General features: G+C 42.0%; 1 protein-coding gene across 1 annotated transcript; it reads right to left on the bottom strand.

Annotated features, from left to right (window-relative positions):
• Positions 1 to 14,400: 14,400 nt before the first annotated feature.
• FGD5 (FYVE, RhoGEF and PH domain containing 5) lies at positions 14,401 to 189,900 on the bottom strand. Its single transcript, XM_072598387.1, has 21 exons — positions 189,745 to 189,900; positions 161,546 to 164,444; positions 96,754 to 96,883; positions 80,790 to 80,848; positions 80,645 to 80,675; positions 57,337 to 57,497; positions 55,439 to 55,595; positions 54,183 to 54,267; positions 51,907 to 51,957; positions 50,410 to 50,468; positions 41,227 to 41,298; positions 38,252 to 38,320; positions 30,170 to 30,253; positions 27,741 to 27,820; positions 25,558 to 25,657; positions 24,194 to 24,331; positions 23,110 to 23,239; positions 22,786 to 22,916; positions 20,812 to 20,940; positions 16,417 to 16,565; positions 14,401 to 15,895 (listed from the first exon to the last, which is right to left on the bottom strand). The coding sequence occupies exons 1-21, from the start codon at positions 189,755 to 189,757 to the stop codon at positions 15,859 to 15,861; spliced, it is 4,764 nt and encodes a 1,587-aa protein (XP_072454488.1). The 5' UTR covers positions 189,758 to 189,900; the 3' UTR covers positions 14,401 to 15,858.
• Positions 189,901 to 207,022: the final 17,122 nt, after the last annotated feature.

Genomic DNA, 207,022 nt, shown 5'->3' with positions numbered 1-207,022 from the left:
TTGGTCCTTTCTTTTTTGAAGAGTCTACAGTCAGTGGCGAATCTTACTTAGCCATGCTTCAGAATTTTTTCATTCCTGAGCTGCAGAGGTTACATCTGTTAAATAGCACCATCTTTCAACATGATGGGCCATCCTGTTGTCATTCATTGCCTGTACAGCAGTTCCTGGATGACACTTTCTCAGATCAGTGGATTGGTAGAGGAGGTCCTCTTGATTGGCCACCTCAATCACCAGATCTGTCTCCATTAGATTTTTTCTTGTGGGGTTATGTCAAAACTGTTGTATATGCATCAAAACCTTGTTCTTTGGATGATCTTAAGGCAAGGATTACAAATGCAATTCTCTCAGTCACAGAGCAGCAGCTGATGAAAGTTTTCACAAAGTTTGAAAATCGGCTAGAGCAGTGTATAGCACAAGATGGTGGTTATATTGAATTTTAATAAGTATCAATATGTTAAGCTGTAAATAATTGACTTTTTAAATTTTTTTTGTAAGTTTGTGGCGTGTATACTTCTGAAGCTGTTAAAGCTTAGAACAGCACTAAAGTTTCTGGGACAACCTTGTATAATAGCTCTGATGCATGATGATTCAACCTGCTATTGCTGGTATTGTGTCAGTGAACTCATTCAGTTTATCTACTTTAACTTTTCATTGTATATTAGGTCTGCTCACTTGGGACAAACAAAATAAATAGACTAATCATTTTCCATACAACTTTAAAATATTTGAAGATCCCTATTATGTGCTCATAATTTGTCTTTATTATGTAATTTTGTGTTAAGTAGGCTTTCCTAAAGGCTGAACAACGAAATACGTTCGTGTGTGGTTTTATACGTTTTAGTTATTAAGTAAAAGCTAAAACATGCTTTACTTTGAATTGGGTATTTAGATATTGTAATTCTTCATGGGGGGTGGGTTGCATATGTGTATGCTGTTGATCTGTAGATGTAATTATAGCCTTCCTGTTTGTTTATACAATAAACTAAGAAACTCGGTGTTAACCAGTTTCTCACGTAAAAAGATGGTGGCATCTGTAGGTGAGGGACCTTGTTCATTTGCATTTCCCTTTTTTGCAAAATATGTTAAAGTGGGCCATCATATATGCAAATTTGTTCTGTGAAGTTTGGATTCAGTCAAAGGGCCACATATGACCTCAAGGCCTAAGGTTCCCCACCCCTGCTCTAGCGTTTTAAGTATAAAAACTATTCCAAAGTTCTGACATGGTTTCTGTAAACAGATTCCGGTTAATTGGCATCTATTTCCTGGTTTTGCTCCATCATCTTGTCTGAAAACTATCCTGGACTCATGAAATGGCCCTGTTAAAAAATGACCCTCTAGAAATTTCATGTGTGAAATGGTAGTGTTAGTGCTGCTGCCTGTGCTCACATTATTGAAGCAGGTACAACTTACTCCTTGAGGGTAGAGTTGGGGGCTGGGTTGGGGGGGTGCAGTTTACATTGTAGTCACTGTGTGACAGTGTAGCAGCAGCAAGGGGAGAGGGTTCTTACATAAGCCTTTAATAGAGACAGCTTATATATTCAGCCTTCTGTGACTTCAATCTTGCATAAAGTTGTGTTTCTCAAAGTGTGGCCTGAGGACCTTACATAAATAAAAGTTCTTTGTGGGGAGGGAAGGGTGTCCTAAGTTCAGAAAGTTTGAGAACTACTGGCCTAAAGTTGGAGAATTGGGTGCAGTGATTTTGAGGATATTATTTCAGAGCTGCTTGGATCATTAGATCATTGAGTTTAAGATAAAATCGATAAAAGGTTAAGATGGATGTCCAGGTAGATGGTAATATAACCTAGCACTGTACCTAGAACTATGGAGGTTTAAATGGCGATTATTAATGCCAGAAGGAAAGCTACTATGCCCTCAAATAGAAAGGGGCAGGGAGTGAGTTGGAACTTTGCCTATAAGAAGTTTTTTATTCAATATTTCCCATTTACATTGGAATCTGATTTGGGCCTGATATTTTAACAACTCTGGTATGTTTCAAGCAAGGATCCTATCACTATTTATTATATCTTTGTATTTCTTGAGGGCAGAGAACAGCTCAATGTCTGTAGCATCACTCTAGTCGTATAGATGAAGTCTTAATTTCCCTTACTGACATACCCCACCCCAGAATGTGTGGGGCTCTGTATTGATTTCTTATCCCACTAGTGAACTTCTGATAGGCTGGTTCCATGTCTTAATATGTCTTCCTGCCCCCACATTTTCAATTAATTTTGTGTCTTTAGGCATTTGGTACTTCCCAGTTTGGAAAGGGAGGTCAGGTGAGAGCTCGCAATCCAGGCAATAGCAACTTTTTGTTTGGCTTGCCACACTAGTCTGTTTGTCTCCCCTCTCCATTTATCTTGTTGTGGCTGGGTTATTTGTTTTAGAAAGTAATTTTTAAAAAACCAAGGCACTTTTATAGAAAACCACCTTTCACCCAATTCTCACCTGTGGCTCCAAGAAGCTGTAGAACTAATATCCCTGGAGGCAGGCAAAATTAGCTTTAGGGCTAACTGACAAGCTTCAAACCCATCACCAAGTTAGGGGGATGTCCACCCCAAGCAGGTGAAGCAGATGAGAACAGTTTGTTCCCATACCCACAAAGGTAGCTGAAGCAGGCACTGTGGAGCACTTAAGAGCTTGGTCAGACATCGAAGATACCAAGGTCATCCACTGCATCCTGGGCCGTTGCCAGTCATCTTGACTTTTGTCCTGCCACTAGACTTGAGTGACTCTGGAAAAGAGAATAAGGCTGACAACTTCGTGCTGCTCTGTCTCACCTAAATCCAGTTCACACTAAAGTCAAATCATCACCCTGTGACTTTATTGGTCCTCTTCCAAAGGAAGGACTAGCAATAACATTTGAGTATGTCAGTGCTTGGGGCTGCTGGGCTTCCTTAAGTTTGTGTGCCTTTAGGAAAAGACAAGTCAGAATTAAGTGAGCATCAGGTGCTGCAGACCTAGAGTTAATAAAACACCCTTTAAGTATATCAGGATGTAGAAACTATATACTGACTGAATGAAAAAAAGCAGGAATATTGAAATTGAACTTCTTTATTAGGAAAGCAGACCAGTGACTGGTGAGGGAGGGGGTAGGAGCAGGCTGTACTCCAGAACTAGAAGTTCATCTGATGTGATTGGACGCTGAGGCCGGGCAAAACTGGCAGTAATCACCAGTAATCAAGTGCAATTACCAAAGCCTACCCTCAATCTCAGCAGATTAAAATATACATTTTATCTTTTCAGCCATAGTGGTCCAGGGAAAGTGGTGAAATTTGATGTATTCAGTTAGGAAAATGATTCCCAGTCTCGACTGTGGCACCAACTATGCTGAGAAAGTCACTTGGTAAAATGAAGGCATCAGCTGGAGAATGGCTGAACAAATTATGGAATGTGAATATAGTGGAGTACTGTTGTGTGTTAAGTGATGAAACGAGTGGGTTCAGTAAAACCTGAGAAGACTTTATCAGCTGATTTAGAGTCAAGTGAACAGACTTAGGAGAAAAAATACACAATACCAACACCATGGTAAATACAAACAATTTGAAAGAACTTAACTGATTAATTTAATAACCTGCTATGATTCTGGGGGACCAACGGATGATTCATGCTACCATCTCTTGACAGCAGTGATGGACTCCAGATTCGGAATGAGATGGGATAATTTATATATTAAGAGTGTGTGTGTGTGTGTGTGTGTGTGTGTGTGTGTGTGTGTGTGTGTGTGTGGTGTGTTTTTTAAATGAGGGGCACTAGGAAAAAGAAAATAAGTACTTATAAACTGAAAAAAATTTAGTATCTGGTAGTTGGACTAGATAATACCACAAGCCCCTTTTAACTTATTAATGTTCAGTAATTCTGAATTCCAGTTAGAAACTTATTTGTATATGATGAACACTTAAACTATTTGTTCATTTAATCCTTAGGATAAATATGCCAAAGTTTTTTCCTTTTTTTTAAGATTTAAATTTATTTATTTTTAGTTTTCAACATTCATTTCCACAAGATTTTGAGTTCCAGATTTTCTTTCCATCTTTTCCCTCCCTCTACCCCAAGATGGCATGCATTCTGATTATCCCTTCCCCCAGTCTGCCCTCTCTTATTCCATTCCCCTTTACTTTCTTGAAGAGCAAGATAGATTTCTATGCCCCATTGCCTATATATTGTTTCCCAGTATCATGTAAAACTTTGTTTTTACATGTTGTTTTTAAAACTTTTGAGTTCCAAATTCTCTCCCTTCTTCCCTCCCCACCCATCCCATTGAGAAGGCAAGTAATTCAATATAGGTTAACACGTGTAGTTACAAAATACTTCCATAATAATCGTGTTATGAAAGCCTATATTTCCCTCCATCCTATCCCCCCCCCCAATTATTCTATTTTCTCCTTTCACCCTGTCCCTTCTCTAAAGTGTTTGCTTCTGACTACACTCGCACCTTCCCCTTCTTCCCATCCATTGTGAAACCTTTTTCTTGCCCATTTTATGTGAGATAATTTACCCCATTCTCTCCCTTTCTCCTCCCAATATATTCTCTCTTTAATTTTATTTTTTAGGTATCATCCCTTCATATTCAACTAGCCCTGTGCCATCCATCCATCCATCTATTTATCTGTCTATCTATCATCTCCAACTACCATAATACTGAGAAAGGTCTCATGAGTTACAAATATCATGTACAAGTATTATCCTCTTTTGCATGTAGGAATGTAAGTTCAGCTTTAATAAGTGTCTTATGATTTCTCTTTCCTGTTTACCTTTTCATGCTTCTCTTGGTTCTTGTATTTGAAAGTCAGATTTTCTGTTCAGCTCTGGTCTTTTCATCAAGATTGCTTGGAAGTCCTCTATTTCATCGAATATCCATTTTTTCCTCCTGAAGGTTATACTCAGTTTTGCTAGGTAGGTGATTCTTGATTTTAATCCTAGCTCCTCTGACCTCTGGACTATATTCCAAACCTTTCAATCCCTTAATGTGGAAACTTGTAGATCTTGTGTTACCTTGATTGTAGTTCCACAATACTTAAATTGTTTTTTTCTGGCTGCTTGTGATATTTTCCCCTTGATCTAAGGACTCTAGAATTTGGCTACAGTATTCCTAGGAGTTTTCCTCCTAGGAATCTAAAGTATCTCTTCATAGAGGCAATCAATGGATTCTTTCAGTTTCTGTTTTACTGTCTGGTTCTAGAATATCAGGGCAGTTTTCCTTGACTATTTCTTAAAAGATGATGTCTAGGCTCTTTCTGATTATGGCTTTCTGGTAGTCCAGTAATTTTTAAATTCTCTCTTCTGGATCTATTTTCCAGGTAAGTGGTTTTTCCAAGAAGCTATTTCATATTGTCTTCTATTTTTTCCCATTCTTTTGGTTCTGTTTTATAATTTCTTGAATTCTCATAGAGTCATTAGCTTCCATTTGCTCCATTCTAATTTTGAAGGAATTCTTTTCTTCAGTGAGTTTTTGGACTTCTTTTTCCATTTGGCCAATTCAGCTTTTTAAGGCATTCTTCTTCTCATTGGCTTTTTGGACTTATTTTGTCAGTTGGGTTAGTCTATTTTTTAAGGTGTTATTTTCTTCTGTGTATTTTGAGATCTCCTTTAGCAAGCTGTTGACTCGATTTTCATGATTTTCTTGTATCACTCTCATTTCTGTTCCCAATTTTTCCTCTACTTTTCTTACTTGCTTTTCAAATCCTTTTTGAGTTCCTCCATGGCCTGAGACCAATTCATATTTCTCTTGGAGACTTTTGATGTAGGAACTCTGACTCTGCTGTCCTCCTCTGGTTGTATGCCTTGATGATCTTCCTTTGTCACCAAAGTAAGATTCTATAGTCTGAGTTCTTTTATGATGTTTACTCATCTTCCCAGCCAAACGCTTGACTTTCTAACTCATTGTCAAAGTAGAACTCTGCTTCCAGTGGTAATGGGGGTGGAGATGGGTGTACAAAATTCCAGACTTCAGGGATTTTGTATCAGCCACATGATTTCCCTTCCATCTCTGGTCCTAGAGTTCTGGAAGCAGCTTCTGCTGTTGCTGCTGCTGCTGCCGCCACCATCACCAAGACCCCCATCACCCTGGGGCCAGACCTCAAATTCTTCTTTCACCCAGGTCCCACAGAGTTTTCCCACCAACCTTTTTGGCATTTGTGGGTTGAGAAATCTGGAAACTGTCACAGCTGCCAATGATTCAGTTCCTGAGACCTGCTCCCATCCTCACCAGTGTCCACTGCTCCCTGGCCAGTGTAAAAGACCATTCCTGTTGACTTTCCAAGTTGTCTGGGGCTGAGGATTTGTTTCACTCTATCATTTTGTGGGTTCTGTAGCTCTAGAATTTGTTTAGAGTAATTTCTTACAGGTTTTTGGAGGGCTTTAGGGGAGAGTTCAGGGAAGGCCCTGTTTTTACTCTGCCATCTTGGCTCTGCCCCTATTCCAAAGTTTTGTTAGCCTATCTGTATGTTTATCAAAAGGCTTTGTCAAGTTTCATGTTGCTTTCTAACTAACCAAGAGAAAAATTAAAATCATATATAGAACTTAAATTTTCAGTCTCTAGTTGCAGAAGTTCAGTTTGGTTTGTAACCTATGCCATTTTGTTTATAGGTTTGTGAAGTAAATGATATTTTTTTATGAAGAGATACATTTTTTTCTAATTTTGAAAATTCCAGACTTAACAAACATCAAATGAGATTCAGGTTTCCAGATACAAGGCTTGCATTTCTTTTAAAGTAAACAATAAATTCATTGTGTTATTTTCAAAGCTGTTCTTGTCTGTTGCCTAATGACCTCCCTTCAATTCTCCACTCTATATTTTGAAAAACTCTAATAACTCTTTTTCTCCAACTCCCATTTTGGCAAGTCCTTTTGGTAGCCTTCCGCATCCCAACTGAAAGAAAGAAAAGCAAAACCTTTATAACATATGCACAGTCAAGCAAATCAGATCCCCACATGGCCATGTGGAATGGATAATTTCTGTTTCATTGTGTGCCTTGAGTCCTTTACCTCTCTGTCAGGAGGTGAGTAGCAGGTTTCATCACTAGTGCTATGGAATCATGGTTGATCATTACATTGATCAGAGTAAAGTGATTCAGTGTTTGACGGTCAACTGATAACCAATGAAATCTATTTCCAAGGGGATTGGAAAATAGTTACTATAAACTATGATTTGTACTGAAAAAGGATTTACTGCAAAGAAACATAAGAAAGAATATAAAGAACATAAGTTCTTGATTGAAAGAATTAAGTCTTTAACTTACACCCATGTTTGATTTCTAGAAGAGTTGTGGATGGTGGTCTTCCAGTAATTATCAGAGTTGTTACGGATCTCGGACTCCTCTATTTAGCAAATATCTCACCTGTCAAGGAATAGTTTTCCTCTTGAGAGAGATCTTGGCAGGAAATACTGCTTTTATGCTTTGTTTATTGGACATTTTATCCTCCATTGGCTTCCTAAACAAACAGAGACAAAATATTTTCCTCATAAATTAAACAAAGTATAATTATACCAAAGTGATAACATATTCAGTGAATTCAAGTTTTTTTCCTTGAAAGTGCTTTACTTTTTCTCCTTGGGGCAGGAAGTAGGGATATATACACACCAGAGACACTACCGTATAATGAAGTATATGTCTTGGTAATTGTTTGAAAAAGAATTTTTGTTAAAAAGGTACAAGGAGGTTTATCTGAAACAATGCATAAGATCATAATAGATATAGTGGAAACCAATTATCTTTTTTTCTTATTGCCCTGCAAAATGAGATTAGAGAGACTGAGTATTGTTACTGGTTTTTTTTTAAGAGCTACCTAATTTTATGACTACAATAATTTTCATAATTATACATGTTGGGGCAATCAAATCTCACGCTTCAGGGCATAAGCCAATTACTGCAGTGATCAAAAAGTAATTTATATTCTCATGTATAGCATTATACAGTGGAGTAGGAACAGTATGCATTCATGAATTTTCAGTTTAGCTTTTCTTGGTAGCAAATTTAGGTTATTTATTATATATATGCTATTGGATTTGTAGGACCACAGTCTTAACTTCATAAGTCAGTTTTTTAAGTAGTATATTTCAGCTTATGGCACATAATTAAAAGGAGTTCTAATCAACTTCTTAGGCTTATTGACTAAAACTTCAACAGATTTGTGGTGATAGGGAGTGATCATAGAGATACTGGAAAATTTTAGTCAAGTCCTCATCGCTTTCTACATGACCATAAGACTGTGAGCTGGCCTTTGAAATGAATAAAAATTGTATATTTGGAAGAATATACATTAATGTTTGATTAGGAGATTGTTATATATAAACTAAGCAGTATGAATTGTAGAAAGTATAACATTGTAGTTTAAGTAATAGCATTTTCTAGTATACAATGTGCTTTATCCTGGAATCATAGAATTTTAGTTTCTGGCAGCATGATTTTAGTGCCTTAAAGTTCTTATAAGCAAAATTGTACTGTTCTAATTAGACGCAATTTCAGTCTTGAAATCTTTTTCAAGTTCATGGCTTAAGTCATGTTGAAAACCATTCTAGGCTAATGGAGGATGGGTGCTGGTGGTGATTTCTTTGTTATTAGCTTTGTATGTAAAGCCAGTGTGCTGTGAGAATGTAAGTCTCTCATCTCTCTCATCCTGGAGATGTACAGATTTGTTCATCTCTCTTAAATGTCCAGCTTTGCTCCTGATATTTTCTAAATAAACTTTATTTAACAAAATAATATTTTTTCTTTTTTTAGGAAGTGGTTCTTCATGCTTTTCTTGTGTTACTATAGAAAATTATCTGTGAAGTATTGGCAGAATAGACGTTGTTGTTCATTCATGTCTGACAATAGCTGTCTATGGAGTTTTCTTTGAAAAGATATTGGAGTGGTTTATTGTTTTCTTCCCAATGGATTAAGTCAAACAGATTAAGTGACTTGCTTAGAGTTACATAGCTAGTATGTGTCTGAGGCTGGATTTGAATTCAGGTGTTCCTGACTCCAGGCCCAGCCACCTAGCTGCCTCATTGAGAGGGTAAACCTTAAGGCTTTATAAATAAAATTTCCTTGTAACTATTAAAATACCATCTATACAAGAAAAACTATAATCTTTGAATGGGACTAGCTTTGCTAAATCCACGTTGGATATTATGAGTGGTTTAGAGGTGATTTAGTATTTTCTTTTTCTGAGGAGGAAGGAATCTGCTCTAATCATCCAAGTGGTCATGCCGCCTCTGCTTAAAGATGTCCAGTGATAATGAAATCGCTACCTGGCCGCACTTCCACAGCTTTAATTGTCAGGATGTTTTCCCTCATCCACTAGCGATTTGCTTAGTTCAGTCTCTTGCCAAGAATTTTTAAAGCTGGCTTTAATGTCCACTGCTTCTTTTAGCATTATGGAAGATGACACTACTCAACCATCAGCTTTCCTTATAGGATTTTTGCAAATGAGTTCACATTTTAAACTATTGTTGTCTTTGACTGCCATCAGTTTCCACTTGGCAAGTAATTCTAGTGGTTGCCAACTAAGGTGCTTTGTGGGCTTTTTTGGTGCTCTTGTTAGGTTAGTTAGTTTATTTTGGTTAAATATCTGTATAAAAGTATTCTAATTGGTTTCAATATCATTTCTACTGTTACCTATTTTTATTATCATCTCCTTGTTTCAATAGTTTAGGATTGACCAAATGGATAAAGAGTGTCTATTGCTCAGATTAGAACATAGAGTTGCTGGACAATCATGTTACTCTCCCATTCAATAAACTCCAGTGGTTGCCTTTCACCTCTAGGATCAAATATAAAATCCTATTTGACCATCAGAGCCCTCCATAATCAAGCCCCCTCCTACCTTTCTAGTCTTATACCTTCTGGTTCAATGATACTGGCCTCCTTGCTGTACCTCACACAAGACATTCCATCTCTCCTCTCCATGCATTTTTGGTGGCTGTCCCATCACTACCCCATTGGACTGGCACTCTCTTCCAGTCTCTGCCTCTTGATTTCCCTGGCTTTCTTCAAGGCCCAACTAAAATCTCCATCTATGACAAGTCCTTCTTGATCCTCCTTATTACTAGTGCCTTCCCTTTTTTATAGCATATTTTGTACTTCCTCAACTTAGGATAAAACAAATCCTGCATATTGATTAGAATGGAAAATTAGCCCTTTGTAGACAGAAGCTTGTGTCACATGCTTTTTTTTTTTTTTTTTGGTAGAAGGGAGGTTCCTGCTGTGGCATGTTTGTCATAAGGCAGATGTCAGAAAATTCTTCTTAGTAGGTCCTTATGGCTATTAACTACCTTGTGGCAAGTAGGAAGCTGCTACACAGTTGAGGTTAGTATTGCTTTGGGAATAGTTGATCAACAGGTTCGATGACACATTTTTAATGATCAGCTTATCTAAGTTACCTTTCCCATTTACTCTGTTAAGCAAGAAAAATGTAGAAAGGAGGCTTAAAAATGTAACAGCAGAGCATCATGAAATAGAGCTCACTGCCTCTTAGAGTGCCCACCATTCTGGCTTAGTAACTCATCAGCAAAGTGACACAGCCCATTATTGGTCATTACTCACATATGTAGAATTATTGGTTGAGTGTGAGTATTATTAGTATATAACACAGTTGGGTAGGTGTGGACCCAGATAAGTTGTCAAGCATAATAGCTCTGAATCAAGAGTAAAATGAAAAACCTACAACACTCTTAGTATTCCAGATTTAAACTTCTAGAGTCATGGTGCACTGGATGGAACATTATAACAAGAGTCAAGCGTTTCTTGTCCTGACTGCCCCTTACTAGCTAAGTGAATCATACTAGATCAGTCATTTTACCCACTGAAGCTGTTAATCTGCAGAATTATGGACCATCTGATCTCTAGGGTCTCTTTTGACTCCAAGTTAATAAGCATTTGTGACAAAGGTGGTGGCCAGGGAGAAGCAGCCAACTAATCCTCTTAAGAATTTTTATTTTATTTTATTTAGAATATATTATTTTTACATGGTAATATTGATCTATACCTTTTCCCAATGACAAATATGTGGTCAATGGCAGGTTATCCTATGGATTTAATCTCTTTTGTAGACAATTTTAACTTTACACTTTTTTTTTTTAGTCAGCACACTATTCGTCCTGATGAGTGTGAAGACATCAGTGTACTTTCATGCATTCATTTATTTTAAGAGAAGAGTAATCTATGTACATTCAGGGCATGATTTTATGCTAGTAATGATAACACACAACATTTGTTCAGTGCTTTACGGTTTGCAAATTCTTTATATATATCATCTTATTTGATCCCCGTATTATTTGCTATGTGCTTTGTGAGCTCTTAAGTTAGTAGTACTGGTGGCAAATGTGTAGCATCGCTATTCTCCACTGATTTGGGAGCCTTTGTATAGAGAAAACCCTCTTGTATTGTTGGTACTCAATACCTGCTTCCAACAGTAATTTTTATATATGGTTGTTTTATTGACTCTAATATACTTTGCATTTGTCATAATTATCAGTTAAAATAGTATTACACTAGAGATGTTTCTTTTAGTTAAGACGAATCGAGGTTTGTTTTTTTCTTTAATCTGCAGTTGTAGAAAGACATAAAGTTTTTCTAAGTTAAAGGGTATGTTGTGTTAAAATTAAACCACTGAATATTTATTAATTTCTAGAAGCTGACACCAATCAAAGCTTCCTTCAAGGGTTTCTGCCTTTCGGGGGGGGGGGGGGAAGGCAAAGCAATTGGGGATAAGTGACTTGCCCAAGGTCACATAACTAGCAGGTGTCAAGCATCTGAGGTCACATTTGAACTCAGGTCCTCCTGACTCCAGGGCTGGTGCTCTATTCGCTATGCCACCTAGTTGCCCCAGTTTTTGCCTTTTCTATAAGATGTCCTAGGATCATAGAGATCTCCTATAGTCTAATCTTTTTGTTTAACCCAAGAAGGAAGTAAGACCCAGAAAAATAAAGTGATTCATCCAGGGTAACACAGATACATGGTAGAATTTGAACTTGAGTCCTGTGACTACTCTAACCCGATCTTTGCCATCCACTCTTATGAAGGACCGGCAGAAGTATGGCTACAAATTATTTGGAATACATTCGTAGAATCTTAATTAAAAACAAAATGGATCCTTTGTGTGGGAAAAGGGAGATCCAAGGATTTGGAAGGAATAAAAAGCCTAAATTGTTTCTTTCTTGCTGTTTTTCTGTTTAGCCAGGTATGCTTATCTATGACTGTTATTCTTTCCTTGGTTCTAAAGGATAAAACAGTTATTTTTATATTCTCTGTTGAACCTCAAATGAGAAAATGGATATGAAAACACTTTGGAATTTAGTCATTTTGTGATCCCTTATTTTTGTGTGTAGTACTTGAGAGATTTCTGGATGTTTTCATATCATTTATCTTACTTGATTTTCAAAAGACCTGTAAGGCAGACATTATCCCTTTTAATAGAAGAGGGAATGGAAGCTACTTAGGTATACAGGGAGATAGTTTGCTAAAATGGAAGGAACACTAATTCTGGAGTCAGAGGATCTGGGTTCAGTTCTGCCTCTGAAGCAGAATTTATCTATGTGACCTTGAACCAGTCCCTTGACTTTCCTCAGAATTATCCTTATCTGCTAAATGAAGGAATCAGCCAAATGGTCTTTGGATTTCCTTCCATTTCTAGATCTAGGATGCCATGATCAAGTGAGGTCTTAATTGTAAAGCACTTACTTTAGCGCAGTGAATGCATATAATTGGTGTTATAGAAGTGCTTATTCCCTTGCCTCCTTTCTTTCCTTTCACTTACCTCACGGAAGCACATTTTTAGCTATGAAATACTAGCTAAATGTAAGCTCTTTTTGTTCTGATGATGTAACTTAGTCAGGGGCGCCTGGCAGTTCGCTGGTAGGGCTGGCAGCAGTGCCTCCTGATGTTCTTTTCATGTCACCATGCAGTCTGCAGAGCACCCAAAGGACCCTGTCATGGGAGAACTAGCTGAAAGAAAATGGGCTTGTTTCTTCTAGAGCAGAGTTGGGAGGGATGGAGAGCCATCCTCAGGAAATATGAAGGATTGTCAAAGGGAGGAGGCCTTCGATAGACTTCTCTTGTTTGGGGCCAAAGGCTAAGCCCAGGGACTGCCGATAGAAGTGTTGAACAGATCAATTTGGGTTCAGTGTCAGGGAGGGGAACCTTCCTTACAAGCAGAATGAAATGGGCTGCCTTGAAAGGGATGGGCTCCCCATCTTTGGAAGTCTGCAAGTTGAGGCTAGATGGCCGCTTGTCAGATATGTTCTAGCGGGGATTCCTTTTGTGGATGGCTTGGACTAGAGGGCAATGGAGGCCCCTTCCAGCTCTCAGATTCTGAGATTAAATGAGTAATAAAAAACATTGCAATTAAGTTTGCTGCTGTTGAAGATCTTCTCTAAGACAGACAGGATGCCACTAGTTTCACATCTACTATAATGAATAACAGTCTTAATTAGGTTTAATGGGCAAATGTAAGAAATTAGATCAGGCAGCAAAAAGTACTATAGTAAGGTTTATATCAATATATGAAGACCTGATAGAATAGCAAACACCATAAACATAAGTCCAAAGGGCAGACAGGTACTCAAATGGACAAGGGCCTCAGCTGACCCCTGCCAATGAATAATAATAACAGTATCTGGCATTTATATATCACTTTAAGGTATGCAAAGCATTTTACAGATAACTAATTTAATCCTCACAACAACTCTAGGAGGTAGGTGTTATCATTATCCTCATTTTGCAGATGAGGAAACTGAGCTACAGAGAGGTTAAGTGACTTGCCCAGGGTCATACAACTAAGTGTCTGATGTTGAATTTGTACTCAAGTCTTCCTGACTCCAAAGTCCAATGCTAAATCTACTTCACCATCCAGTTGGTAATGAAATTTTGTTCAATGTTAGCATTGAATGTTTTTTTCTTAAAACAATTGTATAAAAATAAGAAATAAAACACTTGTTATTAATAAAAAAGACCAGAAATAATTTGGTTTGATTTGTTCATTTTCATCTGGACCTGTGATGTCAGGAAATGCACTCTAGGTGACTTAGTCTTAGAGTTACCTCAGATACTTAAGAGGGAAAGGCCTTGCCCAGGATTACTCAGCCAGGATGTCAGAGACAGGGACTTGAACCCAGGTCATGTATAGACACCAACTGTCTATCCAGCTGTCATGTCACATTGCCTCTAGAGGGGAAGAGGACCAAGTATATATGACAGAGAACAAAAATAGTAGTTTAGGAAAATAATTTCTTATATAGTATCAGCTTGGACAGGTGCTTTTTGTCACATGCAGTAACTTAATAAAATGTAACCTGTAGAAAGGATAACTCTCTCTTTTCTAAACTGTGATTTGGTTTGAAGGCCTCATTGAAGACATATGCTAAACAAATTCAATGACTAGTGATTTCCAAAAGAAAATAATACAACATGTCTAATCAGGTATCTTGAATCAATAATTCAACTTTTAATGCAAACATTTAAAGAAAGAAACGCAAATTAGAAAGAAAAATTTCCCCTGAAACCATTGAATGTGGCTAACTCTTTGAAGTGGTACTTTATACAAAGGTTTATATATAAATGTCTTTTGGGTGTTTTGGATAGATTATCAGTAAATGATGCTAGATTGTTTTTTATTGCAATGAGAATAACATGAATCCCTCCCTCTGCCCCCCTCCCCAGCCCATTCTGATACATACACATGTATGTGTAAAACTGGGAAAGCCACCAACAGCAGTCAGCACAAGATGATTTTAGCCCCAGGAGTTCAGAAGCATCTTCCACCAAGCACCTTCTAACAAGTACTTTAGGCTCATTCCAAATGTCCAGAACCATTTGCTAAGAAAATGAATTAATCTATTGCATTTGCTCTTTTCTCTCTCTTTAAACAAAGTAGGCCTTATGAAGTAGAATTACCATTTCTAAAGTAAGTACAGGTTCTATTAAATAGAATACTAACAATGAGAGTGGCATCAGATTTAAATTGTAAGAAGGCATACAATAAATTAAAATATCCCTTTGATTCTTGGGGTCTCCAATATGATCTTCAGGGGATGCGACGTTAGCTAACATTTAAGTTTTCAGGATTAGTGCAGTTTTAAGTACTTCAGTGGAAAGGAAGGAGTCTCTCACTCAATAAATTATTCCATTATTTATGTAACATTTATAAATGGGAAGAGAGAAAATACTTCAACCCTTGCCACTGAAGTACAGATATTCTACTGTATCATGGAATGCTACATGCATTTGATCCCTCGTAAGAGAGAATGATTACTCATATGCAGGATACAATTGTATGCTAGTACTTGGAATAGTACTGGTGGCAAATTAGTCCACAGGACTCTCTCTGTTATTTACTTAAGTAAATTACTTGGAAAAAAAAAAGATAGATTGTAGTTCAGTAAAACAATAAAGTGCTTTGAAAGAGATTGGCTGTTTCTGCATCATTTTTTACTTTACCACAGGCACCAAATTCCACCAAATTAAGAGTTGATAGTATTTCTCAATAAGTAAAACTTTAAAAGCCTCATTTTCTACTAAGTGTCCAGTACTGCTCATGCATCTGACATTTAACAATTCTCTTTATCAAGTTATTTTCCATATCCTTATATCAGCTTCCTAATGGATAAGGAAGGAAATTAGAACATAGGCCGAACATGTGAAGATGGAAAGGAAAGGGACCATAAATATTACTTATATTAAAATTTTCACTTGTGAAATTATGTATCAAAGGGGGTTGAAGCAAGAAAAGAAAACAAAGAGAGAAGACCCGCTTTTCCAATCCAGTGTGTATGTCCAGATGAATTGAAATACACCATATCGAGCTTCTTGAAGAAGGATCTTTTGGGGACCTATATAAATCTAAGAGTCTCTTAGTCCAAGTCCACTCGAATGATAACTGCTATAATACAGTTGCATCTTTCATGGCTTCAACCCATCTGCAAAATAGAGAAGCACATTTTACTTGATGGATAATAACAATTTAATCCTTTACATTTATATTTTTGATTTCAAAGCACTTCCTGTGTACAGGGTGATGCGTATGTACAGAGCCCAAGTAGGCAGGGTAGGGATTATTATTCCCATTTCACAGATGAGGAGGCTGAGTCTCTGAGAGGTAAAATGATTTGCCTGAGCTTACTTAGGTATTTAACTGCTAAAGTTGGGTCTTGAACCCAGGTTTTCTGACTCTAAGTCCAAAATACTTTCTTTTACCTAAAAAGGTACAATACTGAGTATAAAAGGAATATTAAAAGATCAGGGATGTTTAGTTTTCCTTGTTCTATAACATCCTCGTCAATTGATTATAAAGATGAAAACTCTCACGAAGAGAAAGGTATAGTCCGTTGTTAGGAGAGTAGAAAGACAAAAACTCAAGGAATAATGAATGGGTCCTTTTGCTTTGGGTGGCTAGAGGGAAGAGTATATGATCATACATAGACTAGTTAGTTCTTAGTACCTCTGTGCTGAACTGGTATCCTCTGCTTTGAAGCTATAAAACAGAGTTTGCTTATGGTAAAGATGAAAAATGAGTCCTAATTCTCTGTTTCCTTCTTCTGGGGCAATGGTGAAACCCAACAAGGGTATGCTCTCTGTAGCTACTTTATCCTAAGGTAAAAGGAAAAATAATGTTAGATGTCTTTCTTCAAATATATATTATGCATGTGTTCTCACTAGTTTATTTTTGGTGAAGACTCAGAGTATGTTTTTCTACTATCATGTAATAGGATGGGAACCATGTTTTATTCATTTTTCTATCTCCACAGGGCATGTTCTTCACCCAGCTTTGCACACCAGATTATAGATGTAGAGATAGAAGAGAGTTTAAAAGCCAAGTAGTCCATTTTATAAATGAGAAAACTGAGGCCTAGGGGGGTTATGACTTACTCGCCCAAGGTCATAAAAGTAGTAAACATCAAGGATTTGAACCCAAATCTCACACATAGTAGGCAGTCAGTAAATGTTTATTGACTAAATGGGACTAGTTTTAGAATACACATATTGATGACCATAACTAAGAAGAGTTTCCATCTTTCAGAGAAGTTTGGCACCAGTGATGTACTCCCCAGTACACATCCTCATACCCTCATCTCTGACTACAGAAGACTCATCGTTTCCGTGATAGAAAGGCAGGAGTGTTGTGTGATAGAAAGGCAGGAGTGTTGTGGGCGGTTTTTAGAATGGCCATCTTGCCTTCAGGTTTTGCTGCTATTAAGAAGTAAATATTTCTGGTTTGTTTGTTTGTTTTAACTTAAAAACCAAGTGAAAACAATTAGATTGCACAGATACAATGAGGGGACATCATTGGGTTTCACTTTTCACATAATGAGTTAAAGGATGAAAAAATGTTTAACTGATAACCTCCTGACCAAAACCTTTTTTTAAAAATGGAAACTGAAAGTGATTCTAGTCAGTAGAATACATTTGTTTTTCTGAAATAAATAAAGCTATACACATATTCATCTTAATTTGGGGGCTTGTCTGTGTGCCGATATCTTTTTTTTAGTTGATGTCATTCAGGCTTCTCTTATGGCCTTCATTTTTCTAGCTTCCAAGGTGAGATTATTTTTTTCTTCTATAGATACTTTTGTAGAAGATTGATCGGGGAAACCTGGTCAGCTTGATGAAATTATAAGGAGGTAACATCTCCCTATGGAGAGTGTGGATGTGCCCATTAATACTATAACGAGGGGGATAGGGACATGTCCTGGCCCTGGGTATCTGCCTTATTAAGAATGAGTGAATAAGTCTCAGTTTAAGGGTGAGGCATTATTTGATTATATCAGACTGTTGTTACTACCCCAACTCCTGGGACTGGACCTGGAAAAGAGAGGCTTTAACTTCAGAGATTTAAAGAGAAATCTTACCTGTGTGCACCCCAGTGGCACCTTGGAGAGAAAGGGATAGAAGCACTAACTCTTAACCACATGCAAGCAATGCAAACTATGAGGCTTTGCAACTGATGCCTTGGTTGTCATTGCTGAGGCTGGAGGGGTAGTGGCAGGAGTGGGCATTACTCTGTTCTAATATATAGTCTTAACTCTACTCTATTTTAGCTCTCTCTGAATAACTTCCACTGTCCATTGAAGATTTGTTGGCTCCCTTTATTTATTTTATTTTTATTATTTATTTATTTTATTATTGGCTTCCTCAGAGCCTCTTGCACCTCAAGTACCTGACCAAATCAAATCACCCCCAAACACTGGGACTTAATAATCCCTCCTTAATGAAATTGAATGGGCAACAGGCTGATGATTAAACAAGCCTAGTACGTATCCTCAGTCCTCTCAAGGTGATATGGCAATGAACACATTCACACTGTATATAAGAAGGATGATCAAAGCCCCACATACCTTGTATCCCCAATTATGAACAACTGGGAACCTGGGAAGCCTTACAGAAGATTAGGCAGCTCACTCAGTGCATCAATTGCCTTTTCTGAATACCCTCCCCAGGGACTTTGTATCTATTCCCTGCCCTCCTTCCAGTATCTTCAGAATGCCTATGATGTCCTCATCTCAACTTTTAGATGCTATTGTGAAGATTCAGATCTCTGCTGGCTGGGTGGGCCCAGAGCTTCTATATCAAATTGCATGCTTTCTCCTTGTCTATGGAGAGGCTGTTACTAATTATTTTTTTCTGGGGATAAAAAAGAAGTCCAAACACAAAAGTGACTAGTTTTATTAAGTACATAAGCCCATTTTCCCCCAGCGTGTGGCCCTGTATGTGGCAAGGCCACTAACATATTTCCTTAAGTCATGTAGTTTCATTTAGGCCTGAGATTTTTTGGGGTGGAAACGTAGCTCAGACACCTCCCAGGTTACCTTTACCTCTACTCCAATGCTTTTTTTTTTTAAACTTTGTGTTAAATGAGAAATGCAAGAATTGTAGACTACATGGGCCACTGGCTTCAGGATGGAAAGCTCCTATAATGAAGTGTAATCCTTGCTCAAAGATCAAATGTGAGAAGGGCAATCAGGAAGTCTCCTGAGAGCTGTACTCTGTGTAAAGTCATCCACTCAACATTTAGTAGTCTGTCCGAATGCAATTAGCAAGTATGTTTTCCAAAGCAGATCTGTTGGTTTTGAGAAGCACCAGATGGTAGCCCTGGAGGCTGAAAGCCTCCATTCATCCATCCAACTTGTTCAGGCCAGGCCAAGACCTGACCAGCACCTCTCGTAAGGCTGATTTAGGATAAGTCTCTTCTCTAGAGAGCAGAGTGGGGAAAGCACAGTTCATTTCCCCTAGCTTTTTCCACTATTATCAAACCAACAGATATTATGATGGGGGTTGGAGAATGAAGAAGGATGATACCAATACTCTTATTTCCTATATATGGTCAAGTTTGTAAGCCCCCAAATGACAGCATCTCAATGTTTGACTCATTTCGTTGATGTGAACCAAGTAAGGTGATTGCCAGCATTAGGAAAAGTCTCATTGCTAGAATCTGGGTCTATGATAAGGAATAGGAATGATATATTGATTAAAACAGCCTTCGCCCTAGCCTTGAAGACCCTTTGTAATGCTAACACAGCTGTTCTTTAGCAAAATGCCTTTTAAAGCTGGTATAGAATTGAACATGGTTAAGGTTGATAAGTTATTTCATAACTGTGTGAGTATAGACTTAGAATAACATCATCAGTCTACACTGTGCAATGAATGCCCATCTCAAAGAAGCTGAGCTGTGGGAACATGAATTCACGGCCCTGCAGAACTACATTGTAAACGGCCTCAGTTCTTTGGCACCCTGAGCAGGCCACTGACCTACAAGGCCAGGACCCGAGGTCCAGCTACTGCTTCTTCTGTCTGTTTTTTCCACCAGCTTAAGGTGGTGGTCACAGTGTCGGTATGAAAGATTTGAATTTACAGAAATGGTACAAGGCATGATGTGCTTCCTCAAAAGAAATACCATTTTATGTGAGATGTGACTGTTAATAGTAGTGGTCATTTTTGTTTTATTTTAACAAGAGTAGGACCTGATAGTGATTTCACTGGGATAGGGAAGTCCTAGATGAGAAAATATTCTGTGCCAATGAAGGTCAACACCTTTTTTGCAATTTATAGGCTCAGAATCTTTCCTTGACTTACCTAGCATCACACAGCCTGTATGTTTTCAAAGGCAGGACTGGAACCTAGGTCTTCCTGGCTTTGAGGCAGCCTCTCATTATTTTAACAACAAAAACAACCCAAAACTCTTGACTTGCTCAAGGTCACACTGATAGATAAAATAATTAGGTAGTAACGAATCTCAGTCGCTTTCTCTTCTTACTGAATTTATTGAGAAATAAAGACTGCCTTCCTGAGGGAAGGGAATATCAGTTGTCAATCTCTTAGCCAATATTTGGACTCATTCAGCTGCAATATCAAGAGGACCCATAATGTTAATGATACGCACTAGGGCCAGGAAACATGTCCTGTTTGCTCTGACCCACACACAAACCACCTTCCTTATTGCCCATAACTCTTGACTTTAGTCAGTTGAGGATTTTATTTTATATTACCTCACAGTTTTCTGTTACATGTATAAATCTTATCTCCCCAAAGAAACTACAAACTCTGTGAAATCAAGGTCTTCATCATAAATTAAATTTAATATACCCCAATGCAGCCAGTAGAATGGATGCTCTTTGGGGCAAAGACTCTCCCTTTTCCATTAGTAGCCCCAGAGCCGAGCCCAGTGCTTGGCACATAATAGGCACTTAGTAAGGGCTTTTGGATCGATTCACTGAACAAATCCTCTTTGGACAACACATTTTTAAATGTGTTGATCTCAAACTGGTATTTCAGGGAGTGACCTTAAATGGAGGGCCTCCACCTGAGAGGAGAGGATGGGCATTAAAACTGGGTCTTTTACCTCACTGGCCATATAGGTGTACAGGACTTTGCCTTTGATGACAAACCAAAGTGTCTTCCAGTGCCGCTTGCCTTTCTTACGCCTGCTCAGATAGCCGCTGATCGCAGAACCCTCTCCGGAGGCTGCCACCTGTCAGGGTTCAAGCATGCAAGTCATGGTGCCCATTGGCTGGGGATAGAGCTCTCATTGACAATCTAACAACGGGAAGAGTGGGATATACAGGCAGGAAAAATAATACAAAAGAATGGCTTGAAATCAGATACTTTGAATAAGGCCCCAGGATGCATTCAGAACACCAGACTCTGCAAAATAAAGAGCTGGACAACTCAAAACACAGACTATTAGAGAATGAAGTTCGGGAATTCCATACAGGTCAACATTGGTCTTTTTCCATAAATGTGCTGCCCCCTTGTGGTATTGTTAAGGAATTTTTTTCTTCCAACCTAGAGGACTAATCTTGACTAATGCTTTAACTTACATATGTGTACTCATATCTTCCATACTTTTAAAAGAAACCATATTTCTACTGTCTAATTGAATTAAGTTTTATGGCCCTTAGCTGAGACTTTCCTGGGGGTATTTATCCAGTTAAGATTAAATGGGATGCTTAGAAATGGCAATGTTAGAGCTAGAAAAGGGGTTTAGAAATCATATGGCCCAACCCTCTCATTTGTCAGATGTGGAAACACAGAAAGTTGAAGTGGTTTGTCCATGGATAGATAGCAAGTTAATGCCAGATCTAGTTCCAACATCAAAATCTCTTTCCATTACACTAACTAGGTCAGTGCTTTTCCCATAACTGATAGCTTCTCCATTTTGGGAAAGAAAAAACAATAAACAACTTTTCTATGTACCTCAGAAGAAAAACTGTGATTCCAACTTCCTTTCCTCTAACTTTGTCCCCTTCCCCAGTCTCAACCAAAATTTCTTAATACTGTAAGTTGAATTTTCCTTTGCTTTTTCTGAAACTTTCTTCATGAAGTGAGCTGCAATAAATGGGACTTTTGAAGACTCAAAATAGCCCATGCCAATAGCCTGGGAAAGTCAAGTTTTCAACTTTCCTTTACTATTTTGGGCACATTTCTGCAGGGTCCTTCACAAGACCTCTCTCTTGATGTTCATAGAGGAGGACCTGCCAGGAAGACTTAAGAGGTTCAGTGATGTTAATGTATATTTTATCACTGGACTTTTAATGATCCTGTCAAACACATGGTAACAGGATGATAGGCAAGGCCTTGGACTATTAAGCAGTGTTCCGATGTGGGACACCAAGCTAACATAGTTTATGACCTGGATTAGATTCATAGTAGCTCTAATGATGCTTTGGGTTAGAGAATTGTGATACTAAAAGGGATTCCCCCAAAATGCATTAATCCCAGGATTACCAATTCCTTTTGTACCAAAGACTGCCAGTGAAGTTCAGTTATGTGTCCACAGATACCACTGGATGCTGCTGGATGGTGTAGGCTATAGGTGGGGCAGGAAGGAGCAGAAAGAGCAGATGAAGGAGGAGGGAGACATTGAATGTTACAGATCATGGTTGTTTGTAAAGGCTGCCTTTCCTTTTATCTCTGCCTCTGGATAGGCTTTAACTCAGCCCCAGAAGCCAAATTTGCATTACAGATAGGGAGGTTCCACAACTCCCTTCCATGGCCTCTTCAGTCAGGAAGTCCTTTTTCCCTTTCAGAATCAAGTCTTTTCAGGTTTAGTCAAAAAAGTATATTGCAAGGGAAGGTTAGAATGAGTTGAGGAAAGGTCAGAGGAATCAGAGCAAGCATGATAGATAGACGGATCATTTTCCATCTGTCTGATGTTTCCTTTAATGCTGTCCCATGAAAGCTGGCATGAGAACAAATGATAAAAATGCCAGCAGCATTTGTTTGTTTGTTTGTTTGTTTGTTTTTATGATTGTACACCTATAGACCTTCCTGGCAACGTTTCTCATTGTCTTTTGCTAGACAACCTTGGTCCTACCTCCGTAAGAGCTGAAGGAATTTTCTTTTGTTTCTTGAAGACTGAGGGATTAATGCTGTGGAAGACAGAAGAGAAAGCACCGCTGGAAAACCTGGATGATGACACGGGGAAGCTCATGCTCACTGGCCGCTCTGTAACAAAAAAGGACAAGGGAAGAAAAAACAAGTTAAATGAGAAATATGGTCCGCATGATAGAAAGGAACAGGGCACCTAGGCCAGGGAGAGCAGGGCTTTGACTTTTTCCCATGCTAACAGCTACCAAATAGTTCTCCACGATGTTTCCTTTGGCTTCCGTCTAGGTTTGATGTTCTTTGCTTCTATTACCTTTTAACAGCACTGGGATATCCCCCCCTCTTTTCTTTAGTTCTGCATAGCAGCCATCACAGACTTTGGCCAGGCGGTCCTTGAGGTACTTTAGAGGATACTTATTTCTTGAACAATTTCGACAAACGATCTGCAATAACAGAAGATAGGAGACTCATGGAATCATAGGACTTTAAAGCTAGGAGTAGCCTCAGAGGTTGTTTAGATCAGGGGTTATTATATTAGCCTGGAATTTATCAACGTATTTTTTTAAAGTATTTCAATAACTATTTCAATACATTTGGTTTCCTGTGTAGTCCTCTGTATTTTATTTTATGCATTTTAGAATATTATTCTGAGAAGGGGTCCACAGGCTTCACCAGATACCCCAAGGGGTCTAGGACCTTTTATCTGGATAGCACAAGTCCCTCATTTTGTACATGAAGAAACTAATGCAAATATATATGTATGTGTGTGTGTGCATGTATACACACACATACACATACATGTATACACATGCACATATACACAATGTACATGTATGTGTATATATACACATACACATACTATCTATCTATATACACACATATACATTATCTATATATACACACAAAATATTTCTATCTATACATATACAATATATATAACCTATACATGTATGTATATATACATACATATATCTGAAAGTGACTTTCCCGTGGTCAAGCAGTAAAGTTTCCAGACCAAGGAAAGAAAACAGGCCCTTAGACGCTAAATCTTTCTCTTTCCATTTCTATACTCAAACCTATACCATGGAAGCCTCATCTTGTTGACTTACGGTTAGAGTTTGGAAAAGGAACAGTGCCTGCCTCCCTCTCTGCCAATCCAGGCCTTTCCCCAAAAAAACTATTTGTCCTCATTCTCCCTTAAGGAAACCTTCCCCTCCAACCATGGAGAAGTTTTCAGACCTCAAGGGCTTGAGTGGGTTTCCTTCAGGGTTTTCCTGACTCAGGCTAAATAGCTCCTGTAAATGCTGTCTCGTTAGCTCCCTCCTTCTCAGATGGGTCACAGACCATTGTCTTCCCATTCCGATGGCAGGGGCAAGTCTAGAAGCTCACCAACCTACCTTTCCACAAGCATGACAGTGATGTCGTCTTAGGGTGAGGGAAAAGTCACAGCCACAGTTCATACACATCATTACATGGGACACAGGCACCAAGGTAGGAGGCCTCTCACCCAGGCAGATGCCGAGCCTTTCTCGGATCTATAGCAGGAGATGGAGAATTTTAAAAAATGCCCTCATCTCAGACCCTATTCTCATTCCCCTTTAGTTCTTCCCATTCGCCCTGTAGATCTCAAGAAGTCTTAGCCTTTTATTACTTTTGAGTTAGTTCCTAGGGCTTCCCACTCATCTGGAAATCCTTCCCAACTAGAAATCAGGCTTTCTTGTGATTCCCATGGCCCTGTGGTCCCTAGCATGGGCTGAGCATTTCCTGCTGGAGGGTAGTTAAAGCAGCCTAAATCCTGGGCCCTAAATCCTTGACCTTCCTTGCTAACTAACCCTAGCTGGAATAGGGGAATGAACATGGAACAGTTAGAAGACCTGGTCTAGTCCTGATTGCAGCTGGCTAGGTGATCTTGGACAAAGCACTTCCTTCTCTGGGCCTATCTCATCTGTACAATGTAGAAGATGAATCAGATGACCTCTAAGGTCTCTCTTGCTCTGAGACCCTAACCTAAGATCAAGACAAATAGTTGCAATCTCCCCAAGGCCCCATATGGGGGCAGAGGTGGGGCATTTTATGTTGCTAGGGGGACCATCTACCTTGGAATTGCCATAGTTAATTGCATTAACCAGGAGTTAATGCCCTTGGTTGCCAGTGGGTGGAAGGAAAAGTGCTTCTTCTTTCCCAAACCTAGATCCTAGTGATGGATAATAATAAAGACTAGAGATGGTCATAGTATCTGCATCACTAACTAGGGTAGGACAAAGGCTGGCTATCAACATTCAATTCAGAAAAACATTTGTTTAGTCAAACACCAGTTATGCCCTACATACTGAGCTAGGCACTGGGGATACCAAGGCAGAAATGAACCAGCTTTTCTCCTCACAAAACTTTGGTGACACACATACATACCAGTGAAGAAAGGGCTTTGTAAACATTGTTATTCATCAGTGTGAACTCTCAGAATCAGAGTCTTCAAAGCTATAACAGACCTTAGAAACATTCTAATCTACCCCATTCATTTTACATAGGAAGAAACTGAGGTCTATAGTGGGGCAGCGATTCCCTCAAGGTCACACAGTTAGATAATGGTAGAGAGGGGGATTCAACGGCCAGGCCTGGTAGTTAGTTTCCAGTGCTGCCTCATTATCCTTTCTAGGGATGATCTTGCCAAGAAGACAGCATGCCATCCTAGTCTTGTGGCCTGAGATCGCTCTCCTATGGCAGTATTCTTCTCTGCCGCCCAGTTCTGCTCCCTGCTCACCTCAACGCTGTTATGGAAGGCAGCTAGTGTATGCATTTTGTAGTCCTCCGGCAGAGCTCTGCTGAGGCAGCTGTACCATTCATCCCTCTCGGAGCATGAGCTGTGGACACAAACAGAGGGGGAAAGGAGGAGCTGTTAGTTCCGGAGGCAACAGCTGTGTTCCTGAGGCTCAGCCAGGGGTCCTAGCAGAGTCTAACTTCCTCTTGCCCTGTGATCCTGAGTGAGTCACTCTTAAGGAAGTGACTTTTTTAAACAAAGAATACTTGGCTACTTCCATTGTGAGATTTGAGGGGTACTGGGCAGCCCCTGTCCCCCAAAACAACTCTCATGACTGTTATTGTACCTGAAATTTCACCATTAAAGCTTCATTCATAGTGTAACATTGTATTTATATCTGGATGAGACCTTAGAGGTGATTTAGTTAAGTAACATCATTTTACAGGTGTGAAAACTGAGGCCCAGGGCAGTAATTGTCTATCATGATTCTTTTGGATCCTGGATGAGTCTTCCAGGATATTCAAGGAAATTACTGCTTTTGACTTTGCAAAGGAAAATACCACAAATCATTTTGAGGTAACATCTTAATAGGGATGAGCCCCATGAGAACACCAGCTCCCAGGGATTCAATTATCATGACTATGCTCATGATTCTCAAATCTACTTATCCAGCCCTCACCTCCATAATCGCATTCTAACTGCCTATTATATCTTGAAGATGGCCCATGTATATGTTAAACTTAACATGTCCAAAATTGAAATCATTAATCTTTCCCTCTTCTCAACTTTCCGAATACTGTTGAGAATACCACCATCTTCCCAGTCACTCAGGTTTGAAACCTAAGACATCAATCTCAGCTACTCTCTCACAGCCCTCTCCCTTATTCAATTTGTTGCCAAGTCTTGTTGATTCTACTCTTGAAACATCTCTGCTATATGCCCCCTTTCCTCTTTGCAGACCTTCTTCACTTCAGACCTAGACTATTGCAATATTCTGCTGATTGGTCTCTCTGCCTCAAGTCTCTCTCCATGTCAATCCATCCTTCACTTAGTTATCAAATTCATCTTTCTAAAGCACAAGTCTGACCATGTCACTCTCATTCTATAAACCCCCGAGGCCCCCTATCATCTTCAGGATAAAATATAAAATTCTATGTCTTGTGTTTAAAAGCCCTCTATATCCTGGTCCTCTCCTACATTTCCAGTCTTCTTATATCTTACTCTGTGATCCAGTGACACTCCTCTCCTCCTCAGACAAGACATTCCATCTTGCTATTCCTTGAATTTTCATATTGGCTGACCCCCATGCCTGGAATTCTCTCCATCTTTATCTCTACTTCCTGGTCTCTCTGACTTCCTTCAAAATCTAACAAAAATCTTACCTTCTACAAGAAGAAACCTTTTTACATTAAGGCTTAAGGCTCTGTTGATTTTCTGCAATTTATCTTGTATATATTTTGTTTTTACATAGTTGTTGGTATATTTTCTTCCCACATTGCGCTATGAATCCTTCAGATCAGGGACTACTATCTTTGTCGTTTCTTTGTATGCTCAGTGATTAGCACAGTGCCTGGTACATAGTAGTCACTTAATAAGTGTTTATTGACTGACTGGCTATCAGGAAAAGGTCCCAAGGAGGAGGAGGAAGGGTAAGAAGAGAGGACCATTGACAGAGGAGGTAGGAGGATTTCATAAACAACCCCCCTTCTGACTTTGCAGTTTTCATATTTGGACTCCTTAAAACTTGTCTTCTAGTGGAGTCATACTGCTGATATCACTAAACGTTTTGGAAGCAATCATTTCAAGTTTGGGTGCTATTTCTACCTGCATGTGGACTTCCCTGAGAAGGTGCCCCTGTTTAAGATGGTGCTAGGTTTGGAGAAGCATCATGAAGGGGTGGAGGTCTTTCCTTGTCCACTAGATGGAAGTCTCTCCCTGTTTCAAGGGCTGGGAACACTGTTTCCCTTAACCCTTACCTAAAACCTAATCTATTCAGTTGCTGGGGGTCTTCAAGGGCCTATGCAGTGAGACCTTGGCTGAGAAAATCTTAACAGAGTTGGAAGATTTTAGGGCTGGGTTAGAGCTGGGTTTTTTTTTAAAACTTCGTAATAAAGAATAGTTTTTTTCCATGACTTCAAGATTTTTGGAAATGTTTACATTTCCTAGAACTTTTCATTCTCCCATACCTTGCAGACAGCATCAAGCAGGACTCAGCTGACTCTATCTTCAGTGCATAAGGGACTTTTTCCATCACAGGGCGGCTGACCTGGAAAACCAAAAGCTCTTGTGTAAAGGTTGGAGGTGGGGGATGGCATCTTGAGGATAACCCACTGTCCTCACCCTCTTGGCTGGGTGTTCATCCCCAGGGAGCCACAGGAAGTTTAAGACTTTTAAACTCAGTCACAGTTTCAGGGCCCTGGTTCTAGTTCTGCCATTACTAAGCTGTATGACATTGGGTAAGTCACCTAACCACTTTTGGGCATATTTCCCCAACTGTAAAAGACAAGAGTTGGCCTTGATGATCTCCAGGGTCCCAGGAAGAAATTTCCAAGGTCATGTAGTCTAATCACCATTTGGTAGAGAAAAAGGAAATGATGCTGATGATAACAACTTTCTCTCCCTCCCCTTTCCGAAAGTTATTTGTGGTGCCCTCTGTCATTTGGTTGCTTCCCTTCCCCCAAGGCCTTGGCAAAATTTATCTGGCTCTACCCACTATGGGGCTTTCTGGTCCAAGCTTTACTGGATTTACTTTTCCAAGGAGTGTCCAACACTGGAACTAACCCTTAGCTCCCAGAAAATTCTCTAGAGGGAGGCAAACTCCCACCTAAGGAAATTATCTAAGCCCATTTCACCTACTCCAACACAAGTTTTAGAAATTCCCAAAAAAGAAAGACCTGCTGTGCCTGTGACCCATACCTAGCCACACATGTACTCAGACCCACAATCTTCCTTCAGCAGCTACATCTTAGATAAGGCCTTTCCTGGTCACCCAATTACTAGCACTTTCTCTTTCTTTCAGTTACTTAGTATTATTGTGAGTATACTTGGTACATCCTGACCCTTTCCTTCCAGGAGAATGTAAGTTCCATGATGGCAGGAATTTCCTTCCTTCCTTCCTTGCTTCCTTCCTTGCTTCCTTCCTCCTTTCTTTCTTCCTTTTCTCTCCCTCCCACTCTCCCCTCCCTTCCTCTCTCTTCCTTTCTTCCTCTCTCTCTCTTCCTCTCTCTACTTCATTCCTCCTCCTCCTCCTCCTCCTCCTCCTCCTCCTTCTTCTTCTCAATTGAATTAAACCAGCACTACCCTCTTTCCTCACTCCAGCCATTCTTTCTGCCACCAAGACTGGGTTATCTTTCCTTGAATGTTTTTTAGTCCCCAAGCTCCCATCACAGCACCACCACCAGGCCTTCATCACCTCATAGTGAGGAGACAGAAGTCTCCTAATAGATCTCCCTGCCAGCCCCTTCAATCCTTCTTACATGCCCCTTCTGGATTACTCTCCCTAGAACAGTTTTCATTGTATTATTCCCCTGCTCAGGAACTTCAAATGCGTGCAAGATGAAGTGCAATCCTCAGTCTGGCATTCAAGGCTTTCCACAATCTACCTTTTCAGATCCATTTCATACTGTTCTGCCTCCCTCCACTTTTCTCCATCACTTCCTGCTTATTCTTCCTTCTGTGGGTTTGCTCACACCACTGTGTGAATGCCCACTGACCTCTTCTTCACTTATGAAAATATTCCCCATTTTTCAAGACCCAGATCAGGATCATGTCATCCAGAAAGCCTTCCTTGATGACCCTAGCCCACACTAATCTCTCCATTTTCTGCACTTAAGTAATAATGATGATAGCTAGCATTTATATAGCACTTTAAGGTTTGTAAAGCACTTTCCAAATATCTCATTTGATTCTTTCAACAACCTTGGGAGGTAGGTGCTTTTATCTTCCCCATCTTGAGGAAACAGAGACAGGGTAGTGACTTGACCAGAATCACACAGGTAATTAAGTATCTGAGGTTGTCCCCACACTGCAATAATTCAGCAATCACTAAATCACCTGCTGTCTACGAGGCACTGGAGAAACAAAGGTAAAATGAAAATAGCCCCAAAGAGACTTCAAGGGGCTTACACTGTATCAGGGGATGAAATATGTAAGCATTGTGTGTGTATGTTTGTGTGTGTGTGTGTATGTAGGGTGCACTAATAGCTAGAAGTGCCAGGAAAGGCTGCCATATAGATGTTACACATGAGCTAGCCCTTGAAAGAAGAGGCTAAGGGTTCTAGGAGGTAAAGATGAGAAGAAAATGCATTTCAAGTATGGGGACATACCTAAGCAAAAGTGTAGGAAATAGAATGTGGAGTTCAGGGAACTACAGTTAAGTCAATTTGCCTGGATTATACGAAAAGCCTAGAAAGGCAGGCTGCAACCAGATTGTGAAGGGTTTTAAATCAATCCAACACATGATGCCAAGATCCGTTATTTTGTGCCTCATTGTAGGAACCATATCTTATCTTCACAGTTAAACTGGAAGCAAATTCCAGGTCTCCTCCTGTTGTCTCTTCCCAGTGCCTGGCCAAGCACAGGATAAGTTCTTAATGAACACTTGAATTGAATTTACCTTCATGCTGGACACTGCCAGTGTGTTCTTCAGCCGGTATTTACCATCCTTTTGGGGAAAAGTGTAAAGAAGGACATCACTCATCTAGAAAAAGAGAAAAAAAAACCAGATCAGTAGTTTTCTGCCATAGATTTGCAGTTTGCTAAGGGAAAGGAGATTCTAAGCTTCTGGGAGGGAGCTGGAGATATGGGAGAAGTGAGTCTTTCTGCCCCCCTAGGAGGCTCTACTGTGAGTCCAGAAAGATACCAGACCACAGCCCAGTCCCATAGATCATAGGCACAGAGATCAAGAGTTCCCTAGAGTCCATCTGGTCCAATGCCCTCATTTTGTAGATGAGGAAACAAACACAGCGAAGTGAGATGATTGTCCAAATTTACACAACTAGTAGGCTGTCGTAGGCAGGATTTGAACTCAGTTCTTCCTGACTCCAAGTCTAGTCCTTTATTTATTCTTCTATGCTGCTGTAGAAAGGGAGGTACCCAGAGGATTCTCTTTAGGGGAGTTGGGTTTCTTGGAATTTGGTCAAATTTAATGAGACACTGTCACCTCTGAAGTGGAAGAATTTAGTTATCAGTTCAATTGGTGCTCCAGAGGTACCAGTGGAAACTGATCCTGGAGGCAGTAGTATAGCAGAAGAAACACAGGCTTATAGAATAATGAGAGTACAGTGATCTCTTCCATATCACCACTTTTCCCACTGCAGTTTTGATATATCACAGACTGGCATAAGAAATTAAATGGGAAAATTTGGGGAATTCTGCAGAAGCCACCAATGACATGAGGTCAGCAGATGACAATAAAAGTTTAGAAATTGAGAAATGCATAAAATATACGTATAGTATTATATAACATCAACATATTTTATCTTTTAATACCATCATAATTCAGACTTCTTTTCTAGCATGAAATTAGGGCAAAAATAATCTTATGTGGATTTTCCACATCACAGAGGTGCCACCCCTCTGTGATGTGGAAGAGATAACTGTATATATTTTAAGTTTCAAGGACCTTAGAGTCATCTAGTCCAGTTTTACAGATGAGATAACTGAGGCCTAGAGAGTTAAGTAATTTGACCAAGGTCTGAGATAGAGCTGGGATTTGAAGCTAGGTCCTCTGACTAAATCTACCTTTTCTTTCCACTGACCCCATGCATTGATCATAGGATATAGAGCTAGAAGGGACCTTATACCTCATCTAATCTGGTTTAACACCATCATTTTACAGTGAAGTGATTTCAGGATCTTAGGGAAAGAACCTTCTAAGATCATCTATTTCCAATCCCTTCATTTTCACATATAAAAAAATTTTCAAAGACCTAAAGGAGTTTGTGTAAGGGTCACATAGGTACTAATGGACAGAGTCAATATTTGAGCATAGATTCTCTGACTTCAAATCTAGTGCTCTTTCCCATTACACCATGGTCAGCCTAATAGGTAAGAGACCTAAATTCCAGACCTGGATCTGTCATTAACTTTCCATGGCAAACCATTTTCCTTCCTCCAGTCTCACTTTCCTTTTCTGTAATATGAAGAGTTTAGATTAGGTGATCTCTTAAGTCTCCTTCCATTTCTAATGTACTGTGACTATGAGTGTGGGGTATTTACCTATGTTCAGTTCTTTAGCATTCCCAATTCAGTGGGAAAAACCAGCTGCCCTGGAGTGATGGACAGTACTCAGGGCTTATTCTAAGCCATCATGGGAGAAAGGAAAGGCACAGATCCTGGCTGACATCAGCTGCTTCCCAGAATGCCCTGCTGAGCTTGCAGCCTCCAAAGCTGATTTTTTAATTTATCAAGAATGGGCATATTTTCATCTCTCTCTCTCCCATTTTTTTTAACCTGCCCCCAGCGCACAGCGCTGCCATGGCAACTGTGATTAGCATCCCAGGATTTTATTAAATGTTCAGTGTGGCTTTGTTTGCTAATTGCTAGTTGAGAAGTGCTTTTTACTTTCCTCCTTTCTCTGAACCACACACAAAGGGGAAAATGAACCTCTAATCTCCAGCAGCTGAGGGCTTGTCCTATGACTTGGTGTTCAGGGAAAGAAGAAGAATGGTGGTTTCCCACAATAAGAAGACCCCAGTGAGTAGCCCGGCTGGTCACTGGTCCTTTTCTCCAATATGTACCCTGGGTCACCACTCACCTGGGACCTTTGTAGGGTCCTGGGCCCCTCCTGATCTCTGACTAATTTCTCTGACTGGGGCATTAGACAGGAGGGGAAAAACACGATAGTTTTCTTAAAAAGCATTTTTATCCCATTATATCAGAGCTGGCAGATACCTTAGAGATTAGCTAGTCCAATCTGATCCCTTTAGAGAGGCGAGGAAACTGAGGCCCTGAGAGTGGCAACGTGGCACAGTGCACAGAGCACTGGACTGGGAGAAAGACCTGCTTTGCAGTCCTGGCATTGATCTGTATTGCATGACCTCAGGCACATCATTTCCTTCTTTGTCAAAATGAGGGAGTTGGAATAGGTGGTCTCTAAGGTCCTATGCAGCTTTAAATACCATGACCTATTATTATCGTGGAGGTGAAATAATGTCCTAAAATCATTAAGCTAGTCATGAAGCTCAGAGACTTACACCTGGATCTCAACTTCCAGATCCATTCAATTAAATTCAACATACATTTATTTTTCCTGTGCTTTTTAAGAAAGGAAGCATTAGATTTGGAGTCAAAGAGGGAGTAACTAGGGATACAGTAGAAAAAGCACTGACCCTGAGTCAAAGCCTGGAGTCAGAAAAGACCCAAGTTCAAATCCAGCCGTGGACACTGGTTGTAAGAACTTGGGACAAATCACTTCATCTGTCTGCCTCAACTTCCTCAAATGTAAAATGGGGATATTGATAGCCCTTATTTCCTAGGGTTATTGTGAGGATCAAAGGAGATGATATTTGTAAATCATATAGCATAGTGCTTGACACACAGTAGGCACTTACTATATGCTTGTTTCCTCCCTTCTTTTAACATACTACTGTCATTTTCTCATGGGAACCAGAATGGTGCCCCCTTTTCTAGGATATTAAGTCCAAATTCTTTATTCTGGTATCCCCGACCCTTCATAATGTGATCTCCCACTCTCTTTCCAAACTCTTCACCCTCTTTTCCTAAACTCACACTTAAACCAGCCTGGTTGTCTCACTCTTATGTTCCTCTGTATTTTTGTGCCAACTATTTCTCTTGGAATAACCTGCCCCCACCCTTCTCTATCTAGTCACAACCTTTAAGACCCAGTTAAAGTAGACCCTCCTCCAAGCAGCATTCTCTGACCACCCCAGATCTCAGTAATCTCTCTTTCCTCTCCTCTCCTGTACCCCTTTTCTGTCACCCTCAACTGTCCTGTACCATGTCCTCTGATTTTATTTTCTTTCATGACCCAGCTCTAGAGTACTACAACAGGTTTATTACACATTACTCCCCTTCATGAATTCTGGGGTCCAGACAAATGGAGCAATAACTGTTTCTCTCAAATGGACATTTCCATCTCTTCTCTCTCCTGTGCCTAGAATGCATTTACTCCTCATCTCTGCCTCTTAGAATTCCTAGCCTCCTTCAGAGCTCAGCTCCAGTGACACCTCTTCCATGGGGTCTTTCCTGAAACTCCCCTGGCTACTACTTCCCATCAAAAACCAAAATAAATTTTTTATGTTTATTATATTGTATCTAATTATACACACATATTGTTTCTCCATTAGAATGCAAGTTCCTCAAGCTCAAGCACTATTTCATTTTTGTTTTTGTATCACCACCATCTAATCCAGTGCTTGGTACATAGTAGGTACTTAGGTTTGTTGACTGATTGTTTTGAGTATGAATCTTGTTTTCTCACCTGGACCGTAAGCTCCTTGAAGAAAAGAACTGTGTCTGATTTGGATTTCAGGGAACACTGTAGGCACTCAGAAATATTTGCAGTAGAACTTGTGGGGAAAGACTAAATTTGATGTGAACTCTTGAACAGTCTTTACTAGTTAGCCCTGCCTCTCTCTTTGGTTCTCAGATCTCCTCCAAGCCCTTCTCCTTAGAATTTAACATTCTCCAGTTTTAGAATGAGGTTCTTCTGTCTACAACACACACCCACACTAAAGCCTGAGCTGTAAGGTTGTCTCATCTCTACTTCTTCCAAACCCAGGAAGGGCTTGACAGAAAGGGGACCCCCAGCTACCCACAAAGGCTGCCTGTCCCCTATATTTCTCACTGCATGACAGCAGGTTCTGTAGAGGAATTCTTGGAAGGCTGAGATCAGAGAGACTGCCTCCTTGGGAGCCTCCCATGGGTGTGTAGGGATGGAGGGATGGTGAGTGGGAGGGGGTGCGGCTGAGTTAGCCCAGTCTGTGCAAAAGCCTTCACTGGAGCCAAGACCTCAGGGGAAAGTGGGCCAGCCAAACACCAGAAACATCCTGGCAGGAAGCCCCAAATTCAACAATATCACTGGCCAAGGGAAGCCTGATGACTCTAAGGTTTGAGAAAGGTCACTCACACACCCATATAACAACTTAGACACACACACACACATACACACTTCACACATACATACACACACATACACACTTCACACATACATACACACACACTCCTTTATAACCCCAAATTAGCTTAAAGTGGGTCCAAAACCACTCCAGTTCTTCCTATTTTTTTTTATATTTTTTTAAATTTTGTGCTGGTTAGGCAATTAGGTTAAGTGACTTACCCAGGGTCACACTGCTAATAAGTGTCTGAGGCTGGATTTAAACTCAGGTCCTCTTGACTCCAGGGCCAATGCTCTATCCACAGTGCCACCTAACTGCCCTTCGTTAACTAAGATCTGTAGTACTACCTCACCCCTTATCTATCTGGCAGCCTCAGTCATCCGGAACTCAACTGAAAACCAAGAAGGGGGACCAAAATTGTTGCCAACAATATACGCAATAAAAGTTTGTGTGTTAGAAATACTACTACTACTACTACTACTAAATGTCATGATAGTGCTTTAAAGTTTGCATATCCCTTTGCATACAATAACTCACTTGAGCTCATTAACAACCCTACACACAGATATTATTATTCCCATTTTACAGATGAGGAAACTGAGGCTCTGACATGCCCATAGTAACACAGGTGGTGGTATGGTCTATAGAGGGCTGGACTTGGGTTCAAGGAAGACTTGAGTTTGAATTCTTTTTCAGATACTTATTACCTGTCTCACCCTGGACAAGTCCCTTAACCTTTCTTATCTCAGTTTTCTTATCTGTCAAATGAAAGGTGTTGGACTTGATGACCTCTAAGTTCCCTTCCATCTCTACATCTATGATCCCACAACTCCATGCCTGGCATCCTATTTAGTATGCCTTTAGGTTCTCAGGAGAATTCCATCAACCCCTTACTTTCTTGAAAGAATACAACAGTCCGGATATTTGGTTCAATGCAGAGCAGTTGGAAAGAAAGGCGGATGGACAAAAGCAGGCACATTGATGTCAAGTGAAGACAGAGGAGATGCTGGTTGGTGTCCTCTGTTTAAGAAGGTGGGGAAGCACATCCCACATTTGACAACGATCCTAGTCTTTCTCAAGGCCATCCTGAGGGCACTGGAGGCCCCAAGGCAAATCCCACCTTACTAAGAATCTGGAGTTAAAGTAGACTCCAAGAACAACCTTTTAAAGGAAAAGAAAGCTCACCCAAGGAAGATGGGGAGAGATGGGGAGGAACAGCTTTGTTTCCTCTTTGCGGGCAGGGTTCAGGCTTTCTTACCACTCCCTCATATTATGTAGATTGCCCCTCATTCTTCCTCTGGGGAGGGCCAGTTGACAATTGTCCCTGTAAGGATAGATCTTCAGGGGATCTTGGAAGTCACTCAGCTCAACCTTCATTTTACAGATAAGAAAATGGAGACCCAAAATGGTTAAAGTGACTTCCCTAAGACCACCAAGCATGTGTGCCAGGTCTCCAATTTCCATGCAAATCCTTTGACTCTCTATCCTGTGAGGTTTCTATCATCCCAGAGGGATTCAATGAAAAGAATACTGGGTTTGGCATCAGAGGACTTGTGTTCAAATCTCAGTTCTGTATAACTTTAGACAAATCCCTTCTTTCTGGGCCTCAGTTTCCTCATCTGTAAAAGGAGAGAGTAGGGCTGGATGATACCTGAGGTCCCCTCTAGTTCTGAATCTAGGGTTCTATGACCTTTCCCCATCAGACCATCCTTCCATCTCAACTTTTCTCCTTTCTCTTTGGTGAGTATGAGGGGAGGTTTTTCAGAGGATGCTCAAACTGGATTAGCTTGTGACTTCCCAGAAAAACAACATAGTAGGTGCTTAGATATGGGGCTGTAATTAATTCAGGTCATGCCTTTAGCAGAAAGGAGAGAGGTAGTTGCCACTGCAGTTCTCTGACTCTGATGCTTTTTAATGGTTACCTGTCCTTCTGCCTCAAAGTTAATTGTTCCAGAGGTCCGTGTGCTTCAAATGGACCCCAGCCTTGAACTTCCCTCCATCTTTTCTCCTCACCTCCACCCATTGCAGATCCCAGGGTTGTAATTCTTCATTTCTCTCTTGATCTTTTCCTAGGATAGAGGCTTACTGAAGCTTATTAAAAGTTTGTTTATTTTTCTTCTGACTTTGTCCTTTAACCAAAGGACATTGCAGTAGAAGAGCACCAGGGAAAAGAGAAATTTTAAACTTGTGAGTTGTTTTTTGGTTTTGTTTTTGGCAAGTAAATCACTGACTGGGGGCTCAGAGTTAAACAAGAGTTATTGATCCATTTTTAGATATTTCCAGTACACAAATAAAAAAAATCCCTATATTTCTTTCTAGGCAATGAATAAATCGGGGGCTGTTGGGGAAAAGCAGGAGAACTGTCACTAGTTGGGCTGGTATTTTAGGTGAACCTTGGTTGTTTTCCTTTTCTCGTTCCCCAGTCATAGTTTGAGAGGAAAACCCGCCCAGAGGTGTGGCATTCAGACAGCGGCTGGAGAGACAGTCATACCCAAGACAGGAGGAGTTCCACCCATGCCAGGATAGCACCAACTAAGAGGGAGTGGCAACCCTGCTTACCCAAACACCAAACCACCATGCTACCACACCATAGTACAACTGGGTGGGGGAGAATGGGAGCTCTTGTTTCTTAGAGTATTGACAGTTTATGATTCTTATGAAAATGTGGCTAATCCTAGGAAGAAGGTGCACCCTTAATTCTCTTCTCTAAAGGGACTTTAGAGGGGCTCAGAATAGCTTCTAAAAGCAAGTTCCTACAAGAATGGGACACAGGTTAGATGCTTGGAGGAAAAAAAAAAGAAGGCATTGAACATTAGAAACTTGGAAGAGCCTTAGTGCATAGAATAGTAAAACCAAGAGGAACCTTGGAAATCATTGAGTCATAGACCATAGTATCATAGACCTACAGTCTCCTCAGCTAGGCATTAAAAGTCTGTTGCAATGTGGTCCCAGCCTTTTTAGGATTATCAGACATTATTCACCTTCTCTATGTTCTAGCCACAACAGCCCACTGGCATTGTCTCCAACCTGATACCCATCCTCCTGCAGATCCCCATACCTAGGAGGGACTCCTGGAATCCCTAGCTTCCTTTTTGCCTTTCCTGATGCTCCATAGTGGTCATTGCTTCCTCCTCTTCAAATAAGCATGTGTATACATATGTGTGTTTACTTATTGTATCTCTGCTCCCCTCTTCATCCCCCCATCATTAGAATATAAATAGAGATTATGTCTGATTTTATCTTTATGTCCAACACAAATGCTTCACACAGTAGATAATTATTGGATTGTGTAGCTGGCCCAAGGCCACATAGCCACTAAGCAGAAGAGCTGGGAATATAACCCAGGTCTCCTGAATGCAGTGTAGTGTCTCCCACTACTGTACCATACTGCCTCCTCTAGCATCAGGGAAAGGAGGCCGGAAAGGGAGGTGAGAGGATACCAGAGAAATCCTTTCTGGCTAGACAAGTCTATCAAATCCCTTTGCCATTGTACTGGAGGCTCCTTGAGGGCAAGGGTCATGTTGTTTGCCTTTCTTAGCACAGTGCCTGGCACATGGTAAACACTTAATAAATGCTAGTTGGTGGACTGACTGGCCCCAGCCATTCCAGATTCTTACCAAGAACAGATGCCGAGGGTGTCTGGACTTTCCTGTCACTTTCATCAAAGTCCCTTCTTTCAGGAATTCCTGCAAGGAATAATCTGGTGTTAGTACCTGGCTCCTTGCAGTCAGCCACTCAGTCCCCATTCTGTCCCAGTCATGTGTCTGAAGACTTGTGAAGCAAGAGAAGGGGAGCAAACCTTGATCCCAAACTAGCCATGTCTCACCACACACAGCAGTGAGGGACCAGGATGGTGTTAGTGGCCCAGAGAAGGGTCTGAAAGACAGCTGCACCTGCCTTACCCTCAAAGGACTGTTCGTGTGTTCATATGGTAGGGTTGTACAAGGTTGAGCAGGGCCAACCTTTAAGACCTGGCTCCAAGGAGTACCTCTGAAAGTTACTACCTGTATGACCTTAGGCAAGTTGCTGAACCTCAGTGGGCCTCAGTTTCCTCCTCTGTAAAAGAAGGGGGTTGGACTAGATGACTTCTAAGGTTTCTTTCAGTTCTAAATCGATGATTCTAAGTCCCACCTTCTTCATGGAGCCTTCATTGACCACCCAGCCCTCAGTGATCTCATGGCACTGTTTATGTGGTGCTAAAATCTCTTTTGGCCAGATTGCATTATTATTAGTAATAATGATATGACTATTAGTGTCAATGTTACTAACAATAATAATAGCTCATATCATATAATGCTTTAAAATTTACAAAGTACCTTTCCCCATAAGAACACAAAGAGGTAGGTAGCACAGTTATAATTTTACCCCCATTTTATGAATGGAGACATTGAGACTCAGAGAGGAGAAGCCATTTGCTCTGGGTCACCCAATGTAAGAACAGAATTTTTCTCCCCTATTACTATGAGCTCCTGGAGGGCAGGGACCTTGCTGGCTCCTCTCATATCATGTAAGCCCCTTGAGGTCAGGGACTATTTAATTTTTGCCTTTTCATCTTCAGCACCTAGAATAGTACCTGGCACATCGTTGGCGCTTAGTAAATGCTTGGTGATGCTTAGTATCTGGGAAGATGCTGGGTATCCAGCAGGCACTCTGGAAGAAGCGTACTTCTTACACCTGTACTTCTTACAAGGTTAACTGGCACTTGGTACCAGTTGATTTGCTTTCCCTGCTCTTGGCAAGTATCATGTGACATAGTGATATGGTTCTGGCTACAGACCACTGCCCAAATCATAAATTCCTCTTCTCTGAATAGAGCTGGTGAATGTTCAATACAGCAAATAAAGACAACTGAGTGGTGCAGTGGATAGAGTGCTGAGCCTGAAGACTTGAGTTTGAATTCAGCCTCAGATACTAGCTACGTGACACTGGGCAAGTCACTTAATCTCTGTCTGTCTCAGTTTCCTCAGCTGTAAAACTGGGATAATGATAGTCCGTATTTCCCAGGAGAGTTGTAGGGACTAAATAAAATAAAATTTGTAAAGTGCTTTGTACAGTACCTGGCACACATAGTAGGCACTTAATAAATACTTAAGAAATCAGGAAGGAATCAATTACTTCCTTTTTCTTCTTTGTCTCCTTCCTTTCTCTCTCCCTCCTTTCTTTCTCTCCTCCCTGCTTCTTTCTTTTTTTCTTTCTCTTTTTCTTTCTCTCTCTCCCTCCCCCACCTCCCTCCTTTCTTTTCTTTCCTCCCTCCCTCCTTCCTTCCTTTCTTCTTTCTCTCTTTCCTTTTTTATTTCTTTCCTTCCTTCTCTCTTTCTCTCTCCTTCCTTTCTCTCCTCTCTTCCTTCTTTTCTTTGTCTCTCCTGCCTTCTTTCTCTCTCTCTTCTCCTCCTTCCCTTCTTCCCTCCCTCCTTCCTTTGTTCCTCTCTCCTTTTTTCTTTCTTTCTCTTCTTCCTTCTTTCTCTCTCTTCCCTTCTTTCTTTTTCTCTTTCTTTCCTTCTCTCTCTTTCTCTCCCTCCCTTCCTTTCTTCCCTTTCTCCCTCCCTCTCTCTCTCCCTTCCTTCCCTTCTTCCTTTCTTCTTTCCTTCCTTCCTTCCCTTCTTCCTCCCAAAGGGCAGTGATGAGTACATCAGATCATAATATCATATACCTAGAACCAGAAGGAGCCTCAGAAGCAGTGTATTATAATCCCCTCCTTCTAAGGATGAGGAAGTCAAGGCTCCAGGGACAGGACATGAGCTGTCCAAGGTCCCACAGGTGGTTGAGCAGATAGAGAATCAGGTTCACAAAGCCAGGTCTTCTGATTTCAGATCCAGGGCTCTTTCTGCTCACCCCTACTGGGTTCTAACTAAGCCAAAATGCTGGATTTGATTTGGGAAAAAGGCTCAGAAAAAGAATAAATATGCATTCCAAATATAACCCTGCCGACACCATCTTTTATTTTCTCTCTCAGCTTCTTTTCCTTAATTGGCAATAATATGGAAATAACATTGTTTATGGTTATTTGTCAATAGAGTTTTATGCTCACTATTCATAATATTAAAACCAGGTGGATTTCTTTCCCTTAAAAATAAATCAAAAAAACATATTTTTTAAACTTATGTGTAGCTCTCAAGAGACATCTTTTTTTTTTAGTCAGGGACCTTCCATGAGGGGTAGTGGGGGGTAGGGAAATGTTCCCCTTCTTTCCCTGCTAAAGCCCACTGATTTTCTCCTCCTCAAGAGGAGGGATGCCTCTTGCAGACTCTGAGGCAAAAATAAACATCTACTCCTTTAAAAATGGAGAACTGCTCACAGATCATGGATGCTTCTTCCTATGGAAACATGACGCATGACCATGGGTACCAGCCCTGACCCTGGGGAATAAGGCAAACCACCAGTCCAAGCCCTTTGCCCTCAGCTTCTGGCCCCAGGCCAGGTAGAACAAGAGGTCCTGGCCTCTCCCTCCTCCCCAGGCCCAGAGCCCAGCCCAGCCTGGACCAGTAAACACCACCTGTAGCCAGGCTGGGCTGAGGTCTCACCCTGCCATGATCCAAAATAAAACCAGCCCCCAAACAATGGCCTTATCAGGGGCCTCACCCACTGCACTTACCCTTCCTGGCTGGAGGAGGTTGTTCTGGCCTCTGACGCTGTGCTCGATATGGACCAACTTCTGTAGGTTTTCCTGAGGGCGAGACAGGAGTAGAGGATTAAAATGGGTCAGACAGATTAGGGGAAAGAAAAAGGGAAGCCTGATTTTTTTCATTTGTTCATTTCTTTTTTTTTTTTTTTTACTCATATATGCATCCAACCAACACTTATTGAGAACCCACAAGTATTCTGGGCACGACTAGGGAGAAAGCAATGGTTAAGACATGGCCCCTGCCCTTGTGGAGATCACAGTCTGGGGAGGATAAGACTTGTACATAATTAAGCATAATACAATTAAGGAGATAATTAATGACCTGAGGGAACTATAAACACAGTTTTGCCGGTGGAGGAATCCATAGAAGGAGAGAGATTACTTTCAGCTAGAAGAAATCTGAGGTTTCTCTGAGATGCTATTTGAATTAGAATGGTAGGATTGGTAGGATTTTCATAGGCCGAGATGGGGTGGAGCAGGGAGGCCTTTCCGTGAAGTAACAGTATGACCACAGGTATGGAGGTTGGAAAAGGGTTGGGGAAGGGGAGGGCATAGGTATTTGGGAATGATGAGTTTCCCCCCTTCTTCCCCAGGTAGGGCCAAATCAGGCCCTGGATTACTAGTCTGCCAACCTTCCTGGGCTGTTGAATGGCCAACGCACCAAATAGACTGTGGGATAGAGAGGCTATTCAGATACGGGTAGCAAGAGCTTGACAGATGGGTAGGCACAGGATGGAGAGCTTGGTGCCCTCTGTGCTTCCTGGTCCAATCTTCCAAAAATCTCAAACCCAACTTCCTGGGCAAAGGCCATGGGAATCAGTTTCTGTTTAGAGATGGAGACATGCAGAGAAAAAGAAAGATAGTGACACAAAGAGAGGCAAAGATGGGTACGGAGATGAAGACAGAAACAGAAAGAACTTAGGAAGGCGTAGGTGTTGAAACATAGAGAAATGTACAGGAATCAAGGTACAGCTATCTGAATAGATGTGCATATATCTATGGAGAAAGATACAGAGAGAGTACAAGAGACAGAGAAAGGGAGAGAATGAGAGAGAGAGAGAAAGACAGGGAAAGAGAGACCCGCTGATTCATTTATTCATCAAATATTTACTAATGTTGGGAATTAGAAGCTGCTTATTTGCTTCCTGTTTGACCTCTGGTGGGTCATGTGGCCTCACTGGCCCTCAGTTTTCTTACCTGTAAAATGAAATAGTTGTACTAAATTATCTCAAAATCTTTCAGTTCTAAATCATATTCATCTAAATACCCACTGCAGGTAAAATACTGGGTTAGTCACTAGGGTAGATACAAAGTTAGATTAAACACAGTCCCTGCCCTCAAGAAGCTTATGGTTTAGTAGAGGAATAGAGTACAAAATACAGGCAACCCAAGATCATGCGTCAAGGACGTTAAAGACGTATAAACAATAATACTATTTGAAGTGTAAGGAAGAATGTTATTAATAACAGGAGAGATCAAGGAAGGCTTCCTGAAGGAAGCATCAGATTTGGGCTTTAAAGAATGAAATCAAGGTTTTGTGGAAAGAACACTGTGTCTGAAGTGAGAGGATCGGGTTCACAAAGCCCAGGTCTTGTACCTGTGTGACCTTAGCCAATTACTTAATCTCTCTGGGCTTCAGTATTGTCTCTATAATATGACTGTTGACCAACTTGACTTCTAAGATCTCTTTCAGCTCTAAATATGTTAACTTATGACCCCATGTGGGAGAAAGGACATTCCACGTATAAGAAACATCTGGGGAAAAGGCTAGAGATGGGAAAGTGTAGGGCATATTTAGAGGACAGTCTGATTCAAATGGAGTGTAGGGTATATATGAGACATAGCTGGAAAGGTAAGGGTGCTGCTAAGTTAATGAGGACTTTGGATGTCAGAGAAAGCATGAACTTTATTAGGTAAGGTAGTAGGGAGCCACTGAAGACTTTTTACCAGAAGAATGACAATAACCAGATCAATGCAGAAATAAAGATTGTTTTAGAAGTGGTCTCAAGGGTGTGTGTTTTAGAATGGAGAGAGTGGATGCAGTAATGCCTGTTTATTGTAAAGTCCAGAGAATCAGTAATGAGGTTGGTATAATGAGAAGAAAGAAAAGTGGATCCATATGAGAGATGAGATAGAGGGGAAATAGATATAACCTGGTAATTGATCTCCCTGGTTGTTAGTGTTCACCCTTTCTTCAAATTACTGTGAATTTATTTATATGTTGAGGCAACTCCAAGACTAGAAATTGTAAAGAAGATGCCAACCTGCATTGGTAGAGGGAGTTTTCTCATCTTGGAGTTCATTATATCAAAAAAAATTGCCTAGGAGAGGGAGGAGGGAATGAGACAAAGGGAAAAGTAAAAGCATTAGTCTCTGTGAAAGGAAAGAAGAGAGGGTAGGTGACCATGTTTGAGAAGTTCTGAGGGATGAAGGAGGGGATCTGGAGACATTAAGCAGTAAGATGGGTATGACAACATTTGGATAGTGGAAAAAAGGAAGAAAATCTCTTAGAAGGGCATGGAATTATTGTTGGGTGAGAAACTATAATGTAAAACAAAAGGAAAGTCACACCAGTATTGGAAGGTCCACTGGCTTAAGGCTGCTCCAGTGATAAAACATGGTGCCAGGTGGCACAGAGCATAGGTTCCCTCAAGGTCCCTACCAAGTCCAGTTTCTTAAGGAAACCAGGAGGCTAGAGAGAGAGAGCCCAAGAGCTGTGAGCTCATGGGCCTTTTCCTCCTCCCCCTTCGCCAACAAAGCATTCCACATGTGGATTCTATTTCTTTCCTTCCCTCTTCCATTCTGTTCCCCTTAGCCCTGCTCCTCCCAGCCCCTACCTTTCCAATCTCCCCTTCTGGGGAAGCTGACATAAAGGGAAGAAGGATTTCATAACTTAAGAAGCTGCTTAAGAGCTTGGTTAAGAGGACACAGATGCCCTAGGCCCAGTGACATAAGCACAGAGTGAATTGGTGGATTGGTGTCCTTCTCCAAGAAGTGCCAAGATGATGGTCATGTCATTATCGGAAATGCACTGCTGTTGAAGACAGGTGATAGCAGGCAGGCCTCTCAAAAGAATTCAATGGACTCCCTATGTTTGCAATGCAATTTCTTTTTTCCAAAGCCCTTTCACAACCCTTCTCTCATTTGATCCACACAGCAGCCTTTTACAGATAAGAAACTGAGGCTCAGAGATGGCTTGTATTTGTGGCATAACGGGATGCTGAACTGAGGGTTTCTGACTCCAAATTCGGTGATCTTTTGTACTACGCCATTGTGTCTACTTTGCCTTACCATAAAGTAAGTAAAAAATGGGGGACATTTCAGGGTAGATGAATGAAAAAGGTAACATCAGGGGAAGTAGACGGGATGCATAGTGTGGAGACAGCTGCACATGAAGGTGGCATCTTCACACACACACACACACACACACACACACACACACACACACACACACACACACACACACACACACACACGCCCTTCTCTCGTCTTCTCTCCCTTTCTTCCTTCCCTGTCTTTGTCTCTATTTCTCTTTCCCAACTCTCTCAGTCTCTATCTGTCTCACTCCCCTTCTCTCACACTCACACATACACATAAAAATAGCTGAGCTTTATAAAGTGTGTTCCAAAAGTCTTAGTGTGGTTATGAACTTTAATAACTAGGAGTATAAATGTTACTAACTTACAAAAAAAACCTTATCATTTGAAAGTTTGAGTATTTAAATTTCTTTTACATTCATTTGGTTATGAAGATTTTGAATAACAGACTTTTAATTTTTTCATAAGTCACAGCCATGTTGTATGTGGGACAGTTTCTGGGTGACAGTTTCCCAGATCAGTGGCTTGGGAGAGGAGGTCCACTTGTAGACCTTTTCTTGTAAGGTCATATCACAACAATAAAAACTTCACTCTTTGGATGATCTTAATGTTAAGATTCTGAATGCAATCCTTTCAGGCAATGAGCAGTAGCCAATCAAAGTTTTAGCAAAGTTTGAGAATTGACTAGTGTAGCATATAGCACAAAAAGTTAGACTGAATTACATACCAATATGTAAAATTTAAATAATTAACCTTTCATTTTTTGGTAAGTTTATAGCATGTATAGTTCTAAAGTTATTAATGCTTAAAACTACACCAAGGCTTTGGGGACACCCTGATTTACAAAGTGCTGTACACAGCATGTTAGACCTCATTTGCCACTCAGAGCAACCCTCTGAGATGGGTGCTGCTGTTCCTTCTTTTACAAGTGAGAGGAATGAGACTCAGAGCAACTTTGTCCAAGGTCAGTCAGCTAGTAAGTATTCTAAAGTAGGATTCAAAGCCAGTTCTTAGGCTCCTGCAGCTAAAAATGTCAGAGGTTATCTAGTGCAATTGCCTTATTTTACAGATAAGGAAACTGAGGCTTAGGGAGGTGAATGCATTTGTCAAAGATCACACAAACACAAAGAACCAAAGGAGGATTCAAACCCAGGGCCACCAACTATGCTCTTCATTGTACCATGATGCCTCTCCTGTCACTTCACTGCTCTACCCACTAAACAATACTACCTAATCTACTGAGAAAGGCAAACGCTGTAGCCTGCACATTGTGATCAGGAGCATAAACTTTCTTCTTGGGAGAAACTATTAAAGGTTTGGTCTGAGTGGCCCCACAGGTATAAGCAGTGGTTAAGTACTGTTTACTACCTCCTTCAAGCCTCTTTATTACAGTAATTAGAAGATGTGTGCCTTTAGAATATGGATTATTTCATTCTTTGTATTTTTACCTCCGTCACTCAGCACAAGTATCTGGCACTTAATAGATGTTTGTTGATTGACTGATTTATTGCAGGGACCTGACCAAGTCTTCAGAGTGACACCTACTGCTGACGAATGTGAGTGGATGGAGGGAGAAATAGGGAGCATGGGTGAATATGTGAAGTGCGTGCATGCGTGCGTGTGTGCATGCGTAAACATACAAATAAATCCAGCAAGCTTAAAGAGATGAACAAAATTGTATTGAATGAGACTTCTGAGTTTATTTAGTTCAGTGCCAAAGGTAGCTAGGTGGGTGTAGAGGGTAAAGTGCTGGACTTAAAAAGCAGAAAGTTCAATGCCCTCCTTTTCTTCTCCTTCCTCAAGGAAGAAATCTGAGCTTCAGACTGAGAAGAGACTTTCCTAAAATGAATCTCTGATAGGATTAGGGCTTGAACCTGTCTCCTGACTTCTAGTCCATAATCCTTTCTTCTTTTTTTCAGAATCCTTCCTTCTAACACTGACTTAGTGTTAGTGTCTCCAGTATACTGGGCCTCCCAGGTTAAAGAGAAACCAGAATGGAAGAAGAGAGGGAGAGAGGAAAGTGGAGGCGGGGGGAGACAATGTAGGTCTTTTCATCTGAAGGAATTCCTATAACATGATGGATGAGGCCATAAGGAGGTTGGATACGCTGGCAAAAAACCAGCTGTCCCTTCTGGATGATAACTCAAGGTTAATAAATGAACCCCCAGGACAGCTGGGAAGATTTAGGTTTTTACTCAAGGCTGATATCAGCAGTGGCCAGACCATCAGTAGACCTCTGTCTCTGCCCTAGTCCCGAACTATAGCTGGGCCTTTCTACCCCATGTGAGCACCCAGAAGCAAACCCTCTGTGGTTTTCCTGAGTGACCTTTGCTCTGGCCTGTCAGGAGAATAATAAGAGATGGTATTTATTGCTCTAATATACATTATATTTTTAATCCTCATGATAAACCTTCAAGGAAAATAGCAAGTCAGCTATAAGTGGTGCAGGTGACAGAGCACTGGCCCTGGAGTTAGGAGGACCAGAGTTCGAATCTACTCTTAGACGCTTGATACTAGTTGCATGACCCTGGGCAAGTCACTTAGCCCCAATTGCTTTGCAGAAAGAAAGAAAGGAATGCAGTCTCACGTACGAGAAAACTAGAATGGAGGCAAAGTAACTTTTGGACTTTTCCAAGGCCACACAGGCATAAAATTTTTTGGATCATAGCATCATGTCTTTAGAATTAGAAGGAATCTTAGAAATCACCTAGGGGAATCTCTTGATTTTACAGATGAAGAAACTACATCCCAGAGAGGTGAACGTCATGAGAGATGTAAATGGTAGAATAGACACTTGGACCCTGGGAAGACAATGTGATGCAGTAGAAAGATAGATATTCTGGAACTGAAGGACCCATGTTCAAATCCTGCCTCCTACTAGTGTGGACCTCAATTTTCTCATCTGTAAAATTGAGGACTGGACAAAATAAACTCTAACATCTCCTATAGCTCTACATTCTCTGATCTGTCAATGTGTTTCCATTTCACAGAGATGGTAAATCAAGCTTGTGGGTAAAAAGGTGACTTGCTTGTCCATGGTGTGTTAGTGCCAGAGTCGGGACTGGAATCCAAGTCTTGGAACCCCTCTGGCAGTCTTTCCAAACAACTTCATTCAACAATCCAATATACCCCAATAGGGGTATAAATTTAGAGATGGAAGGGATCTTAGAAGTTATCAAGTCTAATGACGCCTCCCCTCATTTTACAGATGAGGAAACTGAGGCCCAGAGACTGTGACTCACATTAGCTTCACATTACAAGGAACTAAATGAGATGAGATTCGAACCCAGGCTTTCCTGACTCTGAGTCTGGCACTCTATCCATTCGGCCAAACTGCCTCTATCTAGTCCAGTGAGCAATTAATGTTTCTTGTACTCTCTCTCCTAATAGAATAGATGAGCTGATTTCTGCCCATCAGGAGATCACACTCTAGTAAACAGGACTATCTTCCTGGAGAACCCTGCTGCTCAGCAGCTCCATACGTATATCGACTGAGGGGAATGGCGGTTCCAAGAAGACTGGCTACATCTGGCTCAAGCCTAAAGGGAAAAGGCTGGCGATAAAGGTCTAAGCATCCAAAATATCACTGGATGGTAAGAAGAAAGAAGACCATTGTAGAAGCTCTTTGAAATGTGAGAAATGATCTGGAAGTGAGAGGAGGCTTCAGAGAGGCAGTGCAGTTTAAAAAGCATAATACTTTGGGGCAAGAGGGACCTGGGTCAAATCGTGCCTTTGCTGTGTGGCTCTGGGCAGGTCATTTCCCCTTCCCTAAGACTCAGTTTCTTTATCTAACAGGCAGCTGGGTGGCTCAGTGGATAGAGTGCTGGGCCCGAGTTTGAATTTGGCCTCCAATACTAGCTCTGTGACCCTAGGCAAGTCACTTAAACTCTCTTTGCCTCAGTTTCCTTACCTGTAAAATAGGGATGATAATAACATCTTCCTCTCAGGGCTGTTGTAAAGATTCAATGAGATGATATTTGTAAAGATAGTGGGGCACTCTACAAATGTTAGCCATTACTTATTATTATTTTTATGAAACGGGAGAGTTAGAGTAAGTGGACCTTGAAGGTCCCTGCTAGCTGAGGCATTGTAAGGCTGTGATTTGACAAGTGGCTTGAGGGAGCTGTAGTGGCAGGAAGAGAATGAGGAAGAGGACCCCAAAGTCCCAGAACTCAAACTTCCCAGCTGGCCAGGTGACCTCTCGGAAGCCTCCTGTGGTGTTGCCCATGGGGCCCAAAGTCCTTTCAGACATGTCAGCATGCAGCCTCTGAGACAAGTGGTTTAACAGGATCTGCCAAACCTGGCCCATCTCACTAGGCAGATTTGCTGACAGATCAAAGAGAGGGCTGGGGTGGAGAAACCGTTCATCTTTGAGAGCTGGGGCCAGGGAGGGGAAGAGGGACTTCCCAGCTGTGCACAGCTGGCCTGGAGGACAACGGGAGGCTTTTGTTTCCTAGAGAAACTTCAAATATCAGCCAGGGTCAGTGCCAGGAGAGAGTCGTTTTAGCCGTTGGCTGCTTGGGTACCTCTTCTGGGGGTGCTGCCTGGCATCCTTGCCCTCATGCATGGGAGGGAGGTGGTCTTCTTGGCCTCGATTCTTAATGGGGAAAATCCAGAAGGATCTCAGAGGTAGTGCCAACCTCAGGCTCAGTGGGAATGATGGGAGGCATCCCATCTGTTCCCCAAATGCTTGCAGTTGCTGGGAGTTTGCCTCTCTGAGGAGGGCTGGGAATATCCAACTCCTTGTGCCTTCATCCAGTGGAGTTTGGGCTATGGTTTTGGCTGGATCTGGCACTCTTGACTGCTGCTCGGGGCAAGACAGTGTGGACTAAACTTGGAGAAATCATACGGTGCCACAGGCCCAGCTAATCACTCAGAACGAAGAGAAACTTCAGCTTTGGGACACATGGCTAGGTTGTGTGCTCTCCTGATGGCTTTGTGGTCAGGGGAGCAGGACAGCGATATTCATGGGAGGATGAAAAGAGCCAGCTAACCCAGGGCTTTGAGGGGACCCAGGAAACCCATAGACTTCTCTCCCTGCTTCCCTTGTTCAACAAGGACACAGTTCCCTCCTGCAGCTAAGTGTATTGATACATTAGGTCAGACAACTAGGGTCTAGGAAAACTAGATTTTATTCTCAGACTCATATCTTTTAGAATACTGATTCTTTTGAATGAAATGAAGTATGATATAATGGAAAGTACACTTGAGTTGAGTTGAATTCTAATTCTTCCTCAGATATTTTTTAACTCTGTGACCCTGGATTGGTCACTTTAACCAGTCTCAGCCTCAGTTTCCTCATCTGTAAAATGTGGTTAATAACAGCCCCTCCCTCATGGGGTTATTGTAGGGATCAAATGATATACTATATGTAAAAATATTTTGTAAACACTAAAGCATCACAAAAATGTTAATTAGTAAAAGTTCTTTGAGAGGATTTTGATGAAATTTTATAACTCTACATTTTATATATTTTAGGTATATATGTATAGGTATATATGTATAGGTATATATGGTATAGGTATATATGATATAGGTATATATGTATAGGTATATATACATTTTATACCTCTCTATGAGCCTGACCATTCAGGCCAGTGCCTTGCCATAGCTGTCTTCACTGAAAACCTGTTGGTTGACTGACTGATTGATCTAAAGCAAACACTTACTCAACCTGATTCTCTGCCAGAGGGGGATAGATAGAAGGCCCAAAAGCTTCTCTCTCAGCCTCCAGAGAGGAATTCCTTGGCCCCCCCAAGCTTCTGGGACCATTACACAACCTCGTTTTGAAAGAGACATTTTGCCAGGAGGATGGACAGGGACATCCAGGACTTACCCCTTGTTCCATGCTGTCATTAGCTCGATCTGTGACTTTGGAGATGAGGGTCAAGGCATCTGGGAATGAAATGGAGCAGAAAGTGGGTTATCTGGACTGGAATGGGGGGCAGCTCCTATGTTATGACCCTCTACTGACCAAGCAAGGCCAGGGTAATTACTCTGCCTCCTTCCTTCCCACAGAAAATGAAAATAGCTCTCAATGTCTCTGCCTTGGAACAGGACCATTCCAGCTGAGTCCATTAGAACCTCAGCAACTTGAAGCCAGGAACTATCTTTTGCTTTTCTTTGCATTCTTATCCTTTGTATTCTTAGCACCATGTCTGGCACATATCAGGGGCTTAATAAATGCTAGTTGACCAGCCCTGTTTTGGATTCTTCTCTGATTCTTCTGTTGTTACTACTTGGGGGCCTCCTCCACTGGGCCTACACCAAACCCTCTTGGGTTTGGCCATAGAGTACCTGCATACCTGACACCCTTCCTAGGAATCAAGCTCTGGGCTTGGTCTGGCTTCCTAGAGTCTCAAAGATTCAATGAGAAGAAGCTGAGACAAACACAAAACTCTTGGAGGACCAGTAAAGGAGTACATTTTGAACTTTTTTCAAGGCTTACCTTGAAGCCTTCCCCAACCACTCCAAACATTTTCACCTCACTTTCCTTCTATCTAATTTTCTGGATGTTCCACATATGGTGCACCCTTCCTTTTATAGTCTTTAAACCTTCCCAAAAGGATGCCTGGTCTCTACTACTAAAGTGGTCCTTGAGAGAAGGAAAGATATCTCCTTTTGTAATTCCCTCAACGACCAGTGCTTGGGGAATGGAAGGTGCTTAGTAAGGTCTTTTTGAATGAGCATGATAGCATTCTCTGGCTCAGAAAAACTGGAATGTGTGGCCCCAGGAAGGTCCCATGTAGGAAGAATGTCAGAGAAGTGCCCTCTGCCCTCAGAAAGCTCCCTATCTATTCAAGGAGATTTCAGAGTCCAACTTATCTCAACATCACTTAACCTGTGAGGTTTGAGCAACCCAGGGGGAGAAGGTGATGAGATCACCAGATGATGAGATCGTGCCAAAGACATGGGCTAGAAGCTTCCATGGAAGAGGAGGGAAACTGTGTATTTTTCATTGATAGAGCTTTACAGATTCAAGACTGCCTCCTTTCCAAACCTTGACCATCATCTTTTTTAGGCTTGGAAATTATCTCAATCTCACTACTTGGGAGATTCACTTGGGAATTTCCAGATTTCACGCAATTGCCTAAAATCAGCTCACACCCCTGGGACAGCAAAGCCCTAAACTTGTAAGGAATAATTTGGGCACCAGAAGCTAGTGATTTCATGGATTTCCAGTGTTTTGTCAAGGAGGATACACTGCAATTGGCAAAAGCTCAGCCCATGCCAGGAGGGAATGTCAAGTTAACTAAATCAACCTGGGGAGAAGAAGCTTTGATCTAGTTCCAACCTGAACTAAGAGTATAGTTTCCATCTCTCTTCTACTTACCTTGGGTATTTTCATACTCTGCTGAGTCTGGACAAAGGTTATTCAAATAATCTGTTGGAAGAATAAGAACCAAAAGATAAATTTACTTCGCAGGACAACTCAATCCTCCAATCCCAGGGTCAGCAACCCCATATTCTTACTCAAAGCAGAGATTCAGAGGCAATTGAATTCTTCCAACTCAAGGATAGAATTCAGTTCACTTCAAGAAGAATGTACTGTTTACTCTGTATAAAGAATTGTGATAGGAATACAAGATAAAAATGAAGCTGCTTCTGCCTCAAGGATTCCATATTCTGCCGGGGGTAGGGAGGGAAGAGTGAGGGAACACAGATGTGTGCACTGATAAGAAAGTAAGCAAAGTTTAGTGTGAATGGAGTATCCAGCCTTCCCATTTTTATTAGCCTAGAGAATTAGCATAGACCTCTAGCACCATCATCACTACCCTCATCATTGCTAGCACTGCCATCAGATGACTGACACCATTCTTAATCCACCAGCATTACATTCCTGATCATCATTGCCAGAGTGTGGCCTCCTCCCCCTTCCCTGCCCTGCCTCACCCCATCATCTCTGTCATTTATTTCGCCATTAAACATGATATCCATATATCTATATATATGAGGCATTATTATTATCATCGTCCTCCTCATAACCACCAATGTCAAAATCATTCTGTTCATTCTTGCCATCACGATGACTATAATAGTGACCATTCTCACCACCCTCAACCATGCCATCCCCATCACTGTCGCCATCAGCATCAGAACTATCATCATCCCTATTATCATTCCATCATCATACTTATCACATTCACTGTCATCATCGTCACCATTACCATCATCGTAATTTCTATTATGCTCATCATCTTCATCATCACCATCATCCCTCCATTATCACACTTATCACCATCACTATTACGCTATCAAACCCATTATCACCATGACTTTCATCCTCATTTTTGCTTGCCATCATCACCATCATCACCATTTCTATCGTGCTCACCATCATCCATATTACTACCATGACCCATCCCCCTTATTACACTCCCCAGCATCCCCATCACATTCACCATCATCCCCATCATCCCCAGTCATTCCTTTTGCTGATCTCATCATCCGAAGACAAGAGTCATTGAATAGCTGCCATGTGTACAGAAAGAGTCAAGATGAAAATATTTGTGCCCTTGATATTTTCAGAATGGCTTTCACTTGGGGCTTTCCCAAAGAATGTCTCAGTTTCGTTGAATTTGGATTTTAGTGTTTTTCTTTATGGCTATTTCTGATCATGAATCAGCCCTGGTTTCAGGCTTGTGATGCAGGGGAAAATGCTCAAGCTTAGGCCCAAGGTCTGACATTAATTACTTGTGTGACCATGGATAAAATAGTTCACTTCTCTGAGGACTGGGCTTCAATTTTATCATCTGTAATGTGGGGAAAATGATACTTATCCATCCTACCTATCTCATAAGGTTGTTGTGGGGATAGGACTTTGTAAATCCTAAAGTGCTATATAATAATTCATGTTCATAGATAAATGTGAAATGTAATTTCCTTTTTTTTCCAGTGGAACATATTGGTCAAATAGAGTGTAGACCTAGAATTAAATTTCACCTGGCATTGATTGTGATTTTCATGTACCCAGTAATACAGTCCAAAATGCCAAGTCTGCCGTGATGTTGAGTGACAGACTTTTTTCTGGGGTTCAGAGGCAGAGTCTAGTCTCACAATATTCTTAACTCCTTCTCCTCTTCCTCTCAGCTCTAGTTGGGAGCACAGAAAGAAAACTGGCAATGAATCCTTAAACCAGCCTCTGCTGTCTTCCTAATAGCTTATTGGTGGGCTCAGAGCAAAGGTAGGACAGATCTCTTGTCCTGGATCCTCCTTTCCCCTCACATGCTTCCTGAGCTCCTCTCAGTGATCTCAGATGGGATTAGCCAACTCCCCTCCCTTGTTCAGTCTCAGGACAATTTCCTTCTTCCCTGCTGAAGCCATTTCTAGATAAACATCAGACAGAGAGCTCCATGGAACTTATGGCATAAGAGAAGTATCATTTTGTTAGCTATCATCATGGTCACCCTTGAATACAAACCAATTAAGTTTGCTGCTGTACTTCTGGACTTCATATTTCACAGGGATCTGTGGAAAGCTACTCCCAATGGCAAAGTCTACCTTCTCCCATCCACAATGCCCCCTCCCAACCTGCACAGCTGCCCTGATATGTCCTCTGCTCATCCTGGCCTGCTATGCCCAAGTGCTTGGTGACTTCCCCAGGCCCACCTGTGAGGAGCACTTGATACTGGAAGATGTGTTCTACCACCTTCAGGAGCTGATGCTTCACACCCTGGCCACCACTTGGAAGAGTCTGCTGGTCACAAAGAGAAAAGAGGAGATACGCTCTGGTCAATCTCTGGTGACTTCTGAATGAAGGCTTTGCCAATGGTCTCTGGCCCCATGGATTCCATGCTGAAACCCTACATGTACCTCCTCACTCCAGATCTACCTCCCAATCCTATCCCACCTCGAGTAGCTGTGATTTCATCAAGAAGGTCCCAGTTTTTCTAAAGCTTTCTAAAGCTGGTCTTAGAGAGCTTCTGTGGCCAAACAATTCCCCGCCCTTTTCCTGTGAGTGACCTAGTGATGAGTTCCAGAATCTTTCCAACTCATCAGGCCTTATGGGGGTTTGAGCCCTTCTGGCAGAGGCTCTGAGAGCCCAGAGTTACTTCCATAACATGGTGAGAGCTTTCAGCGGGGTCTCTTTTAGAATCTGGCTCTAAGCTTAGCCCCTTTAGGGAACTTGCCCTGACCAAGCCTTCAAAGTTCCAGTCACTACTTTATGCACACAGTTGGCACAGTGTTCATTAATGTTTATTTTCTGGCTTGTGACCTCATGTCTCTTTTGTGGTATAGTGACTAGAGCATTAGATTTGGAGTCAGGAAGTCCTGGGTTCAAATCATGTCCTGTGTGGCCCAGGGCCTCAGTTTCCTTCATCTGAGAAATGAGAAGGTTGGACTCTGTGACATCTATGGTCTGTTCCAGCTCTAAACCTGTGATGCTATGATGATAATCTATGATCTTTCAGCCCTGTCAAACTGGAGAGGGCAGAAGGCAAAGGAAGGATAAGGAGAAAAGAAATCAGTAACTTATCCTTTTCCTTCCTCATTCCTAAATCAGTAGTTCCTTCCCCTTCCAAGTTCAGATGGAACATCCAGCAAGAAGATATCGGAAGGGACTTGGCAATGTGCACGACTTAGGGGAAAGAACACAAGACTTGAAATCAGGAGATATGGGTTCAAATCCTAGCTCTAACATTTATTAGTTTTATGACTATGGGTGAGATACTTTTCTAAGCCTCAGTTTGCTCATCTGTAAAATGGAGGTATCACTACTTGTATGACCTACTTTGTAGGGTTATTTGTAAGGAAAGTGCTTTGTTGACTTTAAAACACAATAGAAATATGGGTTATTACTAGAAATAATAATAATGAAGATGTAGAAGTTGGGGAGGTGGAGCTGAGAAAGGGAGGGCCTTTACCTCAAAATCCCGGAGGATGGTGGCCAGTTGAGAAGACTTGATACAGTTTCCATTGAGTAGAGCCAAATTCTTATCAAACTTCACGATATAAGCCACATGGTGGTCGAATTTTGGTGCTCGGGTGAGGAAAATGTCAGCCACCTTTGGCTGCTCCTCCCTGAAGCCATGTGAGGAAGATGGGAGTAGGGGAGAATGTGAGTAAATGGTTTAAGAATTACCAGCAAAACCCTCTGTAATATACCATCTGATTTCCAGTCACCCCACCTTTGTCCTGTGGAAGGTTTCCTGCCTTTCATGGGTAACTAAGCTTCAATTTACTGGCTTTATTGAGATAAAATCAGATTTTTAATCAGGCTTTAATCAGATAAAATAATGTACGTAAAGCATATTGTACACTTTAAAGCATCATGTAGATGTTAGCAATTACTGTTATCATCATCTCATTCTTCTCATTGGGGGGATGGTATCCAACAGACGCAGTCCTAGAACAAGTCATTCTCCTACTATTACTCTTTTATATTTATACATTTATTTACATATAATACAAAAATATATAATTATTCATTTGTATTTTAATGTTCATATTTATACATTTGTTTACATATAATACATAAATATATTTATTTATACTTATATTTATAATTTTTCTTTTATATTTAATGATATGTGGACTGTTACATATATGGATAAAAGTAATGGCTTTTTTTGTAGGTGTAGAAAATACTAGGATATAAATTCATCTTTTGTCAGCTCACTGCGAGTCTCCTTGGTACTACTCCAGTAGCAAACAAAATGGTGTAAATGATACATCTCTTGCTCTGTTCTCACATGATTTTTATTTCTTTCACTAGTTGTCAATTTTTTTTTAAAAAGCTGGGTTTTTTTTTTACCCTGGAGATTATTAGAATTTGGTGACATAAAACAGTATTCTTAAGTTTTCATGGATCAATGTTATATCTGGGCAATGGGGGCAAAAGTCTGGTCTGTGATAATGGTCCACTCCCAGTAGCAGGTATTGAGTTCTCAGGGATATTTCTTTTAAATTTATTTTATTTTCAGTTCAAGGAACAAAACAAGCATTTCCATAATACAGTAAAAATGATTGGCATTTGTGGTATGGGAATTTGTAATCTGTCACTCCATGAAAGATAATGAATTTCTGATGTATAATTCTAGCCATTAGGAGATGTCTTGCTAGGTATTCAGTAGGTACTAAATGTTTGCAGTGTGCCATGATGCATTACAGTTTCCAAGAGTTTCTTGTGTCAGTTGCATTGATCATGAAATCTAGGCTCTTTAACTCTCTTGTAATTTATTATTATTATTGTTGCCAATGCTGGCTTGCACTTTTGGAAAAACCTATGGCTCTTCTGTCTTCCCTTTCCACCTCCAGGGATGGATTCAACTGTTTCCTCAACTGTAAAAAGAAGGGGTTAGAACTAGAGGATCTTTGCTTCAGCAGTAGACAGGCCCAAGATATCTATCTTCCAGCTCTGAACCCTTTGAAGCCTGTAGGGTCTTGTTCTAATAGTTCTGCTTTGTATCCTAGCTTAGTAGAGCTCTGTCATTCCATGCACCATTCTATCATAGGATATATGGCATATGACATATTAGAAAGATCGGGGCTGCGAGTTGGAAGACCTAGGTTTAAATCCAGGCTCTGCCAATTTGTGGCCATTTGACTGTGCAAGTCACTTCATTTATCCTTGAATCTGTTTCCTCCTCTGGAAAATGGGGATAATGACCTTTGTGTTACTTATATTCCATAGTTCTTATGAGGGAAGCTATTTGTAGAGGACTCTGTGTGTGTGTGTGTGTGTGTGTGTGTGTGTGTAATCATTATAATTAAAAAACATGAGCATCAGAAAAGAAGACTGGGGTCAAGGGAGGCCACTCACCAGTTTAATATTCTCTCTTCTAGTTCCCCCAGGATCTCTTGGTGCAGTTCATAGATGGCTGGAAGCTCACTCAAGCCTTGTCGCAGCTCGATTCTGGCTAGTGACTCTTCATTGTCCTCTGTTTCTTCACTCAGGGCTTTTAATATTGCCTCATGAAAATCCTGAAACCCAAGACAGCCTGTTAACAGCATGCTAACCGACCAGAACCAAGGTTGCCTCTGTGTTGGCAGATACATCTTTGGGGATCCTCGATGGGGCAGCTGAAGTAATAAGGGTCTTGATGGTTAGGAGAATGAGTTTGAGCATGTGCCCTGCTTTGTGACTTTGGATGAATCATTTAGCTTTCCTGCACCTGAATTTCTCCAGCTATAGGGATTTAGATGAATCCCCTTTCTTTCTCAAAGGGGTAAACATTGAATGAATATATGATGCATAGTTTTCAATGGAAAAATTGCAAACTATTAACAACCATATAAAAGGTTACTCCAAATCACTAATAACAACAGAAATGCAAATCAAAATAACTATAAAGTTTTAACTCATACTCAGCAAATTGGCAAAAATGACAAAAGATGGGACTAGCCAATGTTGGAGGGCTTATGGAAAGACAGGAACCCTGATGTATCACTGGTAGAGATATGAATTGGTCCAACTATTCTGGAAAGCCATTAGGAATTATACTAAGGAAGTTACCAAAATGTCCATTTCCTCTGACCCAGAGATCTCAATCACATCATATAGCCCCAACAATGTCATGAAAAAAGAAACATCCCATATAAAAATATTTATCACGGCACTTTTTAAAAATTAATTTCATTTTAGTTTTCAACATTCACTTCCATAACCTTCTGAGTTTTAAATTTTCTGTGCCTCCCTTCCCTCCCCCCTCCCCTAGACAGCATGTAATCTGATAAAAGCTCTACACATATATTCTTATTAAATATATTTTCACATTATTCATGTTATAAAAAAGAATTAGAATGAATGGGAAAGAAAAAACACAAAAACAAAAAAAAGAGCAAATAGTATGCTTTGATTCATATTTAGACTCCAAGTTCTTTCTCTGGATGTGGATGGCATTTTCCATTGTGAGTCTTTTGGAGTTGTCTTAGATCCTTGCATTGCTGAGAAGAGCTAAGTCTATCAAAGTTGGTCATTGCAAAGTGTGGCTGTTACTGTATACAGTGTCCTCTTGTTTCTTCTCATTTCACTCTTCATCAGTTCATGTAAGTCTTTCATATATGTCCACCTGCTCATCATTTCTCATAGCACAATAGTATTCCATTACATTCGTATACCACAACTTATTCAGCCATTCCCCAGTTGATAGGCGTCCCATCACAATTTCCAGTTCTTGGCCACCACAAAAGAGCTACTATAAATATTTTTGTACATATGGGTCCTTTTCCATTGTTATGATCTCTTTGGGATACAGACCTAGAAGTGGTATTTCTGGGCCAAAGGGTATGAATTGTATAGTAGCACTTTTTGTAAGAGCAAAGAACTAGGAACAAAGTAGATTCCTATTGGCTGGGGAATGGCCAAACAAATTCTGGCACATGAACGTAATCAGATATTACAGTGCTGTAGGAAATATTAAATATGGTGAATATGAGAAGTATAGGAAGACTTTTATGAATGGATGTAAAGTGAAGTCAGCAGAACCAGAAAACCAATACACAGTGGCTTCAACAATGGAAGTGAAAAGATAAACAAGAACACAACAGAACTTGAATGCCATGAAATTATAATGACCCCAAAAGAAGAGATATGAAAAACCATTCTACCCTCTCCTCTGCCCTGTGAACTTCTTGGCAGAGGTGGGCAACCACTGGTGTGGAATGTCGTGTAGATTGTCAGATTTGGGGTATGTAGGTTAGTTTTGCTGGACTCTTTCTCCCCTCTTTTAAATATTTCTTATAAGGGATTGTTCTGTGGGAGAAAGAAGGGAAAGGAAATGTAGGTGATATAAAAACAAAATATATTTACACACTAATTTTTTTAAGTATATAAGAGACAATGTGGCATGATAATGATGAGTCCTAGACTCAGGACTCAGCTCTGTTGCTTATTAGTGGTGTGACTTGGGGCAATATAACCTTCCTAAATAAAATCTTATATTTATAACCTAATGTTGATTCCAAATCTCATAATGAATAGATTCAGTCTTCCAGTGCACCCTGTGGAGTATGGCCTGTCTCCCTAAAGGAGCTAAAGCTTAGCTTTAATAAGTTAAAAAAAAAAAAAGTCAACCTCTCTAATGGGCCAAGGGTATCCCTCAGCAGCGGATGACCACTGAGGCTAACCAAGGAGCAGCATTGAGAACAGCCCAGCAAAGCGAGTTTGGAAGCAGCAGAGGCTTGGAGCCCATTGGGGATCAGGCCCAGGCGAGGAAGGTCAGAGCTCCTGGCAATCCTGCAGCATCTGTCAACCCTTGGTAAGGGGGCACTGGCCTCAAGTGCTCCCTACATGTGTGCCTCGAACAGCACTTCACATATGTCTGCTCTTCTCACTGATGGTGAATAAATTTATGAGGGGGTGTGCCCTAAGTTTATAGGGGTGGAGGTGCTCTATAGCTCCTTACTATATGATTTCATTAAATGCCATTGCCTTGAACTAATTTCATTCTTTGGAAGACTAGGAGAAGCAAGCACATCAGTGGGTGCTGCAGGGCTGTGGTTTGGGGTGGTCATGGACCTCTGGAGTATCTTGACCCTTGGGAAGCTTTTTGGGGGAGCTCTCATGTGTGAGGGGGTGCCATAGGTGCACTGTCAATGATTTAGATGAACGTATAGAAAATTCCTTCATCATATGTGCAAATGACACAAAGCTGGGAGGGTAACTAATCAGCTAAGTGATAGAATGAGAAGTTCCAGGGATCTAAAAGATTGAAAAGCTGAAATAAAATGTTAAAAAAATGACATTTAACTAGAGATAAATGTTTCCTTGACTTTCATTGTGACCTCAGGCAAGACTCTTCCCCTTTCTATGCCTCTTGGTTTCCATCTGTAAAATGGAAATAATGCTGCTGATGAGAAGGGGTCATTGCTAATGAAAAACAAAACTTTGGCTAGAAAACACCGAGATCCTGGAATAAGAAATATGCTTTTGGTTCTCTTAACCACAGGGAAATCTGTGGACATTCATGGAGACCTTCAGTGTTCTTGAGGATTACTCCAGCCTTTAAGGTCTCTGGAGGCCAAGGATCTATCCCCATTGCAGTGTAAGAGAGGACGCCCTCTAGATTGGCCAAGGCCGCAGTGGGGAAAGGTCACCAGCTCCTGACAGCCAGGCAAGGAAGTGGAAATTTCAATAAGTGCCACTGTGTTCTGTTCGTGTGTTCTCTTTCCATAAGTTACTTTATGAGCCTGGGGCCTTCCCTGATTTCCTCCCTCCCACCCCCATCTCCAGGCAAGAGGGACCAGACCCAGTCAGCCCTGCCTGCCCCAGGCCCCCAAGGAGGTTCTCACACTTAGCTGGCTGGCAGAGGCCCCAGGCCCAGGCAAATTAGTCTAGAGAAACATCCCCTCTTTGTTAGGGGATGTCTTCTTAGGCAGTGCTGGAGATTCTCGGGTCATGGGGGGTGGGGGTGGGAGAGGGGTGCCAATAGGCAAGGAGAAAGGAAAAAAAGAACAAGGCTAAGGAGCTTCCTTTCAGGCCCTTCCCCCAAATTCCAAAGCCTAGTTGGGTCTTGGTTCAACCTCAAGAAATATGGGTCACTCCAATTCCTTAGGTCTCAGTTTCTTCATCTATAAGTTTCCTTTCAGCCATAAGATCTATTGAAGAATTTCAGGTAGCTCTAGGCCTCGGGAGAAGCTATTTCTGAACACAGAAGCCTTCCAGCCTCCTTTCCTACTCCAGGATCAACCCAGTCAAGAAAATCATCAATTTAAGGAAAATAAGATCCCCAGGCTCCCAATCTTGCTACCAGCATTTTGTGATGAGGAGGGAAATGGGAGGGGGGTGAGGACAGACCCTTTGCTTTTCCAACTGCATGCTCACAACTGCTAAACCTAGAATAATTTTCCTTCCCTCCATTTCCACAGATGCTACCCTAGTTCAGGTCCTCCTCCTTTGTGCCTAGGGGATTCCTGACCAGTTTTCAAACATTCTCATTTCTCTCCCTCCCATCTATACCCCACATGCTGCCAGTCATTTTCCAAAAGTGGAACGTGAATTAAAAATTACTCTCCTGCTCGAAAACCTTCAGTGGCTACCCACTGCTCACAAATAAATTCCAAATTCCTTCTCTTGGGCTTTCAAGACTAGTCTCAGTCTCCTCTTCCATTCATCTCCTACTTTTCTCTGACACAATCCAGTTCAATAAAGATGAGTGAAGTTCCTGTGGGATGCAAGGTATTGCTCTCTTTCTTCCAAACTGGACTAGCTCTCATTCTCCATAGACATCCTAGGCTCTTCTACCTCCATGCTTTTTCTCATACCTTTCATGAAGACTCAGCCCAAATGCCAGCTGTTCAATAATCATCTCTGGTCTCCTGAAGCCACATCTCCCTCCCCTAAAACCTCATCACCGTTTAGTGCTAGAGGCACCCATGACCTAGTGGAAACTAGACTAGGAGTCCAGAAAAGCCTGATCCTGAGCGACCCTGAAGTCACTGAATTTCTCTGATCCTGTTTTCTCACCTGTAACATGGGGTTAATAATAACCACAGAGGACCTGTTTTGCAAGGGCTTTGTAAGGCTCAAATGAGATAATTATGGAAAACACTTGGGAGACCTTAAAGCAATATAGAAATGTCAATTTCTATAATTATTATTTGTGCTCCCTGTCTGGTGATTATTGTATTCTATGATGTGTTTCAACCCTTTGTCCTTGTATCTCATCTCCTCTGCCAGACAGAAAGCTCTTGAGGGCAGAGATCAATGAGGAAGGGAAAGGGTCAGAAAAGTGAAAGAGGGGGACAAGGGATTGAGATAAATGGGGGGGGGGAGGTAGAGAAGAGAAAAAAAGAATTGGAGAGAAGAGAGAGATACAGAGCAGAGGGGCATGTATGAGAGAAAGAGGAAGGGAGAGAGAGACAGACAGAGAGAGGAGATAGAGACAGAGAGACAGAGTGACAGAGAGAGAGAGGAGAGAGAGAGAGAGCGAGCACAGGGGAGAAAGCAGGGAGAAAAAACTGAAGAGGATCATTGTATTTTAGATCTAGAAGGGATTTAGAAGTCATTAGATCAGAAAAAAAAAGGGAGTGGGAAAGAGAGAGGAAGAGAGAGAGAGACAAAGACAGAGAACCCTCCTGCAGCATTTGAAATGAAAGCAGATGATGTCATGTAAGGGACAAGCAGATGTGGAGGTTACAATGTTTCCTGCTTTGAAAACAGACAATTCTGTCCCTGTCTGACCTCCCCTTGTTGGGCTGAGGTTCTCTAAAGGGAGGCAGGGCGGGAGTGGAGGAGGAGATGGGTGAAAAAAAGTGCAAAACGGTACTGGCTCCTAGTCCCAGAAAAAAAAAATGAATGAGCTACGGACAAATGGTTAATGGATATGAACAAGCATTTTTCAAAACAGGAGACACAAATTATTAATGACTTGAAAAGACGTCCATAATTGAAGAGATGCAAATTAAAACAACTCTGAAGTTCTATCACAGTCCCATCCAACCGGCTAAAAAAGAATTAAAAGCATCAAAACTCAGTGCTGGTGAGGTTGGACAGGAACGGGTACACTCATCTATTAGTGATGGAACTGCAAACTTACGGAATCTTTCAGGAGTGAAATTGAACAATATGAAATAGAAGTTACAAAAATTAACCTTTTTATCCAATAATTCCTTGGGAATAGACAACTGAAAGTGTTAAGTAAAGAAAAAAGATCTATCTGTCCAAAGATGTTCAAAGCATTATTTGTAATTACAAATGGCTGGAAGTCATTTAACTTCCAACAGTGGGGGAATGGTTAAATAAATTGTGGCATATGAAGGTAATGAATTGCCATGATGCAATTAAGACCACTAGGTCTGAGGAATGCAAAGGCATCTGAAAAGACCTGTATGAAGTAATGCAAAGTGAGGAAAGCAGAGCAAGAGAAGAATACATATTAACTTTCACCATATTAGAAGAAAAGTGAATGAGGATGAATGGGCAAAGGAATCTCAAAGGAGACTGGGAGAGGCTGAGAAGTTGTTATATTTTATGCATTGAAATGAATTAATTTCAGAGATAGCTACGTAGCCCAGTGGATAGAGCACTGGGCCTCGAGTCAGGAAGACCTGAGTTCCAATTCAGCCTTAGGGATTTACTAGCCATATGACCCATGGCGAGTCACTTAACCTCTGTCTCAGTTTTCTCAACTGTAAAATGGGGATTATAACAGCACCTACCTTGAAGGCTTGTTATGAGGACCAAATGAGATAATATTTGCAAAGCACTCAGTGCCTGGCACAAACTAAGAGCTGTATGGATATTAGCTATTATTATTTTGTATTAGTATAATATAATGTTTATTCTTTCTCCTCTAATTTAAATGTAGTTACTATGCAAGTTTAATTATTTGTGCTGATATTTAACATTAAGTTTTTAATAAACTATTTAACTTTAAAATTTAAATAAACAGTTCCACCAACCCAAATTAGACCCAAGCAGTCTTTCTGGTGATGGATCTTGAATCAATTCTTAATATGATAGATAGCTAGGTGGCATAGTAGATAGAACCCTAGAATTGGAAGACCTGAATTCAAATCCAACCTTTGTCACTTATTAGCTGGATGACGATGGGCAGGTTACTTAACCTCTATTTACCTCAGTTTCTTCATCTATAAAATGAGAATAATCACAGTATCTACTTCTCAGGATTGTTGTGTTGTCAAAAGAGGTAATAATTGTCCAGCTCTTAGCATACTGCCTGACACAAAGTAGGCACTCTATAAGTGCTTATATGATGCACGTCTATTCTCTCTCTCCCCTTCCCCTTTCATTTTCTCTCTCTTTCCCTTCCTCTTTCTTTCCTTCTATCTCCCCTTCCTTCCTTCCTTCCTTTCTCTCTCCTCTTTCTTTCTCTCCTCTTTCTTTCCTTTTTTCTTTCTCTTTTTCCCTTCTGTACTCTTTCACACGCACACACAAACACACACATACACACACACACACACACACACACACACACACTCTCCAGGCCAATCACAAGGATAGCAGCAAAAGGTGACAAGGCCCTAACTCTGTGCCATTCCTTCCTTCTTCAAATCCACGCTCCTTTCCCAGCTGCCTGGGGGCAGTTTCCTCTCTCTGTCACAACATAGTATGTTGCCAATTGGCAGATCTCTTTATTTCCTTCTTAAGGACTTGTCTAATAAGGATCACTGAAATCAGGCCCCTCCCCCCCCATTTCCTTTTAAACTCGTTTCCCAACTCCTCGGTTGTCTCCCCCGTGGGTACTGGGTGGCATGCCATCACCTGTCCTGTTAGGGCAGGGGCCTCAGTCCCTGGATACTGGGCCCCCTCACCTGTTCTAGAAGGATGTGCACAGCCTGGTATCTGGAAGTGGCCCAGACTTTTCCTTCATCCATTAGTGATGATAATGCAGACAATAACTTTCATTCCTCTAGATGTGTAAAGTGCTCTTCACAACAACCTCGTGAGGGACGTCATCAAAACATAATTATCACTATTTTATATTGCATAGCATACAATCTAACCTTGTTCCCAGTGTGAGAACCTCCTCTATGGCATTCTGGACAGGCAGCCAGAGGTTTGATCACCTCCAATGGTGGGGGGCTCACCACCTCCTTGGGAAGAACATTGAATAGTAATTCCATCCAACTTCTTCCTTATATTAAGCCAAACCCCAACAGCCTTACTCATTTCTCTCTGCAGCCATACAGAACACACTGCTCTTTCCTCATCCCGAAGTGGGAACTCTTGGCCTTGGCTGGAAGTGTGGCTCAGTGGGTAGAGTGTCAGACTTAGGCTCATAGGATCAGGGACATAGATGAGGAAGGGACCTTACTTATAACCTAGAACACTGAATCTAGCGTCAGAGAAGGCACGGGTCTGTTGTTTACTGCCTATGTCACCTTGGACAAGGTCTTTCCCCTCTCTGGGTGTCAGTTTCATCATCTACAGAATGTTGGGGTTGGGTTAGGTGGCCCCTAAGATACCTTTCCCTTCTACACTTATGGTCCTCTGCTTATGTGGGCTGTCAGGGTCACTTTGTACTTAGTAGATACTCAGGAAATGTTTCTTGGATTGAATTCTTGTATTAGAGTATCTTAAAAGGATCGATTAATAAATAAATGAGCATTTATCAAGCATCTCCAATGTACCAGGTGCTGACAGAAGATACAAGGGCAAAAAATGAAATAATCCCTGCCTTCAAGAAATTTGTATTCTATTGAGGGAGCTCAGATATGGCAAGAGGGAGCAGATATATTTTGTCTGGCTTTGGAGAGCAGAATTAGGACCAAAGGGACAAAACTGTCCATCGGTGGTATGCTCTGCCTGTGGAGGTAGTAAGTCCCTTGTCATTGGAGGTAGTCCAAGCAGAGGGTGAGTGACACCTGTCGGATGTCCCAGAGGAGATCCAGGGGAAGAAGGATGGGTTATTATCACCTCTAAATATCTCAGCTCTTAGATTCTCTGTGAAAAGGATAGGAAGAAATAAGAAATTCAGGAGGGGAAAGAAGTGGGAGGAGGAACAATGGGAGGGAAGGAGAGAGAAAGAGAGGGGAGAAGTCAAGTAGGAAGGGAAGGCAAGAAGCATGATACACTGGAAAGTATGGTGGATCTGGGTTCAAATTCTGATTGCTATTTATTTGTATGACCTTGAGCAAGTCCCTCATCTCCCTTTCTGGACTTCAGTTTCTCATCTGTAAGAATGAGGAGGTTGGAGTAAGTGACCTCTAAATCTTCCAGGGCTTTCACCTCTAAATCTATGATCTGAGGAAGGAAGAGAAACAGACCATTATTTTTTCTACACTCTGGGGAACTTCATTATGAATTACTCTGTAAGCTTATTTCTTGCTTATAATTAATTTCTACTGAATTGACTTAATCCCAATGGTCTGGAGAACTGTTATCATCTTGATTAATTTAGAAAAAACTGAAGCATAATAGTAATCATTATCACAATGGTTTTCACAAGTCACACTGCAGCTAGAAGTCAAGAGCCCTGAGAAGTCCATCTATCATACCCAATGGATGAAGGGTTCTTGCTGGCTCTGGAATTTTAGTCTAGACTTTACCTGGAGGGGACGCCCCAGAGTGGACAGTCCAGACCCTTGAGTCACCTTCTCCTGAGGGATCGGACCAGACCAGGAGTCAGATTAGATTGTTTGATGCCTGTCCAGTCAAATCCGAACTGCTCAGCATGGCATTCAGTGCCCTTCCTTGTCAGGTCTCTGTTCTCTCTGCAGCTTCATCTCTTCCTCCTTTCAGCTGGCAACTCTGGATCCAGTCAGGCTCCCTGACTTATTGTCTGGGTCAGAGCTCAGGCTGGGCCCTCACAGCCACATGCTTTAAATGCCTTTGCTGTCTGTTTCAGGTCGTGTGGTCTTCCCACCCAACTTTAAGGGTAGATGCCTTGTCTTGTATTACTTCCACACTCACACAACACCTAGGACACAGTAGGTTATCATTACAGGTCACCTTATCCCTCCCTCATATGAATTCCCTGTACAGAAACCTGTGGAAGATATCTTTTTATTTCCTAAAGCTCCTAACCCACAATAGCATTCAGTGGTTGTTGAGTGAATGAATAATTGCAAATGCTCAGTTAAATACCCACTGATTGATGGATTCCAGATTCCTTCCATTAAATGTTTGTTTCTACAAGAAATCCATCAAGTTAATGGATTTTTATATAGTGTATAGCTTTATTTTATTTTTAGCATAAGTAGAATCTATTATCCTAGGTCCTGAATTAAGGGGTTGTCATAGAGCTGGAAGATAACTGTTAAATCTGGAAGGGACCTTAATACATAAAATTTCTGAGTTGGAAGAGACCTTAGACTATAGAAGGATGGACCTCAGAAGTCACCTACTCTAGGCCTGGGCAAGTTAAGTGATTTGGCCAGAGTTGGCACTGGGATTTGAACCTAGGTCCTCTGACTCTCAATTCAGTATCTTTCCATGTGAGCTCAGTGGGCAGGCTGCTGTTAATGGCAGACCACCTGCACAGGACCTGGCTGGAGGCCTCTGACAGGGGCAATACCAGTGAAAAGAGGTCTGGCCAGTCTTGTTATTTTGTTGTTTTTACTGTGTTTGTTTCTCAAGTTTCTCCCATTTCGGAAGAAAGGTTCAAGAACCAGGTACTCAAGGGAAATCTAGATAATCAAATCTTTTTGGACAAATTCACTTGGTCAATAAAAAAACATTTATTAAGTGCCTGCTATTTGCCAGGCATGGTGCTAAGTCCTGAGGATATAAAAAGAAGGTAAAGACAGTCTGCTCCCAGGGAGCTCACAATCCATTTCATAGGGGAGAATCACCTGCAAGGTCACAGGCCTTGGACATACCAAGTGTAGTATATGTGATTCTCACAGGTTAACGTGTGCTTAGTATCCTAGTATCCATTCTTCATACTTCTATCACCTAGCACTATGTTTGGTACGTAAGGGCTAATGAAATGCTTACTGATTGCTTGATTTCTTATTGAAGAATTGATTTTAATCATCTTCTAAATACCTAACTCAAATGCCACGTCAAAGCTGTCCCTGATAGCCCTACTTGGTCAGCACTGTCCTCATCAGCCTTCTCAAGAGAAGGCTGAATAATGAAATGGAAAGAACCCTGGATTAAACCCTGTCTCCAATTCCTTCGACCATAAACAAGTGCCTTGTCTTCTCGGATCCTCAGTTTTCATTTGTAAAATGAGGGTGTGGGACCTGATGTCCCTTCCAGCACTGAATCCAGGGTCCTCTCATTCCTCCCCTACTTCCCCAATCCCAGATGACCCAGGATAACCTCCACGTTGCCTCTCACACCCTAGTCCAGGCTCAGATATTTCCTGTCCTGGTGCTTCTTCTCCACCAGGCCCTCCTGCCCTTTCTTCAGACTCTTCATTGATACGGTTCTACAGCTAGCACAATGTTTCCGTTCTTTTCTCTTGGAAAAGAGTGGGTGGACAGAAATGTCATCATCTTAGTCATTAATCAGTCCATTAATGTCACCCTAAGAAAAGGCCAGACGGAATCCGTTAGGATGAACTTGAGGTGGCCTCACTCAGGGAAAACTCCACTCCCTTGGGGACTTGGCTGGAGAAAGGGGTCTTCCCCTGATGCTCCAGCCTGGTCACAGAGAAGAACTTGGAGAGAAAAAAACCAAAACATCAACCATAAAGAGAGCTTTTTCAATGCTCTGGAAATACAAGGTAAACTGGAGAAGGGGGAGGTTTAGAGGGGAGGTGACAGGGATTGGAGAATCAAGTTCAGACTCCTTAATTTGGCACCCAAAGCCCTCCACAATCAGGCCCTGCCTGACCTAACTGTCCTTCCTCATTTCTCACTAGAACTTCAGATAGATCCATCTACTCCCAATCCCCTAAACATACCTTTTAAGGCACAGTGAATAGAATGCTGGAATTTCAAGTCAGGAAGACCTGGGTTCAAATCCTACATCAGACACTTTACTAGCTGAATGACTCTGGATAAGTCTCTTAATTTCTATCTGCCTGTTTCCTCAACTATAAAATGAGGATAATGATAGCACCTACCTCTAAAGTTTTTGTAATGATCAAATGGAATAATATTTGTAAAGTACTTAACATAGTGCCCAGCACACAATAGGCACTAAATAAAAGCATATTTCCTATTATTACCATATTAGACTGCCTTAAATTTCACCATTGAAGATTCATTCCTTTGGGTCTAATATACTCCCACCTACAACCTCCTGATCCCCAATCCCCTAGGAAAATGCAAATACACATGAGAGAAGTCACAACTTAAGCCTTTAATTTATCAGCTGACATTTTCATAGAGGAATTATGATAGAAAGAACAAGGCTCCATGGGAATTGAGCATGAGATAATCACCTGCTTTGGAATTGGGGTGGGGAGGAAGAGGGAGCTATAAAAGGAGGGGGAAGGTGCCAAAACCAAACATTCTCTCTGCCATTTAGTCAAATCTGGTTTTGCTGAAATAACAACAGTCTACTTTTACCTTATTCTTCCTTCCACCTCCATTCCCAATCTGTTGCTGTTGTTTAATTGTTTCAGTTGTGTCTGAATCTTTGTGACCCCATTTGGGGTTTTCTTGACAAAGATACTGGAATGGTTTTGCCATTTTCTTCTCCAGCTCATTTTACAGATGAAGAAACCGAGGCCAACAGGGTTAAGTGACTTGACTAGGGTCATACAACTAGTAAGTGTGTGAGGCCAGATTTGAACTCAGGAAGAGGAGCTTTCCTGACTCCAGGTCCAGTATTCTATCCACTGCATCATCTAATTGCCCAATACCCAATTCCCAATACCCTGTACCTATTTGTTGAATTTAGTTGAATACACTTGGATGCTCTAATTATCCCCAACATCTTCCCAAATCCAGGAGGGGCCTGGTAGCAAGTCCGTGGTTTAAAGACTGTTCACCAACCCAAGAAATATGGAGATACAGCTCAAAGCTTCTCCTCTGATATAGGAAGGGCTGGAGCAGACATAATTTTTCATTCCTCCATCCAGGTAGCCTAAAAAGTGACCACAGAATCACAGCTTCTCCAAGACAGAAGACCACTGAGCCTAAACAATACTAGAATTAGAAGCCCCTTTAGAATATCCAAATGAACAGTCACCTACGTTTTCCTCATTTTATAAGGAAGAACAGATTCAGAAAGGTGTAAGAGCTACATTCATGTCACACAGCAAAAGTTGCAGCCCAGGGCTGGCAAAAACCCAGCACTCTGATGCTGACTGGGCTGATGGACTTTGTGGACCAGGCTCTGTGGCTTTTTTAGTGTATGCCAAAGCTGAGTCATGTGAACACAGATGAATGATACCCAATCCAAGCTGCTGGGCCTGGATGCTAGAGTTCTGTCTTGGAAAAGGCGAGGCATCTGTTTGGCAGTGATCCTAATGCTGAGAATTAGCAGATGTCCCTTGATCTAGAGGCCATCTGGTGTTGGGGAAAAAAATGTTGGCTTTGAAGTCAGAGAACCTGAGTTCAAATCCTAGCTCCTCTAACTTATTACCTGCATGACTATGGATGCCCCACACACTATTGAAGTAGTAGAGTAGGAAGAAGGATATATTTGCTCACATTGTTTTAATGAACTGAGAGGCACCACAAACCTTCAAGAAAAACAGAAGACCACTAGGCCTTACTATCTGCTCTCTTTCTTACTGGTTCCTAGAGCCTTCAAGGCTTTGCCATTGGCCCTGCTACTAGGCCCTCCAGACTCTTGAGCCTTTCTATATACCTTGTAGCTGAACTCATTTATGTGAGCACTTGGCACATAGTAAATGCTTTTTTTAGGATGCTCATTCATCCATTCATTTAACCTCAATTTCCTCATCTGCAAAATGAAAGGGTTGGACTAGATGGCTCCTAAGGAACTTTACAACTGCAGGTCTGTGATCCTGTGGTTTCCTTATCTTAAGGCTTCCCTCTCTGCAAATGAGCCTATGTACCAAGGGACCAATCGTCTTTCCATATCCCTTTTGTCAGTGCTCTACTCTAAGTAACATGGATGGGTTTGAGCCAGCTCACATAGGCTCAAGTGAGCTAATTGTTCAATGTTCAGCGTGAGAATTTACTCCTCGAAAACTACACATTAGGGAATGGCATATTGTTTTATTGATTGTCTAGACTTAAGAAAGCAATGAAGAAAATGTTAATAATTCAGACTAAACTGAAAAGTTTAATTTTTTTTTTTTTGGAAACACTGGCTGTGTTGTTAAATATTTACCAGCTCCACGGGGTTCGAATCCTGCATCTGACACTTGCTAGCGGAGTGTAAGTCATTTAATGCCTTTGATCCTCACATCTCTTTTCTATAAAATACAGATAATAAATACACACACTCCCTCCTGAGGTCCTTGGGAGGAAAGCTCTTTGTAACGCTAAAAGCATTATAGAAATATGAATGATTATGGGGAGATATCATTATTCTCCTGTGCTTCTCTGACTGAGGGCTGTGTGTACTCTCTCTAGAATCCCTCCCTTCCTCTCTTCTCCCCTCCCCCTAGCAGGGTGCACCCAGACTGGGCCTGGGCACACAAGAGGCCCTCCTGTAATTACTTGTTGATGGACTGATTTTATCTTGGGCAGAGTTGGGAGGGGGGTTGGAATCTGTTTCTCAGCGTCCCAGCTGACTGGCTGGAGGAGGAATGTGCCCGTGGATGAAGATTACACACCAATTGAGATAAATAAATGTGTAAATCTATCAGCATCTTAGAATGCACTAATAACAAAGGCCTTCCAACTCTCACATCCTCTTCAATCGCATTAGCGCCACTTCCACAGCCAAATCAAACTCCTGCGCCGTGATAAACAAAAGCTTGGATTCAAGGCCTCCCTCTCTCCCTGCAGTTTCTGAAACCTGGCTTTGCTTCTCTTCTGCAACCCTCTCCCTCCTCCTCCTCCTCCTCTTCCTCCTCCTCGCCCTTCCCCTCCCCTTCCCATGCCACTATAAACCTTTCTTGTAAAATGCTTTAAGAACAAAGCCCAGGAGGCATGAAAAGCCATCATTATTTGGGTAAAATAGTGAAACTAGAAGCTTTTCTCCAGCACTTTCCATCTACCTTTCTAAATTTCCACTCTGAGCTTCCCATGACTGCTTTGGTCACCTTAACCAGCCCTGCCCTCATAGGATCAGAGGAATATTGACTTAATGATAGTAATAACTTAGCATTTATTTAAGGTTTGCAGAGAGCATGACGTCATCTCATTTGATCCTCACAACAACACTGTGAGAAAGGTGCTGATATATTTCCATTTTACAGATGAGGAAACTGAGACTGAGAGAGGCTAAATGACTTAGGAAGTCCCTGAGGCAGAATTTGCACTAAGGTCTTCCTGACTCTGGCTCCAAGATTTATAGTGGGAAGGGAGCTTAGAGATTGATCATGTATGACCCTGACTCAACTTCAGTTTCCTCATCTGGAAAATGAGGGAGGAGGGCTGGACTAGGGGACCTTTGAGGTTCCTTATATCTCTGGGTCTATGATCTTATGATATATTGCAGCCCCCTCATTTTATTTTATAAATGAGGAAACTAAAGCCTTGAAAGATATAAAAACAAGCAAACAAAGATATTTTTTTAAAAACTTGTGGATGGTCACAGAGGTCGAAGGCATCTGAGAAAAAATTTGAATTCAGATCTTTCTGACAATAGCCCACCACTCTGTCTACTAGGCCAACTTGTCTCCTCCCTAGGTATGACCTACTCTTTCTCTCCATTCTATTTCCCATCCTCCCAGGACTGCCAGGTGATGGACTACCTCTCCAGAAGGTGATCTTTGGGGCTAATGCTTCATGGGCTACCTGTCCTAAGTAGCATAATTGCTTTAGTGCTTTCGCCGAAAGGCATGATTAAAGGTGGGAGACGTTAGACAGCGGGCAGGAGAGAGGTTTCTGAGCCAAGAATGCCTATTGTTACTCCTCAAACCCAGGCCACATCAAGACTTGTGACTTTTCCTCCACCTGTTCCTGGGTTTGGCTGCTCTTGGCAGAGTGATGCCTCTGTGAGAATGAGTGCTGGATTTGAAGGCTAGAGGACCTGGCTTCAAAATTAAGCTCTGCTTCTTATGACCTATGTGACTTTGGGTGAGTCACTTCTGTTCTCTGGGACTCCATTCTGTCCTCTATAAACAAGGGGCTTAGACTAAGTAGAAGTCCTCTAAACTGGTCTTTAAGGTTTTCTTATATCTACCTTTTAGAAAGACCACCATACCCCACCCGCAGGAATTTCAGGAACTTCCCATTCAATCACAGATATATCATCAAAGCATATTTATATTTCATATTTCTAAGTCATGAGAGGATTGGACAAGTTGAGAATAGTAAGGGGCTTTGCAGGGGAAGCTTGAATAGCCCCTCTGGCCAACTGGGTAAAGCCAAGTCATGTGTCAGAGCTTCCAAGTGTATGACTTCCAGAGTAATAGATTCTGGGGAGTGTCGAGGAGATTGCTCACATGAAGGAGTCAGAGGAAGGCAGTTAGCAGGGAGTTCCTAATCCCTCATCATCGAGTGACTATCCTAATCCAGGGAGTGACTAGAGAGAGGAGACCTTTGGGTCACTGACCACAGGAGAAAGAGGGATCTCCTTACCCAGGATCCTCCACAACATGGCCCCAGCTACCCTTCCAGACTGACCTCCCACAAGTCAGCTTAGAGCCAAGCTCTTCTTGACCTCTAAGCACATTCAAGTCAGTTCAACAAGTATTACTGTGTGCCTACTGTGTGCCAGGCACTGTACTGGGTGCTGGGGATACAGTGGCAAGAACAAAAGATCCTTTTTCTCAAGGAGCCTCTGAATTTTTGCTCAAAAGTCTTTCCCTGACTCACCTGAAATGTCCAGCGCTTCCACTTAGCTGAGTTGACAGTGGACAAAGTACTTGATTTAGAATCAAGAAGACAGCTTGAATCCTGCCTCAGATACTTACTAGGTTACCCTGGGCAAGTCACCTAGCCTTTCTCTACTCCCATTTCTCAAATCATCATTTCTCACACAGCTGCTTTCCTCAGTTTTCTCAACTCCAGAAATTCATCATTCTGCATGATGGAATCAACTCAGAAGCCCACACTGGCTTCAAGACTTCACTCCTTGGGCCAAGTACCCAATGAAAATAAAAATAGCATCTAATCTACAGATTTCTTGTAAAAATCAAATGAGATTAGATATATGTACACACATTAGATATATGTACACATATATGTACATTAGATATATGTACACACACATATTATACTTATTGCTTATAAAACACTGGACAAATCACTTCATCTCTGTCTCTTTTTCTGTAAAATTGGAGTAGTTTGAGTGGTGGGGGGAGCAATGAGGGGCTTGCGAAGATGTTTCTTAAATGATTTGTAAGTTTCCCTCCAGTTCTAAATCAATGATCTTTTGAAATATATTTTATCTGCTTTTGTGCCTAGCGTCAGCCTTCACACACAGGGGGTGCTTAGTAGTTACTGGATCTTTAGTTAATCATTTAGCAGGACAATTCACAACTGTTCTGATTCAGTCACATATGTACAAGCCCCTCTCCAGTTCATGCCTGGTCATGTAGCTCCCCAGGGAATTCCATTTTTGGCACATAGTGCCTACACATTGGATGTCCCTCCTGGGGCTGATCTTCATAGGCAGCTAAAATATAGGTTTTTTAATGCCATCAAAATTAGAATAATTTCTTCTTTGTGAGATGGACAGACAGAGAGACAGGGATAGAGGAAAGAGAGAGAGAGAGAGAGAGAGAGAGAGAGAGAGAGAGAGGATGTCCTCTAATGTCAGTTGTCTAAGCTGAAATCCAGGTGTTTCCCCTGTTGCTGAAATGTCTCCTTTTCAAAGGAGACTATGAGCAGGGGAGGTCACTTCAGGAGATCCCTGCCCCTTTTCCCCTTAAGCACCAAAGTAGACAAATACAGCTTGATAAAAAATTTCCCATATTAGCTTATGAGTAGTGGATTTTATAGATTCTCTCTTTTTAATTTATTTTTGTTATGTATTACCAGTGGTTTCAGAGTCTTTCCAAGTGGAAGGAAGCAATGCAAACAAAAATGGATGTTTCTGAGTTAAAATCCTTTTAGCAAGCTTGTAGAACAAAAAACCTGGCCCCTGGATGCAGTTGCCAGTTCAGAAGCAAAGGGAGATAGGTAGGTTGGGGGAGAAGGAAAGAGAATGACATTTCGCAGTCTTCTTAAACAGATCTTCTGGGGGGTGGGGTGGGCTGGAAGCTGCTCAACCTTGCTGGCTTCCATGTCCAACACTGTCTCCATGCTAGACTCTTTCTAAAGAGCATACTTAGGACCTTTGGCTGGCCATCATCTGCCATGTTCCCTTCTCACTGAGTAATGCCCTTCTTGAGTGGACCCATAGTCTCATTTCTGATGATTGTTCTTATGGATACTTCTCAGATTTGAGAATTATTCCAAGGTTGACTGTAGTCACAATACAATTCAATTTAATACAGTCCAAACTAACTTGATTCAGTTCAATGAGAATTTATTGAACAACTATTTTTCAGTTCAGTAAATATTTAAAGACCTACTGTGTACAAGGCATTTTTTGGAGGGGGAGGAGAGGTGTCTAGATATATGCTTTTATTGAGAATTTCTGGTGAGGAGGCCCACACCAGTGGAGACTAGTGACTGTTCTAAAATTTAGAATCTTAGAGTATTTCATGGGGCACTGAGGGATTAAACGTCCTGTCCTGGGACACAGAATCAGGAGGTATCTGAGGGAAGATTTAAACCCAGTCTTCCTGACTTTGAGCCTCCTTCTGCACTATGGTGTCCCTCAGGGAACTAGGAGTGAAAACATGAAAAATGGCACCATCCCTACCTTCAAAGAGGTGACAATCTAAAAGGGAATGGGGTAGAGATACTACAAGTATCCAGCTAATTACAGTACAAGGTAGAATGGAACAGGGACAAAGGAGAGCCAGGGGAAATGCTATGAAGAATTTGTGAAGGAGAGATCTTTTTCACTTAAGGGATGGAGAGGGATATTAGGGAAGGCTTCAAGGAGAGAGATGTGGAATTAGACCTTGAAGAAAGAGAGGGAGAGGGAAGGGGAATCTGTTCTAAGTAAGAGGGATAGGAGTCATGGCTTACCTATGGAAGACGGCGAGATGTGAGTAAGGGAAGGTGATAGCCCAATTTGGCAGGAACAAAGAACATGTGGAGGGGAATTACACGAGACTATAGGCTATATCCTGATTGTGGAGGGTCTGGAATGTTAAGGTCAGGAGTTTCAACTTTGGGAGAAAATGAGGAGACTTGGAAAATAGTTGATGAGAGGAGTGACATGATCATTGTAGTATATTAGAAAGATTACTTAGCAATATCAGTCAGTCCATAAACATTTATTAAGCACCTACTATGTACCAGGCCTTGTGCTAAGCACTGGAGATAAAAAAAGAGGCAAAAGACAGTCTTTGTATTCATGGAGCTGGCAAATGAGATGTGAAGGATGGTTGAGAGAGAAGGTTAATTGGAGGCAGTAAGACCAGTTAGGAGGCTATTAGAACAGTCTAGGCAAGAAGAGGGCAGCAGGGTGGTACAGTGAAGAGAGAGCCAGACCTGAGTGCATATCCAGTCTTAGACATTTACTAGCTATGTGACCCTGGACAAGTCACTTAATCTCTGTTTGCCTCAGTATCGTCATCCATTAAAAATGAGCTGGAGAAGGAAATGGCAAACCACTCCAGGATCTTTGCCAAGAAAACCCCAAATGGGGTCACAAAGAGTCAGACAAGACTAAACAACCACAAAGGCAAGAAGATATGAAGAATTGTAGTGGGAAGAGAGAGGAGGAGCCAGATGGGAGAGACAGTTCAGAGGGGATGAACATCAGATAAGAGTCAAAGATAACAAGTGCAGAGTGCTAGACATGGAGTTAGGAAGACCCCCATCAGACAATTACCATCTGTGTGATCCTGAGTAAGTCATTTGACTCAGCCTCAGTTTTCTCCTCTATGCAATGAAGGGTTGGACTCACTGGTTTCCAAAGTTCTTTCCAGCTCTAAATCTATGATTCTGTGACTCCAAGTTCATGAGCTTCAGTGATTTGGAGGATAGCAGTTCTATTAGCAGATGTGTCTGTATGCCTAGTTCTATGCTAGGTGCTATGGGGCATATGATATAGAAATGTAAGATACGGATGATGTCTTCAAAGGACTCAAAGCTCAAGATGAATCAACAGAGTGAAATGGCAGCCCCCAAAAGGTCATGTGATCATGGGCTTCCTTTACAGAGTCAGAGCTTCCCGTAACAATAAGGGGATAATCTCCCCCTGCTCTACCCTGGCCAGAGCACATCTCTGAACAAATACCAGGAGCAGTTCTGGAAGCCATATTGTGAGAAGCTGGGCAATTAAGGAGATGAAGCCCATGCCTTGTGCCCATGGCATGGGACTGAAGGAACAGGGAATACTGAGCTTAGAGGAGATGTGGAGGAAAAGGAAACATGAGAGCTAGCTGTCTTCAAGTATCTGAAGGATTGTCAGAGTAGGATTACACTTGACCTCAATGGGATGAGCTAGGAGCATATAGGTGGAAATTATGAAAAGGCAAACTGAGACTCGATGTCAGGAAAAACTTTCTAACAATTTGAGTGAGGCAAAAGTGGAATGGTCTGCTCTGGGTTCCCCTTTAAGCAGAATGACTGCTTGTTAGATATATTATAATGGGGATTCTTTTCAGGTGTGGTTTTGACTAGAACAAGACTGAGGTTGCTTCTGACTCAGAAATTCTGTAATTATTCTATATAGAGGTGTGGGGCGGGGGTGGGGGTGGGTGTGGGCGTGGTGTGGCATGGTGTGGTGTGCTGGACCCCTGTGGCAGTCAGACTGGTGAAGCCTTCTTTAAATGCATAAAATAAAATGCATAGGATTACAAAGAAGACTAGTTGCATTAAATACAATGATCAAAATAGCAAATAAATCAATCAATCAAGTTCATGGGCCCCTGCTCTGTGAAGCCTTCTCCAGACACCCCAGGCCATAGGCGAGCCTTCTTTTTTGGAAATCTGCAGTTAGTACCATACCACCTTAATTTTCCCTGGAAGCTCCGTGCCAGCTTACGGAGCTTATCTTTTTGTTCAGAAAGTGAATCCCTCTCTCGAAGGCATGGATTCTATCTTTCTTTGTGTCACTCTTGGTACCAAGAGCAGGCCTGGATGAATAGAGGAGCTCAGACCACAACAGGATTCTGGAGTCTCAAATACCTGCCCAGATGTCTCTCTCCCAGGACATGGGGCACAGGAACTGGGCACACAGGTGGCCTTCTGCAATCACAACGAGGGATCATCTAGTCTGTGCTTGAAGATTTCTAAGAAGGGAGAGCCCACTCTCTTCCAAGGCAGCCCATGATACTTTTGGATTGTTAGGAAGCATTTCCTGATAGTAAGCCTAAGTCCACCTCTTTATAACTTCTGTCCATTTTTTCTGTCCCCTCCTGCCTAGGGACAAACAGAAACAACCCCAAACCTCTTCCACACCATTGCCCTTCAAAGACTTGAACTCATCTACTGTATGTCTGCCAAGTCATCCCTCCTCCAGTTGCTTCAACAGATCCCTGAATGGCCCAGCCTGGGAGTCTCCTTTGAAACTGCTCTAGACAAATTCACTAAATATATTCTTTCTGACTGGTCAATTCACGTACCACTAGGGTGCAGCCAAAACTCTCCCAGACAGCTTTCTCTTTGGTTTCAAAAACCAACATGCCAGCACAAACAGAGAGATGACCATTAAGACCTATGTTTAGCCTGAGATAAGGTGAAGTGTCACAGAAGGACATTTCGAGTCAGAAAACCTGGGTTTGAGTCCTGGCTCTTCCAATTACTATGTGTGACTTTAAGTGAATCACTTAACTTCTCAGCCTCAGTTTCCTCATCTGTAAAAGGGGTATAATAATAGCAATGACCTCTCAGGGTTATTGTTCTATATGACACAACATATGTAAAGCCCTGTGCCAACCTTAGAGTACTTTACAAATGCTAATTGTTGTCATTTATTACTATTTGAATTCTCTGGTACAGATTTCAACATCTCAGCTTCTTTATCTGTTAAATGCAGGGGAACTAGATATTTGCTAAGGACTGCTTGATTCTTGGTAAATTATTAACTCAAGCCAGAAACAGAAATATGAACTTGTCATCTTATGACTATGACCCCTGGAAGATGCTCTTCTGAGAACTCCTGCTCCAACCTCCTTCCCATCGCATTAACACATTTGTTTAGATATGGCACCCTGGACCAGCTCTGCTTTGTTTCTGAAGCCAGTTTTTTAACTGAGTTTCCTGTGAGGTCCCTTCGAATTTATTGGGACACTCTGGGGAGTGGGTTTCCTTCCAACACCATATTTGGCCACTGACATTTTCCCAAGTTCACATTCCCAACTATGTGATGGTAACTGAACTGAGAGTCAAAAAATCTTGGTTTGGGTCTGGGTTCTATGATTTCTAAATGTGTAACTCTGAGAAATGGTAGGGACTCTTAACCTCTTCTGCATCCTGGACCTCCTTGGTAGTATGTTGAAGTGTATGGACTCCTCAGAATAAGGTTTTTAAATGCATAAAGAAAACATACAGAGTTAGAAGGAAGCCAAGTATATCGAAATTGTTCTCAAAATGTTTAAGAAAAACCATGTTCATGGACTAGAGAATAGAGGTTAAAAACCTGTTCATCAGTAAAATCTGCTAGGGACTGGATAAGATTACTCTCAACTCTAAATCCTGTGATTCCTATGGTCCATCTAATGTGATAAATCAATCAATCAATTAATCAATAAGCGTTTTACTAAGTGCTTATTGTGTGCCAGGCATTTGATGGGCACTGGAGATACACAGACAAAAAGGAAACAGCCTCTGCCTTCAGAGAGGTTAGCCTCTATCAAGGAAGACGTATCTCTCTCCTCCCTCTCCTTTTCTCTTCCCCACTGTCTCTCCCTTTCCCTATTCCTTTCTCTCTTCCAATGTATATATATATATATATATATGTGTGTGTGTGTGTGTGTGTGTGTGTGTAATATATATATAGATGTGTGTTTATATCTACAGATATCTATATTTATAGATACATGGATATATATATCTACAGATTAAAAACACATATATAACACATACTATGTGTATAAGTACATAGAGAATAAATACCCAAATAAATAAAAATTAGTTGCATTCACAGGATCAAGAAAGGTTTTACATAGGAGGTGGTACTTCACTTGAATCTTAAAGAAAGAAAAGGATTATATGAGGTAGAGGGGCATTTATTCCAAGAATGGGGAATGGTCAGTGCCAAGGTCATTGTATATGACCTAGCTTATATGTAGAAATAGCCTACTGGTATACAAGTATTTTCTCCAACTCTGAATAATGATAATAATAATAAATAATAAAACTTCTGTAGTGCAGATTTGCAAAGTACTTTTCAAATACTGTCTCACTTGATCCTCACAACAGTTCTGCTGACAAGGCTCAAAACCAGGAAAGTTTTCTCCTCCTATGAAGAATTCCAAGTTACTTTTCTCTCTAACGGAGCCTAAGTTTAGTAGGAGACAGAATTTCCTGAAATGCCTCAGTGAACATTTGGCCACCATCACTCCTGTATTAATAAAACTCATCTCCATCTTCTTACCTCTTTTCTACTTCTTATAATGCAGTCTAGTAAAAGGGCAATTAGATTTGGGTAATTAAAGTGATTTACTCACCAGCACTAAGTGTTGCAGCACCTGCCCGTATCTGTGGAAGGAGAGAGAGTTGCATTAATTCCTATCCAGTTAGCCAGGGTTGGACTGAGGCTGAGGTGATGTTTTATTTACAAGTTCAAGGCCAGAGGGCCGCTGGGACACTCACGCTTTCTCCGAAGACAGCAGCTCCTGAGCGATGACATAAGCTCGGGATTGTCCTTCCTTCTGTTGGAGAAAAAACAGGACAATCGGAAACAGCGGGTGTTAATTAGGGCTGGCAGGTGGGGCAGGGGGATGCCAGCACTGAGCCTACCTGTCTACAGGACAGAACCAAGGCAGAGTGACATGTTTTCAGAAGAAGAAGACTCCTTGGTCTCTCTCTCCTCCCAAAGGATTATCAGCCCACATTCAGAATACTCTTTCTAGAGGATGAATACCAATGATCACTGTGGCCAGCATGTTCTTCTAAGTTGGAAAGGGAGGTTACCATTAGGAATTCACAGAATCTCAGATCTGGGGACCTCAATGTCCATCAGCTGCAAATGGCTTCTGATCGATGATTCTTTTGACAACATCTTTGACAAATGGTTTCCAACCTTCACTTGAAATCCTCCAGTGAGGAGGAATCCACTACTTTCCTAGGCAATCCATTCCACGTACTCTACAAGTTAGGAATTTTTCTTACTTTGAGCTAAAGGCAGCTTTTTCCTCCTTCCTCATCCTACTTCCTAATTGTTCCTACTTATATTTTCTGGGACCAAGTAGAACGAGTCAGGATAGATTGCCCTATGGCCTTTCATACCTAAGGAGAGACTTCATGTACCTCCAGAAAACCAAGCCTGGTGACCTTGGCTAACCACATCTAGTTCATTCCATCAACTTTTACTTGAAAGAAATCTCCCACCTCCTCACCATCCTTGGGTTGTATTCTGGCTTCTCAATGACCATTATTTAAAAATGGTGTCCTCATTGGATACAACACAGGAGAGCTGGTCTGACTAAGGTAGACTACAGCAGAATCAGAGATTTAGCTCTAGAAGGAACCTTACAGTCAGTCAACAAACATTTATCCAGCACAACATGGTCCTTGCTTTCAAAGATCTCCTCATGGGCAAGACCAGTAATGAAAAATTGTATAGTGTAAATGGAAGGTTGAGGCAGCTGGTGGCTTAGTGGATAGAGTACTAGGAAGACAGGCATTTCCTAGCTGTGTGATGCTGGACAAGTCACTTAAGCTCTGATTGTCTGACAAAAGGATGCACTGGAGAAGGAAATGGCAAACTGCTCCATGTCTTTGCCAAGAAAACCCTGTGGACAGCTATGGTCCATGGGGTCATGACTCTTTGTCTCTAGTCCTTTTATAGATGATGAAACCCAGTCCAAGAAGGGTTAAAGAATCTGCCTAAGGTCCCATACTTAGTGAGACCAGAACCTAGAGCCCCTGACTCCAAATCCAGGACTCTTTTCATTACTCCAGAAAAGCAGACTGGTAAAATAATAATAACAATAACTGACCTTTATATAATGCTTATGCCCGGCACTGTGCTGAGCGCTTTATAATTATTATCTCATCTGATCCTTGCAACAACCCTGGGAGATAGGAGCTATTATCATCCTCATTTTACAAATGAGGAAATAGAGGCAAACAGAGATTAAGTGATTTGCCCAGGGTTACATAGTTAATAGATGTCTGAGGCTGGATTTGAAGCCCATTGCTGAACCCATGGTGCCATCTAGATGCCCAAAAGCCTTCACTCTCTGTCATGAGTAGGTTCTGGTTTCCATGACATCTTCTGTGTGCTGAATCTTTTCTCCCTGTTTCCATGAAGGCAGCTGTGAGTAGCAATATCATAGCATCAGCTGCTTTAGTTCTGCTGCTTGGGGACAACTCCTTTATTCTCTCTGGGACTCAGTTTCCTTGTGTGTAAAATGAGGATGTTGGACTTAAGGCTCTCTAAAGTCTCTTCTGCCTCCAAATCTTAGCATCCTAAACAGCCCAATGGAAGGGAAGAAACTGCCTTCTCTGGTTTCTGAGGACAAGCGGAAACAGCAGGTATTAATGAGGGCTGGCAGGTGGGGCAGGGGGATGCCACTTTCTTGCCTCTATCCCTGCTGAAATTTAAGATGATTCAGCAGTTATCTGCTCCCTGTCTAGCTACTGTGTTTCCAAAACTGACTGGAAGTCTTTCTAGAACTTTAAACTGTGTATACTTTATGGTTGGACCTTGCTTTGTGCCACAGATAGGCTCCCCTCAAATCGGTATACAAATAAAATCTTTGTAAATTGAGTCCTATGTTAAATGCACCAGGATAGTGGTGGTGGTAGTGGTGGTGGTGATGCAGATGCTTGAAGGAACTTTATAATGTGTTCTGTAAACTGAAATCACAGGTGACAATCTGACCCATGGATCTAAGAGGCAGAAAGGACCTCAGGAGCCATCTAATCCAACTAGTACTGGAAAAATAATGATTTTTCCAATAATGGACATCTAATCTTTGTCTGAAGAACTCCAACGAAGCTTTAATTTTCATGGTGTTCCTATCCATTTTTAATTGTTAGGAGGTTTTTCCTTAAATAAAACCTAAATCTACCCCTGCAGATTTCACACACTGCTTCTGGTTCTGCAACCTGGGGACAAAAACTCCACCTCTAGCCCCTATTAGGCAAGAGAGACCCTTGATACTTCTGATCACTATAGGGGTGGGGAACCTGTGGCCTCGAGGCCACCCCTGCTCTAAGGCATCTTCCATCTCTGACATTCTAGGATCCTTCTCTCCAACCGGCAGGTTCATATACTAGATTTTCTCAAAGTGTGAGCACACCTATGTGAAGTCAGAGAAATTGGTAGAGAATTGCAAGAGGCTCAGCCACCCCATCTTTTTCCCACCTGCCCCTCAGGAATGGCTATGACCCTGAGCTTTATTTTCCCACCCTGGCACAGGTCACTTTGCACGTCCCCAGGGGAAGGGGCCCATCTGTTGCCAAGCCTGCTAGTGCCAAAGAGGCAGGCTCTGGGTGGTCCTCCCAGGCACGCCCCAGTCCCTCCCTCACTTCTGTATACAGAGAATCTTGCTTTTGTGACTTCATCAATGATTAATGTGTCTTTCCCTAGACCCACAGTAAAAGACCCGAGTGGGAGGTCACGTGAGCCATGTAGGGCTAGCCCCGAGACGGTGTCTCTAGGCGTTGCCCTCCCTGAGTTATTTAATTGCTGTTTGTTTAACCAGGAAATGAACTCCAAGACTGACGACAGTGTCCAGAGACAGACTTCTGGGAACGGAGGGGCCTCCTCCCCCAGGAGGGCGTGGGGTGGTCTGGAGGGGGGTCTCTTGCTATCAGGTTCTCAAACAAAGGCCAAGCCGGGTATTTAAACCAGGTCGGCAGCCACCCCCTTTGTGTGTGCCTGATCTTATTATCTCCTCTTTGTCCTCAGGCGCCTAGTGCATTCCCACATTTCCTTCCCAGGGTCCGGCATGGGCCATGTGTGCTAGGCCAGCCCTAGAGAAGTGGCTGGTCTGGGTCAGGGCCAAGGCCACGGCTCCTCTGACCCCTCCAGTTATCAGATGGGACAGCTGGGAACCTGCTGCAAGAGCTTCGGTCTTTTTCAGGCAGATGGTGAAGGACCCTGAAAATCCATGGTGGAGGGAGAAAGGGACTGGACAGAAATCAAGAGAGTTGGCTTTTGTATTCTTAGTTCTGCTAGGGTCATGTGATGTGTGACCTTGGGTCAGTCACAGGATTACAGAATTAAAGTATCTCAGTGATCGATCATTTAGTCCTACCTATACTGGAACAGAAACTCACTCTAAGACATCCCTCGAGCGTGGTCCTCTAATCTGCATTTGGAGACCTCTATTGACCCACCAACTCCTGAGGCAGCCCATTTCCCCTCTGTACATGTCTGAGTGCTAGGGAGTTTTTCCTTATATTTAGTAGAAATCTGCCTCTATGTGACTTCCCTCCACTGCTCTAATTCTGGACTCTCTGGTCAAATAAAAATAAATCAAATCCCTTGTCTAAACAATAGCCCTTCAAATACTTGAAAACAGCTATCACTTCCTCTCCCCCCAACCGCTGACCCAACATTTCCTCCCCCCCAACATTCAACATTTCTGACTGCTTTAGTCAATCTAGGAGGCTCAGTGGATAGAGTACCAGGCCTGGAGTGAAAAAGACCAGCATTTACTAGTGGTGTGACCCTGGGCAAGTCATTTAACCACTATCTGCCTCAGTTTCCTCATCTGTAAAATAGGGATGATAATAATAATAGCACCTACCTCCCAGGGTTGTTATGAGGATCAGATGAGATGATAATTGTGAAGTGCTTTGCAAACTTTAATGCGTTATATAGATAACAGCTATTTTGGTGATGATGATGATGATGATGATGATGATGATGATGATGATGGCTTTCTAACATTCTGTTTGCCCTTTTCTGTATATAATTCATCCTTCTAAAACTGATACTGCCACTCTACCTGTATCTGAGTCTCAACTTCCTCATCTACAAATGAGGGTAATGATTCCTGCCTCAGCTAGTTAATAGGTTCTAATCTGAAGATGCCATAACAAAATGGATATTAAAAATGATGCTCAGAGCACAAAGTACCATGTTGATAAAAAGAATGACTTCATTTGGGTCTTAAGACAAGCCTGCAAGGAAGAGAGGGAAGGGGCTGTTATTTTCCCTTTGAGAGGTAACAAAATGAGACCCAGATAGTACTGATAAAAGTCCTGTGGTTTTCTATAGTTCTAACTGTTGTCTTTTCCTGACACGGGACTGAAATCCATCTCTCTGCAAGTTCCTGACATTCCTCCCAGGTCTTCCCTCTGGGGCAGACAGGACCAGGAGAAACCCTCTTTCATAGAGCAGCCTTGAAGTACTTGATGGCAGTGCCCATGTGACTTCACCCATCTTCCCGAGGCTGGTTTCCCCAACGGGTCATCTTCACGAAGAAGTACCCTGGCTGCATCGGAGAGTCCTCCTAGAGATCACTGGCATGGGGTTGGAGCATTTAGAATTAAAAGGGACTCTGCTGTTTTTCAGTTGCATCTGACTCTTTGTGATGCCATTTTGAGGATTATCTTGGCAAAGATACTGGAGTGGTTTGCTATTTCCCTCTCCAGCTCATTTTATAGATGAGGAAACTGAGGCAAGTAAGACTTAGTGACTTTCCCAGGGTCACACAGCTAGTAGGTGTCTGAAATTGGATTGGAACTCAGGAAGATAAGTCTTCCTGACTCTAGGGCTGGCACTCTGTTCACTGAACCACCTAGTACCCCTTATTTTATAGATGAGAAAAATTCTGTCAAAGAGGATAAGTGATTGACCCACAGTCACAAAGGTAGTAACTGAACTAGGATCAAATACAGACCTTTTGATTCCAAAAGTGGAATGAAATGTCTGGGTCTATTGGGTGTGTCTCCAGGGGTGCTGTGGAGTCACCTCTTACTGGTAGAAAACGGATTATTAAATGTTCAGTGTATTTATACCTCAGGAATCAGAAAACCTGACAAACCAAACTTGATTTATTGTTTTGATGAATGTTTAGACTTAAGAAAGTGATGGAGAAAATATTAATGTAAGTGAAAACTGAAAATGTGCCTAGCATACTTCCCCCTCTCCAAGACAATGGTTATTAAACATTTACCTGCATACCCATAATTCCTTCTCACTTCAGGTCTTTAAGCAAAGGCTGGCATTCTAAAAAGCAATTTGGAATTGTGCACCCAAAGTTACTAAAGTCTGCATTCCCTTTGACTCAGCAACACCATCTCCAGGCTTATAAGCCTGGTCTCCAAATGGAAAAGAATCCATGTGTACAAAGATATTCATAGCTTTTTTATAGTAGCAAAGACCTGGAAACTATGGGAACACCTGTCAATTGGAAAATGACAAGAGAAACTGTGGCATATGATTATAATGGAGTACTATTAGACATGATCAATGGGACAATTTGTTTTGCTCCAAGACCACATGAAAAGCCATGTCAGCAGCCAGATGGAGGAGTCCTGATGCCCACCTTGCCCACCTCTCCTGGCACTAAGGCTACCAGAACACATCCTTCCCTTCTTGGTATTCAGGACAGGCTCAGTGACTATTTAGTATTTCAGTGATGGAAGTCAGAGAAGAGAGACCTAATTTTTCATCCTAGTACCCGTCGTCTCCCTATGATAGCAGCAGAAGTCACCTCCTGGAAGGGAGGAGGTGGGGATCCTCACATTCCCCCCACCCCCATCCCATGCTCCATCCAAGGCTTCCTCTTGTGATTATCAGCTAAACTATTCATCACATGGTAGGACCTGGAGCAGGATGGAACCTGGAGGGTCACCTAGTCATGAGATCAAACCTAACATTTTACAGAGGAGGAAACTGAGGTCCAGAGGGAGAAAAGGATTTGCCCAAGGTCACTTGGGCTTACTCCAAGTTTTACTTTGATATTTCAGCTTTATTCCTGTCCTTGAGTCCTAGGAAATACGTAAGTTTATGGTTTTGTTCTGACTATGATTTACTTATCCCAAGGCCAGGGGTGGGGGTGCATGGGTAGAGGGAAGTGATTTGGTTTTCAGACCAGTAACAAGTTAACAGAGGTAAACATGTCTAGTCCCCCCCCTTTCTCTCTTATCACAATCTTCCTTTTGGACTTCTTTGCTTGGATGTTAAGTATCTCAAACTCTACACAGTCAAAAAAGAACTCATAAGTATGTCTTGTAAATATGCCCTTCCTTTTAATATGTCTATTTCTGTCCAGAAAACCACCACCACCACCATTAATATTAATGATAATAACCATGATGATGAGAATGATGGTGATAGCATTTGCATAGCACCTTAAGGGATCATAAAAGACTTTATATATATAATATATATATGTATATGCATATATAAAATCTCAGTTACTCAGCTTTCCAACCTTGATGCAATCTTCAACTCGCCCTCCTTCCCACCTCCATTCAATCAATTGTTGAATCTGCTTGATTCTACTTTGACATCTCTAGCGTCTGCTCCCTTCTCCCATAGCCACCCTTCTGCTTTCAGGTTCTTATCACCTCTCCCAAAGACTATTGGAAAAGCTTCCTAATTACTCTCAGGATTTAGTCTCTCTCCTCTCCAAACTATGTCTCCACAAAGTCACCCAAAAATCACCTTCCTGAACCACACATATCACCCTATCACCTCCCCTGCTCAAGAGTCTTCCTATTGCCTCTATTCAGTCTTTCACAGTCTAGTTCCAGCCTACCTTTCAAGGCATATTGCACATTACTCCCTTTCATGTGTTACACATTTTACCCAAACTGGTCCAAGGATTGCCAATCTGGTTTCCCAAACCCACTGATCTCTCTCCCAGCTCCAAGCCTTCTTTCCCAATCTTCCCTTCCCCTCACCATGCCTGGAATGCACTTTGACCTCACCTCTGACTCTTAGCACACTTGGCTTCCTTTAAAGAGGCTCAGCTCACACCCCACCTCCTACAGGAAACCTTTCCTGGCCCTCCTAGGAATCAGTCCTCCACTCTCCCTGCCAAACAATCATGTACAAACAACTTGTCTGTTTATATGTTTTAACTCATTAGCTGAGTGCCAGCTCCCTGAGGGCAGAGAATGTTTTCCATTTTGTTTTTACATCCCCAATGAATACAGTAGAGTATGATGTCTTGGAATCATGGGATCTGCGTTCAAATCCCACCTCTGTAGCTTACTACTTGTGTGACCTGGGGTCATTTAGGGATTAAATTATTTAATCTGTCTGGGCCTCAGTTCCCTCATCTGTAAAAAGAAGGGATTGGACCAGATGAACAGCAAGGTCCCTTCCAATTCTATATCAGGAACATGTGATCTTACTCACTGCCTGAGGTCCACTGAGGGGTACAACCTCTAGCTAGAATTGGGATGACCCTTAGACCCCAGCCCAACGCCCCCATTTTACAGGTTAAAAAAAAAAATCAAAGGTCACCTCAGCAAGGAGAGGTGACCTGCCCAGGGTCATGCATATAATATGTTGGAACCAGGGCTTAGATTCACGCCTTTTGATCCCAAGGCCAGTGCTCTTTCTACTATAACCTGACGCTGTGTTCATAAGTGTCTCATTGTCTTTGTGGGTAAAGAGCAGTCCTTGCTTCCTCTGGAAGCACAAAGGGGCCTGTACCATTCCAGGTCAATTTCCAGGGACCTTGATGCTAATGTTTCCCTTTTCTTGGTCAACAAAAGGAATCATAGAGAGGCTAATTCTTTTAGGGCTCCTCTCTTCAGTAGATCAGGGCTGCCACAGATCCAGATCCAAGGTGGGCTATACCTTGGGTCTCACCATGTCTAGGGGGACAAACCAAAAACCAGGATTTCTAGTGAAATCTATGGCTTTTTAAAAGGATAAGAATGTTCTCTTGTTTCTTGAAATTAACCTTCATTTTCAGCTTCTCTTTGGATATTTGGAGGTTAAAGATTCTAGTAAGGCAGAATGATTAATGGAACCTGGAAACCAATCCTACCCAGAGAAGAGATAAGACCAGGCCAGAATCTCTTAGTTGTATGAGTCTGTTTCAAGGGCGCCTCTGCCCTAGGCCTATTACCTGCTTACTGTCCATGTCCAAGGTCCTGAGCTCTAGCACCCTGACTTGCTGGGTGTCTCCCTCAGCTCAGGGATCACAGAATTATAGATTTAAGAATTGGAAAAAGCCTTAGAGGTCATCTAGTCTAAGGCCCTTAACTTACAGGTGAGGAAACTGAGGTCCAGGGAACTTATGTTTTGCCCAGAGTCAAACAGGTGCTAAGTACCAGAAGTGAGCTTCAAATTCAGATCTTCTGACTCTAAATTTAGCCCTCTTCATGACCTCTAGCATGGTACAGTGAAAGGAACAATGGACAGGGAGTCTAAACTCCTTTGGCCAGCATTCAAGGACCTCTCCAATTTGGCACCAACTTATCTCACACCATTGTCTAACCGTCTGCTCCAGCCAGACTCCTTTATCATCCTCTGAACTTGCCATACCCAGTCTACCTCTTGGACCTTGGCTTACATCATTTGTCTTGTCCAGAATGCCTTGTCCTCTCATCTCCTGGGATCCCCTATTTACAATTGAAGGGGACCCTAGGATTGGCTAGTCCAACCTCTTCAGTTCACAGGTGAACTAAGGCCAAGGGAGGTCATGTTTTGTCTGAGATCACACAGCCAAAAGTGAGATTCGGACTCGAGGTCCCCAACTCCAAATCCCTTTCTACTCCACTGCTCATCTTTTAAGGTTTAATTGCAGTTCCACTTCTAAGAAGTTTTCTCTGACCACCCCAGGCATAGGAATTTTCCCCTCATCTAACCTCTTAGAGAATTTTTTATGTGTTCCTCATTTGGTTTTTACTTTATGCTGGAAGCTAGGTGGTACAACGAATAGCATTCTGGACCTCAAGTCAGGAAGACTCAAGTTCAAATCTAGCTTCAGACACTGATTAGCTGTGTGACCCTGGTCAAATCACTTAACTTCAGTTTCCTCAATTGTAAAAATAGGGATAATAAAAGCACCCACCTCCCAGGATTGTTGTGAGGATGAGATAACAGTTGTAAAGTGCTATGCAAATCTTATAATGCTATATAAATTCGAGCTAGGATTACTGCTGATTTAGAGTGTCCCTGTTGCAAAGCTCTCAAAATGCAAGAGACCTCAAGGTCAGCTAGTCTTCTCCCCTTGTTGTATAGATAACACAACAGAGATCTGGACAGGTCGAGTGACTAACCAAGGTCATGTAGCTTGCTAGTAGAGATCATTTTGGAGTTCATGTCCTTGGACTCCAACCCTTGTCTGCCTTCTTCCTCTCCGTGCCTCTATAATCAAGATTCCCTAAGCAGAGAGAAAGCTCTTTGATGAAAAGGACCATATTCATATACATTTTCTCCTTCCTTTTTAAAAAAAAGTTTACTTCAATTTAATTTAATTTTTCTGCTTCCTTCCTACACCTTGCTACTTTCTCTCCCACTGAAACCCTAGCACAGTGGCCTTCTCATAAGAGACAGGAAGCATGGTGCAGTGCGGAGAGCATTGAAATAGGCTCAGAGAACTGGATTTGAGTCCACCACCTATGGAACCTGAGATGGGCCTGTGAGCTTTAGCTTCTCTCTTTGTAAAGTGGGAAATAACCCTCATCCCTGCTCTGCCTTAGCCACCTCTCCAGATTGTGAGACTCAGAGGAAGTGATGTGTGGAAGTGCTTTCCAAACTCTAATAAAGGATTATATACATGAAACAGTGCATCATCATGCTATATTAGATATTAGATTAGATTATATATTCTATTCTATTATTATATTATTCCCAATGGTCAGATAGAGCCTGGGCTCCTCAAATAACAGGGGAGGAAGGACAGAACTTTTTTAAATGCAGGGGACATGGACTGACCTGTAACCCAGGCTGAAGCTTCACTCCTTCCTAACCCAAGGGAATCTTACTATTACCACTCCAATTCAATTCAATAAGCATTTATTAAGTGCTTACTATGTACCAGGCACTGATCTAAGCTCTAGGCATACAAATAAGAAAGAGAAAGACAGAACCTGGCCTCAAAGAATTAGAATGAAATGAGGAAAGACAACATACAAAAAAAGGAAGGGGGAGAGTAAGAGAGGGAGGCCTCTCTGCACATGGAAAGTGTTCTAGACCCAAAGAGATGGCAGCTGAGCATAGGAGGAGGGGTGCATGGCCTCAGTGACCATGGCTTCAGCTAGGGTCTTGCTGCAAGGATGCTCCTCTGAGGGCTGATATTTTCCTGACTGCAGCTGCAGCCTTGAAAAGCCCCCAGAAGGCTGGAAAGCCAGACTCATTGTCAGTCCAGGCCAATGTGTCAGCCAGACTCTGAATGCTTCCATTTACAACTGGCTCTATTTTTAATCCTTTTGATTTCACTCTCTCTCTCTCTCTCTCTCTCTCTCTCTCTCTCTCTCTCTCTCTCTCTCTTTCTCTCTCTCTCTCTCTCTCCTTCCCTCTCCTCCTCTCCCCTTCTCTCTCCTTTTTTCTCTGTCTCTCCTCCCCTCTCCTCTCTCCTTCTTTCTGTGCATCTTTCTCTGTCTCTTGCTTTCTATTTCCTTCAGTCTAAATGGTGTGTGTGTGTGTGTGTGTGTGTGTGTGTGTGTATGTGTGTGTGTGTGTGTGTGTGTGTGTGTGTGTGTGTGTATGTACTTCTTGGGCTGAGTTCAGGTCCTATCTCACAGCAGCCACAATGTCCCCCTGACCTACTTTGCCCCTTGCAGTCTGAAAAGGGAGGGCCACTTTTCTCTGCCTCAGGCCCTCTCCTAAAAGAGAGTAACTAATACTTCTCTCAGAGGCAGCTCAGTTATGACCCCATGACTCCTTTTAGTTAGCTCAGGCAGAGATTGTTGGAGATAAACTCTCCTCTCCACTTCCCAGATGGGAAGATTGAGACATGAGAAGTGACTGTTGGGAAGGGAGATTTGGTGAGATCCCTGTTTCTGAGTAGCCACAGGGCGGAGGGGCTATCTTCAATTCTGTTGAAAGCTGAGGTGAAGACACAACTGGTAGAAAAGTTCAGTGGACCAAATCATTAAGGATCCCAGGATTCTAAAGTAAGGAGCTGCCTAGGAGGAAGAAACCACTGACTCCCTGCCTACTGAACCCACGCTAATCTCTCCTCTGAAATCCTGCTGTACTTAATAGCCAGTGAGTCAGAATTTGTCTTGGACACCACAGTTCCCACTCCAACCAAGTTAGCCTTCATCTCCCTAACATGACTCACCTATCCCTTCTGCAGGCCTTGGGCCAGTCATGTTTTGGAATTGGCTCCTGCCCCCTTGGGAAACATTTAAGAGATGTTCTAAGTCAGAAGTTGCCTCAGTTTCCAGGTCTTTTTGTTTCTGGTGTCTTATGTCTTCTATCTTGCTTGCCTGATCTCTGACCTTTGACCTGACCTTGGTTCTTGGCAAGTCCCAGTTTCCTGACCTCTTTCTGAATTTCTGATGACCTGTGGTTTTGAGTTATTAACAGACGGTTTACCATTCAGTCATTTGTCAAGTCTCTTCATTTCTCCATCTGTATTACCTCTGGCATCTGACCCTACCTTTCCACTTTCGTGACTCTAGTTCAGTCCTTATTTCGACTTGATGCACAGATACTTCATTTTCATTTGTCCATTCATTCCTCATCTAGAATATTGCAATAGCCCCCTCCCTGATCCCTCTGTTTCCAATCTAGCCTCTCTCCAATCCATCTTCCATTCCCTGCTGGAATAATCTTTCAAATGTCCCAGTATGATCATGTTTTTTTCTCTAATCAGGAATGTTCAGTGGCTCTCCATTGCCTATGGAAAGAAATAGACTGCTGAGGCTGGAATTCAAAGCTCTTCACAATTTGGTTCCAACCTGCCCATCTGACTTTACTGCATACTTCATCCTTCACATACATGTCTTACAACCCAACCAAACTGACTCTGTAGGACTGTTCCCTCCATTCTCATCCTGAACTCTCCCATCTCCATGCTTTCTCAATGCATCTTCCATGGGTAGATGGAAGATTCTCCTCTCTCATTCCCCATCTCTATCTGTTCCTTCTCCAGAAAGCCTATCCTGATCCCCACCCCTCAACCAGGGAAAAATGAAGTTTCCATCCCAGGCTTCTTTTTTTGGAGGCAATCAGTGTTAAATGACTTGCCCAGTGTCACATAATTAGTAAGTATCTGAGGCCAGATTTGAATTCAGGCCCTCCTGATTCCAGGACTAGTGCTCTATCCACTGCATCACCTAGCTGCCCTCCCATCCCCCATTTATCATATCCTTTCCCCTAGCTCTCCTTTACCCTTATCTCACTTTCCTCTTCTCCTAATTATTTGTATACATGTCCTACCACCCCCATCCCCACCCCCACCTCTATCATATAGTAAATTTCTCAGAAAACAGGGACAGTCAGGATCTATATTTCTACCTTCATTTCCCAGCACGGCATCATGTATCTAATAGACTTTTGTCAAGCTGAATGAACCATTTCATAGCTTTGTCTCCCCAAATAGGCTGTAAATTTTCTGAAGGCAAGAGCTATGTCTGAGCCATCTTCTGTATCTTTAACAATACTTGGCATAGGGTGGAGCACACAGTATGTGCTCAAAAAAACCCCACTTCTGATTGATTTAATTGAACACATTAGATTTGATAGATGTATATGTTTTTGATATATATACATTTCCTAAGTATGTAAGCATTTAATGTGCACAGAGCCCCAAGTCTAGGAGTATGCAGAGCACTTGCTAGGGGAGAGACAAAATTAAGATAAGCAATGGTCCCTGTCATTATGGAGTTTATAATTTAGTCTATAACCCAGCTGACACATACATGGAGAGTTATCGTGGAAAATAATGTATGTTGTGTGCATAAGAGTAGTTTAAGCAAAGTGGCATAGAAGTCTGGGGTTCCAGTTTGGGACTGGGCTGAAATGCTTTCTGGGTATTCCTGGTGGGATCGCCAAATAGAGGCAAGAACTTGGAATCTGAGGGGCAAAGGTTAAGTCCTGGAATCGAGTACTTTTGCTGCAAACTTTATTTCTCGTCCTTGGGACTGAGATAATGAGACAAACAAGTCCAGATGAACCAAGTTCAGGGATGTCTGAGTGGCTGCTTCAGAACCACCCCTAATTAGTTGCAAGTGGGAAGATCTAAGCACAAACAACAGTGAGGTGTATTTGGAGACTTCCCCTTTCTCCACATTGAAGCCACAGATACTTTCTTAAGGACGTCTTTCATTTGTCAATTGTCTCTCTAAAGGGGGAGATACAAAGGTGGCCAAATTGGAAATTTAATGCCAATCAGAGGACTCTGATGACTGCCTGGTTAATGGTGCAGCCAGATGACCCTGGTAAATCTTGAGAGCAGCACTTTCCTTCTCCCAGGTGAGGATCTTTAGCTCTGGGCCACTTCCCAAGCCCCATTCTCAACCGGAGCTGGAGGAACTTCGGAAAGAGCGGATCAGATCCTTCCAATAAACCCTCCTTCCGGCAAAAACAAGGGAGTGAGCCAAACCCAAGCAAGTCATCTCATTTGTTTCTGGTCCTAGATTCTGTGCCTTGGGGGCAGCCAGGGGAAGCAGTGATGAGCTCCTTTCCAAATGCATACAGCTAATTCAGGAAACCTCTGCCTTCCTCTCACCCCCCTACTCAAGTGCCTGTAACCCCTGTAGTGTGAAGAAGGAGGATGAGGAGAGGAGGAAAGAGAGGAAGAAGGGAAGGGAGAGGAAGAGAAAGGAAAGGAAGATAATGAGGAGAGAGAAGATCAGGGGAAGGGAAAAGAGAATAGAAAGTGAGAAAGTGAAGGAGAATGAGGAGGAAAGGAAAGGGAGAGGTAGGATAAGTAAGCAAGAGGGAGGAGATAAATAATAAGAAAGAGAAAAAGGAAAAGGGAAGGGGAAGGTGAAGAGTAGGACTAAAGAGGGAAAAGAAGAGAAAGGAAAGGGACACTGTGGAGAAAGAGGAGGCAGAGAGGTGGGACTTGGAAATGACAAGGGAAGAGGAAGCAGGGAAAGGTGATGGGAAGGGGAGAGGGAGAATGCAGAAGAGATGAAGGAGGGGAAGATGTTTGAGAGGAATGGAGGAAGAAGAGAGGACAGGAAGGAAAAGGGAGAGAAAAAAATGAGCAGAATAGGAAGTAGAAACCAAGACAAAGACAATGCATCATTCTCTGAACAATTCTTCCTGGCTTTTGTCCCTCTTCCAGATTCCTTCCTAGAGAATGGAGAGAGAACCTCATGGTGCCTACAAGTTTCTCTTTTGGGATAGGGGGAAAGCAGAGGCTTGCAGGGCAGGGTAGCTTGAGGCCAGGGCTCCAGGGCCCTCCTTCCACCTGCCCACACAGTTGCAGTCCCCTGTGCCCTCTCCATGGTCCTGGCTTTGGGTCACAATCTCAGTTGGGCTGGCAGGATTCCTAACGGGCTGGGGAAACCTTTTAAGGAGTTCACATTAGACCTTTCACAGGCACGTTTTCATTATTTCTCTCCTCTCAAACTTCATATTTTCTCTAGGTTTTCCCCACTTTTTTTCTCCCTGTCTGATACATAAGGATAAAGAAGTAAGTGTGTTGGAGTGAGAGTCCAGAGGTACCGGCTCTAGTCCCAGCTGTATGGCTAACTTGTAATGAGGCCTTGGGCCAGTCACTGGGCCTCAGTTGCCTCCTCTGTCAATGAGGCTAATATTATCTACCTTGATTGCTTTACAGAGTAGTTATGCTAAGAGAATATAGCAGAGCATATATAGAAGTGCTTAGGTAGACCTTTCACCTTGATGGTAATATTGCCCTGTTCACATATCGCCCCACAGCGCCCATCCCCTGCCCCTAGCTTCTGTCACAACCAGCCCAAATACATTGATAGCTAACTACAGAAATTTCCTTTGCAATTGGCTCTACTGCCATTTCAAATTCAGAAACACCAAAATCCCATGGGGCGAGGAAAGGGGTTGGGAAAGAGGGAGGAGGGAAGAGGAGGAAAGGAAGGAAGGAAGAAGGAAAGAAAGAAGAAAGGGAAGAAGAGAGAGAAAAAAGGAAGGAAGCAAAGAAAGAAGAAAATAAATAGGGAGAGGGGGAGGGAGGGAGGAGAAGGAAAGAAAGGAAAAAAGAAGGGAGAGAACAAAAGGAAGAAAGGAAGGAAAGAAGAGAAAATAGACACACACACACACAGAGACGGAGAGAGAGACAGAGAGAGAGAGAGAGAGAGAGATGTTTATCTTCCCATTGAACTTGTGAGTACGGACTGTTTCATTCACTCTTTTTGTATCCCTGGCACACATTGCCTAGAATATATTAGGTGCTAACTGAATACTTTTTGATTGATTGTAGTGGAAAGAGCACTGGATTTAGAGTCAGAAGATTTGTTTTTCAGCCCAGCTTTACCATTTCTTAGCTAAATCTGAATCTGTTTCCTCAGGGGGACATGGATTTAGAGTTAATACCCACGTCTGAAGCCCCGCTTTGCTGTTTACTAGCTGTGTGTCTTTGGATGAGTCACTTTACCACTCTAGACCTCAGTTTACTTCTCTGCATAGTGAGTAGGGTGGGATGGATCATCTCTAAATTGCCATCTGGGTCCAAATCAGCTCCTCTTCCCGTTACTTCAGAAACAGGATGAACTGACCCTTCCCTAACTCAAGGATCTTCCTTACCTTGTGGGTGAGGCCTGGCTCCCTTTGGCTGCCCTCCTCCTCTTCTGAGGATTTTTGCTCCTCATCAGATGTGACATCCTCTGTGGGCATTGCTGAGATTGGGCAGACCTTGTACGGCTCCGTGTAGGCACTGCAACCAGAGAAAGGGAGATGGGCAGAGAAGGATTAAAATCCCTGGGCATCTGAAGTTCCATCAGGACAATCTTGGACCTGCTATCCTTTTAGACTATCCCTTTAGAACATCCCTAGCAATCCAAGCTCCCAGAAGCTGGAGGAGGCAATGAAAAGGGGAGGAAAATCCTTTTCAATTGTTGGAAAATTCAGTGGGCTAGCTTTGGACAGATGTAGGGCCAAGAAGGCCTTGAAGGAGTGGGTGAAGAAACACTTGTCACCAACACACAGAATTTGCCAAGGTCTTGACTATTTCCTTTGGAGAGAAGCAGAGAAGTGGACAAAGCAAGGGATTTTGAGTCAGAAAATCTGGATTCAAGTCTCAGCTCTGCTGCTTCATCCCCATGTGAGCCTGGCAATCACCCCCTCAACTTTTCTTAACTTAAGTTTACTGGAGGCAAACTGAGAGGGTTGGACTAAAAAATCTTTAAGGTAACTTCTAGCTCAAAATCATATGTTCTCTTTCTTGGTGGTCATTAGTTCCCATGAGTTCGACCATCATCTCTTTGTAGATGACTCCCAAATCAACAATTAACATCCCCAACTCCCTGTTAAATCTCTACACCTAGATGTTCTATTGGTGTCTGAAACTCAACATGTTTAAAATTGAACTAGATATTTCCTCCTCTAAATCCATTTTAGAGAATGTCAATCCCTTCATAGCTCAGCCTACTGTTACATGCTGGTCACAAACTACTCCCCCTCATCAACTCTATGATCCAGATGAATAGTCACTCAATGAACATCTACTTTTAAGTACATAAGTATGTGCCAGGATGCAGCTAAGTTACAGTGGATAGAGAAATGGAATTAGGAAGCCTCTGTTCAATTGTCTCCGTTGTGTTTGACCCTTTGGGAGGTCTTTTTTTCCCCGTCCTTCTGCTCTACACTACGTTCCACCATCTCTCCTCTTCATGCCTTTGCATAAGATCTCCTCCCATGCCAGAAAGTTTTTCCTTTGTATCTGCCTCTTAGAAGTTCTGGCTCCTTTCAGAGCTCAACTCAGGGGCCTCCTCCTACTGGAAGTCTTACGTGATTGTCTTCTTTGATAGTATGGTCTTTTTTATTCACTTAACCACAAATTTGTGGTAGCACTCCTTCCCCTCCCCCCCTCAAGCAAATTACTTTATTGTGGCAAATACCTAGTACACAGTAGGTACTTAATAAATGCTTGTTGATTGACTGAAGGAAAAACAAAGGAAGCTAAGGAGATAATAAAAATACCTTAGCCAGGATTCACATATTAGATTAGCCAGTGAAGAGAGGTAGCATGATATTGTGGGGAAAGAGTGATATTGGGATCAGGAGGTCTGGGTTCAAATCTTGGCTCTGACATTCCCTGGGATCATAAGTTTGGGAGGAAGGAAGTTTGGAGCTTATGGAATCTACCCTCTTCATCTATTGGGCCTGAGAGAAATAATCTGGCTTGCCTATGGTGGTTGTTATTCGGTTGTGTCCAACTCTTCGTGATGCCATTTGGGGTTTTCTAGTCAGAGATACTGGAGTTTCCATTTCCCTCTCCAACTCATTTTACAGATGAGGAAACTGAGGCAAATAGGGTGAAGTGACTTGCCCTTGGTCACACAGTCTGAGGCTGGATTTGAAATCAGGTCTTTCTGACTTAAGGCCTAGTGCTATATTGATATACTGTGCCACCTAGCAGCTAGGGCATGAGTACAATGCCCTTTATTATATGAAGCCCTTTGTAAAATTCAGTGTATTTAAAACACTTTGCAATGTCAGGTATTACTGGACTGGGTCTTGGGAGATCTAGGATACAGTCCAGATCTTCACAACCACTCATGTTGTCTAGTAGAAAAGTTACTGATTTAAAGTCAGAAGGTTCAAGTCTCAACCCTGACACTAACTTGGAGAATGTAGGGAAGTTACTTCATTCTTTGAACTTGGGTTTCTTCTTCAGTTTAATAGGTATGATGCTAAATACTTTAGAGGCAGGATAGAGTTTTGCGTGGAGAGTTGACTTTCAGAGGCAGGGAAAGCTGAGTTCAAGTCACGGCTCTGAAACCGTGAAACATGCTGGTTATTTCCCCTTCAGCATATCGCTTAATTTTGCTAGGTCTCAGTTTCCCCAGCTGAAACAAGAAGGCACTGGATGAGATGACTTCTGTGATCCCTTTTGGCTCTAAATCCTCGATCCCAAGATGCATGTCCCACACCACTCTCCAAGATTTTAAATTACAGAACACTTTCCTATCTGAATCTGTGGAGTGAGCTTCCTCATTGGGAGTGGCCTGTGCTGATGAAATCCTAGATGTGGTAAAGAAACTGACAAACCAGACCAGATGGAACTCAGGGCTGGACACTGGTTACATGGCCAATGGCTTGTGTGCTCAAGCCCACCCTCCACTCTGGGGTACAGTGAAAATCCTACCTCAGTGAGGTCTTCCCCTTAAACCAGTCCTAGGATCTTAGTAGAAGTTTAAAAAAAATTCTCCAAAAACATCTCATACTTAGCCTTTTTTCATCATTGTGAAGAAAGGACTTTGTGAACCTGAAGTTGCCACAAGAATTGCGCTTCTCTAAATTCACTCAGTGACTTTGTGTGATTTCCCTTCTTCCTGGGGCTTAGTTTCTTCATTTATAAAATGAGGAAGTTGGAGCAAATGATCTCTAAGTTCCCTTCCAGTTTTGACTTTTTAAGAAGGGACCCCATGTCACAATTTTGCTCAGGGTGTATCCTCAAAACCTCCTGGGAAATTTCTCTTCTCTTCTCAGGAGGCCCCTGCTCTTCTTTTCCCATGGGAGCTTTCCTTCCCGTTAGAGGGCTTAGATAGGTTCCTGGAAGGAGTTTGGAATAATGAGAAGGCAGGTGGGAAGGAAGCTTCCTAAAGAATAATTTTAAATAAAGGGTGAATTGTATGTATTCCATGTCTTTTTAAGTCAACAAGTGATTTAGGGACATGTGTTCCTAAGAAGAGTTGGATGAGCTATGATTTGGTGTCATAGGCATTCAGCTTGCAAAAGAATCAGTTCAAGGACATGTATATTCCCTCAAGAGCTATTCTCCTTCAGTCTGGATTATTTATGATGGGCAGGGTCTCCTCTTATTCCCCAGGGATGATTACATCTTACTAAGGACCAGTATGTTAAACAGGGAGTATGAGTGTACAAAGATGTTAGGGATAAAGCACGAAAGATACCAGATATCAGCCAGGAAACCTGGGTATCAGTCTCAACTCTTCAACTAACGTGTTGGAGTTTCTTGGGGTCAAAAATTTTATCACCTAGTGGCCAACCTTCTGGTGCTCAGTCTTTCTAACCTAGGTTGTCCTTGAACAAAGACAGCTAGGGCTGTACCCAATGTCCTTCTAGGTCTGTAGAATCATAGATTTAGAGGTGAAGGGGATCTTTGAAGTCACGGAGTCCAACATACTCATTTCACACTGGTCAGAGCTTTTGCTCCAGGAGAATAGCTTTGAAGAACAGGATCATTGATTTAGGGACCTCAGGGGCCATCTAAGCCAATATCTTCACTTAATGAGGAGACCCTCTTCTAGGGATTAAATTATTTATCCAAGGTCCCACTAGTAGTAAGCATCAGAGGTGATATTTGAACTCAGTTTCCTTAGACAGAGCCAATGCTTTTTCTACTGTACATAGGTGATGAAATACACGTTCATCCTTTTGGGAGACAGGTGGGGACTCTACATGCAGAATGTTGCCTATGTCATTTCCAAGGCATTGAGTCAGGTTAGCTTAGTTATAAGAGAGGGATCTTTGTTATGAGAGGGATCAGTAGGGCCATGTGTTGAGAAATGACTGCGATGTAAAAGCAAAAGGGACTTGTGATTTCATTGTTATGTGGAATTCCCAGATAAGAACTCTCTTCTACTAGTGCAGGTAACCTCCCTTTTCTGAACCTTTTCTCAAGAGAGTTGTATTCAGGGGTTGTGTCATACAGCCAGTAAAATACACACACACACACATTCTTGAGAAAAAACATTCTCTTTGGGACTCAGTTTTCCCATTTGTCAAATGCACTTAATAATTCCTGCCTTGTTTATCCCATAGGGTGTTGTGTGAAATAAATGAGAAAACAAACTCTCTCTCTCCTACCATATATATATATATATATATATATATAATGCATAGATATATGTATACAGCTATACACATGTGTATAGATCTATATATATAGTTCTGTGATTACATCTTCTATTTATAATAGTATGATTATTATCACATGGTCTCAGGACAATAGCATTTCAGAATTTGACAGGTCATCTATCAATGACTAATGTATACCCCATGTCCAAAATCCTGGCAATACCTTACTCAACAACTAGATTTCCCATCTTTGTTCAAAATCTCCTTAATAAGGAGGAAACTGCTGAGACAAACCACCCCATTTTTGGCTAGCTCTAATTGTTAGGGAGGTTTTCTTTACATCAAACCTACATTTACTTTTCAGCAAGTCCACCATTGTTTATCAACCCTGCTTGTGTGACGTTGAACAAATTATGTAACCTCTCTAGGCCTCAGTTTCTCTGCATGTAGAATGAGGGAATGGGCAACTAGGTGGCACAGTGGATAGAGCACTAGGTTTGGAATCGGGAAAACTCCTCTTCATGAGTTCAAATAAGGCCTCAGATGCTAGCTGTGTGACCTTGGGCAAGTCACTTAAACCTGTTTGCCTCAGTTTCCTCTTCTGTAAAATGAGTTGGAGAAGGAAATGGCAAACCACCCCAAAGATGGAGAAGGAAATGGCAAACCACTCTGCCAAGAAAACCCCAAATGGCATCACACAGAGTTGTACAGGACTGAAATGACTGAACAATATAGAGAAAGAGTTGGACAAAAATGGCGTCTAAGGTCCCTGCTGGCTCCAGATCTATGAACCTGTGATTATAGTATTAATTTGTAACAGAGTTGATTCACTCAAGGACATGGGCCAGCCCAGATTTCTAGTTTCAGGGGACAGGCTTTCAAATCACTTGTAAGCCAATAAGCCCCTTCATAACGTCTCCTCTGTCTGTCCCTTCTTCCTCTCCTCTCCCATTTCTGCTTCCCTTGTCTAAGCCCTCAGCACTCCCACCTGGACTATTATGAGTCTCCTAATTGATCTGTCTGCTTCCAGTCTCTTCCCTGCCAAGTCATCCTATGGACAGATGAATTTTCCTTAAACACAGATTTGATTATGTTACTCCCTCGGGCCGCAGTTTCCTCATCTGTAGAACAAAGTGGTTTCCCCACATGATCCCCAAGGCCCTTTCTAATTTAAGTGTGAGAGGATCTGCTTGTTTCTGCTCTCAGTGGTTAGTGTACAATATTAATGAAGTCAGCATCACGGTTGAATGAGTTACCTTTTCTTTTCGTTAGTCACAGTTTGATCTCCTAACCTTAGTCACACCTTCGTGTAAGGTGTAAGAGATAGAAAGCTGGAACTAGTATCAAAAGATCTGAGTTCAAATCCCAAGTTCTGCTACTTACTACCTGTGTGACAATGGGCAAGTCACTTAACCTTTTGGGGCCTCAGTTTCTTTGTCTGTAAAAGGAAGGAGCTGGACTAGATGACCTCTCAGGTCCTTTCTCATTCTGAGAAAATAATCCTATGATTCTGGTGGGCAGAGGGGGTGGTGAGGAGATGAGATACTCAGTGGGGTTGTTTTGATGGGGAAAAGGGGAGAAAAAAAAGTATGGAGCACAAAACACAACTGGGGAAGGTTATGCAATGGGGAGCATCCTAAAGTGCCTAGGGAGATGCCAAAAAGGGAGGACTGATGCCAGCAAGAGGAATGGGCATCTACCAAAAATAAACTCCACCTAGTTGAATATTTTGTCCAGTGACTTGAAGAGAAACCGTGGATAGTACCAATGACCTGGGAGATAGCACATCTGGTCTCCGCTCTGCCAATAACTTGAGTAACCTTGGACAAGACAGCTCCAATTTCTCACTCTCACAGTCCTTGTCTGTAAAATTATGGGGTTGGCTGAGATCAGGAGTTCCTAACCTTGTTTGTGTCATGGACCTCTTTTGGCAGTGTGGTGAAACCTATGGACTTCTTTTCAGAATAAGGTTTTAAATGCATACAATAAAATACAGAAGATTACAAAGACAAATAATTGCATTTAAATACAGTTATCAAAATACATTTTTTTTAAAAACCCAAACAATTTCACAGACCACAGGTTAAGGATGCCTAATGGTTTCTAAGGGTTCTTCCAAGTCTAATATTCTTTGAAGGTTTAAGGCAGGATCTTATATTTAGAAGCTACATACACTACTTGTGTCCCTGGACCCCCATATACTATGTGGATTGTCCAGGACAAGCTGTCTCTTCTTCAACCTTGACTAGGGAGCTTACTCTTCACCAGGTGCCCCTGCCTTGCTCTGGTTTGATCACCTTCTTGTGCTAGAAAGCTAGCTCCCTTGGGTGCCCTCAATCCCAGGCAGGTGGCTGGGTGAGGGTGGAGGGCAAAGGAGAATAGAATGAGTGTCTAGAGGCAATGCTGCTTCTGAATCAGCAGAATGTGGTGGCATGGAACAGATGAGGGCAATGTTCCTGACATCTGCTGAGGGCAAAGTTAAAACTGTCCATTTCAGAAAGATGGACCAAATTCAACCTGGCATCATCAGAGGAAGCTCAAAGGGTTCCCTTGGGAAATACTCTGGCTACTTCAAGGATAAGTGGGGAGAATGAACTGAGCCTTGTTGAGGGCAGATGGAATGACCCATCAAGGGTACAGGTACTGGCAGGATTTTAGCTCAGAGGGAAAAGTAGAGGCATTTCTTGATGAGGTAAACACCTACCTGCAAATCCCAGAAGATCCTTATTTCTAATGTTGATCTCAGACTGACTCCTAACACTGGTCATAGGATGAGCCTTAACCCTGAACATGGACTGACCCCTAAACTTGACCACAGATTGACCTCTCACCGACCTCTCACCCTTATCACAAACTGACCCCCTAATCCTGATCACAGACTAAGCCCTAACCCTTATCGCAAAATGACCCTTAATCCCAGCCATAGACTGATCCCTAATCCTTATTACAAATAGACCCCTGATCTCAATCACAAACTGACCCCTAACCCTTATCACAGACTGACCTCTAACCATGATTACATATTCACTCCTCTGTATGATCATAAACTGACCCCTAACCCTTATCAGACTGACTCCTAACACTTATCACAGACTGATTCCTTATCCTTATCATAGTCTGACCCCTAATTCTGACTATAGACTGAAGGTTAATGCTGGCCACAGATTGAGTCTTAACCTTGGCCTCAGATTGATGACCTAACTGATCACAGCTCTGAAGTAGGACCACAGATTGACCCTCCAATCCTGGTCACAAATTGAGTCTTGCCCTGACCCCAAACTAAGCCTCAACCCTAATCACAGACAGATCTCAGTCTTCCTTGGTAAAGTAGAAAGAATGCTAGATTTGGTATCAGAGGAATTGGATTCTGCCACCTGTTTGACCTTGAAGAAGTTCTATCTTTTCTAGGTGCCAGTTTCTACATTAGTAAAATGAGCACTCAGTGACTTCCTAAGTGGCATCCAGCTCTAAGTCTGTGATCCCAGGATGATATGTCATCATGCTCCCTGAAACCTGTGATTAAATCAAGAACAAGGGCATCTTTTTCCAGAGGAAATGTCCTAGCTAAGGAGCAGTTCCTATGGTTGGGATAGTCAGGACAGAGCTGCTTGCTCAGCAAAACTTCAAACTCTCTTTCATTAGGTTAACTGCTGGCCCTGCAGCCTCGTTAACTGGCTTAGCGAGACTCTCCCTTTTCCTTCTGGTTCAGCCTGGCTGCAATTTGTAACTCTTTGTCCTAGAAGACAGGGAATTCAGCTCCATTCACTCCCCTTAAGATAAATGGTGGCATTAAGTTCATGTAGAAACACATTAAAATTTGGTGAGAGTGCCACAGAGTGTTACTGTGGTAATTGTGATGGATAGAGTGGTAAAAAGCTGCTAATATGGCTCAGGTCTCCCATATCCATCTTCCTGCTTCCCTGGCTTTCTAAGTCCTACCTGGCCAAGAGGCACCAGGACATGCCAGCTCTCTGAGGGGCTGAGAGGCACTGAATGTAGATGGGCCTTTATGAAAGCACCACTGTGGTTCACATTAGCCCTTGACAAAATTGTAAACTCTCCCAGCTCTTCTTTCTTTACTCATTTCCCCTTTGAAAGTACTTCATTCACTTCAAACTTGCTCTCTAGAAAGGCTCTGTTGTGCTCAGTCATTCATACCATAGTGTGAACAAGAAGCCGATTTCCCTCTCCCAAAGCTATTGGTATTTCTAGAATTTTCCCTGATTTGGAATGAAAAGCTTTGTCCTCTCTGAAATTTTACTTCAGGTACAAATGACTTGGTTGGTGTAGGGGATTTTGGGGATACCTTATTGGCACCTCTTAAGCCATACTTGAAAGTGACAATCTATCATGATATGGTAGAAAGTTCTCTGGTCTCAAGCCCAGAGACCTTTCCTTCTCTGTAAGGTCAGGGAGTCAGACTAGATCAGGAGTTCGTAACCTGGGGTTCACTTGAATCGATTTTAGAGGGGAGGTTCATTAACTTGGAAGGGAAATCTTTATTTTCATTAGCCTCTTTATTTTTAATATTTAATGGGGGCAGCTAGGTGGTGCAGTAGATAAGAGTGCTGGGCCTGAAGTCAGGTAGTCCATATCTGGCCTCAGACACTTACTAGCTTTGTGAGCCGGGGCAAGACACTTAACCCTGTTTGCCTCAGTTTCCTCCTGTAAAATGAACTGGAGAAGGAAATGGTAAACCACTGCAACATTTTTGCCAAGAAAATCCCATATGGGGTCATGAAGACATGATTGAAATGACTCCACAACAAAATATTTAATAAACTTTAATGATTATTCACTAACATTGTAATTTTCACTAACCTTTATTTGAAATTTGGCATTTCCTTCAATTATTTAAAAACCTGATTCTGAGAAGGGGTACATGGTCTCATCAAATTTCCCAGTGAAGTCTTATTGGTCTTGTTCAGGATGTAGCAGTTGGTTCATATCCATAAACCCTCATCAGAACAGAGTCCTGTATTATTTGTATTTGTTTGCATCTTGAGTCAAAATACATAGAATTTCAGAACTGGAAAGACCCTTAGGGGTCAAGCCTTGACTAGATAACCTCTAAGGGTCTTTCCAGTTATGAAATTCTATGGTTCTTCTTCATCTACTTAGAAAACCAGCCCCAAACAAATCCTATGTCTTCAGATCTTTAGAAGATTAAAAGCTGGAAATAACCTTAGCAATCATCTATTCCAAATGAGGAAAATGAATCCTAGAGAAGTTCAAGACCTTGCCTCAAAGCACACAGAGAATGGCAGAGTTAGGATTCAAATCTTGTGTTCTTTTCTTGAGACTAGTTGGACTAACTAATGACGCACACAAATACAGATAATAAAAGATGTTTTTTTGATGACTGTTTATGGATAGGACTCAGTAGTTACATCCTGAACAAGACCAACAAGCTTTTGCTGGGCATTGGCATACTATGGACTCCGTGGTATTCACACTGGGATGCTGCTCAGTCCCCTCCACCCCATGCTTATAGGATGGTTTGGTTCCATTATTCTTGTTGCAATCCTTAGGACCAGAGTTGTCAAGCCTACAAACCTTGGGTGACTCTTAGAGAGTGACTTTAATGACTAAGAAGAGGCTGGGGGGCCTGAGTCTCAAGACTTCAAGGTACTTGTTCTTGGTCTTTCTAGAGAAGGTGGCTTTACCAGAACATATAGACAGGAAGGAGAATGATCGCAGATGGATACAAATATTCCCTAGATTCTTCAGCAAGTATTCTGTAGTAGGAGAAAACCCCACTGGATTCAGAGTGAAAATTTGTTGTTGTTCACTCATGCTAGACTCTCTGTGACCCCATTTGGGGCTTTCCTGGCAAAGACACTGGAGTGGTTTGCCATTCCCTTCTCATTTTACAGATAAGGAAACTAAGGCAAACATGGTTAAGTGACTTGCCCAGGTCACGTCACAGTTAGCGTCTAAGACTGGATTTGAACTCAGGTCTTCCTGACTCCAGGCCCAGCACTCTATCTATACCACCTAGTTGCCCAGAGTTAAAATGCCTGGATTCACATCCAGACTATGGTAATTCACTTGACCTTTGTAGGCCTCATATCCTTCAGCTGAAAAAACCAAAGAGCCCTTTCCAGTTCTGCATTATATAATCCCTTCATTTTACAACTGAGGCTCAAAATGGAAAGTGACTTGCTTTAATACATACTTATTAGGTTAAATAGGCAGCATTCAAACTTAGGACTTCTGGCTCCAAATCCAGGGTTCTTTCTAGCATACTATCTTGGCTCTTTGAAGCAGTGATTTCCTCATCTCTGATCTAGATTTTCTATCAGGAGTACCCTACAGAGGGTATTAATTGCCAGGGCTTCTGAGCATCCCTTTCATCTGTTCCATGCATTTTTAATCTTCTCCAATGGCCCTGTGGCATCAGGGCCTCAGTGGTATATGAAACCAATGAGCCTTCCAGCTGAAGGGGGTGATTCAAAAGCCAAGGAAAGCAGGAGCAGACCCTGGGGGGGCAGCCATCCACCCATAACAGTGCCACAGTCACGCTGAGTACTTCCTCTGAATCTCCTAATTCTCAGGTGGCTTGTGGCAGGTGAAGGACAGAGCCCAGCAATACTTAACCCACCAGTTTTCAAATGTCAAGACTAGAAAGAAGGCCAGACAACAGGACATCTTGGAAAGCCACAGGGTTATCTCATTGGCTTTAGAAAAGCAAGCTATGTATTTATTACAGAGGACTCCAGATCAAAGCCAGTGCTAGAGAAGGAAACTCTCTCACACAACTGAATCCTTCCTGTGGATTAGGAGTATGACCTCATTGGGACCCTGCTGACCCTCTGCCCAATTTTCTTAGGAATTCATTCATTCATTCATTCATTCATTCATTCATTCATTCATTCATTCATCCATCCACCCACAGAATTTCAGAGCTAGAAGGGACCTCAGGGGCCATCTCTGCTCTACAGTGTACCCAACAAATGGTCATGTAGCACTCACTCAAAGCATTTTAGAGAGGAAGGAACTGTTACCACCTGAGGCTTCCAGTTCTGTTTTTCCATTTCATTTATTCACTCTATTATGGAGTACTCTCTCTCTCTCTCTCTCTCTCTCTCTCTCTCTCTCTCTCTGTGTGTGTGTGTGTGTGTGTGTGTGTATAGGTAATAAGGGCAGGAGGCACAGGGGGATATGCATGATGAGGTGATGAGAGTGTCCTGGGTGCTCAGATGACAGAGGGAGGAAGAGATACCCTTCAGGTGTGGGAGGGGTGGTAGAGAAGTCCATGGAAGCGGTGACACTGCAGCTGAGCCCTGAAGGATGTGATGGATTTCTACAGGTTGCCATGGATGGGGGAAAGGCAAAGGACATTCCCTGCTGGGGTCAGCCAAGGCCAAGCCTGGTGCAACCTCTACCCTAACAAGCTTTGTCCTCGGTCTAGGGGAGTGCTCCAGACATCTCCAGAAACCCCATAGCTGATACATACAAGGTGGTATTTCTCTTCTCCATCTAAGGTTCATTCATGGTATCATCTTTTTAAGGGCTATTAGCACATGAAAAGGATATAAACAATCTTTAACAATTAGCCCTACACTTAATTAATAGCTAACATTTATAGAGTGCTTTAATTGCTACATATATGTACATATGTATGTGTGTGTATATATAATATATACATACATACTATATGTATATAAAATCTCATTTGATTCTCACAAAACTTCTGTGAAGTAGCAATTATTGTGCCATTTTACAGCTGAAGAAACTGAGGTTGACAGAGGTTAAGTGATTGAGGAGTCATGTATAGACAAGAGGTAAACAGAAGCATGACTTTTTTTTGTTGCCAGACTCCTGTTAAGAGAAAAAGCAGCCATCAGTTAAATAAACAAATCATTTGGAACAGAAGCTTCAGCAGAGGTTACGCTGGCTGCTTTATCAATTTAAACAGTTAGGTGGTATTTGGAGCCAGGGAGACTTGCGTTTGAATCCTGCTCAGACATTTACTGTTGTACCACCCTGGGCAAATGACTTCATGCTCTGTGCCTCAGTTTCCTCATCTGTAAAATGGGGATAATAATAGCATCTACCTCCCAGGGTTGTAAAGGTCAAATGAAACATTACACCAAAAGCTCTCTGCAAAACCTTCAAGTGCTTCATGAATGGTAGCAGTTAGTTATCATATATTGACCTTTAACACTTCCTAGCTGGGTGACTAGACAAATCACTGAACCTTACCGAGTTTCAGTTCCTTTTTCTGTTAAATCAGGAAAATAACCCTTGCAGAACCTGCTTCCCAGAGGAATGTATGTCAAGTGCTTTGTCGATCTTTCCAGGACTTCATCGGTTTCAGCATATGAGGATCAAGGACCATACTTTGCAATGTAGAATGTGAACCCCTTAGACCTTGGGTAAGAGACAAAAGACCTCAGGATAGTTTTATAGACCTAAAGGGGAGCTTGAGAAATCTGTGGATCACAGGTTTAGAGCTGTGGAATCTTTTTCTGCTAGTCCAGTCCTTTCACTTTACAAATAAGGAAGCTAAGAAGCACAGTCCCCTGTTCAGTTACACAGGTAATAAGTAGGAGAGCCAGGATTCAAACTTTACGTCTTCTGAATCCCAATCCAGCCTTCATCCCACTGTTCCATGACCCTCGTATTTCCATTTAAATCCTAACTGAATGGCCCAGATCAAAGGCAAGCTGTATACAAGAAGAGTTAGCAAATCCACTGCATAGATGATAATAATAAATAAATAATAATAACTAACATTCATGTTGCGATTTAAGGTTTACAAAGCCCTTTACATATGTAATTTCATTTGATGTTCACAACAGCCTGTGAAGTAGGGGCTGTCATCGACATTTGGCACATAAGGAAACAGGGCCACGCAGCTAGCGTCTAGAGTGGAATTCGAACTCAGGTCTTCCTGATACCAAAGCAATGCTCTTACTAATTGTGTCACCTTTCTAATGAGGATAAAGAAGTTAGGGCCCGATTGATCAACCACAAAGCATTTATTAAGTACTTACTGTGTGCTAGATAGAGTGCTAGTGGCTAGAAATACAAAGTATGAGTAATTATTATATCAGTAATTGGGCATCAGTAATGCCCAAGGTCACCTAGCATAAGCAGAGCCATGGCTAGAATCCCATCCTCTTTGAGTCTGGATCCACATCATGCTACAACTCTGGAAAGCTTCCTGGGAGAAGACTGGATTTTGAAGGATGGATAGATCTGGGAATGAGATACAGGACAAGTAAGCTTCCAGGTCTGGATACACTGGAGGAGATCATAAGTGAAGGTCCCAGGGCAGGGAAGTCAGGACCCAAAGATGGGGGAACCCTGGGAAGTAAGCAGACCCTAAAAGCAACTTCTACAGAATTCAGAGCCCTCCCAGGGGCCAGGCTCATTTAATTGTGATTTGATGAAGCTTGCTGTCTTTGGAAATAGTAGAAAGAACTGTGTTCATGTTGGGGTAGCACAGTAGAAAGTATCAGCCAGGTGGTGGAGTGGGAAGAGTGCTGAACCTGGAGCCCAGAAGACCTGAGTTCAAATCCTGCCTTAGACACTTAATAACGGCATGACCCTGGACAAGTCACTCAACCTCAGTTTCCTCATCTGTAAAATAGGAGTAATAGTAGCACCTGCCTCCCAGATAGTTGTTGTGAGGACCACCTGAGATAATAAATGAAATGATAATAAAGAAATGCTTTCACTAAGCACAGAACCTGGTTCCTAGTAAGTGTTATATAATTTATTTTTATTACTTAACCCCAACCTGTTTGAGCTGTCAAATGGAGAGAATTAATTGCAGCTACTCCACAGGGTTGTTGTGAGGATCAGATGAGATAACATGTGAGACACTTTACAAACCTTGAAGCTCTATAAACATGATGATGATTATTAACCTTTCTAGGACTCAATTTTCTCATCTGTAAAATGAGGGACTTCCAATTTCATTTCTGGATCCAGATCCATGATCTTATGATGCTATTTATGTGACCTCAAGCAAGTTACTTCTCTCCGGGTCTCAGTTTCCCCATTTGTAAACTGAAGGGTGTGGGAGAGGCTATCAATGGACTGATCTCTAAGGCTATGTTCAACACTAAAAATCCTCAAGTTCCCCCACCAGACCCGGGCTGATGTCAAATCCCCAGAATCCATTCTGCCCCATGCTTGAAGGGGATTCAAGGTAGCATGGCCCTATGCTCACTGTCTTCAAGCATCCTTCCCGCTGGGCTCAATATTTTCCAGCAGCCTAGAGTTGGAAAAGAACAAGAGCTCACATTAGGGGAGCTCAGCATCTTGTAATTCTGCTAAATGATATTACACTTTTGGTCATTAAAGCCCATCCTTTGGAAAACTTACTGTGAGCCATAAGCCTTACCACAGACAAAGATGCCTTTAAAAAAAAAAAAAGATAGGAAGAAAGAATAAACAGCCCCCAGCTAGCAGGCTCTTGGCTGATGTTCTAATCCCAAAGTAATTCTCTTATTTGTAGCAATGATATGGATGAGCAGGGCCAGATTGCAGGCCCATTATCATGCGACTCCCCTAGGGCCTGCCTGCCATCATTCTGAGAGGAGTAGGTGATTGGCGTTCAGGGACGGTGCTACCTGAACCCCCAGAGTAAGAGGGGAGCCTGGGAAAGCCAGAGGAGGCCGGAGCATTTTCAGCCTCATTAGTAAAGCAGCTCCAGGCAAAGTGTGTGCGACTGATTCTATGTTATCTACAGGGGCAGATTTGGGGCAGAGCAGTAGTGTGCTGACTTGGGAGGTCTTGCTGCCCCCTGAGACCCAATGTCCTCCTCATGCCCACTGGCTGCCCATCCCCATCTCGCCCCAACCAAACATGCTTCACTCTGGGCTGCTTTCTCTTCTGGACACATGACAAGGTTGGCACTCCAGATTAAAAGGTGATACATGTCTGGAGGTGTGTGGAGCAGCCTCTGTGTAGTATGTTAGATAACATATTGAATGGGAATTAAGAAATCAAGGTCTTATTGATCTTGAACAAGTGTCTATCTCTCATCTTCATTTTCTTCTTCTGTAAAGTTGGGGGTTGAACTCAGTAGGGTCTAAGGGTCCTTCCAGTTTTAAAATTCTATGATTCTCTGTGCTCTTTTCCTTCTCTTCCCTCTCCTCCCTCAACCCAGTCTCCAGTTGACATAATTTAAACTGCATGAAATTGAAAAGCTTCTGTGCAAACAAGACCAATGTTATTAGGATAAGGGAAAATATGTTGACATCAAGTATCTAATAAAGTCTGATATCTGAGATATGTAGGGGGCTTCCTCAAATATACAAGACCAGAAACCATTCCCCAACAGATAAATGGTTATAGGATTAGGGATTGTGATTTCACCTGTATGGGGAACTCCTGGGAAAAGAAACTTCTTTTACAAACACAGTTCAGCACCTTCTCTGGAACTTGTAATCTTAGAGAAATTCCTAGAGAACCAAGAGTTATATAAATTGTTCAGGATGACAATGCTAATATATGTCAGGGGTAAAATTTGAATCCAAATCTTCATGAATATGAGATGAGGTCTCTCTCTCTCTCTCTCTCTCTCTCTCCCCATCCCTCTCTCTCTCTCTCTCTCTACTATCCCATGCTGCCTCTGACATAGCTCTCAAAAGAAGATCTGAAAACTATTAGCAACCAAACTGAAAATATTCCCCAAATGAATCATAATAAGAGAAACATAAATAAAAACTCTTGAGATCTCCTACTCCTTAAATTGGCATAAACATCTAAGGATTGGAATGTTGGTGCTGGTGGGGCTATGAGTGGACAGGCACACAAATACATTGTTGGGGGAGCTGTGAGTTTTTCTAAACATTCTGGAAATCAATGAATAAAATAAATTTTAAAAAATAAACAAAAAAGTCCATATGTTTTGTTCCATAGATACTGGGCCCCTGAGGTCACACAAGGTTGTAAATAGCAGACTGGATGGGGTGGCTAGGTGGTACAGTGGATAGAACACAAGGCCTGGAGTCAAGAAGACTTGGTCATGTTCAAATTTGGCCTCAGTCACTGACTAGCTGTGGCAAGTCACTTAGCACTGCTTGCCACATTTTCTTCATCTGTAAAATGAACTGGAAAAGGAAATGGCAAACTGCTCCAATATTTCTGCCAAGAAAACTCCAAATGGGGGTCATGAAGAGTCAAACACCACTGAAACAACTGAGCAACAACACCCCACTTAAAGTAAGAGATAAGATGGTCAGTCTATCAATCCCAGTCATAGGCTACAGACCAAGTCTGAAATGTCTTTGAAGGCCATTGGATAAAGCGAAATGATACCAGACAGGAAATCTATTCCACTTATCTGAGGTATGCCTTCTGAGTCCTTAATAAAAGCATTGAGATAACTAGAAGTGAGAGGTTCCAGTGAGTAACGTCCTAGTAAAACCCTAAGGAGGAATCACTTAGGAAAGGGGCTAGAGAGATATTGGCCTTTTCATGCACTTTCCATTTTTTCCCCTTTTCTCTTCCCTACCTGCTTTGGCCAGAGGATGGCTCTGACCTCATAGGGTCTAGAAGCCTTCTCATCTTTCCATTGGTGACCTAGCAGTGCCTCTAGATCACCTGACAGTAGAGTTTATATTGAGAGCCAGGCACAAACTGAACATAGATTCATAGCTTCAGAAGGAAGCCAGAAGAAAAGGAACTTTGTGAGCACCTCAGAAATCAAAGAAAAAGACTTTTGGCCTCCAAGAGTTGTGTTACCACATGTGCTCAAATGTACTTTCTGTCAATGTCTGAGCCCATCTTCCCTGGACCCAGTATGTACTTGGGGGAGAGTTTGTTACAGACCTTTAGGGGATATTTTGTACTAATTATTTTTGCTATAACGATTTTTGTAAATACATCTTTCTATACATCACTTATTTGTTGTCATTTAGTTGTTTCAGTTATGTCTGACTCTGCATGACCCTATTTGGAGTTTTTTTGGTAAAGATACTGTAGAGTTTTGCCATTTCCTTCTCCAGCTCATTTTACAGATGAGGAAACTGAGGCAAACAAGGTGAAGTGAATTGCCTAGGATCACACAGCTAGTAACTGTCCGAGGTCAGATTTGAACTCAGGGAGATAAGCCTTCCTGGCTCCAGACCTGGCACTCTATCCACTATTTCACCTAGCTACCCCTATATATCACTTAAGAGTGCTTAATTAAGTTGCTTCTCCCTTGACAGTTTTGATGGGTAGCACACCATTGGGCTTGGAGTCAGTGGCATTAGAGAATCATCCCAGACTCCTGAGAGTTTCCCCAAGAAACCCAAGGGGGGAAATGTCAGGTCCTCTTCCAGGACCTGACATTCATCCATAAGAATGGGAGCTGGAACAAAGATCCTCAGAGATTCTCTGGGCCAGACAGTCCATCTCCTCACTAGTATTCTCTGGAACAGAGAATGAGAAGGCTTCTCGGCTTAAAGCATAAGAAAAGAGAGGCCCAGAGAAGCAAACTCCCTTGTTCCAGGTCACACAAGGCTCAGATGGGAGACCCCTCAGTTCCTTCCCTTCATGCCCTCCACTGTCACCAGTGCTTACTCTCAGCCCCCTCAGGGTCTGAGTGATGGGCATCAGGATGAAACCTTCCAGCCTGGTGCCCTCTCAAGGCACTAGGAGAGGTGGGCGGAGGAGCAGCACAAGGTTCGGGGATTCTCAGCCTCTTTCACACTTGGATGGAACCCATCATTTATCCAGGGTCAGCCAAGGGATAGTGTTTGTAATGATTCCCAGAAACATGATAGAAAGGAATACTTGGTTTGGTTTTTTTTTCATACAGTTTTCCATTTTTCACTAAGGAAAAATAAAAGTCAGCCTCCTTTAGCTATCCTTCCTAAAACACCCACAGTACACAGGCTCTAAGTTAATAATTCACCAAGAATTTTGAGGAATTCTATTTTGCTAAATTCCTGGAGGGTCCCTTGTTGCTATCCTCCTCTTTTTTAAGCAAACAAATGGGTATTTTCCCAACCGAAGCAAAACAAGGTTCCTGTGGGAAAGAGCTTATTTTCATAGAATCACAGGATTTAAAGTAGGAAAGGACTTCTGCGATCATCTAAACCAAAAATTTTATAGAGAGAAAAGAGGCCAAGTGAGGACTAGGCCAAGGGCACTCACAAACAAGTGATCAAGCCATCACCTGAACCCAGGACTTCTAATTCCATATACAGCGCTTTCTCAAAACCATGTGTGAGTCCAAAAAAACCAGAGCAAGGACAAAGACAAATCTAACGCTGCCTTTAAAGCACCGTGCAAATTACTAAAACATTTTAAATAGCAAGAAAACAGGCAAATTAGAGACTCTTTAATGCACTGCCCATCTGGTTCAGGCTTTGAAAAATAGTAACTCTGTCATTAGTTCGGTTTTACCTTGCTTAAAGACCTTCCCTGCCTCCTCATCACCATGTGAAAGTGCCCCTTAGGCGTGGGGAACGTGAGCTACCACAGGTCTGGCTAAGCTGGCCGTTGTCTCTATGCCTCTAGGGCTACCTGTCCTGAACCAGGAGAGACTATTTTTTTTTTTATCACCATAGAATTGGCCACTGGAAAATAGAAATTTTGAGGGGGCTCCATGGGTACTCAAAAAGATACCCAGCTAAAGTATATGAATGTTGGGAATTGCATTACCCTTCTGGTAATGGGCTTGAAGAGCCCACACTGACAACTTTAGCAGGGTGGCAGTGGTAAAATCAGTCTTTTACTATAGAGCATAATGGAGTTCAGACACTAACTTGGAGGTTGGATAGGTGTGCTAGAAGCCCAGGGTGACTTTCTGCCCCTGTTTTGGTGCTGGCCCCCTCTAGTGAGGATTTCCATGTAAGCCCATTTCCACAGCTGGCCTTTGGAATGGACAGCTGACCCAATGACAGCACCGCAGAAGGAGTTCTGAATTAGGAGTCAGAGGTGGTTGTTGTTATTCAACCGTTCAATCATGTCCGACTCTTCGTGACCCCATTGACTGTAGCACTCCAGTCCCTTCTGTCCTCCACTGTCACTCAGAGTTGGTCCAAACTCATGTTCATGGTTTCCATGACACTATCTAATCTTCTCATCCTCTGCCATCTTCTTTCTCCTTCTGCTTTCAATCTTTCCCAACATCAGACTCCCATCTTCTCATTATGTGGCCAAAGTATGTAAGTTTTAGCTTACATACTTTGTATGTGAATAGTCTGAATTAATTTCTTTCAAGTATTGACTGAGTTGATTTCTTTGCTGTTCAAGGGACCCTCAAAAGTCTTGCTCTCCTTTTTGAGTCAGAAGGCCTACTTCTGCTACTTACTACCTGGATGATTTTGGGGAAGTTATTTAACTTCTCTGAGCCTCAATTTCCTCATCCATAAAATGGAGGGTGGACTAGATGGACTTTTAGCTCTAAATCAATGATCCTATAACTAGGTCTTAGCTCAAGTTTATATTCCCTCCACTGAAATCCTCTGTTGACTACTTACTAGCTGTGTGAACTTAGGCAAACCACTGAGTTTATGAACTTCAGTTTTCTCACATGTAAAATAGGAATCATCATTTCTGTTCTGCTTATCTTGAAGAGTTACTAAGGATTGAATGAAATGCATCTTAGAATGCTTTCTAACTTATAAATCATGATACTAATATAAGGGATTATAATTGTTGTTATTAGTACAATTCATATTTTTCAGAGACGACTTGAAGCTAGTAACACCCCCTTCATCCCCATTCAACATTTTTCTTCTCACTGTGGACATTCTACCTATTTCACTCTCCATATGTTCAGTGTCCTCACAATCAATCAATAAGTGTTTATTAAATGCCTACTATGTGTCAGGCACTGTGCTAAACTCTGGATGAATGTAGCTGGAAATGCAGTTCTCCCAGTCTACCTCTGCTGATCCTACCTCTTGTCTGTGCCCAGCATCCCAAACCTCTTAAGATCTCTTCCCCTCATCACAATTGCCTTATGCCCTGTCCCAATCCTCTCTGCACTTTTCTTTGCAAGATCTAGGAATGGAATAAAGCAATTTGTGCTCACCTGCTGCTCTAGAGGTTGTAGGGCCAATCTTGAAGCCAGGGAGGCCTGAGTTCAAGTCTGGCCTGTGACACACACTGTCTAGGTAACTAGAGGCAAATCACTTCACCTTTAGGCAAATCTCTAAGGCTGTATGTATGCTTCAGCGAACATGGCGAAGGGAGTCTCCCTCATGGCACCAATGAGGTCACAGGTCAAGTCTCTATCAATTAGTTCAGAGCTAGTGAGGGGTTTGTTACCCTCCCAGGCTTAACATACACACACACACACACACACACACACACACACACACACACACACACAGAACCAAGTCAGTGCAGTTTTAAGTTTTAATAACTTCAGAAGCATAGATGCAACAAAGCTTAGAAAAATAAAACATTTGAAAGTTAATTATTTAAAAATTTAAAATATTGATATTTTTCTCATTAAAAATTTAACATAACCACCCTCTTGTGCTATGCATATCTCTGGTCAATTTTCAGACTTGGTAAAAAAAATTTATCAGCTGCTCCTTAGTGCCCAAAAGAGTTACATCTGGAATCCTAGCCTTAAGATCATCCAAAGAACAAGGCTTTGATGTGATCTCACAAGAAAAGATCTAATGGAGAAAGATCCGATGATCTTTCTACTCTATCACCCTGCTCTTTAATATTATATTTTGGGCACAATATTAAAGATCAGGGTGATAGAGTAGAAAGACCCCAGTATTTAGAACCACAGGACCTTGTTTCGAATCCCTCTTTTACTGCTTACCCTTGTGGACAAGGCCCTTCTTTGTCTCTTCCTCTATAAAATGAGGGGTTTCAGTTAGCTGTTTTCCATGGTCCCTTCTAGCTCCTATGGCATTTGGCAGCCTTGCTTGCTGCTGACCAGCCTTTATCCACATCCATGTAGCCTGAGACTCTTTTGTGGCTTTCATGGTATCACAGATTAATTCTGGAAGGGACTTTAGTCCATCCCTCCCACTTTACAAGTAAGAAAACAGAGGCCCAGGGAAGTTAAGTGAATGGTCCAAGATTACACAGGTAGCAAAAGCAGAGATATAATTTGAACTCAGGTCCTCTGAGGCCAAATCCAACACTCTTCACTGCCTATATCCAGGGTCCACAGTGATGGAGATAGTCAGAACTAGCCTTGACCAGTGAGGGCTCCAATATGCCAGTTTCCTACTGTTTTTTATACAAAGAGTATAAGATGCTATCTCTCAGAGTGGAAGAGAAAATAGCTGACCCATCCGAGTGTCTACCAATACAGTCAAATTACACTAATCAGAATGAAAAATAACAATTTAATGACATTTATATATAGAAACTGGAACTCAACTATAAATATGTATTAATAAGCAGTGATCCTGGAAGACTGCTGTAATGACCAGATAAGAGTCTATTCTATTCAGTGTATCAATTATATGTGCCTGAACAATCGTTCTCTGAACTGTTTAAACATTTCTGCAAGACAGTCTATATGCCATTAATTTGCTCAGCAAATCCCCCTGTGTTTTTGCGCTATAAAAGAGGATGGGTTTTGTTTTTACATCACATATTTTTGAATATATATCCTACTTCCTTCTCTAGGCAGAAAGCCTCTCCTTGTAACAAAGCTTTCAAAAGAAAGAAAGAGGAAGGAAAGCAGTTCAATAAAGCCAACCAATACTGGGACGCCATTTAGGCCTTTGTTATATTTTTAAGAAGGTGCGTGAAGGGAGTTCTCGATCAGTGTTTGTAGAATGGTTCATTTAGTTACAAGCATCACTGCACTGGGTGAACTCCTAATGAGTAACCCAATTCTAAAGATATGGGATATTATCATTTATAAAAAGCTTTACAATTCAACAAATATTTTATAAACCTAATTTTAATTGTCCTAATTTTAATACCTAATTTAAATAAGTTTTAATTAATTACATACCTAATTAAAATAATATTTTAATTATTTAATTAATAAATTTAATTTATGTGAGATAAAAAATGAGGCCTTGGCTTATATAATAAGAAATAACTCTGTGAGGCACAGTATGGAGTGTAAGTATTTATCATCCCCATTTCACAGATCAGACAATTGAGAGATTGAGTGACTGGCCTCAATTCACCCAGAAAAATACACACCGGAGCTTGGATTCCAAACCTACATTTCCTGACTTCAAATCAGAGATTTTCCTACTATGCCAGTTGTTACCAGTCAGTGAATCAATAAATACTTATTAAGCATCTATGTCCCAGGCACTGTGCTAAGCTCTGAAAATACAAATACAACAAAAGAAGGGCCTCAAGGAGCTTGCAGTCTAATGAAGAAAGGCAGAGGACAAAAGGAAGCTGAAAACGAGGCAAGGAAGGGGAAGGAACCCAGAAATGGGGCGCAATGGAGAAGTTCAAAGGCAGGCAGGGAGAGGAGCAATAAGTGGCCTGAGTTCACACTATCAGGCAGTGTGAACCAGTGAATACATATGGGTCTGGGATTGAGAGAGCCAGCTTCACAAGTAACCACTCCCCTTCCCTCAGTCTCCCTATCATTAAGATGGAGATGACAGCTCCTCCTTTTTCTTAACAAGGTCACGGGTTTGACCCCCCAGGACAAAACTGGAAAGTGCCTAGATCCCTCAGACAAAGGGGTCAGGAAACAGAAGCATGCTTTTCTTGGATATTTTCTCTTCTGTGATAACATTAATCATATGCAACATGGGAGGGAGAAGGAGCAGAGTCACTTGATTACTTAATAAACCCAAATGCACAGTGTTGTGGAAAAAGCACAGGACTGAGAGTCAGGGGGCTTGCAAATGACTACCAGTATGACCCTGGGGGAGCCATATCACCTCAGGATTTTCACCTGTAAAATGAGAGGGTTGAACCGGACAATTCATCTTTACTGCTGCCCCTTTGAAATCTGAGTCCATAATAAGACCTTACAAAACCAAGATGAAAAACTCATGGTAATGCCTTCCTTGCTACCTTGGCAGGTGAGACAAGTCCTGTGATTTTACAGGCATGAAAAGCTGGATAATTTGGCAGCTGCAAAGTCAGGGAAATGACAAAAGCTCCAAGTTCAGGTTGAGCTTCTGTAATCTTATTCTCATTCTTCCTCTCTGAGGAAGGAAACGTTTATTAAATCCCTTTACAAATTACTCATTGGATGAGAGGAAGGTGCTATTATTGCCATTTTATAGTTGAGGAAACTGAGGCAGACAGAAGTTAAATGACATGCTCAAAGTCACATAGCTTAGTAAGTGTCTGAGGTTGGATTTGAACTCAGGTCTTTCTGACTCCAGACCTGGCACTCTCTTCATTGGGCCACTTTGTTGGGCTGCCTTTTCTTTGGGAGTCAGACGATTTGGATTTAAATCTCATCTATGATGCTTACTGTATGACTTTGGGTGAGTCATCATCCTGGGACTCAGTTTCCTCATTTGTAAAAAAATAACTGCACAAAGTGACCTCTGAGATCCTTCTTAGCTCTGTACCTATGCTCCTTACCTAACGTTCTTGAGGGGAGCACCATCATCCAGTCACCCAGATGTGCATATGTCCTCAGATAGGCTATAGGCTCTTCCCATTTTCTCACTCCACAATCAATAGATTGCTGAATCTTATCAATTCTGTCTCCATCATTTTCTCACTGACCTTTCCCTACTCTCAGTCCACACAGCCGCCATTTTGCTTACCCCTCTCCTCACCTCTTGCCTAAACTATCGTGAGCTCCAGCCTCTTTTCTCCAAGCCATCTGTCCTCTGCCTCGCTGCAAGAATAATCTTCCTAAGGCAGAAGTCTGATCATGTTACTCCCCTCCTCAAAAACCTGTGCTGGCTCTCTATTGTCCTAAGGATAAATGAATGCAAGTTCTATAGCCCAACATTTAATGGCCTTTAGGATCTGTTTCCAAAATGCCTTTTCCCCAACTTTATTTAACATTATTCTATATTTTACTACTGCATAACTACATAAAAACTATTCTTTGAACCCAGCATTCTCCTAGACCCCATTTCAGGAGGTGCCCAGGCAATCCATGTTCACTACAATCTCCTGGCTCTACTCCTGACTCCTCAGACTTTCCTGCCTTTGGGGTACTCATCTCTCTCTCTCTCTCTCTCTCTCTCTCTCTCTCTCTCTCTCTCTCTCTCTCTCTCTGTCTATCTATCTGTCTATCTACTAATCTACCCACGCTGTGTCTTCCATCTCAATATACTGTCATGAGTCACCTCACATCAATGGAATGCTCACTTTCCTCCTCTCTGCTTTTTTCTCATCTTTTTCTTCCTTCAAAGCTCAGTACAGTTGCTGCTTCCTATGGAAAGCCTTCATTGATTTGCCCACCTGGTAGCGAGTGCTCTTTGCCTCCTCAGTGTCTTTGTGTAATCCTCACTGATGTGCCCTTCATGTCTCCAAAGTGGCCACTTGAGGGCAAGACTTGGTTTTGTTTTGCTTTGGTATCCCCTGCCTCTAGCAAAATGCTTTGCACATAATAAACACTTAATGAGTGTTTGTTGACCTAGCTGTGGCTTGGGCTTGTGGACATAACTACACACCCAAACACATACAAATACACAGAGATAGACCTGGATACATACAGAGAATGAGACATGAATCATACAAGTCTACACCGAGTGTCCCAGAGAACAGTAAAAACCCATCAAGGGCCTGCGTGAAAACAGATGTGTGCTGTGGATGCTGATCCACAGAATGTCAGGACTGGAAAGAGATGGAGGGAGCCAACATTCTAATTCTGTCCAGGAGGGAAAGGAGGCCCAGAGAGGAAAGGCTGACCACTTGCTCAAGGTCATGATATGAGTCTGTGGCAGTTTGTGGGACTGGAACCAGGCCAGCATCCTCTCCACTATCCCATGCTTCTTTTCACAAAACATCCTCATGGAGAGGATCATTGACCTAGAACAGGAAAGGCCCTCAGAGATCACCGAGTCCAACTGCCTAATTTCACAGAGGTCCAGAGGAGTTAAGAGATTTGCCTAAGGTCATGCAGTTTTTATGTCAGGATTTGCACTCAGATGCCCTGTCCCCAAATTGAGCTCGGTTTCCCCCACACAGTTGAGGCATGCATATAATGACAAGAAAACACAAATACAGAGACACTTGAGGTACGCACATAGACCTGGGTAGTTTGATCATATCATTCGTTGAACTCCAGGATGTACCTTCTGTCTATGACATGCCCATGTGCCATTTTCTCCTAAATCAGAGAGGAAGTGTTTCTCCAGAAATCCTGAATTCCAAGTCCTTGAGCTTAGAAAAATGATGCCTCCATTATACATGTAAATGTGTTTATATACACATACATGTAAAGGGGCCTTAAAATGTACAATGTATGAGCTGGAAGGGACATTAGAACATCTACTTTTGGAGTGACAAGAATCCTAAGAAAGTTCACATGATCTTAGAGTTGGAAGTGATGGTAGAGATCAGTCCTTTCATTCTGCAGAAGAAGAAACAGAAGCCCAGAGAGGGAGAGGATTTAGGAATGGTTCAGTTAGGCATTCGAACCCAAGCCTTGTGGACATAATTACACATCCAAACACATACAAATACACAGAGACCCTCAGTCCAGCTTCACTTGGGTCTCTATATCTCCTATAGAATACAGTGCCTTCCATATGAGAAGGGTTCAGTGGTTCTGTTGATTGGTCTCAATGCTGGCAATGGGTTGGCAGCTCTAGCTGATCCCATGCTAGGGGACTAAAAAGTCTCCCGAGTCAGACAGGGTGGGGAGAGCTCTGGAGTTGCAACAGGGAAAGGGAAAGAGCCAGTGGTTACATGGGCCTTTTTTCCCCTTTAAACAACAAAACAGTAGTGTCCTTGGGAGCCTATGGAAGGATACCCGCCCTCAGCTCCACCAAAGCTACAACACGTCCATGAGGGCCTACATCCCCCAGCCTCCCAGGCCCTTGTCCTGCATTTCCTGTAAACATGGGACACTTCCTCCCTGGAGATGACCTGGCCATGAACTAACCACACCCAAGCCCCCTCCAGGCCCAAAAGCACAATGGCTGGCCCATGGTACAGGCTCAGTCATTAAAGGCTCTGGGGATCTCTTTGCAAACCCCTTGGGAAATGAATGCTTTTACTGAGAGGCAGAATGTCAGAGCAAGAAGGAAATTGGGAGATCAACAGCTCTGACCCCCTCATTTTAACAGATGAGGAAACTGAGTCTTAGGGAGAGGAAGGAACTTGCTCAAGGTCATAGCCAGAGCTAGAAATCAGAGCTCCTGATTCCCTGACCACTTGGAGATAATGTAGTCTTAGCTTCCAGGGATACAGCACTCATAGCAGAGAGAGATAGGTAGATAGATAGATGGATAGATAGATAGATAGATAGATAGATAGATAGATAGATAGATAGATAGACAGGTGGATGGATATATATACTATATATATATATATATATATATATATGGATAGACGGATGGATGGATGGACAGATAGATAGATAAATAGGTGGATTATTGTTGTGTTCGTCTGTTTTTGAAGAAGACCATGACATCACAAAAATGATGACGTGACTTGCTTTTGACTTTGTTTGGAATGAGGGAAGGCTGTGCAAGGTCACCAGCCTCACTTTCTCCTCTTGAGCCATCAGATAGATGGATATAGATAGACAGATAGATGATGGATGGATGGATGGATGGATGAAGCGTTTGTTATGTGCCAGGCACTGTGTCCAGGGAATATAAAGACAGTCTTGCCCTCAAGGTGCTTACATCCTAATTAGGGTAGATGACATAGAAAAGGGAGCTGGAGAACCTGAGATTGAGAGGATAGGCAAGGAGAAGGAAACCCAAAAGGCAGAAAGTCTGTAGGGAGAAGTGAAGCCAGGAGAGCGGAGTGAGCATGGACTGAGACAGGGACAAGCCTGATGTGGTCTGCTGCAAAGGATGGGAACTAGAATTCTGGAAGGGTAGCTTTGACTCTGCTAGTAACTTGCTTGAACAAATACCTAACTTCTCAGGGACTCTGTTTCATGATCATTAAATGGAATATATTAAAATTAGAAGGAGCTAGGGGGCACAATGGACGGAACCCTGAACACTGAGTTAGGAAGACCTGAGTTCAAATCCAGCCTCAGACCCTTGCTAGTTGTGTGACCTTGGGCAAGTCACTTTACCTCTGTCTACCTCCATTTCCTCATCTGTTAAATGGAAATAATAACTGTGCCTACCTCCCAATGTTATGATGAGGATCAAATGAGATAATATTTGCAAAGTGCTTTGAAAACCTTTAATTTGTATAAAAATGCTAGCTATCATTATTATTATTAACATATGGTAGAAGAATTCTTACTTTACCGGAATATTGGGAGGATCCAATGGAAAAAATGGACATGAAAATTATTTAAGTTCAAAACAACATAACTACATAGGGCATTCATGGTTAGTCTGTATTTCAAAAATTCCAGATTCCTAAAATAAGCTGTTATTGTTCAGTCATCTGTAATACCGTATAGATTCTTACTGAAAAGATCTGTATTTCACGCACTGGCCAGAGTTTTGGGGGATGGCTTTGTCATTACCTGAATGGTAAATCACTTTCCTTCACTAAGGCTCGGAAGTTGGACAAGATCATCATAAGGTTTCTTCCAGCCTGGACATTCTTTGCTGTATGATCCCTATGGCTCTCCTAGTCTAAGTCTGAAGATTCTTTCCTGTTTTAATATTCTTTATTCTAAGGCCCTTTTCAGCTTGAAAATTCTACATCCTGAGGACCTCTCTAGCTCGGGCATTACTTAAAGCTCTTCCATTGTCTCCATCCGTATATTTCCTAAACTTATTTCAGGCTTGGTGAAAGAGGACAACTTTTGATTTGTACTATGTACTATGTTCAACCTCCACCTGGGGATTTGTTAGGGGGGCGGAGATGATAGAAGGAAGTGAGATGAAATTAGGGGTTGTATTGAAATGATGGGGAGGATGGCTACAGCTTTCCCTCTATTTCCTATCTCCCCAAATCTCCTGGACCAGAACACCTGGTTCATGGGAGGAGGGTTTCTAAAACAGGCGTTGAAGGTAGGGCTGGCCCTTAGCAAAACTGTGAAATCCAGATGATGGCTGATGTTCCAGCCAGCTAAATCCTGTGATCTATCCTGAACTATTATCCTGGAACAATTAGGTGCTAGAGATGGGCCTGTGGGGACCATGTACAGTCAGTGCACGGTTTGGAGCTTGTTCCTTTCCTTTTTTCCCCCTTAAAAGCCAAAACAAAACAAAAATCTTGACTTACTCCCCAAGAAAATTTTTTTCTTCCCCTTGGCAAGTCAGGGCGATCCAGGTCTGGAACGCAGCAAGACTAGAGAGTCCCCAAGGTGTGTGTTCCTCATGAAGAGCCCTACTCCTTCTCTCTCAAGCTTTTCTTCCCAAGAGATGTTACCCCTTCATTTTTTCTTCTGCAAACTATCCCTTTTAAGATGTTAGTAGATTACCACAACAGATACATGTAAATATATACACACCTGCATACATATGTGCATACATATGTGCATATATATACAAATGTAAAAAACTGTAAAAAGTATAAAAATGAAAATGCATAAAATGTAAAAAAAGAATGTAAAATATAAAAGGTAAATTATAAAAATGTAATATATATATGTACATACATATCTTTCAATAATTTATGTACCTAAAAGCCACGCTATTTTCCAATAGATAAGCGGTCAGCAGAGCCAGGACCAGAAATGACTCCTACTTCAATGTCCTTTATATCATACTATACTGTTTCTATTTTAAGAGAAGGGAATATAGGGTAATCAGTAGAACGTTGGGTGTTTAGTCAGGGAAACTTAGATTTGAAATTCTTAAGTCCTTATTAGCTATGGAATCCCAGGCAAGCCACAATCTCTCTGCTCCCTGGTTTATTCATCTGGACAATGGGGATTGCATCTACTCCATAGGGTAGGTGCTATAAGGATCAAATGAGATAAAGTAGGAAAAGCATTTTGTGAGTTTCCCAGTGCCACATGAATGGGAGCTATGGTTAGGGGGACTGGCTTGCTGCTCTATCCACAGCACTCCTCGGAAGTCTTTGTAGAGTACAAGGAGACCCTTGGACAACAGCACATTGTGAAAAGATTACTCAGGGTTCACAATAACAGAAACTCACATTCCTAGAGCCACTTTATATACATTAAGTCATCTGATCCTTGAAACAAAGAGACAGAAAGTACAAATACCATTATTCCCATATGACAGACTCATTGATTCAACAAACATTTGGTGTCTACTCCACACTAGATACTTAATGAATGGAGAAACCAAGTCTCACAAAGAATGATTTTCCAGTCAGTCACATGGCTAGTATAACCCCAGGACTTGAACCTGGGTCTCCCGAGTCCATCCCTATTCATTGCTCTGCCTTTCATACAACACTGCCTCTTCCAACTCAACACTAAAATATGTTAGGGGACTCCTCAGGGGATGCAGGGCATGGTGTGGTTCACTTCTCAGGCCTGTGGCTGGATATCTGGAAGCATTTAAAAGCTGTCTTGCCAGCCCTGTTCTTTCTTGTCAAGGATTGCTTTGAATTATGGGAGAATCTGTGAATTTCGTCTGATGGCCAGCTGGCACATCATTCCCCATACACACATGTCCATGATGGTGGCCAGAACAAGGGTGGATTTAAAGAGTTCTAATGGCACAGATAATTCTAATTTTAAATTAGTCAAGTGAGGAGCAGAGGGAGAGCTGGACATTTGAGACATGGTGGGGAAATGCAAAATACTGGGGCAGAGGATGGGTTAGAAAAATCTACCTGGAGTCTCCATGTAAGCTGCTGGTTTTTATTCAGAGAACCCTTGGTGACCTAGGGATCTCTAAAGAAGCAAAGATGTCCAGTGGAAAGAGCAAGGATAGTGAATTAGAAATTGAAGTCTTATTATGTACATTTTAAAGACAATGAAATTGAGCCTCAGAGTGGTAAAGTGACTTACCCAAGGTTACATAGTCAGTAAGTGGCAAAACCAGGTAATTCAGCTACAGTTTCCCTATCGATAAAATAGGAATAATAAGGTGGATTACTTTTCTCTTAGGGTGATTGTGAGAAACCAAAGGGAAAGTGAGTATAGGTCCTAGGTTTGGAGTTGAAAGAGATCTCTTACCATAGTTCTAGAGTTGGAAGGGACCTCACTTGGCATCAGGGGGCAAAGGCAGGGGGTTGAGTAAGAGTCTTCAGAAATCTCCGTGAATTTCTTGGTTTACTGACACTTCTTGGGTCCTAATTACTTCATCTGGAAAATGATGGCATTGGACTATCTTGCCTCCGGGGTTCCTTCCAGCCCTATATCTATGATGCTATAAAAGAAGCTGAAGTCACCAAGTTATGGGGAATGCAGAGGAGCTGTGATGTAATGAACTCGAGGTCAGGAGACCAGGTCTCTCCTCCAGTCTATTTCATTAGTCTACAGTGTCACCTTTGATAAGTCATTTCCCTTGTCTGGGCCCTGGTTTCCTGTAAATGAGGGGGAGGGCTCTATGATCTCTAAAATCCAGTTTTCACATTCAGTCTAGGAGGCACCAAATTGAGTCACACCATCTTGATCCCAAGTCAGCCTGGCTGGAAAACAGATTCATGTGTTAGCTCTAATTTCCAGGAAAAGCAGTTTACAAGTTGGCTCCATCAACAAGTTAAGAATGAGTTCAGAGGCAGGCTGGACAGAAAGCCCTCAAAACTGCCACCAGCTTGTGGCTCCTCTGCCAGCTAAGAAAGGAAGAGTTCAGAAATATAGCTTGTCAGAAGATTCCCCCGTTTTCCATTAACAATGCTATAACAGAGATGACCTCAGTGATAAGGACGTCCCAGAGAATTTTCTTTAATGTACAAATGATAGAAAATAAATTATTGGTGTCTCAGACATTCTATGAGCAGGAAGTGTCTTTGACCAAAGAGCTATCAGGTGGAGTTCTCATTAACCCATTGTGGTCAGCAGCTGGGGGTCCACAGGGATCCACTAGCTGGCCACTCCAACCCCTGCCCATGGAGACACCCACTAAGTCAAGCTCAATGACAGTTTTTTAGGGAAGGCAATTGGGGATGTTACTTGCCCAGGGTCACACAGCTGGTAAGTGTCTGAGGCTGAACTTGAACTCAGGTCCTCCTGACTTCAGGGCCGGTACTCTATCTGCTGTGCCACCTTACTGTCCCTCAATGACAATTTAAATGTTGTTTATCAACATATCCAAAACCTAACTTTCTTTAAATCAGTTCCTTCTCCCAGGTCAGTCAGTGACCTTGAGTCCCTCGCTAAAAACCTTGGAGTTAACTTTGATGAGAGTTACTCTCCTTGCTTTATCTAGTCATTTACCAAATCCTACCAATGCTTCCTCTATGATTTTCACCACAACCTGGGAGGGTTTCATTGATCTATGGAGGCAGGAAGGCAGAAAAAGAGGGCACTATTCTCTTTTTCATTCTGAGACTGCCTTTAGACTAGAACAGGCAAAAGCAGAGAGAAAACACAAGTTTGGTGTTTCTAAATTACTTTTCTCCTACATCTTGTGTGTATGTGTGTGTGTGTGTGTGTGTGTATGAAGGAGAGAGAGAGAGAGAGAGAGAAAGAGAGAGAGAGAGAGAGAGAGAGAGAGAGAGAGAGAGAGAGAGAGAGGTATCATGAGACCCTGATGGACGTCTCTCAAATTCCTTGCCACCACCCTAGCATAGACCCTCAGTACTAACCTGGATTATTGCAATAGTCTCCCTTTTCTTACAACTCCAGTCTAGTCCATGCATCACCAACAAAATAAACTTTCTTTTGCAAAGATCTGCTAGTTCTCTGCTCAAAAACCTTCAATAGTTCTCTAACCAAATAAATTCCAAACTCCTTAATGCAGGATTCAAGGCCCTCCAGAGTGTGACAAAACTGTCTTTCCATCTTTATCTCACATTGCTTGCCTCCAAGCACTTTCCTTCTCTACCTAGATCACTCTATTTCCCTGCCCCAGCCTTCATGTCTCATTCTCTCCTGCCTTGTAGTTCACATGCCTGGAATGTCCTCCTCCCAACCTTGCCTATTGAAATCTTACCTGTCTGGTGATGTACAGTCTCATACAACCCAAAATCTTAGGACACTCTTCCCCACCTACACACAGGAGCCATATTAGATGCAAATAAATAGATCGTGGAGGTTAGCACTGCAAGTGTCTTTAAAGATCATCTAGTCCATACGTCCTTAACCTGGAGTCCACAGGTCTATGAATAGATTTCAGGAGTGATCTTGGATGGAAAAAAATGACATCCTTATTTCAACATAATTGGGCCACCCATTCCCTAAGGACTCCCCAGCCCCTCCCTCTTGCTAAATTCTCCCATACGTGTTGCCTTCCACAATTGGAAGGTAAGTTCTTCTAGAACCAAAACTGTCTTTTTCTATTTGTATCTGGCACTTAGTATAAAGTTTGGCATATATTGAGCGCATATTAAAGGCATTTTTGCTCATTCATTTATTTAAGCTCTCTGGACCTCAATGGTCCCCTCTGTAAAGTTGGACAAGATGATATCTAACATCTCTTCCAGCTCTAAATTTTCAGTCCTGCCACGTGCAAGGCTCTGAAATTCAAAAGCAGATCAGACAAGATCCTGGGCACACAAAAAAGTCTAATTGTACCTTTCAGGGCCCTCCCTTTTTCTGGTTAATAGCAGTGTTTCCCTGAAAGACCTGGCACCTTCCTTATATTTATAAGAATTTAAAAAGAAAGTAGCATGTGATTGCTACAAAAAAACCCTAAAAAATAACGCATGAAACATTTTTATTTTTGTTTCTAAAGCTTTCAACTTGGTTAGTTCTTTTTTAGACAACTATAATTGAAGAAAGAAAAGCATGTTTGCCTGTAGTTCTAGCACGACAAATGGAACACCTCCAATAAACTTCAGACTTCTGAAATCAAAACTGCAGAACTTAGCATCAAGCCATGAGCCACCTCCCAGCATCCAATTATACCCACAGAATCAAAGTCTTACAGAAGGCCAGATCTGGAAAAGACTCTAGAGTACAAGAGCTGAAGGCTCTTTAGAATATAGAATGCTAGAGCCGGAAAGGATCTTAGAACATAGAATGTTAGTACTAGAAGAGACCTTAGAACATGGAATGTTTTAACTATAATGTACATTAGAACATGGAATGTTGGAATTGGAAAGGACCCTAGAACATAGAAAGTTAGAAGTGGAAAGGACTTTATAATATGGAATGTTAGAGCTAGAAAGGTGGAAGATAAGAAGATAGGATGTCTGAGGTGAAGAGACTTTAGAACACAGAATAATAATAATATCTAACATTTATGTGTCATTTGTCATGTGCCAGGCACTGTGCTAAGTACTTTACAATTATTTATCTATCTACCTATCATCTATCTATCTATCTATCTATCTATCTATCTATCTATCTATCTATCTATCTATCTATCTATCTATCTATCTATTTATATATGTCCCTTTATTTCATTTGATTCCCACAACAACTACCTGGGAGGCAGGTGGTACTATTACTCCCCTTTTACAGATGGGGACACTGAGAAGCTAAGTGATTTGCCCAGGGTCGCATAGTTAGTAACTGTCTGAGGCTATATTTGAACTCAGGTCTTCCTGAGGTCAGGGCCAGTGCTCTATTCACTGGGCCACTTACCTGCCTCTTAGAGCTTTGTGGGAAGTTGCAAGCACAGATTGATAAAATGTTAGTCCTCGATTCAAAATTCTGGCAGTAGAGGGGACCTTAAAGAACTTTTTATAGAGGGAGTCCTTTACTTGGAGTCTAAGGGTATCTTGAAATCTATGTATAGATTTCAGGAGGTCAGTAAACTTGGATGGGGAAAAAATAACATCTTTATTTTTGTTTATTTAGTCTCCTGACTTTTGGTTTCTGTTGTAATCCTACATACTTTATGCATTCACAAACATGGTTCATAGAAGGGGTCTATAGTCAGGTTTCATTCACCTGATTGTCAAAGGGGTCCATGACACAAAAAAGTTTATGAATGTATGCTTTAATTCAATTTCCTCATTTTACAGAAGGATTTGACACCTAGAGTGGGTAAATAGCTCACTGTTGCATAGCTCTACCTCACTTGAATCCAATTCATTTGCAGGTCAAGGCATCTCCTTGTGATGTCGCTGGTTCTCTTCCAGAATGAATGATGAACCCCAACATCGACAAGGCTACACAACTAGTCATTGGTACAAGGTGGATCAGAAACGAGGGCTCCTGAATTCCAGCTCACTGCTTTCTTCACTACTCTTTTCTGGGACTTTAAATGCCATGTTATTGGATCTCCTTGAAACACCAAGGGCAGAGTGGGTTATGATCATTATGGTGGTGGTAGGAAATGGGAAGGGAGGACACGGGAAGAAGCCATGTCCTGGAGAGTCCTACACTTAGGGCTTGACAGGCAGTGAGAAGGTCTGAGTAACATCCAGATGATGTTCTACATACTAATCACCTCATATTTCTCTGCATCAAACAACAAACCCTCTGGAATGCTGATGCTTGTTAGGATGCCTTGCTCTTCCTCAGGTCCAGAGACTGAAAGGGAAGTCAGGGGAGGAGTTGGAAGCTGTGCTAAAGGAAATGACTGTCCCCACCGAGAGCACGTTGGACCAACACAGCTCTACTATCCCTGGAGGGATAGTAGAACCATGAATCAGAAAGATTGCGGCAGGCTAGAATGGAAGACTGATTTAAACACAAGGCAGCCATGTTGCATGTAAGGAACAGAAACAAAGAACTTGGATTCAAATCTAAAAGCCTCTTAATACCCATGGGATCTTGGGCTAGGCACAACTTCCCTGGGCTTCACTTTTCTCTTCTGTAAAGAGAAGGGGTTGGACTAGAATCACGGGTTTTTCATTTAGGGTAGAGGAACCTCCAAGAGATCTGTGGATAGATTTCAAAGAAATCCACCAACTTGAATGGGGAAAAACTATACTTTTATTTTTCTCTAAACTATAACTGAAATTGAGCATTTTCTTCATTTATGAATTTTAAAAAAAAATTCTCTCTGACCGTAATTCCCTTTCTAATCCTAAATTCATTGCTAATTCTGTTTCTGTTACCATTTCTTTCTGTTTTAAACCCTATCCATACCACTAATTCCATTTCCATAATTCCATAATTCTTCTGGTCACAGACTTTACCAGATTCCACTACTCAACGACAAAAAAAAAAATGGTTCAGAATCCCTGGACTTGATGATTTCTAAGATTCTAGTCCAAATCTATGATTCTAAAATGAAACATAATAGAGAGAAATATAAAGTCTTAAACTCTTTGTAAGTGCATGATGGCTAGATAATGAATAGTTTGTGCTATGGACCCTTTCAGCAAGTCTGGTGAAGCCGATGTACTCCTTCTCAGAGTAATATTTTTAATTGTATAATGTAAAATACATAAGGTTACAAAGGTAATATTTACATTATATAGTATATATTTCAAAGCAGCTGGATGGCACAGAGGATAGAATGTTGGGTCTAGAATAAAGATGACCTGGGTTCAAGTCCAGCCTTAGACATTTACTACCTGTGTGACCCTGGGCAAGTCACTTCACCCTGTTTGCCTCAGTTCCTCATCTGCAAAATGAGCTAGAGAAGGAAATGGCAAACCACTCTAGTATCTTTTCCAAGAAAACCCCAAATGGGGTCACAAAGAATTGGATATGACTAAAACTACCAAATACCAACAAAAAGATAAAACTATAAAATAATTATATATAATTATTACATAATATTATATGCTTTTAAAAACAAGTTCATTGCAGATTAAGAACCCCTCTCCCAGAAGAGAGAAGGTACCATAAAGAGAACAGGAGATTAGGAATCTAAGGGCCTGAATTTTGGTCTCAGCCCTGAAATTATTTAACTATGTGAATTTGCCTTTCCAGACCTCAGTTTCCTCCCCTGAAAAGTGGATTAGATGGTTTCTGAAGCTCCTTTCACATCTAGCATTCTCAAATTCTATGGTTTCCAGTCCACTCTGCTCCATCTCACAGGACTCCTCTGGATGTTGGATGAAAACACTGTTTCCTGGTCCATCATGGCCTACAGTGAGATGCTATTGAGTGTCTCACTTGTACTCAATTGATGACTGAAAAGAAATGGAAAAGGGATCTGGTCTAGAGACTCAAAGAGATGACAAACTTGTTTCTTCTGATGATAATGTTCTATTACTCCCTCAAGAAGTGAGTTTAAGGAACTTCATTTATCACTGTCCTCCTCAGTGTCTTCTCTGGGTGCCCATTGTGCCAGGCCAGAAATAGCAAGGATATCTTGGTTTCTCTAGGGACCTTGCTTTTCACTCTAAATCTCCTTGCATTCTTCAAATGAGGATGCAGTGAGTAGGGTTGTCTCTTACATGAATGTTACATTATTACATCTTTGTTTAGAGTGATTCAAACAACAGAGCACTATACCTGGGCTCAGGAAGACCTGAGTTCCAATATGTCCTCAGATACTTCATAGCTACGTGACCCTGTTTGCCTCAGTTTCCTCCTCAGTAAAATGAGGATAATGCTAGCACCTACCTCTCAGGATCATTGTTTGGATCAGATGAGAGAATATGTGCAAAGTGCTTTGCAAACCTTAAAAAGTGCCATGTAAATGTTAGCTAACAACCCAGAATTAACTATGAAAATCCCTTAGATCAGACGTGAAGTACAGAGATTTAAATAAACATCAAGTACGGTGCTTTACTGCTTTTAACAGCAATAACTGGAAATGGGTGAGAGTCTCTTTAAAAGAAGGTAGTCTGTATCAGACAGACATGGATCTGAGATGGTTGCTATGGAAACAACTGAACAGAAACTTTATTTTTAATTTTTTTAACTTAACCCCAGTTGACACAGAGAGAGAGAGAGAGAGAGAGAGAGAGAGAGAGAGAGAGAGAGAGAGAGAGAGAGAGAGAGAGAACCAAGATTTCCCCTCAAATATAAGAAAACAAAAACAGGAAAAACAGGTGAAAGAGAAAATTAATCTTGAAAGGGCTATAATAATTTTAAAGTGTGCTCATACTACTGCATAATCTTAGCTTTCATACTTAGGATTCTTAAGGTAGCAGACTAAATATTATATATAAATTTATGTATTTCTTCCCACACTTATCTCCTTTGATCTTCATATTAGCTCTGAAAGGCATAAAGAAAATATATTATCATCCCCTTCTCACAAGTGAGGAAAACTGAGCTCTAGAGAAATTAAGTGATTTGCCTAAGGTCACAGAGAAAGTTAAGGGCAGAGCTGGGACTAAAATCCAGGTCTTTTGACTCTTAGCTCTTCCTACCACAACATACCAGGTAGTACAGTACAATCCAGGAGAACAGTTCTAAGTCCCACTGCTTGTGGTCCAAGGCAACTGGACTTGCGAGTTATGGGACAGGCTCCTTAGCATCAGGTATTAAAGGGTCAGGGAGATATAACGCAAAAAGTAATGGGCCAGGAGACTGAAGACTCCCAAGCCTCTATCTCCAGCTCTAGCTTCTCCCCCGAGTTCCAGATCTCCATCACCAAATGCTTACTGGACATTTTGAACCTGATGTCCCGTTGACATCAAATTCAACATGTGTAAAACAGAACTTATTTTCTTTCTTCTAAACTTCCGTATCTCATCTCAAAAACCTCTCAGTCATCTTCAACTTTTTCTCTCCTTCACCCCAAGATCCAATCAGCTTCTAAGTCTTTTCTATTCTACCTCCCCGATACTTGTCCCATTGACCCCCTTCTCTCCATTCACCACCTGAGTTCAGGCCCCCATCAGCTCTCACCCGGACCATCGCAATACCTCCCTAAGGGAGTTAGTTTTGTTCCTTGAGGCTCTTCCTTCCCCAATCCATTCATCCCACAGAGGCCAAAGGAATATCTCTGAAGCATAGATCGAATCATGTCACTCTCCTGATCAAAGCATTCAAGGGGCTTCCCATTGGGCCTAGGATAAAATGCAGTCTCTTCTACTTGGCATTTCAAGCCCATCACAATCTGGTTCCAACTGACCATTTATAAGATATCATACATTATTTCCCTTCATGCACTCTGTGTTCCAATTAAACTGGTCCATTTGATGTTCCTTGCCACTGGTAGCATTCCAGTTCATGTCTTCCTGCTTTGCCCAGCCTGTTCCACAAATGCACTCCCTCTTTACCTCTACCTCTCCTAGCTCCCTTCAAAGGGATATAGGAATGTTCCCTGGATTGTTGATGATAATTCCCGCCTCTCAGTGTTGTTGTGAGGATTAAATACACACATACACACATATACATGTCTATATATATGTATACACACAGACACACACAGACACACACACACACATATATATATATATATATATATATGTACACATACATACATACATACATACATATATGGCACTAGATAGGGATGGAGGAAGCAGCATCCAGGGCGCACTTGCTCCCAAATCTAACCCTGATCAGTGCCTGCCATGATGCCAAGTCATCCTGAAAATCTCAGACCTCTTCTCTAGGGGTACCTCAAGAAGCATCTAACAAATACATGCATTAATTATGAAGGGAAAAAATTATTCAGTCAAGAAGTTTCCTTAACAAAGGTCAAATTTATCAGATTAGACAATGGTTTCCCTGGGAGATATAGAAAGCCTAGACCTGAGAAGGAGAGCAATTTCCATGGAGGAGGGACCACCAACAACCGGTTATGGAATCCAAGGGGCAAGAGAGGGATTCCAGGCCAGAGAGGACAAGACAAATATGGTAGGGTGGGTACAGACAGGGCACATACACTTGTCCTTTCTTGAGGGGAATAAATTCATTTTATCCTTGCTGAAGCACAGTATCACAGACAGTTTAAACGCTGGAACACAGAATATCAGAGCAAGAATTGGCCTTAGAACACAGAATGTCAGAGCTGGGAGGGCCCTTAGAATACAGAATGGCAGAGTTGAGAGGGGCCTTAGAACACAGAATATCACAGCTGGAAGGGCCCTTAGAACACAGAATGGCAGAGCTGGGAGGACCTTTACTACAGAGAGAGCTAAAAGGGATCCTTAGAACATAGAATGTTATATCTGGAAGGACTGCAGAATCTGGACATTCAGAAATAATTTAGTCCAACCTTACAGATAATCACCAAACCTACTCATACTGTATAGTGTTTGACAGTCCACAAAGGAGGCTTGTCTATGGTCACACAGTTAACAAGTGGCAAAGGCTGGACTAGAAGCCAAATGCCTCAAAGGTCAGTGCAGTCTACGTACTGTCTGCCACTTATGTTGACATAAATCTCTTTCAAAGTCATTGTTGTTGTTGAATCATTGCATGGCGTCCAACTCTTTGTGACCCAATGGACCATGGCATGACAATACTGGGCCCATGGGATTTTCTTGGCAAAAATATTGGAAAGGTCTGCTATTTCTTTCTCCAGTGGATTAAAGCAAACAGAGGTTACATGACTTGCCCAGGGTCACACAGCTAGTAATTGTCTGAAGCTGAATTGGAAATCAAGTTTTCCTGACTCCAGATCCAGCACTCTATCTACTGTGACACCTAGTTGCTTCAGTCATTAGCTTTTATTAATAGCAGCCTGATAAAGCAGAAAGAGTAGGGGATTTGAGGCTTAATTCCTGGCTCCTCCTGGCAGACAGACCTTGAGCAAATCATTTACTCTGAACCTCAGTTTCTTCATCTGTGAAATGATAATAACAATTTTTATGCTAACTACCTCATAGCCTGGTTGTGAGACTAATGCTCTGTAAAACATGCCGCACCGCATAAATGTTGCTAACTTGAACAAAGAGGTAAAATTGTGTGATGATGACACTTGATTTTTAGGAGCAAGGGCCCCAGAATGACCAGCTCAAGACCCCATGTTACCAAGGGCCTTAACTAAATGCCTGGTAGGGAAACAAATAAAATATGAACCCCATAAAAAGGGACCATATTTCCAACCATCCAAGGCAGATTAAGGTGCAGTACAGGGAGAGGGGAGAAGAAAAAAGAGTAGAAATGAAGACAATGAAGCTCTGAGGAGTTCAGAGTCAGTGAAAAGGTGTCCACCCCTAGGCCAGCTCTGACTTCCAAAGCACATCACTGGTTCCAAACTTCAGCCAAAATGTCAATCACTGTCACTTTGAGAGCTATCATAGTCACTGGCTGGGCTGGGCCAAGGGCATCTACTCACTTTATGCAGTCTGAATCAGATTAAAGATAACTGGGAAATACTTAACAAATAAATAAAAATACAACTTAGCTAACTTTTTTGTGGTTTTCTAAGTCAATATTCTGTCCCATAGCATGCTGATCAATTTCCAGTCCTTCACACAACAGTTGTAATTTCTTTTCAGTTTGTCTTCAGATGTGCTGGAGTTACATATAACTCCTGGAACATTTCCTAGGCTTCTGGTTGATGGAGGGGAGAATGGAAAGTCAAATAGTCAAAGCTTAATGCAAAAGAATGTGAACACTAGAACAACCAGGTTCATCACCATCGACAGCTGGATGTGCTTCTGTGACTATAACCTCTATTTTAGGGGTTCTTAACCTGGGATCCATGAACTCTCAAGGAGTCCCTGGTTAGATTTCAGAGAGTCCATGAAATTGAATGAGGAAAAAAATTACCCTTTATTTTCACAAGTCTTTGGCTTCTTTCGTAATTCTATATATTTTCTTTCATGCACTTAAAAACATAATTTTTGAGAAGGGTTTGACAGGCTTCACCAGACTGCCAAAGGCATCCATGATATTCCAAAAGTTGAGAACTGTTGCTCTAATTCAAGTTCATTCATTCATTCATTCATTCATTCATCAGACAAAGGCTGTATCTGCTTTCTACTTTTTCTTTGAGAAGAAGCCTTGCTCCTAAAGTCTCTTAACACTTAAAAAATAAATTCCTCCATCCATAAAGTCTAATTGACCCATTGAAAGCAAACTAATCTTGTGCCTGTCATGAAGAAGTCATATGGAGACAGCTTTGGTATGACATTCCCTGCTCCCCCTCCCCCCCCATCCAGAAATAGCCAGCTCTCTCTGTATAATTAGGAGCTCACTAAAAGGCAGATATAACCAAGGTAGGCTGAGTTCCAAGCATAAAGCAGACAATTAGACGTGTGGCTTTTTCCTTCTCCAAAGAATAGGAAAAAAATTTTGTTAGCAACATTCTGGGACCCAGCCATGGTCTCACTGAATAACAAAGATAAACAGGACTTATTCTGAAAGAGGGAGGCTCATGTAACAGCCAGAGCCTCGGACTGGGAGCCAGAGGCCTTGGAGCTAGTCTCGATGGTGCTAGTAGCGATCCTAATTCACCCACTTCTCTAGACTGCAGTTTGGCAAATGGAGCTAATAATGCCTACCCTTTACTGCAGTGATGACCTAAAGAGCTTTTGATAAGTTAAAGGTATTCCACAAGTTTTAGATGGCTTTATTGCCATTACAAAACTGTCATCATCTCCAATTCATGAATCAAGTGAGTAATTACTGAGGTCAGGGAGGACCGCAGGGTCACAGCAGGGAGAATATCTCAGTTTCCTCAGCTGTAAGATAGAATAATACTTGTCACAGCTGTGAGGACCAATTAAAGTAGCATACACGAAGTGCTTCGCAAACCTGAAATTCCTATGGAAATGCTGGCTGTCATTCCTATGGAGAGGCAGCAGGCCTGGCCCTGGAGCTGGGAAGACCTGAGTCCTGATCTCACTCTGTACAGGATGTGGGAGTCTAGGTCACTCACTCCCCCTCTCACTGACCCAGGTAATTGCTTACATCTCTTAGGTGCAGAGAAGATGCTGACCTGCATCTGGAGAGAGAGTTTTCTTATGCATGAACTCCTATGTCCTCTTCATTGTCATTATCATTATCTAGAGAAACTTTTCTTTCAATGGATTCTGGTCTGAGAATTGAGGGGAAATGGGAAAATAAAAAGTTGGGAAACCTTAGTTTCTTCATATTCAGTCGTTTCAGACTCTTCGTGACCCCATTTGGAGTTTTCTTGACAAAGATCCTGGAGTGGTTTGCCATTTTCTTCTCCAGCTCATTTTATAGATGAGGAAACTGAGGCAATCAGAGTGAAGTGACTTGCCCAAGGTCACACAGCTGGGAAGTGTCAGAAGCCAAGCTGAACTCAGGAAGATGAGTCTTCCTGATTGTACCATCTAGCTGCTAGCACATAGTAATAAAGCGCTTTCCATGTGTCAGGCACTCATCAGTCAGATGGAGATCATAATGTATACACTCCCTACCTCACAAGATTTACGTGATGAGGCAAGTTTTTAGGAAACAGGAAAACATGATAAAATCGGGAGCTGCCTTTGTTACAATGACGATGACGAAGATAGTTTTATTGACATCATTCCCATGCTAACGAATCAAGAAGCTAGGTGGTACAGTGAATAGAATGCTGGGCCAGGAGCCAAGAAGACCTGAGTTCTTTAGCCTCAGACACCTAGCTATGTGATCCTGAGCAAGTCACTTAACATCTATTTAACTTAGTTTCCTCAACTGTAAAATGAGCTGGAAATGGCAAATCAGTCTAGTATCCTTGCTAAGAAAATCCTAAATGGGGATCATAGTAGCACCTAACCCCTCAGGGCTGTTGTGAGGATCCAGTGAAATAATATTTGGAAACATGTGCCTGGCACATAGTAGGTGTTTCATAAATACTTTTTTCTTTTCTTTCCTTTAAGTACCTTCAGTTTCTCACTGCTGTCTTTAGGAGAAACTCCTGACTCCTCACTTTGGCATTCAAAACCCTTCCCTGTTTGGCTCCAGTCCAACTGCCAGAATAATTTCACATTATTCTACAATTCTTCTCACATTGTCTCTTCTGGCCAAATTGGTCTCTTTGCAGCTCCCCAGCCTCCAAATTTCTCAGCTCTGTTCCCCACCTCCTCTCCCCATGCCTTCGTATAGACTGCCCTACAGCCCCAGAATGCATTCTTTTCACCTTTGCCTCCTAAAGTTTTTGGTGTCCTTCAAGACTCAGCTTGGGTACCACCTTCTATAGGAAGCCTTTCCTCACCCCCTTAGTTGTTCACATGTTCTCTCTCTCCTCAAATTAAATTATATTCATTTTTTTGTTAAAGTTTTTCATCCCCCTGCACCTCAAGATCGTAAGCTCCTTGGGGAAGGGCATTTTTTATTTTGTCTTTGCATGTCTAGCGCTTAGTAGAGACAGGGCTTCCCATAAGGTGCTTAATACATGCTTCTGGAATTATATGATGGACCTAGGCAGCACTGGACTTCAGATGGGGGTCGGGGGGAGTGGGATTGGGAGTAGTGTGCCAGTGGGGAAGGGTGGTGAGAGTGTCCAAGGTCTGACCTTCCCAGGCGATTCAGGAACCTGGAAGCAATGGTCTTGGAAAAGCTGACATGTCACTCTGGGTCAGAACTTCCTGCTTTGCCCAGTGAGTGATGTGGATGGTGGAGGGGTTGTGGAGGGCTCCCTCCCAGGGTCACATCCAATGCAACCCTCTTTCCTCTCCTCTTCCCAAGTCTTTAAATGAAAGACTGGTGGTAATCTATGGTGATCAGGCTGCTTCTATCCAAGTACTAATATCTGATGCCTAAAATTTTTACCATTAATATTTCAATCATCTATAGATTGGAGGCAGCTAGATGGCTCAGTGCATAGAGCACTGGCCTTGGAGTCAGGAAGACCTGAGTTCAAATTTGGCTTCAGACACTCACTAGCTATGTGACCCTGGGCAAATTACTTAACCTCCATTTGCCTTAATCCACTAGAGAAGAAAATGGCAGACCACTCCACCATCTTTGCCAAGAAAACCCCACAGACAGTATGTTTTGGGGGACAAGAAGGGTTGGACATGACTGAATAACAACAATGCTTTTCTCCTCTTTTTTTTGAGAGGATAGTGGTAGAATCAGGAGACCTGAATTTGACTTCTGGCTCTGACACTTTCTGTTTGATTATTCGCAAGTCACTTAAACTTTTCTGAACCTCAGTTTCCTCATCTGTAAAATGGGTCAATAATACTTACACTAGCCTATCAGGTCGTGAGGAAAGTGCTCTGTATATCTGAAAACACTGAAGAAATGTGAGCTCAGATTATTTTAAAATTCAAGCGCCTTGAGAAGGGGGTGGCCTCAGTGGTGGGGGGGAGTTGAGGGTTGTCAGATGGGAAAACTGGGAGCCTGGGGCTGGGATGGGAGGGTCAGGTGAGGAACTAAAAGATGGGGAAACTGAAAATGAAATGCAGATCTTTGAATTTTGTCCTGGATGGGCCTGGAGTATTGGCAGGGTTAAAGAAAAGAGCCAAGGGAGTGGGATGGACTAGTTTAGATTCTCCTGGAAATGTTGACTGTTTGGGTTTGGGGATTAACTCACAAGATCTTTGCTGTCTCAGAGTTGAATAGTCCACTTTGAACTCTCTGATCTGGGCTAAGCCACTGACTCACTGCGTGGCTCTGAACCTGGCCTTGGCTCCCTGGCCTCCAGCCCAGTTGGGAAACTTGGGTATTGACCAGGGACCTCCCTAGAAACCAGATGCTGTATCTTAGTGGAGGTTCCCAGGGGGGAAATGGATTGCAAGAACAATTCCAAATCCCATGACATCATTTGCTCCTTTTTTCTTCTGTTTGTGCTCAGAGTAGGCCTCCAGGTGTGGACCCTGCCTTTCTCTTGACCACAGCTTAACCTCTCTCTACCACCTCCAGGGCTTTTGTCTCCTGCTCTTCATCACTTAGCGTCCTGCTCCTGCCTGATCTCCTGAGGCTGATTTTCTGGGACTAGTCCAGGAGTATTATTATCCCACCTGGTCCCAACTGGGTCATCTAAATCTGTGGCTTGATAAGAGATCCAAGCAGTCAGAAGAAGTGGGCTCTAGTCTCAGCTGTGACAGTCATGAACACATTTCTGGCACTCAGTTTCCTCATCAATAAAACAAAGGGCTGGGGTATCCTAGGACTTTATTTTGGAATGGGCTGATCAGATGGGATAAGACCTTTCAGAAATAAACTCTCAGATGGATCCAGTGATGTGCATTTTCTGGGCCTCCAGCTGTTCTGCACCATTTCCTGCCCTTATGGTATCTCTCTCTACCTACCACATAGAGTCCATCCCTTTCCAAAATATGTCATCATATAATCATAGGGTTAGAACTGGTAGAGATTTCAAAGATCATGTAGTTAAACCCCGCTCACATCAAAGATGAGGAAATCAAAGCATAGACAGGTTATATAAACATTAATAGTATCGGACACTGTTGCATGTTTCCAAATTATAATACACACACACACACACACACACACAGAGTTTATTACATTTAGATCTGCAATGTGCTTTTAAGATCATTAAACTCAACTCTCTCATTTAACTGAGGCTCAGAGGTCAAGTGACTTACCCAAAGTCAAAAGTCTGTTAGACATCAGAGCTAGAATTCACACTCAGATCCACTGACTCCAACTTGAATGCTCTTTCCACTACACAGTGTAACTCTAGGCCATTTTAGAGTGCGGCCCCCCTCCCAACAGAACTAGCATGTCTAATCTCCTAGAGACAAAAACTCTAACAATGGAGAAATTTCAGGCATCTTTCAGAAGATGGTTGGAAGTTTTTGTTTTAACGTAAGAAAGTCTTGCTAGAGTGACTGAGATCATGCCATACAGGAGACTTCCTCTTCTGTATTTGTGTAAAGTCAGCCTTAGCTTGGAAACATGTAGCCTAGTGCCCTTGAACACTCTCTAAAATGTGCCAGCCGAGATGTGGCTTGAAATCCTGATCCTCTGATGTGATCAAAATTCCTTATTCACCAGCAAGATAGTCTTGGAAAAAGACCTGGAATTAAAGTCGAGACTCAATGGCTCTGGGTCTGCCATAGCTAACTGGGTGAACTTGGAAAGCTGTCTCTTCTTTTTGGAAACTGTTTCCTAAAAACTACCCAATCTCACAATGTTACTATGAAAATGCACCAGTGACAAAAAAATATCAAAGGAAATTTCTAAAGGATTTCTCTGTAAACCTTGATGTGCTCTAGAAATGTGAGTTATCACTGATATTATTTCCAGACAAGAAAGACTGATGGATCAGAGGAAGAGAACTTTTAAAAAGATCTTTTTAAGGGTGAAAAATTGGTGATGTTGTGGCAGCTTATGGGAGCAAAGGCTAAGCAAGTCCATGAGGAAGACTGGCCCAGTCACATGGGGTCTTGGGATGAGAAAGAGCTTACAGGGCCTTATTAATAAGGGAAGGCAAACTAGGAGAGCAAAGATATGTGATATTTGACATATAGAGTCTCTTGAATAGGAATGCTGAAGCAAATGAGTATGACAAAGAAGAAAGGAATGATACAGAAGGGTAAAATATGCTAGGAAAAAGAGAAAGAAAAATAAGAAGCAGTTATTAAGGATGGAAGTGGTATATGCCTGGGAAATCTGGAGGTTGGTTTGGCAGTGAGCCCCTACGATGCAGCCTTCATGTGAAAGGGAGGATCAATTGCATCATTAAAATAACTAACAAGATATTCTATGCCCTGATTCTTTATGAAGTGGGAAGACTCCTAGTGAATCAATCAAAGACAGTAAATTAGGTGGAGGAAGTCCACCTTTAATCATTTTGGAAGGAATGAAAACCATTGGATGAAATGAGATGATGACATGGAAGCTGTTTTAGGACTGGTTGAAAAGTTGGTCCCACCTCAAAGAGATTTGGAAAAAAACATGGAACTGGTCTTTCGATAACATTTGTTGGATCTGAGCCCCTGAAAATGAATTACTGAGGTAAGGAGGGGTGGGGAGGAAGAGAGAACCTGTAATCTCCTTGTACCCTTGACAAGTGGATGATCTTTCAAAGGTCAGAGGATCTGGACTTTTCAAAGTGTCTTAGCAACGTCCTTGGAAGAACAGTAGATGATGGTAGTATCTTCACTGGGAACAGAGTACAAACTAGACATATTGAGGAAAGGCATCTTTAGGAATCTACAAAGAGCCCAGTAGAGAACTACGTTCTACCTAAGGGGAGCTTCATGAGGATCCCTTCAGGAGGAGAAAAGGACATCTGCAAACCGGACCTGATAGCGAGTTACCCCTTTGCCAATATGCTCTCTAAGCTGCACCCCCTTTGCCTTAGTTGTTGCCGTTATGTGATCCAATTGTCAAACGGGATCACAAAGAGTTAGACACAATTGAAACGACTGAACAGTAACAACAATAAATGTGCCCAGACAGGGGGGATATTTTGACCCAACTGAGCAACTCTGGCTGTCTAAATGATATCAACTGATATTGCGAGAAACATACTTGTGATAAAAGATAAAATAACAAATAAAAAATAAAATATTTGCTTAGATAAAAGCCCAACCCTTCCACTTGGAACCCTGAGATGAGAAGGGGCCAACCACTCCCCTAATCCCAGTCTGCCATTGCCAATGGGGGCCAGAGCCTCAGCTATAGAAGTCCCACCCCTATCCACTCACACAACCATCACCTTCTTTAAGGTCCTTATCACCTTAAGTCTCCATAATAGTCTCCTAATTACCCTCCCTTCAACCCATCTTCCTCCCTTCTATAATCTATCCTCCATACAAGCTTCCAGAACAATCATCCTAAGGCTTAAGTTTGACCGTATTTCTCTTATGCTCAAAAAAACCCTCAGTGGATCCCTCTTGTTTCTAAATGCAACCTTCTCAGACTGGTTTTTAAAGTCATCTGTGATTTGACTCTAACCCACCACTCCAGTGAAAGTTGTCATCTCCTCTGGTCCTCACAATGACCCTATAAAGTAGGTACTATTATTATCCCCATTTTACAGATGGGGAAACTGAGATTCAAAGAGGTCAGGTGATTTAAGTGACTTGTGAGAGTCGATGCTGGACTTCATGAAGGCTAATGACTTTGCACAGCTCTGCCTCCCTTGAATTCAATTCATGATCAAGTCAAGGTATCACCCTCCTGATGGTACTGGTCCTCTTCTAGAATGAAGGACCACCAACCACCACCACAGCCACCATCATCCTGAGGCACTTTCTGAATTCCTGGGCTCTCTCTCCTGGGCCACCTAGCAGTCTTACTACCTAATTCACAAGATTATTTTGTAAACCTAAATCAATATAGGAATGGGTGTGTATGCTGGGGGGAGGACAGTAAGATAATCTGATAAAAAAGGAATTATAAATACTCTTCCTAGTTTAAAAAAAACAAACACTATTCACCTATAAACCCTTAAAATGTTGGAGCTAGAAAGAACCTGAGAGATAATACAGACTAAAACTTCTTTATTTTACAGGGAAACTGAGTGCTAGAGGAAGGAAGTGATTTTCCAAGGTCACACAGAAAGTTAGTAACAGAACCGAGTCATTGTTGGGCAGACTTGGGGCAGTTTGAGTTAACTTTGTACCCTTCCCTCTCTCAAGTGGATTGACCTGGGACCCAGATTGGACCCTTTGAGAAAAGATGACTCTAAGACTCTGGCCAGGACCCCAGAAACTTCCTCGGGAGACTGTGTTTCTTCCCTTGTATGCTGCTCTGCTTAGACTTGTATATTGCTTTTACCAGGGCTGTATAGAATGTGTATGTTTTCATGAAAGAAATTGAATATTCTTACTCTCAGGCTATGAGAGACCCCTTCACCCCCCTCCCACCTCCATCAGATGTGAGACCATGGGACTGAGACAATTCAGAGTAAGTTTTCTTAAGCTTAAGTAAGTGCACAGCTTTAAATTCGCTGGTGGTAACCTTGAATGGAAGCCATATCCTTTGTACCAGACCTGGGGTCCTGAACAAACCCCACACTGTGTTGAGGACCACTCTGTTTACATAGAGATTGTTTTAATGATCATGAAAAGAAACCTTGATCCAGAGGCATCTGTGGAACACAGGAAGACATCCAAAGGCCTCTAATTTGGAGAAGGGAGCCCCTTAGCTTTTCCATGGGGAGATTACTTTGACTCTTTCTTAAGTAGTTTCCTCCATTTGGGTTGACCAGATGGGCTTTGGGACCCATTCCAGGATGGAGCTGATCCATCTTCTTCAGTCACTATCCCTTAATTGTGACTGTTTGGTCCTGTTGACCTGGGGCTGAGATTCTGGAGATCAAAACCTCTCCAGGGAGGCTGTGCTCATTAAAACCTGGCCACCCAGTCTAAGGAAAAGTTAATGACCCAACAATTGCAAACAGACAGGCATAGTCCTTCTGAGCTATTTACAGCCATAAAATGTACAGATCCAGATGCCCCCCTTTTCCGATCTGAGAATTTAGGTGTCCAGAAAAAATATTACTAGGTTGTTTGACTCTGGGACTCAGTAAAATCTGAAGTTGTTAAGGATTTCACCTGGATTTCTCTGAGAGCTTGACTTCCATATATAAGACGATGGATTCTGATCATCTTTCTCATCTGGGTAGTGTTTTATCCTGTTCATAATACCTACGCTTCTACATCTGCGATTCTATAATTATTATCCCATACATCAGGAAACCAAGACGATCGTATTTGTCTTAGGTCACACAAGTGAGTTAGAGGAAGAAACAGGATTTAATCTTTATTTTTTATATTTCATATGTATTTATACGTTTTCTTTGTTTCATATAACCTTTGCCGTTGTTGAGTTGTTTTAGTTGTGTCCGACTCTTTGTGACCCCATTTGGGACTTTCTTGATAAAGATACTAGAGCGGCTGGCCATTTCCTTCTCCAACTCATTTTACAGAAGACGAAACTCAGGCAAACAGGGTTAAATGACTTGCCTAGCGTCACGCCACTGGTAAGAGTCTGAAGTCAGATTTGGACTGGGAAGATGAGTCTCCCTGACTCCAGGGTTCAGCATCCTATCCACTTCACCGCCCATAACCTTAAATGACCTTAGATTTCTGGTATTCATTCATTTAGTAAGCATTTATTTAGCACTTACTGTAGTCAATACACTGTTGTGGGCATTGGGAGAGGAAAAAATGAAATGAAAATGATTGATGGCTTCAGGGACCTTACAGTCTATTCCTGTATTCTTTCTACTGTACCAAGAAAAATGAGGCTGAACAGGAAAATTCTGTGAATTTGATACAGCTTCAAAATATCTTGTCTGCTAAGCCCAAGCATGCATGTGTGCGCACACACACACACACACACACACACACACACACACACTCTCCTGGAATGACCTGAAGCATCTAGGTAGAAAATGAAAAAAATCAGATAGCTGAAATACTTTTCTTTCTCCTCGTAGGAGACATCCCATATTTCTCTCCCCAATTTAAAACCTCTCCTTACAAAAGGGCTCCTTCCCTATTGCCTACAGATACTCCCAGATGTTACCTGTCCTAAAAGAAAATCCTCTCAAATGATTGCCTTTCATCTCTGCACAGCTAAATTCCTTAAAAAAAGAAAAAAAGCCATAGCATTCTTTACTTCCATTACCTCACCTTCCACTTACGAATCATTACAATCTGCCTTCCCCTCCACGTGACTGAAATAACTGTCCAAAATTACCCATCCTTATCCTTCCTAGTCTCCCTGGAGTGTTTGACCATATTGATCACCTCCTCTGTTTAGATTGTCTCTCCTCTCTGGGTGCTGGGTGGCACAGTGGATAGAACACTGGGTCTGTAGTCAGGAAGGTCTGAGTTCAAATCCAGCCTCAGACACTTATTAGTTGTGTGATCCTGGGCAAGTCACTTAATCCTGTCTGCCTCTGTAAAATGGAACTGGAGAAGGAAATGAAAAACTCCACTGTCCTTGCCAAGAAAACCTCAAATGGGGTCATAAAGAATGAGCACAACCAAAATGACTCAACTACAAAATAGGGATAATTATGGCAAATATTTGTATCTTTACTGTCTAGCACTAGTGTCTAGCACAGTTTAATAAAATGGAGGTAATAAGAGCACATACCTCCCAGGGTTGTTGTGAAGATCAAAGGAGATCATTTTTATAAAGCACATAGTAGGTGTTTAATAAATGCATATTCCTTTCCCCTCCCCATTCCCACACACCAGTCCATGCCACTGCTCCAGAATCATTGTCGGTGTCGTCCTTTGTATTGTGAATACACCTCTGGGCTCTTCTCCCTCTCCACTCTCTGTCATTGATCGCATCAACTCCCACAGGTTCAGGGGTCATCTCAATATGTATCAATCCCAAAGTCACATGATCCACCTTGGTCTCTCCCCTGAGCTCTCATCTTGAGTATCTAATTGTTTTTGAGATACATCTGTCCCTGAATATCCTCTCAGCTTCTCAAACCCAACATGCTCAAAATTGCACTGTTTTCTCTCCAAACCCAACCTCTTCCTAACCTTCCTATTTCTGCCCAATCTTCCTGGAACCCAAGTTCAATCGATAAATCAATTAACAAACATTTATTAGGTGTCTACTGTTTGCCAGGCACTATATATACAATCTAGGACTCTTTTGCTTCTCTCCACTGAAATGGCTATCATTCTGCTTCAGCCTCTCTATCTGTTATGCTAGCCTCCAAACCTGGTCTCCCTGCCTCCAGTTTCTCCTCTTTTCTATATATCTGCCACCTAGATGCCAGTCTAAAAGTCTTAAAATACAAGTCTGACCATGTCACTCTCCTGCTCAGGAAGCTTCAGTGGCTTCCTCTTGCCTCTAAGATCACCTACAAACAAACCCCTCTGTTTAAAGCCCTTCTTAATTGGGTCACAGCCAGTCTTTGAAGGTTGATTACATATTACTACCCCTCATGAACTCTATGGTCTAGGCACACTGGTCTACCTGCTATTCCTGTATACAGTATTCCATTTCCCACCTCTGTGCCTTTGCAAAGATTGTTTCCCACACCTGGCATGCTGTCCCTCCTCACCTTGCCTCTTTAAATCCATTGCTCTCTTCAAAGCTCAGCTCAAGGGAGCTCTTCAAAAGACCTCTGATTCTCTTAAGAGTTAGTGCCCCAGATCTCGCCAAAAACTTCTTTCTATTTGCCTTGCATACCTGTACAGGGCTCGTGTTTATTTCTTTGTGAATGTGTTGTATCCTCAGCAGAATATAAACTCCTGGAGGGCAGGGACTGTTTCATTTAATATCTGTATTCTCAGAATCTAGCACAGTCCTCATCATAATTACTAGCAGTGTGACCCTGGGCAAGTCATTTAACCATGTCTGCCTCAGTTTCTTCATCTGTAAAATTAGAGAAGGAAATGGCAAACCACTCCAGTATCTTTACCAAGAAAATCTCAAATGGGATCACAGAGTTGGACACAACCAAAATGACTCAACTATAAAATGGGGATAATTATAGCAAAAATCTGTATCTTCAGTGTCTAGCATAGTCCTTGTCATAAATGTTTATTTATTGATTCTTATGTGATATTTGGAAACATTAATCTATTCATCCATCCATCCATTCAACAAAATGATTAGTTACCTACTTTGTTCAAAGCACTGTGTTAAATATTGGAGGAGATGAATGAGGAGCCTCCCGTCCTCATGGAACTTACAGTTAAGTAGGGAGATAAGACACAAATACAAACAAAATCTGTAAAACTCAGTAGTGCATAATGAGATCATTAGAGAACTACCAAATGAAGTGCTACATGAGGTCTGAGAAGGAAAATTGTTATAGATTGGGTAGGGGGAGGAATTAACCAACCCCTCCAATTCCCTGCCACCTACCCCCCAAGGAAATTCCAGGCAAAGGGAAAAATGCAAACAAAAGTATGGAGACAAGATTATGCTAAGCACATTTGTGGAATAGAAAGCCATAGCAGACTGTATAAGGAGGGGAGTAACATGATATAAAGTTTGAAAAGCATCTTGTATGCCAAGAGGAAGACCTTACTTAAATTTTACTCAGTGGATAACAATGACCCACTGAAGATATCTGAGTAAAGGAATAGTATGACTAAATCTTGTTGTTCAGTCATGTCTGACTCTTTGTGACCCCCAATTAGAGTTTTCCTGGCAGAGATACTGGAGTGGTTTGCCATTTCCTTTTCCAGCTCATTTTTACAAATGAGGAACTGAGGCAAACAAGGTTAAATGACTTACCCAGGGCCACACAGCTTTAGTAAATGCCTGAGGCTAGATTTGAACTCAGGTCTTCCTGGCTCTAGACCTAGCACTCTAACTACTGGGCCACCTAGCTGCCCTACATTACCAGTTGCCCAGTGGACACTTCAAACTGAATGGCTTCAAGATATCACAAATTCAGTGTGTCCAAAACTGAACTTATTAGCTTTCCCCTCAAACTGTCTCCTCTTCAAAGCTTTTCCCTTTCTGTTGTGTACACCACCATCCTCTAGTCTCCTAGATTAGTAACCTAGGTATTATCCTGACTCCTCACTCTCCCTCACCTCGCATTCCCAATCACCTCCTGAATTGTCTTTCTATTCCACAACATCTCTAACGTCTGACCTCTCCTCTCCACTCACATGAAACTCTGCCCCCTTGGATCAACCTCTCATAACTTCTCACTTGGATCATTACAACAGCCTCCCAATTGGTCCCATTGGCTTATCACTCTTCCCACCTCAGTCCATCACCCTCCATTCTCCAACAGCCACTCTGACCCCAAGGAACATTTTGCTTTCTCCAGGATAAGCTGATCACTTGCTATCACCTTGGAGAATGACTCGGCTTTCAATACTCTACACCTTCTCAGGTTGCTCACTTGTCTTTCTCCTATGATTAGAGGGCTGAGGGGCAAAGCAAAGAGCTCCTCCCCAAAAACTTTCTGTATAGGAGGCTCAGAACTTTCCAGGTAACTCAGTTTTCTATCAGCAGCTCTGCTTGGTTTCCACTCTGGGGAACATCATGCCTTCATGTGATGCCTATTTGTGGCTCCTCCTCCTCCCCATTAGTTTGTAATCTCCTCAAGGGCAGAGATTTTTTCCTATTTCCTTCCTTTATTCCTCCCTTTCTCTCCCTTTCTCTTTCCTTCCTTTTTTCCTTCTTTCTCTCTCTTTTCCTTCCTTCCTTCCTTCCTTCCTTCCTTCCTTCCTTCCTTCCTTCCTTCCTTCCTTCCTTCCTTCCTTCCTTCCTTCCTTCTTTCTTTCTTTCTTTCATCCTCAGTACTTAGCAGAGTGCCTGGAATATAGTAGGTACTTAATAAATCTTTACTGAATTGAAATGAATTAAACTGAATCCAATGTACTAGGTGTCAAAATAATTTTCCTCAAGTACAGATCTGACTATGTTGATCCCCTGCTTATTCAACTCCACTGGCTTCCTATCCCTTCTAGGATGAAATGTAAATGCCTCTGTTAAGCTTTTAAAATTGTTTTACAGCCTGACCCAGTCTGTCTTTCCAGTCTCATTAGATGATATTCTCTTTCCTGCACTCAGTACCAAGCTGGTCAAACTGACCACCTCTCTGTTCCTCGCATAGAGCATTCCACCTCCCATGCCTTTGCACTGGCTGTCCCACATGCCGAGTATGCTTTTCCTCTTTAAAAATGCCTCACAGAGCCCAGTTTTTCCTTCAACACGCGACTTTCCTGATTCTAATTGCTACTGACCTCCCTCTCAAGCTACCTTATACCTGTCTCCCTCTTTCTCTCCATACACACACACACACACATATATTTAAAAACGGCATAGCAATGCTTATATATGTACTCACTTTCTCCCCTCGCTATTAGAACATGAGTTCCTTTTGAATAGGGACTGTTCACAGTATCTGTCCCACAGTGGGTACTTGTTGATTAACTGATTGATAAAATCTTATAAAGATATATTGAATTTATTCCCATTTTATAGATTGAAAAAGTCTGAGGTCCACCCGTGTGAAGTGCTCCCAATCTCACAATCAGTTGAAGCAAGGATCTGATTCCAAGTCAAATAATGCCATCTAACTTTCCCCCAAAGAACTTGTTACATGTTTCTGTCTCAGATTTGTAGAGGTTTGTTTATACACATGAATTGTTTTTCTGAACACCACATCATGTTTATTTTCATCATTATCATCAGTCAGTCAATAAGCATTTATTAAGTGCCTCCTGTATGCCAGGAACTGTTCTAAGCATTGGGACTATAAAAGTGTCCCAAACCCTTCTCTGCAGGAGCTTACAAGCTAATAGGGGAGAAATTCATCTCACCACTATCTCTGTCTTTCTCTCTCTCTCTCCCTCCCTCTCTCCCTCCCTCCCTCTCTCTCTCTCTCTCTCTCTCTCTCTCTGATAGGTAGCATTTACATAGTATTTTAAGATTTATGAATCACATTACATATATTATCTCATTTGATCCTCACAACTACCTTGGAAGATTGCTACTATAATTATTCCCATTTTATAGATGAAGAAGCAGAGGCAGATGGAGGTTAAGTGTCTTGCCCAGGGTCACAAAACTGAGACAGAATTTGAATTCAGGTCTTCCTGATTCCAAATCCACCACTCTATCGGCTACATCACCTAGTCACCTCCAAATTGTTTTGACCACAGCAACTCATGAAACCTGAAGAATTCCTCACCTTACCACATGTGGTCCATTCACACCAATGAAACTGCGGTCCTCTTTAAGAAATAATAATAATTCCATAACTATCCTGTGTGGTAGTCAGTACAGATATTACTAACGTATTCCCATTTTGCAGATGATGCAATGGAGGCTCATAGAGGATAAGTGATGAGGTCACAGACTTAGAGCTAGAAGGCGTCCTAGAAGTCAACCTAGAGGTCCAACCCTCTCATTTTACAGATGAGGAAACTGAGGCTCAGAATTGGCAAATGACTTGCCCAAGTCCATGCAGGCCTTAAGTAGCAGAGCTTGCAGTTGAAACTAGACTATTTGATTAAATCTACACTGACTCTTTCCTCTGAACCACAATGTCTACTTTCCTGCTGATATCCAGTGACTGTGTTGTAACTTGAACCCCAGGTCTTCAGACTTGAAGCATGGTATGATTTCCCCCAGACCAAGTTGTCTCTTTAAGGACAAATGAAAGCTTTGTTTGAAGGTTCTCTACATTATCGCTCTATGAGAGGCCACAGGCAGAGCTTCCATCCCGCCAGGGTAGCAGTACAATAAATGTGCTCCTGATGTGCTTTTCTTATTAGCTCTTTTTCTATAAATTTTATTACATTTAATTAAAAATTATTGGTATAAAACTACTGCAGATGGTCCTTTTTTTTTAGTCAGAAAATTAAAAAGTGAATCTTCTCATCAGTCAATTTCAATGAGCAGTGTAATCACGCACATTAGGAGGTGATGGAGGCAAGATGGCAATAATTTCTATTGCATTTTCTAGCTCCATTTGCTGAAACTTAATGAAACTTCTGTGCGGGTTCATTTGTCAAAAGAAATGCATATGGATAAATATATATTTATAACAATAAGCAGGCTTTTGGCCTCCGGGCAGATAGTAATGCCAGAGGGCTGAACAGAGATGCTGCGATGTACCCTCATTGTAGCGACATAGTCCCTGGGATAGATGGAATTAGTCAGCAGGAGTTTGCCATACAAACACACGGGATGTACAAATAGGCACATTAATCAATGAAAATGTAAGACATCTTCATTTTAGGAGGTCAGGCATAATGAGAGGCAGCATGGGACAATGGGGACAGTATTGGGCTTGGAATCAGAGGCTCTGGGTTTGAATTCCAGCCTTGCTGTTCACTATTTACATGACCTTGTGCAAATGACTACCTTCTGAAGCAGCCCACCTAAGCAGCATTTGAACTCCAGCATTTTGTGGTTCCACAGTCCTAACACTTAAGTTGAACTGCTATAAGAATACTTTGTGTAAAGAGAAAAAAGCAACTTTCAAATACTCAAGAACTCTGATCAATATAGAGACCAACCACAATTCCAGAAGACGAATGAGGAAGCATGCTACTTACTTTCTGCCAGAGAGGTGATGAATTCAAAATGGAAAATGCAATGGAAAAACCAATATGAGAAATTGTTTTGCCTCACTATGAGTATTTGCTACAAGGTTTTGTTTTTCTTTTTTTCTAAAGGTGGGGGAGTAGAGAGGGAAAGTGGCTGGCAAGAGGGTTGCCCCCCCAAAAGAAGAGGATAATTGCAGTATCTTTAAAGAAATGAACATTAGAGAACAGAAGGAAGGTCAGAAGAAGTCACAGATAAGCAGGACAGATTTGAAAGTTACATGTGAAATTTATCATATACTTAAAAATTAAGTAATTTGTAAGAAAGAGAGATCCACAGTTTCATATCTAGTCCTCTTTTTCTTTTCCACTGTGTATCTGAAAGGGCTCTTTTCAGGTGGTTTTTGTTAACATCAAAATAGAGAAAATAAATATAAAATTAGTTTCAGAAATAAAAATAGAAACACAAACAAAACTGATCATTTTGCCAGATACAACTGATACTGTTTCCATGAATTAGGTTCCAATGAGACTAGTAGCCATCAGTTAAGAAACAAAACCTCTCGACAGGCTGCAAATAAAATAATATCAACACAGATAAGGTCACTGGGTCTATTCTGGAGTACCTGAGTGGTGGATGGTAATCATTAAAAAGTAAAACTAATTCCTGTTTATCTGAACACCAAGTAGTAAAAATTCCCAATTTAGTCCCCTTTTCCTATGAGAAGACCAATAGCAAGTATGTAATCTATGACTTAGGGTACAGTAACTTGTTTCTCCCCTTTTATGTCTCTCCCTCTCCCCATATAAACACAGTTTCCAGAATCTTTTTTGGGTCAGTACCTCTTCTACCTAGTCTTCTCCACAATTCCCTTCCTCACTCATGGTCTTGTCCAGTTAAGAACTCATGTGCAGAATAAACAGCCTGTGGACCTGAAATACCTAGAAGTGCCTTCTGAATCATCCCAAAATGATTAAATCACATTTACCATAGGTTTTGTTCCAGGTCTAAATCCTATTGCAGATAAATGAAGCATTCTAGTGAGTCCCATATATTTGGCTAATTGCAAAGGACTATACTTTCCACACATGATTTAGCATTTTGCAAATATTTAGAATACGGTAATGAGCAGTTAGGTGGTGTAGCAGATAGAGTGTCACATCTGGAGTCAGGAAGACTCAACTACTTAAGTTCAAATCTGGCCTCAGACACTTACTAGCTGTGTGACCCTGAGCAAGTCACTTAACCCTGTTTGCCTCAGTTTCCTTATCTGTAAAATGAGTTGGAAAAGGAAATGACAAACCCTTCCAAGAACTTTGCCAAGAAAACCCAAAATGGGGTCACGAAGAGTCGGGCATGACTGTACATGAACAACAAAGAATGCAATAAAACATACAATATGAAAACTGTAGTAAGCATAATTGAATCATTTTTGTGGTGCTGTGAAAGGAAGAAAGATGGGCTTTAGTTTCTTTCTGTGCAAAGCGAATGGTTAGGTTAGATGGTCCCTCTCGATCTATGATCCTATGATATCTCAGGCTCGTTCCCGATCTAAATCAATGCTCAGTCAATAAACGAACATTGATTAAACATTCTACTAGATAAAAAAAATAAAATATTCTATATCCTAAAGAAAGCTGAATTCTATGTAGGAGGACAACATGTAAAGATAGGAGTTCAATCATTTTAGTCATGTCTAGCTACACAGCTGCTAAGTGACTGAGGCCAGATTTGAACTCTGAAAGATGAGTCTTCCTGACTGTAGGCCTGACTTTATCTACTGCATCACCTAGCTGCCCCACATCTGGGAATATAAATGGAATTTAGAAGTATAAATGGAATTTAAAAGAGAAAGAAAGAATATAAAATCAGCACAATGTAGTTAGGGAAGGAAGATCTTGGCAACTAGAGGGATCAAGAAAGGCTTCATGTAAACACTGTCTTTAAGGAAATTCCTGTAATGAATGATTATTATAACTAGTCCAGATATTCTGCGAGGAGGATGTCCCTTCAAGGCATTGAGAATGGCAAAGGCACAGAGATGAGAGATGGAATATCATGGGTGAGGAATAGAGAGAAATCCAGTTTGACAGGATCATGGAATACAATCAGGAATATCCAAGAGTAACCACCAATAAATAATAGCTGCTGATCCACTGCTACTAGCAGGCAGATGCATCAGTTTTGGGAGTGGCAGAACTCCCCTGGACCAGCTTCCGAGCCATCATCTAACAAAGCAGCTCTTTTGTAGAAGGCACCAACAATCTTTGTCAACTAACTGCCAATCAGTTTGCATACACAAGACAGATGGGCTAGCCTAGCCAACAGTGGGAAAAACTAGGAGAAAGATAGAAGGCAGAATGTGTACTAGACAGATCAAACCAGTAGCACCATCACTTCTTGATCACCATCTTCCTGAGCCTAAGAGCCTTTGGGATAGCCATGCTTCCAACTCAGCGCCCATGGCTATCATCCTATGAGCAGTCCTCATGGAGCCAGCCTAGCAATTGCCCTTCCAGGTACTAAAGTCACATATAGAGAAGACACAGGAAAAAAATAGTTCTTGGCCTGCCAGATGACTCAGCAGCAGGAACTGATATAATTTTATCAGTGGAAATAACATCAAAGTAGAGGTATTAGTATCTAAAGACTATAGGACTTTTTCATCTGACTTGATGCTGAATCCTCCCACATGTGCAGATTTGCCCATTAAAATGTAAATCTCTTAAGAGCAGGGAATATCTTTGCTCTCTAAATTTCAAGGGCTCAGTATAGTGATCTGTGCCCAGTAAACGCTTTCATTCAGTTTGTGAAAAGTTTTAGACTCCAAACAGGGTCATTTATATTTGATTGTAGTGACAACAGGGATGCTGAAATGCCTACCTCAGGCCTGACCTTGGGAAAAAGCTGAGACAGCCCCTAATCTAAGAAATGACAAGTGTTCCTGGGAAGCACACAAGCATGGCCAAGTCACAATGCTCTGAGTGTAGTGATAGACTTAAAATTCCCCAAATGTTCCTCCAACAGATGGCAGTCCATGGACCACATCTCTTCAAGGCATGGTCACTGAACTGGCTTCAGACGGCAGCATTCTGTTAATGAAGGATCATTGGATTCTCTCATTAGCATGTTTCAGGAGAGCTCAAGAAGAGCTGCTAATGTGCTTTATTCCAATAGACTAGTCTGATGAACAGATCAGAGAAATGTAATGGACCAGAATACACATTCCTTCTGTCAGGCCTTTGGACAACTCTCATGATGTCCTTGGTAATAAGACAGAGAAATGGAGACTGGACAATAACACCATTAGATAGCTGAAGCCCAGGACTGAAGTGGAAGGAGCATTGAAGATCGAGCCAGAATCTCTGGGTTTAAATCAGCTCTCCTACTACTACCCGTGGCTAAGGGGTAAGTTACCTGACCTCTCTGGGCCTTGGTTTCCCCAACTATAAAATAAAGAAAGGAGCTGGATGATTCCTAAGTGCCCTTCTAGTGAAAGGAAATTCTAAGATCCCACCATGGCCCCAAGTCAACTTGGAGGAAGTCTCTCTCCAGCGTTGTTGTTGCAATGGCTCTCCCTTCTGCTGTCCTCGTGAATAAAGCACAAACACTTCACAATCTGACCTGCTAGCAATTCCCTGCACACAGCAGCTGTCTAAATCTTGGGATGCATTCCCTCCTCACCTGTGCCTTGTGACATCCTTAACTTCTTTCAAAGCACAGCTCAGACCCACATGACATCTTTCTCCCTAGCACTGTATCGCTCTTAAAATTATTGTAATAACTGTTCTAAATAATAAAATTATTCTAAATAATAGGGAAGAGAAGGAAACAAGAATTTAACAAATGCTTCTATGTGCAAGAGACTGTGCTCATAAGCACTTTACAAATATTCTCATTTGATTCTCACAACAACCCTGGGAAATACAGGTGTTATTATTATCCACATTTTACAGTGAAGGAAACTGAGGCAGACAGGTTAAGTGACTTGCCTAGGTTCACACAGCTCATAAAATTTGACCTCAGGTCTTCCTGACTATCGACTGTGCCACCTAGCTGCCTTCATATAGCACCCACAGTGAGGCAGTTGGTGTTTGTTGTTATTTAGTTGTTTCAGTCATGTCTGACTCTTCATGACCCGATTTAGAGTTTTCTTGGCAAAGGTACTAGAGTGGTTTGCCATTTCCTTCTCCAGCTCATTTTATAAATGAGGAAACTGAGGCAAACAGGGTTAAGTGACTTGCCCAGGGTCACATAGCTAGAAAGTGTATGAGGCCAGATATGAACTCAGAAAGATGAGTCTTCCTGACTCCTGGCCAGGACTCCACTGTATTCACTGTGCCACCTAGGAAGTTGGTAGTCCAGTGATAATTTGCCTGAGCCAGACCTAGAGTAGAGGTTGGAACTACAATCTGGCTCCTGCCTCTTTTCCTGGCCTTATTTGCATATTTCCACACTCTTCTTCAAGTCAAATGGAATTTCCATGCATTCGTATAGGCTATCTCCTTGTCTGAAACGCTCCTCTTCATGACTCCTCAAAATCATTATCATGTTTCAAGGTGTTTCAAGGTTCAAGATTCTTATATTTCTTATATTTTCAAGAAGCCTTCCCCGAACCTGTCAGCTCCTGGTGCTCTCCCTTCCTCAAATTATTTTGTTTATATTTTTAATTTTTATATTGATATAAAATATATTTATATAAAATATGAATATTTATTTTACGCACAATAAATATTTACATTTATATTTTGTTTATATCTGGACATGTTGCATTCCTCCAGGAAATATAAGCTTCTTCAGGGCAGGAATGCCGACATTTTTTGTCTGGGTATCATCAGTGCCTAACACATACTACCTCATGTACAATAGGCATGTATTATGTATGTGCTGTCTTCATCATTGTATTGTGCTTGGTTTTGGGTGCCATCTTTTTTGGGAGGGATACTGACAAGCTGAAGTGAGAAGGTGGAGTGAAGGAGGAGTGAAGACATTAGAAACCATGTCATAGGACTTAATAATTAAAGAAACTAAGGCTATTTAGCCTGGAAAAGAGAAAGCAATGGGAAGATATGGTCATTTTATTCAATTCTTAAAGACTGTTATATGGAAAGTGTTAGGCTCATTCTACATTCAGAGAACCAGAGGAAAGAAATGGAGGCTGATAATCAGTTTGATATAAGAAATGCCTCCTGACAGCCCAAGATATCCAGAAGTGGATGAGGCAGTATAGGGAGTGGGTTTCCCATCACTTGGGGTGTTTGAAAAGTCTGGATGAACACTTGTTGGCAATTTTGTATTGAGGATTCATGGTTAGGGTAGAGGTTGCATAAGATGACCTCATAAAGTTCCTTCAAATTCTCATTCTGTGAGTAGGATGCTTCTCAAATCCCAATCACTGAAGTACTATCCTCTATATAAGATGATGCAGACAATGCTACCTCAACAGGGGTCATAGTTCTAGATCTAGGAGAGGCAATGGGGAGCAATCCATTCATTTTACAAATGAGGACATTTAAAGATCAGGACTGGTAGACTGTCTTGCCCACCATCACAGAGGTAGTAAGTGGAAGAGCTGAGGTTCAACACTCCTGCCACCAGAGCAGAGCCCAAGCTTTGCATTGCTTTTCCAGCTGGATGATCTATAACTCAGCTATCTACTATCTCTTCCTTCTAACCAACAGCACATATTTTTCTAGACAGTTGAGTGTGATTTCAAGGTACTGTCAATGACTAGAGGTCTGTGATAGTCATCCAACTCACCTGGCCATCTGACCCATGACCTTGACCTCATCAGCATCATGTGCTAACCAACTAAACTAGTTAACTATTGGTATGCAGTCATATCCATAGATTCAAAGGCTTTTAGAGTGGGAACAGACCTTAGGGATCATCCATTTTAGGCTGCTCTATCGCAAAACAGGTTCTCCACCCAGCCTTCCCTATCCCTTTGCTTTTTTTCTGGTCCATAGGTCTCCTGTTGGCAAAATAGAAGCTCTTACTTTCTGATTGTTGGTCGTGGATATCTCGGTCTTGAAGATAATTTCTTATAGTGGAAAGAGTCTTGTATTTAGAGTCAGAAGACCTGAGTTCAAATTCCATCTCTGTCACTTAATTTCTATATTATTTTAGGTAAGTCATTTCACCTCTATAGCCCTCAGTTCCTTTGTAGGGCTGGATTTTATGTCCGCTAAAGTCTCCTGTAGCTTCAGATGTATGATTCTAGGATCCTGTAGGAATCTTCATCACTTAGTCTGTCTGGTCTTTGTTAGCATGTCAGTAAAGCATTACAACAATAACTCATTAATTCAAATTAAATTCATTTGGCATGTGTGGTAATTCTGATAAGTATTAGACTAGGATTGTTAGGCACCCCAGGTCTATGAGATAATCACTCATTATTGAGAATGGCTGAAAGAATTAAAGACCCTTGAGAAGAGAAGGGATGGTAGGAGATATGACCGCTAGCTTCATTACCGGCCATGGTTGTTATGAATATCAAATGGGATAATATATGTAACAGAACTTTGTACTATATGAATGCTAGCTAGCAGTACTGTTATTATTCCACAATTAATATTATTAACAAATAAATGGTTATTATTATAATATTATAATAAATGATATTATAATATATGTTAATATTCTAAATGTTGTCATTATTGTTGTTGTTTGAAGTTGACCAAGCAGAGGCTGGATGATGGTGTGGAAGAGATTCTTGTTTTGGCTAATGAATTAGACTATTTTTTCTCGAAGGGTCTTTCCATCTCTAAGAATATATGGATGGATGTATATGTATATATGCATATGTGTTTACATATATATAAGTGTAAACACATATACATATATGTTGGGGTTTCCCCTTTTTTATTATATTGAAATATATAATGGTCCTATGCATTTGGACCCTCTTAGCTATTACCAATGATGATTTATCAACGTTAGCACTTATTCCACTGCCTTCCTTACTCTGGGCAATATATGTCCATGTCTTCCAAACTAAAATCTAGCTTCTCTAAATTAGTTTACCTTTGCTTCATAAATTCTTTTGTTACCAAAGAGGCAAATTAACAAAGTCTCTAAGATTAGGGGATTGGGAGGAGCAACTATGAAGGGTTGCTCTGAGAACGGCTGTGGGATATTTAAAACACTCAAGAGAACAAACTCACTCAAAGCACTCAAGGATCCCTTTACCAACCAGCAATTTCTAACTGCTAATTGCAAATCATTCTTATCTATTCATTACTGCAGATCTCCTAAGAATATCCACTTGGCAATACTTCATTAACTTGAGTTACTGAATATAACTGAAAGTGACCAGACTGCATTTCTTTTAAAATCTTCAATAATTCAGGCTCTTTATTAATCTAAATTGGACTTCATCCAAACATTGAGTGAGGCTTACCTGCACCTCCTTCAGTCCTTATCTACACAGCACAAATTAAGCGGAGATTTCAATTGGCTGGCTAGGATAAAGGATAAAGATATTGATGGGGGGGGGGGGGAGGGCTGAAATATTCAGCTTAACCTTGATCACTGTTATTGATAACTGGCATCTCCAACTCACTTTGAAACAAATTAATAATGAATCAAGCCCAGATGTACCATTTAACCACTCAGGTTCATTAAACATTTAGCATATGGCACCTTAGATTTTCCATATTATAAAAATTCTTTTAAATAAGTGGAACTTTCCTATGCGTATCTATGCAATGAAAATGTATGCGTATTAATTTGGGGTGTTTAATTTGGTGAGTGATGAAAGATTGCTAGTTTAGAATAATTCCCAGAATCTATCTTGGCATTTGTTTCAAAGTCAAGTTTCAAATGCATCCCCCATGGAAATCAGATCAGTTTCCCAAGTCAACTTAAAACTAGTTATAAAGATATGAGGTTTTACGGTACCTTTCTGTTTCCTGATCTGCAGTCTGCTGCTTGCTCTCAAATGCATTAAAACTACTCATGTCTACATAGCCATCATTCTCATTTGCTGTTGATAATGCCCTGCTAGGATCTTCAAAAAGCTTGGTAAATGTTCCAGCCCTTGTAGGTCTCCGAGGAGGGATTTGGATGTTTTCATAATCTGAGTTCATTGCTGGGATGTTCTCATAATCCGAAGTATCTGCGTTGGGAAATGAAATGGACCTTGGCTTTGTCAGGGGGAGGGGCAGGAAAGGAGGCCGAGATCGGTCCTCAAATGACTCCACTCTGGACACACTCCGGCTGAATGCAGCCCCTTTCCTCTTCATATCTCTGTAAAAGATGATGGAGGAGGGAGACTCTGAAGCTCGAAGTTTCCCAGTTCTAGATTTGAGCTGAGGAGAATTGCTGAGGCTCCTCCTGTCAATTTCTAGGACCCTTGACGGACCATGGTAACTGGATTCTGAAGAGGATCTGGAGGAGGAAACATTGACGTCCACGTGGACTTTGTTTTCAGTTCTTTTTTTGAATGTCAGGGCTAGGAATCTCTTAAAGGAGGATTTTTTCTTCTTAGTGTATTTATCAGGAGAGTCATTATCAATCAGAAGGGAGGGGGAACTCTTTGTAATTGGCTTTTTTGTGATGCAGGCCAGATCAAAGGGAGGTGGGATATCAACCACAGAAGATGGTGTTGACATGCCACTGGAAGAAAGATGACTTCTTTGGGAGAAGCTGCCTGAGGACCCAATGACACAAGGCAAAGATAGATTATCCTCTTTCCTTTTTATCCTGCCATCATCCAACATAGATTCTTCCAACTCTCGGTACAAAGAAATGGGAAGATCTCTCCCTTCCACGGAGAAAGACCGAGGATATAAGATAAAGCTTCTTGGCTTAGCTGGCAAGGCCCTGTTGATTTCCAGTGGTTTCCCTTCCATTGGCAGCCGAGTCTTGTTTCCTTCTTGCCCTGCATGCCTGCTGTCTGTGGTTAGTAAATCAGTCTCTGGTCCTGTTTCTTCAGGAACAGTTTCCGGGACATAGCCAGGCACTTTCCCAGAGTGAGAACGGGCCCTTGTGACAACGTTTTTCCGATCCACAGTAATCAAGCCATTGTCAGCATCAGCACTGATTTCTTCTTTAGTGCTGCAGCTGCTCTGAGTGCCTTCTTCTCCTTTTGTTTCACAGTATCCTCTTCCTCCTGGAAAAGTATTCTCATCTCGGTGGATCAGGCTAACTCCCATCACATAGGGGTCAATGAGAGAGTCATCTACTGTTTCATCATCCAGGGTTTCCTCTGGCACAATGATTACTGCAGGAACCTCAAAAGTCTCTTCCTCTGGAGATCTACTTTGATTATTTACAAGTCCAGTCACAGGGTTCTGCTCATCATCTTGCATCTGCTCAGGGAGAGTCACACCATCTCCAGGAACATCATTTGCTTCTCCTCTTATTTCATGGTTTTCCTTCAAAGTGGCTTCAGTTCTACTTTCTGTAACAAGAAACCCCATTGAAATTGACCCCGAGTCCACCTCTATTCCAGATTCTGATTTTTTCATTGATTCAGGAAGATAGTAGCTGTCACTGCAAAAAGATGTGCTTTCAGTTGGAAGAAAGGCAAATGAATTTCCTGGAATAGAGTCCAAAAGTTCATCACTACCTTCACTTTCAAAAGGAATAATCTGGCAGCTCTCATCAGCAATTTCATCCTTCAACATGTCTTCCGCATCTTCAGCATCTTCTGCCTCACCCTGAATGGCTGCTTCCTCTTCTTCTTGGTCATCTTGTGCCTCAGCATCGTGATCACCACTGTCCACAGTGTCTTCAGGATTTTCAATGGCTAAACCAGTTTCATTGAGCTCGTTGCAGGGTTCTACCCCTTCATTGCACTCATTTTCAGTTTCATCTCCCCCTCCCTCAGTTTCCCCTTCAGCAGGGGGAACATCAGAAGCATCGTGGCAGTCTGACGAACATTTTTCTGCATCAGCACGCTCTTCGCTGTCGGCATCCCTGACATCGGCATCCCTGACATCCAATGATTCTTCAGGGTCCCCCGGCTGCTCATCACTGACCTCTGGCTCATCTGAAGATATATGGGTTAAAATAATATCCTTGCAGTCTTCTCTGCTGGAACAAATCCTCTCCCTTTCCAAACTGTAACCATTTTGATTCTGTATCAGGCTATCCCCTTCCTGGCTCATGAAAAGCTTATCCTTTTCACCTGTATCATTTTCACAGTCTGTGTCCTCCCTAGTATTTTCATACATGGAGTCTTGGGTCTCAGTTTCTCCTGGGGATCCTTGTAAAGACTGGTCAGTCCTCTCACAGTCCCCTCCTAGTGGCAGCTCATTTGAATCATTTACTTGGTCAGTGGAGCTTAGAGAGTCTTCTGTCTCTTCCACCTTGGTCTCAAAGCTGCTGGAGCAGTTGCTGGAACAGGGGTCCTCTGCCTCAGTTTCCTCCTCCCTGGTGGCTGGCAAAGATGCCAGCTTCTCATTGTCTGCACAGCATCGCTCCTGTTCCTGCTCCAATACTTTGTAGTCTCGCTTAGTCAGCCTCGATTCAGTGACTAAAATGTATTCATCATCTGCTTCAGATTCTGAGCATTCAGGATTGGACTGATTCCCTTCATACAGCTCTCCATCTGAACAGATCAACTTCCCATTGCTGCATTTATTGAAGGTGTTGTTCATGTACACACGAGTTTTCCCCCTGTTGGTAGTGGTCAACTTGGGCTTGGGAGCAATGGGTGGTTTGGGTCCTCTAGACATAGAGTTTGGACTGTGAAGAATATTCGAACGGGGGGATGGAGGAAACTTGGAGACTGCTACTGGCGTAAAGTGGCCGGCAGTCTTGGGCTTTGGTGCTAATGGGGGCTTTGGTGAATCTAAAAAGAGAAAGAAAAAGAGGAAGTTGAAACACACGCACAATTTCTTGCCATTTAGATTCGAAAAAAATACTCTCAGTAGAGGTACTGGAGCTCATTGGAGCTGTCTAAGAGGCAGTTTGGTTTAGATGGAAGAATGCTGGACTGAGCGCATCATGCTATAGTGGAAAGACGGCTACATTTAAAGTTAAAAGAACTTGGTTCATATCTTGCCATGGCCTTAGTGGGTGTAATGGGAACAATGGGAAGAACAGGAAGTCTGAGGACCTGGGTTCAAATTCCAACTTTGCCACTTACTACCTGCATGATTATGGGCAATCAATTAATCAATCAACAAACATTTATTTTGCACATACTAGCACATGGGTGCTATTGTAAGGGCTCTAAAAATACAAAAACAATAACGAAGCAATCTCTATACTCAAAGTATTTACACTCTAGAGATGAAAATAAGAGACAAAACATAGTGACTTTTGGGGGGAGGGACTAACAGCTGGAGGGGAGGGATCAGGAAGGCCATCAAGCAGAAGGTGGCATGTAAGTAGACTTGAGGGAAATCAGAGATTCTCAGAGGTGGAGGTAAGAAGAAGTATGTTCCAGGTATAAGGCATCTCCAGTACAAAGACATGAAAATGAGAGATGTGTGTAAAGAAAAGCCAGAAGGCCAGTTTATCTGGAGCAAGAAGATGTGGAGGGGAGTGACATGTAACAATTCAGGAAATGGAGAAGAGGGCAGGTTGTAAAAAGCTATGAATGCCAAACTGAGGACTCCATATTTGATCCTGGAGGTTAATAGGGAGCCATTGAGTTTATTGAGTAAGGGGTTGTTTCTTTGGGCTTTAGCTTCCTTCTCTACAGAATGAGAAGGCTGGACCAGGTATCCCTTCCAGCTATAACACTCCATGATCCTAAATTAACTCTTGGCTATCGTAACAATTATCTACAAAATGAACAACTTGGGACTTTGCCTCAACTCTGTTGTCTCAGGGACTTTAGAGACCATCTGTTCCAACCCTCTTATTTTGCAGATGAAGCAACCAAGGCAAGGAGAGGCTAAGTGATTGCCTAGGGTTATGTAGCAAGTATCTGAGGAATATTTGAATCCAGTGCCCTAGTCATTACACAGTGCTGGCTCTGAGTCTTACAAGGGAGACAGGAGATTTGGATTCTAATCCTGATTCTGCTACTAACTTGCCGTGTGACCTTAAGTCAATTACTTTTGAGTCTCAGATTCTTCTTCCATTCAAAACAAAGCCAAAGTTGAATTTGATAATCTCAAAAGTCCTTCCCAGCTTTGACATTAAATGATTCAGTGAGAGATGCCTAAAGACAAGACAAATTATCCCAAGTTATGCAAATACTGTGACAAATAAAGTCTTGGGGAAGACTTATGCTGGAAACAAGTGTAGGGGCCCTCTACATGGAATCCTAGGGCTGAAACGCACATCCAAAGACAGGGCCTGGGCTTCTAAAGTGAGAAAATACCAGGTATCCCAAAAGTCTGAGTGCAGTTGTAAAACCAGCAGCTCATTTATACGTATATCCAACCCAGATTCATTTGCTAAGCCCCTCTTGGGTGCATACACAGCACTTGGTTGGGTGCAGGGGGAGAAGCTAGAGGAGAGATTACAGTCTCTGACCTTGAGGAGCCTACAGGATATAGGAGCTGGAAAAATAAGATTCACATGACGTGAAAGAACCAGGGAAGATACCAGCTAGTAGAAAATCAAGTGTTTCATGTACTGCCACAGGAATCTGAATCTCTAATTAAGAAAACACCTTGAGGTTTACTTTAAAGAAGTCAGGGATCGGGGAGAAGCTTGTCTCTTCCTTTGGAAAAATAGGGACATTGGAGTGGATGAAAGTCCTGTGTTTATCAATTAGCTCTCCCTAAAATGTACCCATGACACTCTTTTCAGTTTAATCTATTTAACATGTTCTCCATCACTTTCTTAAGTCTAGACAATCAATGAAACAGTAAATTGAGTCCTCATTTGTAGCATCTGCTGATTTCTGAGGTGTAAAAGCTCACGCTGAAAATTTAACTATAGGCTCTGAAGTATAAGCTAACTCCAGCACACTCCTGATCCGATGACCTCCAAGGGCTCTTCCAAGTTTGATATTCTGTGATTCTGATTAGGGAGAGTTTCCCCGAGAAACAGCCTTGAAGACTGGGCAAGATGAGGAAGGAAGAGAGTTTATTTAACTTCCAAACACCATGTTCAATACTTGAAATTATCTGAAGATAAAAAGGCTGGAAATGAACTCTTTACATGGGAAAGATAGTTATGTACAGGGCAGCTAGGTGGTGCAGTGGATAAGGCACCAGTGCAGGAGTCAGGAGGACCTGAGTTCAAATCCCACCTCAGACACTTGACACTTACTAGCTGTGTGGCCTTGGGAAAGTCACTTAACCCCAATTGCCTCATTCTGGGTCATCTCCAGTCATCCTGATGAATATCTGGTCACTGGATTCAGATGGCTCTGGAGGAGAAGTGAGGCTGGTGACCTGCACAGCCCTCCCTCACTCAAAACAAAGTCAAGTGCAAGTCATGTCATTATTTCTCTGATGGCATGATCTTCTTCAGCAATGAAGGACAAACACACAGTTATGTTACAGGTTCCCTTTGTAATTAAAACTCTCTGTCCATCCAAGCCTCACATTTAGGTAAGGGATCCATATCACAGGATCTCAGAATTGGAAGGGACCTCAGAGTCCATCCAGTCTCTGAACCTAAATAGCAGTCTCCTCTGAGACATATCAAGGGTGAGTCTCCTTCCTGGCCCAGCCCAGGACTGTGGGGTCACCCCAAGTCTAGATGAATCTTAGATGCTGCATGAATTCTGACTTTGGAGATTCCTCTGAAAGAAGGCTTCCCTGTTGGGAGTCATGTTCCCCTAAGAAAAGATAGTGCCAAGGGATGGGATGTTCTGGACAAAAAGCCTCTCCCTCTTGGCAAAACTTGACTTCTTTTATACTTACAGGATAAGGATCTGGAAACAAATATACAAATGTTTTCCCTCTTCCCACTCAATTTGAAAAGAACTATAGAATCTCACTCTCTGTCAAGGTCTCTGTCCTTGGTTATCAAAGGATGGAGGAATGAACTGTGCCAGGGGAGGGGGTTGAGGGTGGGGTGAATTTCATCCATTTCATAAAAGTAAACACCAGACCAAACAATGCAAGATGGAAAGGGTTCCATGAAGTCAGACCTGGCTTAGATCTAGCTTAGCTCTCAGGGAAGATAGTGGCTTCATGGGAACAGAGAAATACCCAAGGAGAAATGCTTCCCAGGGAATGGTTGACATCTCACACAGAACAGTCCCAGAAGTGAGCTCAGCCATAGGACCAGGAACCTGAGACACTGTCTACTCTACCAGTATCAAGTGGAGTGAAGATTCAAGAGCATATCCATCTGATGGGCAGGTTATGGGCTCCATTCTCATCCTTTTAATACTGGAAGACAAAAAAGTTTCTTCCTTGAGAGCAGGGTCTACTTTTGCTTTTACTTTGCATCTCCGGTACTTAGTATTTCCTAGCATATAATAACAGTTTAATAAATGCTTGTTGAAGGAAGAAAACAAATATTTATTAAGCACCTACTATGTGCAAGCTCTATGCTAAATGCTTTTCAAATATTATCTCACAACAATCCTGGGGATAGATACTAATATTATCCCCATATTACAACTGATGAAACTGAGGCAGGCAGGCATTAAGTAACTTGCCCAGGGACATGCAGCTAATTAAGTGTCTGAGGTCAGATTTGAACTAGGATCTTCCTGACTCCCAACCCAGCACTCAGTTCACTGGGTCACCCAGCTGCCTTGTTGATTGATTAATTGGTTGAATTGCAGTGTCATACGGGATAAGAGAGAATAAAGTTTTGTGAAACAGGATATGAGCAACATGTTGGAGGTCACCAAGAAGTTGAGACAAGAGTGCAGAGACCCAGGATTACCTTTTGTGCTCTGTGCCAAGAGTAGACATGGTGGTGGTGGGAAAAATATATTAGCTGGCAGAGGGGCTCCCCACATCGATCTTCCATCTTCTACATTCCTTCCATAGCTAAGTACCCCTGTCTTCCCTAACTGCCCTCCCCAGTGGTAAACTTGTTATAGGAAGCTGTGGAATGGGCTGTGACATACATCAGTGGAAGGAACATGCACATTAAGAAGAACCAGAATTTAAAAATACCTCAAACCAAGCAAATGTTGGTGTCGATTGACAAACTTGGTCATTCTAATGTTATTGATGAGCTCAATGAGACACTGGAATATTTGATGCTTGTTTTTTTTTTAAAGAAAGCATGCAAACCCTAACCAGATACTGAGAGAAAAGAGGTTATTTACGAGAGGTACCAGGATGTTAGATTTGGAGTTAAAATCCGATTTCCTCATCTATAAAATGACAGGGTTGAATTAGTCTCCTTTTGCTAGTTTCCTTCTAATCATGGCCTCTGACCCTAGATGCCCTACAAGGACACTCCATCCCCCTTCTCAGCTCCAGGGCCTTTTCTCTCTGACTGTACCCTCATGCTTGAAATGGTCTCCATCCTCATCTTTGCTTCCTGGTTTTCCTGGCTTTCTTCAAGTCCCAGTTAAAATCCCACCTTCTACAGGAAATCTTTCCCAACTCTTCTTAATTCTAGTATCTTCTCTCTGTAAATTATTTTCTATTTATCTTGTGCATATAGTTTATTTGGGGGCTGGTTGTCTCCCCCATTAGAGTGTAAACACCTTCAGAGCATGGACAGTTTTTTGCTTCTTTTTGTATCCCCAGCACTTAGCAAAGTGCCTGGCACATGATAAATTACCAAATGCTTACTGACTGACTGAGGTGGCTTCTGGGACCTCTTTCAGATGTAAATCTGTCATCCCATGATCTTACTTTCTTTTGGCCTCTGTTACCCAGATTGGTTGTCTGTCTACAGGAAGGATTGGGTGGATATAATACTTGGTACTTGATGCCCAAATAGTCAGCAAATTTGGTGAGAGAGAGAGCGAGAGACAATAAATGAAGAGACAATCAGGTCAGTTGTCTAGTATCTTCTAGGACAAAGCCTTGGCAACAGTCTCATTGCTGTATATACACAATAATGCCAGACAACTTATTTACCAAATTAAACTTAATCCTGGGCAAAATAATCCATTTAGTGACTGCATTTTTTCATCTATAGCCTTGCTCTCCAGATCAGTCCTTCACCTGCTAGAGTTTCATCAAATGATTAATGAGGTACAATCTCTTGGGATAGACTGAAAAGGAATAAAGTATGACCGAAGGGAATTGGGCTGACTGCCATCCAGGTCAGCCTCAATCAGTCTTGCCTCAGCAGGAAGGAACTTGGTCATGGCTTTTGGCCAGGTAAGGAGTTTTCTGTTACTGAGATCTCAGATGGTCACTTGTTGGGATGTTGCATTAGGTAAGGGATTCCTGTCTCAAGTAAAGGGTCAACTGATTTTACAATATCCCCCTGCTTTGGAACATAGTGGGGAAAAGGAATGACTAGGTGCTTTACCCAGAAGCAAATGATTTTTTGACCCTCCCAAATCTATGAGGATGGGGAACCTAAGGCATGTGGATCTTTCATTAGCATAGCCTAAGATCTATGGCAAAATGTGTCCTTGGCTATGGAATATGGAATATGGAAAGAGAAGTTGGCATCTCCACCAGCTAATCCATGCCCTCTACTCCACCTCCCCTTGGCAAAGAGCACAGTTTGGACTAAAGGTAGTCCTAACTCTCTGCAGGGTCTCCAGCCTTCTTAGCCTCTTGGTGGCCTCTGCCACTGTTTCCATATTCTGCTTCAGAAGATCTTCTCCTCTCTTGACTTTGTGACATTGTAATCAATAAATCAATCAATGCATGTTTATTGAGCACTTACTATATTCGATTATAAACTCCTTGAGGGTCTCTTTTTATATTCTCAGCACTTAGCAAAGTGCCTGGTACACAGGCATTTGATAAATGTTTATTGAATTGAATGGGCAGCTACATGGGTGATAGAGCACTGGTCCTGGAATCAGGAAGACTCATCTTCAAGAGTTAGAACTCAGACACTTACTAGCTGTGTAATCCTGGACAAGTCACTTAACCCTGTTTTGCCTCAGCTCCTTTTTCTGTAAAATGAACTGGAGAAGGAAATGGCAAACCGTATCTTCACCAAGAAAACCCCAAATGGGGTCACGAACAGTTGGCAAGGCTCTGTCCTGGGAGATATACAATAACTGGCTTGACCAAATCTTAATTGGTTGGCAAATTATCCTCCCCCGGCTAATAATTCTACCCTCAAGGAGCTCACATTCTAATTAGGGAGACAATGTGAAAATCATCAGGTATATACAAGATATAGAGTAATGTCTGTGGGGAAGGCACTAGTGCCTGGCAGGGAGGGATTAAGGAAAGCCCCTTGTACAAGGCTAGGCACTATAAGCACCGAGGATACAAAGAAAGCCTACCCCCACCCCCCACCCTGCTCCATCCTGCTTTCAAGGAGCCCATAATCTTATGTGGAGACAACATGAAAACCATCCACGAAGAGAGAAAAGCAGTGGCACAGTTATGACATGTTGTATGATATGGAGATGGAGGTGTTCCTGAAAAGAAAAGCAGCCCAGTGTGGTCAGGAGAATATTGAACTATCGCTCAGAGATTAGCTTTCTAGTCTTGGCTCTGGTGCTGACTTGCTGTGTGACCATTCACTTAATCTCAGTTTGTTATTCTATAAAATGGGGATAATAATACCTTCCCTGCCTACTTTGCAGGGCGTTTATGAGATAAAACACCTGAAACATTTTGAAAAGGTATAAATTGTTATAAAAATATAATACATTATTTTATAGTAATATATTTCGGTGTTTTATAAAATTATTTACATAGTAAATCATTATAACACAATCATTTGATATCTAATAAATAATAGCTACTATATTTATAAAATAATTAGGGTGTATAATTTAATATTTTAGAAATATATCAATATACTCATAACATATTGACATCTAATTTATCTGGCCAAGACCTTCAGAGACCAAGCTTTGGAAGAGCTCTGGAATTCCCACTTTGGGGTGGTAGTCCTGACTCGTGAAACTTCCCTCGGTCTAGCCTTCCCACATTTTTTTACTTCCCAGTTCTTGATCTGGGAATTGTAATCAAACCAACACAAAACTGTTGATTCTGGAAAGGGTGTGTCAATTGACTGCCCTATTGTTCCACTCAACATCCCGGTGACTTCCCAGAAAACAAAACAAAACAAACACCCTTCTCCCGCCAACACTCCTCAGCAGTTATTATCCCCCTCCCCTTTTTAGAGGGTAAACTCCTTGAAGGCAGGAGCCATCTAGTTTTTGAACCCCAGAACTTATCCCATAGTATGTGTTTAAGAAATGCTTTTCATTCTTTTATGATATAATCAGGAATTTGGAAATAAATAAATAAAAAGACCAAAGAGAAGTTGTAGACGTCACCAAGTCCATGCATTTAAAGTGTTTAATTTTTAACTCACAAGAGCCTTCGGGCAGACCCTAATGACATTAATCGATCTATGAACAAGTGTTGATTAACCACTTACTATGTACTACATAGGCAAACATGTAGTCCCTGCCCTCAAGGAGTTTCTAATCTAAAGACACAATATGCAAACAATCACGTTCACCCAAGATATAGTTTATTCATTCATAGTTTATTCATGGTTTATGAATAAACCAAATTCCATAATCTGGTTTCCCAGTCTACAGCAGCAAATTAAAATAAGAGAAATGGTCTTCTAAAGAAAGCTGTATGTCATGAGGGGACAGTTGGCAGTAGGGAAACGGATGGAAAAAAAAAAACCCTCCAAAATTATTTATGAGACTTCAAAAAGCACAGGAATTTGAAACCATTTAGTATAGCAATGAACAACCAGTTGGTGATGACATTCCTGTCTTAGATCTCTTATGGTGCTTTCTCTCTCTCTCTCCCTCTCTCTCTCTCTCTCTCTCTCCCCCCCTTCTCTCTCTCTCTTCCTCCCCTTCTCTCTTTCTTTCTCTGTCTCTCTCTGTCTCTCCCTCTTCCTCCCCTTCCCTCTTTCTGTCTCTCTCTGCACCTTGGTGATACACACACCATGTAATGTGGGAGGAGACAGTATGCACAGCCAGCAGATAGAATGTGGGAGCTGGAGTCATGAAGCCCAACCTGTCTCAGATATTTGCAAGCTGTGTGTGACCCTTGAAAAGCCACTTTCTCAGTCTCAGTTTCCTCATCTGTAAAATGAGTATAGTAATACACCTATTTTTGAAGGTTGTTGTGAGGATCAAATGAAAGAATATATGTAAAGCTAGTTAGCCAATAAGCATTTATTAAGCACTTATGTAGACCACATACTGTGCTAAGTATTGGAGATATATAGAAAGGCAAAAATAGTCCCTGATGATTGTATAATTCGTGTTGTTCATCTCTCGTTTTGAAGATGACCGATGACATCACGAGTGATGTCTTGACTTATGTGTGAATTATATTCCAGTGAGGCAGAGTTGTATAAAGTCATCAGCCTCATTCTCTCTTCTTATCAAAGTCCAGTGGCAAGACAGAAGTCCGGACAACCGGCCATGCCTTGGTGTCTTTGCTGCCTGACCATGGTCTAAGCTCTTGGCAGTGCCTGCTTTGGCAGCCTTTGTGGCTGTTGGAACAAATTATTCTCATTTGTTCATTCCACTGGGGGAAGTCTTCCCATGCATGAGGCAGACATCCCCCTGATTCACTGACGATTTTGTGCATTTAGGAAAGATAGTTATCACTAAAAGTTACTAGCCTTCATCAAGAACAGATCATGCCAGACTAATCTGGTCCTATTTCTGAAAAGGCAACAAAACTGATAAACCAGAGGAATGCCATGGACATAGTATACTTAGATATTTAAGAAAGTATGTAATACAGCCTCTCATGCAACCTCATGGCCAGGATGGAGTGGTACGGGCTGGATCAGTAGTGCCAAACTCAAACAGAAACCGATCCCTGTGGCCACATATTGGCTTAGAAAATCACAAATTCATGAGATCTACATTATATTTTTATTTATTTTATTCAGCATTTCCCAGTCATATTTACTGTAGCTTGCAGTACTCAGGCTGGATTATAACTTTCAAGTGATTATGCATTTAGGTAGATTTGGAAATGGTTTAATGACCAGATCCAGAGAGCAGTCCTTAAGGGCAGCTTGGGGGAGGTTTCAAGTGAAGTTGCCCTGTCCTAACCCTATGTCAGTAGTAACTCTAGAGGAAGAGGGCCTGGGTTCAAATTCCCCTTCCATAGATGACTGACTGTGTAACCTTCTTGGACCCTAGTGTCCTCACCTTTAAAATGAGAAGGTTAATCTAGAGGATCTCTAAGGTTCCTTCTGACTCTAGCTCTGTGATTTGACATATAAGAGCAAAAATAATGGGAAGGACAGCCTAAGTTGCTGCAGTTACAGGGAGTGGATGGATTTCACCTTGAACGGAAGGAGGTAATACTCAGATAACAACCTGGAGGAGTTTATATTCTAATGGAGGAGGTGGCATGTAAATAACTAGGTGCATACAAGATACATGCAGAGTCAAAAGAAGATGATTTCAAAGGGGAAGGCATTAGTAGCTAGTGGATAGAAAATAAGACCTAAAATCAGGAAGACTTGTGTTCAAATGGAGCCTTAGACACTTCTTATTAGCTGTGTGACCCTGGCCAAGTCATTTAACCTCTGTCTATCTCAGCTTCCTTATCTGTGAAACGGGCATTATGATAGCGCCTCCCTCTCAGAGTTTCAAGGATAAAATGAGATATTTGTAAAGTGCTTTAAAGTACTCTGTGAATGTTGCTGTTGTTCTCCTTATACCAGGAAAGGCCTCCTGTAGCAGGTAGGGTTTGAGTCATTGTGAACTTTAGAGAGCTATATAAATGTTAGCTATTTTTATAATTCTGTTTGCCTCATCCCCTCACTAGACTGTAAGTTCTATGAAGACAGGAGCCATATCTCAGGTAAATATCTTCTCTAGTGCACAGCACAGTAGAGACTTAATAAATGTTTTGTTGAATGGATTAATGAACGTCCTCTGAAGGCATCATCATACAACAGTGCAGTGGAATTAACTGATGTTTATACTGATAACTCTGAGTGAACAAGAAAAATCAATGGGATAGCACTTGTGGTAGCAACATTTCAAGGAGGATAAATATAATATTCAACATATTCTGTTTAAGTTGGCAGAGAAGCATACGATACAGTGTAGAAAGAATTCTGTCCAAAACAGTTAAAATAGAGTTGTTTGAGCGCTTACTAAAGGGATCAGCTTCAGTTATTTGGAAAGTTCTCCAATGTTGAAGAGCCCTTTCCCTGAAGAGGATTGTGAGTCATCACAGTTACACAACTTGACAAACACATTCCCTTGCTTGATGCCTCCTAATTGGGAGATTAAAAAAAAAATCAAATCTAGTTAAGAAAGCAGGAAGGTGAGGTAAGTTTATAAAGACCGTTTAAAGAAATTCTTCCTGGAACAGGCCCAGAAAAGTGTAAAAAAGGCAGATATAAGTAACAACATTCTCTGGAGAACGAGAACACGTAGACCTGAAGTCCACTTACTTATTTACTGGCAGCCTTGATATCACTCAGCCTGTCTGTGGCTTTCCTAGGTATAAACAAGGAATAATAACATTTCCCTCGTGGGAATGTTCTGGAAATGATCATCATCATAAGACACCCTGAATCACTAAATCCTAAGACGATAGCTGGAAAGGATACTAGAGATCATTATTGTCCAGCCTTTCTATTTTACAAAGGAGAACACATAACTTGTTCCAGGGCAAAGAGCAGCAATTACTGTTAGTGGGAATTTTGCCCACTGTCTCTGAAAAATGAAAAGTTGAAGTTCATTCAAAGGGCAGTATAAGGTACATGGTGGGCTAGGTGAGGTGCTAATTCATTTTTGTTGACTCCTGTCTGACTCTTCATGACTTCTTTCTTGGCAAAGATACTGGAGTGGTTGGCCACTTCCTTTTTCAGTGGATTGAGTGACTTGACCAGAGTCATACAGCTAGTAAACGTCTGAGGCTGGCTTTGCACTCAGGTCTTCCTGACTCCAGGCTTGGTGCTCTATCCATCAAGTCACCTCGTTGCTACACAAATCAATTACCAATGGAGAGTTCAGAAGGAGAAGCAGTGGAAAGGATGTGACCTGCATGGAAAGGAGAGAGAATTTGCTCTCTTTCTCCTTCTCTCCACCCCCCAGCTCAGTTGCTGTAATCACAGGATGCATTAATGTGTAAAGAGCAACTTATGGGAGGACTTGGGGAAGAGGGTATGGTTGGGTATCATTCTACCTCCCCATTGTCTTATCAAAGTAAATTTGACCATTCTTTCCTCCTGTCACAAAGAAAGGGGTACCCTCGATCCTTGTAAGGCTAATCTCTCCAAACCATGCCCATCTCTTTCCTATAGGACTCAGAAGCAATAATACATTCTCTTTTATGTATTTTCAATCTCTTTCCACAGGACTCTTCCTATCTGCCTACAGGTCACTTTAATCCCACAAAAAACTTCTTTCAGTTCTAATCTAGGACATCTAGGTGTCATCCCATCTTTCTCCTCCCTTTTGCTGCCAAATGTCTTGGAAAAGCAGTCCACACCCAACGCTTCCACTTTCTTACAGCCCAATCATTCTCTTTTCAGCCTCTTCCCATATGACTTCTGTCCTCACTGCTCTTGAGACTGTACTCCAGGATTTCATTAGTAACCTCTGAATTTCCAAATCCAATGGTCCCTTTTCAATTCTTATCTTCTTTCATTTCTCTGAATCACTCAACACTGTATTCTTCCTAAATGCCATCTCCTTCTTTGGCTTCCATATTCTCATTTCTTTGGCTTCTCTAGTAATTCTTTTTGCCGTTGCTGTTACATTTACTCTGCCTCTTCCCCAATCCCTTAAGGTCAATCTTCCCCAGGAGTCTCTCCTCAGCCTTCCTCACTATGGCGTTTCCTTCAATGCTTAGCACAATACCTGGCACCAAGCAGGGACTTCATAAATGCTTGTTGATTCATCCCTTCCAATAGCTTTAACTACCTTCTCTCTATGAAGGAAACTTCCAAATCTGTATCTCCAATCTTTACCTCTTCTGAATCTCCATTTCCACATAGGTAATTGATTTTAGGATAAGTCTACCTGGGTGGCCTATACTACAAGTCCAATGTATCCCAAAATGAATTTACTTTCTCTCATCTCAAAACCTGCTCTAATTTCTGAATTCATGACTTTTTTTTTTTTTGCCAGTGCTACCACCTATTCCTTCATGTTTGAAATTCTGCCCACTGCCACCACCTGGCCCAGGTTCTCATTATTCATCTCTGTTACTGTGGTAGCCTCATGGTAGGTATTTGTTTCATTCTAGGTATTTGGAGTCCCCATACCCAGCACAGTGTTTAAGAGTAGGCACTTAATAAATGTCACAGCTCCTTTATCACTCTGGAAGTTCTATTTCTGGCTTTTTCCCATTGTGAGTCTACTCTACCCCTGTAGCCTTTTTTTTCCCCCTGGACGGTCACAAACTTCATTTTAAAGAAATTGCCCAGACCACCATGGCTTCATTCTCTTGTCTCTCCAGACTTTTCCCACCGTGCCACAGCAGTCTTCCTACCCTGGAAATTCACTGCCCCTGGCTCTCTCTTAGTAGAAGCATACTCTTCCCCTGAGACTAGTTCCTCTAATTGGTCTTTCCCAGAATCTCCATTTTAAGGAAAACATGCCTTCATTCTTCTCCAGGCTCCAACTCTGACTCTCTACCAAGGGTGGGGAACCTTTGGCCTTGAGGCCACGTGTCCCTCTAGGTCCTCAAGTGTGGCCCATTGACTGAATCCAAACTAGATTTGTTCTGGAAAGTAGAGGCTACCCAATCCATTTCAGCCTCATTTTATGTCTTGTCTTTTGCCATTAGAACATAAGGTCCTTGAGGGCAACAGTTGTTTTTCTTTCTCCTTGTACTTTTTCTCAGACTCACCATGCTGCCAGGTATATAGTCTACATCTTAGAAATGCTTGATGACTTGACTTGTTGAATAATTGATAGATCTTTTCACCTCTACACTTTCTTCCATGCAATCTACAGTTGACTTCATCACCCACAAATCTTATTTATGCACAAACTTGGTCCTATCACTCCTTTGATGGTTCGGAATCATCTTCCTGAGTTCAAATCTGACTTCTTAGCTGTGTGATACTGAGAAAGTCACTTAACCCTGTTTACCTCAGTTTCCTCATCTGTAAAATGAGCTGGAGAAGGAAATGGCAAACCATTTGAATATCTTTGCCAATAAAACCCCACAAATGGGGTCATGAAGAGTCAGACACAACTGAAATGACTCAACAATAGCACTATCTACCAAAGTAACTTCAAACTCCTTAGCTGGTATTCAAGGCCTTCCACAATGTAGTGCCATCCTACACTTACCTTGTACCATTAACCTCCACGTATCCTATGTTCTGGCCAAAATAGACTCCTTGCTTTTCCCTATATGTACCTCACACTTTCCCACCTGCGTTCATGCTAGTTCCTGTGTCTGAAATGATCTTTCCTTTCTCAGTCTATAAATTTTTGCCAATACTTTACAGCTTAACTCCAACCTCAGATCTAGGATCTAGAGATTAAGAGGTCATCAAGTTGAACCCCTTCCCTATTTTAGAGATGAGGAACTGAGCTCTAGGGCGATTAAGTGACTTATCCAACATCACAAAGACAGTAAGCACCACAAGGGAGATTTGAGCAGGGGGACTTCTTAGAGCCTTCCCTGACCTCTCTACTCAGGAATGGCCTTTAATCCTGAGACTTTGTCTAGCACTTTGATCGCTTTGATGTCCCTAGCATGAATCATTCTGAATTGTTGTTTGTATTTATATACCACACACCCCTTCTAGACAGTAAGCACTTGAGGACGGGAGCCATGTTCTACTGAATTGTCTCGTATTCAGTATATTTAGAGTAAAGCCTGAAGCAAAACAGATCTCTGTTTAATATAAGGAAAACATCTTCTAGCTATGAAACATGTTCAGAAGCAGGCTGGGCTCCTTCAAAAGATGGCTAGATTCCTTTTGACCACTGGTGCTGAAGGAAGGCAGAATGACCATTTAGATTGCAGAAGAACTTCATGACTTGGGCACGGCTAGACTGAATGAGCTTGGAAATCTCTTCCATCTTTAAGATCAGATAATTCCAAGAAAGGATTCTAAGCTGTTGGCTAATGGGTATCTTTGACTTGTTTAGCACCAGTCTTATAATTAAGTAGGTAGTGGTATTGAGTAGTATTGAGAGGGAGTTGGCAAAGTCTGCTTGGCCCAAGATTTCCCATCGACACTATCTCAAAGTCTGAAATCCCACCAGATCTCTATCTTTCCCATAGCTGGCATAGTGATTTTTCTTAAGCATAGGTCTGATTATAATTTGTTTGATAGTTAAACTCCATTGGATCCCTATTGCCTATCTATAATATCAAATATAAGAGGAAGGCACTATCAGTTTGGGGGTGGAGGGGTGGGCTGGCTTTTAAAACCTTTCAGAATCTGATTCCAACTGACTTTTCCGTCCATCATCTATTAACCCCTCTTTCCCACACTCTACAAGTCTAGCTAAATTAACCTTCCTGCTGTATCTCACAAGAAATTCCATTTTCAGTCTCAATGTCTTTGCCCTGCCTATTTCCCATGCCTAGAACACTATCTTTCCTTCTTCTGCCTCAAAGAATCCCTCACTTCTTGTATAACTCAGCTCCCCCTTCACTTTCTACTTTGAAGCCTTTCCTGATCTTTCTCAATTACTAGGCCTCCCTCAACCACCCAATTTATTTTGTTTATTTGGCATATGTTCAATCATGTACATTGTGACTCTCTGGGTAGAATATAAATTCCTTGAGAACAGAATTATGTTGTATCTCCAGGGTCTATCAAAATGCCTGGTATATACTGGGTGCTTAATAAATTCTCGTTGATTGATTGATCAATTGATTCATTCCATAGCTGAACTTGCTATGAATTCATGAATCCCTCTGAGGAGGAAATATTTTAAGTTTCTCAGAGACTGCCTGAGTAGGAATTCTGATAAGGCCTGTCAGCAAGGCTGCAGCAGGGGAGGAGAAAACACATCAAAGAAGCTGGGTTCAAATCCTGTATATGTCATTACCTACATGATCTCAAGCAAGTCAGTTCTCTGCTCTGGACCTCGCTATTCTTGTCCATCAAATAAAAAGGCTGGATGAACTAGAACAGTGTTGTCAAATACAGCCAGAAGCAGATTGAAATGTAACTGGGAAATATTTAACAAAATAGATAAAGCATAGCTAACATTACAGTTTAAAATTAAGTCAATATATAGCCTTCCAGGATCCTTATGTGCAGATTTGTTTTCCCCCATTCTTGTTTGAGGCTGGTGCCATGGATGAGATGACCCCCTAGCAGCAGCTAAATGGTGCAGTGGATAGAGCACCAGGTCTGGAGTTGGAAAAACCTGAGTTCAAATCTAGTCTCAGATACTTCTTAGCTATGTTATCCTGGGCAAGTCACTTGATTTCTGTCTGCCTCAATTTCCACAACTGTAAAATGGGGATAACAATAGCACCTATGTCTTAGCTTTTATTGTGAGACTGAATGAGATAATAATCGTAAAGTACTTAGAACAGTGCCTGACACATGATAGGTGTTTAATAAATCTTTTCTTCTTTCCTTCCTCCCACCCTCTTTTCTTTCTTTCTTTCTCTTTCTTTCTTTCTTTCTTTCTTTCTTTCTTTCTTTCTTTCTTTCTTTCTTTCTTTCTTTCTTTCTTTCCTTCCTTCCTTCCTTCCTTCCTTCCTTCCTTCCTTCCTTCCTTCCTTCCTTCCTTCCTTCCTTCCTCTCTTCCTTCTTTTCCCCTTCCTTCCTCCATCCCTCCTGCCTTCTTGCCTTCCTTTCTATTCCAACTAAAATCCTATGATTCTACTTTCTTTAGGGAAGGGGACCTGGGTTAGCTGAGACTGGAGGGGCTGGGGCAAGGTGCCAAAGGCTCTGCCCTGAAAGACACATTTTGCCAACTTTCCATTTTTCACTTAGGGTAAGCCCAGCCCTACACATTATGCACTACTTTATATTGGTTTCAGGTACCTCATGTCAGATATTAACCATTTGTGTAATATTATTCTCCCAGGGGGTGGAGAACTCATTTTTCACCCTTCACAGTTGGCATTTTGCAGGGATGTCAAGGGAAAGGGGATAGGAGTATGCAGGGCCATGAAAAATGGGTGTTCTCCCAAGAGCCTCTCTCTCCCACCCCTCCAACCCATTCTTCATTAAAGGCATCCTATTGATCCGTGGGTAAGGCACTCCTGAGGAAAGGTTACAGTAGGTGAGAGAGCTGTGATCTTTCCAGGTAATGCCTCCCAAACCAAACTGCTAATATGTTTGAATAATGAGTTTTACATCTGGGTCCTAGAAGACCACTTCTCATTTGTTCGATCTCAGAGATTACAAACTGTTAAATTTGGGAGGGACTTTGTAACTGGTCATCTAACACAGCCTCTCCCCAAGTCCCTTGTCCCCACTTTACAGAAGAGGAAATGGAGATTCAAAATGAATGAATGAATAAAAATAAGTATTAAGCACTTATTATATTCCAGGTACTGTGCTAAGCCAGACAATCCCTGCACTTGAGAAGGTTATAACTCATAAAGGAGAGATGTGGAAAGAGGAAGAAAGGGTACATAAGGTTTAGCATGGTCTGATAATGGCTGGGAAACAGCATGGTGGCCTGGTTCTGGGTTAGATTAGGTGAAATCACATCTGTTGCTGAGCTCAGGGCCCCATGAGCAAAAGTAACTTGCTCTAGGTTCTCGTAGTTAAAGGATTATGTCATGACCTCCAGACCACTACTCTTTTCAAACCACCGGGCTGCCTCCCTCACCTGGCCTTTAACCTGTGCACAGGCCTGGGGTCAAGCTTCTTTTCCCAAACACGGAGCCTTTCATCTACTCATGCCATGCCCTTGACATCTCTACCATGTATTACATGGGGATAATGTACTACAATAGCATGTTCTGGGTCAAATTTCTTCAGAGGCTTTCTCTCAATTGGCTGTGTTAAAGAATGCATGTTTCTGCACTTTCTTCTCCTTTCTGCCTAATGTGGACTATTTGTTGCTTCTTCAAATTTAGTATTCCATCTGCCATCCCTGGGTCCCTGCACAGGCTTTCTCTCTTGCAGGGAATGCCTTCCTTTCTCACCTCCAACCTTCTGTATCCCTATATCCCTCATGGATCAGCTCATGCGCCATCTCCTCTAGCAAAAGTGATAGCTAGCATTTATATAACACTTTAAGGCTTTCAAAATGATCCACAAATATTGTATTCTTTTATCATCACCATGACCCTGGAAGGGAGTACTATTATAATCCCAGCTTTACAGATGTGGAAACTGAGGCAAGCAGGTTAAGTGTGTATACTCAGGCTTGGATTTGAATTCAGGTCTTCCTGATGCTAGGTCCAACACTTCACTGCACCACAGGCAGCCTCTTCTGATCTCCTTATTCTCCCTGCTTCTCAAATTATCATGCATATTCCCACCTGTCTACAAGTCACATCCCCCTTTTAAGCTACAGAGGTTTTTAAAGGCAGAGGCTGTTTTAAATTTGTCTTCATAGACCCCTGAGGCAAGCACAATGCCTCACACATAGCAGATGCTTAATAAAAACTTATTGAATTAGGCCTGGGAATGGTCTGGTGACTTGCCTCAGATTGCTCAGTGTCAGTGGTAACCTAGGATGCTCAGCTCTACTACCAAGAAAAATATGCCCCGAGCCAGAAGCTATGAGATCTAGCCTTGGCTCGGCCCCACTCATCTCTGAGATGTTGAACAAGTTGCTTAGTCTCCTTGTCAGTGAAATAATAATTGAAATTTCTATGGCACCTCAAGGTTTGCAAAGCACATTATATCTATCGGATCCTTACAAAAAACCCCAAGGCATCATTATGCCCCTTTTATTGATGAGGAAACTGAGACTCGTGCCCACCAGCTGGAGGAGTCGGAGGACAGGTTTGAATTCAGGTCTCTCCTGGCTCCAAGTCCAATGATCTTTCCCCCACCTCTTCCCACAACCTTTCTAAAAAATGGAGGATGAACTTCATGACCACAACAATCCCTTCCAAGCTCTAGGATTCTATGTTCTCTTCAACATCCTGAGGGGAACAGTGGCATTTGTCAGACTCAGGAAGGACATGCTAGAGGACACAGGTGTCACCCCCAGTACACCAGCCTTGCAGAAAAGTACCAGCTGCTCTCTCTGGTTCGTGGTTCTTTCTCAAGCCTGCCCTCCCTCCTGGATGAACAAGTTAACATACAAAGTCGGTCTTCTTGTGACTGTGGGGATATGGGTAAAGAATATTTACAAAAGCCAGACCCTACATCTTGGACTGGACAAGAGCCAACCTGACCCAGGCACATCCTACCTCCCCTCTCCCAAACATTTCCCATAATGTCCCTGGGTGATCCATTTCAGGAAGTTCTTCCTGGAATCTACCTTCCATCTTCCCTGAAACTGGTTAAATTCCACTTAGTTTAACAACCACTTATTTTTCGTGCTCACTATGAGTCCAATTCTCTGACCCCAAGCTCAGACAAAGGCTCATGTTTTAACATCAATATTCTTTCAGTCATGTTGTACGTGTAGCTACAGTCACTATACTCTCAGAACAACTGAAGTTCAGAATTGCCCCCAAACATAACTCAGAGACATGGAGTGATCCCACAGGGGAAGTGGTATAAATGACAGAGCCAGGAAATGAATATTTTCCAGGAAAAACAGATGGGCCAGTCACACACACAGTGCAAACTAATAATGATAAATAATAGCCAGCATCTATATATGTGCCAGGCACTGTGCTAAACGATTTACAAATATTATTCAACTGATCCTCAAAAAAATATTATCTCATTTGTCCTGTTATTATCCCTGTTTTACAGATGAGAAAACTGAGGCACACAAAGGTTAAGGGACTTGCCCAGAGTCACAAAGCTAGTCAGTGTCTGAGGCCACATTTGAACTCAAGTCTTCCTGATGCCAAGCCCATCAGCCTATCTATCCATTGTACCTGAGTCTGCCAGAAGAAGAAACAATGGCGCCTACATCCTTGTTGGTATTAATCAACCAATCAATTATTATTAAGTGCCTATTATGTGCAAGATACTGGAGATATATTGACAAAAGCCAGATAGTCTTCAGTTTCAAGGAGTAGCAGAAAGGCTATTTCAAGATAGTAACATGAGATGAGGACCTCTAGTAAGTCTTGTGGGCCCTCTATGGCAGGGCAGGGGTGGAGACACAAAGGTTGACCAGTTTGCCTCAGCTGGGGGGAGTAACCATACTGACTAGATTTTTAAAAATCCTATAGAGTGTTAGAATAAGAAGCCATGAAGATAGGCATGGTGTCCCACTCTGGGGCTACAAAGTTAAAACAAGGACCAGTTCCTGCCCTCGGGGATAAATACCGCTTGCCCAGATCCATCAATCAGTCACAAGAATGTAGTAAGCTCTTACCATGGACCCAATATGGCGCTAAGCACAGAAGATACAAAGAAAAAAGCAAAAGCAGTCTCTGCCTAAAGAAGCTTGCATTCAAATGGGAGAGGGCATACACATGAATAGGGTTTTACCTGATACATACAGAGGGAAACTCAGAGGGGCTGCTTCGGCCACTGATCTATCAGGAAAGGTCTTCCATGGAAGTCAGTGTTCTAGCTGAGTCTGGAGGGAAACCAGAGCTTCAAAAAGGCAGAGATGGGGAGGAGGAGCATTTTAAGCAGGGGGACTGGCAGTGCAAAGGCAGAGAGGTGAGAGATGTTGGGTCATGTTAAGTGATTGTGTTATCTTTTGAGGGGACCAGCTAGGTGGAGTAGTGGATTGAGTGCTGGCTGGACTAGGAGTCATGAAGACTCCTCTTCATGAATTCAAATCTGACCTTGGATACTTACTAGCTGTGTGACCCTGGGCGAGACACTTAATCCTGCTTGCCTCAGTTTCCTCATTTGTAAAATGAGTTAGAGAAGAAAATGGCAAAACATTCCAATATCTTTACCAAGAGAACCCCAAATGGGGTCACAAAGAGTTGGATACAACTGAAAATGACTGAACAGCAACAAATAACATTTGAGGAGGCAGGTAGCAAAGAAAATGAGCTTGGTCCTGTTCCTGGCTCATCCTTCTAGTACATGTTATTATACAGCTGGGATTTAGGGGGTCTTTCTGTGGCTGGGGTTAGGAGTCAAGGCTGTAGCTGGAGTTAAAGGAGCACTCTAATCAAGATTTATGGCAAAGGCTGTAAGTAGAATTAAAGGTCAGACTGTCGCCAAAATTTGGGATTATTCTGTGGTTGGGTTTTGGGTTCAGTCAATGGTCCAAATCTGATTTTAGTCTGCAATCAAAGTTTGGCTAAGTCTATGACTGGGTTCAGTCTGTGGAACATAAAATGGAAGCAAACCTAACAAAATGTAATCTTTGAATGTTGGCACCCTGGGACAAAGCCCTGATTGCCTCATACTGGTTATGGCTCTAGTTGATATGTGAGATTCTTGTCCAGGGACAAATGAGTAGGCATAGTAGTGGAGACATACAAGTGAACAAAATATGAAAAGGTACCAGAGAGACCTTGTTGGGAATACTTCCTTCATCAGAAATCATCAATAGAATTGCCATTACCATGCCTTTCATTCAGACAAGCATCATTTAGCATCTTTTTCTTGGGTACCTTCTTCTTTTCTCATTTAATTTGGTATCTTAGATATGGACAGAATCAAAAAAGATTCATTGAGTATTACATTCATGATCTTAGCTTTGACCACATGACTGAACTTGACTCTGATAACAATATCGTCTCCACATTTGCATTCTACAGGCAAAATGGATCTACTCCAACAGCCAAACTGGGTTTTCCTTTTTCTAGGCATGAATTGATCCTTTCTCTTCTCACCCCTGGCTATTGTCCTGAGGAGAAGGGGTGGAAAGTTAGCTAACCCGTCATAAAATAAACCCTTGCTATATAAATCCTGGGTCATCACTTACTTCTCACTACAGTGTTTACATCCATTCTCTGCCAGCCAGAGAAATCATACCCTTGACCTATTGTGCTTCCTTGACCTGCCACTATGAGGGCACTAGAAAAGTCAGTATTGTGCAGTATAGAGGAAAGGGCCCTGATCTGGGAATCAGGAGACCTGGTTTCTAGTGCCAGATTAAGTACTAACTAGCCACCTGCCTCCAGGGAATGTCACTAAAGCTCTCTGGATCTCATGTATTAATCCTTCAAAAAGAAGGGGCTAGACTAGCTAGCCTCTATGAGCCTTTGAGCTTTCCTAGGGTCTCATTTTCTACCTTTGTAAAATGAGGCAATTGGAGCAGGCAGATGCTCCTTACTCTTGCTCTGAGATTCTTTGAGTTCATCTCCATTAAGTTGACAATTTAAGTGTTGGCAGGAAAGAAATCAGTACTTAGATGCCAAGTGATGTTTGCCTATATGAAAACGATGGAAACAGCAATTCTATTGATGGCTTCTGATGAGAGAAATTTTCTTAATTACTTTTCCCTCTTATCTCTTCAGATTTCACTATGGAAGGAAGCAGCATTTATTAAGTGCTTACTATATACCAGACATTATGTCTCCAGTATTATGCTTACTTATTGGTCAATGGACAAGAAGATCACATCAAGAGTGTCCATCAGAGTCACAACTAGAGTGGGTTGACTGGGACTCTGACCCAGGGTGTCAACATTTCTTTTCCTGTCACAGCATCCTATCTCACTAGCTCTACTCCCACTTCTTATCTTGGCAGAATTTTAAGTAAAAGAATGGCTAGTTATATCTTAGGTATCCATAATTAATGTCTGTAGATGGTTTCAAAACCATGTGATCTTTAGAACTCTGCCTCCTTCTCAATTACTTCGTCACCATTACTGCAGAAGCAGCAGGTGCCAGACACACAGCACTGAAGTCCATTTTGTATTTGTCTGTTTCATGGATTCCCATGGTCAAGGAATTTATCACCTAGTGGCCAATCTACTGGTGATGAATTGGCCCGCACTCAGCTTGCCTGGTTCTTGAGAAAACAAGCATAGTCTATGGCTCTGACTCTTCTATTATGCTGTGGTTTTACAAGTATGGATGGAGGACAAACTTTTTTTTAAGGTAAAATTAACTATTAGCAGTAGAGATTACTAAGAGCACTAAGCCAAGATTCAAATTGGGTTCTAATGTCCCCATTGCCTCCAATTAGGAGATGTCCATGTCCTTTAGCAAGTCACTTCCTTTCTCTGGGCCTCTCTTTGCCCACCTGTAAAATAAAAAGTGTGGACTAGCTCATCTTGAAGGTCTCCATGACTTGAGGTCTGTGATTCTCAGAAAAACAAGTCCCATGTCTGAGCTTCCAAACAGTTACAATGAAGTTCAAGTTTTATGGCCCAGAGTTCATTTTAATTGTGATATATCCCAGTTCCCAATTGAACTCCCACACCCAGATGTTCAGATATCAGCATTCAATTGAATTTTAATTTAACTTTTAGTACTGAGTACCCCTAAAATGCCTAGGCAATGACCTAATGATCTATAATTAAGCTGCTACTCACCCAGTCCATTGTTCTTGGGTGAACTCTAAAGACTGTATATTTCTGCTCTCCAATCAATGGCCGATCACTTGGCATGATTATAAAAATGCTGCTCCATGACAGCTGCCCTGTTCCAGCCCCTTCCCAGTCAATAGAGTGATATCTGTTAGAAGACTCTAACCTACACATGGCAGTAGCTTAGGCACAAGCTGCTGGTGGCCACAGAACAGGGAGGAAAGGCCTCACAGAGGCAGATGTCATCTGGCCCATTATCCCTGCAGTTCTGGAAAGCTGGAAACTCTCACTATTGTTTCATTTTTTTTCTCACTATTGTTTTAAAGAGAGTTAGGGCATAGGAAAAAAATGACTAAGGCTGCAGTAGGGTTGCTCAGATGGAGGAGGTGAGGTAGTGGTGGGGACCTTGGTCCAAGGTGGTAGACCTGGGGCTCAGCATTCTCTTTCCACCTTCCCTATCTATATACAGTGTATGGTATCACAGTTACACCTCCCTCTACTAGGCTGCTCCTCTGTAGAATGGAGCTAATAGCCATGCCCCCTTCCCCTCTACCTCCCCCGCTTCCAGGAAATGTTGGCTGGATCTACATACTAATTACAAATACCACATACCCAAAGAAATCACCCTGAAACCCCCAAAAGCCCATGTCTATATGTGTCTTTGCTGAAAACACCCCCATTCCCTTTGACTCTCAATCCTAAGTCGAACGAGTTTTTTTCTTTGTCATATTCAGTCCCGATCCTTGCCACCAGCCTGCACTTAGCTCCTAAAGCAGACAGTGATTTTTTTTTTTTGCATTAAAAGGGTAAAAAAAAAGCAGCAAGCAGCAGGATATGGGTTCCAAGACAGGCAAAATGGTGGCTTCCTGTTTCTTTAATGATGTGCAAGTGGGGTCACTTTTTTTGGACATGAAAAATGCATCTTGAAAATTTTTTAAATGGGGGAAGAGGTGTTTTAAGTATATTTGTATGAGTAAATGAAGTTGATCAAGGCTGTTTGCCTCCACATTGTGGCCTGGCCTCTTGGGGACTTTATTCCCCTAATATCATCAAGGAAGGATCTCCTACTCTGGGTTTGAAAGAAATAGGGGGCAAAGATGCACAAGAGGGGAACATCTCCCAGACCCACCAAAAGCCCGGAAGTACATCCCAGTGGTGTTCTTCCTTGGTTCTGAACCCCCGGGTTGGGATAGAGGATGAGGGAGCAGGGCCCAGCAAGGTGCTATCTGGAACCGAAAAAAGGGTATTTCTCTCCAGTATGAAGTCAGGAAAGAGATAGAAAAGGAGCCCCAAGCCAGAGGTGGTCCGAGAGGAAGGGATGTGTGTATAGATGGTTCAGAGACTGTGGAAAAGCGTTTTGTTTTTGTTTTGTTTTTTTAATCGCATTCTTCGTGGTTGTGAACTCAGGACTCTGGTGGGTAAACTCACAAGGAAAGAGTACAGTACCGCTGAAGGGAGGGCTCTCGAAGACTGGCACCAACATGGGCAGAAAGAGAGCTCGTTTCACATCCCGACCCCGGGGAGGGAGGCCGGTGAATAGTAGATTACTATCCCGGAGCGAGACCCAGAGACGGAGTCGGAGAGAGCCAGTGAGTGGGGCAGGTCGGGCAGCCGCACTGCTGGCGCAGCCCGCCTGCCAGGTTGTTGTCTGGGCATCCGCTTCAAAGGGTCGGAAGGGGAGAGGCGCTGGGGGTCCGGGCTCTCAGGCTCCGGAAACGGGGAGATGGTGGGCTGCGAAGGGGCAGGAACAGCTTCCCTCTCCCACCCCGTCTCGAAATAGCATCTAGGGTGCGCGTACCTCCTTTTCAGATACAGCTAGGGGAGGCTTGGAATAATTGATAATTGGGAGGGGTGTTACTCTCCCTACCTCCCAACTCAGAGGCTCTTTTAGAAACTGTCTCCCATCTCTTCTCTAATCTGGTCACTCCAAGAGAAAAGAGAAGAAAATAACCAGCTCCAGTCTCAGAATGAAGTGTGAACCAGCCCGACTGGGTAGTCCCAGCTCCTCTGTGCCTAAAGGCAGATCCTGAAATGCGGAAAGGGGCCCCGGGACACCCACTGCTAAGAGGACCCCTCCCACGAGGTTTGCAGCTCCTCCAGCCCTAACCTCATCGCTTCCACCGGCCTCCAAGGCCCGAGCTCTCCAACTTCCCTGCTGGTTCCCCCGGCGCACACCAGTTGCTCCGCGTGGAGAGCCCCTCCCCGGGATGGGTGGGGAAGAATTGATTTCTTTCTTTATTACTCTTACAGGGGATGCGACTGCTGGAAATGTCTCTCTCTGCCTGTCAACTGCAACCTTTCCGTCTCGCCCCTGGGGCTCAGGGAATGCCAAAGTTCCCTAGGTCCAGCGCGTCCCCTTCTCGCTCTGTCTTGCCTCGCGGCCGGGCGCGATGGAGAGATCCTGCTCCCAGCCCTGGCAGCGCCCCGCTCGCTGATCCCACTCCCAGCAGGGCCAGTGCCCCGCTGGTCATGCTCCCAGCCCCCCAACCCTGAGTCCCCAGAGGCCGCAGCTGGCAGGGACGGACATCTCGAGGCTGGGCACTCTGGGATCCTGAACCATTTCTAGGAAGGTCGGGGGTCTGAGTGTGTTGCAGCCCCAGGGGTCTGGGGCTGGGCAGCTGCTCTCCTCCGCCCGCCCGCCCCCACTACCGCCTCTCCCGGGCCCCGCGGACACACCTACCTGCGTTGTTCATCTTCCAAAGAGCGGAGCCAACTCTCCGCCGCGCTCTCTGCAGTCCCCCGCCTCAGATCATGGTCCCACGGCCCTGGCAGTCCAGGGTTCGGCTCCCCTCGAGTGCTCTTCCTCCTTCTCCGTCTTTGTCGCGCGTGCACTCTCCCCCACCCTCTCCGGATCCCGCCTGGGCAGGCAGAGGAGGGGAAGCCCCCGAAGCCGCTGGCCGGGGGAGAGGGCGCGGAGAAGTTGAGTAGGGGGCTCCGGGGGCGGGGCCGCCCGAGCGCCTACAGCGGCCAAGCTGGGCGAGAGGACAGTCCGGCCTGAGGGAGGTCGGCTGGGGCTCAGTGGCCGCTGGGACTGAGTGGCTGCGGGGGGGCGCGGCTCGGACCCCGGCTGCTGCTGCTGCCTCTGTGGGCTGCCGCTGTGGCTGCCGCTGCCGCCGCCGCCGAAGCCGATGCTGCTGCCCGGCCCCTTGCTCTGCCCCCCCCTCCCTCCCTCCCACCCTCCCCAGAGCCCAGAGCAGGGCGAGCGCAGACTCGCGGTCAGCTCCGCTGGTCCCCCCTGTGCTGCCTGCGCTCTGGTGGCCCGAGCTTTCCTCCTCCTCCTCCTCCCCTCTCTCTTCCTCCTCCCTCCTCCTCCTCCTCCTCCTCCTCCTCCTCCTCCTCCTCCTCCTCCTCCTCCTCCTTCACCTCCTCCTCCTCCTCCTCCTTCACCCTCCTCCTCCTCCTCCTCCTCCTCCTCCTCCTCCTCCTCCTTCACCTCCTCCTCCTCCTCTTCCCCCTCCTAGACATTTCCTTTCCTTTGCTGAAGAGGAAGCCCTTTTTTGCTCAGTCAGGGATTGAAGGCAGTGGAGAAAACCGAGGGGGGCGAACAGCAGCCAAACAAGCGGACATTTAAAGGGACAGTGGTAGCTCTCTAAGCCACCTCCGCCCCTTCGGCCCCATCCTCCATCCCTGGGAAGCTCCCCTCAGAACAGGAAGACTGCCCCGGCCCTCCAGGCTAAGGACGATTTAAAGAGACTGTGGTGGATTTGTGTCATTTACCTCCTGGCCCTAGGTGTTAGAGGTGTTGGAGAGTTTGGGCAGGGCTGGGGAGGAGTTGAAAGGATGTTAGTGTAACCAGCTAAGAGCAACCTTCTCTTTCCGAGAAACTCGGAGTCTAGCAGCAGGAGGCGGTGAAGCCTCCGGCAGGGGTAAAGTGAAGCCACACTGGAGCATACTTGCTAGGTGGGTACAAAGTGTACCCGGTCTGTCTGGGCGCAAACCTTCGGACGCGGAATCAGATTGGAGCTCCTCTCCTCTGGCGTAGGGAGTGCCGTTTCTTTGGGACCCCTGCCGTGTTTAGGTGCACCTTGTTTTACGCAACAGATAGGATGGTGGAAAAGTTTGCTTTAAATCGATTTAAAAAAATAAATCAAATCCCTCCTTCTCTACCCCCTCTTACCACACCAGAGGAGCCTAGTACTTAAAGAAACCAGCCGGAGGTTCCTTTTGTAATGCAAATCACCACTCTCTAATGTATCCACTTTATGAGTGTGGATTTTTGTGTATTAGACTTAATTAGGGGGAACTCCACCTGTGAAGAATAGAGGTGAAATGAAAGTGTGTATGTGGGGAGGGGGGGGAGTTTCCTTATAGAAAAAAAAGCAAGCTGTAGTGGGGAGGGGAGAGAATCCAGTCCTCAACAATCCTCTGGGAATAGAACTCCTTCTAACAGAGTTCTTCAGACCAGAGAGGGTTGGGGAAGGTCCTATCTCATAGGATCATCGATTTATTTAAGAGCTGTCAAGAAACTTAGAGGCTATCTAACCCCGCCTCCCCCCCCCCCCCATCGTAGAAATGAAGGAACTGAGGCAGCAAGGTCAGTAACTTGCCCAAGGTCACAAGTTCATAAGTAGAGGAAGTAGGATTCGTGTGGTGGTTCCAAGTCCAGTGCCCAGTGTTATCCACCATACCAAGCTGTATCTTCTTGGGTCTGGTCGAAGGCAATGGAGGAGGAGACAGAAGTGGTACTTCAAGTTCCGGTCTCTTGTACTGGTGGACTGTCCCTGCTGTACCGTAAGACCTGCACTTTCTGGCAGAGTTCATAAATTTAGTCATAAAATGTTAGAGATCTTACTACTATCTTATCCACACTCATTCTCTCATTTTACAGAGGAGGAAACTGAGGCCCAGGGAAAGAAAGTGACTTGACCAAATTCTGCTGTAATAGGAATGTAAGTGACTTCCATTTTGGCCAATCGGTCCGCTGAAAACATCTGAATCTCACGTGAAGGGGACATAATCAGGACTCTAAGTGGCATAGTGTAAAGGAGGGAATTTGTATCCTCCCCTACACCGCTATCTCTCCTATTAAAGAAGGCAACATAGCTTAGTGGAAAGGTTTTTGGATTTGGTGCTGGTAGACCTGGATTCATTGTGGATTCATAATTTTACTAGCTATGTGACCTAGGGCAAGCCACTTTATTCCTCTGGTCATCAACTTCATTTTGAAATGGGAATAATAAATATTTGCTTAATATATTTCAGCTCAATGAAATAATGTTTGTGAAGTACTCTCTGAATTATTATTCTACTTTGGAATTACTTAGAAGAAATAAAAATGTTATTTTATTATTAAGCTTATTGTCACCTCTGATAAGGAAGTACCTGATAGCAAATGTGTTCACTCTCTTTGTTAATGCAGGTATGATTATATCTAGTTTGTAGATCAGCCAGTTTTTGTTTCTTTGTTCTGTCTCTGGGAAAGTGTTTTAGCACTACCAGCAGAGGGAAGGCAAAGGCAGGGGTACAGGGGAGGAGATTCCTAAAGCAGCCATGAGAGAGAGAGAGAGGAGAGAGAGAGAGAGAGAGAGAGAGAGAGAGAGAGGAGAGAGAGGAGAGAGAGAGACAGAGACAGAGACACAGAGACAGACAGAGACAGAGAGAGAGAGAGAGACAGACAGAGAGAGAGAGAGAGAGAGAGAGAGAGAGAGAGAGAGAGAGAGAGAGAGAGAGAGAGAGAGAGAGAGAGAGAATGTTCTCCCTCCCCTTTTACCTGGATGGTGGAATGAAGTCCACTTCTCAAATAGGTATATTTCAAGAAGCCTAAAGCATTTCCCAGACTTTTAATTGTGTCTACCTCATGCTAGGACGTCTGGATCAAAACTGAAAAATGTAGCCCACTCCCCAGATGTTCCCATATGTTCAGGTGTTCAGCATCTCTCAGATGAAGAATCCAGATGACTTTGCTGAGTTTTTCACTTCCTACCAGATGTGCTGCTGTGTGGGAGACCTGGCTTTAATTTTGATCCTCCCCTCCTCCCTTTTCCTCTCATCAATTTAGAGAAAAGAGATAATGTTCCTTCAGTTTTGTAGGATTGTAGATTTAGACGTGGAAGGTGCCTCAGAGACCATCCAGATGAGGAAAACGAGCCCCAGAGAGTATAAATGATTTGTCCGAGGTCATCCAGGTGGTAAATGGGGGTAGCTGGGATTCAAACCAGATCTTGAGGTCCCAAATTCAGAATTCTCTCCACTATGTTTTGATGACTTCTTTCTTAGTAGCATTACATGAAATCACAAGAGAATTTACCTTTGTTGGTCTCATTTTCCCCAAATGTTAAATGAAGTAATAGAGGTAGTGGTAGTAGATAGGATAATCTCTAAGGTTCCTTCCAGCTAAGATTCTCTCAATTCTTCGGGTAAAAAGCGACAGGTTCAAGATTATTGAGTAAATCAGAGGCAAAGTCATCTATGTGTCATGGCTCCCTAGGTTGCTTCTGACTCTGACTATTGGGAAGCCTAATGGAATGTGTCACCCCAGAGGAGAAGCAATCAAACTAGAATCAAGAAAAGAAACATTCCTCAAGCTACAAAGTTTTTTTTTACAGGAACATTTCATAGCTAGGACATGAAGGGACAAATGGATGGAAGATGTTAGTCTTTCCATGAAATTGACCTGTAGTCTCATGACTAGCTAGCCATAAAATCATGAAACCAGCAGATTTGTCTTCTTTTTAGATAATTTTCTTCAAGTTCACAGACAAGTATTTCTTAACCACTTCTCCAGTTCTCTTCTGGCAGGGAAGAATGTGATCTGATAAAGGCATCTGTGTCAAAGTGTAGAGAAATTAAAGTGCCCTTGAAAAAAGGAGGCTAGGAAAAGATTTTGCTTGTCCCCTCTTAAAATGGATCGCTAATAGTAGAATGTGATAGAGTGATGGAAGCTGGGTGGCAGTAATATTTTTGGCATGACCTCACAGTCCCTCAAAACACATTATTTATATGGCCTCCTGCTAATCAAAGGAAGGGCATCCTTTGCATCTGTCCAGCCTTTTGTCAGGATTTTATTCATAGCCACAGATATTGTGGAATAATTTCTGGACCAAATTAGATAACATAACCTTTAAATGTTTCTTCTTTTTCCTCCACATCTTAGGGGAATTGCCGATAGCAGCGCTGCATTTTATTTTATTTTACAGCTATTATAATGGTTGCTATGATTATTGTAATTTAGAATTAGAAAGGACTTTAGAGGCTGTCTAATCCAGCTCCCTCCTTTTATAGATGAAGAAACTAGGTCAAAAGCAGGCTAGGTGATAGAACGAAGGTCGCATGGGTGGCAGATACCAGAGTCAGGATTTGATCTAAGATCCTCCAATCCTAGATCAAGTCCTATTTCTTTTATACAAGGACACCCTGCAACTCCAGCATGCTATTCTATATCTTGTACAGCCTCCTTACAGTGTAACCACAGCATTATTAGTCTAAGATTCTTACTAAGACCCTATTTTCTTCAGGTTGATTCTGAGGACCAAAAAAATAAAAGCTAACTCAGCATGGAGAGGTTATGACAGAAGCTGGGGTCAGTTTTATTTCATTCATAACCAGTGCCATCACCACTCGCTGGGAGATATGTCCGGGAGAGATGCAGGGGGAGGGAAAACTGACTCCTCTGGAAGTGGATTCCAGAGCCTTCTTAGCTGATATAAGATCGAGTCTTTGATGCTAAATAGATTTTGTTTGAAACAGCCCATAAACCAAGATGGTGGGGATAGTGGGGGAGGGTGGGACAAAAACTAAAATCCAAGTCATTTAAGAGCAGCCAGATTAATGAGCAAAGTGTCTAGTTGTGAAGCCAAAATTCCAGTTCCTTGGCTTTCTTTACCAGGAAACCACCCTTTAGTGAATTGGGGGGGGGGGGCAGAGGAGAAGGGGAGAGGGCAAACTGTTACCATCTGAAGCTGATGTGACAATATTTGCCTTAATAATATGAGATGTCACAATAGGCTGGAAAAAACTTCAATTCTGGCACCATTCTCTAGTAGCTTATATGACTATGAACCAGTTATGCAGCCTCAGTTTCTTTCTCTGCAAAATGAGAACTATAATTCTTGTATTACCTTTCTTACAGGGGCAATGTGTTGAAAATATTTAAGCCCCAAGGCACTAGTAAAGGGTTAGTTATTATCCAGCACTTAGCATGGCATCCTGTCTTCAGACACTTAAATGTTGAGTTGACTTGTCATCAATTACAACTGTATAGGTGTTGTCATTTGACCAAAATAGAAACTCCTCCATTTAATTTTTTAAAGCCCTTTACAACCTGGACCCAATCTATGTTTCCAGCTTTGCTGGATTCTTCCCCTCCCACACTCAGTAATCCAGCCAAACTGGCCTTCTCTCTATTTCTCATGCAGGACACTCCATCTCCGGCCTCTCTGTTTTCATATTGGCTATCTCACATACCTGGAACACATTCCTTCTTCCTGCCATCTCGTTGGGTCTCCTCTCTTCCTTTAAGATGCAGGTCAGACCCCACCTTCTTCATGAACCCTTTCTTGATCCCACCCAAATGCTAGTATCCTCCTTCCCAAACTACCAGGTATACAACTGTTTTGTCCTTATATATTGATTTGCTTTATAATTGTGCTGTGTATATATATATATATATATATATATATATATATATATATATATATATATATATATATGCATATACACACATATGTACACACACACACACTTATTGTCTCCCCCTTTAGAATGTGAACACTTTGAGTAGGGGCTTTAAGTAGGGTCTGTTTCATTCCTTGAAGCCTCAAGAGCCTAGAACAGTGATCCGCATATAGTAGGTGCTTGATAAATATTTCTTTATTGGTTGATTGACTCTTACAGCCATTCTGTGAGACAGAAAGGATAGGGCTTATTATTCCCATTTGACACTTAAAGAAACTGAGGCCAAGAAAGGGGAAATGAGTTTCTCAGAGTCATAAAACGTGTCAGTGGCTCAGCTAGACCTGGTACCCATGTTTTCTGTCTTCCGTTCTTCTGTTCTTTCCACCATACCAGGTCTTGTAAAATCTGGAAGTTTGTCTTATAATTTGATACAGGAGCTCTTTTGACTTTACAAGGAGAGAGTTTAATTTTTCCCCTCTTAAAAAATAGAGAGCTCAAGATGAGTTGCACTTAAGAATGTAGTTAAGAGTATATTTGCCAGTTTTATAGCAAATTCAGGGCTGGACCTGAGGATACAGCAGACGTCAATGGGAGTCAGTTTTATTGGTGGGGTGTAGGAGCAAGTAACAGTTCTGGGGGGGCACAAAAAACATTCTACTTGAGGCTTTAAATCTGCTGGCTCCAAACAGACTCATTTCAGAGACCTGTGATGTTTGAGTTCTTTTCAGGTTGAATATTAAACGACAACAACCCACAGCAATACAGGTTTAACTTGGAGTCAAACAACTCTGAGAGTTTTTTGGAGGAAAAAAAATTGGTTTGATTCGTGTTCAGCAAACCAGTGGAGTTTACTCTGGCTAGGACCTTGAGAGTCAAGTCCCTGGATTTGAAAGTTCCTGATTCCGGTTCATTTCTTGATCCTTAATGATGGAGAAACTGGATTATTAGTTAAAGCACATTGAATTAGTAACTGAGTCAGATCTAGGAAATTGATCTCTTACCATCTAACCACCAGTACACTACCTCCTCTGTTTTCAAAGGCTTTTCCCATATTGATTTCCATTAAGTACCTGATACATGGTTCCTCTGACTTAACTATGTCACTGCCCCAGAATGTCCTCTGGTGATTTTCTGTCATGACCATGGTTTAATTAATTCAATTTCTTGTATTTGAGAAGATTGATCCCTTCAGATAATAGCCTCGATATAGGTATGCCCTGTCCATTAAAACTCAGATTGAAAGCCAGTGGTGCCTCTCATTTTCTGCTATTCTTGTCCAGAAATCCCCCACAGACAATCTATCAACATGCTGTAAATTTTCCTCTAAGTCTTTTTTTCCAGGATCAAAGGACTATAGATTTAGAGCTGGAAAGAACTTTAGAAATCATGTTGTCCATGAAATGCAGTGATTTGCCCAAAGTTACGTAGGTGGTTAGTTGCAGGGTCAGGATCTGGCACAGTGGATAGAGTGCCAGACTTGGAGTCAGGAGGACCTGAATTCAAATCTGGCCTCAGACACTTCCTAGCTGTGTGACCCTGGGCAAGTCACTTAACACTGTTTGCCTCAGTTTCCTAATCTGAGCTGGAGAAGGAATGGAAAATAATTCCACTATCTCTACCACAAAAACCTCAAATGAGGTCAAGCAGAATCAGATACAACCAAAAATAATCTTTACATCCAAATCCAGTGATCTCTCCATTGTGCCACTGTGGAAATCTGTGTAATTTTTTCATTGTCTTCAAAGCACAGTGTTTTGCATATAGTAGAGCTTGATTAATAGGTATGTAAGTGCTTTATAAACCTTAAAGCGCTGTAGAAATGTGAGCTACTGTTATTAAGGCTATCTTCATCTTCATCATCATCACTATTATTAAAATGTTATTAAATCATTGGGATTTTGTAGGTACTTTCATTTAGGAGTCAACAAAAATGTAATGTTATCTACTATATGCAGAGCACTGTGCTTGGCACTTGTGGAGATATAAAGTTTATAGACAGGTCATCAGCTAGGTAACATGACTTGGCCATGAACTAGTTGACCATGAGCTAGTACATATCAGAAGTGGGATCAAAATCTAGGTTTTCCTCATTTTAGGTACAATGACCATCTTATGTCTGTCCAGCAGAATAAGCATGGTGACTGGAAATGGAACAACCCATGGAGGATGAAAGTTTCTTATTGTGGAATAGTTGGACATGGGATGGTGCTGATTGTAATAGTAACAAAACACTTTTAAATGCTTTATCTTATCTTGGCTTCACTAAAACCCAGAATGAATAAGCCTAGATTACTTACAGTCAAGGTGGAGGATTTTAGACAGGTACTAAAGAGAAGAGACCTGTAAAATTTTGAGCAGGAAAGTAAAAAAAAAAAAAAAAACAAACCAGATAAACTGCTGATTTAGGGATAAATTATCTGAAGTCTGAACTCAGGATGAATGAGAGAAGGAAGAGAAGAAGAAGAGAAAGGAAAGAAGGAAAAGGAGGAGGAAAGCCAGTTAGGAGTTGGTTACTATAATCCAGAAGGGTGAGAGGTGACTCATTCCCATAGTCAAGGAGAGAACTGATGGGATAACACAGATAATTCCCATACTCAATATTACTTATTAATGCTTTAGAACATTACAAAATAAAAACACAAACTTTTGATCTTTCCCTTTAAAGTTCTCCACCAGTTAGCATCAGCCTACTGTCATCTCCTAATATACTACAAAATCAAAAGCAGGAAGGGACTCTTAGAGACCACCTAGGCCAACACCTTCATTTTAAAATTGAGAAAAGTGGGACCCAGAGAAGTTAAGACATTTGTCTGAGATCCCACAGTGAAAAAGTGATAGGGCCAAAGAAAGACCCAGGTCTGGTATTACTAGCCCAATATTCTTTCCATTCATCCTCTTGAAGCTTGGGACCTATGGATAATTGATTGAAAAATACATAAACCTCCCTGATCATCCAGCTGTAGGTGTACATCCTTAGGGGCCATAGCCCTGGTGCAGTCTTCATCTGTTTGTTCAGTACATTGCCTTAAGAGTGTCTAGGTGGTGCAGTGCAAAGAGTGCCCAGCTGGAGTCCACAAGCATCTGAGATCAAATCTAGTCTGGAACACTTACTAGCTGTGTGACTCTGGACAAGTCACCTAACCCTATTTGCCTCAGTTTCCTCATCTGTAAAATGAGCTGGAGAAGGAAATGCAAACCCCTCCAGTACCTTTGCCAAGAAAGCCCCAAAGTGGGTCAAGAAGAATTGGACACAACTGAATGACTGAACAACACATTGTCCTAGTGTGCCTCTCAATCAGAATCTTAAGTAGCAATTTTTGCCTCTGGGCAGGTAATAGTGATGATGGTGGAAGGAGGCCAGACTCACCAGGCATGTGGCCTCTGTGGAGATTGATCACACTTTGGGACACCATTAGGTTTCTAAGCTGATGAAGGGGAGAGAGTATCTGTAAGATGAAGCCCCCATCCCTGCCATGGAGGGGCAGGTATGGCAAGGATCATCCCCTAGGGTGGAGCTGTCAGCACCTTCTAAAGTTCTCAAAACCAGGATAAAGTTACCCTACTTAGAGTCCTGCCTAGAATCACCTTAAAATGATAGCTTTTACTCTTAACAGCCTTTAGCTCTCCCTTCTTGAGGGAGCATTTACTTTTCTCTGTCAAGCAATCTCCCACTCAATTCCAGGCAGTCCTGTATGGTTCCCCTAGGGCTTTATGTGTGGTACTTCTTTCTCGTTAATGAGACTATAAGCTTCTCAAGATTAGGAATGGTGTCTATGATTTTTCCTGTTTTCCTCAAGGTTCCAGTGGCATCATAATGTAGTGAATGTAGTGACTGACTTGGAATCAGAAAGACCCAGGTTCAAATAATGCCCATGGCTCGATGAAGGTGGCCAACTCGTTATCCTCTCTGGGTCTCAGACAAGCCTTTAGGACCATTTATAGATAATCAGGTTTAGACAGGTCATGATCTAGATAACATGACTTGACTATGATCTAGTTGGCCATGAACTAGTACATATCGGAAATGGTATCAAAACCTAAGTTTTTCTCATTTTAGGTCCAGTGACTATGCATATGCCTGTCTAGCAGAATAAGCATGGCCTATCCATGCGACTGGGAATGGATGATGAAAGTTTCTTACTGTGGAGTTGTTGGACGGTGGGATGGTGCTGATTGTAATAGTAACAAAACACTTTTAAATGCTTTATCTTGTCTTGGCTTCACTAAAACTCAGAATGAATAAGCCTAGATTACTTACAGTCAAGGTGGAGGATTCTAAATAGGTACTAAAGAGAAGAGATCTGTAAAATTATGAGCAGAAAAGTAAAAAGAAACCCAGATAAACTGCTGTTTTAGGGATAAATTATCTGAAGTCTGAGCTCAGGATGAAATAGAGGAGGAATAGAAGAAGAAGAGAAAGGAAAGAAGGAGAAGAAGGAGGAAAGCCAGTTAGGAATTGGTTACTATAATCCAGAAGGGTGAGCGGTGACTCATTCCCATGGTCAAGGAGAGAACTGACCTATAGATGGAGGATGGTTCAAGTCAGGTCAAGTCAAGTCAAGAAGCACTTACTAAGCGCCTATTTTGTGCTAAGCACTGGAATGCAGAGAATGACCGAAAAAATTGTTCCTGCTTTCAAGGAACTCACGTTGGGGAAGCAACTACGTAAAACAAGATATATAAAGAGTAAGTGAGAGATAATTTCAGAGGGAAGGCATTAACATTAAGGGAGGTAGGGGAAGGCTTCTTGCAGAAGGTCAGACTTGAAGGAAGCCAGAGAAGCCAGCAGGTGATGAGAAGGGAGACATGGGGGAAAGCCATGAAAATATTTGGAATCGAGGGATGGAGTGTTGTGTTCAAGAAATACAAGGATGCCAAGTGTCGCTGGACTGCAGAGCATGGAGTGTGGGTGAGTAAGGTATAAGAAAACTGAAAGGTAGGAAGGAGCTAGGTGAGGAAGGACTTTAAAAGCCAAACAGAGACTTTATATTTGAACTTTGAGAAAATAAGCTGCTGGAGTTGTTTGAGCAAGGAAGTGACATGGTCAGATTTGCATGTTAGAAAGACCAATTTGACAGCAGTGTGGAGGATGGATTTGAGCAGGGTACTGTTTGAGGTAGAGAGAGCATCCAAATGGACAGGGCTTGGTGACAGGTTCCACATTGGAGGTCTGGGACCTAGAGGCATACATAGAACACTGGTGACAGCACTGAGAGAAACAGGAAAATTGGAAAGGGAGCTAGTTTCAGAGGGAAAACGGTGAGTCTGGTTTTAGATCTGTTGGTCTTAAAGTGACAACAAGAGTCCCGACTTGGGTAGAGGAGAAACACTGGTAATTAAAAATGTAGATGTGAGAATCATGAACTACAGAAAAATTAACACTAAATCTCAGAGCTATCATTTAAAGAGTCTTCATTGTAGGCACAGTGGTAAAAAGCAAAGCTATGAGAATACTGGTTGTTGGTTGGGGCCAATCCACTACTGGGGTGAAGGAGTATAGATTTAAGAACCTTGAAAATCATCTAGTTCAGGGCTTCTTAAACTTTCTTTAGCACTTCTTAAACTTTCTTTAGCGCTTCTTAAACTATGGGTCATAACCCCATGTTGGACTGTCCAATCCTTTCATTTGACAGATGGGAAAACTAAGGCTCAGAGACCTAAAGTGATTTCCCCAATGTCAGATAGTTAGCAAGTGACAGAAGCAGGATTCAAAATCAAGGAATTCTAACTTCAAATCCAATCTGCTTTCCATTGTACCAAGCTAGCAGTGACTAGGATTAGAGAGTCAGTTTGGGGTTAGGATAAGTGGTTAGTCTATAGCAGGGAATAGTGGGATAATGGGTTTAGTGGTCAGTTGATGGCTTGGATCAAAGTTCAGTTTGTGAATGGAGTTAGAGGTCAGGGTTAGTAACTAGATGGTCATGGGTAAGTTAATAAAACGGAATGAGAATAGGGAAGAAGCACTACTACCTGTGCAGGTAAGTTTCCAACAAAGAGCTCAGGCCAAGTACCCATGTACTCCACTCTGTAGTGATAGGGCACTGGGAATCTATTGGAGGGCTAGCTAAAACTGCAAATAATAACTTCTACTCTGTTTTCAACCCATATGGAAATGTGATAGAGGCTATAGAAAGCCATGATGATCCAGGGAGATGGGCTTGGTTTCTCTATAACATCTTCAAAGTTCTAATTTTTGGGACTTGTCCACTAGATAATACTCTTCCCCTTTCCTAAGCCTGCTCTTGCTTGGTTCTTGGCCTTGCTTCAAGAATACATCTTTAAAACTGCTTGAAATCATGAACTTTAGAAGCAAGCATGGTGTACATTACCATTTCTATGAACGATTGGAAAAGTCCTTTACTGGAGTGACTCAGGTCAGTTGGAAATCGACAAATCTATTTTTTTTCATAGATTCTTAGAATGTCAGAGTTGGAAGAGACCTTAGAACACGAACTGTTAGAAGTGACTTTGGAACATATAATGCTACAGATGGAGGAGCCTTAGAAGGTATCTAGTCAAAATCTCCCTCTCTCTCATTTTACAGATGAGGAAACAGGCTCGGAGCGGGGTGTCGTTGAGGTTATACAGTGAGTGAATGGCAGAACTTGGGGCTAAGATTCAGGTCTCCTTAATGCTAGGAAATTTCCTGAAGAAATTTCGTGCTACATTTCCTCCCAACTTGACACAGAGATCCTGATGATATGCAAAGTTTATCCTTGACTCCTTGATTCTTTGCTCGTTGAGTTCTGAAATTGGAGGTTCCCCTTAATTGGGCTATTAGGATACCATTCTCAGAATCCCCCATGGAATTTCTCTTCCTCTCCCCTCATCCATCTTCGGAGCTTTGAATGCTCAGTGTAAGCAAATGACTTACAATTTTTTTTATTGTCATTCTGAAAGACAATCTGGGGTATAATTACCTCTACACAAAACAATGAGCAGCTTTGAGAGCTTTACAGCAAAATGCAAATAAGTAGCCTATAAAAACTGCTGAAATTTGTCTATTTTTCTTCCCTCTTGCCCTCTAGGCACAAATGAATTGTTGAGCAAGTGCCAGAGTAGAAAAGAAATGTATTTGGCCATATCCTTAAAAAAAAAAATCCTGTCTACGTGAGCATTTCAAAAAGTCCAATGTCTTTAGAGCTATAAAATACTCCAGGGCTTGGAGTCTCCATAATGTTCACTCTGACTGCTTGCTTCTTTTTCTTTTTAATCACAGCATATTAGAGCTGGAAGAGACCTTTGAGTATCTAGACCAACATCCTTTTTTTTTTTTTTTAACATGTGAAGAAACTGAGACTTAGAAACATTAAACAATTTGACCTGGATCACATAGAAAGTTGTAAGCATGACCCAGCTGCATGATACAGTGGATAGAGTGCTGGGCCTGGAGTCAGGAAGACCTGTATTCAAATCCTGCTCAGATAGGTACTAGCTGGGTGACCTTGGGCAAGTCATTTAATCCTGTTTGCCTCAGTTTCCTCATCAGTAAAATGAGCTGGAGAAGGAAATGGCAAACTCCAGTATCTTTGCCAAGAAAACCCCAAATGGGGTCATGAAGAGTCAGTCATGACTAAAAATGACTGAACAACAGCTAAAAGCAGGACCCAAGTGCCTGGTGTTTGACAAACTAGTGGTTCTGTGAAAACTAGAAAGCATGTGGCAGAAAAATCAGCATTTTATACTATATACTATATCACAGTAAGCTGTAAATATAGTGATATTTGGCTTAAATGCAAAAGGTCAGCATCATTTTAAAAATCAGAGGGAAATGGGATGGACCTTTCAGAACTACTATCAGGAGAGAATTCTGAACCAAACAAGAGATAGAATTGACCATAAAAGTTAAAATAGATGATTTTAATTACATAAAATTAAAAAGCTTTTTCCCTAAGAAAGTAAATGCAGCTTAAATAAAAAGAGAAACTGTTAAGTGGGAAAAAAATCTTTACACTACAATATCTATGATAAATTTCTGATAGTTAATAATATATAGACACACATACGTATGTACATATATACATATACATTATATAGTGTTATTTATGTGTATATATACACACAAATATACGACTGCCTCGGTGAATTAACAGTTACAGAATTTGAACAAATGCTTTTAAAAAGAAGAAAAGTAACTTCTCAATAATTATATGAAAAATGCTCCAAGTTATGAGCAAGAAACATGTTCATTAAAATTACTCTGAAGTCTCACCTCACATCTATCAAATTGGCAAAGACAATTAATTACAGAAGTAGTTGATGTTGGAGGGATTGTGGGAAAACATGGATACTCATTTGATGGAAAGAAAGGCATATGAATTGGTCAAATCATTCTGGAAAGCAATTTGGAATTATACAGTGATCCGGTGATCCCAATATTAGGAATATATTTTAAAGAAGTCAGAAACAAAAAAAGGATCCCATCTATACCAAAATACTAAAAAAAAACCTCTTTTTATAGTAGCAAAAATCTGGAAACCAAGTGTGTGCTTATTAACTAAGGAATGGTTGAAGAAACTGTGGTTTATTAAAATAACTGAAGATGATTTTACCATAAAAAATGGTAAACGGGGGAGTTCTGAGAAACATGAGAGGAGTAGTTTGTACTGATTGATGTGGAGTGAATAAGCCAGAGAACAGTGTAAGGAATGATGTCAATAATACAAATGAAAGAGTTTCAAAAGGCAACCAGTTTAGATCGATTCCAGTGACCAATCTTGGTCCTGGAGACCATTTGTTGAACGTTGAATGATGAAATGACCAAACATGCTATGACCTCCTCTTGGTAGAAAGGTGGGGTACTAGGGCTAAGAAATGTTGTATCTGCTGTCTGAAACGGCCATTTTGTTGGTCATTTTGTCTTACCTACTTTTATACTGTTAACAAATGACAGTTCAGTGGGGATTGGAGTGTATCAGAAAAGGGGCTCTAAAAACCAAAAGGAATAATAATTTCATAGGTATAGAGAACTCCTGGGTGTTAGAACTCTTACTATTGACACTTTTCCTGCAATTTAGGATAATAGATTTGGAGATAAAAGGGATTTGGAGATGATTGGATCTATCCCCTTCTCCCATTTTAAAGATGAGGAAACTGCGGTCCAGAAAAGTGATATGACTATCTATGGTCCCATAGCCAATGTCAGAGGCATGACTTGAAGCAGATTTTCAGGCTTCAAGGATAAATCGCTATCCGTTACACCACGCTGCCTCTCTCAAAAAGATGGCAGCTAGGTGGCATAGTTGAGAGAGTACTAGACTTGGAGTTAGGGAGACCTGAAGTCAAATCCTATTTCAGATACATTCTAGCAGTGTAGACAGGTCATGTAACTGCTCTCAGATCAGCCTCATTTATAAAATGAGGATAATATAGTACCTAACATACAGGATCGTTGTGAGCATCAATAATATATAAACAACAATAACAAATAAAAAGCATCAGTAACAATTTTTAAAAGAAGAAAATTAATGGAAAAACCAGGATTCGACCCAGGTCTCTTGGAAAGATCCAGTAGCCTTTCCATTATGTCACTATTCTGAATTCCTCTAGTTTCCACCTGAAATTGAATTCTGAAGTCTTATAAAAGTTTTCTAAAATTCGAAGTCATTTCTAGATGTACTTCTCCTTAAGTGAGCTCCACCTCTCAGTGAGCCTTCCCTTTTAACACATTAAAAACAATTGCATACAATCAATGAACACATCTACCACGTCTAAAAGCATAAGCAAAATTCAACACCCTTAATTCCTCAACTCTCCAATGATTAAGAAAAATACATTTTTTTCTTCATTCCCTCTCCAGAGTCTGAAGTATTAATCTCATTTTTCTTTCTTCAAGTTCTGGACTATTCTAGAAGCCAGCAGGCACCAACTACAGCCTGCCCTGTTTACCATTGAGGATTCAGTGCTTTTATCCCAAACTGGGAATTTCTTGCTCCTAAGATAACTCAGCCCATCAACTCCCCTGCTCAGGCTCTGATCTTTGGTCCATGAAACCAAGGATGATTTAACACGAGACATTACCTGAATTATTGCATCGGTCTTATCTGTGATCGGGGGCTTATCTTTCCCTGGAAAATAATAGAGTTTGCCTCTTGGCTCAGTGCCACCCCCTAAGTAGAATCAACCCAGTGTCCTCTGGGCTACAAATTGCATCATCCAGCAAAGTCAACCTTTTCAACATCCTTGAGTCCTCAATGAGTCCTTTACCATGTCTGGGAATGCATAAGTAGAAAAGAAGTTCTATTCAGATAGGAATAGAGAGTCGCTTTACATGGGAAAGAACTAAGGAAGTGAAGGAAAAAGAGTCCTAAGGTACCTTATAGGAGGGACCTGAGGGATGATGGAGTCTTATACCTCATGTTATAGATGAAGACACAGATCCAGATTATAGTGGAGAGGAGAGTGATTTGCCTCTGGTCAACTTTTCTTTGAGACCAGGGAGAAGCAGCCCAGTGTACTTAGTCTCTCTCTACCTCAGTTTCTTCAGCTGTAAAATGGGGATCATAATAACCCCTACCTCACAAGGTTGTCGAGGATCTGTAAAGCACACAGCCACATGGTCAGGCACAAAGTAGGTACTTAATGAATACTTGTTCACTTTCCCCTTCCTTTCCCTGTTTATAATCAGTATAATTTTCAAACAATTACTGAACAATGACTATAGTGCAGGCCAATGGTTCTAGGCATAATGAGGTTAGAAAAAGGTATAAGGTGTGAGTCCTCCCCTCAGGGACCTTATAGGCTAATTAGAATCAAAGGGCATGTAAATACAAAGATGAACTCCATTTCTAAGTCATTTAACCTCCTTGGGTCTTAGTGTAAAAGGAGGGGGACGAGACTGGATCATCTTTGAGGTTCCTTCCTTTTCTGATCTCTCCTCCTTGAATGGTTTACAGCTGTATACAATTAAGGCTCAATCAATGGTGTTAGGGGTTAAGTGCTCAGAGGAGACATCCATTTGCACTGGGATGACTGGGGAAGACTTCAGAGAGGTGAGAGAGTTGGATTTTGATGAGAAAAAACAAAAGATTGAGAATTAGTCCTGTGTAGAGGGGAAGGGGGATATCAGTCCAGGCAGGAGCAAATATGTGATTGAAGGTACAGAGGATGTGTTTGGGGAAGACATGTTTTTGTAAAAGAGGAGAGCTAACTAAGGCTGGAAAAGTAGAGTGGGGCAAGATTATGGAAAGCCCAGCTTGATGAGCTTGGGCTCTGTTCTATGGGCAACGTCAAAGGACCTAATGAATAAATAAGTGAAGGAAGGAAAGAAAAAACACTTATACCATTGAAAGCACTTAGGATACAAACAGACAAGAGAACAGTCCTTACCCTCAAAAGGAGCTTAC

This window comes from Notamacropus eugenii, chromosome 3, assembly GCF_028372415.1.
Source record: "Notamacropus eugenii isolate mMacEug1 chromosome 3, mMacEug1.pri_v2, whole genome shotgun sequence".
In the NCBI taxonomy this organism is placed as follows: domain Eukaryota; kingdom Metazoa; phylum Chordata; class Mammalia; order Diprotodontia; family Macropodidae; genus Notamacropus; species Notamacropus eugenii.
The sequence above is the reverse complement of the archived record's forward strand: the minus strand, read 5'-3'. Positions and strand labels throughout refer to the sequence as shown.

Excerpts from the sequence above, each read along its gene's own strand:
- FGD5 (XM_072598387.1), bottom strand. Across the intron at positions 54,268-55,438 it reads CCATCCTCCGGGATTTTGAG|ACTCTTCCAAGTGGTGGCCA; the intron begins GTAAAGGCCCTC and ends TGTGACCAGCAG. Across the intron at positions 16,566-20,811 it reads ACACCTATATGGCCAGTGAG|GATAAAGTAGCTACAGAGAG; the intron begins GTAAAAGACCCA and ends CTTTTACCTTAG.